This window comes from Melanerpes formicivorus, unplaced genomic scaffold, assembly GCF_026170545.1.
Source record: "Melanerpes formicivorus ecotype bairdi unplaced genomic scaffold, bMelFor1.0.p_v2 SCAF_27, whole genome shotgun sequence".
Lineage (NCBI taxonomy): Eukaryota > Metazoa > Chordata > Aves > Piciformes > Picidae > Melanerpes > Melanerpes formicivorus.
This window is the reverse complement of record NW_027142379.1, coordinates 7,240,417-7,528,774: the sequence shown is the minus strand read 5'-3', so window position 1 is coordinate 7,528,774 and position 288,358 is coordinate 7,240,417. Positions and strand designations below refer to the sequence as shown.

Genomic DNA, 288,358 nt, shown 5'->3' with positions numbered 1-288,358 from the left:
TGTGTCCTCTTGTTCTGGTGCTGATTGTCTGGGAGAAGAGGCCAACCCCTTCTTGGCTACAACCTCCCTTCAGGTAGTTGTAGACAGCAATAAGGTCTCCCCTGAGCCTCCTCTTCTCCAGGCTAAACAATCCCAGCTCCCTCAGCCTCTCCTCATAGAGCTTGTGCTCGAGGCCCCTCCCCAGCTTTGTTGTCCTTCTCTGGACATGTTCACGAGTCTCAATGTCCTTCTTAAATTGAGGGACCCAGAACTGGACAGGGCTGTGGTCCTTATATTGTTTATGTACTGGATAACTGAAGGTGTTCTTGTAGAATTCATGGACACTGAAGCCAGAATGCTGTGTAACTTTAGATTCCCCTGCAACATGTGCAGTTCTGTATTGAGGAAAGAGCCCAAATGCTGGGAAGGGCAGGCTTGGGGGTCATCTACTGAAATTTCCTGTGAACTTCAGTGTAGTTGTTTTGCTCATCTAGAGGTTTTGGCATTTCAGTAAATCAATAGGCTTCCTACTTGAGGCATTCTGAGCCATCTCCTCTTTTTTGCTCTCCTTCTATGGTGAAGAAGATAAGCTAAAATCCCACTATTCAGCCCAGGATATTGTGGTGGCAGTTCCCTTTGAGCCTCCTGGCAATAGGATTGTTTGCTTTAGAGTCTCTACATCATATTGGAATCTATGGAGAGCCATTCTTTGCCTGACAGGAGATTTATAAAAGGCAGCATTAGCTGCAGCATCCAGTCAATATGTTTCCTTCTCATTGACACAAACCAAGCAATAGTTTTGAAATATTTAAATACAGCACTCCCTTGGAAAAAAAAAATCATTAATATTTCTATCACTGCTGGAAGTGATAATCTGATGAAAATAGATTTGAATAGAACAGCAGGACCTTGGCTGAAATTCCTGCTTGATTTTTTTTCTCTATTAAAACCAGAAGCAGCAGAACAGAATGGAAGAGTGGAATGTGTGTACATCTGTCATGTGTGAGAAAGGGAAATGCCCTCAGTTCATCTTCAAACCTTCCTTGAAGTCAGGACTCTGAATCCCAGCAAGGTAGAGCCACTGTTTTCTTTCTTGAAAACCTCTATAAGCTGTATGGTTCCTCCCAGGAGTCTTGACAAAGAGATGATGCTGAAGAGAAGGCAGTGCTGTTCTGAAACTTGGTTTCCCTTTTTCCCTCTCTGTCAAGGCACATGGAGCAATGCATCCAGTTCCATCAGTGGTTGCATTCAAACTATGCAGTATCAGGGAGAATGAAAAGATGGTCCAGCAGAAAGAAAAGATGAAAAAGCCAAACCAACAAGTGGTTAATTGAATTTAGTCTCTTTGCTGTCTCTGCTTGGACAACAGTGGTTTGGGTTGGTGGTTTTTCTTCCCTCATGCAACAGGAAATTCATGGATGCCCAGAATTTTACTCTGATGACTTTGGTTAGTTTCTGGATTGAATCATAGAATTGTTAGGGCTGGAAGGGATCTGACCCTGCATCTCCAGCATCCATTTCTGTTCTTCCCTTTTTCCACTTTTCCTGAAATACCCATGCCAGGCATGTGCTGTAAGTTAACTTAGACTGTGTAAAATAAAGACTCAAATTACAGAATGTAAACAGGACAAATAGAAATGATCCAACTGAAGTGATTCTGTGAAAAACTACATTTTGGGTTTTCTTCAGGATGCCCTCAAAGCTTAGGTATGAAATCTGCACTCCCTAGTCCTGAACATTTCCACAGCCATCATAGAATTGTTAGGGTTGGAAGGGACCTCAAGGATCATCCAGTTCCAACCCCCCTGCCATGAGCAAGGACACCTCACACTAGACCAGGTTGCTCACAGCCACATCCAGCCTGACCTTAAAAACCTCCAGGGATGAGGCTTCCACCATCTCCCTGGGTAACCTGTTCCAGTGTCTCACCAGCCTCGTGGGGAAGAATTTCTTCCTAACATCCAATCTGAATCTACCCATTTCTATTTTTGCTCCATTCCCCCCAGTCCTATCACTCCCTGACAGCCTCAAAAGTCCCTCCCCAGCTTTCTTGTAGACCCAAGAAACTGGATTATTCTCTAACCTGATTTTAGTATCAGATGAGAGTCCTGCCCATTTTTTACAGAGTCCAAGATTTTAGGCAAGATTATTTTGTTTTCCTTATTTATCCAGGTTTCACTAAATGTTATTCACTTAATGGATTCAGTATTTGTTTCATCTGAATTGGCTTTGTGGTTGTCACTAGAGTCCACCACTGGTACCCTTGAAACTGCCTTTCTCGTGGTCAAACCGAAGTTGAAGTTGTGCGGTAGGGCACAATTTGGAGAGCCTCCCTTGCTTTGTGGCTGCTACATCCTCCATCATCCAGTCCTCTGAACGTGTGGCATGTGCTGGACTAGCAACTGGTGTAAATTCTACTGGTGGTAAAGATAAAATGTAGATGTGTGGTCCCACAAACAAAGACTGGAGAGGAGGAGGCTCAGGGGAGACCTTATTGCTGTCTGCAGCTACCTGAGGGGTGATTGTAGCCAGGGGAGGGTGTGTTGGTCTCTTCTCCCAGGTGGCCAGCACCAGGACAGGAGGATACAGTCTTGGGCTTTGCCGGGGGAAGTCTGGGCTTGAGGTGAGGAGAAGGTTCTTCACAGGGAAGAGTTGTTGGTCATTGGAGTGGGCTGCCCAGGGGGGTGGTGGGTTCACCATCTCTGGAGGTGTTCAAGAAGGGGTTGGATGTGACACTTGGTGCCATGGTCTAGTAGTCATGAAGTGTTGGGTGGCAGGTTGGACTTGCTGATCTTTGAGGTTTTTTCCAACCTCACTGATTCTATGACTCCTGCAGATTTTATCCTGCTCCTGCCCTCATTACCGGTTGGTACTGCAGCTCTACCTCTTTGGTTGCCTATTTCAGAGGAGGCAGCAGCTGGAAGGGTGGCAATCACAGCTTGTCTTTTATAAATTCATCAGTGCTTTTTCTGAGCGGTATTTTGCAGTCATTGGCTGGAATTTAGAGAGCAAACATGAGATTTTAATAGTCTATTTGTTGTTAATATTATTTCTCATTGCTTCTAATGACAACATGAGAGTTTTTACTGGATTTTGGAGAAAACTTTCTGGAGAAAGCTCTTGTGATGTTGGAGATGATTTTAGTGGAGAGAACAGATTTTGATTGCTTGCCAGGCAGTAAGTGGATTTCCACTTGTAGCAACACCTTCCTCTGGGCCTACTCTATGTGTTTGTAGTCAGGGACTGCCTTTGTTTCACAAGGCAAGTACAGCAGTTGATAACACTTCTGAGGACAGTCCTGGAGCTAGGGGTGAGGGTTAAAGCTGGATGACAAGGGAGTTATCAGGAAGCACTTTCAGGACAAACACGGGTATCTTGTATTTCTGTGATGGATTATTGGTAGTAGCAAAAAGGAGTCTTAACTACAGGGTTGCCATGAGAACATATCCACATTCAAGCCTACACTGGTGCTGCTCTGGTTCTGAGGTATGTGTCTAAGCTGATCTCAGTGGGCACAGAAAGTGCACTAGACTCCTGCTGGAAATGTGCATGGACAGTAGTCAAACAACTAAAGGCAGAGGCTCATAATTAAGGATTAGGCACAACAGACAAAGCCTTTTAACGTCTTCCAGAGCAGCATAAAGCATGAGATAAGTCACGAGGCACCAAACATTTTTAAGGGCTGTGCTTTGCTTTATTCAAATAGGTAATCTTCTTAAATTACCACCTTCATGAGTTTGAAGTCAAGTCTGTATGCATGTGATGCTAAATTATAAACATACCTGAAGTATTTGTAAATCTCAGACAAAGGTGTTTTTGGGGTAGGAGAAGAAAAATGAGGACTGTGGAAATGATTTCTTTGGGTGGTTTCCTTGAATTAATCTTGGTTTGTTTCCTGAGAACCACAAGGTTGGTTTATTTTCATCTTCTCAATGGATCAGCAAAGTATTTCAAGGCTGCTGTATGTTTTAACTTGGTGTATGTGAAACTCTGCATCTTACAGGCCACTGGGAACTGATCTGAAGGATTAAACTGATCAGTGTTTAAAACCTCAGTACAAAAGTTACTAATGAACTTCTTACTCTCTTGCTGCTAGGGTTTGGACTTAATTTTGCTGCTCATCAAAGAGTCTGTTGATGAACCATTTAAATCAGGTCTTGAGCTGTGGTTAGTGTCAGACAAATCCAGCAGATATCTGTTAAATCCCATGCACTGCCTGATATGACTTTGCTGCAGTTTTTCAAAGCTGCTTTGAAAGCAGAAGACAAGGTAAACTTTGTACTCTGCCCACTAGATTTATTTTTTCCTGTTGATCTTAGTGTCCTTCTCTTTGGATTCATCCTTGATTTAATATCACTGAGGCTGAGCCTATGTATGCCCTTTACATTTCGATTAGACTCTTTCCTTCATTGAGCCTTGAGAAGCAGCAACTAATGTCCACACTGGTATGTGACTCTGTCTTACATGTGGTTTTAGGCAGATTGTTCTGGGGTGTAAGACCTTATGTGATAGACCAGTTTGTCTGCAAGTTTTCTTCATTGTCCTCATACATATTCATAGAATGGTCTGGGTTGGAAAGGACCTCTGAAGGTCAGCTAGTCCAACTTCCTCTGCAGTAAGCAGGGGTATCCTCAACTAGAAGACGACCCAGTCTCAAGCTGTGCCAGGGGAAGTTTAGGCTGGAGGTTAGGAAAAAATTCTACACAGAGAGAGTGATTGGCCATTGGAATATGCTGCCCAGGGAGGTGGTGCAGTCACCATCATTGGAGGTGTTTAGGAGGAGACTTGATAGGGTGCTTGGTTGCATGGTTTAGTTGATTAGGTGGGTTGGATAATAGGTTGGATGCAATGATCTTGAAGGTCTCTTCCAATCTGGTTTATTCTATTCTAGATCAGGCTGCCCAGAGCCCTCATATTCAATGAGGGCTAATTGCAACCTAATCAGAGAATTAATTAGGTATTTAATGTCAAAATGCACAGCATTGTTGCTGCTGAGGAAGGGAGAATTCACAGCCTGGTCAGTCCACAGGCAGCTTTAGACCAGTCTCAGTCTGGTGGAAATGTCAGGAGAAAGCCAAAGAGTATGGAAATGGAAGAAAACCAAGGGCTGGAGGGTGGAGGATAGAGATCAATCAGCAGTCAGACTTCATCTTTTCTGTTTCTTGGGGGGAAAATGGTGGTGTTTGACTATTATAACAATGTTAATAGAGCAGATTGCTGCATAAAAAGTGGGCAGAAGAAAAAGAGCAAATTCTGTTGCATATGTGAAGTGAAGCCCTCTTTCTAATTTGGGGGATTTTTCTGCACTTGGTAAAAACAGGGTCAGATTCTTCACTGCATTTCAATCCCTGACGTTGCCCTGGCTCTGCTAAGGACAGATTCATTGTAAGGTTTAGGCAGATGCAAACAACTTCTTTCTCTCTCTTCTTGGCCATCTGTTCTCGTGCTTGCTGATGCACAGCGTTCTCCAAGTCCACCTCCCAGATCAAGAGCACTAATGAACATCACTTCTTTGTGAGAGGGAACGAGCACATTGTCATTAACATCATCGAGGGTCCTCCTGTTGTTTAGGCTTTCATCAGCTCGAGTGCTGGCGGCGCTGCTGACAGGATGACGACGTCTGCTCTATAACCAATAGTGCTGCAAATGGCCACTGAGCTTGAGAGCAGTGTGGTTCTTCTGAGGATGACAAGCAAGGATCATATTTTTCTCTTTCATGGTGCTTCAGCTGGCCCAAGTTGCCCATTACAGGTTTCACCGTTAACGTTTGCCTCAGAGCGCATAGAAAATTCATTATGACGGCCAAACCAAACTCCTTTCCTTTCCCTTCCTGCCAAACCCCTTGTGTCCTGTTTGTCTCTCTTCTTAGGGTAATGTAGTTCCGTTCTTCCTACTTGTGCTACCCCTGGCTCTGGCGATTTCTGACCATCCCACTGTGTGTCTGTACAGAGTGTGCCTTGTTTTCGCCTTCACTCGTGGCCCCATTCCAGTTGCTTGGATATTTGTCTCAGGAACCTGTTGTTGCTGCAGCCCAGATTTGCTGCACAACTTACAAGAGCCAGTGGAGATGAATTAAGTGAGCCTATAGATGTGAATTAAAGAAAAATTCCTGCTGAAAGGCCTTGAAGTGTTTCGTGTGATGCGAGACGGTTTCAATTAGCTCAACAGAAACACCGGCCCTGCTTTTTCAGTGGGCACCACTTGTCTCATGACTGCTGAAGAGCAGCAGCAGTGCTAATTAAAGAGGACAGTGTGGAAAGGCAGCTTGAGATTTGCAGGACTTAACAGTCCTGCAGGACTTAACAGCGCTGTCATTAAGCGTAACCACTTGCAGTGTGTCAGTAGGGGCTGTCCAGAAGATGCAACAAAATGAAGCAGACCGTAAAAGCAAATAGTTTGGTAAAGGCAGCTTTAATTTTGTTATTCATTTTCAGCTTGGTGTTTTGTTTCTTTTTTTTTTTTTATAAAGAAATGATGTCACTGAGTGCTCAAAGAGCAGCCCCGCTCCTCTTTTGTGCTGCTGATGCTCGCCCACGTTCAATGCTCAGGTCTGCAGTGAGATCTTACCAATGTGTCTTCGGCAGTACCTGTTCCTAGTCACTTTTATTACCTGTTTGTGATTCAGCTCCTTGAAGCACCTAGAGCAGTCGGTGCTGATGAGCCTCCCAAGCTGCTGCCCTAGCAGGCATTCAGTACAAGACAATTTGAACTACTTTTTGTGAAGAAAATGCAACACAGACAGGGTGGGGATGGTGGATTTCTTGGCCGTGTCTTATAAGCAGTGTAGAATGCCTTAGATTTCAGAATGCCTTACTCTGTAAAGCAAATGTCTTAAGATTAAACCAGTGGAACATGAGAAGTCAGAAGATGAGTTTGGATGGAACTGAGAACATAATTTAAGTCTTTTTCATGTGATTGTTAGAAAAACCTTTCTGACTAGTTGATCTAAGCAGTTCTGTGAAGGAGCAGATAGATCTGCTAGGGGTTAATGGTTGGGGATTGGACTCCGCAGAGCCTCCTCTTCTCCAGGCTAAACAATCCCAGCTCCCTCAGCCTCTCCTTGTAGGGCTTGTGTTTGAGGCCTCTCATATGTTGGTCAAGCCCATGCTGATACAGCTGTGCTGCATAGTTTGTAAATAAAAAGGTTTTGGGTGAGCTGCTCCAGCCTCGGTTAAAATCAGCCTCTCCATAGCTCATTTTAATGTGGTTTGTGCTGTGCAGTACACAAAGTCCCCATCACAGTCAGTGGGTACTCCTCTGAAAGAAAAACAAACACCCTCTCTTTGCTAGCTTTTAAAGGCTTTATTCAGTGTATTCAGGTCTGTCACCAGACCTTAGAAAGAAGGTATTTATGCAAGTTGCCACTAACCACTTCCACTTGCAATGCATGCAGGAATCTCTAGGGATTTGAGGAACTCTGCTTGCATATCATCACAGATTTACAGCTTTCAAAGCCTGAGTTTCACCACTGTGCAAAGCAGTGCAATAATTCTGTATGTTTATATTTACTGTTGGTGTACCACATTTATTCCGAGTATGCGTTGACCCTCAGGGTGGTCTGGTCTCTTCTCCCAGGCAACTAGCACCAGAACAAGAGGACACAGTCTCAAGCTGTGCCAGGGGAAGTTTAGGCTGGAGGTGAGGAGAAAGTTCTTCCCAGAGAGAGTTGTTAGCCATTGAAATGTGCTGCCCAGGGAGGTGGTGGAGTCACCATCCCTGGAGGTGTTCAAGAGGGGATTGGACGTGGCACTTGGTGCCATGGTTTAGTCATGTGGTGACAGGTTAGACTTGATGATCTTTGAGGCCTCTTCCAGCCTTGGCGATTCTGTGTTCAGTTAGCCTACTGAAGAGGCATAGATGGAGTTACTTAGTGTATGTGTTTGTTTGGCTTTTCTAAACTGTCTTCTGGTGCTTTAGCTATTAAGCAGCATATTTTTCTGTAACCTGGGGCATGCACTGGTCTCCATGTGCTTTACGTGGCTCGTAACACCCTGTGCTGCCGCATGTGTCAGCCTGTCTATGTTGAATATATTGAAGGCTTGGGCAAAGATACAGGAGTGATCAAATTTGGGCACACACAAAAAGAATAAACCCATACAGTTTACAAACTTCTTACTGCTATCATCCTTTCTGGGGTCAATTAAACTTCAGTGGAATGCTGTCAGGCCTTTTGTAGGCTGTACAAGTTGTTACAGCATCTTATGCAAGTGTGTCAGGGGTTAGGCAGCGACTCTTAACCTCCAGCTGTTAGGAACAGCATCAAAACCCCAAGCTACCCATTTTCTAGGTGTGTTTACAGCCCATAAATCACGAGTGCACTTTATACCCGGCTGAGGTGTATGTTTGCAACCAGCCTAGAGGCCACAGTAACATCTAATGACCAGGTGCTGCTATCCACACAACAACCACAACGCAACATTTCTCTTTTAGAGGGAAACTGGAATAAAACCCCAGCCACTAAATAACCCTTGGGTTTGGTTTTTTCTTTGTGTATATTTTGCTGGAGGGCATGGATTCTTTCTGTTCTCCCTTAAATGCTGTAATGGCATATTTCAAAGGTAAGGATGTAAAAGCTGCTTCCCTCCCTCTTTAATTACACGTCCTTGTAAAGAACATACATTGAAGAAACAAGTTTATCATGCATCCAAAATTTTCACTAAGGTTGAAGGATTGGTCTGAACACAAGGAAAAGTCCTGGAACATGTTTAGTTTTAGACCTGCTTGTCTACCCTACAAGCTAACTAAATTCAAACCCTAAAATATCCCTGTAAGAACAAGTCAAGCTGCTTATAAGGGTCTTAATGTTGGTCTTCTGAGTCAGAGATTTTTTTGATGAATCATGGGAACAGACAATTTACAGTAAAGAACAATAGGGCTGAGGATAATGGAAAAAATAATTCACTGTAATTCTATTTAAATGAGTCCAAACTCTTAACTAGTTATTGCTCAGCTGGTTAGATTGAAGGCAGACAATAACTGGCTCCAATAGATTGTGAGAAATTATCTGGACTGTGTTGGTCTAAATATTTTCAGAACTATATGAAATAGAGATTCAGAGAAAGGGTTCTAAGTCCCTCCAGGCTGTCCAGAAAGTCCTTGATACTTCTTATTTGCTTATCCTAATGCACAAGGAATCAATTGGCCACAACAACACCATGCAGTGCTACAGGCTGGGGTCAGACTGGCTGGAGAGCAGTCAGGCAGAAAGGGACCTGGGGGTGCTGGTTGATAGTAGGCTGCCAAGAAAGCCAATGGCATCCTGGCCTAGATCAGAAACAGTGTGGCCAGCAAGAACAGGGAGGTCATTCTGCCCCTGTACTCTGCACTGGTCAGGCCACACCTTGAGTCCTGTGTCCAGTTCTGGGTCCCTCAGTTTAGGAAAGATGTTGAGTTGCTGGAAGGTGTCCAGAGAAGGGCAACAAAGCTGGGGAGGGGTTTGGAGCACAGCCCTGTGAGGAGAGGCTGAGGGAGCTGGGGTTGCTTAGCCTGGAGAAGAGAGGAGGCTCAGGGGAGACCTTCTTGCTGTCTACAACTACCTGAAGGGAGGTTGTAGCCATGTGGGGGCTGGTCTCTTCTGCCAGGACACCAGCAGAGCTTACAGCTAAAATGACATCCACAGCAATGTGTCGGCACTGCAAATGATCTCTCCTCCTTTCTTTCCTCAACTTTCCCCAGCTCTCAGCAGCCTGATAGCGGCTGCCACCCAAAGTATTTTTATTCAGCTGTTTGAATTACATTTTTTTCCTTTTCTTATTGTTCTCTCTCATAACAGCTCGTTTGTAAAAGCTGCAGTCTTGCACTGTTTGATGGTGTTAGGCTCGAAGCAGAAAACTTAGGGTGGACTGTAATTGTGGGAGGCTTATCTTGCACTTCCTTAATCGTTTTAGTAGACTCTTAACTGGATTAGTAGTGCTGACAGTAGCAGTCACTAAAAAAGAAAATGTTTGACAGTGATTTTAAGGTTCTTTAAACGTTTTTGTTCTTTTCATGGCTTCTCATGTCAGGATCTGGATGTGCTGGAGTGTGCCCAGAGAAAGGCCACGAGGATGATCAGAGGGCTGGAGCTCCTCTCCTATGGGACAGACTGAGAGAGTTGGGGCTGTTTGGTCTGGAGAAGAGAGAGCTCTGAGGAGACCTTATTGTGGCCTTCCAGTATCTGAAGGGGGCTACAAGAAAGCTGGGGAGGGACTTTTTATGGTGTCAGGGAGTGATGGGACTGGAGGGAATGGAACAAAACCAGAAATGGATAGATTCAGATTGGATGTTAGGAAGAAGTTCTTCCCCATGAGGGTGGGGAGACACTGGAGCAGGTTGCCCAGGGTGGTGATAGAAGCCTCATCCCTGAAGGCTGGATTTGGCTGTGAGCAACCTGATGAAGTGTGAGGTGCCCCTGCCATGGCTGGAACTGGATGATCCTTGAGGTCCCTTCCAACCCTAACAATTCTATGACATTTTGACTGCTGAAATAATCAATTAATCCACAGCACTGAGATGTAAATTAATGGCTTGGCACTCAGATACTGATTTTATTCTGCCCCCTCCACATCATCACTTTGTGCTAGGCAGTTTCAAATGGAGTTAATCTCTCTTTGGTCAGGAATCATTCATATTAATGCACTTCCAGCCTCCCAAAGAGGGATATGTTGTTTAAAATTATCATTAGAAAATACTACCCTGTCATCTGCTGAGCAGTGTTTACATTTGGTATCCTGTGGCTGCTGGCAACGACCTGTCTGCATAATGCTGGGGGAGCTTTTAAGAGTAAGTCCTGAAAGCTCCATTCTTCAATAAATGTAAACTGTGACCAGGCAAAGATTAGTAAATGTGTATTAGGGAATAATCCTGCAGGATGGATGGGAGTACTTGTTCTGGTGTTGCTGCTCACACACCATCCTCGGGGACCACCTCCTTCCTTGTGAGAAGTGCTTTCCTCGGATGGATTTGGCTTTCAGCTGGCCAGATGGCAGCTTTTATGTTTTTACATCTACTTTTGGTGATTCATGAATAAACCTAGCACAAGGTGATTCCTGCTGTGCTGCAAACGGGAGCCATGAGAACCGTCTCCAAGCTGAGTTTTGTATCCTTTGCCAAACGCAGCTGGGCTGAGAACCGAGTGACTCCCATGTGTGAGAACAGTCCCCCTTGAGTTTTGGGCACAAACACTTAGCCTGCTGGAATGATCAGTCACTGGTGAGAAAGGGTGATTGCTCTAACCAGGATTTTTTGCAGTTTCAGACCTATGTAAGCAGAGCCCAGCTTGTCAGACAGAGGAGGTAGCTCCTTTTTAATGTTTTTTACATTGATAGCTTCTTTTAATTCAAACTGGTCTACAGATTTGTTTTTCTTGCTTAAAAAAAAAGAGAAAAACCAGTCATAGTAAGTGAAAACAACTTTCCTGCATCCCTTGGAGTTTAGATAAAACTTAAAAGAATGGAGACAGAACTATAGGTCACCAGTCACTGATATGATCAAGCTTAATTAATTTGATGTCTTATTGTGGAGCTTGTCCCCGTGTGAGATTATTCCGAGCATGCTCCCTGGCTCTGTGTTGGATGTTTCTTTGTTGTTGCTACTTGTGAGATGGTATCTTTTGAGAGCCTATTTAGATGGCACAGTCTCTTGCCTGGTGGGAAAAGCTTTTCAGTGCTTGTCTATTGATCTTATAGTTTTGTTGCAGTGGGGAATGAAACATTGAGCGTGTTTATATCCTTAGAAGCAAAGACCAGTCCCCTTCTCCCTGCTCTCCTAAGATGTCATATCTTGAAGGAAAGCAAAACAGAATAGGAACAAATTTATTCTCAGAGCTTGGAAGATGATGAATTATTTATCTCTTGAAAGCTTCCACTATCTTTGCATGAAAAGAGGTCCTATTATTAAAAGCAAGGGCTTCTTTTTCTGCATGTCAATAAGAGGGAGATCAGAGTTGACTGATTATTGAGACGTCTTTTCCCTTAGAGAACTGGACAGCTCTAGCTGGTTGGCACCAAGAAGCTGTTTTTAAAGCAACAAAGTTGTTAGAATTGGTATTAATGTGAGATTGGAGCTCTGCTGAAAGGAACAAAAGATGAAACAGCCTTGGAGGAGTTCATGGGTGACCACGCAACTGAAGTGTTTTTCTCTTAAATACATTTCCTATTCATGTGCAAAGTTTGTGCTTAGTTTTTCAGTTGGATTGTGTTTATTCTGACTCCTTTCTTTGATTCCTGAGTGTCTACAAATGCTAGAGAACCTGAAAATGAGTTTACTCCACTGGAAGATGACTAGCATCCCACCCTGTCATATGTGGGGTTTGTTGTTGGGGTGTTGTTGGTTTTTTTTGCCTGCCTTGGCTCTACAAACTGAAAGGCTCTTTTTGTGCTTGTGGGAACCCAGTCCCAATGACTGAGCAGTTATAGAATCATAGAATTGTTAGGGTTGAAAGGGACCTCAAGGATCATCTAGTTCCAACCCCCTGCCATGGGCAGGGACACCAGGAGTATACCACAGCACTTACCTGTGGTGTTCAGTGGACTTTAGGGAGCGAAGTATAAAATGGAATGTCTCCCTTGTGTTGCATTTGGCCATCCCCTGTGTATTGTGGCCAGTGAAATACTAATTTCTGCTCAGATATGTAAGGGAAAAGTCTACACCCTCATTATTTCTCATGGTCTTTTCTCTTAGTGTAAGCTGTCATGAGTGATGGGCTGGAATCACAGCACCAGGCCAACAAAATATTTCCCTGGGATAGGTTGTACTGCTGGAGCAGTTTTGCAGAGGATCAGAGTTCCTGAGCCAGAAATACTGTCCTACAGATAAACCCAACAGTGAAAACTCTGATTTACACCTGACTTCACTAAGGTTGTTATGCAGGTAATGAAGTCATGGAGTGATGAGGTAATTTTGGGGGGAATGTGTGTTAGGATTGCACTAAGATGTTAGTATGACCCTTTAGAAGTATGAAATAAGGCTTCTTTCCTTCCTGCTCCTGAATGTGTCTAGAGGACAACCATGAGGATGAACAGAGGGCTGGAGCTCCTCTCCTATAGAAACAGATTGAGAGAATTGGAGCTGTTCAGTCTGGAGAAGAGAAGGCTCCAAGGAGACCTTATTGTGGTCTTCCAGTATATGAAGGAGGCCTACATGAAAGTTGGGGAGGGACTTTTTAGGGTGTCAGGTAGTGATAGGACTAGGGGCAATGCAGCAAAACTAGAAATGGGTAGATTCAGATTGGATGTTAGGAAGAAGCTCTTCCCCATGAGGGTGGTGAGACACTGGAACAGGTTGCCCACAGAGGTGGTAGAAGTCTCATCCCTGGAGGTTTCTAGGGCAGGCTAGATATGGCTGTGAACAACCTGCTCTAGTGTGAGGTGTCCGTGCCCATGGCAGGGAGTTTTGAACTAGATGATCCTTGAGGTCCCTTCCAACCCTGACAAATCTATGATGATATGGGAGATGGAATATCTGGTCTGTTCTGTGATCACACTGTGGAAGGAACTCGGCATACACAGGAGCCTCCAACAGACTTGGTGCCTCTATCCTGGCCATGGATCCTCCTTTTCTCTCTGGTTTTAATGGCTTTAACCTGGCTGAGTTGAGTGGAGGGCACATACTCCTGTGGGTGTTGCAATCCCATTTCCAGCTGCAGTGTATGTATATAGGCGCTGTGGATGGCATCTTCTCTGCACACGATGATGTGGCATGTATTGCTCTTATAGGGGGGGAAAAAACCCCAAGAACCCAACACAAGCCAAACCAACAACAGTTACACTAATATTTAGTTAATTGAAATATTCTTTTTTTCTCTTTCTTTAAAGAAAAAGATTAAAAATGAGTTTCTGGTAGGTGGGAGCCAGTTCCAGACATCTTTCCCTCACTCCACAAAGGAAGGGCCCACACTACTTATCCTCTCTGAGCTTCTGCTTCAGGGCACCCATTGCAGCAAGTCAAACCTGCAGACAACTTGAAAGAACAAATCCCTTCGGTGATCACCAGTTAAGTGAGTGAAAGCTCTGGCAGCCCTAGTACTGGGTGGCATCCAGCTATTCAGCAGCTATTTAGCATCCTGCTGTAGCTGGCTAGCCTGATCACTACCAGGACTATATATTGTTTTGTTAAGCAGACACTGGAAAACCATCTCCGCTCCTGCTTGAATTTCTGCTGTTAACCAGACTCAAATGGTCTTAAATGTCACTAATACAGGCTGTCTTAGGTTTTGTTGAGTGACTGCAGACTGTGACAGGTCTGTCAAGCCTCCTGTGGCTTCCACAGAAATCCAATAATGAAAAATAGCCACAGAGCATTAATTATAAGCATATGTGGAGCTATTAAAAGCTGCAGCCTGGCAAAAACCATTTTTGCATACGCTTAGTTTTAAGCAAATGAGAGGCTTCAGCCTCTTTAAGATGCTTTGCTGGATTAAGATCAGAATTCCCCAGAGTCCAACACACATTTAACTGCTCTTTAAGGCAAAAAAAAACACCCCACCCCACCTCCTCCAGATACTATTAATAATGCTCACACATTAAATCATTTTTCATGCAGTCATTCTCAAGAACACTACGCAGCCTCCACTGTATAAGCAAATAAGTTCAGATAAAGCTGACAGGAAGAGGGTTCTGAAGTGATAATCTCACATCACTCTCTGTGCCACGCAGGAGATAATGCAGTTCAATCTCATTTTGCTTGTTTCTCTTCACTTGAGGAGGAGGAGAGGGGGGAAAGGCTCCAGGTACCTAGAGATTCAGGCTGCTTATACCCAGTTCTTATATCTTTGTGGCAGCATAATGTTCTCCAGCGCTGGAACATGCAACTGCCCTTGTTTTCTAACGAAGGAGAAAACAAAGAGGGGATGCAATCGATGAGGAAAGTATTTGCTACTGACCATTTACCTCACAAAATGGAGGATGCAATTCAGCTCCTGCAATGTGTGTATATCACATTGATTTCCATCAGGAGACAGGCAGAAAAGAGGGGCCCTGAAGGCCCATTCTTAGTGTCGCTCAATACCTGCACCATTGTATTACCAACGTGCAAATTGGCACTTGTTGGAAAAAATATTTAGGTCTCATGAGCTTTAATTTATATATGTATATATATTGTTCTAAAGAAAAGCTTAAGCTTCCCCTTTTTCTCCTATCTTCAGGTGCTTCTTATCTGTTATCTTCTAGTTCTGGGCCCCTCAGTTTAGGAAAGATGTTGAATTGCTGGAAGGTGTCCAGAGAAGGGCAACAAAGCTGGGGAGGGGTTTGGAGCACAGCCCTGTGAGGAGAGGCTGAGGGAGCTGGGGTTGCTTAGCCTGGAGAAGAGGAGGCTCAGGGGAAACCTTATTGCTCTCTACAACTACCTGAAGGGAGGTTGTAGCCAGGTGGGGAGTGGTCTCTTCTCCCAGGCAACCAGCACCAGAACAAGAGGACACAGTCTCAAGTTGTACCAGGGGAGGATTAGGCTGGATGTTAGGAAGAAATTCTTCACAGAAAGAGAGATTGGCCATTGGAATGTGCTGCCTAGTGGGGTGTTGGAGTCACCATCACTGGGGGTGTTTAGGAAGAGACTGGATGAGGCACTTGGCACCATGGTTTAGTTGATTAGATTGTGTTGGGTGATAGGTTGGACACAATGATCTCAAAGGTCTTTTCCAACCTGGTTAATTCTGTTCTTTTCTAAATCCCATGACACTCCTTGAGGTCAGGAAAAGCATTGAACCCCATCTCTAATATTTCTTGGGGGAGCCAGGCACACACCTCTGGCATACTTGATTATCTGCATCACTGTGTAGGTACTGCGTAGCTGTGCTGTGCAGCTTGTGTGTGCTAAGTGCACTCAAGTCTCCCTTCAGGACCTGACTTTAATCTCTGAATCTCAATTTGGTTTGTGAAGGAGATGGCAGTGGGGATTTTTACCTCTAGGGAATGCAAATGATTCTCCTGTTTGGGCTGCTTGCAGGTGAATAGTGAGATAGGGTGCTTAAAGTGCATTTTCACACAGAAAAAATGATGCTCATAGTTTTTGAACATTGCTGATGGCAGCAACAGGTAGGAAGCACTACTGCAGCAGATGACTAACAAGGAAAAAGGAGAGAAGTAAAGGCAGATCCACTTTGGCTGCTCCACAATTTATAGGTGGATTCTAGGAGCTTTATATCCAAGGTGTTGATTATTTTTTCCCCAGAAAGATATATGAAAGCTGAATGGATCATGATGATGACCAAGGGAAATAAAGGAAGAAAAGGAGAAATGCACTGTGTTTTGATTGCCAGTTACCTGCTGAAGTTAAGTGGTCAAGTATTTGTTCTTAGTGCAGATTGGAATCAATTAGAATTGTATAGAAAATTGTGATTTCAGAAGGGGATGTGGGTCTGGCAGGGAGGCAGCTGAGGTTGCTTAGCCTGGAGGAGGCTCAGGAGAGACCTTATTGCTGTCTACAACTACCTGAAGGGAGGTTGTAGGCAGGTGGGGGTTGGTCTCTTCTCCCAGGCAACCAGAACAAGAGGTCACAGTCTCAAGCTGCACCAAGGGAGGTTCAGACTGGATCTTAGGAGGAAATTCTACACAGAGAGAGATTGCCTATTGGAATGTACTGCCCAGGGAGGTGGTGGAGTCACCATCACTGGAGGTGTTTAGGAGGAGACTGGATGGGGTGCTTGGTTGCATGGTTTAGTTGATTAGGTGGTGTTGGATGATAAGTTGGACTTGATGATCTCAAAGGTCTCTTCCAACCTGGTCTGGTCTATTCTATATTCTATTCTATATTCTGTATTCTATATTCTATTCTATATGCCTGAGCAAGTTTTCTCTCTACAACTCTGATCTCTTTAAACTATCCGACACTTTAAAGGTGTGTGGAAAAGGCTCTCGCATTAAATCACTTGACTACAGAATCTCTGTTTCTCTCCAGACTGAAATGCAAAACCCCCAAAACAAACCTCAACCTGTATAATTTTTGCATTGTGGCACAGAAACCTGGTTTTTGTGATTCAGCCTAGATAAAATGGGGAATTAGAACGTATTTTTGCATGACGAACTTGATAATTATGCAGAGAAATTATATGGATGCCCTGGGTACATCGGGCTTGACATCATTTGGATGTGCTTCTTGTAGCATGAATGGCCATTCATGTCCTGAGCTGATGCACTTAATTAATTTTGGCTCAATTAATATTTTATGAGGCTTTGGAACTGCATGGAGTGTCTGTCTCTACAAGAAATGCAGACAGAGTTCAGGACAGAATGCAGTGTGTCCAGCTTTTTGTGGAATGCTTTCACAACTCCCTGAAGGGAAGTTGCAGCCAGGTGGGGGTTGGTCTCTTCTCCCAGGCAACCAGCTACCAGAACAAGAGGACACAGTCTCAAGCTGTGCCAGGGGGAGTTTAGGCTGGATGTTAGGAAGAAGTTCTTCACAGGAAGAGTGGCCATTGGAATGTGCTGCCCAGGGAGGTGGTGGAGTCACCATCCCTGGAGGTGTTCAAGAGGGGATTGGATGTGGCACTTGGCACCATGGTTTAGTCATGAGGTCTGTGGTGACAGGTTGGACTTGATGATCTTCGAGGTCTCTTCCAACCTTGGTGATTCTGTGATACATAAAGAGAGATAAAAATGTGTTAGCTGTAACATATTTTGGCAGTTGAGGTAACATCAGGGGCTCATATTACAGCTGTTGATGCAGATGTTCCCTTTTTTTCTCCTTATGGTTCCTTCTGAGACTTCTTGCTCTTGATGTGAGAGGTGATGGGGTGACCTTTGTGGGGACCCTTATAGGTGTGTTGGAAGCCCACAAAACAAAGCTTTCAGGCCAAGGAGAATGTTAGTATTGGTTTTATTTCAGTACCATAAGAGGTGATGCCAAATGGGAGTCTGAGCAGCAAAGAAAAGAACACCAGCCACACTTCTTAGCATTGCATTGAGGAACAGAAGGCAAACATATGGGGAAGAGAGCAATTTACAGTGGCAGCCATAACAATTATCATGTGAGCTGAGTGTGTGTAAATGCATATTTTCCTTGGAGGAGAAAGGTAACATCCATGCTATGGTATGCCCTATTGTTGCATAGAGTTTGGCTCAAAAAAGCTCTCCACAAATGTATCTATTTCTTGCCTTACTTGATTCTAATAACTAAAGAAATCTGGAGGCTCATGGCTTACTATCCCATCTCAGTCTTGCTTGCCTACCAATTTTGCTGCTTTTAATTCTCTGCCTGTTAATGCCAGAGCACATTTTTAATACATAGATATTATATGAGGTGGCCTTTTGGAAGCACGGGTAGGAGCTCTCAATTTTAATGAGTTAGCCTCTGCACTAAAATCCTTTTCAAGTGACATAATCTCCAACATGGTGCCCTTGGAGAATATCCTTGGTAGTTAGGTAAGGAGCTGAAGAGAAGCTGTTAATCTAAAATGGGAAAGCCTATGACCTAATTTTCTCTCACAGAAAATCACCTGAAAAGGGTAAGTATATATTTAGCTCTACCTCAGCTGTACACAAAGACTCCAAATGTTTTTGGGGCTCTGGTGGTCTTGGTGTTGCATGGATGTAGACAAAATAGAAAAGGTTTTCTACTGCAAGTGGGCTTCTGAATGTCTCCAAATTCCCTGTGCAAAAAGGTACATTCAATTGGGAAATGAATCCAGCAGGAAAAGTCATTGCAATTGTCAGTTAGGTCACCTGATCCTTTAATGAGGAATTCAAGTGTGATGTGCTGAGGTGATAAAATACATAGGTATGTTTATGCTCACATGGGCATGGCTGGCTGGTGGTCATTGTTCCCTTTCCTCCCTCTCTGTTTCATTTTGTGTTGTCCACATCTGTTTTGCACTTCCTAGTGCATGAAAGATGAGTGCATTAAACTCCAGCGAGGCTGAGACCCCTGAGAAAGGGGGAAGCATGTTTTATTGTTAAGTTATTCTGTAAGAGAGACATCAGCAGGCATGCTGCCATAGCTTCTCATGAGCTGCACCTGGTCCTGCATGTGTGAATTCTGCAGTACACACAAGAACCTGCTTTCTGTTTGAAGAAATGGAGACTCAGGGGGACATCGTGTGGGGCTTTGTGCTGGGCAGGCAACACTGCCATTAGCAGTTATTGTTTATTCTTTACTTGTAGAAGAGGCTCCCTGCCCCATGATTCATCCCATGGTTATTAGCTGCCCATAATTTTCTAAGTCTAGATGAGATGTGAGGAAACTTTATCCTGGCTTCTTTTTGTCAGGCTCCTTTGTGGTAGACTCTAGGGCAAATGACATGTTTCCATTACCTACTAGCTGCATTCCTGTGTCAGTGCAGGCTGAAAAGCATGAGGTGTTTCTCAGTGTTCAGAGAGGCTTACTGTGGGTTTTGCAAATGCAGCTCCAAGATCTGTCTCTGCAAATGTTGGGATTGCTTTGTCTCACTAATTTTCCCAAGGCTTATAAAAGATCTTCATTAAAAAGACAGTAGGTATTTACCAACCCAACTGCAACTATCACCCATACTGTTACTTTTGCCTTTACTTGGAAATTGTCATATAAACATGTAGTAAATCCAGAGGCATTTCCACTCATGGGTCAGTACTGGCATTTTTGGGGGTTAGAACCCAGAGTAGCTGAAATAATATTTGCTATTTAAGGAAATGATGGTGTGATCCATCACTGGTGTACTGGAGCCATGAGCCTTGTCCCATGTGTACATCTCCCACTCCACCAACTCATACCTGCTCCCTTAGAGGCACTGAGATAGAATAGAATAGAATTAACCAGGTTGGAAAAGACCTTTGAGGTCATTGAGTCCAACCTATCATCCAACACCATATAATCAACTAAACCATGGCACCAAGTGCCTCATCCAGTGTCTTCCTAAACACCTCCAGTGATGGTCACTCCACCACCTCCCTGCGCAGCCCATTCTAATGGCCAATCTCTCTCTCAGTGAAGAACTTTCTCCTCACCTCCAGCCTAAACCTCCCCTGGTGCAGCTTGAGACTGTGTTCTCTTGTTCTGATGCTGGTTGCCTGGGAGAAGAGACCAACCCCCACCTGGCTGCAATCTCCCTTCAGGTAGGTCTCCCCTGAGCCTCCTCTTCTGTGGGCTAACCCCAGCTCCCTCATCTCTCCTCACAGGGCTGTGCTCCAAACCCCTCCCCAGCTTTGTTGCCCTTCTCTGGGCACCTTCCAGCAACTCAGCATCTTTCCTAAACTGGGGCTCAGAACTGGACATAGTGCTCAAGGTGTGGCCTAACTAGTGCTGAATACAGGGGCAGACATGCCTGTGAAGCTCCTCCTGCTGAGCACCCCTCCTTGTTCACAAGGGTTATGGACAACCAGACAGGCAATAATGCAGCATCTCCCAAAGCATGCATTTGTTTTAGTGCTAGGAGTTTCATACAGAGTAGCTGATTTTCCATATTGCACTAGTGCAGCTAGTCTGCATTTAACTGGGCTTGCACAAAGCCTCTGTAAAACCTCCTTAAACCTCCTCAGCTATAATTACTACGCTGTTATGTTCTATCTTTAAGCAAAGCTTGAAGCAGTGTCAATGCAATTGTAAGTTATTTATAATCCTGCTCCTAAATATAACATCAAGCATCTCCATGTTCGTACTGTCAATGCTTTTAAGGGATTGTGCTATTTACTGCAACTTTTAATTGATTTCCTGCTACTGTTTAGCAAAGCCATCTCCTGCCACAGCATGAGGACCTTGTGATACAGGCTAGCCCTGCAGTTAAATTGGGTACTGAAGCTTGATAGAAGTTTTTACAGCATTACATCTTAGCCTTGCGGTGAACTGTCTGCAATTTATGGCTGTGTTTTGCAGCGAGAAACTGGAGAAAGAGATGGATGGTGGAATCATTTTATCTCCTAATGTCTGCATAGACACAGTTAACCAGTGGCATTGGCTTGGCTGTGGTTTTTACAGCACTTCTTAAAATGATGCATGGAAAATGAATAAATCAATGGAGCCCACCCATTCCTTTTCCGGGGATGGATGAGGAGCTTTCTTTGGTGCCACTTCCATGCAAAACAGATTAGCCTACTTCTGTGCTTTGTAATAACCCTAGGTCAATTTCCCAATGTTATTTGTGTTTACAGTTTAATGCCTGTACACTTTTGTTTTGCCAAAACGTGAAGGAAGCCTTCATGTTCCCAGATCTTGGTATGGCTGTGGTCAGCTTGTGAACATTTGCTCCCCTCCCCCCAAAAAAAACAACCAGGTTCAAAAGCTTTGATTTCAGGAGGTTTTTTTTAACCTGTCTTTCCTGATCTTTGGGACTGTTTCTCTACTCCCTGTAGGGAATGGACCTGTATTTTAGCTCCAAGCATTTCAATGTGGTGCAAGACTTTCTTGGACCTTGGATGTCTTGGACCTTTCTTGGACTCATGGGGCTGCAACACAGTCAAAGCAGTGTGATGCTTAGCCTGGAGAAGAGAAGGCTCAGGGGAGACCTTATTGTTGTCTACAACTACATGAAGGGAGGTTGTAGGCAGGTAGGGGTTGGTCTCTTCTCCCAGGCAACCAGCACTGGAATAAGAGGGGACAGTCTCAAGCTGCACCAGGGGAGGTTTAGGCTGGATGTTAGGAAGAAGTTCTTCACAGAAAGAGAGATTGGCCATTGGAATGTGCTGCCCAGAGAGGTGGTAGAGTCACCATCACTGGAGGTGTTTAGGAAGAGACTGGATGGGGCACTTGGTGCCATGGTTTAGTTGATTAGATAGTGTTGGGTGATAGGTTGGACTTGATGATCTTGAAGGTCTGGTCTATTCTATTTGTTGTCTTCTGTGTTGAGGTGCTCATGGCGCAATCAGGGACTCTGCCAACTGGGCAGCAGCTAATCTCGCTTCTTGACAGTTACTATTACTCTTTTAATTGTATTATATTATATTTGGAGAGACTTTCCAATTAGATGGTCCACTAGGTGTAATTTCCTATGGGGAATCAGCCTGGATCAAAAGGAGTGTGCAAGACAAGCAGTCCTTTACAACTCCTCCTCCTCATTACTGTCCAGTAACTCCCAGAAGTTGCTTGACAGGAGATTAGCATCCATCCTAGATATTAATGATACTCTGAGTGTAAGAAACAGCCTGTGCCAGGTGGGAAGAGGGAAAAGAGAATGGTGTGGGAATTCTTGCTGCCATATATTTCATCAAAATGTAGGTAGTAGTTGAAAAGTCTCCATCGCATTCAATGAAACAGTAGAAAGTAGGGAAAAGAAGTCCCAGGCTCGATGTATTTGTGCCACTGTGCCTGGGAGATTGAGAGTGATCTATAAAAAACTTGGTTTTGTAAGTTAAATTTGTCTTTTATTTATTGCAATGGCTTCAAACTAGAGAAGGGCAGATTTAGATTGGATATCAGGAAGAAGTTCTTCACTATGAGGGTGGTGGAACATTGGAACAGGTTGCCCAGGGAGGTGGTTGAGGCCCCTTTCCTGGAGATATTCAAGGTGAGGCTCAACAAGGCCCTGGGCAGCCTGGTCTGGTTGGGGATGTCCCTGCTGCCTGCAGGGAGGTCAGACTGGATGAGCTTTGGAGGTCCCTTCCAGCCTGGACCATTCTATGAAGAACCTTTAAACCCTGCAGTGCCTTTCACGTGTCATGAACTCCATACCACATCACCAGCACAGTGTGTCAAGAGAGGAAGAACGCAGCTGTGAGGAATACAAGAATGAATAACAAATGGAAAATGAACACCCCCCCCCCCCCCCCCCAAACCTTTTCTCACATTATACACTGGAAGCATTATTTTTCTTCTTTTTTTCAGTGTTTAGTAGGGGGTTAAAAAGGGAGAAAAGGTGCTTTTCTAGTTCATGTAGCTAACTGAGGAACAGAAGGACAGATTAGGCAACTATTTCTAGATAAAAGATGGGGGATCATTGGGACCTCAGCTTTTATAGTTCTACTAAATGAGCATGCAATGCACATTCTCATAATGATGGCTCTTGGTGTATGCACTTCTGTATAGCCTGGCAAGGAAAGAACCATCTCTAACTAGCTGCTACAGGTTTGCTGCTATGGTATTTTGTCTTTTAATGATGGTTACCTTAAAAGGTTGACAATGTGGTTCAGAAAGAACCAGGGCAGAAAGAAACACCCACAGGACTTTCTTAGCTCTTTTGTTTTGCTGCACATGGCATGTTTAGTTCAAAATACCCTGTTAACTATTTCTTTTCCTTGTATTTGAGCACCTGGCACAGAGGTGGGAAATAAAACTCCTTCTGTGCAAGCTGCCCAACCTTTGCTTTCTTTGTTGCTCTTTAACATGTGAATCACAGAATTGTTTGAGTTGGAAGAGACCTCTAAGACCATTGAGTCAAACTGCTGACCTGACACCACCATGGACATTAAACCACGTCCTGAAGTGCCATATCTACATGATTGTTGAACACTTCCAACACATTCAAAAGCAGACCACAAGATCACAGGATGTTATGGGTTGGAAGGGACCTCCAGAGGTTTTTGAGTCATAGAATCATAGAATCAATAAGGTTGGAAGAGACCTCAAAGATCATCAAGTCCAACTTGTCACCACAGACCTCATGACTAAACCATGGCACCAAGTGCCATGTCCGATCCCCTCTTGAACACCTGCAGGGATGCTGACTCCACCACCTCCCTGGGAAGCACATTCCAATGGCAAACAACTCTCCACCTCCAGCCTAAACTTCCCCTGGTGCAGCTTGAGACTGCGTCCTCTTGTTCTGGTGCTGGTTGCCTGGGAGAAGAGACCAACCCCCTTCTGGCTACAACCTCCCTTTAGGTAGTTATAGAGAGCAATAAGGTCTCCCCTGAGCCTCCTCTTCTCCAGACTAAACAACCCCAGCTTCCTCAGCCTCTCCTTGTAGGGCTTATGCTTGAGGCCTCTCCCCAGCCTTATTGCCCTTCTCTGGACATGTTTGAGAGTCTCAATGTCCTTCTTAAATTGAAGGACCCAACCCTCTTGCCAGAGCAGGACCATAGAATATAGTGCAGGTCACACAGGAACACATCCAGACAAGTCTGTAGAGTCTCCTTCTCTGCAGACTTTACAACCTCTCTGTGGAACCTTTTCCAGTGCTTTGTGACCCTTACAGTAAAGAAGTTTATCCTCATGTTGAGGTGGAACTTTCTGTGCTGTAGTTTACCTCCATTGTCCCTAGTCCTATCACAGGGCACAAGTGAGCAGAGGCTGTCCCTGCTTTCCTGATACCTAGCCCTCAGGTATTTATAGACATTTATTGGATCCCTGTCTCTATCTGTCTCAGTGAATGTGTAAAACCAAAATGCTTCAAAGCTTTGAAATATTTTAAGTGTGGGGTGGTGGTGGTTGCTGTTGTTGTCTTTTGTTTTGCCAGGCCACAATATTTAAGAGCTTTCTATGCTGATTCCCAGAGTCAGGAGTTCTTGTGTGCTTTTGAAAGCTTCACAGGGTTTACATTCAAGGTTAGTGCTTAAGGTTGGTGCTTTTTTGTCACATTCTGGAGCAAGGTCCGTGGGTTGCAAAAGGCAGTTGAAATGAAAACTCCAAATTGACCACAAAATGCTGCACGTTAGCATTTTCTGAGGGGCTTTTTGCTGACACAACTCAGCACTCCTGGAAAGAATACGAACAAAATCTGATTAGAGAACTTCCAATCGCGCAGCGGTGACCGGCTCAGCGAAGGAGAGGCTGCTCCAGTTTCCATCTGCTGGGTTGTTTCAGAGGTGATGACAGCAGAACTGCAGAGGTCTTGGGGTATTTTTGTTTGGCCTTTATGCACTAAAGATGCCACCATGCTGCATATGGCGGCCACTTCCACTGGGCTGGTGACTTCCTCACGGGTGACAAAGTAGCAGGTGACAGTTTACATGAAAGGAGGTAGAAACTAATTTGCATTGTTGTGGGATGGGGTTTTGTTTGCTGCTGTTTTCTGTAGGGAAGTCAAGCTGCTGCTTCATCTAGGTTAGCTCAGACCCAAGGCTGTGACACCAAAATGGGTTGGTGCACTTTGGAGAGTGGTGGCCAACTTAGCATATCACAGATTGCATTGGTGTGGAAGCGAGCCTCAAAGGTCGTTTTGTCTAACTGCTCTGCAGTCAGCAGGGAAATGTCCAACTAGATCAGGCTGTCCAGGGCTACATCATGTCTGATCTGGAATGTCTTCAGGGACAGGGCCTCAACCACATCACTGGGCAATCTGTTGCAGTATGTCCATGAAAGATGTTTAGTTTCTGGAATGTGTCCAGAGAAGGCAACAAAGGTGGGGAGGGGTTTGGAGCACAAGCCCCATGAGGAGAGGCTGAGGGAGCTGGGGTTGCTTAGCCTGGAGAAGAGGAGGCTCAGGGGAGACCTCATTGCTGTCTACAACTACCTAAAGGGAAGTTGTAGCCAGGCAACCAGCACCAGAACAAGAGGACACAGTCTCAAGCAGTGCCTGCTGAGGTTTAGACTGGATGTTGGGAAGAAGTTCTTCACAGAAAGAGAGATTGGCCATTGGAATGTGCTGCCCAGGGAGGTGGTGGAGTCACCATCACTGGAGGTGTTTAAAAGGCACTGGCTCTTAAGAGGCTGGATGAGGCACTTGGTGCCATGGTTTAGTTGAATAGATGGTGTTGGGTGATGGGTTGGATTTGATGATCTCAAAGGTGTTTTCCAACCTTGTCTAGTCTATTCTATTCATTGTTTGGAGGCCCAGGTCCAGTAGAAGTGAAACTTGGGTTCAGAAATGCATCTGCCAGTACCAAAATGTGAGGTCTGCATGAGTTGCCTTTCATTTTGAAAACAGCTGGTCACAGAGTTCATCTGCACTTGAACTACACAGATTGTACTACCGTAGCCTGCACTGCTGTGAAATAGAAGTACAGCCTCACACTAGGGGTGGCCATTCCTTTAGCTTGGCCACAGACATCAAGGGAATAATCCCCCTGATGGGATGAACCTCCACCCTTGAATCCTATGTCTTCATCCTGCCTCCCAGAGTGTGTAGGTGGCATGTCAGACCCTGCAGTCTGCATGTTACTACTGCATATGGCAAGTAAAGAGAACACTTCAATTTACCACACACCAACAACAGATACCTTTTTTTTTGGTAAGAACAACTTTGTGGTGTGATCACAGCTGGTTTTGAAAGTCCATTTGTTGAATGTGGAATCCTGTAGACCTTGGAAATAATGTAAGAATTGAGGAGATTTTCTATCTGAGAGGGTTTAGGGAGTGTATTATCTGCTGCTAAGTTTGTTCCACCATTTCCCCACCTGTGAAACATACCACAGATTTACAAAACTGCTGATACTTGTTCTGTTACAAAGCCTTTAATATAACAAGAAGCTTGTGCAATTGGTGGATAGGTTTGCATCCTAAGGAGGTAAAGCAGACAGGACATCCAGGAGTTCAGCTCTGTTCTATCAGGCACTTCTGTCTCTATACTCATTCTGGAACAAATCCTCTCTCTTGGAGAGCACTGCTGTGGTATGGTGGTGGTGCTTCTTGCAGGGTTTTAAATATAAACCTAACTATTAAGAAGCATATTGAGCTTCCTGAAGAGCACTCAAGAAGATTTTCTGACAGGATTTAACACTCTGATAAATAAGAGATAGTAGTAAAAAAGCTTTTTCTCAAGTGATACAGTATAGAATGGACCAGGTTGGAAAAGATCTTTGAGATCATTGTGTCCAACCTATCATCCAACACCATCTAATCAACTAAACTATGGCACCAAGCACCCCATCCAGTCTCTTCCTAAACACCTCCAGGGATGGTGACTCCACCACCTCACTGGGCAGCACATTCCAGTGGCCAGCCTCTCTTTCTGTGAAGAATTTCTTCCTCACCTCCAGCCTAAACCTCCCCTGGCACAGCTTGAGACTGTATCCTCTTGTTCTGGTGCTGGTTGCCTGGGAGAAGAGACCAACCCCCACATGCCTGCCACCTCTGTTCAGATAGTTGTAGATAGCAATAAGGTCTCCCCTGAGCCTCCTCTTCTCCAGGCTAAGCAACCCTAGCTCCTTCAGCCTCCCCCCATAGGGTTGTGCTCCAAACCTCTCACCAGCTTTGTTGCCCTTCTCTGGACACCTTCCAGCAACTCAACATCTTTCCTAAACTGAGGGGCCCAGAACTGGACACAGGACTCAAGGTGTGGCCTAACCAGTGCAGTGTACAGGGGCAGAATGACCTCCCTGCTCCTGCTGGCCACACTGTTCCTGATGCAGGCCAGGATGCCATTGGTCTTCTTGGCCACCTGGACACTCTGCTGACTCCTGATCAGCCTACTATTGACCATTAGCCCCCAGGTCTCTTTCTGTCTGGCCGCTCTCATTTAAAGTAAAATTTCCTTAGGTTTTCCCATGTGGTTTTTTACTACCAGACATTGGGTATCTGAGATAGAAAAACAGGGGAGGGGGAAATGTGTTTCCTTCTTTATTTTGCCCCCCATATGGCTGTGTAAGAAAAAGGTCAAAAGAGACTTGCTCTGCCTATAGAATAATCACATGTGGAGATTTAACAACATCAGGCATTGCTTAAAATACCAAGGTTCAATTTAAGAGGTGCTTGAAGTCAAACTCTCCTCTCTTTTGACTTCTCTGCTCAATCTGCTGTTTTCATAACCCCATCAGCTATGCAGGATGTCCCTGAGCTACAGACAGTTAAGAACTAACCCCCAGAGCCACCGGGGAACCAGTAATGTCCAGCTCACTACCTCTTGCCTTTAATTAGTACAGGAAGGTAAGCTCACATCAAAGTCTTGTGCCTATGCCTAAAGCCTGTATTGATGAAGATTAGTCTAAGACAGAAATCTCTCTAAGCTGGGAGCTTTCTGGGCATTTGTGGAGTTAGCACAATTGTCATAGGACCCACCTGTGCAACAAACAGATGGATAGAAAGCCTTGGTCTATTTCAAATGTCATTGCATATTGCTAGAGAGATTGAAGGACTGCCCTAGTCTGCCTTTATTGCACAGCTCAAGGAAATGAGGAGGAGACATTCAGAGTGCCCAGCCATTGGCATTTACATTCTCTGTTCATAGACTCATTTGTCAAACTGTGTTTGGGAACATAGATTGATCCAAGATTTTAAATCATACTTGGATAGCTGTTTGTTGCCTACAGTTGTGCTGGAATGTGTGGCAAGGTGTTCACAGACGATTGCAACTTAGATTGTTATTCTTCTAGGAAAAGCCCTACGAAGAAAATGTTATTGTAGCTGGAAACCCAGATATAGAATAGTGGAGTTGCAGTTGGAAAGGACCTACAATCACCATCTAGTCCAACTGCCTGCATAACTGGGAATATGAGGGTGGTCTCTTTCTCACTTAATCATAGAATCAGTAAGGTTGGAAGAGACCTCAAAGATCATCAAGTCCAACCTGTCACCCAAGACCTCATGACTACTAAACCATGGCACCAAGTGCCATGTCCAATCCCCTCTTGAACGCCTCCAGGGATGGTGGCTCGGCCACCTCCCTGGGCAGCACATTCCAATGGCTAACAACTCTCTCTGGGAAGAACTTTCTCCTCACCTCCAACCTAAACTTCCCCTGGCACAGCTTGAGACTGTGTCCTCTTGTTCTGGTGCTGCTTGCCTGGGAGAAGAGACCAACCCCCTCCTGGCTACAGCCTCCCTTCGGGTATTTGTAGACAGCACTGAGGTCTCCCCTGAGCCTCCTCTTCTCCAGGCTAAGCAACCCCAGCTCCCTCAGCCTCTCCTCACAGGGCTGTGCTCCAAACCCCTCCCCAGCTTTGTTGCCCTTCTCTGGACACCTTCCAGCAACTCAACATCTTTCCTAAACCGAGGAGCCCAGAACTGGACACAGGACTCAAGGTGTGGCCTAACCAGTACAGTGTACAGGGGCAGAATGACCTCCCTGCTCCTGCTGGCCACACCATTCCTGATTCAGGCCAGGGTGCCATTGGCCTTCTTACTTCTCTTTTGAGTGTCAGCTTCCTGGGTGGAATTAGCATCGAGGGGTCTGGCTGAACTGGGAAAGGAAAGCTGTTGCCTCTGGGGAATCGGTTCTTTTCATGTTTGTAAATCCAACCTCAGAACCTTGGGAATCTCACTTGAAAAATGCAAAAGATTACTTGAAACAGTGTAAGGTATGTTGGTTTTTTCCTCCCATTTTTGCTCCTGTTTCAATAGTCAGCTCATTAGTCAACAGGCTCAGGCAGGTGTGTATGCCTATATGAAGGTCATGCTTAAAGTCAGTGTTCTTGAAAGGAATTTTCATTGAATGGGTTTATATTTAGGAAAGACAGTGTTAAGGTGAAGTTTGGCAACAAACTGCTACCTCAGCTCTCCAAGATCACTTCTGCCCATGCATAGTGATTCAATTCCCTTTGAGAAAGGAGAGGAGCAGGGAAGCATTTGCATGGATTCTACTTTCTCTGCCTGAACAGGGGCATGTGCTGTATTGGGAGCTGCTTTGAATTAGATGAACATAAATGACATACAGCATATAATTCATAAGTTTTAGAAGGAACTGTGAGTTTATGCACACTTCAGAGTGGGCCTGAAGGCTAGAGGGCCTGAAGAGAGCAGCCTGCAGGACCTGAAACCTGCAAAACCCCAGGCAGTGCAGTTGGAGCCAAAAGGTGACACAGGTTTCTCCTCCAGGAGGAAAAATCAGTCACTTCTTGTGCAGTCTTATCTCAGAGAGTTTACAAAAACTAGGTAGGAGAACTGGAAAGCTTGTGAGAAGGAACCAAAGGCAGAAATTTGCGTCTTGCATTTCTAGCTGGAGGAGCTTCTTGCTCCATCTGCTGGTGAAAGTAGCAGGGCTTACCCTGGGATGCTTACTCTATATATATCTCAGTTAACACAAATATTCAATTCATTAGGTGGTCAGTTGCCACTTCAGAGTACTGTCACCAAAAGAAGTTTGTCTTGATTTCCCTTCCTCCTCAGGAAGAAGATGAAGAAGGGAATGAAAACCTTAGTGGGTATTTTCTTGAAAGAGTAAAGAGGGGACAGCAGGAAACTTTTGTGATCTCTAAATCATTAAGCTGATTTTGGTAGAAATGCTTTTAGGACTCTCCAGACCAATGAGAACAAATGCTGTGCTCTTGTCCTGACACCAGGAGGTTTTGGTAGATAAGTAATAGAAGTAGCTGTGCAACAGTGATCCAACACACCAATGTGTTGAGTCAAGATGGGCCAAAGGTGCTGAAAGGGACACAGGAGAACCTCGCATTACCAGCATAACTTTTCTTCTAAGGTGGTTTGGTTTGTGGTGTTTGGGGTTTTTTCTTTTCACAGGATGGTAAGGGTTGGAAGTGACCTCTAGAGATCGAGTCCAAACCTCTTGGCAAATCAGGGTCACCTAGGGTAGGTTGCAAAGGAACATATTCAGGTGGGTTTTGAGAGCCTCCAAAGAAGGAGGCTCCACAGCCTCTCTTGACAGCCTGTTACGGAGCTCTGGCACCCTCACAGCAAAGAAGTTCTACCTCATGTTAAGGTGGAACTTCCTGTATTCCAGTCCTTTCCAGGCTGTATGTTGTTGGACTACATGTAACCATGGATGCTAAGCGTCCCTTCTGTTCATTGCATCTGATCTGTCTCACTGAGCTTATGGACAAAAAAACCGTCCTGTGGTGAAGACAAGAATGGGGTTGGAGAACATGGAGAGTGCCATGCAGGCACACAGGAGGGAGGATTCTCACATGCACCAGCCCATGTTTGCACAGACATCAGGATGAACTCAAGGTCTGCTGGTAAACAAGTGCAGCTTCTGACCTGAGATACTGCAGTAACCTGCTTCACACAAATGCACCTCTGTGCTCCCTCTGGGTGAGTCATAGGCCACTACCCCAGCCAGTGTTTGCTGGTCTTTTATTTCTGCCCACACAAAGGGAGAGTCTCGTATCCAAACGCTCGCAGAGACATATGCAGCCAACAGATTTGAGTCACTAGGGATCAGGCACCTCAAACAGTTGTCTGCTTCTCCAGATCAGTTAAACAACTTGTATAGAGATTTCTGTCAGATGCATGACGGTGCCAGGGCTTTGTCTCCTGCTGCCACTATCTCCCCTGTGGGAAGGCTGCACATGGAGAGCCTGCAGAGCTATCTGCAAGTAAACATAATGCTCCTCCTGAGTTACACAGCCATATACTCCAGGAACAGTGCATAGTGTCAGCCTTTCATGGGGTTTCTGTTTTATTCATGTGAGATGAAGAAAAAACCCCAGACATTGTTAGTGGAAGAGAAGGGATCATTTTTAAGACAGTGGAAGAAAACAGAGACCTGCCTCTACTGAATGTAGCACATCTGTATGGACCTCTGTCCCAATCAGCAGTGCTGCTCTTCCCTTCCCCTACCAGTTGTGTAGCTCTGTTGACTTCCTTGCTGTCCTGCTGGTAGCTTTCCTTTACCTCTTCATTGTCCTTATAGAAATCAATTTCTGACTATTTCCTCTCTTGATTTCCAACCCCCTGTCCCCCCTCCCCCACCATGTTTCATCATCTTTTTCCCTGTTCCTGCTTTATTTTTGGAATGATGCAAAAGGAAAAGTTGTTCTCACTTCACATGGACTTGGAGGATGTGAAGCATGATAAGATGGGTAACAGAAGATGTGCAAGGAAAAGGAAAGCCTGAGAAAGTGAGAAGAGATCTCTGTTTATAATAAGGGAACAGAAAACACCCCCAGATGGAAGGAAATTGTGAACTGAATGAACATCCAGACAGGGAAGAATTATTTCCTCCCTGCTAAGGTAGAATAGGAAACAAACTGGATAAGTAGTTTCCATCACAGGGAAGCAGACAGTTAAAGCAATTTAAATGTGGGGACTGATGTTAGTTGCTGTTTGTAGATATGTTGGCAAAAAAGCAAATGACACCTTAGCAACTCGGTGTACTGAAGATTCACCTCACCCTTTCAGCAGAAAGCAAGCAACTGCAAGATCCTGGTGGGTCTCCAAGCCCCCTTGCAGTCCACAGTGTATGAAGAACAGAGGGTTGGTGGTTTTTTTTCATGGCTGTGTTCTTTTATTCAATGGCCTCTCTGCAGTTAGGAAAACAGACACAACAGACAAAAGTACAGCTGGCACACAGCACAATAAATGACTAATTTTCACTCAGCAAAGTTCTCTAAACGCTGCGACGTGACAGACTCGGCGGAGCCATTTCTAAGATCTCAAAAGAAAGATTAAAAACATTTCAAATACACAGAATTGACAGGAAAGTAAACTTCTCTATGGAAGGGACACAAGGAGCCAGATGGCGAGTGTTGCACAAAGCCAAACAAATCCAGTCTCTGAATTCCTAAGGCATATAAACCTCTGCAGAGAAATTAGATTTCTCTGAAGGAAAGTGAACTTTATGCAAATTCACACTCTGTCATAATTCTGTCATGCAGAACAAAGATCTTGTAATTTCCCAGAGTTGTCCTTCCCTTACCCTGCTGAAAATGTGTTCAAAAGCATAAAATAAGCAGCTCTTTCAGTGGAGCAAGCTGGTAAGGAGAGGGAATAATTACATGTAGCAGAGGGGAATCAGTCAGTAGTTAACTGCGTTCCCTTTGTTGTCGTTTGAATTAGTTTTGTATCCACACAAAGGTTTGTCTTTCGCTGCCTTGTACAGTTGCATGATGCTGCAGCCAGCTCCTAAAAGGAGGCTGTGACAGATGAGCTGTGGCTTCAATTCACAGAAGTTCAACTATGTTCATACATGCCTGAGAAGAAATTGATTGAGGTGTATTAATACACACGTTATTTAAATTCCTTGACCAGTGAGCGGCAGTAATAAAGTTTAATAAGATGCTGGCTTGCATAAAGTGAGCTGTAAGTCTAGGAGTGTTAGGCTGTCACTTTGTGGAACTCATTTTGTCTTCACCTGACATTTATTGCCCAACTCAGTTCGCACTGTTTTGAAGGAAGATGTACTAAAATTGTGGAGCATGTGTCCTAGAGCATCTACATGACAAACGGAGTGGAAGGATTTATGCGTGAGGAAAGGGATTAGGGGAGTTTAGAGGGCTGCAAAGGCACCGTCTGTAGGGATGTAATTGACATAAAGGTAAGGGATTATAAAACTAAGATGTTGTATTTAAATATTTGTTATTACATCCTGATTTTGAGCTTAGCATCTAGGACCCCATGATGCTCTTTTCTATGCCTGGTGTGGATTAGTGCAGCAAAGTGGAAGTCAAGAGAATGAATCAGCTGTAAGCAGTTTGAATTGTTCTAATCGCAGGCAACTAAACCAGCAATTATCTTTATCTGCTTTCCTCTCTATACATTAAAGTTCAGGGTTTTGGTTTTTTTTGCCAAGTTAATGAGAATTGGCTCTAAAATACAAAGTAAAACTTTTCTGCACAACACCCAAACCAACTGGTAGGTGTACTGGCAGCACAGAAGTGCATGCTTATCATCTGGGGTGGATGATGAAATGTGCAGCGGCGCCAGCAACTAATGATGAGTGATGAGAAGTGATTAAAAGGGCAACCCAAAATGCTTCAAGTTCATTGGTGCTGCTGTATGGTGATTGGTAGGTAGTTAATGCTCATGAAATAAAACTGCAATTAATCTGTAGCAGTTGACTTCCAGGTGAAGACAGCTTTATGCCAGAAGACAAAAGAAGAACCAAAACCTGACTTTCCTTCCTTTGGTTATGCTTGGGCTGTTGTTGATTTATAGCTGAGTAGATAGGTGCTGAGCCAAATACCGGGTGCTGGAGACCCCAGGGCTCTCACCAGCAGCTCAGGTTTTCTGCATCAGCTAGAGAAACTAAAGGAACAGGAGTTACTGGCTGTGTAGCTGGGTGTGGAGAGCCAATAAGTGGTTTTTACTGTTTGTTACTTTGCTTTCGGGAAAGGTCTTCTGTGAAGCCACTGGTAGATGCATTCCAGCCAATTTTCACAGGTTTGGTAACAAGGAGCTTCAGACTTCTCAGAAATACTACCCTCCTTTCTTGTTCATCTGTCATTCCTGAAAGGGCAGGTGAATGTTGATGAGGTTGAGAAATAGATGTTGCCCAAGAATAAGCTTGTATGGAAGAAACCAGAAGTTTCACTGGTGCCTCTGGTGTACTCAGAAGGAAATCAACTACTCCCTTACAATCCATAAGTGTCTTGTAAACATGTGCCTCTTCCTTGGGATGAATAATGGGAATGGGAGCAAACCTAACCTGCTGGAGAAATACTCAGTTCTTGTCATAGTATTTACTTATTCTGCACACATGATGTGTTTCCCCATATGGGAGCGTCTCATGCATCGAAGGTCTTCTAGCAGCTGTAAGGGTAGATTTGTATTAGATGTAAGGAAGAAATTCTTCACCCTGAGGGTGGTGGGGCACTGGAAGAATGTTCTCCAGAGAGGCTGCAGATGCCCTGTTCCTGGAAGTATTCAATGCCAGGTTGGATGGAGCTTTGAACAATGCAGTCTAGTGAAAAGTATCCCTGCTCATGGCAGTGGGTTGAAACTATGTGATCCTTAAGGTCTCTTCCAACCCAAACCATTCTATGATTCTTTCAGGGGAAGTTTAGGCTGGAGGTGAGAATAGAATAGAATTAACCAGGTTGGAAAAGACCTTTGAGAACTTCGAGTCCAACCTATCACCCAACACCATCTGATCAACTAAACCATGGCACCAAGCACCCCATCCAGTCTCTTCCTAAACACGTCCAGTGATGGGAACTCCACCACCTCTCTGGGCAGCACATTCCAATGGCCAATCACTCTTTCTATGAAGAATTTCTTCCTAACATTCAGCCTAAACTTCCCCTGGTGCATCTTGAGACTGTGTCCTCTTGTTCTGATGCTGGTTGCCTGGGAGAAGAGACCAACCCCCACTTGGCTGCAACCTCCCTTCAGGTAGTTGTAGAGAGCAATGAGGAGAAAGTTCTTCACAGAAAGAGTAATTTGCCATTGGAATGCGCTGCCCAGGGAGGTGGTGGAGTCCCCATCTCTGTAGGTGTTCAAAAAAGATTGGATATGACACTTAAAGCCATGGTTTAGTTGTCATGAGGTGTTAGGTATTAGGTAATAGGCTGGACTTGATGATCTCTGAGGCCTTTTCCAACCTGGTTGATTCTATGACCCCAAATCTACTTTTGTAAGAGCTGATGGTGTAGTAATTCTGCAGTAAGGTGTGTTTGTTTTTGCAACAAAATGTTTTTCTCCTTCCTTCTCCTCCTCTGCATAAATCTGAAATTAAAACAACTTGAAAAGATTAGCTGAGATTAGTGAGGAGAATTTTGTGACAATATCTTCTGTGATACAGAAGGGCTAAAATGGATTAACCAAGTGGCTTCCCCCAGGGCCCGCCGCTGCGGTTCTGTAACGCAGTAAAAGTGCAAACCACACAACAACAACAGAATAGAAGGCCAGAAAAATGAAATTGCTGGGCCTCTTTTTTTCAGGCAAAATTGTGGTATAAAATAAGTTTATAGGGGTGGCAGCAATAATAAAATATTGTAATCTTTGCAATGGCAATAAAAGAACTATAGCTGCAGTAAAATAATTGCATTTGATTGATTTCAGAGACACTTATTACTTGCTCTGTTGGTGTTTTGTCACTTGTAATATAAGATGGACTTCCACAGAGAGATCTCCTGGTGGGAACAAATTGTTCAGCCTTAGAGACCCGTTAAAACTTTCCAGTTGCTTTGTCACTTGAATCTTTTGAATGCTGTCTCTCTGGAGCTGCCGACTGTTTCCTTTGGGAGCGTTTGTTAACTCTCAAAGCAACGTTTTAAAGCCAGGGAAAATGATCTTTTTGAGCAGCTTTTGTTTCATGCTGTTTTGGAGGGGGAGGAAAAAAAACACACCTTTTTGCTATCCTGGATTTCAGTATCTTTGCTGCACACATTTCACTGGCAGTCATTAGGAGACCCAGGTTGTGTCTGTACTACTTTTGCTAGCATGTTGCATGGCTTTGATTGTGCCTGAGTTTGCTATGCTTCAAAATCAAGGATGCATGTAACCTGCTTAGGAAATAAGCAATCTCAACAAGCCAGTGCTGCTACTGAGTGCATCTCAGAAAGTACCTGGTGTGTTACATAATGGCCAGGCAGCCTCACCTGCAATTTAAAGGTGAGAGGTTCAGAGCTGTGAACTGCAACGTGTGTCACGGTGGTAGCGGAGGTTTAATGCCTGCAGTTGTGTTGTACAGCAGAATCAATGGGCATTTATCACAAGTTAAGCCAGCAAAGTGAAATAGGAAAACATATGACTGGGTGACCTTTGTAGCTTACATGATGTCTTTTATCTGGCAATCTCAGAGGAATGTAAGCACTGAGCGATGAGAAAATGTTTTCACTTGGAACTTGTGGGATTTAACACAACTTGCCTGGTCAGATGAGAAATGAAGTCTGTAATTCAAGTCTCTGGGTCTCCAGTCATTTTTCTATACTAGGCCAAGTTTCCTTTCTATCAAACTTAATACAAGCTTCTCCCTCACTGGTCTTGGATTAACTTTTTTCCTTAAGCTAGTTGTACCTACTGCAGATACCTGGGGCCCTGAAAGGCAGACCTCTTTGCCACAAACTATTAAGACTTGTGCATAAATGCCCTATGTCAGAATGAAATTGTCTTCATTAGATTGATGAAGAGATGTACCAGATGTAGCAGACCTGTACAATCATCAGACTAAAGGTATAATCCTGCAAGGAAAAAGGGAGTGGAGTGGGGATTTGTGGTTTGGGCTCACAAATAATTAAATAGAAACAACTGAGGGAGCTTCACATTGTAATGTGGGGACAATTGTGAATGGTGAACTCTGATCTCTTTCCCAGGATCTTTTTATGCCAGTTCTGTGATCAGAGAATTCATGAAATAGGAGTGGATAGTGTGGAAATGCTTCTGAAGAGAAAAAAGAGAGAGAGCTTGTTGTATGCTCTGAGTTGCTTTTCCTGTTTTTCACTGGCTGGGCATTGGGTGGTAGCTCTCACAAATACAAGGTTTACTGCTCTCTGACAAGCAGTTCCCTTTCAAACCCTTCAGGTTTTGTACTCAGGAATGACAGCACTGATGTTACTGGGTGTACTTCAAAAACATGGCCTTGAAACTTGAGTGTAAAGTAGGTTAAGATTCCATGGGGACATTAATCAGCGCCACCGTTCATTTGTGTAGTACAGTGCACTCCAATTAGTTTTGGAAGCAGGTAATTGAGAAGTGTGTTTAAATGGATTTTCTTCAAACAGGCAGTTTATTTCCATTGACACTCAATGGATAATCCTTTGTTTAATAGGGATGACAAGATCTCTTTTGTGGGACATAGATTTTGTGATTAGGCGCAATAAGCTGCTTTAAATCACAGGCAGAGGTAGCCTCTTAAGCTTTGAAAGTGGTTTAGCTTAGGTGATAAGCTCTGTGTTAAGCTACTTTCACAGTGCATGGTGCATGGGACACTTGAGATGAAGTCTGTACCCTGAAGGATCCAACCGGGACGCTAATGGTTGTGAGTATAATACAGAGAGACTGAATCCCCCCCCCAAGTTATTACTGACCAGTCCTGGGGAACTTAGCAGCTGCTAGCAGGAACTTGAGCAAAGCAATAGTCCAATTCTGGGCCCCCCAATTTAAGAAGAACATTGAGACTCTTGAATGTATCCAGAGAAGGGCAATGAGGCTGGGGAGAGGACTTGAGCACAGCCCTGTGAGGAGAGGCTGAGGGAGCTGGGGTTGTTTAGCCTGGAGAAGAGGAGGCTCAGGGGAGACCTTATTGCTGTCTACAACTACCTGAAGGGAGGTTGTAGCCAGGAAGAGGTTGGTCTCTTCTCCCAGGCAACCACCACCGGAACAAGAGGACACAGTCTCCAGCTGCACCAGGGGAAGTTTAGGCTGGAGGTGAGGAGAAAGTTCTTCACTTAGAGAGTTGTTAGCCATTGGAATGTGCTGCCCAGGGAGGTGGTGGAGTCACCATCCCTGGAGGTGTTCAAGAGGGGATGGGTCTTGGCACTTGGTGCCATGGTTTAGTAGTCCTGAGGTGTTGAGTGACAGGTTGAACTTGATGATCTTTGAGGTCTTTTCCCACCTTATTGATTCTAAGATTCTATAGCAAGAGGATAACTTCTGTTAGCTACCTGTGTAACCTCCTGTGTTCAACTAAGACAGCAGTGTTAGCCCCAAAGCTTCAAAATTTGCCATGGGAGCTTTTATAGCTGAGAGTGGTCAGTGCTCCTCCATATTCCACTGGTAAAACTGCCCATCTGCTAATCTCCACTCAGGACAGCAGCCCACTCAGCCTTCTTCCCCTGTATTTCTTTTACCATTTGATTTATGATTTTTAGAATAGAATTGAATTAACCAGGTTGGAAGAGACCTTTGAGATCATTGAGTTCAAACCAATCATCCAACACCATCTAACCAACTAAACCATGGCACCAAGCACCCCAGCCAGTCTCTTCCTAAACACCTCCAGTGATGGTGACTCCACCACCTCCCTGGGCAGCACATTCCAATGGCCAGTCTCTCTTTCTATGAAGAACTTCTTCCTAACATTCAGCCTAAACCTCCCCTGGTGCAGCTTGAGACTGTGTCCTCTTGTTCTGATGCTGGTTGCCTGGGAGAAGAGACCAACCCCCACCTAGCTACAACCTCCCTTCAGGTAGTTGTAGACAGCAATAAGGTCTGCCCTGAGCTACCTCTTACATCAGATCCTTCAAGCTAAGTACCTGCTGGATTTTTTTAAAGCACAAATTGAAATAATGCTTTGGTGGAGTTCTTTAGACAAGTATTAGATCTACTACAAAGGGAGTTACTGTTCCAACAGCACACTGCCTACTTCTGTGCCACTCACCATCATCTAAATCACATCTGTTCCTGCAGCAATCCAGGTGCTTGCCTAGAATGTTGGGGGACAGTTAAATGTGCACGTGGCATGTGTGTCTGGGTCCAGCTTTCCACTTGATTATGTGGCTTTTGCATGTGTGCTGAGGAAAAGGAGGCTGTGCTCTTTGGGGATGTGTGATTATACAGATCTGTGCTGCTAAGGGTAGAATTTTGCCCTCTTTGATCATGCCTTTTATTGATGGGCTTGCCACAAAGGTTAAAGGCAGCTTCTTGCTTTGAAAGCTTGGAAACAGCCCATCTGACAAAGTAGTACCTCTATTTGTTAAAAGCTTTTCAAGCTTATGGACCTGGAAGAGCACCAGTAAAATCAATGAAAAACTATCCAAGATAAACAGACTTACAGATGAATAAATGCTCACTTCTATTTTTAGTCTGAGCTCACAAAATCTCTTCCTGACTGCCTGGCCTTCTTCTCTAATAGAACAGCTAATTCTCCAAATATTAAGAGAGGTATACCGGCAGATTTGGGGCTCACAGCTCCTCCTGAGCTTGAACAGAAGGGATGCAGCTAGACAAAGCCTTTTTCCAAATGGGCCTGTAAGTACTTGTTCAGGAAAGGTCCTGCCTTGCCAAGGACTGATCTATCCATAAACTCTAAGCAGTGATGTGTTAAAGGAATAGTTAGCAACGGGGCAGCAAGTGGAAGCTTTACTCATTTGTTACTGTAGCCAGCACAGGAAGGGTTTCTGTACAAGTAGACATAAACAGTTTTCTAATTTACTGGTGCAGTTTTCCAGGGCATTGAGCACTCAGAGCTGGAGTAAAATATGTGCTTTAAATGAAGCTTGGAAGGCCATGGGAAGAGAGAGTGGAGAGTCTCTGGGACGATCAGACCTTTTACTCTGAGGCCGTGTTTTTCTCATCTGCCGCGTTGCTTGTCATTGTACACAGATTTTTGTTCTAGACAGGAGAAAAATCCATTCTCCTGGGTCTGAATGTGCTGGATGTGTCTCGTTTGCATGGCTAGACATACTGACATGTTCTGCATTGAAGATCCTTGTGCTCGTCCCTTGGGTGGCTCAGGGTGACAGAGTGCTGCTGGGGATTCGCTCACTGCTGTATCCTCCTCTTGCCTTCTGTATCAAGAAGCAGGGGATTGCTTATTTGAGGCTCTCTTCAAACTGCCCTGTTTTGATGTGGAAAAGCCTAAGCCTGTAGAGTGCAGCTGCTTGTTGTGGCTCTAAGATCAGGAGTACATGTGGAGATTTTGTTCCTTTTGGAAGTGGGCATAATTTTGCCTCTAACTTACCATATGTAGCTGTGTTTACCTGTGTGTCTCTTTGCACTGAAGTACTTTAGTCTGGTGATATATTAGGGTGGTTTTCAGGAAAGGGATCAAATCTCTCTTATGGGAGTGCTTTGTCTGTGCTCCTTGTATCTCCCATGACCAGAAAGGAGACATCTGTGCAGTACCACCAGCCCAGAAAGCAAATCACATCCTGGGCTGCCTCAAGAGAAGCATAGTCAGCAGGTCAAGGGAGGTGATTCTTCCTTTCTCTGCTCTGGTGAGACCCTACCTGGAGTACTGTGTCTAGTTATGGAGTCTCTATTACAAGAAGGATCTGGAGGTGCTGGAACATGTCCAGAGAAGGGTGATGAGCAGAGGGTTGGAGCTACTCTGCTATGAGGGCAGTCTGAGAGAGTTGGGGCTGTTCAGTCTGCAGAAGTGAAGGCTCTGAGGAGACCTTGTTGTGGCCTTCCAGTACCTGAAGGGGGCTACAACAATGCTGGGGAGGGACGTTTTAGGGTGTCAGGTAGTGACAGGACTTGGGGGGGAATGGAACAAAACTAGAAATGGGTAGATTCAGATTGGATGTTCGAAGTTCTTCCCCATGAGGGTGGTGAGACACTGGCACAGGTTGCCCAGGGAGGTGGTGGAAGCCTCATCCCTGGAGGTTTTTAAGGCCAGGCTGGATGCGGCTCTGAGCAACCTAATGTAGTGTGAGGTGTCCCTGCCCAGGGCAGGGGGGTTGCAACTAGATGATCCTTGAGGTCCCTTCCAACTCTAACAATTCTCTGATTCTGTATCTGCTTTACCCCTTGAACTACATGTGACTAGAAATTCTACCTGTTTAGGTAGAAGCCAAAAATACCTTTTTGGATTTGCACAAGTCTCCTCTGGTCTGCTCCTGCATTCTCATTGTATGCAAGAAATCATCTTGGCAGAGATTTGCTTGTTCTAGAAAGGACTTTCTGATCTGAGGCCCTTGGTCTGTGGCATGTGTCTGGCCAGGGGTTAAATGATGGTGCCTTGCCTTTCCCCCAAAGTTTCTCTTTGTAATTTGCTTATCCAGGTAGCCTACACCTGGCATTAATGAAGTGGAGAGTTTCATGATACTTCAAGAGTGTATGCATTTTTGACTAGCCAGCCTTTTGCAGTACTGATGGCTTGTGTTTGCATTTGTGCTTTCCTGAAGATTATACCCCAGCTCATCCTGTAAGCAGGAGTAACAGATATGGAGACCAAGAAAACAATCTCCCTCGTGCTGGGTCTCAAGTGGGGTATCCTGCAGGGCTGCAGCAAGACAGCAGATGGGGATAGTAGATCAAAGACAGAAATGCCACCTGTAGCACTGCCCCAGAACTGCAGAGGGAGAGGGGACAGTATTTTGGTGTCAAGCTCTGCACTGGGCTGCATGTCTGGAACGGTATGAAGCTGCTGGGAAAAAAATAACATGACTTAGAAAGATGACTCTGAATGGGATGCATCTGATTGCCTGGAGCTGTGCTGTGGTTAATAGCCCAGGCAGGGTCCTGGAGCCTTTGTGGTGAGATACCAGCAACACTGCTGGACAGGCAGTAGCATGCTTGTGCTTACCTTGGCTGTTAGGGGATGCTTGGATCAAATGTAAGGCTTTGTTTCTGGGATTGGCTGTCATCATGTTGGGTAAATGTGAACATAGAGTTTAGACTCTGAACAACTTCTTTCATGTAGCAGCCTCCTCAAATGCATGCTCAAAATGGCAGCTTTTGCATCTTTCCCCCCCTATCCTGTTCTTTTGCTGCATTCTAAAGTAGTATCTTATAGAATCATAGTATGATAGAATCAGTAAGGTTGGAAAAGACCTCAAAGATCATCAAGTCCAACCTGTCACCCAACACCTCAGGACTACTAAACCATGGCACCAAGTGCCATGTCCAATCCCCTCTTGAACACCTCCAGGGACAGTGACTCTACCACCTCCCTGGGCAGCACATTCCAATGGTTAACAACTCTCTCAGTGAAGAACTTTCTCCTCGCCTCCAGTCTAAACTTCCCCTGGCACAACTTGAGACTGTGTCCTCTTGTTCTGGTGCTGATTGCCTGGGAGAAGACCAATCCCTACCTGGCTACAACCTCTCTTCAGGTAGTTGTAGACAGCAATAAGGTCTCCTCTCAGCTTTCTCTTCCCCAGGCTAAGCAATCCCAGCTCCCTCAGCCTCTCCTCATAGGGCTGTGCTTGAGGCCTCTCCCCAGCCTCATTGCCCTTCTCTGGACACGTTCAAGTGTCTCAATGTCCTTCTTAAATTGAGGGGCCCAGAACTGGACACAGGACTCAAGGTGTGGCCTAACCAGTTTGCCTTTATTTCTGTCCCACTTCTTCATCTGATGTTATGAACTGGCTTCTCCACCATCCTAGGCTCAGGAGAAGAATTCCTTAACAAAGATGACTCTTACTGAGCAGGAAACATTGTATGAGCAGTGCAAAGCAGCTGCTGCATGATAGAGAGGCATATTAACTGGTACAAGCTTGGTGAGGCCGCTCTCCAAGGTCTTGCACAAACTTGTGGATCAGTAAATTCCAGTCATTTTCATAAATTACTCTTCTATTAAAGAAAAATATTCATATTCCCAAAGAGGCTTTGGCAGGAAGGTAATTTCCAAAGGCCTTCAAGTATTAATCCCAAAGCAGTTCATACACTCTCTGTGAGCTGCTTCAGCTGTGTTACCTGCAGCAGAAGCAGGCAGTGTGTTAAGAAGCACAAATTGCTGACATTTTCCTTCTCACCCTCTCTACTTTCCTCTGCTCCATCTTAACAGCCAAAGGCTGTGTGCAGGGCAGCACTGATACTGAGGGAGCTTCACTGCCTTCCCAGTTGATTTATAACCTGAGTTTTAAGGAGTAGAAGTCATTTAGTGCAGGATCATTCTTTGCCTGACCGGGAGCAGGGGTCTGCCAGTCGCACCCTGAGTTAGTAAACACTTCTCCCTTGGTGTTTACAGCTTGGTGTTGTCTTCACTGATGAGCATGGAGTAGATGATCCTACCAGGCTGGATGTGGCTCTGAGCAACCGAATAGAATAGAATAAGGCAGGTTGGAAGAGACCTTTGAGATCATTGTGTCCAACCTATCATCCAACACCATCTAATCGACTAAACCATGGCACCAAGCACCCCATCCCGTCTCTGCCTAAACACCTCCAGTGATGGTGGCTCCACCACCTCCCTGGGCAGCACATTCCAATGGCCAATCTCTCTTTCTTTATAGAACTTATTCCTAACATCCAACCTAAACCTTCCCTGGTGCAGCCTGAGACTGTGTCCTCTTGTTCTGGTGCTGGTTGCCTGGGAGAAGAGACCAACCCCCACCTGTCTACAACCTCCCTTCAGGTAGTTGTAGACAGCAATAAGGTCTCCCCTGAGTCTCCTCTTCTCTAGGCTAAGCAACCCCAGCTCCCTCAGCCTCTCCTCACAGGGCTGTGCTCCAAACCCCTCCCCAGCTTTGTTGCCCTTCTCTGGACACCTTCCAGCAAGTCAACATCTTTCCTAAACTGAGGGGCCCAGAACTGGACACAGGACTCAAGGTGTACTAGTACTGATCTAGTGTGAGGTCTCTCTGCCCATGGCAGGGGGGTTGGAACCAGATGATCCTTGAGATCCCTTCCAACCCTAACAATTCTCTGATTCCATGATCTCTGTGGTCCCTTCCAACCTAAGCCACTCTGTGCTTCTATGATTCACTGTCAGCCTGGCACACGAGCCTGGGTATCAGGCTGTCAGTTATGAATTAATTACTTTGGTGACTAATCACTTGTCACTCTGAGGAAAATCAGGTCATGTGGCTGAGTCCTGTGCAGTTCTGAACTTATCCAAGCCTTGTAGCATGAGCTTCTGAAGGAGGATGCTGTGATGTGTCACATCGCAGTGCACTGGCTTGCAAAATGGGGGAAGATGATTTCTGAAAGCATACTTCTGAGTTCGTACAAACACTTAAGACAAAGAAAACTCTTTAGTGAAGCACTGAAGCCATAGAGTGAGGGATTATGATGCAGCTCTTCAAAGGAAAAACACCCTGCTACAGGCAACACAGTCAGAAGCACAACAAAGGACTTCTGAGGCTTAGCAGAGGCATGCAGGAGATGGGTTGGCTTGCCTGCCTGCATGGGGCTGGGAGAAAGGGTATTGGAACAAGATTAAAACCTTGTTCTTGGTAGGATTTCTGCACAGTTTGCACAGCTGACTGGGAAGGCAGAGCAGGCCCAGGCTATCACCATTTATCTCTTTCCCCTAGTGTTGCTGGGGTGAGGAGAGTAGGAGGGCTGCTGCTGCGCTGCGTGGCCAGGAGGCTTTGCAGCTCTCCACAGGAGGAGTATGTGATTTCAAAATATCTTCCCAGGAATTCCTTTCAGTTGCATGAACACTTCTGCCTTCATTTAAAATCTCTAGAATAAAGAACCTAATTTGGAAGGCAGTATGGGGAATTTCTGCTTCCATCCATAGTGGCAAAATAAATCATGAAATGTAGTCTGAAGATAGAATCATAGAATTGTTGGGGTTGGAAAGGGCCTCAAGGATCATCCAGTTCCAACCCTCCTGCCCTGGCAGGGAACTCTCACACTAGATCTGGTTGCACAGAGCCACATCCAGATGCCTTAAAATCCTCCAGGGATGAGGCTTCCACCACCTCCCTGGGCAACCTGTTCCAGTGTCTCACCACCCTCATGGGGGAGAACTTTGGAGGGTTTATTTAGGCCCTAAAACCCGCAATTTTTCAGCTTGAATGCCATTCTAAGCTTGAAGCCAACAGGACAGCTCTCCTGAAACTGTGCACACGTCCTGCTCTGCAGGGTGTGTAGGAGAGAAAGCGGTTTATAGTCCTGAGGATCGGGTTATGTGCAAAACTGCTGACATAAGGTTATGTCAAGATGGTGCTTCTGAATTTATACTTTAAATTGTTTTCTTCTTGTAATACCCAGGTTGCAAAGATGTAAGTTCCTAATCCTACAATGGTACTGGCACATCAGAACTAAACTATGTGGACTGCTGTGTGAGCATTTAGATGCACATCCATCAAAACTTGGTTGAGCTTGTGACTAAAAATTCTTTTCATCAGTATGCTGGCAGCATTTTCTGAAGCAAAGACCTTGGAGCTACCTTAGTGTAAGTCTTAACCTATGGCTCTACTCACATGCTCTCACTGGAAATTTGTTGCCTTTCACAGTAGGAAGTTTTTTAGCTCTGGTGTTTGGATGAAGTCCAGTTTGGCTAATTAGGTTGTGGCTACACAAAGTACTTTTTACTGGTAGCTCTTCCCCTTCTCATCCTAAAACATGGTAATGCAGTTGCACTTTCTTCTACAGTATTTAAATGTCTTTTTTTTCTGCATCAAGAAAGTTAAAGTCCACAGTTGGCACATGCCCCTCTCACCAGGCTCATTACTCACAGAGCAGCTGGTGAGGGGAATGTGCTGTCCAGGGAGGTGGTGGAGTCACCGCCCCTGGAGGTGTTCAAGAGGGGATTGGAAGTGGCATTTGAAGCCATGGTTTAGTTGTCATGAGGTGCTAGGTGTTAGGTAATAGGTTGGACTTGTTGATCTCTGAGGTCTTTTCCAACCTGGATGATGCTTCATGATGCTGGGTGAAGCTGCAGTGTGTGCTGGGTTGAGAAGTGGGCTGGCTGCTGAGAGTGGGAGGTATGGAGCATGTCATGTGGCTTTTGTTGTGGTGTCAGAACCCTCTTTGCTCCCTCTTCTGAAGTTAGTCATGGTTATTCCCTCTGAAATTCCATTGTGAATCTGTGTGGATGTGCCTAAGAGGGAGAGGAATCTCTTCTGTTTTTCTCCACTTCCCCATCTGAAGTTTGAGTCTTATGACTGACTTCTGTACGTCAGGCTGTGCAGCTCACTTATCCATTCCCTGCCTTCACTGAGACTCCTGTGACCACGCTGCAGTGCCTCATTCACAACTGGAGCATGTGATGATTTCTGACACTTCATGTTGAATAACTTTGCCTGCTCCTTGAGCTTACACAATCAAAGGCCAGCTTCCACTGTGGTGTGTGTGATGATTCAGAGAATGGTGGTTTCCTACCAGGTTCCCACCAGACTGCTTCTCCTCTGCTGCAGAAAGAGTGTTTTTTTTTCTCATCTTAATTGCTGAAATCAGAGCTTGAGACTGCCAGGGGTCTGTGAAAGAGGGAGACTCAGGTGGTGTTTGCAGTGATTAAGAGAATGTTGGAACCAAGGAAAGCTGCTGTCAATACTTATGTTGGGCTACTTTTTATCACTGAACAGCACATCTTTGGGTATTGCACTCAGATGCTGGTGCAGGTTTAGAAACGGGCTGTGCTTGTCAGGCTTCAAAGGTAACTCCTATGGCACAGGGGCAAACCCTCATCATCAGAGATCAAGGAGGGAGTTTTGAGACATTACCCTCATTGCTGCTTGCTTTCCACCCTCTGTTTTTGTCTGTGGGCAGAGGCTGAAGTTGAGAAAGCTCCATGGGGAGCTCTGTGGTGCTGTCTGGATTTAGGGTGACCTGAGAGTACTGGAAACGGCAAGAAATTTTTTGGGTATTTGAAATATGGCAGCCAGGAAAGAGGAAAACTAGTTTTCTGGTTTAACAGGCCTAGAACAGCCAGCCATTTATACAGGAGTGTTTTCCCAACTAGAGAGTTAGCATGCTTTTCCTGACCTGGCTTGTAAAAATGACAATAATTCTGGGTTTGCAGAAAGCTACCTTTGGCTTCAGGAGCATCAGACATTCACATGGGGATTTGCTGTGGTGTGGGCATGTCCAAGGGCATAAGATTGAACACATCTAAGTGCCAGACTCTACACATTGGCCACAACAACCCCATGCAGTGCTACAGGCTGGGGTCAGAGTGGCTGGAGAGCAGCCAGGCAGAGAGGGAGCTGGGGGTACTGGTTGATAGTAGGCTGAACATGAGCCAGCGGTGTGGCCAGGAAGGCCAATGGCATCCTGGCCTGTGTCAGGAACTATGTGCCCAGCAGGAGCAGGGAGGTCATTCTGCCCCTGTGCTCAGTACTGGTCAGGCCACACCTTGAGTCCTGTGTCCAGTTCTGGGCCCCTCAATTTAAGAAGTGAACGTGTCCAGAGAAGGGCAAAAAAAGTGATGAGGGGTTTGGAGCACAGCCCTATGAGAAGAGGCTGAGGGAGCTGGGGTTGTTTAGCCTGGAGAAGAGGAGGCTCAGGGGAGACCTTCCTGCTGTCTACAACAAGAAAGAGTGATTGCGCTATGGAATGGGTTGCCCGGGGAGGTGGTGGAGTCGCCGTCATTGAAGGTGTTCAGAAGGAGACTTGATGGGGTGCTTGGTGCCATGGGTTAGCTGTTTGGGTGGGTTGGATTGGTTGATGGGTTGGACACGATGATCTTGAAGGTCTATTCCAACCTGGTTTGGTTTATTCTAATAAAGGTTTATTCTAATTCTAACTACCTGAAGGGAGGTTGTAGCCAGGTGGGGGTTGGTCTTTTCTCCCAGGCAACCAGCACCAGAACAAGAGGATGCAGTCTCAAGCTGTGCCAGGGGAGGTTCAGGCTGGATGTTAGGAAGAAGTTCTTCATAGAAAGAGAGATTGCCCATTGGAATGTGCTGCCCAGGGAGGTGGTGGAGTCACCACCACTGGAAGTGTTTAGGAAGAGACTGGCTGGGGTGCTTGGTGCCATGGTTTAGTTGATTATATAGTGTTGGGTGGTAGGTTGGACTCAATGATCACAAAGGTCTGCTCTGCTCTGTTCTGCTCTCTCCTCTCCTGATGGAAGTCCTCTTCTCACTTGAATTGACACAGCTCCCATGAGTGGAATGGGACTACATTGAGTTCGTTGGCTGAGCTTTATTTCATTGCTCAGCACCCTCCAAATTCTCTATACTTTCACAACAGGAGGGCACCCTGGGCTTTCCATTAGATCAAAATGCCTTTATTGACTGGATAAAAGAAGCTAAGATCTAACATTTGTCAAGAGAAACAGATCCCTGATTATGGAGTGGTTTTAAAGGAGAACTTAATGGATATCCATGGCTTTTTTTCCCCCTCACAAAAAATGAGAGGAAAACCATCCCCTTGTGCTTTGGCTAGGAGTGTTTTTTCAAGTAAGATGCCTTTTTGAGGTGTTTTCAATATCTGATGTCAGGTTGATTGCTATTTGTGGTTCTACTCAGCCCTGGGGCTGTAATACTTAATATTGTCAGAGGAGCAGCTCGGATTCCACCTCAAGCCTGAGCCTGCAGTGCACCTTTCTTTCTTTGTAATTTTTTATTGTTCTATTTTACTTTTAATCCCTGTTTGTTTTGCCCTGCACAGGCAATTAGTGGGACTGCTGTCAAAAGTGGGGCATGATGGCTTCGTCAGGCTGGGTGCAGCACGGATCACTGGAGTTTGCTTTCCTGCTGTGTAAGACGTGGGTCAGTTGCAAATCCTTGGAGAAAACTTGTTCTGGTGTTGAAAAAACTTCATTCACACGAGAAAAAATGACTCATTTTCAACCACTATCAACATGATGGTTCCAGCACTGTTAACAAGTTGAAATAAGCAGGTTGTGATCAGGCATATAGGTGTATTTGGATTTATTAGGAGATTTCTTTTGACATCAGACTGTGTAGTTATGAGTCTGTCCCTGTACTGTGGTTAGGCCACACCTTGAGTCCTGTGTCCAGTTCTGGCCCCCTCAATCTAAGAAGGACATTGAGACTCTTGAATGTGTCCAGAGAAGGGCAATGAGGCTGGGGAGAGGCCTCAAGCACAAGGTGTTTAGGAAGAGGCTGGATGGGGTTCTTGGTGCCATGGTTTAGTTGATTAGATTTTGTTGGATGATAGGTTGGGCTCGATGATCTTAAAGGTCTCTTCCAACCTGGTCTGCTCTATTCCATTCTATTCTTATTCTATTCCATTCTATTCTTGTTCTATTCCATTCTATTCTTGTTCTATTCCATTCTATTCTTGCTCTATTCCATTCTATTCTTGCTCTATTCCATTCTATTCTTGCTCTATTCCATTCTATTCTTGCTCTATTCCATTCTATTCTTGCTCTATTCCATTCTATTCTTGCTCTATTCCATTCTATTCTTGCTCTATTCCATTCTATTCTTGCTCTATTCCATTCTATTCTTGCTCTATTCCATTCTATTCTTGCTCTATTCCATTCTATTCTTGCTCTATTCCATTCTATTCTTGCTCTATTCCATTCTATTCTTGCTCTATTCCATTCTATTCTTGCTCTATTCCATTCTATTCTTGCTCTATTCCATTCTATTCTTGCTCTATCCTATCCTATGATGAACAGTCACTGTACAACGCTTAGGTTTTATCTGCTGCATTCTGTGCCTTCTAATTGTTATGTAGAATAGAATAGACCAGGTTGGAAGAGGCCTTCAAGATCATAGAGTCCAACCTATCATCCAACACCACCTAATCAACTAAACCATGCAACCAAGCACCCTATCAAGTCTCCTCCTGAACACCTCCAGTGATGGTGACTCCACTTCTTGCATTGCATGTGCTGAGCATGCACTTGTGCTGAGTGCATTCCTCAAAGTCCTACAGAAGTCATTAGGATCGTTCAGCAGATGGAGATTTGCACTGCTGCTCCAAGTTTTGTTGTCAAGTAGCAGTTAACACACAAGCTCTAGGGACATAGTGACATTGGGTTGCTTTTGTGGATTATGTCAACTGCATAACACCTTGCAGCTGGGAGGTGGTGGAGTCCCTGTGCCTGGAGGTGTTCAAAAAAGAAGGATTGGATGTGGCACTTGAAGCCATGGTTTAGTTGCCATGAGGTGTTAGGTAATAGGTTGGACTTGATGATCTCTGAGGTCTTTTCCAACCTGGCTGATTCTATGATCAGGTACAGCTGTTGACACAACCATGACCATTAAACCATGTCTTGAAGTGCCATATCTCCGTGGTTTTTGGACACCTCCATGGCAGGTCAGGCTTCTTGTGTGTGCCTTGGTTTGTCCTGCCCATTAATAAGTTCAAGGGATTGGACGTGGCACTTGAAGCCATGGTTTAGTAGTCATGAGGTCTTGGGTGACAGGTTGGACTTGATGATCTCTGAGGTCTTTTCCAACCTGGCTGATTCTGTGATTCCATGGTGGCTACAGCAGTTGCAGCTGATTTAATCTCTAGACAGAAAAAGCAGAGACCTCCTCTCCACACTTTGGTGCAACACATGTGGGACACTCAAGAAGTGTGTTGGCAAATACTGGATTGGCATGAAAAGGAAAAACAAGCTGTGCTTTTGCCTTTCCCACCCCTCAGTGATTTTGCAGCCTAGAGCTTTTCAAAGTATGAGTCTCACATCTCCTTATATGCTTCATTCCCTCCTACCAGCAGCTACCCAGATCCTTGAGAAGAGATACTGTTTGGTATAGTAAGTCAGTCAGTATTCTTTTTGTCCTGGTGAAATGCTTTGCATGGAAATGAACTTCTAATCGCTTTACATAAACCCAGAGCCACTAGGCAGTATTTAATTCTAAATATTAGTAATCTCATGTTTGTGAACTGAAAATGAAAGAGCTCAGGGATCAGGGGCAATTGTCATTTTCAAAGAAGAATTGGAATCAAAGTGAAGGAAAGTGGGCATCTCAGAAGTCTTTCTTTCCTGACTGCTCCTTGTGACTTGCATGATTGCAGTCTTCTTGTGTTCCTAAGAGCTCTGGGCACTCTCAGATGGGTTGACATCACCCTTGGCATATTCTTTCTCTCCCTTGCTGTGCACTTGAAAGCGCACTCTGCCCAGTTCTCATGGAGTATTGGCAGTATGGAGCAGAGTGTGGGTGGTTCCCCCCAGGTACCAAAGGGAAAATCACTGAGGTGTCTCCTTGATGTTTTGTTGTGTGACCTTCTCTTGTGGCAGGCTGTCTTCAGAGACCTCCTCTTGGAAGCCCCTGATTGTCCCTGTTGAATTCCATGGCTTGCTGCCCTCCATGAGTTGTCTTTGGAAGTGCTCCCATCCCTTTCTTCCCTAAAGCAGAGCCTGCGCTGTCCTTGCCTGCCTCTAATCTCTAATAATCTCTAAGAAGTGGTGAGACACTGGAACAGGTTGCCCAGTGAGGTGGTGGAAGCCTCATCCCTGGAGGCTTTTAAGTCCAGGCTGGGTATGGCTCTGAGCAACCTGATGTAGTGTGAGGCGTCCCTGCCCACAGCAGTGGGGGTTGGAACTAGATGATCCTTGAGGTCCCTTCCAACCCTAACAATTCTATGATTTTAATCCCCTTTCCATGTTGAGACCTGCTTGGAGTCATCTTGTTTTGCCTTTCTTAGGTAGGAGGATAAAATGTAAATGGAGTTTTTATCTTGGAGTATGGCAGATTTTGTGGTGTTCAGCTTACTCTTAGACTTGATCAGACGGGTTGTTTCCAACCCAAATGATTCTATGATACTGTTGCTTACTTGCATTAGAATCCCTCTGCTGCAAAAGCTACAGAGGTGGTAGGTGGGCAGGGCAGTGGTGTGAGGCTGCTGGTCCTGTTGACCTGGAGTGGTGATACTCACAGAGGGACAATTGTATGCCCAGGAGCTGGTGACCCTTGTATCCACTATTCTGTGTAGATGTAGGGCCATGCTGTGCTGGTTACACTGCCTGGGCCATCCTGGCCTTCAGGTTGTGCAGTGTTGCATGGACCCTGTGGCTGCAGGGTCACCTCAGCCTGCTTGTGACACCAAAGTGGTCTATGGGCAGCCTTCTGTCCAGCCCTGCCTTTATCTAATTGTGCAGCAACCAGTTCCCAAGACAACAGCTTTTCTGTTTGGCAGCTAAATGAAGAGCCTTGTTTTCTTCTAAGAAACAAAACAGTAGCCCAAATGACCAAAAAGGAGGAATGTCTCTTCATGGCTGGCATCTGTGCTGTGGGAAAATCCACCAAGGGTCTGTGTGATGCCACACAAACACAGTTCCCAGCATCTGAAGGCTCCCAAGGTATACTTGCTATCTATGCTCCTCTCTTTGGTCAGCCTTATGAAACCAGCTATTTTATGAAGGCATTTCTTGCCAGGCTTTCTTGCTAAGATCCATACTGCTTCTCTCCCTCCTCACCCCCAGTGCAGAAGGCCTGGCCAGTGTAGTTTGAGGTCATGACACTGTGGAGATGTTGAGTGTTGCGGGATTAAAGTTGGACTTAACACAAAAAAACAGAGCCTGCAGCTGAAGCATGGGGCCAAAGTATTTCTTCCAAATACACAATCACCAAGGTTGGAAGAGACCTCAAAGATCAACAAGTCCAACCTGTCACCACAGACCTCATGACTAAACCATGGCACCAAGTGCCATGTCCAATCCCCTCTTGAACATCTCCAAGGTTGGTGACTCCACCACCTCCCTGGGCAGCACATTCCAATGGCTAACTCTCTCTGTGAAGAACTTTCTCCTTACCTTGATCTAAACTTCCCCTGGTGCATCTTGAAACTGTGTCCTCTTGTTCTGGCCTAGGAGAAGAGACCAACCCCCACCTGGCTACAACCTCCCTTCAAGTAGTTGTAGAGAGCAATAAGGTCTCCCCTGAGCCTCCTCTTCTCCAGGCTAAGCAATCCCAGCTCCCTCAGCCTCTTCTCATAGGGCTTGTGCTTTGACTGTGTTCTCCTCCCTGTGTCATGGTTTCCTTGGGGAATTAAACTTGGGCCAGTGGATGGGCAGAGTCCTGGCACACTCCAGTTATATCCAGTGATCAGCAGAGCAGGACTGCAGAGCCTGCTGCAGATGTCATCCGTTAGAGAGTACAGACAAGCAGCTGACTGTGACAAGGTTGTGGTGACAGCTGAGGGCTTGTGGCTTTTAACGAGGAGAATATTGCTGGTGAAATAAGAAAAAAGGAGATTTGCTGGTTTGCTCTGAATTCATGAGTGTTCACTTATAAATCTGTGGTGATAAAACCTGTGTTATGGCAACAAAGCTTCACAAACTTAGTGAGGGCTGAAATGTTCTAAGTGGCTATGCTGTGACCTTTATCAATCACAACAATGAATCATTACCATCCTGTGAAGGGCTTGGTCTGCTTTTCCATGGGTGTTGATGAAGTGCCCAGAGCAATGTTTTTGGTTCTGTATAGAATAGAATAAAATAGACCAGGTTGGAAGAGACCTTCAAGATCATCGTGTCCAACCTATCAAGCAATCCATCCCACCTGAACAACTAAACCATGGCACCAAGCACCCCATCAAGTCTCCTCCTGAACAGCTCCAATGATTTCCAGCCTAAACCTCCCCTGGTGCAGCCTGAGTCTGTGTCCTCTTGTTCTGGTACTGGCTGCCTGGGAGAAGAGACCAACATCCACCCATCTACAACCTCCCTTCAGGTAGTCGTAGACAGCAATAAGGTCTCCCCTGAATCTCCTCCTCACCAGGCTAGGCAACCCCAGCTCCCTCAGCCTCTCCTCATAGGGCTTGTGTTTCAAACCCCTCACCAACTTCATTGCCCTTCTCTGGACTTGTTCCAGCAAGTCAACCTCCTTCCTAAACTGAGAGGCCCAGAACTGGACACAGTACTCGAGGTGTGGCCTAACCAGTGCAGTGTACAGGGGCAGAATGATCTCCCCGCTCCTGCTGGCCACACTGTTCCTGATGCAGGCCAGGATGCCATTGGCCCTCTTGGCTGCCTGGGCACACTGCAGGCTCATGTTCAGCCTACCATCAACCAGTACCCCCAGGTCCAAAGCTATCAGTAAGGTAAAAAAAATTGTTGAAGCCCTGTTATCCTAATGTGCTCTTATTTCATCTTCTTTCACACCCCACATATTCACCTAAATATTTCCTGCTTTGTAGAACACATGGAGGAAACAGCTATTTTCAGCCCTCTGCCCGCAGCAAGGGGGTGAGGTTAGTGTGGTGTTTATAGCCTTCCACAAAGTCACTGTGATGGTACACTACAGAGGCACAGGGAGGCTTTATCCCCTCTGTGTCATTGCTTTGCATTCAAACTTTACAACAGACACAAAATGTCCAAACCAAATGGAGAGAATGCCTTTGGAGGCTGTGTTCCCTCATCTTGGCACGGATTTTCTCACCCAAACAATTATCCACTTAAAGAAAGTTTAGACCAAACAGCCCTGTAAAGGTTGATTATAAAGTAGCTGCTTTTTGGGTGCTGGATTCTGCTGCTTGTCCTTCTAGGCACTTTGGGAATGAGATCCAATTTTACTCCAAGGAATACTGCCAACCATTAAGACTCCAAATTTAGTATTTTGTTTATGTTTACTTGGATTTCACTCAGCTTGTCTCAGCTCTGATGAGATCAGAGCTCTGCTGAAAAGCCAGGGAGATAACCATGGCTGGGGTTTAGACGACTTTTTCTCAGCTGCATTTTTTTTGCTTTTCCCATCTGGGGCCCCTTCCATCTTGGGCACAAATGCAATAGTTTGAGACCAGCTGTGGACATCCAGACCTGAAAACTGTTGAAAAACCAAGATAATCAGCACCAGAACAAGAGGACACAGTCTCAAGCTGCACCAGGGGAGGTTTAGGCTGGATGATAGGAAGAAGTTCTTCATAGAAAGAGAGATTTGCCATTGGAATGTGCTGCCCAGGGAGGTGGTGGAGTCCCCATCCCTGGAGGTGTTTAGGAAGAGACTGGCTGGGGTGCTTGGTGCCATGGTTTAGTTGATTAGATAGTGTTGGGTGATAGGTTGGACTGAATGATCTCAAAGGTCTTTTCCAACCTGGTCTGTTCCTTTCTACTCTACTCCTCTTTCTACTCTACTCCTCTTTCTACTCTACTCCTCTTTCTACTCTACTCCTCTTTCTACTCTACTCCTCTTTCTACTCTACTCCTCTTTCTACTCTACTCCTCTTTCTACTCTACTCCTCTTTCTACTCTACTCCTCTTTCTACTCTACTCCTCTTTCTACTCTACTCCTCTTCTAATGCCAAAAAGGTTTAGAGTAAGGATTGAGGTTATCGTGTGGCCCACTAAAGAGTTATGAGGGGTGGCAAAACTGAGGGAGGAGCTCAGCAAGGGAGAGAGCTGCAGGAGTGCACAGCCCTCAGAGCCTGTGTTGCTGCCAGGGAAACAAACCTCCCTTCTGATGGTTCCATGAATGCTGTTGTGTATTTTTGCAGTGTTGAATAGTGTCCTCACAAAATTCTCAGGGAAATCTGCTGTGGAAATTGTTCTCTGTTTTACACAGGGAACAGAAGACAACAGCAATTTTTGTCATGAAGTTTCTTGTGGGATTTTCAAGGCTTCCAGCCCAGTCTCACAAGTAGGGGATGAGAGTGAAGCTTGGATGGAATTAATTCTCTATTCTCAGCTGTTGTAGGAGTCTGTTGAAGTGAAATCCATCCTCTTGGGACACACAGAATTTGTGCATATCACACAGACTGGGCAACTGAGACAAGGTGGTACCATCAGTGTCACTAGTTTCTATTTATTTCATACACTGAGAATTTCAGTACATCCAGAATGCCAGGTACATGCCTAGAAACAGCAAAGAAATGACATCCTACATGTGTGGGAAGCATGCATATCCCCTGACAAAAGAACCACCTTAGGAAGAAAGCAATATGAGGACAAAGATCAGATGGAGCTGTCTTGAAGGAGATTTGTCTTTTCCTTCTGTTGCAATTAAAATCTTGTGGCTGTAACCCTGCTGCAAGATGTGTCAGGATATGTTGTTTTTTGTTTAGAAGGGCAAAGCTAAGGAAACATAACCACAGTCATTAGCACCAGCTCTGCTCTTCTCTTCAGGCCCAGTTAAATGAGGTGTTCCTAGGGCTGCAGAAAAGCTGCTGTGGAAATATTTTAGAATTATAGAATCAATAAGGTTGGAAAAGACCTCAAAGATCATCAAGTCCAACCTGTCACCCAAAACCTCATGACTACCAGACCATGGCACCAAGTGCCACGTCCAATCCCCTCTTGAACGCCTCCAGGGATGGGGACTCCACCACCTCCCTGGGCAGCACATTCCAATGGCTAACAACTCTCTCTGGGAAGAACTTTCTCCTCACCTCCAGCCTAAACTTCCCCTGGTGCAGCTTGAGACTGTGTCCTCTTGTTCTGGTGCTGATTGCCTGGGAGAAGAGACCAACCCTGACCTAGCTACAGCCTCCCTTCAGGTAGTTGTAGACAGCAATAAGGTCTCCCCTGAGCCTCTGCTTCTCCAGGCTAATAACCACCAGCTCCCTCAGCCTCTCCTCACAGGGCTGTGCTTGAGTCCTCTCCCCAGCCTCATTGCTCTTCTCTGGACACGTTCAAGAGTCTCAATGTCCTTCCTAAACTGAGAAGCCCAGAAGTGGACACAGTGCTCAGGGTGTGGCCTAACTAGTGCTGAGTCCAGGGGCACAATGACTTCCCTGCTCCTGCTAGCCACACTATTCTTGATGCAGGCCAGGATGCCATTAGCCTTCCTGGCCACCTGGGCACACTGTTGGCTCATGTTCAGGCAGCTGTCAGTCAGTACCCCCAGGTCCCTTTCTGTTTGACAGCTCTCCAGCCACTCCAACCCCAATTTGCCCAACTTCTGCTGGAAGGAAGGTCAAGAAAGCTTTGAGAAGTGATGGGTTTTATTATTTTCTGTAATTCATACAAGGCCCTATCAAGGTATATATCACTAAGACTGCTATGTGTTTCCAAGGTACCTGTCTGAAATGACTTATCCATCTTCTTCCCAGCTACCATTTTACCATGAGGGGTAATTAGTCGCTTTCACTTAGCAAGTTGGGCTTTTTTTTTTTGGCCTAGGAGTTATAACAGCAATAATATCATTGCCCATTTGTTTTATGATAGAATCATTGAACATTCAGTGCCTGAGTTATGAGGCTGGAGCAGAAGTAGTTTATCACAAGTGAATTGGACTACTGCTTTGCAGAACACAGGGGCAATGATGTTATCACTTAATTATGTACTTCTAAGGCAATCTTCTCAGCCTTTCTTAGGTAGTCTTCTGAGGCACTGGGCCAAATGTGACCTTGGGAGCTGTCACTTGGGAGCGCCACTGACTCCTCTAATGCACTTCCAGCTCTCTGAGCTTTGCTTTTGCTTTTGCTTTTGCTTTTGCTTTTGCTTTTGCTTTTGCTTTTGCTTTTGCTTTTGCTTTTGCTTTTGCTTTTGCTTTTGCTTTTGCTTTTGCTTTTGCTTTTGCTTTTGCTTTTGCTTTTGCTTTTGCTTTTGCTTTTGCTTTTGCTTTTGCTTTTGCTTTTGCTTTTGCTTTTGCTTTTGCTTTTGCTTTTGCTTTTGCTTTGCTTTCAAGAAACACAGCTGGTCCACAGCAAATAAGAGCCATATATTTTCACAGTTTTATTGCTAGGAGAACAAAAGCAAATGCTGTGTGCACCCCAGATTGTTATTCAGCAGGAGAAAAGTGAAAGTGAAATTCAGAAACCTTTGAGATCTTTACAGTGTTTTAAATGGGAACAGTAGTGGAAACTTGATGCACTGACATTCAGAGTTCATGACTGGCCATTGGAATGGGCTGCCCAGGGAGGTGGTGGAGTCCCCATCCCTGAAGGTGTTCAAAAAGGGATTGGATGTGGCACTTGCAGCCATGGTTTAGTTAGTCATGAGGTGTTCTCCAAGGAAAATCCCACTTCAATGTGCTGTGTGCTGAGAGACACAGCCCAACCTTTCTCCAGGAGCTGAATGTGCTGGGAGGCTGGGGTTTGCTCAGAGTCAAGCTGTGAAAATTAGGCTACTGCAAGATCACATGGAATAAATGTTTGCTGCTATGAAAACTAGCAAAGGGGCTTCAGTACATTTCTCTCTCTCTCCCCCGTGCTCATTGTGGTAATTGTGTAAGTTTACGAACTTCTGAGAATAATTATGGTTTTTATCATCTTTATCAAGATGCTTAGTGTTGTCTTACAAGAACCTCTCTTTTCCTTGCTGTTAATTAGGATGAAAAACAATTCCAGGGACTTGGTTTAAGTTATTCACTAATTTAGCAGCCAAGTATTCTGTCTAGTGCTTGCTCTTAGAAGCTAGAGAGCTGGAACAGCTGAAGATGGCTATTAATCTTTCCTGTGATTTTCAAAGGACACTGCATTTCCCCTTCTTCCTGTCCCTCTCCCACCCCAGCTTGATCTTTTTCTGTAGAACTGGATGATGATCTTTTCATGTTTGACTTTTTTTGGGGGGTGGGGGGAGGCTGGAGTGCTAATGTTGTTCTTTGAGGCTTAGTGAATAGATGTGTCCTGCTGACTGCAGCACTTCTCTTCCGATCACATCCCTTCATTTCTATGGGAAAATGCGTTTTGTATGGGAAGTCATTGTACCCCTGGACTCAGCACTGGTTAGGCCACACCTTGAGTACTGTTTCCAGGTCTGGGCCCCACAGTTTAAGAAGGACATTGAGACTCTTGAACATGTCCAGAGAAGGGCAATGAGGCTGGGGAGAGGCCTTGAGCACAAGCCCTACAAAGAGAGGCTGAGGGAGCTGGGGTTGTTTAGCCTGGAGAAGAGGAGGCTCAGGGAAGACCTTATTGCTCTCTACTACTACCTGAAGGGAGGTTGTAGCCAGGAGGGGATTGGTCTCTTCTCCCAAGCAACCAGCACCAGAACAAGAGGACACAGTCTCAAGCTGTGCCAGGGGAAGTTTAGGCTGGAGGTGAGGAGAAAGTTCTTCCCAGAGAGAGTTGTTAGCCATTGGAATGTGCTGCCCAGGGAAGTGGTGGAGTCGCCATCCCTGGAGATGTTCAAGAGGGGATTGGACGTGGCACTTGGTGCCATGGCTTAATAGTCATGAGATCTGTGGTGACAGGTTGGACTTGTTGATCTTTGAGGTCTCTTCCAACTTTATTGATTCTGTGATACTTGTCTAATACTTCCAAGGTGTCACTCCCTTTACTGTACTTTTAAGCTATTGCCTGGGTTTTAGTGTATGCTTTGAGTCACTCCTCAAAAGAATCATTGCAAGCATTAAATTGATACTTGAAGGTGATGTGGTGGATTGTGAGTTGGGTGGTTGGTTGTTTGTCAGTCTGTTTGTTTGTTTTTTCCCCTGGTACTCAAATTGGCAAAGTTCCACATCCAAAGCCTAGACTCCTTTCTGGCATTCCCCTCCACAGAAGGAATGTCCTTGAATGGGAGGGTGTGACTTGTCTAGTATGAACTATACCAGTCAGCTTTCTCAGAGTGAAGCAAAACGTTTATGGCAGCCTGCTGAGAGGACACTTTCAAATCCTGTTAAGATCTGAGGGCACAGCACTGCTGGCCACCTAAACACAAAACTGACAGAACAGCTCACTTTAGTATTTTCTGGGGATTATTATTGTATCCCTGGTGGTTCAACATAAGTGATAAAGGCATTTGGAAAACTTGTGGTATTTTGGAGGTGGTTGAGCTCAGTCTTTGCAGGGCTAGGATGCAACATTTCTGGGGTCAGAGGGGCTGGAGAGCAGCCAGGCGCGAAAGGGACCTGGGGGTACTGGTTGATAGTAGGCTGAGCATGAGCCTGCAGTGTGGCCAAGAAGGCCAATAGCATCCTGGCCTGGATCAGGAATAGTGTGGCAAGCAGGAGCAGGGAAGTCATTGTGCCCCTGTACTCAGCACTGGTTAGGCCACACCTTGAGTCCTGTGTCCAGTTCTGGGACCCTCAGTTTAGGAAAGATGTTGACTTGCTGGAAGGTGTCCAGAGAAGGGCAACAAAGCTGGGAAGGGGTTTGGAGCACAGCCCTATGAGGAGAGGCTGAGGGAGCTAGGGATGCTTAGCCTGGAGAAGAGGAGGCTCAGGGGAGACCTTATTGCTGTCTACGACTACCTGAAGGGAGGCTGTAGACAGGCAGAGGTTGGTCTCTTCTCCCAGGCAACCAGCACCAGAACAAGAGGACACAGTCTCAAGCTGCCCCAGGGGAGGTTTAGGCTGGATGTTAGGAAGAAGTTCTTCATAGAAAGTGAGACTGGCCATTGGAATGTGCTGCCCAGGGAGGCGGTGAAGTTACCATCACTGGAGGTGTTTAGGAAGAGACTGGCTGGGGTGCTTGGTGCCATGGTTTAGTTGATTAGATGGTGTTGGTGATAGGTTGGACACAATGATCTCAAAGGTCTTTTCTAACCTGGTTAATTCTAGTCTATTATTCTATGCTGTTGGGGTGATAGCTGAAGATGCCCTGCTCCTCAGTAGAATTTTGGAGAATTTCAGGGTGGTGATTCATGTTATCCTGAGTGTCCTCAGCTAACTTTCCAGTGCCCATGCCTGCTTTTGAACTTTTCTGTGCATTGCTTCTCTTCTGGTTTTGATAAGCTCCCCACTCTGGGTGTTAAAGAGATAAGTCAGGGATCAGAAATGGCCTGAAAAAATGCCTATGAACACTTTTAGTATCAGGAGCAGATATTCATAAAGATGGGGGATGGAGAAAAGGGTTGTTAAGATGTTACTGATTGCAGGTCAGATATAGCCATAGCTGTGATCCTGACAAACTGCAGCTCCAGCCTATGCCTGGATCCCTGGAAGTCACACAGTTTATGACCACACTGGTTTCCCAGCTGGCTACAATCTGTGCACATACCTAACAGCATTTTATTCCTATTGCTTTCTGGCAATAGGAATTGTGTCTAATTCCTGTCTCCTTGAAGATATTTTATCTGTTAGGCAGATCAGACACATCAGTGCATACCCAAAGCTGGGAGCCTTGGATATTTTAGTCCACAGCTAAGGTGGTAGTGGGAATGCTGCCTCACCCTGACAGGGGGGGTTAACAGTTCAGGTAATTACTGAAGATGTAGGGGACCTGCTGGAGATGGGCTAACACATAGTCCTTGGCACAAATTCTTACTGTGATGAAGTTTAGGAAGTTAGAAGGAACCTTTTGAGTATTTGACTTGGGAAGTCTGTTCCAGCTATATTTTCAGTAAAGTGATGAGAGCAAGCAAGGGTAGGAAACAACCTGTCATACTGGCTAGCAGATCCTCCTGGGAGTCAGTGCATACCTTTAGTACTAGGTTGTGACTGCAATAAAAGTCCTTGCTGTAAGGCTGATATTCTTCCTTTCCTGCTGAGTTGCTCTGTGCTTTCATTCCTGCTCACAGATGTAGGACAGGGATCTTTGGAATGGGTGTTTTCTAGAGTTCATCACTCACCTAAATGTGTTCAGGATAAGATGTCTTCATCATTCATGTCAGGTGAGGAGGAAGTTATTTCCAGAGAGAGTTGTTAGCCATTGGAATGTGCTGCCCAGGGAGGTGGTGGAGTCACCATCCCTGGAGTTGTTCAAGAGGGGATTGGATGTGGCACTTGGTGCCATGGTTTAGTAGTCATGAGGTGTTGGGTGACAGGTTGGACTTGATGATCTTTGAGGTCTTTTCCAACCTTATTGATTCTATGATTCTTCCACATGGGCATAACCTGTATCTTTTGTGTGGAGAACCTCATTTAGTATGGACGTAAAACCTTATTAATACAACTGTGATGCTGACAGAGGGACTGGCATCAACTCATGGCGGTGGCAGGTGGCACTTAGGTCAGGTCACTACATTCGCTGTCTGTGCCTTTTCAAATGCATTGTAAGCAAACCCTCCTTGATTAGAACTAACCCTACGGCTGCAGAAAAGCTATTTAGAGGTGAATGAATGATTTGTTCTTACTCCTTGGACAGTACTGTGTACAGTCTCCCAGTTGGGTAAGGCATGTTCCGGTTGTGTGAGGTCGTTTTGCACCACTAGAGCCTTTGCTTTCTCAAGTTTCAAATGTGCACAGAGCAAGATATTTTGGCACAGTTGCTGTTATCAGTCTAAAACTAACTAGCATTTAGGTTTCTTCTTTATGAAGGCCATTATACAAACCAGATTGCTACTATTAATACCAGATGTGATCTACCTCCGGCACATGTCAAGGTATTTGCTTCACTAATCCATTATGTTGCATACTCCTATGTTGCATTATTCTCCAGGTGGAAGAATAAAGTGCAAGATGTACTTTCTGTTATGTTTGCTGAAATACAATGATTTTGACTGCATTTTATGTGTATGAATATACATAGTGGGAGTTACATATATACAGGAATATGTATCAAAATACAGTGGGATGTCCCAATCACTTTTATTTGCACAGCAGAGCCCCTAATGAAGGTCAGGAAAGCATTCTCCTAGGTGTTGTACAAATGCAATGTGAGATTCTCCTGCTCCAAGGAACTTTGCCATTGATAGGGAGAGCAGACTGACTGTGGGCATTAGGGCAGCATGCAGAGAGGGTGAATTTAAAGCAATGGTGGCCCTTCACACTCTCAGAGGTAGCTGCTGTATGGCTTGTGATTGTTACAAGTTGCTGTGCTCCAGTGTGTGCCAGTTTTAGAATCCCATTTCGGTTTCCCTGCTCTTCTTTATAACCCAGGACATTATATTTGCTAATCAAGAGTATCATAGAATCAATAAGGTTGGAAAAGACCTCAAAGATCATCAAGTCCAAGTCGTCACCCAAAACCTCATGACTGCTAGACCATGGCACCAAGTGCCACATCCAATCCCCTCTTGAACACCTCCAGGGATGGGGACTCCACCACCTCCCTGGGCAGCACATTCCAATGGCTAACAACTCTCTCTGGGAAGAACATTCTCCTCACCTCGAGCCTAAACTTCCCCTGGTGCAGCTTGAGACTGTGTCCTCTTGTTCTGGTGCTGGTTGCCTGGGAGAAGAGACCAACCCCCTCCTGGCTACCCTTCATGTAGTAGTGTAAGTACACATTAGATTTTATATATACTATAATTAACCACGCAGCCATATGAGCTGCACCAGATTATATGGTTATATGGTCCTGCTCTGGCAGGGTGGGGTTGGACTCAGTGATCTTCAGAAGTCCCTTCCAACCCCAGACTTCCTGTGATCCTGTAACCTATTCTTTGGAGGCACAGAGAACAGGAAGAAGCTTTATGGGAGCAGCTTTACTGTGTATGCTTCAAATAAACCAGGCTTCTCTAAGGAAGTGCTGTGACCAGGGCAGATCTGTTTTCCTTTTGGTAAAGCTAATTATCTCATTCTGTGAAAATGAAAGAATAACAGAGCTGATTTCCCCCCACACACACATACTTTGAAGACCTTTGCTGTGCTTGCTCTTTCCAAGGGTCAAAGCTCCGGAAGCAAATGAATGATCTTGGCAGGATGAACTTGTAAGGGCAGGCTTTACAGTGCTGATAAGGTGCCCTCCTGCATTTCTTCTGGTCCTTCTTGTGATGATTTCCAGAATGTTTTGGATAGGTAGAAGGGAGGAAACTATGTTTTTCTTTTCAGTTGAAATTCTTAAGCAGGCTCTTTTATCTTAGCATAGAACATTGTCCTTTCAAAGAGTATTCAAAGATAGGAGTGCTTTATTTATAGCTGGGATAGAATTTAGGGACAAAAGGGATCATTATGATCATCTTATCTAACCTGATTAATAATTATTTGCTCTTGTGGAAAGAAAAGGAAAAAAAAAAGGGGGGGGGGGGGGGGAGGAATGTAAGCTGTAGTTTTTCTCAGAAAGAAGAATATAATCAAAACACATTAGTTAGGGATAGGATAGGATAGACCAGGTTGGAAGAGACCTTCCAGATCATAAGAGTCCAACCTATCATCCAACACCACCTGGGAGCTGGGATTGTTTAGCCTGGAGAAGAGGAGGCTCAGGGGAGATCTTATTGCTCTCTACAACTACCTGAAGGGAGGTTGCAGCCAGGAGGGGGTTGGTCTCTTCTCCCATGCAACCAGCACTAGAACAAGAGGGCACAGTCTCAAGCTGTGCCAGGGGAAGTTTAGGCTCAAGGTGAGGAGAAAGTTCTTCCCAGAGAGAGTTGTTAGCCATTGGAATGTGCTGCCCTAGAGAGGTGGTACAGTCCCCATCCTTGTAGGTGCTCAAGAGGGGATTGGATTGGACGTGGCACTTGGTGCCGTGGTTTAGTCATGAGGTCTGTGGTGACAGGTTGGACTTCATGGTCTTTGAGGTCTCTTCCAACATTGGTGATTCTGTGATTCTCTGTGACTGGTTACATATTTATTCATTTATCAAATCTGTTTTTCCTAAGGAGCTCTCCCCAGAAGCTTTCTGACAAGCTTCACTATAGCAGCCATATTCTGAGGCACTGTCATAGTATCTGAAAATATGCCTTGGTCTAGGCAATGAGTTAAGATTAACTCATTGGCATCATCTTGGTCAGGAACTAAGCTACAAAGTCCTTGTAAGGTTTAGCATTCTTGGCATGTGTGTTTCTTATGGCTAAAGTTGGAAGAGACCTTCAAGATCGTCGCATCCAACCCATCATCCAACACCAAAGGAAACAGAGCAGGGTGAAAGTGGAGGAAGGAATGGAGTGGAGATCATGGTGCACTGCCTTTGCTATCTTTGGAAAATCATTTGCATCAGGTGCAAAAGAGCTTGGTGAGGTGGGAAACCAAACAGATGAGAGAGATGTATGCAGCAGTGAAATTCACCAGAATCTTGCCTAGAAAGATTGGAAACACAGGAAGAAAAAATCATCTCAAAGACCATCAAGTAAAGTTTCCTGTCATCACAGGCTCTGTCACTTAATCCTTTCTAATCCCATAATTAGTTTTCTGTTGTATTTAGAGGTTTCATTTTTTTCCCCCCACTAATTTGCTTAATTCATTGTTTGTCTCCCTGCCCCTAATGCATTTATTACTGGCTTTTAAATATCCTAGATATGTTTTGGCTGCAGCTGGCACTGGGCTGCTGGGGTTTAATCTTCATACAGGGATTTTCTTTATTCAGTACTTTTATTTCTGCAGCATGGCAGTCCTCTTAAAGAAGTATGTAGAGAATTCTGAGGTCAGATGGGAAAACTGATTCAAAAAGGGCCACAAGGATGATCAGAGGGCTGGAGCACCTCTCCTATGAGGACAGACTGAAGGAGTTGGGGCTGTTCAGTCTGCAGAAGAGAAGGCTCCGAGGTGACCTAATTGTGGCCTTCCAGTATCTGAAGGGGGCCTACAGGAAGGCTGGGGAAGGACTTCTCAGGATCTCAGGTAGTGATAGGACTAGGGGGAATGGAATGAAGCTGGAGGTGGGGAGATTCAGGCTGGATGTGAGGAGGAAGTTCTTCCCCATGAGAGTGGTGAAACCCTGGAATGTGTTGTCCAGGGAGGTGGTCGAGGCCCTGTCCCTGGGGGTGTTTAAGAGCAGGCTGGATGAGGCTCTGGCCAGGCTGATCTAGTGTGGGGTGTCCCTGCCCATGGCAGGGGGGTTGGAACTAGATGATCCTTGTGGTCCCTTCCAACCCTGAATGAAAGTATGAAACTATGAAATGGGAGGATGGGTTTTTGTGTGCTTTATAAGTTCTATATATATGATGAAGTAATGCTGTTTATGATACCTACCACGTGATGTGCTGAATTGCTTTAGGACACAGTCTCAAGCTGCACCAGGGGAAGTTGAAACTCAAGGTGAGGAGAAAGTTCTTCCCAGAGAGAGTTGTTAGCCATTGGAATGTGCTGCCCAGGGAGGTGGTGGAGTCCCCATCCCTGGAGGTGTTCAAGAGGGGATTGGATGTGGCACTTGGTGCCATGGTCTAGTAGTCATGAGGTCTGTGGTGACAGGTTGGACTTGACGATCTTTGAGGTCTTTTCCAACCTTGTTGATTCCATTCTATGGAAAAAAAAGAAATTGAAATGTTTTCTCTTGGTATTTAGAGCTTCTATATTATGAGTTATTGCTTCGTCACCATCACAAAGTGTACTTTCCAAAGCCTTTGATTCTGCTGGTTGTCATTTTAAGGCCACTTAACCACAAAGCTCTAATGTATAAGCCAATATGTAGTAACTATCATGTAGGGGAAAAGGATCCTCACAGAGGAGTTGGCAGGGCTTGTTGAAAGGGCTTTAAACTCGGCTTGAAGAAGGAAGGGGATAAACCCAGGCTGACTAGAGAAGAGAGTAAAGATGGCCTTCAGTCTGCTGTCCCACTTGAGGTGAATAATGGTGGCACATGCAACAATAAAAACAGACAATTTCCTTGGTATCCTGGGGTGCAGCAAGAAAAGTGTGTCCAGCAGGTCTAGGGAGGTTCTTCTTCCACTCTACTCTGCCCTGGTGAGACCACACCTGGAATACTGTGTCCAGATATGGGCTCCCCAGTTCAAGAGGGACAGAAACCTGCAGGAGAGAGTCCAATGGAGAGCCACAAGGGTGATTAGGGGACTTGAGCATCTCCCTTATGATGAGAGACTGAGAGCCCTGGGACTGTTTACTCCTGAGAAGACTGAGAGGGAATCTGATCAATGTCTATAAATATCTGAGGGGTGGGTGTCAAGTGGAGGGGGACAATCAATTTTTGGTAGTGCATAGTGATAAGAGGAGGAACAATGGATACAATCTTGAATGCAGAAGGTTTCACCTCGGCATGAGGAGAAACTTCTTGACAGTGAGGGTGATGAAGCACTGGAACAGGCTGCCCAGGAAGTATGTGGAGTCTCCTTCTCTGGAGACTTTCAAGACCCATGTGGTAGGATGGAAGGTAAGGCCGAGAAGCCTCCTCCCTTCCCCCTTGTAAAGTAAAAGGGAAAAAAAAAAATTGAAGGGAAAAGAAAAAAAACTCGCAAGCTGAATTAGCAAAGCAGTGGAGCTATATTTACAAAGCGATGTAGGGTTTGCAGGGGATTATTTACAAATTTACAATATCTACAATATATACAAAGATATACAACAGAGTAACACAGAAATGAGAGTAAACCCCTCTCGGCAGAGAGGGGGGTTCCCCACCTCCTCTTTCCCCTCTTTCCCCCCTTTCCCCAGATCAGGTTAGAGAGAGAGAGAGAGCGAAAGAAAGAAGTTAAAAGCAGTTTTGTGTTAATTGGAAGGGAGTTAGTATACAGGCCTGTTATCTGGTTTTCAAGGCCGAGGCCTTGGCAGAAAGCCCAGCACAGAAAGCTGCTGCACGGAGCAAAGACGGAAGCAAGACTGATAGAAAAGTCGTGGAAATGTCCAGTTCACTCCCAGTTCCGAAAAGTGCTTCCTCCCACTCGTCCAATGAAATTAGTTTAGACTATTCCTTCCGTTTACCAACTTCCGTCCACCATATTCCCTTTCTTAAGGGGGCAACGTCAACCGGCCACAGTCCACCCCTTCTAAACAATTTCATTGGCTGTTCATACTGTCCATCCAATCCAAAACGATATTTACAGTTCGTGAGTAAAGTTCATAGTCCATTCCGGCTATGCTCAGATGTAGATGATTCAAAAGTCCAAGAAAATCAGAAAATGAGAAAAATGGAAAACAGTTCATTTCTTCGCCGATGAAGCGAAGAAAAGGGAAACAGGGATTCTCAGGGTCTCTTAGTTGACTCAGGGCTCTCAGGGATCTCAGGGTTCGTGCACCGTAGATGTCTCGTTGGTTCTTCCTTTGGACGCGATGTAGCTGTACAGCAGTTTGAAATTAACCTCTTTCAGCTAAAGTTAAATTTCTTTGTGGAATACACTGAATTTCACCATTCTCTTGCATTACCCAATAAGTGTGACCCGGACCTTCAGCTGAAACCACCCCTCGGACAGGCTTAGCCTCTCCTGAGGGTGAAAATACCCAAACAGTTTTACCTAACAGATTCTTTTCTCTAACAACAGGAACTCTATCACCTTCTACTTTCCGTAGCAAATCTGAATGTGCAGGTCCAGCTCGGTTCACTGAACCTCTACTATTTACCAGCCAGGTTGCTTGTGCTAAATGTTTTTCCCAGTTTTTCAAAGATCCACCTCCCATGGCTTTGAGAGTGGTCTTCAACAAACCGTTGTAGCGTTCAATCTTCCCTGAAGCTGGTGCATAGTAGGGAATGTGGAATATCCACTCAATACCGTGCTCTTTTGCCCAGCTCTTTACAAGGTTGTTCTTGAAATGAGTTCCGTTGTCTGACTCAATCCTCTCTGGAGTTCCGTGTCTCCACAGGATTTGTCTCTCCAGACCAAGAATGGTGTTGCGTGCAGTTGCATGTGGAACTGGATAAGTTTCCAACCATCCAGTGTTTGCCTCTACCATAGTAAGCACATACTGCTTACCAGAACGAGAACGTGGTAGAGTGATGTAGTCAATCTGCCAAGCTTCACCATACTTGTACTTGGACCATCTGTCACCATACCACAAGGGCTTAAGTCGTTTTGCCTGCTTAATAGCAGCACAAATGTCACAGTCATGGATGACTTGTGTGATAGCATCCATGGAAATGTCTATGGATCTGTCACGAGCCCATTGGTATGTTGCATCTCTGCCTTGATGTCCTGACGAATCATGAGCCCACCGAGCTAAGAATATCTCACCTCGGTGTTTCCAGTCGAGATCAAGATTAGAGTCCATGTCTACTTGAGAAACTCTTGCAGCTAGATCTGCCTGATGGTTGTGTTGCTGTTCCTCAGTAGCTTTGCTCTTAGGAATGTGAGCATCGATGTGTCTCACTTTCACTGGAATTCTCTCGATTCGATCAGCAATGTCCTGCCACAGGTTGGCTGCCCAAATGGGTTTTCCTTTTCTCTGCCAACCACTCTTCTTCCAGTTCTTTAGCCAACCCCATAGAGCATTGGCTACCATCCATGAGTCGGTGTAGAGATAAAGCTTTGGCCATCTCTCACGTTCAGCTACGTCGAGAGCTAGCTGGACAGCTTTTACCTCTGCGAACTGACTGGATTCTCCTTCTCCATCTTTCGCCTCTGCAACTCGGCGTGTTGGACTCCACACAGCAGACTTCCACCTTCGCTTGTTTCCAACAAGACGACAGGAACCGTCTGTGAACAAAGCATATTTCTTTTCATCATCAGAAAGGTCATTGTAAGGAGGAGCTTCCTCAGCACGAGTCACTTTCTCCTCTGGAGGTTTAGCACAGTTGGTGCCTTCAGGCCAGCTTGAGATCACCTCCACTAGACCAGGTCTTTCAAGATTTCCCATTCGAGCTCTCTGTGTTATCAGAGCCATCCACTTAGACCATGTTGAGTCTGTGGCATGATGTGGTGTGGATCCTTTGCCTTTGAACATCCAATTCAAAACTGGTAATCTGGGAGCTAAAAGAAGTTGTGATTCAGTTCCAATCACTTCAGAAGATGCTTTCACTCCTTCATAGGCAGCTAAAATTTCTTTCTCTGTTGGAGTATAATTAGCCTCTGAACCTCTGTAACCTCGACTCCAGAAACCAAGAGGTCGTCCACGTGTCTCACCTGGAGCTTTTTGCCACAAGCACCAGGTTGGACCATTGTCACTTGCAGCCGTGTACAAAATGTTCTTAATGTCTGGACCATCTCGGACAGGTCCCAGACCCATTGCTTGAATCACCTCTTGCTTTATCTGGTCAAAGGCTGCTTGCTGTTCAGGTCCCCAGTGGAAATGGTTTCTCTTTCGAGTCACATCATACAGAGGTTTCACAATCTGACTGTATCCAGGAATGTGCAGTCTCCAAAATCCCACTGTCCCCAAGAAACGTAGGGTCTCTTGCTTGTTGGTGGGACTTGCCATGGTAGAGACTCTATTTACCACATCCACTGGAATGTGTCGGCGTCCATCCTGCCACTTCACTCCCAGAAACTGAATCTCTGTGGTAGGTCCTTTCACCTTGTCTCGCTTGATGGCAAAACCTGCATTCAGAAGAATGTCAATGATTTTGTTACCTTTCTCGAAGACTTCCTCAGCAGTTTTACCCCAGACGATGATGTCATCGATGAACTGGATGTGTTCTGGAGCACCGCCTTTCTCCAGAGCATCGTGGATCACTGCATGACAGATGCTTGAGCTGTGGATCCAGCCCATTGGCAGCCTGTTGAAAGTGTACTGGATTCCTCTCCAGGTGAAAGCAAATTGAGGCCTGCATTCCTCTGCTATGGGAATAGAGAAAAATGCATTAGCAATGTCTATGGTAGCATACCACTTGGCCTCTTTGGATTCCAGCTCATACTGTAGCTCCATCATGTCTGGTACTGCTGCACTCATAGGTGGTGTCACTTCATTCAGGGCTCGGTAGTCTACCGTCAGACGCCAGTCTCCATTCTGCTTCCGCACAGGCCACACTGGACTGTTGAAAGGTGAATGAGTTTTGCTGACGACTTTCTGACTCTCCAACTGACGAATCAGATTCTGAATGGGCAACAAAGAGTCACGGTTGGTTCTGTATTGTCTGTGATGCACAGTCTGAGAAGCAACCGGCAATTTAATGTCCTGTATCTTATGTTGTCCCACAACTGCAGATTCATCAGAAAGTTCAGGTCTGGCAGATAGCTTCAATTTTTGTCCATCAGTTTCTATTGAAGCTACTCCAAAAGCCCATTTGTAACCTCTAGGGTCTTTGAAACGCCCTTCTCTCAGAAAATCAATTCCCAAAATACAAGGTGCGTCAGGTCCGGTCACAACTGTATGCTTCCTCCATTGTTTACCAGTTAAACTTATATTAACCTCTACCTTACTTAACTCTTGAGATCCACCAGTGACTCCCAGAATAGTTATAGACTCTGATCCCTGATAATTTGATGGTATTATGGTGCACTGAGCTCCTGTGTCAACCAAGGCCCTGTACTTCCGAAATTGTGAAGTGCCAGGCCACTGGATGTACACATCCCAATAGATTCTATTATCTCTGTTATCCCTCTCCTCCCCCTGGCGGGAGGCAGGGCACCCCTAGTTATGGGGAACATGCGCACATGTGCATTGCACATATTGTGCAGGGTTATAACTTTGCATGTTATAACTGGAGCCACTGTTGGAGCCATAAGAGTTGTTCTGGGGAACTGTGGAAGTAACAGCTACCCTTCTGGTATTGCTACCTCGGGTTCTGCCACTTTGCAATTCCCTCAGTCTCCTGAAAAGATTAGAAGTTGGTTGGCCATCCCAGCGGTTCATGTTCTCACCAAACTGATCACGCAGAGTTATCCAAATAGTTCTACGTGATTGTCTTGGTGGTCTGTTTTGGAATGACCTGTTTTGGAATGTCCTGTTTTGGAATGTCCTGTTTTGGAATGACCTCCTTGGAGGACGTGTATTCCTCACAGATGAAACTTGTACCCACCTGGAGGAAGAATTGAAATTATCCTTCTGTGCCAATTGGTATATGGAATCTTTTAGATCCTTCATGCAATTTTCAATTTTTCCAGACAGAGTTTCAATGGCTGAAACCAAAGAACCACGTGTCATGCTATCCTCCAATTGTCTCATTTGATCACTGAATTGGCCAACCGTGGGAGAAGCTCCACCATAACTTCTTGACACAATTCTGCTTGCCAGAATGTTTGCATAATTGGAAGGAGCAAGTTTGATGATCTTCTTAGCGAGACCAATACCCACAGGAATGTCATCAGGATTCAGAGTTTCATGTTCACCATAGAGTAGCTCTCTAACAGCAAATTCTCTCAAGCGCTTAATTCCCTCATCTATGGTAGTCCAGGGTTTAGGATTCCATGGAAGATCATCTCGGGAAGGGTATCTCAGGGCAACCGCTATTAAAAGGCGTATCCACAGATTAACCTTACCGAGAGCTTCGCCTAGATGTCTATCTATTCCATTGTCCCTTGAGAGAGTTCCTAACTGAGCTGCTGACTTGTCTCCAACTGTTAGAGCTGAAGCACCTGTATCATAACACCTACTAAGCCAAGCTAGAACTGGCTCCTTATCTGCCCTGGTGAAATCTTTACGGACATTTCTCAATTCTTCCCGTGGTGACGAACAGTCCGTAATATCATCTTCATCTTCATCTCCCTGAATTCTTTGTCCGTAAAATCCTGCTGTCATCCTCCTAAGGATCTCTTTAAGCTGAGAACCACCTTTGCCAGCTGCTTTCCTAGCTTCATCTCTATCCTGCTTTGATCTCACTAGGTTAGCTAGATCTTTAAAACAAACCTTCTCTTCCTCCTGAGCAGGATCTTTTAGAGTAGAGGGCCCCTCACCAGGATCAGTCTCCACCTCTTCTTCTCCATCTTGGGCCTTTGCAGCTCTAGTCTTTAAAGGAGCCACCTTAACTGGAGCTGTGTTTGAATTTACAGCCACCTTAATGGAAGCTGACAGGTCCTGAGATAAATCAGCTGCTGGGGCAGTGACTTCCGGTCCCACCAAGGGAGTGGGTGGAAGTGACGTTGCTCCATTACTGGCCGACGGAGAAGAAGAAGGAGAAGGAGTGGGAGAAGGAGTAGGTGCCATGTTGATACCAGCCGATGCCCTTGGCTGCTTGCTAGAATCAGCAAAGTCATTTAGAGCTGCCTTACCAATTAACTTTTTAGCCTTCTTTTTGACTGACACGGGTTCTCCACAGTCCTCATCACTAGATGACTCTGGGACTGATCGAGAGCCACGGCGTTTTCTTTTTGATCTAGTTTTAATAACAAAACAAGCTCTGGACACCTTTCTCTCTCGCCGTAAAGAAATCAGGAGATACACGTTAATTATCACTGAAAGCAGGATTATACACATGAAATAAATCACCTTTGGATCCCAGGCATCACCTAAAGTTACTGTCTCCTCAGGTGGAATCTTAAAACCCTTTATCTCAATTGGGAGAGTGGTGGAGGTAACATTCCTGTATCTCACTGGCCATAATAAATTAATACATTTTCCATACCATAATTTAACTTTATACATAACCCACATATAAATTGTCCTCACCAAATATTTACCCAGGTAATCCAAAATCAAACCCAAACAATACCTGTAAATCAGAGCCCCAAAAATTGAAAAGAATAATCGCTCCACAAACCACAATACCTTCATGTTTGCTAATTCAGCTAGAAAACACTAAATCAATCAAATAATAAATTAAACTAATTATCTGCCGCACGTTGGGTACGCCAATAAAAAAAAAATGTGGTAGGATGGAAGGTAAGGCCGAGAAGCCTCCTCCCTTCCCCCTTGTAAAGTAAAAGGGAAAAAAAAAATTGAAGGGAAAAGAAAAAAAACTCGCAAGCTGAATTAGCAAAGCAGTGGAGCTATATTTACAAAGCGATGTAGGGTTTGCAGGGGATTATTTACAAATTTACAATATCTACAATATATACAAAGATATACAACAGAGTAACACAGAAATGAGAGTAAACCCCTCTCGGCAGAGAGGGGGGTTCCCCACCTCCTCTTTCCCCTCTTTCCCCCCTTTCCCCAGATCAGGTTAGAGAGAGAGAGAGAGCGAAAGAAAGAAGTTAAAAGCAGTTTTGTGTTAATTGGAAGGGAGTTAGTATACAGGCCTGTTATCTGGTTTTCAAGGCCGAGGCCTTGGCAGAAAGCCCAGCACAGAAAGCTGCTGCACGGAGCAAAGACGGAAGCAAGACTGATAGAAAAGTCGTGGAAATGTCCAGTTCACTCCCAGTTCCGAAAAGTGCTTCCTCCCACTCGTCCAATGAAATTAGTTTAGACTATTCCTTCCGTTTACCAACTTCCGTCCACCATATTCCCTTTCTTAAGGGGGCAACGTCAACCGGCCACAACCCACCTGGATGAATTCCTGTGCAGACCACCCTAAGGAATCCTGCTTTGGCAGGGGGGTTGGGCTCGATGATCTCTGGAGGTCCCTTCCAGCCTCTAATGTTCTGTGATTCTGTGAACTCTTCTGGTTTTCTGCTTAGCAGAACTAATTGGCCCTTGATAACAAGCACTGCACTCACATCCACAGCAGCACAGGAAGGGAAGCTGACTGCAGCAGCAAAGGAAGAAAAGCTCTCAGTGTGCCTATAGTTTATCCTTTTGTCATGGGTCAGGGATGCTGCCAAGACTCACTGACAGAGATTTCCCGGCGGTAACCTCTCTGTTCCCATTCCCGAGCTGCTGTGGAGCAAATATTTGTGACACCATTTCCACTTCTGGTTACTATTTGGTGAGCAAGGACAAATTTCCAGGGTTTGGGCTTGGTTTTTTTTTTTGCTACTTGAAACCTAAAACTACTTCCTGGCCTCTGCACCGATTTCAATACTGCAACAATTTCAGGGTGTGAGCAGAAAAATATCCCTGGCAAAAGATCTTTTATCTTTTGGTTCTGTTTTGGTTTGCTTTTCCCCCCTCCAGTTTTCTGTTCTTCAAACAGTGAGCAGAGAGGCTCACTAATTACTTGATGATGGTGGTTGACTGGTAGAATGATTTTCAAAAGGAGCAGAATACCAGAGGAATAAGGAAAGAAAGGAGCAGTGAGGCTGATGGAAGGTTCGGAAGGGTAAACCATAATCTGAACTGGCTGAGGCAAGGTCAGATGTCTCTGCTTAGTGATGTCCTAATTAGTAAAGCAATAGTGCCACTCTGATGTTAATCACATGAACCTAACTCACTTAATTGGATTGTGTTTTGCCACTTTGCAAATCCTAATTGTACACAGAGGCTATTTAGCAGCAAATGGTAACTCTACAAAAGACATATTTTGTTTGGTCTCTATCATGCTCTTCATTTAAATAAAGTCTCTCCAGAAATATGCTTCTGCTCAAGTTAGATGGCTTAAATGACAATGGCTGTTGTGGTTTAGAATAGAATAAACCAGATTGGAAGATACCTATGAGATAATCTCATCCAACCTCTCATCCAACACCATCTAATCAAGTAAACCATGGCACCAAGCACCCCATCCAGTCTCCTCCTAAACACCTGCAATGATGGTGACTCCACCACCTCCCTGGGCAGCCCATTCCAATGGGCAATAACTCACTCTGTGTAGAATTTCTTCCTAACCTCCAGCCTAAACCTCCCCTGGTGCAGCTTGAGATTGTGTGCTCTTGTTCTGGTGCTGGTTGCCTGCGAGTAGAGACCAACCCCGCCTGGCTACATTCTCCCTTCAGGTAGTTGTAGAGAGCAATAAGGTCTCCCCTGAGCCTCCTCCAGTCTAAGCAACCCCAGCTCCCTCAGCCTCTCCTCATAGGGCTTGTGCTCTGAACCCCTCACCAGCTTTGTTGCCCTTCTCTGTACACATTCCAGTAAGTCAACATCATTCCTAAACTGAGGAGCCCAGAACTGGACACAGGACTCAAGGTGTGGCCTAACCAGTGCAGTGTACAGTTTCTTTTATTCAAATAATTACTGTTTCTTTGTTTAATCTGAAATCAATATTGAGTACTAAAATCAATATTGAGTACTAAAATCTGACCAATGAACTACTTCTACAGTTTCTAAAGAGGTGCAATGTAAATGGGAAGGATATTGTCACAATCTAGGGGGTCTCCTGCCAGCTCAGAAAAACCGAAACAGAGTGAAGTTACTGATTGCAAAGCAGGGAGAGATTGATTCTGTGGCACTGGTTGTAAGATGCTCTTCATTTCTGTGAGTCTGAATGAATAATATAGATTTGCCCATTTGGTTATGGAGGTGTGTGTGCAGAGGTGATTACTGCACCATTACTATTTGTATTTTCTTGGCACTGTGAAATAGATTGATTTAGATTTGTAAAGGTAGAGAACCTGAGCCTCCATTTCTGTTGTGTTATGCAGCAAATCAGGCTACCTCCTCCATAAGGCTGCAATTAAGGAATATATTATCTTATCTCCTGAGGTTGTATGTCTTTATGGCATTCAAAGATCGAAGACTGTTTAATGGACACTGTCTCTTCTGGGTTCCTGAGCTAGCTTTCTCTCTTGCTTTTGCTTTTTTATCCTTCTGTGTATCTTGATTTCTAGGTTCTGGTCATCTCCTAGGTGATGACCCAGCCCAAGGACAGGGTGTGAACTTATTTTGCTTGGTACTGAATAAAGCCTTTTTTTCGTGTGTGTGGGGAGGTATTCCCTGTGCCTGCTGCATAGACATTACCTTTCCTGACAGCCAACATGAAATCTCATCTCCTAAATGACTGCAATTCAAATACCCTGCCTGGTTGTTGCTTACTGCAGGGCAGCTGAGCTGGAGCTGTCCTTTCCACCTTCTGCTTCTTTTTAAATTTTTACTTGCTCATGCTGAGAATGTTTGGTCCTAAATGTTTGAGTCTGTAGGGTGGGTTGATTAAAAGACATTTGTTTTGGAGGTGACTACCTCATGCAATACGCCAGTGAGCAGAGTTCTCAGACAGAACTATCCCAAATCATAGAATCAGTCAGGGTTGGAAGGGACCACAAAAATCATCTAGTTCCACCCCCCCTGCCATGGGCAGGGACACCTCACACTAGAGCAGGCTGGCCAGAGCCTGATCAGCTAATGCTGAACCAGAACTAGTTTAGCTCAGCAGTGAGGAGCTCATATTATTTTTAACGAAACTTCTATATAGCTCTTGCTGTGTCATTTGATCATCAGTAAATTTACACACAACACCGAGCTGGGGGCAGGTGTTGATCTGCTGGAGGGTAGAAGGGCTTTGCAGAGGGACCTTGACAGGCTGGACAGATGGGCAGAGTCCAATGGAGATTGAACACATCCAAGTGCCAGGTTCTACACATTGGCCACAACAACCCCATGCAGTGCTACAGGCTGGGGTCAGAGTGGCTGGAGAGCAGCCAGGCAGAGAGGGACCTGGGGTACTGGTCGATGGCAGGCTGAACATGAGCCTGCAGTGTGCCCAGGCAGGCAAGAGGGCCAATGGCATCTTGGGCTGTATCAGGAACAGTGTGGCCAGCAGGATCAGGGAGGTCATTCTGCCCCTGTACTCAGCACTGGTTAGGCTGCACCTCGAGTCCTGTGTCCAGTTCTGGGCCCCTCAGTTTGGGAAAGATGTTGAGTTGCTGGAGCATGTCCAGAGAAGGGCAACAAAACTGGAGGGGTTTGGAGCACAAGCCCCATGAGGAGAGGCTGAGGGAGCTGGGGTTGCTTAGCCTGGAGAAGAGGAGGCTCAGGGGAGACCTTATTGCTGTCTACAACTACCTGAAGGGAGGTTGTAGCCAGGTGGGAGGTGGTCTCTTCTGTCAGGCAACCAGCACCAGAACAAGAGGACACAGTCTCAGGCTGCACCAAGGGAAGTTTAGGCTGGAGGTGAGGAGAAAGTTCTTCCCAGAGAGAGTTGTTAGCCATTGGAATGTGCTGCCCAGGGAGTTGGTGGAGTCACCGTCACTGGAGGTGTTTAGGAGGAGACTTGATAGGGTGCTTGGTTGCATGGTTTAGTTGATTAGGTGGTGTTGGATGATAGGCTGGACACAATGATCTCAAAGGTCTTTTCCAACCAGCTTTATTCAGTTCTATTCTATGGGCTTTGGCACTTGCCTGCATGTCAGGAATGGAATAGAGTGTGAACTTGCCCCAGAAAGATAGGTTTCATCCCTTTGATACTTGTTTATGCCTGGATGGAAACTGTATGTTTATTCCCCCAAAAAGCAAATGCCCTTTTTTTTTCTTTTCCAGAAACCAAAATGAAGATGAGAGCTGCCACAGACAGCAGCTCTGGTAGGCTGCTTCTGTTCTCAATACTGTCCAAATCTATTCTTTTTCATACACAAACCCCAGAATTCCTCTCTCGGATCTACAAAGAGGACTTCAGTGGGTTGTGAGCGTTTATGAAAGGGAACCAGCAACAGACAGCAGGCAGAGAACCACAGAACAATTTCTATTTCATTTCTGTCTGGTCAACACACTCAGGTTTTTGTTTGTTTATTTTTAAAGAGAGAATCTTCCAGGAGGTCAAAAGTTTCCCTTTTATTTGAAACCAAAACCGTTTAAAAATAATCTGGGGGGGGGTTTCCAGAGGAAGTATTAGAACAGTTCTGCATCAAACCCCCTCACTAAATTAGTAAAACAAGCAAGTAAACAAACACACAAAAAATCAAGGCTTCCAGCAGCTTCCTTATGAATTGTTTAGCTTCACTCTTTCATCATTGCTGAAGAAGGCTAAAAAATTTTACTTGTCAATGTGGTTCTTTTTCCATAGGAAGAGTGGCCATATATACACCTGCCTGCTGTGCTCTTGGATTCCTCTTTGGTCCTTTCTCAGTGCGCTGCTTGTAATGGGGTTGTTCATCCTTTTATTGCTGGAGATCTGGGCACATACTTAACTGTACTCTGAGTACCTTAGGCTAAAGCAAAACTGCAAGTAATCTAGGATCTAGCCCTTTTTCCTTGTTCCCAAAGTAAGCAGGTTCTTGACAGTGATAAATAATTTAGGGGCAGAGAAGGTGTAGCTGTAGGTAACATTTTTTTTCCTGGATAGTGTAAAAAAGGATAGCCTCTGCTTTAAGAGAAATGGGCACCCGGATAGTAGAAATAACCAATGCCTCAGGAAGTGATGCAAATAGAGCAGGTAGAATAGAATAGGATATTATAGAATAGAATAAACCAGGTTGGAAGAGACCTTAGCGATCGTCAAGTCCAACCTATCAGCCAAAACCATCTAATCAACTAAACCATGGCACCAAGCACCCCATCAAGTCTCCTCCTGAACACCTCCAATGATGGTGACTACCTCCACCTCCCTGGGCAGCACATTCCAATGGGCAATCACTCTTTCTATGAAGAATTTCTTCCTAACATCCAGCCTAAACCTCCCCTGGCACAGCTTGAGACACTGTCCTTGTGTTCTGGTGCTGGTTGCCTGGGAGAAGAGACCAAGGCCCACCTGGCTACAACCTCCCTTCAGGTAGTTGTAGAGAGCCACATACTGAGCACAGGAATAGGTAGCTCAAAATTTGGAACAGAAATCAACATGACCCTTCCCCTATCAGGCTTCTGGATGCAGGAATAACTTAACTCTTTTGAACATTGATGTGTAGGAGTACTTGCCTGGGCAGGGTCTGGGTCGACAGTGCCCTCAGGGTGTAGGAGCTCTTCTTTGTAGGGCTCTTTATGTGATGATGTCTAGGAACCACAGCCAGAGCCATGGGCTCTCTGTGGGTGGAGCAGTAGAAGTAAGAGCTGCAGAAAACAGCCTGAGCTTGGAGTGCTTTGTTGTGATGTTTTGGTCTCTTTATTGAATTGACTAAATCATATTGGCTTGTGGGAGTGTGGTAAAGGGTTGTGAGCACCTAGGGTCAGTTCAGTAGGGGTGGAGACAGAGTCTACAGTAGCAAACAGAGCAAGTGAAGCCTTGTGATATATTAATGGCACGAAATAACAGAAACATTTATTTGGTATTATCTAGACAGAAGCATAGCTTCCTCCTAACCTCGAATGCTTCCTTCAGTTCCAGTTTCATTACAGCAACAGGACATGGTAGAAATAGAGAAGAGATTCAGAGGGCAGTGGAAATTATTAAAGGCAATGGGGCTACCAAGCAAGGAGATATTTATAAGGCTTGCCTGACCTAGTTAAGGAAGGAGGACGCAATAAAAGACGTTAGTGGTGTATGAAATATGAAGTGGTATGGAAGAAGCTCAATCAAATGCTTAGCATTTCCTCATTCCCATAACAAAAGAACAAAGAAATACTGAAATTAAGAAGCAACAAATGTAAAGCAGGTAAAGGGAAGCACATTTTAATGCAGGGTTTATTTAATCTGTGGAAATTGCTGAGGCAGGATGGTGCTGTTGCCAACAGCTCAGTTAGGTAATAAAAACGACAAGACACACATGAAAAGGGGTTCAGTTACACAAGCCAGGGAAAGAAGTTATGGTGTATGAGCTATTAATCAGGCTTCAAGGGAAAAATAATGATCAACTGCTGGGTGCAGGAGGAAATGTCTAAGCCCTGAGTTCTTAAAGAGGCCAAACTTCTTCAATTCAGTAGGATCTGATCTAATTTAAGACCTGTGTGATTGGTTTCATCGTTCCTCCCTCTCTTCATGATTGTGTAATTATGAAATAGTCTATTTCAATCAATACCACTTGGTGCCTAAACACAGGATTTAGTCCCAAAATCTCTCTCTTTAACTCCCACCCTTTGGGAGAATGTTCTGGTGAAAAACTCAGGTAACAGTTGGGTTGATGCACCACAGTTATCCTGCCCTGTGATGTTGAAGCCAGTTCACGCTGATTGCTTTGATCGGGCCAAGCGTTTTGTGTAAGGATCCAGCTATAAGGTCCTGTGTGTAGAGTCATGCTAGGAGATGAGGCTGTGCAGGAATGCAGAGCCACAGGGGCTGTAGGGGAAGAGAAGAATAGCTATTAGCATAGTTTTGCTCCTGGGCTGCACAAGCCCTGTCATGTAGTTAGGATACCAACATTTTAATTAGAAAATTCCAGAATGGAGGCTTTTAGCAGGCATGTGCTGTGGTATGAATCTTTTGTTTTAACTATATATATATATATATACACACACATATAAAGCATTTGCAATTACCTACCCATGATGGCAAATCCAGTGAAGTTACACTGGATGAATTTTAGACCTTCCTGCCTGCAATGTGTGATTAATAGCTAGTCTTCAAACAACTTTTAAAGGAAAGCCACACTATTCCAGCTTGGAATAAACCACGAAGTCAAAAAGGCACAGTCTCTTATTGAGAGATAAGATCTCCTTTATATTACTCTGCCTAAAATTGGCTTAAAATATGATTTCTTCATGTGGTAAGCACTTTTTTTTTTTTTTCTTTTTTAAGCTAATCTCACATCTGTAAATCACCTTTTAAAGCATTTTTGCTCATCAAGATATCATGCTGGCTGTTTTGTATGTAGTGATGATGATCTTTGCAGCCTGCAAAGCCAATCAGATCCTGGGCTGCATCGGGAGAAGTGTGGCTAGCAGGTCGAGGGAGGTGATCCTCCCCCTCTACTCAGCCCTGGTGAGACCCCACCTGGAGTACTGTGTCCAGGTCTGGAGCCCCTATTACAAGAGGGATGTGGAGGTGCGGGAACGTGTCCAGAGAAGGGCCACAAGAATGATCAGAGGGCTGGAGCTCCTCTCCTATGAGGACAGACTGAAGGAGTTGGGGCTGTTCAGTCTGCAGAAGAGAAGGCTCCGAGGTGACCTAATTGTGGCCTTCCAGTATCTGAAGGGGGCTACAGGAAGGCTGGGGAAGGACTTCTCAGGATCTCAGGGAATGATAGGACTAGGGGGAATGGAATGAAGCTGGAGGTGGGGAGATTCAGGCTGGATGTGAGGAGGAAGTTCTTCACCATGAGAGTGGTGAAACCCTGGAATGGGTTGTCCAGGGAGGTGGTCGAGGCCCCGTCCCTGGGGGTGTTTAAGAGCAGGCTGGATGAGGCTCTGGCCATGGCAGGGGGGTTGGAACTAGATGATCCTTGTGGTGCCTTCCAACCCTGAATGATACTATGATCCTATGATCTTTGAGGTCTTTTCCAACCTTATTGATTCTAGGATTGGTTCTAGCATTGATTCTAGGATTGGTTCTAGGATTCTGGGATGGGTTCTGGGATGGATTCTAAGACTGATCCTGGGATGGATTCTGTGAAGGATCCTGGATGGATTCTGTGAAGGATCCTGGGAAGGATTCTAGGATGGTCAGTAGCAATTCAGCTTTCTGCTTCTAAAAAAGGGGTTCTAGGACATCGTTTTGCATATGCTTGTAAGATGAATGGCTATGAGTGTTGATTGCTTGTGTGTGATCATACCTCAGGGACAAAATAGCCATCAGTGGATTTTCTCTGGTTTTAAAACAAGAGGTCTCCCATTTGGCAGGCTGCTTCCTTGCATCTGACAAGCGAGGGTTTCTTCCCACAGCTCAGTCGTGTCCCAGAGCCTTTATTATCTTGTTATTGTCCTGTGGGTCAGAGGCTACAGAACAGATTATTGTGATAAATGTCAATAGTTAATCTAACTCCCATTAAAATTTTCAGTGTCGTAAACCTTAAATTAAAGACTAATGGCACCACTTTTATTATTCCCCATGGCAGTAAACCCAGTATTACATCTGGCTTTGGCTTGCAGTGAAAAGATGAAGTGACTCGAGAAATCTGCTGCAAAAATACAGGAGCAGAGCAGTGGCCTGCTGCTTTGTGTGAAAGATGTTGAGATGCTGGAAGGTGTCCAGAGAAGGGCAACAAAGCTGGGGAGGGGTTTGGAGCACAAGCCCTGTGAGGAGAGGCTGAGGGAGCTGGGGTTGCTTAGCCTGGAGAAGTGGAGGCTCAGGGGAGACCTTCTTGCTCTCTACAACTACCTGAAGAGAGGTTGCAGGCAGGAGGGGGTTGGTCTCTTCTCCCAGGCAAGCAGCACTAGAACAAGAGGACACAGTCTCAAGCTGCCCCAGGGGAGGTTTAGGCTGGATGTTAGGAAGAAGTTCTTTGCAGAAAGATTAGTTGGCCATTGGAATGTGCTGCCCAGGGAGGTTGTAGAGTCACTGTCTCTGGAGGTGTTCAAAAAACGTGGCACTTGAAACCATGGTTTGGTTAGTCACAAGGTTTGGGGTGACAGGTTGGACTTGATGAAGTCCTTCATAGAAAAAGTTATTGGCCACTGGAATGGGCTTCCCAGGGAGGTGGTGGAGTCACCATCACTGGAGGTGTTTAGGAAGAGACTTGATGGGGTGCTTGGTGCCATGGTTTAGTTGATTAGGTGGTGTTGAATGAGAGGTTGGACTTGATGATCTCAAAGGTCTCTTTCAACCTGGTTAAATCTATTCTATTGCATTGCCTGACACTGCCCAGTGCTCTTGCTAAGAAGGCAACTGATCTGCTCAGCTGGACCCCAGCTCTGCCTGGTAGCCTTGCAGCACAGCTGGTCTCCTTTGGCACAGGGACTGGTGCAAGTAGTCAGAACTTTCAGAGCTGTTTGAAATTCTGGAAGGTATCACTATTAGTTGCAGTCAGCTATAGCAAACCATGTGGGAAGTTTTGTCCCCTGTTGCCACAGGGAGAAGGAAAAGAGGACTACATTTATTTCATAGAATCACAGAATCAACCAGGTTGGAAAAGACCTCAGAGATCATCAAGTCCAACCTATTACCTAGTACCTTACACCTCATGAGAACTAAACCATGGCATCAAGTGCCACGTCCAATCCTGTATACACCACTAGGGACGGTGACTCCACCACCTCCCTGGGCAGCACATCCCAGAGAGAGTTGTTAGCTATTGGAAAGAACTTTCTCCTCATCTCCAGTCTATACTTCCCCTGGTGCAGCTTGAGACTGTGTCCTCTTGTTCTGGTGCTGGTTGCCTGGGAGAAGAGACCAACCCCCACCTGGCTACAACCTCCTCTCAGGAAGCTGTAGAGAGCAATATGATCTCTTCTTCCCCAGGCTAAACACCCCCAGCTTTTTTGATTCAACTTTTGTTAGAGTATAATAATTAGAAACCAACAAATGCTAGTAAGCTAAACAGTGTTCTGCATTTATCCATCTGTCATATTAGCCTTTACAGTGAGTTTTAGTTTTTTCACCAGGAAGATAATTTTGGTAGGACTGCCACTCTGTACTGATAGTCTGTGGACAGTTCTTACCAAGTCTGGTTATCTCCTCAAGGAAGTTGTAAATATTTAATGTTACCAGGTTTAGCTCAGTGCATACAACCTTGAGCTTTCTTCCCTGTTGAGACAGCTCACTCAGTGAGGCACATGAGTTGAGAGAGAAAGGTTGAGCAAAAGGGAAGGAATACTCCCATGAATGTTTTCAATGCCACAACTTCACTCTGACGTTGTGCCATCTTCTGAATGTTTCTGCAAGTGCTGTTTGATGACACAAGGCTTCATTTTTCTGTTCTCCAAGCCCCCCACACCGTGGTGAGGTTTTTTTTTTGGTCAGGCTGCTGTGAAATGAGGATGAAGGTCTCCATGGAGTGTTGGAGCAAATTTGTTTTGTGAGTCTGAAGGATCCGAAAGAGAGAAGCTTTATTTGGCTGCCTCCAATGTGTCTCTACTGAGTTGCCAGCAGGTCCTTAGTCAGTGTTTTTCCATGTCTTTTTCCACCTTCAGTCTGTTCAGAGGTTCAGGGTAAGCAGAGTGCTCTACTTGTGTAATTGATTCATTGTAGAGTGCAGGAAGAGCTGAGGAAAATACGAGCACAAATCCTTCCAAGAAAAATAATTACGGGATTTGAAGGAGACAGGTAGGGGACCTTGATTCCTGTATGTGTTGCATCCCTCTAACACCTCTGCTCTCTGTATTTTCCCAGCTCTAAGAGGAGAACCTCATCAGCTGAGGCTCTTTAACCTTTTGGAGGGTTGGAGTTCTCCACTATATTATCTGTGTAGCCCCTGTGTCATATAGCAGAACAGATCTCAAACTGGTATTCTAGTCAGCTGTCTATGGTTTGGATTTACCCCTCCCTTCCCTCTCCTCCCTTCCCTCTCCTCCCTTCCCTCTCCTCCCTTCCCTCTCCTCCCTTCCCTCTCCTCCCTTCCCTCTCCTCCCTTCCCTCTCCTCCCTTCCCTCTCCTCCCTTCCCTCTCCTCCCTTCCCTCTCCTCCCTTCCCTCTCCTCCCTTCCCTCTCCTCCCTTCCCTCTCCTCCCTTCCCTCTCCTCCCTTCCCTCTCCTCCCTTCCCTCTCCTCCCTTCCCTCTCCTCCCTTCCCTCTCCTCCCTTCCCTCTCCTCCCTTCCCTCTCCTCCCTTCCCTCTCCTCCCTTCCCTCTCCTCCCTTCCCTCTCCTCCCTTCCCTCTCCTCCCTTCCCTCTCCTCCCTTCCCTCTCCTCCCTTCCCTCTCCTCCCTTCCCTCTCCTCCCTTCCCTCTCCTCCCTTCCCCTCAATCATTTTTTTTCTTTATTTGTATGCTTGTTTTAAAATACAGCATTAAGGTGGTGTTACATTTCCAGGGTTCTTTGGATACTTGATCTGAAAATGAGAAAACCTCATGGGCTTTGGAATGAAAGTAACTGATACTGTAAGGGGATGAAAAAAAAAACCCCAAACCCAACTACTACAGAAACTTGGGAAAATATTTTATTATTGTGGATGAAATGTTTTTGTACAGAACAAGTATAGGAGCAGGGTTCTCTTGGACTTCGAGCTTTTCATTTCTAAGGTATCAATTCCTCCTCCTTTTGAAATACAGAGGGAAAGTGCTAAGGTAGCTACCTTACTCCCCAATCTGTTATTTGAAACCAGGCAATTAGGAGAGCAAATAATTTAATATCAGTTGACAGATCATTAGCCTGTAGTACAAAAAGTAAGGAAAGGCAGGGGCCTCAGGATGCAGTGGCTATATTTGGAGTTGAGGGGGAAAAAGAGATCTTAATAGTGAAGCACAGTAATAGCTAGAGGAGAGGTACAAGAGAGCAAAAAATTGCTGGTACACAAAAATTTGTGACTGTCTCGCCGCTGAAGCTGAGTCAGCTTGAATCTGAACACTAATTGGCACTCCTAGGCTGCTCTCTGTACTTCTCCTTCATGACCTGGACCTGTCTCAGCTGATGGTTTGCGCTGAGTACCTGAGTAAATGACAGCTGTGATGGGCAAACTTGAGCCTCCTTTCCCAGAGGGCTGGGTCTTCATTAGGGAAAATGTATTTTGAATGACTGGAAATAGAGTCAAGTCCTGCTGAAGATAAAATAGCTGTAAGATTTAATGTGCTAAGATTAGGCTTACATGTCTTCCCAATTCAGGAGGGAGGAAATAGGAGGATGTCTTGCAGTGAAAGGCGGACAGCCTGGAGCAGGAGAGTGAAACAGCAATTTCATGAGATTCAAATAGCCCCATGAGCAGCTTTTTAAAATAGATCTATTCTTTTAAAGTGTGATTCAGGGCCACCCCAAACCTACAGTCAAACTTCTTGGCTTTCTAGATCATGTATTTCATACTGTGGGAACAAACCTTTATGGTAGACAGCAAAGGTGTAGGAAGTACCTAGCCTACACGTCAACCTGCTGCCAGACCTGTGTGCAAGGTACCACCAGTGAGGAAACCATTCCAGTGGGAACCAGCAACAACAGGAGGTGAATTCTCTAAGAGAGGAGAGAGCTCATTCAGCAGGAAAAAAAGGGTATCTATTTTTCTTTCAGGAATGGATAGCAAACACTGGGCTGGAACTGATAACTAATCTTTCATTATGCATTTTGTTGTTAACTTTAGTGGGGTTAATTTCATGTGTGATAAATTCCCACTGCCTAAAATGCAGTTTGCTAAATACTACATTGTGACTTTTAGAATAGAATAAACCAGGTTGGAAGAGACCTTCAAAATCATCGAGTCCAACCTATCATCCAACACTATCTAATCAACTAAACCATGCAACCAAGCACCCCATCAAGTCTCCTCCTAAACACCTCCAATGATGGTGACTCCATCACCTCCCCAGGCAACACATTCCAATGGGCAATCACTATTTCTATGAAGAATTTCTTCCTAACATCCAGTCTGAACCTCTCCTGGTGCAGCTTGAGACTGTGTCCTCTTGTTCTGGTGCTGCTTGCCTGGGAGAAGAGACCACCCCCCACCTGTCTACGAGCTCCCTTCAGGCAGTTGTAGACAGCAATAAGGTCTCCCCTGAGCCTCCTCTTGCCCAGGCTAAGCAACCCCAGCTCCCTCAGCTTCTCCTCACAGGAGTGTGCTCCAAACCCCTCCCCAGCTTTGTTGCCCTTCTCTGGACACCTTCCAGCAACTCAACATCTTTCCTAAACGGAGGGGCCCAGAAGTGGACACAGGACTCAAGGTGTGGCCTAACCGATGCAGTGTACAGAGGCACAATGAATTCCTTGCTCCTGCTGGCCACACTATTCCTGATCCAGGCCAGGATGCCATTGGCCTTCTTGGCCACACTGCAGGCTCATGCTCAGCCTACTATCAACCAGTATCCCCAGGTCCCTTTCTGTTTGGCTGCTCTCCAGCCACTCTGACCCCAGCCTGTAGCACTGCATGGGGTTGCTGTGGCCAATGTGCAGAACTCGGCACTTGGATGTGTTCCATCTCATGAATGGCTTTTAATTAGACTTTGATGAATTTAGTTATTAATGCTTATTGTAAATGCAATTTACAATGGCACTGTTGTGTCAGAATAAGCTCCAACACTGATTTCTTTCTACCACGTTAGAGAAGCACGTGAGTTGTTGACACCAAACATCAGAGACCTTTGCAATTTTCTTGCAGGGGGGGTGGAGCTGAATTTTTTCATTGGAAACCGAGAAGAGTGTATTTCAAATCTCTTGGCTCAGCTGTTTTGCAGAGAAAAGTCTGAAAATATGACCTTAATTCCTTCTCAGTGTCCAGACACCAGAAGACAGAGAAGATCCATCATGAGCAAGATACTTTTAAAAGGCATTTGAGGAAGGGGATTGTTTCAGGAGGGGTAAAGGCTGCCTAATGAATTTATACTGCCCGGAATTGGCAAGGCTGTCTGTGTTCAGAAACTGAATTCAGCTTGTGCAACTGGAGTCACAGAAATTATTTCTCCCTTTTATCTTGTGTGTGACAGCTAACAGTTTAATCTGCTCTGTTTGTTGTGCAGGTTGGATGCTCTTCCTGGTTAGTGGATTAGAGGAGCGAAAAACAAACGCCCGTGCTTGTGAAACAATTACTCTGATCCTCAGATAGTTTGTGTGTTATAAAGCAAGATAATCAGTCAGATATTAAGCAGATGCATTCAGTCTCTGAATGATTTGACACTCAGCAGTGTGCTGGGTGTTCTGATCAGCCAGTTGTGGCCCCACATGGCATTAGAGGTCACCTTAACTAAAGAAGGTTTCATGAACAATAACTCGGCGTGCCCCTTTGATCAGTCACTTATGTAAAGTTGCTTCTCTTAGAAAGAGAATTCTTGCTGAGGGACAAGAGGTGAGGTTTGCAGGAGTCTTGGCTGATTCAAGCTTGCCTATTGTGCAAAAAACCAGTGTTATTCTCTTCCTTACATCTCTTATACCAGTTAGCTGCTTTTAATGAACTACGTTCATATTCCCATTTAGTCTTAATTTCAGTAGCCTGCAATCAGGAGTGGCTGAAATCGCAAGACACAGATCAGAGTTAGGATGTTATGAACCCAAAACTTGTGTCTCCTTCCCTGGTGCAGAGCTCATAAGGGAAGGATACCATGCTAAGGCTGCTTTTCCTACCTAGCTCAGCAAAAGCAGTTCTCAAATAATTTCCATTGTGTTGAGACTGAAGACAGTGATTGAAAACCTCTTTGCAAATATGTTTTTGTTGAGCTGGCAAAAGACAACACAAGGACAATCTGAAACTGCTTTACATTTTGCCACTGGTAGGAGATGGAGTTGTTTAGGAAAGAAGATTACTCAACAGGCAACTTACCCACATGCTGTCTCTACTCACTACAATTACATACTCTGCCACATACACCATCTTGTCCAGAAGAACTGACTGCATCCAAGTACACTGCAAAACCACTCCCCAAGCTGTTGTGAGAAAGGAAAACAGTGCCCACATCATATGTTGTAATTTCTTCCTATCAGTCACTGGCTTGCACTTCATAGTATCATAGTATCATTCAGGGTTGGAAGGGACCACAAGGATCATCTAGTTCCAACCCACCTGCCATGGGCAGGGACACCCCACACTAGATCAGGCTGGCCAGAGCCTCATCCAGCCTGGTTCATGCTTATTATTCATAGAAGGGGTCATAGGATGGACCATCTTTCCTCTTTTAGACTAGACTAGACCAGGTTGGAAGAGACCTTCAAGATCATCACATCCAACCTATCAACCAATCCACTCCACGTAATCAACTAAACCATGGCACCAAGCACCCCATCAAGTCTCCTCTTGAACACCTCCAGTGATGGTGACTCCACCACCTCCCTGGACAGCACATTCCAATGGGCAATCACTCTCTCTGTGTAGAACTTCTTCCTAACATCCAGCCTAAACCTCCCCTGATGCAACTTGAGACTGTGTCCTCTTGTTCTGGTGCTGGTTGCCTGGGAGAAGAGACCAACGCCCTCCTGGCTACAACCTCCCTTCAGGTAGTTGTAGAAAGCAATGAGGTCTCCTCTGAGCCTCCTCTTCTCCAGGCTAAGCAGCCCCAGCTCTCCTATCCTATCCTATCCTATCCTATCCTATCCTATCCTATCCTATCCTATCCTATCCTATCCTATCCTATCCTATCCTATCCTATCCTATCCTATCCTATCCTATCCTATCCTATCCTATCCTATCCTATCCTACCTCTGAAGAAAATACATAGGGAGCAGCAATTACTGAATGCTTGGATGGATGATTAGCAAACCACACGACATCCTCCTCATAAGATCAGTTCTCTGCCTAGTGCCTAGTCATTTCTTGCATGACCTGCATATACTGGTCATTTTGATACATTTTTCCCTACATTACTGGTCCACGCAGTCATCTTTTGTTGCATTATTGATGGTAACCTTTTCCCTGCCTGCTGTCTTGTTAGTCAGCCATTGTTTTGACCTCCTGGCCTTTGTTAACCAGGAGGAAAATGTCAGTGGACAAACTCCTAGCTTGTTTGATGCCCCTTCAAGAATGCTGCTGTTGTTTTGTGAAGGTTTTTTTCTACCTGAGGTAATTTATAGCAACTGCCACCCTTGAAAGTGCAGCACACAAAGGTGAGCTTATAATTATGGCTAAAGGCAGATCCCTGAAATGTTGAGCTTTGCCTTACTTAGTGTTGTGGTTTGCATCAGAATTACAAATGAGGAAAGTATGGGATGGAGGAGAAACAAAACAGCTGCAGGACCCTATAACCAACTGACCAGCACAGTCCCCCCCCTGCCTGACCCAACACATGCTCAGAGAAATGTAAAGACTAAAGCTTTCTCTGGAGAAATACTTGTGGAGGGATGGCAGCTAGCATTTGTCTTGTTCCAGATGTTTGATTGAGGTTTGGTTTCCTTTTTTGGTGTTTCTTTTCCTCCATGGCAAGTGTATGATTGCCTGATGCTCACCAGTGTTCCTTGTGAGGTAGCTGTCAATCTGCTAGGAATTCCAGACCAGAATAATAATTGCAGGATTAGCCTGGCTCTGCTGGGTGATGTTACTTTCCTAATGCTTCCCTTGGGCTTTGTCTGAAGTCTTTTGTGAGTACTTTTCTTAGATGGGGAGATGAAAACAAATACTTGTTTTGCTCTACTAGCAATCCTCAGCTAGGAGAAGGGCTAGGACTATTAAATTTTCTATCTGGACATATTTCCACTCATTTACTGTTGCCATTTTCCAATAAGCACTTTATTGTAATGAATATTACCAAAGCATCTAGGGCATGATCACTAGAACTGGCAGTAAATATGTGGAGCTGGTCTAACCCTTGCTGCTAATTGACTCCAGTAATTTTGGGTCGTGCTCAAAGTGCTCTCTCAAGTCTTTCAGTGTCTGCTCCTCTTTCCAGTGAAATCTCATCTTGGTGTAACTGAGATGCTGAGGGCTGTTTGAAGAGTGAGGCTGGAAAGCAGTGAAGGGAAAAGGGACCTTGGGATCCTGGTGGGTGGAAGGATGACCATGAGCCAGCAATGTGCTCTTGTGGCCAGGAAGGCCACTGCCATTCTGGGGTGGATTAGAAGGGCTGTGATCAGTAGGTCGAGAGAGGCTCTCCTCCCACTCTGCTCTGCACTGATGAGGCCACACCTGGAATATTGTGGCCAGTTCTGTGCCCCTCAGTTAAAGGAACAAAATAAAAGGTGTATATATATATATAAAAGGGAGCTGGGGTTGCTTAGCCTGGAGAAGAGGAGGCTCAGGGGAGACCTTATTGCTCTCTACAACTACCTGAAGGAAGGTTGCAGGCAGGTGGGAGTCGGTCTCTTCTCCCAGGCAACCAGCACCAGAACAAGAGGACACAGTCTCAAGCTGCACCATGGGAGGTTTTGGGCTGGATGTAAGGAAGAAATTCTTCATGGAGAGAGTGATTGGCCATTGGAATGTGCTGCCCAGGGAGGTGGTGGAGTCACCATCAGTGGAGGTGTTTAAAAAGAGACTGGATGAGGCACTTGTTGCCATGGTTTAGTTGATTAGATGGTGTTGGGTGATAGGTTGGACTTGGTGATCTTGAAGGTCTTTTCCAACCTGGTTAATTGTGTATAATTCCATGAAGACAGTGAGCTACTTGAAAGAGTCCAGCACAGAGCCACAAAGATAGTTAGGGGAATGGAACATCTTCCATATGAGGAGAGACTGAGGGCTCTTTAGCTTGGAGGAGACTGAGAGGAGACCTCATCAATGTTTGTAAATATGTAAAGGGTGAGTCCTGAGAGGATGGAGCCAGGCTCAGCTGGGTGGTGCCCAGTGACAGGACAAGGGACAATGGTGGATGTTGAGGCATAGGAAGTTTCATGTAAATATGAGGAAAAATTTTTTCACTGTGAAGGTGACAGAGCACTGGAACAGGCGGCCTAGGGGGGGGCTGTGGAGTCTCCCTATCTGGAGATAGTCAAAACTCAACTGGATGCATTCCTGTGTGATCCGGTGCAGGTGATCCTGCTCAGGCAGGGGGGTTGGACTGGATGATCTTTCGAGGTCCCTTCCAGCCCCTGAAATTCTGTGATTCTGTGAAAAGGAGGAACTGAGTTATTTGTCAGGAGATCTGATAGAGAAGGAAGAGAATAATGCTGTGGGAAAGAAGATGTAATCTTAAATATTTACTGCTCCGTCGTCGCTGTCTCAGGACTGATTTAATATGGCATGGGAACAAAAAAATAATAGTAAATTGTACCCAACACACTTGCTTTTTATATGAAAAAATAAATTTAGCTGCAATCCAGCAAATGTTTAGGAAAGTAACAGATATTGTCTTGGATCAAGAACCTGAGATCAATATCGCTAACTTTTTTAAAAGGACCTAAAGTTGTCCTTTTATTATATGTTATAAATAATATTGTCCTTAGGATTGTGTCCTCAGGCAAACAGATCAGGAACTCTTTAAGGAGCAGAATTTGAGTGCAGTGTGTTCAAGATTTTGCAGCCTGTGTCTGAGTGTATTGCCCTGGAAATGTGTCCAGTTCTGGCCCCCTCAGTTTAAGAAGGACATTGAGACTCTTGAACGTGTCCAGAGAAGGGCAGCGAGGCTGGGGAGAGGCCTCAAGCACAAGCCCTATGAAGAGAGGCTGAGGGAGCTGGGATTGTTTAGCCTGGAGGAGGCTCAGGGGAGACCTTATTGCTCTCTACAACTACCTGAAGGGAGGTTGTAGCCAGTGGGGGTTGGTCTCTTCTCCCAGGCAACCAGCACCAGAACAAGAGGACACAGTCTCAAGCTGTGCTGGGGAAGTTTAGGCTCAAGGTGAGGAGAAAGTTCTTCCCAGAGAGAGTTGTTAGGCATTGGAATGGGCTGCCCAGGGAGGTGGTGGAGTCACCGTCCCTGGAGGTGTTCAAGAGGGGATTGGATGTGGCACTTGATGCCATGCTTTAGCAGTCATAAGGTCTGTGGTGACAGGTTGGACTTCATGGTCTTTGAGGTCTCTTCCAACCTTGGTGATTCTGTGTACCAGCCTGCCTGATTAAAGAGCATGGGCAGTTTTTTGGCAGGGTAGAAGTGAAGAAGTTGTGATTTGTTGCCCCATAAACCCTGTTTCAGGTGTAGCAATGTTTCAGCAGGCTGTGACCAGCCTAAGCCAGGGTAGTGTTCCAAGAGCTAAAAAGAGAAAAAGCTGCAAAAACCAGCTTGGATAACTCTCAGAGATGAAGCACAGCTTCTCATTAGCTATTCTCTGTTATCTGTTTGGTATGTGCTGTCATTGGTGTAAGGACCTATTTGGGATCTGTGTGGATGCTGTTACATCCCCATTCCCCAAATCTTTGTCTTTGTGGCTTTAGTTTGTCAATTAGATTTACATACAAAATGCCAAGAGCACCTTTTGTTACTGACTGTTTTTTTTAGCAGTATTCTGTCTCTGACTGTCCAGGCTGGCTTCTGAAGGGAGCTAATTAGAAACACAGCTCTAGGGGCAAGGATTAGAGAGAAAAGACTCTCAGTGAAGGGTCTGTGCTGAAGCAGGAGATAGTGGTCAGTAAAGGAAAGTCCAAGTAATATGATATTTTCCCCTGACTTTTGTTTCTGTTGTCTTCCAAGGGGTACTACCATGAAAAGCTTACCCAAACACTCATGTATCTAAGATCTCATGTGTCCCTACATGCAAATGCAAAGTGAAAGATAACCCCACAACCCTTCTGATTAGTTATTTTAAATGTTATTTATGTATTTTAAAGCCTAATAATAATTTAACTAACCTGGAAAGTTATAGTGGAAATGTACAAATATATGCACCATTAGAAGATGCTTATTTGGCCTCAGTTGTTGTGTGGATATAGATCAGTGAGCATTAGCTTCATTATTTCTGGTTAGTCTTAGAAATCCACCAAACCCCTGAATTATAGCATGAAAAGACCCAAGCCTAGGGTTTAGGTTGTGCTTAAGGCAAGGGCTCAGCATCTCTGTAGGGCTTAAATTCTCCTGCCCCTGTGAATTCTTCCCCAAATTGCTGTCCTGGATTTGCTGATAAGGCCAAGGTTGGTCCTTTGTCAGAGCTGAATCACTTGTCTGTGCTGGGGCTTGCTTCCAGGAGGGACCACCACCATCCTGGTCCTCCAGCACGGTTGGCTGCTCAGGAATGCAGCAGCGAATTAGCATCAGGGGGCTGAAGCTGTTGCTGCTCATAGCTGTCTGCTCCACCCTCCTGGTGGTAAACCAGCTTTGATGTCAGGATACCTGAAAATGCAGTGCTGAAAAGTGGGGTGAGTTTAGGAGTTGATTCATGAGTGGATCAGACATCCCTGCCTTGGGGGAAGCAACATCTGCTAGGCAGGTGGGCAGGAAGGCAGGGAGTGGTAGCAGCCTCAGCTGTCCAACTTTTGTCTGCTGCTGCACATCTATCAGAGCCCTGCGGTCACAGGTTGCCCTTGATTAAAATGTCCTTCCCAGGCTGAGAGTTGCTGCTTGTCGTTCTCAGTGGCACAGGCATTCACAGAATCAAAGTCCTGGCTTTGCTCAACATTCAGCCACAGGCCTGTGGCAAAAGCAAACTCTTCCTGCCAGATGAGCCTGGGCTGTGCGATACCTCCTGCAGCCCTCCTTTTCTGGTCTGGTCTGGTCCATCCCATTCCATCCCATTCCATCCCATTCCATCCCATTCCATCCCATTCCATCCCATTCCATCCCATTCCATCCCATTCCATCCCATTCCATCCCATTCCATCCCATTCCATCCCATTCCATCCCATCCCTATTGCTAGAAGCCCTTCTAAACAGTCCCTCCCCAGCCTTCCTGCAGGTCCCCCTTCAGGTATTGAAATGTAGCTTTAATGTCTCCTCAGAGTCATCTTCTCTCCAGGCTGAACAACCTGGAGAGGTGCAGCAAAAGTCTGTTACTAAAGCAGAAGCTGCTGAAAGTTGTCAGTTGTGCTTGACCAGCCTCTCAAACTCAAGTAAAGAAGCAGCTGATTTGCCTGATGAAATTTCTTCTTCCTTTTGCAAACCCTCTAAATGAAAGTGGGATTGTTTGGTTTCAGCTAAACAAAACTATTAACTAGATTGTTCCGTCATCCTAAATTTATTGAATCATTGTGCTTCTAGTGAGTGCAAGCAAGATTTGATCGTGCATAGCTCAGGACAGCATCTGTTTAATGTGGGAGCTGGCATGGGTTTGTGCCAAGTGTTATTTTAGATTTAATTAGGTATTTTTTTTCAGTACAAAAGGCAAGATGTGAATAAAGGTCATCAGATATTTAATCTGTTTCTAGCTCTCTGAAGTAAGCATTAGTGTTGTATTAGTCAGATACAGTGGTGGGTGTGTTCTTACTTGATCTATGGCTCTCCTTACTCCTTTCCTTCCAGTCAGGGTCTCTCTCTTATTCTGCATGAGGTTAGTAGGTGAAGGTAACTAAAGCAGATCATAGAATTGTTAGGGTTGGAAGGGACCTCAAGGCTCATCCAGTTCCAAGCCCCCTGCCATGGGCACGGACCCCTCACACTATATTAGGTTGCTCAGAGCCACATCCAGCTTGGCCTTAAAAACCTCCAGGGTTGAGGCTTCCACCACCTCCCTGGGCAACCTGTGCCAGTGTCTCACCACCCTCATGGGGAAAAACTTCTTCCTAGCATCCAAGATGGTATCTCCTGTGTGCTTGCATGTAGTTTAGGGTGGAGAAGGCACTACAGCCATGGACAGACTTGCACTAGACCCCTGGCAGACTCCCCTGAACCTCTTTTCCACTTGGACCTTGCTACACAGCATGTCCCACCATACTGTAATGAGGAATTAAGATCCCCAACTATGATCTGCCTTGGAAGGAGAGCAGGGAAGAGCAAAAGTGCTGCCAGTCCCAAGTCTCCAAGAGTGCTTGGATTTCTACTTTGTTTCTTCCAGTATTCAGTATTCATAAGGTTGGAAGAGACCTCAAAGATCATCGAGTCCAACCTGTCACCACAGACCACATGACTAGAGTAGGGACACACTACTGCCCACTGCAGGCTTGAACTCACGACCTTCCCATTAAGGGTCTGATGCACTACCAAGCTGAGCCACCCTGCTCAAAGCATTCACAACCACACTGCTGAAGCCCGGGAATGAACCAGGGACCTTTAGACCTTTCCCAGCTGGTCTTCCCTGGCTTCTGTTTTCATATGTTGAGCTTTAGATTCTGTTCAGCTTCTGCTGTAAGAACTTTTACTGAGGGGATGTAAGTGATGTTCTCAACCAAATGTTTTCATCTCCTCACCTTTGAAGCTTCACTATTTCTTATGTTCCATCATTATTTTCCCCTTTATTTTTGTTTTTCTCCTTCAGATCTGTCATCCCGAGCTTGTGCCTCAGGGAAGGGTTAAAATAACGTGTTGACTTCTGGAGTTCCCATCTCTTTTTCTGCTGAGCACAAACATGAGTTGGAGGGCCAGGGAGGGTGCATGGAGCTGTCAGACTGATCTGGGTTCCTTTCTTTGACTTGGAACCATGTCTGTTAGAGCCTGGTCTTGGACTCCACCTTGCTGGTGCCCAGAGTGCAGGCAGTGCTGAATGGCTGCCTGCACACCACAGCCTCACCTCCAGTCTTGGGCTGCTTTTCCATCATGTTCTCAGTTTCCCTACTAATAATTCCTGGTTTCAAACAGTCTGTCTTGTGATGCCAAGCCAACATTTTCTACAGCGACTTTAGGATTTCCTACTAGTACTGCCTAGTTCAGAGCCACAACAGCACAGGTGCTCTGGGTTACTGTTTCCATGTGTTTCAGGAAGCAATTGCCCATGCAACAGTTAGCTAGCAACAGGATTATGATATGCTAACATGCAGGTCTTTTGCCATTCTTTGCAACTAGCTCGGGTTTGGTTCACCTGAATGATTTTCTCACAGACAGTGTTTGGCACTTCACTGTCTTCTCAGGTAACTGATTTATGCAGACACCAGGGATGTAGAAGTTAACTGGAAAAACATGTTTAATTGAGGACAGAACGTAACATTTTGGGCTCAAAAAAGGGCCATAATAATGATCAGAGGGCTGGAGTACCTCTCCCATGAAGAAGGGCTGAGAGTTGGGGTTGTTCAGCCTGGAGAAGTCTCCAGGCAGACCTTATTGGGGCTTTTCAATACTTAAAGAGCGAGGAAGGTGGGAAAGATCTCTTAGCAGAGCCTGTTGCAACAGAACAAGAATGATGGTTTTAAGCTAAAAGAAGGAACATTCATACTGCAGATAAGGAAGAAGTTTTTAACAGTGAGGGTGGTGAAACACTAGCACAAGTTGCCCAGAGAGGTGGTGGATGCTTCAACCCATCAGGCTTGATGGGGCTCTGAGCAACCTGCAGTAGTTGAAGATGTCCCTGCAGACTGTAGAGTGGTTAGAGCAGATGACCTTTAAAGGTGTCTTCCAATCCAAGCCATTGTATGATCCTAAGCTACATAAGCAGGAGGAACATAAGCAGGAACTACCTTCAGGAAGGTAGTTGTGGAGCAGAGCTTTCAAAACTTACGAAGGAGCATGATGATATCCCATGCAGGCAGAAAAGCCCACATCCTTCAGATGGCTCAGTCTTTGTTGTGGTGTCTTGGAAATAGTATGGGTGTTTCTGCTAAGCACTCTCTGTCATTAAATACCGTAAGCTCTTTGCATTATTAATTGCTCTCACATTCAGTGAAGCAGGAAAACAGCCAGAGGTGCATAATCTTAATTCCCAGTCCCCTTATATAATTTAACTAGTGCTCAGTGACCTTTAACTGGGGAATGATTTGTCAAAAGCCTTTTCAAAATCCATTTTGGTTTTTATATGACATCCATACTTTCCCTTATGCCTGAGGTTTTGCCAAGCTTAGAGGAAGGTCAAAACATGATATGGAGCAGATCACCTTGCTTCTAGCCACACTCAAAGAAATAAAATAGATCAATAAAGCACATTGAAGCCGTTATAATCCAGATTTTGGATGTTCTTATTGCAGGTATTAACAGAAAATGTTTTCTTGAGCACGAGTGGCTGCAGCAGCTGCTGGCACACAGTGACTGAGAGCTTTCCCTGCTTGCAGGTGTCATACCTAGCTCAAAAATGTGTGGTTCAGGTGGAAGTCTTAATATGTGTCTTATGGTCAGTTTAGTAAAAGGAGAAGCGAGTCTAAACCCTGATCTGCCCTTCAACCTCAGCTAACCCTTTAGTGGAAGCTTAGGAATTTTTCACTGAGATGCATTTCTGTAGTCTTGAGGGGACAATCACCTCTTCTCCCCCTCCCCCTTCTGTTAATGTAAGGTCTCAAATTGTCTAAACTCTGTTAGTCTGAAGATGCTGGTGGGCAAATAACAGATTCATAATAACAAAATAGAGTGATTTGCCATTGGAATGTGCTGCCCGGGGAGGTGGTGGAGTCACCATCACTGGAGGCGTTTAGGAAGAGACTGGCTGGGGTGCTTGGTGCCATGGTTTAGTTGATTAGATGGTGTTGGGTGATAGGTTGGACTCGGTGATCTCAAAGATCTTGTCTGGTCTATTCTATTCTATTCTCTATTCTATTCTATTCTACTCTATTCTCTATTCTATTCTATTCTCTATTTTCTCTTCTCTATTTTCTCTTCTCTATTCTCTTCTCTATTCTCTTCTCTATTCTCTTCTCTATTCTCTTCTCTATTCTCTTCTCTATTCTCTTCTCTATTCTCTTCTCTATTCTCTTCTCTATTCTCTTCTCTATTCTCTTCTCTATTCTCTTCTCTATTCTCTTCTCTATTCTCTTCTCTGTTCCTCTCTTCTCTGTTCGCTCTGTTCCTCTCTTCTCTGTTCGCTCTGTTCCTCTCTTCTCTGTTCGCTCTGTTCCTCTCTTCTCTGTTCGCTCTGTTCCTCTCTTCTCTGTTCGCTCTGTTCCTCTCTTCTCTGTTCGCTCTGTTCCTCTCTTCTTTCTCATTAAGCTTGCTAAAGTGTCATCACTAATCCAAAGATCAGAATTCATTGCTCTTGTTTAGACAAAAGCAACCCCAAATCTTTTGTGTATTCCAGAGTAAGACATTCCCCAGGGTAAAAAGAGAATTCAGACAGGGCTTAATGCTGGACTTGTTGTGGCATATTTCCTGTTATAATAATGAACATTTCCTGCTGTCACTTGTTGTATTTTCTGGCTATTCACCTTTCATCTACATAATCTTCAAAGATAAGTTCAGGAAATCAAGATAGAAGCAACAAAACAGGAAGAATAGAATAGAATAGACCAGACCAGGTTGGAAGAGAGCTTCAAGATCATCGCATCCAACCCATCAATATTTTCTACCTTTTTTGAAACACAAGTTTGCTTGGTTTGAGTGGATCCTGTTATAAAATGTGGTCCATGTGCCATACATTTGGAACTATCTCCTAGACTGATCATGGGTCAAAGAAATGGAGAAGAGAATAGAAATGTGGGCAACAGTGATGAAAGAAGTTTTAGGGAAACTATTCCATCATGCCTTGTTCACGGAAGAAAGAAAACCACCAGTGTGAAATATTTGCAATATAGTGAAGCTCACCTAACCCCCACCCCAGTTTTGAGATGAACTGAATTTTTCTGTAGAAGATGTTCTTCCAATTCCTCTATCTGATGTTCATAACACTTTTGGTGATCCCTTCCAAGCCAGACCTCTCTGTGACTCTCAGGGCAGTCATTCAGATTTGCCTACACTTCACAGAAGACCAGGGCTGAGGAGTCAGCAAAACAAATGACTAACGTCTGATTAAAATAGCTGAGATAAAGCTGCTATAGGACTGGATATTTGTTTACGGTGTTCCTAGCCTGAAGTGTTTTACTGAGCACTGACATGTTGGGTATCTTGTGTTGTAGGTCATGTGCTAGTTTCCTACACCTCTAGTAATTAAAGGTGCAAGAGGTCAATAAAGCAGTGAAGTTACTCCTGCCAAGTGAGGATGTTTTCCAGGGCAGTTGTTACAGTTAGTTATGGTATTTATTGTCTTAAGGGTTCAGGCTTCCAGAAGAGTATGTGAGTCTGTAACTATTGTCTACCCCAAATTCTTTCTGAGAGCACAAGAAACTCCACAAAATGGCAAAGTCAACCAGGCCCCTTGAGCATGTGGGCTGCTTGCAGGAAGTTTAATGCATTTTCCTGCTCTCCACTTCATCCCATTAATCTCAGTCTTATTTCTCATTACTTCTTGACATTTAGTCCTTACACATACAAGTATTTAATCCTAATGGATGCCCAAAGGGTGAAGCATTGTATGCCAACGTGTGGTGTCAGACCTTGAGGGTATATAAAGGGAGCACGATTCTGTCCTGCCTCAGCAGACAACGAGCACATGCAATCTTTTCCTGTGTGTGTGTTGTGCTGGGAACAAAATCCACAACTTCTATATTTGAGTTCTAAGGCCCAAGGCTAAATTTATAGTACTGACAGTTGCTATAGATATAGTGTTGTTTGTGGAGTGATCTGACTTGCTCTGGAGCCTGCTGACATTGATCTCTAGCTGATGTTTCTGAAGTTAATTTTCTGAGTAAAGTCTCGACATAGCTGCTAGAGCCATACAGTAACTACCACAGAGGTTTTAACTTGCAATGAATTTGTCACATTTTGGAGACATTCCCAAGATAAATGCCACCTAGGTTTTATGGAATGGAATGGAGTAGAATGGAGTAGAGTAGAATAGAATAGAATTAACGAGGTTGGAAAAGACCTTTGAGATCATTGAGTCCAACCTATCACCCAACACCATCTAATCAACTAAACCATGGCACCAAGCACCCCATCCAGTCTCTTCCTAAACATCTCTTGTGATGGTGACTCCACCACCTCCCTGGGCAACCCATTCCAAAGGCCAATCTCTGTTTCTATGAAGAACTTCTTCCTAACATCCAGCCTAAACCTCCCCTGGTGCAGCTTGAGACTGTGTCCTCTTGTTCTGGTGTTGTCACATCCAAAACATATGCCTGGAAATGGACACACTTCAACTAGAGGAAACAAATACAGAGAAAGAAAGGGCTTGTTGTTCACCAGTTAATACTAAATTGAGCTGCAAAACTTTAGTACTTACAAACAAAAAAGAACACCACATTGTCTTCTCTTTATTGCTGCTCCACTGAAAATCTTCAAGTAAGTCCTTCTTAATAACTCTTCTTCCTGCCCTTATTAACACCTATAGCAGATAGAAATGAAGCTATTAAGTGCTGGAAAGAAAAGAGCAAGAAAACCTTTCCTGTTGAAGTCACCACTGAGAGAATGCTTCCCTTTGAAAGAACACCCAAGCATAACTGCAGTCTCTTTCTCAACAGAAGAGAGACTTTTAATTGGAAAGATTTCATTTAACTGTGTCCTATTAGAGGGTGATTTGCTGTTTTCCAGTATATATTTAGAGGGACTTGTACTGTGGTAAAAGTTTGTAGTGTGTTTTGGTTTTGGTTTGGTTTGGGTTTTTTTTGGGTAATATTATTTTTATTCTCATCCAGAAAAACTGGTTAGGCCACACCTTGAGTCCTGTGTCCAGTTCTGGACCCCTCAGTTTAGGAAGGATGTTGAGTTGTTGGAGCGTGTGGAGAGAAGGGCAACAAAGTTGGTGAGGGGTTTGGAGCACAGCCCTGTGAGGTGCAGCTGAGGGAGCTGGGGTTGCTTAGCCTGGAGAAGAGGAGGCTCAGGGGAGACCTTATTGCTGTCTACAACTGCCTGAAGGGAGGCTGTAGCCAGGAAGGGGTTGGTCTCTTCTCCCAGGCAACCAGCGCCAGAACAAGAGGATACAGTTTCAAGCTGCACCAGGCGAAGTTTAGGCTCGAGGTGAGGAGAAAGTTCTTCCCAGAGAGAGTTGTTAGCCATTGGAATGTGCTGCCCAGGGAGGTGGTGGAGTCCCCATCCCTGGAGGTGTTCAAGAGGGGATTGGACGTGACACTTGGTGCCATGGTCTAGTGGGCATGAGGTGTTGGGTGACAGATTGGACTTGATGATCTTTGAGGTCTTTTCCAACCTTATTAATTCTATGATTCTATAGTTTTTCCCCTTCCTTTTTTTTCCTGAATTGGGCATAAATAGTTCCACCTAAACAAAAAGGCTGAGCAGTGCTCCCTGTTTCAGGATCTCTGTGGAACAACATCTGCATCTGTGATTTATTTTTGTTCTAATTCAGCTTTTACATGTTGACTTTCTGGCTCTGGGCAATGTTAGAAAGCTGAATTGTCTCTTAGGTGCAACACAGCAGCAGTGTCTCAAACAGAAGCTAAAAGCATATCACCGCTAAACAATCAAGTGTTCTCTGTTAACAGAAGCAGTCTGAAGCCCTTCATCCAATTTAAGTGATACCTGTAATAGAAGTTCTCAGTATGGCCATTGGAGCCTGAATCACACAGGATGAAAGCACCTGAAAAGGGTGAACTAATATAGCTGCTTGGGACTGCAAGAAGGAGAAATTAATAAGAGACCATGGGATCAAGGCTGGCTAGCTGTGATTGAAAATTAGAAGTGTTGAGCACTGTGTGATTTCTTTGGTGTAAATGGAATGAAAGCAATTTTGAAAGCTTAACAAGTCTGTCTCCCTGTTGCTCTTTGTAATTCAAAGCAAGTGTCTTTGCTGGTAGTTTCTGCTGGAGTCTCCTGAAACTCCAAGAGTTAGGGAGAAAAATGCTTTTTGTTTTCTAAACTCTAATATTTCTTTCTTCTTATTCCTTCTTAACATGGGAGTCAGGAAGAGAGGAAATGCGATTTGAATGGGATAAGCAGTGGCATCTAGGTCTCCTGGCACTTAGAAACTCTGCAGAATGCTTTGGAGGTCTCTTTGTGAGATACCTGGGGGAACATGCCTCAGTTTCTGGCTAGTCTGTGTACATGGTTTTCCTTTTGGTGGAGTTGGGATGCAGTTGGAGCATGGGCATGGAACCTGCAATTGAATTCTTCAAATTATGCCTTGTTCTGAAGTGCATTGCAACGTGCTCTGTCCACTCATCTATGTGATACATGAATTTAAGAAGCAAATATCTCAGGGGTAGCCTAACTTCTGTCTCCTTAAATGCCGCATGCCTTTTTGGTCTATTGCATTCTACAAGGGCAGGAAGAGGAAACCTGACCTTTTCCCAAGATGATATATTGATTGTCCTGGTGCCATTGGACTGATGGATGATGCAGTATCAGAAGTAGGACTGCTATGAGGCAGGTTTTCACAAACTTACAGTTTGCAGGCAGTGAAAGATAGGCAAAATACAAATGATTCAGGTACTTAACTGCTGTATCTGCTGATACAACATCTATGTGGTTGATAGATGTGATGCAGCACCTATGTGATACCTATGGCCAAACAGAACAACAGCTGAGAGTGAAAGATACCTGAAAGCATTGAAAATGGACTGGACTCCAGTGCCTAGGTGCATATGGTTGATATCCCTGGAGGTGTTTAAGAGAAGCCTGGATGAGGCACTCAGTGCCATGGTCTGGCTGATTAGTTAGAATTGGGTGATCAGTTGGACTTGATAATCTTGGAGATCTCTTCCAACCTGGTTGATTCTGTGAATTCCTCTCAAAGTGGAGAGAATTTAACAGTGACTTCCTGACCCTTTACTTTGCTAAGCTCCTTACAATGACAGATTCTGCTCTACTTTTCCCTTACTGGTAGTGTAGTCTGCTAGTACTTGTTTTATAAAGTCATCAAGGCCAAACCTGGGGATAACATTTTCCCTGCCACCATTACAAGGGAAGGATAGCTAGGCTGACACACTCTAACTTCTGCATAATTCATACTCAGAACTCTAATTTCTGTAGCAGAAGATTTTCATGATGCATTGGTTTGCAGGTCACAAAGAGGAGCTATGCACTCTATAAAGTATCCTGTTGCTTTCCTGAATATGAGTGTAAGTTAATACATAGGAAAACATCAGGCTGGCAACAGTGAGGTTGCCAGGAGTTGTTAAAACAATTGTCTTTTGGGTTCCATAGTATGTAAAATGGAATGAAGCTGGAGGTGGGGAGATTCAGGCTGGATGTGAGGAGGAAGTTCTTCCCCATGAGAGTGGTGAAGCCCTGGAATGGGTTGTCCAGGGAGGTGGTTGAGGCCCCATCCCTGGAGGTGTTTAAGGCTAGGCTGGATGAGGCTCTGGCCAGCCTGCTCTAGTGTGAGGTGTCCTTGCCCATGGCAGGGGGGTTGGACCTAGATGATCCTTGTGGTCCCTTCCAACCTTGACTGATTCTAAGATCCACCTTAGAAAATGACAGCTGCAACAGCTGATAAAAATGCAAAAGTTATGGTACAGAAAAAAAGGTCTTAAGTTACTTTAGTACTTAAACAGTAGTTACCTACTGACCAAAAATCACTGGCTGCCACAAAGGGGTAGTAGATTTTGAGTGCATTGGCAACCAGTAATTTACACTGCTGTGCAGCCAAAGCAAATCATCCCATTTTATTTTCAGAGGAAACCTCTCTAAATGGATGCCTATTATCAAATTAATGCTTTTATACCGAAATAAAACCAGCAAATATATTGCTTCACTAGGCACAACAGCATTTTCCTCCTTAAGTCAAGATGAATGTACAGCAGTGAATGGGAGATGTGAGCTGCTAATGCATCACTTAGGTTCCAGCAGGGTCTTAAATGATAAGGACTTAGTCTTGCAAGACTCAGTGAAAATGGAGGAAAGGCATTTTTATCTGTGACAAACAATGATTCTGCTTTTGGACAAACTCTTATTGTGAGGAGGACTCCTGTAAGGCACAACAGGCACAACACAGCCTAAAGTCATCAGGCAGGAAATTTAGATTTGCCAGGGCCCCAAGAAAATTCAGGCAGAAACTTACTTCCAGACCTAGTAAGGTGAAGCTGAACCACTCAGATAAGAGAATGCTACTTGGAATAGTACCTCAGTAATTCTGCTTGCCAATCAGATCCTGAGCTGCATCAAGAGAAGTGTGGCCAGCAGGTCAAGGGAGGTGATTCTCCCCCTCTAATCAGCTCTGGTAAGACCCCCACCTGGAGTACTGCCTCCAGTTCTGGAGTCCCTAGTACAAGAGGGATATGGAGGTGCTGGAAAGTGTCCAGAGCAGGGCCATGAGGATGAGCAGAGGGCTGGAGCTCCTCTCCTATGAGGACAGACTGAAGGAGTTGGGGCTGTTCAGTCTGGAGAAAAGAAAGCTCTGAGGTGACCTTATTGTGACCTTCCAGTATCTGAAGGGGGCCTACAGGAAGGCTGGGGAAGGACTTCTCAGGATCTCAGGTAGTGATAGGACTAGGGGAATGGAATGAAGCTGGAGGTGGGGAGATTCAGGACTGGACATGAATAGTTCTTCCCCATGAGAGTGGTGAAGCCCTGGAATGGGTTGTTCAGGGAGGTGGTTGGGGCCCCATCCCTTGGGGTGTTTAAGACCAGGCTGGATGAGGCTCTGGCCATCCTGCTCTAGTGTGAGGTGTCCCTGCCCGTGGCAGGGGGGTTGGAACTAGATGATCCTTGTGGTCCCTTCCAACCCTGACTGATTCTACGATTAGATGTGCATTTAATGGCAATTGTTGGTGTTCTGCTTCCTCCAAACCCCTCTCCCCTGAATCTTCTTTGTACTCTCCAGCCTTTCTTTTTAATTAGTTCTCTTTGGTTCTAACATGTAGGAGAATTAAGCCAGGCACTCCAGGCTGCTAGTAAGATCAAAATCTGTAAAATGAAATGGAGGATGGTAAGGAAACTTTGTTTGAACACTAAACAAAGGAAAATAATTATGATGGTGATCATAACAACGAGTCCTCAATTACCACAGCAGTCTGGCCACAAAACTATAAAAATGGGGAAAAAACAATAATAAAATCCAACCTAATATTTCTCATTTTGATGATTTTAATTAAACTGTGTCCTTTTTAAGAACCGCTGTCAATTTTACCACTAGGTTTATAAATCCTCGCTTTGGGCCTCGATCTGATTTCAGATCAGGAGATGCTATGTCCACACAGGTTTCTGTGGATTGACTTTGAAATACCTTTGATGTAGGAAAGGTCTTTTGCCTCTTGTGGAGTCCAAAACAAACATAATACGAAGAAAGCAGGAGTTGAAAGCAAGCAGCTGCAAAACAATGGAGAACAATGGAACCCCTATTACAAGAGGGATATGGACATGCTGGAGTGTGTCCAGGGAAGGGCCATGAGGATGAGCAGAGGGCTGGAGCACCTCTCCTGTGAGAACAGACTGAAAGAGTTGGGGCTGTTCAGTCTGGAGGAAAGAAGGCTCTGAGGTGACCTTATTGTGACCTTCCAGTATCTGAAGGGGGCCTACAAGAAGGCTGGGGAGGGACTTCTTAGGGTATCAGGTAGTGATAGGACTAGGGGGGATGGAATGAAGCTGGAGGTGGGGAGATTCAGACTGGAGGTGAGGAGGAGGTTCTTCCCCATGAGAGTGGTGAAACCCTGGAATGGGTTTTCCAGGGAGGTGGTTGAGGCCCCATCCCTGGAGGTGTTTAAGCCCAGGCTGGATGAGGCTCTGTCCAGCCTGCTCTAGTGTGAGGCGTCCCTGCCCATGGCAGGGGGGTTGGAACTAGATGATCCTTGTGGTCCCTTCCAACCCTGACTGATTCTATGATTCTGTGACTTATCAGTGAGCCTGGGGTTTAGGTGCTACAATTAAACAAATTCAATTTGTATACCTTCCCTTAGCGTGTCTGTGGTGATGTTTGGTTGAGGGCTGTAGACATTAGTAATCTGTGAAGCTCAGTGGAACTGGGTTGTGCTAGAGGCTCATCAGTTCTGCCTGGAACCCAGACATGGTTATTTGCAAACCAAACTGAACAATATTAAGGAAAGGAAAAGAAAAGCAGTACAGTAACATTTGATGCAAGCTATCCTGCTGGGCATTTTTTCTTTTGATTGGAAAGTTTTGAATTCAGGAAAAGAAAAGTTGTCCCCAGGACAGCCTAAAGATGAAAAAGTAATTCCTTCAAGTCTTTATTGTGTATTCTAAGACAAAGATCACATATTGGTTTGCTTATTTTCACTTACTGTGTCTCCACAGCATATGGAAAGCCCAAGCTATACAAAGTTAACTTTGACCATGCCTGAAACAGAGTCATCTCTTCAGAGTGTGTGACTGTAGTGACAGGTTTCACAAAGGAAATGGAAGAGGCAGGAAGAGAAGGAAGCAGAAGGCCCACAGGAGCTGCTGGTCATTGAACCACGACTACCTGTGTAGAAATTTAATTAGGGTGCTGTCATGGCCACAGTTGATTGTGTAAAGTTGCTGCCCAAACTTCATTGATTTAAGAAGGACATTGAGACACTTGAACGTGCCCAGAGAAGGGCAATGAGGCAGGTGAGAGGCCTCGAGCACAAGCCCTATGAGAAGAGGCTGAGGGAGCTGGTGTTGTTTAACCTGGAGAAGAGGAGGAGGCTCAGGGGAGACCTTATTACTCTCTACAACTGCCTGAAGGGAGATTCTAGCCAGGTGGGGGTTGGTCTCTTCTCCCAGGCAACCAGCACCAGAACAAGAGGACACAGTCTCAAGCTGCACCAGGGGAAGTTTAGGCTGGAGGTGAGGAGAAAGTTCTGCGCTGAGAGAGTGATTGCCCATTGGAATGTGCTGCCCAGGGAGGTGGTGGAGTCACTCTCCCTGGAGGTGCTCAAGAGGGGATTGGACGTGGCACTTGGTGCCATGGTTTAGTCATGAGGTCTGTGGTGACAGGTTGGACTTGATGATCTTTGAGGTTTCTTCCAACCTCGGTGATTTAGGAAAGAGCAACTTTTGGTTCAGGAAAACTCTTATTCTCTGCAGGGGTTTTGTTATACTCCTTTCATAATCTTGACTCACATAAAGCCACATTTAATTTTATGCTTTTTCTCTTTATCTTGTGTTACAAGCTTGCTAATGGAAACTTCAGACCTGCACAGCCTCCTCTATTTTTTGTGCCTTTTGGAATCATTGGAATTTTTCCGTCTTTCTCTGTAGGAGTTTAAAAGTGACACCATCTTTCCCTTGCATCAGTGCTGAAAAAGCACGTTCTGACTGAGGTGCAACTGCAGACTTGAGTAATGACTTAATACCCACCCTCATCTCCTCTTGTATTACCAGAAGAATAATGTAATTGAACTATAACATCATTTTGGAAACTTATCAGTGGGATTAGAGGCAGACCAGACACATTTTGGCTGGTGTGTGACTTTCAGAGATACTTCACACGTTGCAGAAAGTTATTAACAGGTTAGAGCAGCTATGGGATATATTTTAAAGGAAAGCTAACTGTATAATTATTTGGCTTTGAGGCTGCTGCTGGTGTCAACTGTCTAGCATTAATCTCAACACTGCATTGAAGCAGAATGTAGGCGGCTTTGCAGTCTTCCTTTGTCCTACAGCTAGAAGTACTCATGCCAGTATTGTCTGATATCACTGTTAACACACACACACAAAAATCACTGCCTGCCATAGGAAAAATAATAATTAACAAAAGAAAAGAGGCCCAGCCAAGCTTATGAGAGAATTTGTTGTCCAAAGCTATCCACAGGACACAAGATTAGAAGTGCTTACTGCCGTGTCCTCAGCACAAAGGTTGTGCTTTAACACTTCCCTATTCAGCAAAAAAAAAAACCCAGCACTGGCATCCCATGCAACAGCAGCAAGGTGACCACACAGCTTAGCCTTTTGCCCTGGTCATTCATATGTGGCCACAATTCCCTTGCACAATAGATAGTTTCATATCTTACCTTACTGTGATTATTAACACAATAACCCCACGCAGAGCTACAGGCTGGGGTTGGAGCTGCCAAATAGAAAGGGACCTGAACATGAGCCAGCAGTGTGCCCAGGTGGCCAAGAAGGCCAATGGCATCCTGGCACACATCAAGAATAGTGTGGCCAGCAGGAGCAGGGAAGTCATTCTGCCCCTGGACTCAGCACTGTGTTAGGCCACACCTTGAGTCCTGTGTCCAGTTCTGGGCCCCTCAAGAAGGACATTGAGACACTTGAACATGTCCGGAGAAGGGCAACAAGGCTGGGGAGAGGCCTTGAGCACAGCCCTGTGAGGAGAGGCTGAGGGAGCTGGGGTTGTTTAGCTTGGAGAAGAGGAGGCTCAGGGGAGACCTTATTGCTGTCTCCAACTACCTGATGGGAGGTAGTAGCCAGGAGGGGGTTGGTCTCTTCTCCCAGGCAACCAGCACCAGAACAAGAGGACACAGTCTCAAGCTGCACCAGGGGAGGTTTAGGCTCGAGGTGAGGAGAAAGTTCTTCACTGAGAGAGTTGTTAGCCCAGGGAGGTGGTGGAGTCGCCATCCCTGGAGGTGTTCAAGAGGGGATTAGACGTGGCACTTGATGCCATGGTCTAATAGTCATGAGGTCTGTGGTGACAGGTTGGACTTGATGATCTTTGAGGTCTCTTCCAACCTTGGTGATTCTGTGAATTTCAGAGTTGCTGAATGTTTTGACTTCAGTTGCAGTGAAGTTGATCCTCTCTCTTTGTGTTGTGTACTGATATAATTTTCCTCTTTTGACATGCTGCTGGGTTTGGAAAAACAATCTGAAGTGCCAAATAAGAAGAGCAGGGAATAGGACCATGACAATTAAATGTTCTTCCTGCTATGCCAAAAATTAGGGAAGAGGATTCTCCAAAGAAGACAATATTAATCTTAACATGAAGTGGAGGTAAAACTGAAAGGAAGCCAACATGTACAGCATTGCTTGATTACCTATAAAGATAATGAATAATTCTGTAACATCTTCAGTTTGATTTTAAGTGTGCTTCCATCTGTGCTGGACACAGAGCTGCTAACAGCAAAGTCAAAACAGGAAGAGAACTGCTTCCTCATGGACCTGAAATCTTTTTTGACCTGTCATTGGTGATGTACGGTGAGATGCAGAAAGAAGACTTGATTGTGAGGCATCTCTCAGTGGATGGTGAGGAATGCAGGCATGTTTTGTGTTATGCTTATGTTGTTATAGGGGCCCCATAAAATGTCAGTCTCCCACACTTAGAATCATAGCATCAATAAGGTTGGAAAATACCTCCGAGATCATCAAGTCCAACCTGTCACCCAACACCTCATGACTACTAAACCATGGCTTCAAGTGCCACATCCACTCCCTTTTTGAACACCTTCAGGTGGTTGTAGAGAGCAGTAAGGTCTCCCCTGAGTCACCTCTTCTGCAGGCTAAACAAGCCCAGCTCCCTCAGCTTCTCCTCATAGGGCTTGTGCTTGAGGCCTCTCCCCAGCCTGGTTGCCTTTCTCTGGACATGTTCAAGACTCTCAATGTCCTTCTTAAATTGAGGTGCCCAGAGCTTGACACAGTGCTCAGGGTATGGCTTAACCAGTGCTGAGTACAGGGGGACAATGACTTACCTGATCCTGCTGGCCACACTATTGTTGATGCAGGCCAGAATGCCATTGGCCTTAATCACATAGAGAATCAGTTCTGAAGCTGTATATTGAATAGTAGGCTTGAAATGGGAAACATTGCCCACTGGCCTGCTTTACATTTTGTTGTTAAAGTAGACCTGGGGAGAACGAAGCTTTAAGCACGTGATCAGTTCTGCAAAGCAATTTTGGAAGATAGTAGGTTTTAGAGCAGACCTGTTCCAGTGTCTCACCACCCTCACTGTAAAGAATTTCTTCCTAATATCCAGTCTAATCTATGCACTGTTGTGAAACTCATTAGAAAGCTGGGCTAGTTCTCAAAGCTAGCTCCTTCTTTGCTTGGCTGAGAGAGGGGCATGCAGCAATAACTTGTTTCTTCTGAAATTCCTTATATTTCCCAGGGTCTTCTAGTCCCAAATATGAGCAACTCGTACCTAGCCATGTTTATATGGATATTTTTTTGCCATCCAAGGGAAGCATCTTGAATTTTTCTGCCTTAAGATTTTCTGCCAAATTCTGTCCATCTCTGTGTCACAATAATAAATAGTGTTAATTTTATGTATCTAGAGAGAAGCTTGCCATAGACAGGACCTAGCTAACATCACTTGAGTGCACACAATTACTTCAACTGATAGTTAACAACCATGGGAAATGCTTCTTCTAGAGAGAGGAAGCTTAAAAATAACCAGTGACCTCTGCCTCTCCATCTGGCTGCACTTGGTATAAAGCTGGGCTGTGAAATGCCAGATAAGCAGAGGGACTACAGCACCTTTTGTTGTGAGAGCCTTTTATTGCCCAGAAGGATTATGTGGATGAATCTGAAAAGCAGAGAAGCTCAGGGACAGGTCAGAGAGACAAGTACAACACGGAGAAATGCTGCAGTTTTTCAAGTTCCTTCAAAGCCTCTTTTACACTTTTCCTGGTGGTGTTTTCTTGTTTATCAACATTTTGACTGCCCAAAGACATGCCTGTGCCAGTATATTTGGCAGACCACTGGCTTTACTTTACTGCTAGGTGTTACACAGATGGATGATCCTGTTTCTTGTTTCTGTTATACTGCCATTATCTGACCCTGGGTAGTGGTAAGGGGACCTCATAGCAGATATCTTCAGCTGTAAGTTTACCTCACCTAGATGACTCCTTTTACCCTCCTTGGGGTAGTTCATCTGCTAAAAGCCTCATTCTGCCACCACCTCTTCTGGAGCAGCTTGCAATTTATCCCTCATTGATGTGTGTTGCACATCTTCAGTGGGTTGGTAGGTAATCATTATCTTGAAGTGGCAGGTGGTAATTGCTGTATTAAAATTCGGTGTAGCTTATTTGCCGTGCAGGACTGCAGCAGAATTGTGTGTACCTTGCCAGCAAGTTGATTAGAGATGCCTTAGGCATCATCTTTTCCCAATTTTTAACAAATTAATCATGCATAGTTTTCACATTAACTTAAAACAGGGCAAGGGGTCAAAAGGAGATGGTTCTTGCAGCACACTCTGCGTGTCCTGTATCGCTTTATGAACCCAGTATGACCTCAGCCTGCCTCTGATGACCCATACCTGAAAGAAGAAAAGGAGAAGTATTGTATCAGATCCATTTTCTCCAGGCAGGGTTTCTATTCCTTGTGGAGAAGATGTAAATGAAAGAGAGCTGTTGGAGCTGCTGAGCATTCATGCTGATCTTGCCAGTGCTGCAATGGTGACCGGAACACAGCTTAGAACGCGTTGTGGTGACAACCCTTCTCCTATGTTAGGATGGTCAAAATGGATAGAATAGGATAGGATAAGATAGTTAACCAGCTTGGAAGAGACCTTTGAGATCATCGAGTCCAACTTATCATCCAACACCATCTAATCAACTAAACCATGGCACCAAGCACCCCATCCAGTCTCTTCCTAAACACCTCCAGTGATGGTGACTCCACCACCTCCCCAGGCAGCCCCTTCCAATGGCCAATCACTCTCTCTATAAAGAATTTGTTCCTAACATCCAGCCTAAACCTCCCCTGGTGCAGCTTGAGACTGAGAACGAGAGATTGGCCTTTGGAATGGGTTTGAAGAACTGACCAAGTCTTGATGTGTTTAAACTATAGGTGGGAGAGACACTGGCCACGTTGGCAAACTGGTGTGGATGGACAGTGACACTGGATCAGCCACAACAATGTGAATACCCAGGGTGAAGAGGTACTAGGGTGTACAGAAGAAGGTCTGAGGAGTTTCTGTTGTGTAAGTTGGTTTACATTTGTAGATTAAATCCCTGCCTTTAAGGGTTTTCAGCTTAAATCCTACTGAGGTACATGGAGCCACATGGCAGATTAAAGTTAAGCGTAAGAGGTGCTGAGCACGCTGTGGGGCTCATGATGTTAGCTGTGAATACAGGAAAGAAGAAGTGGCAGGCGGTAAAAACAGAACTCCCAGGATCCTCCCATGGTCCAGAGTGATTTGGAGGCTATAAATTGGTTTCTCAACTTTAAAACCAGAGTGAAAAATGCCCTTATGTTTTTTACTCAGAAGGGGGAAGGTCTAAGACAACTACCAAACTTTTACACTGGCGTACCTGACATGTACTCTAAAATAAGCCCATTTTGCTGTTCAGAATTCACTAGTCTCTAGTGAGTTTTCACATCAGAGATGTCACAAGCACAAGATTATGGTGAAAGCTATGAAATAAGCATCTGAAGCAAGTTACATGTTAATAATGAGCATACTGAACTCAACAGACAAAGAAGGGTGGACTGGTCTGTCGCTGTAGGGCCAGGGCAACAACCACAGCAATGAGGATAAAATGGAAGCAGAGTATAGAAGGAGAGCCCAGACCAGAAGACTCCCCTCAAGCAGCTCGTATTTATATCTTTGCTCTTAGTGTGTCTGCATGGGATTGGGTAACAAGCTCTTCTTAAGACTCTTACTTGCTAGTGATACTCATTAGGCCAGCACACCTGACTCCTAGCACAGGTGGTTCCTATCTCATCTCACAGTTTCTCACCCTTAAACATTCAGCCCGGGGGACTTTCCAGATTCCCATGGGAACACAGATTCATCACAGTCCCCCACACTGGTTTCCATTTAAAACAAAACAAATTGCTTGATAACCATGTGAAAATAAAGCGATGGGTACCACCAGCATCTCTGCAGGTGGATACTGAGATCAGGCAGTGATTACCTCATAGGATGAGCTTCTGGAATGAGTGTAGCTAACTCACACAGACCTGGCCATGTGGGTTTCTTTCTGCACTACTGTGCAGAAAGCAAGTGCACCAATTCTTCGCTCTTTCTTTCCTGCAGCTTGTGGTGATATGATAAATAAGTTTACTGTGTTCCTGATTGCTTCTGCCAGCTGGTAGAGTTACTTTTGCACTGGAGGTGGTTTATATTATAAGGTTCAGCATTTTCTTGATGGCTCATGACAGAGGTTGTCATCCAGCCAAAGCATATTTCTTTGAACAACTGGATGCAAGAATCTGCTTATGGACCTTCATCCCTGTCTCCTCCCAAGAAAACATGAGGCTTTACTCTTCTTCCTTTTAATCTGGCTTCTCCCTTTTTCACCTGTAACTTTTGTGCTGGGAGTAAGAACAGGCTGGGGTCAGAGTGGCTGGAGAGCAGCCAGGTGAAGAGGGACCTGGGAGTATTGGTTGATATTAGGCTGAACATGAGCCTGCAGTGTGCCCAGGCAACCAGGAAGACCAATGGCATCCTGGCCTGTATCAGGAACAGTGTGGCAAGCAGGAGCAGGGAGGTCATTCTGCCCCTGTACACTGCACTGGTTAGGCCACACCTTGAGACCTGTGTCCAGTTCTGGGTCCCTCAGTTTAGGAAAGATGTTGACTTGCTGGAAGGTGTCCAGAGAAGGGCAACAAAGTTGCTGAGAGGTTTGGAGCACAAGCCCTATAAGGAGAGGCTGAGGGAGCTGGGGTTGCTTAGCCTGGAGAAGAGGAGGCTCAGAGGAGACATTATTGCTGTCTACAGCTACCTGAAGGGAAGTTGTAGCCAGGTGGGGGTTGTTCTCTTCTCCCAGACAATCAGCACCAGAACAAGAAGACAGTCTCAAGCTGCACCAGGGGAGGTTTAGGCTGGATGTTAGGAAGAAGTTCTTCATAGGGAAAAAGGTTGGCCATTGGAATGGGCTGCCTGGGGAGGTGGTGGAGTCACCATCATTGGAGGTGTTTAGGAGGAGACTTGATAGGGTGCTTGGTGCCATGGTTCAGTTGATTAGATAGTGTTGGATGATGGCTTGGATGCGATGATCTTGAAGGTCTCTTCCAACCTGATCTGGTCTATTCTGTTCTGTTCTAACAGAGTTACTCATTTCAGTGTACAAATGCTACTTGTTCCACAAAGAGCATCTGGCAAATTTAGATTGATCCATGAGGCCTGTCTGAATGCTTCTTTGTTATTTGTTTTGGGATTTTGCCTTCTTCCCCCCCCCTTCCCCTTTTAAAGTTGCTTTTGGATGTATATTGAAAAAGTTCATGGCTGAGAATCTCTTGAAGTGGAGCTTTTTATGCCTGAAAAACTCCACTTGAATAAGCAGGAGTTTAAGATCTCTGTGAGAATTGAACACCACTTAGATAGTGCCTTAAACACGGCAAAAAGGTATCTCTTGAAGGGTAATATCTGCTCTTTATACAGTCTCTGGTGTAAAGTAATTGAACAAAGAACCTATGAATTATAAGAAATGAAACAACCATGGTGTTGGGAGGAGGAGAGGGGGGTGGTGAAATTCCTGATTTTTATTCTGACATCCAAATTACCCCATTTTTAGAACCATATCTAGGAGCAGAGTTGGCTCATATAAAGTTTCCTCACAAAAGGGCATGAGCAGAAGGTAACTACACTGAAGTACCTGTCTATGGTTTCTAAGAGTAGTGTGTGAGATCAGTCTCTCACTCTCTCAATGAGCCACATCCTAGCTACAGCTCAGGCAGGTTTTGACTTCCAGAGAGTGTAACACTACTGATCTGAGGTTTTGCTGAGGGGATTAGTTTGAAATATTTAAGCACTACAAAGGTTTCTGACCTAAATGAACAGTGTAAGCGGCCCAGGGGTCTCCTTTACCTTTAGCTTGCCTTTCCCCCCCCCCCATCTGGAGAAGACTTAATGTAATCGTCATAACGTGCTGTAATCTGTGTCTCACAGGTCCCATTCAGAAACTTATCTTCCTCATCTTTGGCATTTAAGCCTGACAACTACTTCCTGAGCAGTTTAAAAGAGGAAGCGTTGGGATATTATAGTTTGAGTGCATACAGATGTCAAATTGCTGTGTGAATGATATTCAGTGTAATAGAGAGGGGAAAAAACGTGTGTGGTAGAAATGAGTGCTCAAGCTTGGATTGGTTCAAGGGTTATTGTTTGTTTGGGTTTTTTTGTTTCCTTAAAGTTGTTGAAAAATACATCGTAGAAGAAAAAAACCTCTAAACTGAAACCAAAGAATTTCATCTAATCATAGAATCATGAAGGTTGGAAAAGACCTCAAAGATCATCAAGTCCAACCTGTCACCCAACACCTCCAGATTACTAAACCATGGCACCAAGTGCCATATCCAATCCTCTCTTGAGCACCTTCAGGGATGGTGACTCCACCACCTCCCTGGGCAGCACATTCCAATGGCTAACAGCTCTCTCTGGGAAGAACTTTCTCCTCACCTCGAGCCTAAACCTCCCCTGGCACAGCTTGAGATTGTGTCCTTTTGTTCTGGTGCTGGTTGCCTGGGAGAAGAGACCAACCTCCAACTGGCTACAACCTCCCTTCAGGTAGTTGTAGAGAGCAATAAGGTCTCCCCTGAGCCTCCTCTTCTGCAGACTAAGCAACCCCAGCTCCCTCAGCCTCTCCTCATAGGGCTTGTGCTCCAAACCTCTCCCCAGCTTTGTTGCCCTTCTCTGGACATGTTCAAGTGTCTCAATGTCCTTCTTCAATTGTGGGGCCCAGAACTGGACACAGTATTCAAGGTGTGGCCTAACCAGCGCTGAGTCCAGGGGCAGAATGACTTCCCTGCTCCTGCTGGCCACACTATTGTTGATGCAGGCCATTTCAAGAGCACAGTGTTGGTGATTTTGAAAAGATGAATGGATGGTCTAGAGCAAAAGAAAAATAGTCAAGCAAAAATAAACCCTTTTTTCTTTTTCCCTCCAGGCCTGAAGTATGTTTGAAAATGACTTATGCAAATCCATGCTGGAGATGTAGCCTGGCCATTAAAATAGTGATAGTTCAGATGCAGCTTTGCATCTTGGAGATCCTGGAACTGCAGCTGCAGGCAAATGGCATGGGCAGAGGGACCCAGTCTGCCAGGCCTTGAAGAACTGCTGTGGTGGTGGCACTGAGATGGTGCACAGCACAGATAGCCAAAAATTGCATCTTTGCTGTCAAAATAGGTTGGACACAATGATCTCAAAGGTCCTTAACCAACCTGGTTAGGTTCTGTTCTTGTTCTGTTCTGGTTCTGGTTCGGTTCTGTTCTGGTTCGGTTCTGTTCTGGTTCGGTTCTGTTCTATTCTATTCTATTCTATTCTATTCTATTCTATTCTATTCTATTCTATTCTATTCTATTCTATTCTATTCTATTCTAGTGACTAACACTGGCTGAGAATTAACCACAGACCTTTAGCCTCACTGTTTTCCACTAGAAGAAAAAACCTTTTGTGTTTTATCTGTCTCTTAACTTCTAGTTGAAAGTGCACCAAGGGAACACATCAGGTTGTCATGGCAAGGCTGCGACACAAAGGAGTATACAATGAATTGATTAAAATCTTCAACCTGGAAGAATGGTGAGATCCTTTAGTTACAATGTTTGTTTCTCCAGTTTTCTTGCCCTATTCAGCCTCCCTACTGTGTGTGAATACTCATTCCAGAACTGGGCCAAACCATGATGTCATTAATGTTTTGGAGATGCAGATGGAGGCAAAAGCTTGGTGGGATGAGGCTGCAAAAGGTCCAAAAGCAGTGGTCCTGCATTCTGCCTCAGTGGAGTAGTCACTCTGAAGGTTGCTTTTTATTGTGAAACCAGTTGTGTTTATTTTCTCTCTGCACTGACTTTGGAAGCTAACCCAAAGGTGTTTTTCTGTCTGAAGAGGCTTTGTTGGTACACACACTGGGGACAGGAGACAATGCAGAGATAAACTTGCAACAACTGAATTGTGTAAATGAATGGTTGTGACTCTGGGTTGTTCCAGTGGCTCTGTGATTTAATACTCCTTGCCTTTAGTGAGTTTTACTACACAGTCTCTGTCCTCAGAGTCTGTAGTACAGAATTTTGTTGCACTTGATGCATCTGGTAAATGGCTCCCAGCTTCCTTTATGTGTTCTTCCAAAAGGGAACAGAACAGAACAGGAAGGGGGGGAAAAAAAAAAGGAAAAGGAAAAGTTTTACTGAAGGACAGAAAGAAAGGAGGATTAAAAAAAAATGGAAAGAAAGAAACTGGCATTTGTTACTTGGCTGTTCATGTTAATCCTCTTTAAAACACACACACACACACGTGACTTCTGCTGGAAAACCTCTCACATATTTCAATCTGCTGCGGAGCAGTGTGCTTAGTGACAGTCATAAGTACCTTTTAAAATCTCTAAGCAGTTTCTAGTCCCTCTCAGTGTCACTCACTGATTCTGCAGGCTGGCAGAGAGGCACTGCTCAGAGACCTAGAGTGAAATGATAAATACTGATCCTACTTCTCTGTATTGCAAATATTCTTCTGTAACTGCTACTGGTGGTGCAAAATGACGTGTCTGAAACTGATCTGTAGAATCTGAAGCCAGTTTTTAAAGGAGAAGATTTCCTTTCAAAGTGGAATTCAATGATTTGCAGCATGTATCATAGAATCAATAAGGTTGGAAAAGACCTCAAAGATCATCAAGTCCAACTCGTCACCACAGACCTCAGTACTACTAAACCATGGCACCAAGTGCCATGTCCAATCCCCTCTTGAACACCTCCAGGGATGGTGACTCCAGCACCTCCCTGGGCAGCACATTCCAATGGCTAACAACTCTCTCTGGGAAGAACTTTCTTCTCACCTCGAGCCTAAACTTCCCCTGGCACAGCTTGAGACTGTGTCCTCTTGTTCTGGTGCTGATTGCCTGGGAGAAGAGACCAAGCCCCACCTGGCTACAACCTCCCTTCAGGTAGTTGTAGAGAGCAATAAGGTCTGCCCTGAGCCTCCTTTTCTCCAGGCTAAACAATCCCAGCTCCCTCAGCCTCTCCTCATAGGGCTGTGCTCAAGGCCTCTCCCCAGCCTCATTGCCCTTCTCTGGACATGTTCAAGAGTCTCAATGTCCTTCTTAAACTGAGGGGCCCAGAACTGGACATAGTACTCAAGTTGTGGCCTAACCAGTGCTGAGTGCCACCAAACCAAAACAAACCCCCAGGAATTCCCTGATTTCAGTTGTTGAGATACTTTAAAGGAACTACTACGAGTCCTGAAAGGGCAAAGCAGAGCCTAACTATGAAGCCTCTCTCATTTGAGTGACCACTGTGGTAATAATTAAAAAAAACCCAACCAACCAAATAAAACCCAGACATGTAGTACAATAGATCATTTTGTCTCTTGCATTGCCAAAGTTGGAGGAGGTTCATACATTGTCAGCTGTTGTAAGTACCAGATTAATTTTAGATGCCTCAAGGAGCTGGATTTTACTGCCATATATGCCCACAGCTACAGGCAAGGGGTTATTGAAGTTGTTTTTTTCTCTGGTGAAAGATATCTTTAATGGTTTATGAGGGCTGATAGAGAGCTCTTTCACAAGTAATTATGGCTCATGGGGCCTGATAGTATGGAGAAACTATTTGGCAATAGTTTTAGACCTTAAAATTGAACTCTTACCCTTGGTGATTCAGAAACCCAAAAGCTAGAAAAGAAAGGAAATGTTCAGGTTTGGGTTTGTTGTTTTTTTCCCCACAATTGATTTTTCTGTATTATCTAAGCACCAGAACTGAAAAGAAAGAACAGCTGACTGCTTGAAGTGCTGAGCTGGAGTGGAATTTATTTTTACCTCTTTGCTGGTATCATACTCTCTTGATATTTGCTTAAATTTTTATCCTAGTGATACTAATGAACTTTCCTGATGATTCACAGTATCACTAAGGTTGGAAGAGACCTCAAAGATCACCAAGTCCAACCTGTCACCACAGACCTCATGACTAAACCATGGCACCAAGTGACACGTCCAATCCCCTCTTGAACACCTCCAGGGATGGTGACTCCACCACCTCCTTGGGCAGCACATCCCAATGGCTAACAACTCTCTCTGGGAAGAACTTTCTCCTCACAATATCCTTTGATATTGTAAGAAATGAAATAGATAATTGTCTGGAAACACTAAAGTAATTTACCACTTCACAGATGTCAGAATCACAGAATACATCTGGCTGGAAAAGACCACAAAGTTCCTCCTGTCCAACCCTTGTCCCAGCACTGAAGGTCAACACTAAATCATGTCCTTAGGGGCCAGGTCCACACTCCACTTGAACACCTCCAGGGGTGGTAACTCCACCACTGCCCTGGGCAGACCACTCCAATGTTTGAGAACCCTTTCAGTGAAGAAGTATCTAGTAATATCTAGCCTACACCTCCACTGGCACAGCTTGTAACCATTCCTCTAGCCCTGTCAGCAAGCAGAGGCTGGCCCCCTCCTTGCTCCAACTTCCCTTCAGGTAATCATCAACTGTGAGAGCTTGGATTTTGCTGCATGGAAACACTTCAATTAAACTGATTGCCAATGAAGTTTGTAAACCTGTGGAAACTGGATGAAGGGTAAAACACAGAAAATAGACCTGAAAAGGAGAATCTATTTTTTGAGGTTGAGTGTGGGATGAGTTGTCATGAATGGATGAGTTGTCATGAATATGTACGAGGATGTATTTTGTCATGCCAAGGTATTATCCTTAAATCAAATGTTGATTAATTGATCTGACAGAATGTTCTTCCTCCCTGATTTTCAGGTTCCAGCTAGGGTTAGAGTTCAATAGCAATTTTAATGTTCTGTTTTAAAAAAGGTAAGTGTGTTAGTGATGGTTTCATGCACAACTTCTTTGTTCATTGGGAAGGTCATCTGCAAAATTCACATGCATGTGTGGATTTAAAGGGAATTTATTTTTGCTTTGTGAGATGATGCAGTGAGAGTGGCTAAAAAAGCATAAACAGAGAGGAAAAAAAAGTCCCTTGGGAATGTGACCCTGAGAATTCCTGGTCCACAAATCCTACTGCTGCTAAAATTCTGATGGCAGGTAGTAAAACTCATTGTAAACTGTGTTTGGAATGATGTTTTAAAACAAATAAGTAACAGGAAAGCAGTTTATGGCTGCACCTAGATAAACCTTCTGCCAGGTGATATTGGGAAGGCAAAGCTCATAAAGGGACAATGTATGAGTGGAAGCATGCAAGCAGGCTGGGGGAGTGGCCATCAGTTTATGCACACAACTGCATTTTCAACATAATTAGCTGTCTAATTGAGCATTATAATTTAACTGACACATTTAAACATGTAATCTATTTGAATGTGCACTGCTTGTAAGCTGTTTGCAATGTTTTGCTCCTCAGGATAGTGTCAGACTCTCCAAGATGAAAATATCCCCCCTGGTTAACAGAAAAAAGAACCAAGAATAATGTACAGAGGAGCCCTCAGTACCAATATATGTCCATAATTTCAAACCAGAAGAGGAGCATGGAAGCAAAAAAGTGGTGTAAGTAAAGCTCAGTGCTGAGCATAACCTTAAGCAGCATCTTAATTTTAAAGATCAGTGATGTACTGCACTTAACAGATTGTTGTTGTCAGATTGCTGTGCAGAGCTGAGTAGTTTGGCTGGCAGATAGGTAGGGAGGAAGTTTTGGTAACCCAGAGGTTTAAACTACACATCTGTTTTCTCTGGAGAATTGAAGTGCCCCTTTCTTGGTGTGGCAGATGTTGCCAAAAGTCCCCTTATTTATGCAGGAGCTGTATTCTGAAGCTGTAGCTGAGGAACTACGCTGAAGTGATCACTGAAATAGAACTGGTTGTTTTTTCCATTCACACTGGCTATGCTGGAGTGAAACTGGTGCCTGCCTGCCATTTTGGCTGCTGTTTTTGTCTTGCCCTCCTCATAACAATGCCTCAGGTATGGAAGGCTGTTTTCATAACCAAAGAGGGACAAGGGCATCAATCCCCAGCCCTGTGAAAGCACAACTGATTCCAGAGGGAAGAGCCAGAAGTCCCCTCATTCATGCTTTCAGGCCCCAATGCAGATTTGATTTTATTCTTTTTTTCCCTTTTTAATTTCTAATTTCAGGCTGCATTTGCCAAACAAAAACATTGCAAGTCTCCTTTTAACCCAGTAAACTTTTGTGCTGTTTCGCCTCATTATATATTTGGTAGTGCTGAGCTTCAGATCTGCTGCTTCAATTACAGAAACTGCCAACTGACACACGGAAATCCAGGATACAAAGGCTGAGGCATTCCTGCTTTTTTAGCTTTGGAATTACTTTTGCATACTCTGACAGTTCCCCTTATAAACTGAGTCAGTGATAACTACAGTTATGGAATGCAAGGCAACCAGTACAAAATTCTACTGCCAAAATAGAGAAGGAAGCAGCTCCTTCAAACCAGAGGTCTGGCTTTTCTCCTTACCTTTCTCTCTGCTCTTCACCCTCCTGAGTCAGTGATTATCAAGTTGTTGTCCACTGTGTCCAGTTCTGGGTCCCTCAGTTTAGGAAAGATGTTGACTTGCTGGAACGTGTCCAGAGGAAGGTGACAAAGCTGAGGAGGGGTTTGGAAGCACAAGCCCTATGAGGAGAGGCTGAGGGAGCTGGGGTTGCTTAGCCTGGAGAAGGGGAGGCTCAGAGGAGACCTTATTGCTCTCTACAATACTTGAAGGGAGGTTGTAGCCAGATGGGGCTTGGTCTCTTCTCCCAGGCAACCAGTGCCAGAACAAGAAGGACACAGTCTCAAGCTGTGCCAGGGGAGGTTTAGGCTGGATGTTAGGAAGAAGTTCTTCACAGAAAGAGTGATTGGCCACTGGAATGTGCTGCCCAGGGAGGTGGTGGAGTCACCATCACTGGAGGTGTTTAGGAAGAGACTGGATGGGGTGCTTGGTGCTATGGTTTAGTTGATTAGATGGTGTTGGATGATAGGTTGGACTCAATGATCTCAAAGGTCTCTTCCAGTCTGGTCTGGTCTGGTCTGGTCTGGTCTATTCTATTCTATTCTATTCTATTCTATTCTATTCTATTCTATTCTATTCTATTCTATTCTATTCTTTAAGTCCATATTGCTTTCAGTAAAGGGAATGTGGTTCTTTTCCCTAGTTTTTTTGAAAGGGTTTAATGTATTGAAGTTAGGTGATTATTACTAAAAAATATACCCAGATGATTAGCATGATCTCTCTGCTTAGACAATTCTCCTGTCCAGTTAAATGAACATTCCCATCTATTTATTTATTTATAGGTTAAATTAAGACATATATCAAAGTCTGCATTGTGCAACCTGAATAGAAATTGACACAGGAGCGGCTTAAGTTATCAGCTTAAATTCCTGTGGTAGTGTGACCTGTTCTCTGATAAGTGTTCACACAGTTTACAGTGCAGCATCATTTTGTACTTCCTCTTCAAGCCTTCTGCATGCAGGAGGAGTCCCTTTTGCAAGGAGGTGGTGTGCTGCTACAAAATGACTGTTGTTAACTTCATGAGCCGGTTTTACTCAAGTATAATTTGGACTTTGACTCATGAGCTGGTGGTGTACCCTGTAAGGAAGAGATCTATATACTCAGGATTGTATACTTAAGGGGAAGGTCCTTTCTGTGTGTGAGAGGGTTAGGCAGTGTCCAGAATTTGCTTTTGCTCTGGAGATAGCTGAATAGATGTACTTTCTATGTATTGCCTCCAAATTTCAGCAGCATGTGAGAGAGAGGATTAGGTCTCTCTCTCTCATTCCATTGAACCTCTCTCTGTCACTCTCCTTGCAGTGAGGGACCTGGCCCCTCTGGAGAAGTGTCAACAATACTGATTAGATAATTTTATTTGAAGGCAGGAGTCCTCAAACTGTGTTTTTATGGAGTCCTTTCAACTCTCCTTGAAGTGCAAGCAAAATAGTAACAAGGAAGAATAAACCATTGTAGTTGATGTTTGTTTACTTGTGAAAGAGCCTATGATAAAAGTGAAGGCATTTGGGAGAAGAGCTTTCTTAATCCTTGGACTAGATTAAATGAGGGGGGGATGGATAAAGGCTGGAATTGGTGCATAACACACAGAGGGGATTGAGCTGGTGACTGTTTGTAAGCTTAGATGTGAAGTGTGGATTTGAAATGTACTATTTTCTGTTGTCCTGGGGACTTGACTTCTGAGGCACTGGGTGACCTGCTCCTCCCTGCAAATGTGGTGATGGGGAAGAGGGCAGATTTCTGACATGGTAGCTGTTTTGGACAAAACTGTAAAGTCTATGGCAGACAAGACAGAGACACCCTCCTTGTGCCCATGCTCCACATGTGTCTGCTTGTGGTGGTTTGAGCCTTAACTGTGACTTAAGAGGTCAGAAGGGGAGACATGGCAGAGAAGCAGGGGAACCAGCAGCAGTCCTTGTCCAGGCAAAAGGCAGAGTCCAAGGGACCTAATGGCTGCAGTAACCTCCTTTTTATAGCCTTGCTGGGCAGGGAGTGGGAGTAGAACAGATTAATTTAGTTTCCTAGGGGGAAAACACCCTCCAGGGAGGGAAAAAGCTCTCACAAGCCCTTCCCAGCTGCTTCCCGGATGGATGTAGCCCATCACACTGCTGTACATTGTTTTCTTACCAATGTCACAAAACATGACAAAATGACTATGCTTCAACAGGCAGGGTCTCTGAAGAATATATTGTGAATGTGGAAAAGAGGAACTTCACTTTCAAAGAAGAAAGAGAGGCTGACCTCATCACGGAGATGCTTTTCTCTCTTGAAATGTGGGGGTAATATATAGAGCTGCACCGGTAGGAATTGCTGGAGTGCCTTGGCAGAGCTTCAAAAGAGTGCCCTTTCTGATGGAGTTTTTAATACTTCAAGAAGACATAGCATGCACATTTAGATGCCAATAAAATGATTCCCTGTAGGATCCATAGGCTGCATTTCAATGCTGAATTATGATGACAGCGTGAACGATTGACCACCAGCCGCCACCGAAGCATTGCTGCCCACACGTGCTTTTGCTTTGCTGCAGTTGGATCTCTTCTTGTGGTAGAATCTGTCACCACTTCAACTCTTAATTGAGATGCTTCTGTCAGACTCTCTCAGTGCATATATTGTACCATTGCTTTTGATGCTAAAGAACCCCTTAACCACCTGGCAGTTTATTGACTGCAGCGTGACCTTATTGCATTCATGACCTGCAAGAGGCCGTAGCCAGGAATTGTTCGGTCTCCAGACAACTCCTACATTAAATGAACCAAAAGTGAAATCTATAGATGCATCTATTACTGCATCTGGCAATTGAGGGAGGAATGAGAAGGGAACTAAAAATCCCATTACAATTATTCTTGGGTAAGAATGTAGTTTTCTGTTTCAGAAAACTCAAATCACTTAGAATGTATTCTCCATCCAGTCTAAGTTGTATGCAACAGGAGGGGGAATGAGCTTGTTAAACCTAACAGGAAAGAAGGGTGACCTTCTGCTTAGGGTGAGAATAAGGGACTGGAGTTCAGATTGAGGCAAGTGAACTGAAAGATTTCCCCACAGAGTTGTTAGTAAATTAAAAGTCATTGTGCCCCTGTACTCAGCACTGGTTAGGCCACAACTTGAGTACTGTGTCCAGTTCTGGGCCCCTCAGTTTAAGAAGGGCATTGAGACTCTTGAACGTGTCCAGAGAAGGGCAATGAGGCTGGGGAGGGGCCTTGAGCACAAGCCCTATGAGGAGAGGCTGAGGGAGCTGGGGTTGTTTAGCCTGGAGAAGCAGAGGCTCAGGGGAGACCTTATTGCTGTCTGCAACTACCTGAAGGGTGGTTGTAGCCAGGTGGGAATTGGTCTCTTCTCCCAGGCAACCATCACCAGAACAAGAGGACACAGTCTCAAGCTGCACCAGGGGAAGCTTAGGCTGGAGGTGAGGAGAAAGTTCTTCCCAGAGAGAGTTGTTAGCCATTGGAATGTGCTGGGACACATCCCCGGCCTACCCTGAGACACCTCACGTAAAATTCTCCCTCCATGAAGCCAACAGCAATCTGGCCATTGTACCAGGTATCTGGAACAGGCAGGTTGGATGGAAAATTATTCTGAGGTCTGAAAGCTGTGAGCTATCTCTAAGTTTGCATCCAAAAGCCTAAGGAACAATAACATAGTGACTCTGAAAATGGTTGTCTCATTCTGCTGCTGAGAAATGCAAACACATAAAACTCAAGAATAATATTTATGTACAGCATTGGTTTGGTTCTGACTGCATATATCTTGAATATGAAAAACGAGGTGGTATAAAACACAACCACATTTTCACACACACAGGGCTTCAGAAAGAATTGGCTTTGCCTCATATGGAGCTTGCTTTCTTGGTACCAGGTGCCAGCGATTCTTGTCCACTTGAAAAAGCACAACAAATCAACAAACTAACTAAAAAAAACCCAACATTACAACGTCAAAATATTTGACTGAAATCATCATGCCTTTGGAAATAAAGCTTTAATTGTGTGTGTGGAAAGGAGAAGAGAAGAGAAGAGCAGAGCAGAGCAGGTTGGAAGAGACCTTCAAGGTCATCGAGTCTGATCCATCATCCAACACAACTTAATCAATTAAACCATGCAACCAAGCACCCTATCAAGTCTCTTCCTAAACACCTCCACTGATGGTGACTCCACCACCTCCCTGGGCAGCACATTCCAATGGGTAATCACTCTCTCTATGAAGAATTTCTTCCTTACATCCAGCCCAAAACCTCCCCTGGTGCAGCTTGAGACTGTGTCCTCTTGTTCTGGTGCTGGTTGCCTGGGACAAGAGACCGACTCCCCACTGGCTACAACCTCCCTTCAGGTAGTTGTAGAGAGCAATAAGGTCTCCCCTGATCCTCCTCTTCTCCAGGCTAAGCAACCCCAGCTCCCTCAGCCTCTCCTCACAGGGCTTGTGTTCCAAACCCTTCACCAACTTTGTTGCCCTTCTTGGGATTTCTGGGATTTTATTTATTCCTTTATTTCCCAGATGAAAATTGACAGGCAGCTATCAACAAATTGGAGACAGGGGAACTTTCAGAAATATTTGTCTTCTAAACTGCTCTATCACTGTCTGCAGGCTTCCTGGAACCAGGTTTATAGCTGTCTTTTGTTGGAAGCTTTCATCTGAAAGGAGAAATAAGATCACTTGAATTGGTTTTGGATTTCTTATTGGTGCATGTCTTATTTTTAAAGCCTCTGAGCTAGATGTCTATTTCATCCCTCCTCAACTTTTGTTTTTCTTCTAAATATCTTCTTTGTATCCAGCATGAAGTGGAATGCAAAATAATGGAGCAGTTTGTGAATCTCTGACTGCAGAACAAGGCTCCCCCCAACATTCTCTCCTGTTCCATTTTTAACTGAAGCTTTGACCTGCAGTAGAGACAATAACAAACTGCTTTGTTCTCCTCACACTTTATAACTCAAAGACCTATTCCAAGCTGCTGAGGTTGTTGTATGCTTCATGATTATACAATTCTCACTGAACTCCCAGTGACACCTTAGTTCTTAAGTTGCTTACAGGTTATTTTATCCATACACCTCCCCCTCCCCCAAAGCTAGTTAGACTCCCTCTCAATACTACAAAAGGAACAGAAAATCCCCAGCCAAGACTTTTCAGTGCTAGATTATCTACATGAAACAAATACTTTTAGGTATTTTGCTCTCCTTTGACATTTGAAACCAGACTCCTGCCTTCCTACGGGGCTGCTTTCCGAGGCCCACAAACAGCTTGGCATTATAGAGAGAAGACTCAGCTCAGTTTTCTAAACAACTTTTCTCATGCCATGCCACCCACACAAAGCAGTTTGGGGCTTTCCTCGCCTCTTCAGTCTTGATATACTTCCTTTTTTTTTTCTGTGTCTCCAGTCAGTGTGGCAATGTGTGGCCTGGAGGCTTGGCTGGTGACTCCTTGGATTTGCTCGATGCAATAAGCTGATATACAATGCCTGGGAGGATTGTCAAGGTATGCTCACTACACTTAGAAATTAAGGGTATTTTGTGGGCTTGAGAAGTGGAAGCTCGAGTCCAGGCTTGAATTTTAAGTCCTTCACTTTGCTGTGTGTGTTGTAGTGTTCCCATAAAGGGGAATGGTTTGAGTGTGTGCCTGTTTAGTAGCATTCCCTGAGGGAAATATCAAATTGTAGCTTCTTTGGAAGTGGAGATATAACTGTGTCTAAGTATTTAGCACAAGCACTACTAGTGTGGAAAAGAAGACACTGCAGTACCATTATTCCCTGTGAGCCTTCAAGATTTTATTTGCTGGAGTACTGTGGTGCAGCTGACAGGAAGGTTGTGTTGAACACACTTCTAAAAAGTCCCAGCAGCCCAGCTGGTCCTGAGCCCATGATGGTGGCAGGCAACCAGCATGAGGAGCTGACTCCTACAGCAAACAGTTCATCTCATTGCAGGGTGTAGATTTAGGAGGACTTGAGGGGTTGCTGATGGGGGTTTCTCTTAGAAAGAAGTAGTGGATAGGTAATTCGAGGCTGATGGTGGGATTCAGAAGGAAACCATTTCACAGTGATGATCTCAGTGATGCTTTAAAATGTGTGTTCAGAGGAAAAGGTCTATGAATTGGGAAGGGGGGAGGGGGGACAGAAACCCACAGAAAAAGAATAAAAGACTGTGCACAATGCTGCCTGCTATATGAGGGTGAAGTTATGTTTTCAGAGCATCAAATAATTTCATCAAAGAAGAATGCACCTTCTACCTTTTGTTCTGCTTTCAGAGTGGATTTTTATGGAAGAACAGGGCAGTTCTGAGTGTTGGACAGGGTAAGCCCTGTGCTTTCAGAAGAGCTCTCTGAGAAGACACTGAGGGCTGAGTGTTGTGGTTGCATAGTGATACCATGCTCCTTGCTCTGTGCTGAATAATTCAGGCGAAAGTTCCTGGTGGGCTACAAACACTCAGAACAGGCTTTGTAAGTATGCTGTGTAAAGGTGGGCAGCAGAGAGCACTGTGCCTTCTCCAGCTCTGTGCCCTCCTGGGAGCTAGGCTCAGGTGATAAAGAACACTCATGAAACTGTGAAAATACAACCAACAATACCCCAACCCCAAACAAGTATTCCCTATCCCGAATGGAAGGGATAATTGGACCCCAAAAGAATCAAGCACCCTTTTCCCTGCATGGGAGAGCATTAGTAGCTATGTCCAACGGGCAAACACACATTCTTCTGGCTAGTGGTCAAAAGAAATTTGAAAGCCATTATACTGTCCAGTGTTTTTGCTGAGTAGCTGATGCAGACAGCTGGATTGCTGGGAGCTGCCTCAGGATTGTCTGGGAGGTTACTGAGCTTTTGATTTGGTCTTGGAAGCATCTTCCCGTGTAAGTAAAGGGTAAGCATTAGTTAGGAATGATAATCTTCAATCATTAGATGCTTTAAGATGGTCATGTGTTTCTTCATGAAACAGCCCTTGAAAATTCAAGCTCATCAGCCCAACCCAGTTCTGTGGTTAATGTTTTTTTTCCTGGTTTAATTTCAGCTAGGCATTCATTTCAGGTTTTTTTTAATCCTCATATTGAAATGTGCAGTGGGGAAAAATAATCCTGTGGGTCGCACCAGCTACTCGTGGCTTTGCATGCAACTGGTGGCGTGAAAACTGGCTCGTTTTGGATTCTGGGGAGACCAGAGGAGGTCCTGCCTGCAGTCGATCTGTGCTGTCACCTCCGGCATGTGCTGGAGGGGGAAGTCACTTCCCAGGAAGGCTGGGCACACGGTGCAGTGACAACAGCAGTGTGAGCCATACAGAGAAGTGAGGAAGGAGAAGCAGCATGTGCTCAGAAACTAGGCAAGCTCTACCAGCTTGTAGTCAAAACCTGCAATCACTTTGGATTTTGCCGGTGTGCATTTAAAGCAGATAAGCTGCTTTCATACCTTCTTTTATCTCAGTGCAAATTATTATAGGCAAGTTATAACTGCAAAGAGGAGGCTTTAAAAACACTGAAGGTTTACAGCCACCGTGTGCTAATACTCCAGGATCTCCTCTTTCTCACATGAATTTGAGAGCACAATAGTGCTCTGAGCTCAGTAATTCCTTTACAAATGATAAAATGTTTTACCTTTTATCTTTTCACCCCCTCAATCCTGGGTCCTAATTAAGCAGTAACTGTAAGAGCAGTAAAGGCAGTAATCATTTCTCCTTGCACTGATCTGATCTGAAGCCACGAGCAGCTGCAATAGTTATGCTAGGAAGGACTTTTCCCCTTCGGCATCTGTTGCACTGGCCGTCCCTCAGTTAGGTTACAAGTGCTTGAAGGCTTTCGATTTGTGCTCTGTTTTCTGAGAACGCTTCTCTTTTTAGCAGTTTAACGAATTTGAATGGTCAGGCTGGGAAACAAAAGTATTTATGCACCTGATTACCTCTTTATCTGGTGAGATAAGCTCTGCAGAAAGCACCACCCCCTCTTTCTGCCTCCGGAGCCACTGGAGATCCCACGCTCTGGGGTGTTGTCCTCCTCCCGCACACGAGGTGGCTGCAAACCTTAGCAGCAGTTTTTAAGGGGAAGTGTGGCTGACACATTGCTTACCAACATCCCAGAAAACACGCCGCATGTGTGAGAATGACCCTTCTGTGGAAATAACCCCGGGTTTTTCCTTAGGCTGATTTAGGTGTGTTGCCGGGCAACTCGGGGTGACAAGGGGGCTGTGTGTATCCTTTCGGTAGCTACAGGTCCCTGTAGAGATTTCCCTGTGGATTTCCCAGGGAAGAAACAGAGACATGAAAGAGGCTGATCAGCTGCGGCGCAAGAAGTTAAGCCTCGAAAACTTCACTTTCGTTAAGAGGAGGTAGTGGAGAAAGAAATTGGATTGGACCCAGGGATGACGTATCCTGTTTGATTTCTTTCCCCCTTGCTCTCTGACGAGCTTTGTGTTTCGGCAGGCTTTTGTTTCTGGCTCTGAGTCGCTTTAAAAAAAATTGGGAGTGTGTCTCAGGGGTGTCAGGGGTGATGTACTCAGCTCGATTGGCTGGGCTGGCTCGCAAGCGCTTTGTTCTTCCTACCACCCTCAGGTCGGTTGTGCAACATGCCCATACCGTTGAAAAGAAAGGGGGGAGGGGGAAGGGAGAAGGGGGAAAAAAAAAAAAGAAAAAGAAATGCTGAGTAATGCCAGAGGTTTCTCAAATGGCTGATGCAAACCTGGAGAATTTGCATCATCATTCAGCTGGAGTAACTTGGTATGACAAGAGCTTAAATACAAGTCCACGCGGAAGCCGAGCTGGTTTCCAAAGCTAGGGCAGTACCAGCTGGCAGTGGGAGAGCGCAGGTGTTCCTGAGCTGGGCTCACATCACGGTGAAGCCCCAGATACATTTCAGGAGCTTGCTACCTGTGTGTAAGAGCAGCTGGAAAGATAAGAAAGCAGGAGACTTAAATAGCTGGTTACACAGAGAGGGGAGGGGGGGGTGGGGGAAAATCCTTGAGTTTCTGCTGCAAACTTTTTTTTTTTGTTGTCGTTGCCTGTGCTTGCCTTTGGTGTGCTGGTGGCACTGTAGCATGCTCAGGAAAGCTGCTGTGACCACGGTCTCTAATGGAAGCTACTTGCAGGGGCAAGCTAATGGCAGGTTGCCCTCTATGGACAGCGGACAGCCAGCCCAGGAGGGAAAAGTTGTGCTGAAGAAGAAAGTGACACTTTTGAGGGGGATATCCATCATAATTGGCACTATCATTGGAGCTGGCATCTTCATCTCTCCCAAAGGCATTCTGAAGAACACAGGCAGCGTGGGCATGTCCCTCACTGTCTGGACAGTGTGTGGTATCCTCTCGCTCTTCGGTAAGTCCCTTAAGAGCTTCTAATTGGTCCAGAGGGGTGGCCAGTGGATTATTGCTGTTATTTTGTCTGATTTTGCTATTGGATAGCAAGGCACAGTGTGGAGCTTGAGGACCAATAGGGCTACAGAAGTTTTGCTCTGCGTGATAGGTGGCGTGGAGGGCACAGATGTTTGCAACCGCTGTGTCCCCAGAGCCTGCTCTGTAAGGATTGGAAGCATAAATTTTTGTTCCTTATGGCTCCCTGGAACAAGCAGGAAGAGCAACTGTCCATTTTATGGTGCACACTGTGCTGTATGTAAAATGCTTTTCTTCTGGCTGTAAGCAGCAGTCCAAGGTTTGCTTGTAAGGCCCCTGGCAAATGGAGGTGCTGGTCACTCCACTCAGACGCCACCAAAGTGTTCGGACAGCTTGACCTAGTTCCCTAGAAGCTAGAGCAAGGTCTGAGAGGAATAATTCCCACTGGACATAAGCTGTGTTGGCATGAAAGGGAGAAAAATAATAACATGAAGAAACCCTCTCCCCGTTCTTCTTACTGCTCTTTACTTTGTTCCTTGCTCACGGTGTTGCCTTGAAAGATTGCACTGCAAAAAAAAAAACAATGTGGTGGAAGCAAAGTTGTGATGCAGGTTTCATTGCTGGCATGCCTGTTGTGACAGTTTTTACTCATTTTGTGTGTTTTGAAGAGTACTGAATTCTGGAGAGTGCCAGTTTATTTGTTCTGTGCACAAAGCCCCAGTTCAGAGCGGAGAACCCCACCCCGGCCTCTGCAGGCCAGAGGGTCCATTGACCTCCTTAATGAGTTAATCTCATGGAAGCTGAAGAGCTAACATGAAATATTGGCTTGATTTAAACCAGAAATGATTTGTTTTCTGGCAGGAGAGAAAGGGGACAAACAGGGACTAACACGTGTCTGCTTAATAGGTGGAACATGCAAATGTCACCCTGTGTAAATTGGCTCTGAGCTTAAAAGAAACACAAACTGTTTGCAGACTAAGCCCACCCAAGCAAAACAGACAGCCCAGGCAAGTTGGGATCTGTTTTGGTCAGATGTTAACTGGATTGGTACAGTGTGCAGCATAATCTCTTGTACAAATGTGGATGTCCTGCCTGTAATCAAAAGTGCCCTATACAGAAAGACACAGTCTGTGACCCTCTCAGAAGATCTTGGTCGTTACATTTAATCAAACTACAAGTTTTTCTCAAGCATTGCATTTCTGATGTGAACTTTAACAGCACTAATTTTCTGGCTGTGTAGCAAAGTCTGCAGGAAAGTAATTAAAATCTGGTTTATTAGATAGGATTTCTAGGTCATTTTATTCAGATCTCAAGTTATGAAGAAGCCTTGTAATATGGCCCAGAAAAAAGATATTATCCTTCTGAATGGACCTGCTATGGTTATTTCCATTCCCTGTGTGACTTAATTACAGCCAAATCACAGACAAGGTTCACTTAAGGTCCTGCTGAGGCTGTGTGTGACATGTATCAAAACACAATGCATTCTCATCCTGAACCTCAGCACAAGAGGCTGGCAAAAGGAAACTCACCAATAGTTTGTGTGCCTGGTTTTTGTTTGGCTTGGTGTTTTGTTTTCAGTGTGACTGTAAGGATTCCTTTAAGAACATGTTAAGGTAAAATGAGGAATAGTAAATACAAGCTGCCATGCTTTTGTAAAGCCTCAAACAGAGCCTGTGAACAAGGATGGAGTTTGTCAGGATGAGGTACAACTTCAATGGGCCTGCACACGTTATGTGGTTTGGATAACTGTGGGCTGGAAGGAATTTGTAGATGTTGCTGGTGGTAACTTTACATGATGCAATGTTCACAAACTTTGTTACTATTTAAAACTGCTTTCTAAAGGAGCTAGCTCCATTTGTTAGATGTGGTACATGCAGCCCACCCTTGAAGCTGAGAATCCACTGACAGTGTGACTGGGTGATGGCTTGTGAAGCAACAGCAGCAGAGAAATGCATGGGTGAAGGAGGTTTCGTGCAGGTCCTTGTAGTTGCAGTGTGCTTGTTGCCTACTCTCTAGTGGCAGAGGTCAGGAGTTGGCATTGTAGGAGCTGCTTCTTGCTGAGAATGCCACTAGCACTTGCTTCAGCATGGCCTGAGCCACTTCTGCATGAACTGATGCAGCAACATGATGAAGATCTGGGGTTTATTTTAGTCAGTGAAAACGATGTGTGGTGGGTTGAAATTTCCCCCCTGCAACATTAACTTTGCCAGACCAGCTCAGCTGGAAGCAAATGCCAGCTGTATTTACAGGCAAAACTACAATCTACAACAGAATGCAATGAATATGGGCAAAATATTCAGTGTTTACAATATTTACAGGCATTTACAGTTGATAAACAGCTTCTGCTGTGAAAATGTGATCTGTATTTAAGGCTGTGCAGAAATGAATTGAACTCTCACAGCATTAGTAGTGCACACAACACCACAGCAGTGTTGGAAAGCCAGGGCTAAGAGGGTTGTTGGAAAGCCAGGGCTAAAGCATTCCCTGAATTTTGTGTGTAAGATCCTGCTGAGGAAAATTCTTCATCTGCAGTTCCTGCTTCTGAATTTTGGCCAGTTGATTGTTTCCCTCATGGCTGAGGAGAGGTGGTGCAGTTTTGGGGCTTCTCTTCAGAGGCTGACAGAGGCATCTCTAAGGCTGGAAGGAGCTGATCATCACTTGATAAGAAATAAATGTGTGAAGAAAGCTTTCACTCAGCAGTGCAGTCAGGCTGATTGGGAAGCCAGGGTAGCTGGCATGACACAGCATTGTGTTGTCCCTCCTCACAAGACTCAGATGAGTAATGACACATGCTGACAGCAAATAGCTTGTTCAGTGCCTTCCCATACAAATGTAACAGGGTTTGTGTACAGGTTGGTTAACTGCAAGCCTAGCTGAGTGAATTAAAATCTACAACACTGCTTGCAGAATGTTAACAACATATACCAAAAGTAGTGCCCTGGTGAGACCTCATCTTGAGTACTGCATTTAGTTTTGGGCTCCCCGGTTCAAGGGGGACAGGGATCTGCTGGCGAGGGTCCGGCAGAGGGCCGTGAGGATGGTTAGGGGACTGGAGCACTGCCTTATGAGGAGAGGCTGAGGGACCTTGGGACTCTTTAGTCTGGAAAAGAGAAGACTTAGAGGGGATTTGATAAATGTTTATAAATATCTGAGGCCTGGGTGTCAGGAGAGAGGGGACAGCCTCCTCTCACTTGCTTCCTGTGATAGGACAAGGAACAATGGATGTAAGCTGCAGCACAGGAGGTTCCACCTAAACACAAGGGGGAACTTTACTGGAAGGGTCACAGAGCACTGGAAGAGGCTCCCCAGAGAGGTTGTGGAGTTTGCTTCTCAGGAGACTTTCAAGGCCCATCTGGATGCATTCCTCTGTGACCTGAGCTAGATTGTATGGTCCTGCTCTGGCAGGGGGGTTGGACTCAGTGATCTCTTTGGGTCCCTTCCAACCCCTGACATCCTGTGATCCGGTGAATGACAGCTCCAGTGTTTAGCTTATAAAGGCATTGAAAGGTACTTCTGGATATCTCTTGTGATGCCACAGTTTAATTCTCACAGGTGCCCTCTGCTATGCTGAACTAGGAACATGCATCAAGAAATCTGGTGGTCACTACACCTATATCCTGGAGGCCTTTGGCCCATTACCTGCCTTTGTGAGAGTCTGGGTTGAATTACTCATCATTCGGTAAGTGGATCTTGGCTTCTCTGTGTTTCCTTTCTGATGGCATTACACATTCCAGTCATTGAGGACAAATCTCCAATACATGAGGGGCAAAAAAAGCCCCCAAAACTGTATCTTGATCAATGAGCTGTGTTCTTTTAGCATGGTTGCTTCAGAGAACTTAAAATGCTATTTTGCTCATCAGCACAGCAGCATTCAAGAAGACATATGGGCATGTATGGGGGGAAAAAAGTGCTTCTCAGGAAACTGACCCATAAATCCAGCTATTTGCATTCATTTTGTTACCTTACTGTTCTCCATTAATGTCACTAATAATGCTAACACCTGTGCCTATAGTGGAAGAGGAAAGTCACCTTTATATTTCCTCAGTCTTGACATTCAGTTGGAGTGCTTGCTGTTACCTGTGGATACAGGAATAACTCCTGGTGAAACTATTGCCCAGTCATTTCTAGAGATCATGGAATCATACAATTGTTAGGGTTGTAAGGGGCCTCAAGGGTCATCTAGTTCCAGCACCCCCTGCCATGGCCAGGGACACCTCACACTACATCAGGTTGCTCACAGCCACATCCAGCCTGGTCCTAAAAACCTCCAGGGATGAGGCTTCCACCACCTCCCTGGGCAACCTGTTCCAGTGTCTCACCAGCCTCACGGGGAAGAATTTCTTCCTAACATCTAATCTGAATCTACCCATTTCTGGTTTGTTTTTTTCCCATGAGGGCATCATATACTCTTTATATGTCATTTCAGGTCCCCATTTTTTGTTTTATATAGGATGTTGGAAAACTTAACTCTTGATTACTATGAAAAGCATTAACTGGCCCCATAAAATAAACATTACGTACTTAGATATCAACAAATGTCTAAAGTGCTGGTTTGGTGTGTGAGCCTGTGGTTCTTGCAGGAGAATTACCATATGCTGAATCCTCAAATCATGCCAAAGAAATAATCACAAAACTCTGAGTTTTTAATTTCTTGGTATCTACAACGTTGCTGAGGCTGGAGAGCTTGTTAGGTGTAGGACAGGGCAACCCACTCCTGCAGGGTGACTTGGGGAATGCTGCATTCCTGCCTCAGGCTAGCTAGCACTCCTTTCTCCTCTCTTCCACAATCAGCAAATTAGTCACAAGCCTCATTTCCAATCAGAACCACGTTTACATAATGTTGACAAGTTCTAGCACAGACCATTGAGTGTGAAAGCACTGACAGTGCTGAGTCATAATGAACCCATAAACCCTTATCTTGTTTCCGGAGGAAATCATTGTGTACCTCCTCCCCACCTTTGAATTGAGTGCAGCATTTCTGTCAGACGTGATGAAAGGGCTGATGTCTTAACTGTGAGCTTTTTGCCAGAGAAAGGGAAACCAGGCAGAGGAAACAGACTTAGATATCTTCAGTGTGAGGAGCACCACGTTGTGAACACAGCTAAATTGTTGCACATCACAGAACCGTCAAGGCAGCAGCGTTAGAGATCCCCCTCTTAAACTGCACCTTCCTAGGCAAGGGGGCTCTTAGTGACCTAGACTTTTCATGGGTGTTTACCCACAGTAAACCAGGCTTTGTACATTCCTCTCCTTGCAAAATTGTTGTGTTTTTACATATGACACTGCTCCAGGAGCATCAAGCACTCTTAGTCATCAGCACCTGCCCCACACCCAGAAAATAATCACCTAGCATGGGAAGGAGCATCAGTGGATTCTTTAATCATCAGATGTGAGAGGCAGCAAGGGAGGTGTGCTTGTTATAACTTGTGGTGATCAGAGCAGCACTGCCAAAACTCTGCCTAGAGTTTTATATGTGACTCCTGAACTGGTAAACTAATTGGTTGCTGCTATCAAAGAATTTGAGACCTAGCATGTATCTAGCTGTTTTTTTCCTGGGTTATTTTCTTTTTCCAGTGGATGAAGTTGCACAAGCGTTTCTCATCCAAGCTGGTTTTATTTCTGAAGGACTGAAGGGTCATCACACCCACAGGCTGGGGGAGCAGCAGCAGTCAGATGAACATTTCCTACTCTTGTACATCTTTTCAGCCCTCGTTTTACAGCCTAAGACACACTTAAGCTCTGCCCACATCCTGATTAAACTGTGCCAGCATCACCTGCTGTTTAGCTGTGCCTTACACTGAGCTGCTCCTCATCCCATACGAGTAGGAACTTGTTTTCCCCCCAGAAGTCACGTTGTGGGTATGTTGCATACCATGACTGAAACATAAACACAGTTTGCAAAGAGCTGGAGATGTCTCTGTCAGTGCATTGTCTGGGCAGCTTTGCTGTGGGGTTGCTAAACACGGGCTGGGTGAGAGTGTGCTGCCAAGTGACTCACACACCTGTGGTATGTGCTGGGGCACAGGTAGCTACTCCTCTCCCAGTGGAATTTTGTGCTCCCTGTCCTGTGAAAGCTGCCAATGCTCTTTGTGTCTGTGCCTGAACGTACAGCTGTTAGGGGGCTGCCAGCCTGTCTTTTGGGTTGCAGTTAAAAGGGAAATGCCACAGTCCTTCAACTTCCACCTCCACTGATTAGCTACACTGCCAACAACATCTTTCCCCAAACGTGGGAATACAAGAGGCACAGCTATTTATTAGAGCTACCGTTTAGGAGCTATGTTTCAGCACCCACTGCCTGTTTCAAAACGTCGAAATGAGAGGGAAAAATCCAAGTTCTGGAAAAGAGGTGGCTAAAAAAACAGACAAACCAAACAAAAAAACCCTTGGGAAAGCTCCAAAGATCTGATCTTTGACCTGATCTAAGACATTTCAAACTCCAAATAGAATAGAATTAACCAGGTTGGAAAAGACCTTTGAGATCAACTGTCCAACTACCACCCAACACTATCTAATCAACTAAACCATGGCACCAAGCACCCCATCCAGTCTCTTCCTAAGCACCTCCAGTGATGGTGACTCCACCACCTCCCTGGGCAGCACATTCCAGTGGGCAAACTCTCTCTATGAAGAACTTCTTCCTAACATCCAGCCTAAACCTCTCCTGGTGCAGCTTGAGACTGTGTCTTCTTGTTCTGGTGCTGGTTGCCTGGGAGAAGAGACCAATCCCCATCTGGCTACAACCTCCCTTCAGGTAGTTGTAGAGAGCAATAAGGTCTCCCCTGAGCCTCCTCTTCTCCAGGCTAAGCAACCCCAGCTCCCTCAGCCTCTCCTCATAGGGCTTGTGCTCCAAACCCCTCCCCAGCTTTGTTGCCCTTCTCTGGACACCTTCCAGCATCTCAACATCTTTCCTAAACAGAGGGCCCCAGAACTGGACAGAGGACTCAAGGTGTGGCCTAACCAGTGCTGAGTCCAGGGTCACAATGACTTCCTTGCTCCTGCTGGCCACACTGCTCCTGATCCTTCTTCACCACCTGGGCACACTGCTAGCTCATGTTCAGTCTATTATCAACCAGTCCCCCCAGGTCCCTCTCTGCCTGGCCGCTTTCCAGCCACTCTGACCCCAGCCTGTGAAGTGTCTTCTCAAAGCAAACATGAACAGACCATTGGACCTCTTAAGGCGCAGACAGTGTCTGACCTGAGGTGCAGTTTAATTTGCTGTTGATATGTGTCAGTGCCAAGGCTTCTGGCAAACATGTAACATGCTTCAGAAAGGCTATGTGAATATTGGGAGCATTTCAGATTCATAAATGCAATGACTGCATGCCCACCTGTCTTCACATTTCTCTGTTTCATGCTAGGTGCTGTCTGTACTTCCAGGATTGCTGCGTTTGCTAGCAGTGCTGGGAAGCTCTTAGTCAATAAAAACAACAAGTTCTATTTGCATTTTAGGCAATCCCATTTTCATTCTTCATTTTTGTTTGTTTTGGTTTTGTCTGTTTGCTTGTTGGGTGGTTTTGGTTTGTTTTGGTTGGCTGGGTTCTGTCTGGGTTTTTTTGGTTGGTTGTGGGTTTTTAGTTTGGTTTTGGTTGGGGTACTTGGTAAAGAGGAATTCTTAGCTTATATGAAATGAATTTGCTTGTGTCTCTGAGGGGTAAGATAACCCTGGCCGTTCAAATTCAATCCTCAGCAGCTTTTATTCAGAGTTCTGGCCATGTTCACTTCAAGTGAGTGAATGGAGAGTTCTGTTGATACTTTTCCTTTCTGGTTATGACTGCCTCACAATGTGGAAGTTGCAAGAGTGACCCTGGTAAGATCTACCTGGCCATTCAAATTCAATCCTCAGCAGCTTTTATTCAGAGTTTTGCCCATTCTGGCCATGTTCACTCCAAGGGAGTGAATGAAGAGTTCTGTTGATACCTTTCCTTTCTGGTTATGACTGCCTCACAATTGAACTGTCACTGAACTGTTGCTGTCAGGAGCAGAATCACTAAGGAAAGCTGAAATGCTCATGGTTTTCTGCTCATGGTTTTCTGCTCCACCCAGGAACCATGGTGCACAGCAGCAGAGCTACAAGCAGGCACTAAAATTAAGCACAGTTCTCAGCTCCCTGATAGAAAGCTTACAGCATGACCCCACAAAAACATTATTTATGTGCTACTGCTGATTAATTTTGTGACTTTGTTGTTGTTTCCCTTCTAGCCCTGCTGCCACAGCAGTGATCTCCCTGGCATTTGGACGTTACATTTTGGAGCCTTTCTTTATGCAGTGTGAGATCCCAGAACTTGCAGTTAAACTTATTACAGCTGTTGGCATCAGTAAGTACCCAATTATAGGTTGCAGAGAAGGATAAAAATGATATTATTTGGGGGGGGGGGGACGGGGGACCCAACCCAAACCCAATGTAATTGCATCTTGAACAGGTAGTTGCTTGATGGTGAATTGTTACAAAATGATTGTGCCTCCAAAGCCAAGGGCATCAGAATGACTTTTTGCCTGGGTTTTTGTGTGTTTGAGAACATACAGAGCAGTAAAAAGAATGGCAGACTTTATTAATGGCAGAGAAAAATCTATTGCCAAGGCTGATTCTGTTGCCACTTGAATTAATGGCAGGACTCTCATTACTTTTGTGGAAGCAATTTCAGTCCCTAAGAGATGGTGAGCCAGTGCCAGAGATATGGAAGAATGATTACCTGATTTTTAAATGCTTTGCTCTACCTCTCTTTTAGGAGGCAATTGAGTGCCAAGTATGATGCCATGATGAAATGTAGTTCTCTTGAGTGGAGCACAGGCAACATGAGATCATCTTCCTTAGTCCCACTCAGTCCTTCATGGCAATAAAACCTACTGAGGTATTTGCAGTTTAGAAAGCAGGAACCCAACTGGTCACTCTGGGAGCAGGGTGTGCAGCTTGGGGAAAATGCCTGGCCGCTACCAGCAGTTTCTCCTACTCTCCCTAACTTCACATTTAGGGCTACAGGGAACTGATAATTGCTAGTGGAAGGAGGCTACCGTGAGAGCAGGAGCCTCACAGTGTGCCTAGCCTGGTGTGGAGGCTGTGTGTCCAGGTCTGGAACCCTCAATACAGGAAGGACATGGACCTGATGGACCGGGTCCAGAGGAGTGCCACAAAAATGATCAGGGAATCGGAGCAGCTCTGCTATGAGGAAGGGATGAGGGAGCCCTAATAATGACCTTCCAGTATCTGAAGGGGCCCCAAAAAAAGGATGGAGAGAGACTGTTTAAAAGGACTGCAGTGATAGGATGAGGGGCAGTGGTTTCGGACTAGGGAAGAGAAGATTTAGATTAGATGTGAGGAACAAGTTCTTTACCACGAGGGTAGTGGATCACAGGAATGGGTTGCCACGGGAGGTATCTGAGGCTCCACCCCTGGAGATATTCAAGGTGAAGCTCAACAGGGCTCTGGGCAACCTGAATAAAATCCCAGCTTCACAGAATGATAAGGGTTAGAAGGGACCTCCAGAGATCATCCAACTCCCTTACCAAGGCAGGATTACCTCGGGCAAGTCACACAGGAATGCATCCAGACAGGGCTTGAAAGTTTAGGAAGGCAAAAATCATGGCTCTGAAGCCATGTGCCTGCAGGCACTAGAGGTTGTTTCCAGTTCTGTCTGGTCACTGATGATGACGATGCTCCACATTCACATTCAGCTGTGCTGGGAGGAGAGGGAAGAGCAGACCTGAGTAATTAGTAACAGATTGTGCTTTCAGTTCGGTCAGTGCATCTATCAGAAACAAAAAGGACTGGGAAAAAGGAATTAAGACGGTGCAAAATGATCAAAGGCACACAGAGAGCCCTTTGGGTTTGCACAATAATGGGTTAGATGTTTGGGGTTGGTTGTTTTTTTTGCTTTCTTTGGGGTAGGAAGTTCAATTGACATTGAAATTTCCAGTCTCCAGGTTACTGTGGCCTCCTTTTTTTCCCTGTAGGAGCTCCCTTGATGAGAGTTTCCTTCTGCCAGGAGTGGTAAAAAAAAATACCAGCATGTGACCACGTTTCCTTCTGACTCAATTATGCACAAACTCTAGGTTTCATAGGAATAATTGAATTAAGGGCTTGCATTTTGAGGTTAACGACTTTTTATAGCTACATCTGTCTGAAATGTTTCAGTGCAAGGTAGGGGTGAAACAGATGTTCAGTAACTTCAAGGTCACCGAGACAGAAGGAATGTTAAGTGAGGACTCCATCAAAGGCGTTTTGTTAAGCACATCTGACTGGAGCTCAAAAAGTGAACCATGTGAAATGGTTTTTTATTGCTGTTCCTGCAATTGAGAATCTGCATGATAAACTGGGGCTTCACAAAGTAATTAAACAAAGAAAGTAACATTGTGGGGCGGGTGGAGCTACACTGAAATAATTACAGCCTCAAGGGAGAGAGGAGTTCACAGCAGACTGCTCCTATGGTGAGCACAGGTCTGGACAGAGCAGGTAGGATGAGCTGTTATTTCACCAGAAGAAGGGATTCTTGTAGAAAGCTTGCCGTGGTGAATGGGATGGTGCTGAGCAAAACAGTGACATGTCAGCTTGAGGCTTTATCTTTGGTCTTTGCAGTACACTCTCCAGTGAAGTTTCATTGGTGGCAGTTTTTGATTATATATTTTGCTTAAGCTCCAGGATCCCTGAGTGTCTGACTGTAATGACTTGAATTACAGAAATGACTCTATTGGAAAAGACCTTTAAGATCATAGTATCATAGTATCATTCAGGGTTGGAAGGGACCACAAGGATCATCTAGTTCCAACCCCCCTGCCATGGGCAGGGACGCCTCACACTAGAGCAGGCTGGCCAGAGCCTCATCCAGCCTGGGCTTAAACACCTCCAGGGATGGGGCCTCAACCACCTCCCTGGACAACCCATTCCAGGGCTTCACCACTCTCATGGTGAAGAACCTCCTCCTCACATCCAGCCTGAATCTCCCCATCTCCAGCTTCATTCCATTCCCCCTAGTCCTATCACTCCCTGAGATCCTGAGAAGTCCTTCCCCAGCCTTCCTGTAGGCCCCCTTCAGATACTGGAAGGCCACAATTAGGTCACCTCGGAGCCTTCTCTTCTCCAGACTGAACAGCCCCAACTCCTTCAGTCTGTCCTCATAGGAGAGGTGCTCCAGCCCTCTGATCATCCTTGTGGCCCTTCTCTGGACGCGCTCCAGCACCTCCACGTCCCTCTTGTAATAGGGGCTCCAGAACTGGACACAGTACTCCAGGTGGGGTCTCCCCAGGGCTGAGTAGAGGGGGAGGATCACCTCCCTCGACCTGCTGGCCACACTTCTCCTGATGCAGCCCAGGATCTGATTGGCTTTGCGGGCTGAAAAGATCATTGAGTCAAACCATTATCTATGCCCTTTAGCAACACATCTCTGTGTCTTTTGAACACCTCCAGGGATGGGGATTCAACCACCTCCCTGGGCAGCCTATTCCAGTGTTTAATAACTATTTCACTGAAGAATTTTCTTCTAATATCCAATCTAAACCTCCCTTGGTGGAACTTGAGGCCACTTCCTCTCCTCCTTGCATGGTAAGAATTAGCTGTTGCGGTGGTAATTGTTCTGAATGTTTTGTACGGTGTATGTAGGCAGTGGTAGGTAAGATGGAAGTGTGTTGAGCTGAACAGACTCACTGGAGCCCTGATGATTTTATAATCCAATTTAATGGTGTCAGAGGTAGTGTTTGCTTCCAGTCAAAATTTTAAGTGAATAGAAAGACTTGTGTCTCACCCACTCTTGCTCCTTCCTCCCTCTTGTGCCTGTTAACAGGGTGCTCACTGGGTCTCTCACTAGGGAAAGTGTTGGGAAGCACCATTAAAGTCTGTCCTTGACTGAGACTTTGTCCTGTAGTTTCACCTCGTTCTTTCTGATCATACTAGAAAGGGTAGGAAGAGACTTAGAAAGCTCTTTAGGTCATCCCCTGCCCTAAAACACCATCAGTGTATCTAAACGATTTCTGGCAGATGTTTGTCTCAATTGGTCTTAACACCTCCAGTGAGGGAGTTTCCAAGGCCTCACCTAATACTGTAGCCTTTTGGTTTTTTTCCCATCCTTGTCACAAGATGGCTTTCCTAATTTAGTTTTCTTTCCACCTAAACCTCCTTTTCTTCAATTTCAGCCTATTAACAACAGGTTACCTGGCATGGATGCAGCCAGGGTTGTAATGGGGAATTGAAAACGCTCTTGCTTCCTCTACCAGTTGCTAACAAATGCTTCTCCTAGAGGGGCTGCAGCCCATTCTACTCCCCACCATTCCACCTCATTGCTTCTGCAGTGAAAAAGAAGCAACAGTGCTGCAGAGATGAGAGCTAAAGTGGAACTACTGAAGGTGGTGCCCTTTAACAAAACCCCCCTAATTCTTGGTTTAGTGTCTATAGGAAGAAAGCATGTGCTGGGCACAAAATTCCCTTCCAAATCACAACTGCTCTGAGGGATTCTAAGCAATCTGCCAAAGCAAACTTTCTGTTCCCCAGGATGGAATTTGAAATAAAAATCACCCCCCAAAAAGTCCAAATCACAATATGGCTCTTAACGGCAACTCTGTCCCTGAAACCCAAGGTCAACAGATCCATCAGTGCTTTGCTGGCCAATACTCAAGCCCAAAGGTTTATTGTCATGTTTGGTGTGTGCCTGTAGTAAGTTCCTTTTCATTTCCCCCCCTCCCCATCATAGCAGATGTTACAGATGTTGCTCCTTACCACTGACTCTGAGAAGCAGCTTAAATTAAGACCTCTCTTGGCTTGCAGAGGTAGCAAAAAGCTGCTCTGATGGGTGCTTTTGTGCCTTCGTTTTAATTGACTCATTAGGATCTGCAAATTGAGGGTATTTCTTGCTTTGTGTGAATGCCTTGACCCTAAAAGCCTGACAAGTTAAGGGAGGGCAGTTTCCTTGGTTTCCTGCTGTGGCACTGGTACATATATTCTTGAAAAGTAGGCCAGGATGTAATGCTTGCTGCTGCTTCTCCCATTACATTTCCTTATCCATCTCTAGCTGTGGCTGTGTGAAGGAAGGAAAGCCTGACAAGCACTGTGATCGATGTTACCATTGTGCTGGATTGTTCTCGAACCCCATTTTGGTCTCACTCCATCCTCCCCTCAGTTAGGATTCATCTCACGGTTAGTTTAAGGGATTTGTCTGGGCTCCCCACAGGATTAGTGGAGAAAAAGAGGAAGAGACACTTCCGGGAGGCAACTCATCTCATGAGTTAGGTATCTAAAAGAGGTGTTTTAGGAGGTAAGTGTCACTTCCCTGAAGATGCAGCCAGGCTAGGTGCTTGGCTTTTAGTTAGCAAAGTCAGAGATGAGTCCTCCTTTCACTGTTCTTTTCTTTGGGGCATTGCTGCTTCCTTACCAGCTTTGTTGTTATCCTCTATCAATGCGTCTGAAAGCAGTTTCTTGAAGTATCTCCATTCATAGAAGAGAGTTACTGAATAATGACCATAACTTCAAGACATAATTTCCCTCTCAAACCCTGGCACAGGTGTCATATTCTTTTATTGCTCTTTAGTAGCTATCTTCATGGCTCCTCTGCTGCCTTTCACTCTCCAGTTAGAATAGAATAGAATTAACCAGGTTGGAAAAGACCTTTGAGATCATCGAGTCCAACCTATTATCCAACACCATCTAATCAACTAAACCATGGCACCAAGCACCCCATCCAGTCTCTTCCTAAACACCTCCAGTGATGGTGACTCCACCACCTCCCTGGGCAACCCATTTCAATGGCCAATCACTCCTTCTGTGAAGAACTTCTTCCTAGCACCCAGCCTAAACCTCCCCGGTGCAGCTTGAGACTGTGTCCTCTTGTTCTGGTGCTGGTTGCCTGGGAGAAGAGACCAACCCCCACCTGGCTACAACCTCCCTTCAGGTAGTTGTAAGCAGTAATAAAGTCTCCCCTGAAATGTTTGGCTGGCTTGAACTCACAGTTTGGGGATGGAGAAGATTTTGACACAGCCTGCTCACAAGCAGGTTGTCCTCATGAAAATAACCTTCCTGCTTCCCTCCCCCCCCCCCCCCCCCCCCCCCCCCGATCTGCCTGGCCAGCAAGGAAGGTGATGAGTTTCCCTGTGAGCTGATGTTACTGTTTGGACTAGTTTGCCATTCAGTGACATTCTCATACATATATCAGGAAGGTGAAACCAATCATTAGAACACCTGGAAGAGAGTTGTCTGCAGGGGGGATGCTCATGTTACCTGTCCTGACCTGTGTAAAGTAGCAGACAGATTGCTGCAGTCAGCTTGAACTCTGAATAAGCTGGATGTCAAATTCCAGATACTTTCTTAGACATAAAAATTCCTCCTTGACATTTTCTTGTGGCCTGGTCTGTGCCTGGGTTTCAGCCTCTGGAAAAAAAACAAACCCAGAGAACAATATCTTGAAATTTCTTGGAAGTTTGGAATAATCCAGTGCCATAAACAAGCCCTGGGCTTTCTTCATAACTCAGTGCTGTTGGTCAAATGAATATTTTAACTCTGTTGCTTAAATGACAGTTCTTAACTTGCCTGGTAATCAAGCCCCAGTAAAAGAGGGGGGGGGCTCAATTAGTGCTAATATTCAGCAGCAACTTAAAGAGGTCTTTAAACATTTAAATGAGTAATACTATGCCAGGGTGGTATTGGCATAGTAGAGGAAAGAATCAGGCCCCTGGGATTTTCTGCCAAGCATGGGTATCCATAGAGGTAATACAGCAAAAATAAGTATGTGGATCTCAAGTATCTGAAGGGGGCCTACAAGAAGGCTGGGGAGGGACTTCTCAGGATATCAGGTAGTGACAGGACTAGGGGCAATGGAATGAAGCTGGAGGTGGGGACATTCAGGCTGGATGTGAGGAAGAAATTCTTCACCATGAGAGTGGTGAAGCCCTGGCATGGGCTGTCCAGGGAGGTGGTTGAGGCCCCATCCCTGGAGGTGTTTAAGAGCAGGCTGGATGAGGCTCTGTCCAGCCTGCTCTAGTGTGGGGTGTCCCTGCCCATGGCAGGGGGGTTGGAATTAGATGATCCTTGTGGTCCCTTCCAACTGTGACCAATATTATGATACTATACTAAGTGGCGCTTTGCAGAAGTCCAAGTGATTCCTTTGGCAGTAATCCCTCAGCTCTGAAACACAGAACATCTCTAGATCTTGAAGGCTTTTTATAACTTTTTTTGGTGAAAAATTAACATAAAGTGAGGCTGTGAGTTTCTCCTTTGTTAAACTGATCACTTGAGAGTGGGGCTCTCTCTTTTCTCCTTTAAACTGATTACTTGAGAGTGGGGCTCTCTCTTTTCTCCTTTAAACTAATTACTTGAGAGTGGGGCTCTCTCTTTTCTCCGTTGTTAAACTGATCACTTGAGCGTGGGGCACCCTCTTTTCTCCTTTGTTAAACTGATCACTTGAGAGTTTGGCTTTCTCTTTTCTCCTTTGTTAAACTGATCACTTGAGAGTGGGGCTCTCTCTTTTCTCCTTTAAACTGATCACTTGAGAGTGGGGCTCTCTCTTTTCCCCTTTGCTAAACTGATCACTTGAGAGTGGGGCTCTCTCTTTTCTCCTTTGAACTGATCACTTGAGAGTGGGGCTCTCTCTTTTCTCCTTTAAACTGATCACTTGAGAGTGGGGCTCTCTCTTTTCTCCTTTAAACTGATCACTTGAGAGTGGGGCTCTCTTTTCTCCTTTGTTAAACCGATCACTTGAGAGTGGGGCTCTCTCTTTTCTCCTTTAAACTGATCACTTGAGAGTGGGGCTCTCTTTTCTCCTTTGTTAAACTGATCACTTGAGAGTGGGGCTCTCTCTTTTCTCCTTTAAACTGATCACTTGAGAGTGGGGCTCTCTTTTCTCCTTTGTTAAACTGATCACTTGAGAGTGGGGCTCTCTCTTTTCTCCTTTAAACTGATCACTTGAGAGTGGGGCTCTCTTTTCTCCTTTGTTAAACTGATCACTTGAGAGTGGGGCTCTCTCTTTTCTCCTTTAAACTGATCACTTGAGAGTGGGGCTCTCTCTTTTCTCCTTTGTTAAACTGATCACTTGAGAGTGGGGCTCCCTCTTTTCTCCTTTATTAAACTGATCACTTGAGAGTTTGGCTTTCTCTTTTCTCCTTTGTTAAACTGATCACTTGAGAGTGGGGCTCTCTCTTTTCTCCTTTAAACTGATTACTTGAGAGTGAGGCTCTCTCTTTTCTCCTTTGTTAAACTGATCACTTGAGAGTGGGGCTCTCTCTTTTCTCCTTTGTTAAACTGATCACTTGAGAGTGGGGCTCTCTTTTCTCCTTTAAACTGATCACTTGAGAGTGGGGCTTTCTCTTTTCTCCTTTGTTAAACTGATCACTTGAGAGTGGGGCTCTTTCTTTTTTGTCCTTTGCTAAACTGATCACTTGAGAGTGGGGCTCTCTCTTTTCTCCTTTAAACTGATCACTTGAGAGTGGGGCTCTCTCTTTTCTCCTTTGTTAAACTGATCACTTGAGAGTGGGGCTCTCTCTTTTCTCCTTTAAACTGATCACTTGAGAGTGGGGCTCCCTCTTTTCTTCTTTGTTAAACTGATCACTTGAGAGTGAGGCTCCCTCTTTTCTCCATTGTTAAACCAATCACTTGAGAGTGGGGCTCTCTCTTTTCTCCTTTAAACTGATCACTTGAGAGTGGGGCTCTCTCTTTTCCAAATAAAAGTTCCAGAAGATACTTTAAAACCCAATTATTTATTTCTTCTTCCCTCTTCTTTTTTTTTTTTTCTTTTCTCCTGGAATTCTTATTTTGTCAGAAATACCTAGAAATTACATGGAAATCCAGCTTACTTAGAATCCTCCCCCCTTTTTTTTTTTCCATGAAACAAAGCCCACTTTTGGTTTAAACAGAGAAGAATCTTTTTATGATATATTTTTTGGCCTTGGCAGCGAACGGAATCTGTGCATAGAACTTGGGATAAATCAGTGGGTTCTGCTGCCAGCAAGCTTGCAGCATGCCAGATTCACAATGCTATCTCATACAAACTAGCTTCCAGACCCTGGCAGGAGATTGCAATTCAGTGATTTGGGGTTTTTTTATGTGTCCCAAGATGTGTGATGTGGCTGATGGTAGAGACAACCTGGAGCCCTTCAGAGAATTTGAAGTACTGGAGGACAGGGATGAGCAGATAATGAATTAGCAGGAAACAGGAGCTAGCAGATTGGTTTGCCTACCTTTGCCTTTCCCTTCAGCAGAGGGTGAAAAGGGACTTTTCATCCAGTGAACTGATTCACGTTTTCCATTCTTTCCATTTTTGTGGTTGGTTTGGGGCGTTTGTTTTGGTTTATTTTGTTTGAGGTTTTATTTTGTTTGTTTGTTTTCTTTCCTTCTTGGTTGTTGCTTGTTTCTTTTGCTTGTGGCTGCTTGATTTGCTTTCTGGGTTTCTCTGTGTTTGTGTTGTTGCATCAAGAATAGTGTGGCCAGCAGGAGCAGGGAAGTCATTGTGCCCCTGGACTCTGCACTGGTTAGGCCACACCTTGAGTCCTGTGTCCAGTTCTGGGCCCCTCAGTATAAAAAGGACATTGAGACACTTGAACGTGTCCAGAGAAGAGCAACAAGGCTGGGGAGAGGCCTTGAGCACAGCCCTATGAGGAGAGGCTGAGGGAGCTGGGGCTGCTTAGCCTGGAGAAGAGGAGGATCAGGGGAGACCTTCTTGCTGTCTACAACTACCTGAAGGGTGGTTGTAGCCAGAAGGGGGTTGGTCTCTTCTCCCAGGCAACCAGCACCAGAACAAGAGGACACAGTCTCAAGCTGTGCCAGGGGAAGTTTAGGCTGGAGGTGAGGAGAAAGTTCTTCACTGAGAAAGTTGTTAGCCATCAGAATGTGCTGCCCATGGAGGTGGTGGAGTCAGCATCCCTGGATGTGTTCAAGAGGGAATTGGACGTGGCACTTGGTTTAGTCATGAGGTGTTGGGTGACAGGTTGGACTCGATGATCTTTGAGGTCTCCTCCAAGCTTGGTGATTCTGTGAAACCCTTCCTGAAGCAGAATGAGATGTGAGCTGAGTAGAAAGGACATTAAAAAAAAAAACCTTCTTGCTAATCTCTGTGTGTGTTGGTGAGGCACAGATCTGGGCTTTATTTTCAAGAAGTGAAAGGTCTTTTTTTTCCTTCCCAAATTCCCAGCATGGAGAGGAATATTACCTGCACTCAGGTGTTTGTGTATCTCTGGTGGTACAGCCATAAGGGGGGAGAAAGACTGGGAAAGAGATGTGGGGTAAATAACAACACAGTGAGTGATAAGTTTATGGAGGGATTAAGTTGGAATGAAAGTGTTTAATGTGATTGTTAACTTGTTATTGTCAACTTGTTATTGTCTTATGGAAATGCAAAGCTCTACACAAACCAACACTGATACAGAAGTCTGGAATGGCAGGAATGGGGCAATTAATCTCTTTCATCCAAGGCAGAGTCCTCCCAGCCAGGCATCTACCAAGAGCTAACAATTCTGGTTAAACAAAGCTGTAATGTGGTGTGGAGGGAGCCAGGCAGAGAACAAAAAGGTGGATGGGCTGCACAGTGGGTCGGATTGAGGGGCTCAGCTTCAGCCTTTCATGCAGCATATGGAAGAGGAATGCGAGAAGTGAGAGCTGGAGAGGGCTGTTGGAGTCTATTTCCTTCAGTGTATTAGGAGCTATTGTATGTGTGGCCTCTCTTCTGGCAAAGAGGGTTTTTTTTTGGGGGTGGTAATTTCAGTGCTCCTTTCTGACTTTTCTTTTTCCCCTTGCAGCACTGGTGATGGTCCTGAATAGCACGAGTGTCAGCTGGAGTGCCCGCATTCAGATTTTCCTTACCTTTTGCAAGCTTGTAGCAATTCTGATAATTATAGTCCCTGGAGTTATCCAGCTAATTAAAGGTATGAAATGAAAAGTAAATGCTTTTAAAGTGCTTTTATCTTTACCCTCCCCAGTCTTTCTCCACCTGCCTTCACCAAATAGTGCTTATAGCAGCAAAATCTCTTAATTAGTCTGTGCTTGCTTAACTCAAGCCCTGTACTCTCATGTAATTGATTAGCAGTGGAACTACACTGGGATGAACTGGTATTTCTTTCAGCATGCCAATGAGTCTTTTCAGATCAGACTTGGTTTGCAAATGAGCAACATGATTGCTCTTCTCTGTGCTTTGCCTTTAACCTGAACTTTGTGAAAGGGACAGGATGGAGTTTAATGACGGATGAGCATATCCCTCCCAAATGCATGTGCCCAGTCCAGGCAGAATATGACTCCTTTGACTGGGTTAATGCCTAGTGCTGTTTGGTACAGGGTATGTGGTGGAAGACTGGGCTCAGAATTGGAGAATATATGAAAGAAATAATGTCATGGATGCCCTTCTGCCACTCTGTGAAGTTAAAGGTGCTTTACTGGCAGGGGAAACTGTAGTCAGCGGTTGCTTTCATGGGTTTCCTGCCTGAAAGCAGTGAATGCTCATGCTGCATGCATACTTTACTCCTAAGTAAAAAACCTAAAGCATACAGATACCTGAGCCCTGTCAGCACTGGGTGTGAGGGCTGACAAGCCCCAGCTCACTCTCCTTACACCACTACCAGACAATAACTACACAAAGGCCAGCAGCCTTGCGGCACAGAGGGTCAGAACAGGCAGCTCTTCATAATGAATTGGTGGCAGATACTATCTAACAAAAATTATCACAGTTGTTGGCTCTCTCCCTGGGGATGCTCTTTTAAGATGCTTCACAAAGACTCCTGTCTGAGTCAGCAGCACAGTGTTGGGCCCTGTGGTGAGCTCAGTTTCTTGGGGACAAGCAGCTCTCTGTGGTTAGCAATGGACTCTGAAATAAAAGTTTTCCTGTATAGCACTCTGCTGATTCACTACTTCTGTTTTCATGTTTTTCACTTCCTTTCTGGTAATTGCAATGCCTCATTTCATGCCCAAAATTTCTTTCTGCTCTTCTCTGCCCCATTTTTCTTAGACCTTTGGAGCTGGCCAGAACCAGGTTTGGATGGGGTTTGCTAGCCTTAAGTAGCTCAGATATGGTCCCTGATCCCCACTAAAACCTTCCTCTTCCTGCAGCTTTTCTCTTACCTAAAAGGGCTCCGCTTCAGAGGAAATTTTGATTGAGAGTTTGGTGAAAACCAAGTAAAGGGTGGAGGATTTGACCCATTGCTAATATAAGCCTGAATGAATTCTGCTTCTTCCTGCTCTTTCTGTGCAGAATCACTGCTTCCAAGGAAATCTGGGATATTGTAGGGAGGTCTTACAAACCACCAAGCTTGTGAATGAATAAGGGCATAACACAACTCCTAGATGCTTGCATTTATAGATGGGTAATTCTTACTCAGTTTAAGGGTAATACAGCAGGGAGTTATTAAAGGTGGCAGGGAGTTACTAAATGTTTCAGTGGTAGAAATGTTTAAGATGCTGGGTTTCTTGACCTTAAGGCTGCTGCTTGTGAGTGAAATGCCAGCAATGTTCCTTTTGATTAAAATGTTAAGCAAGTGAAATTTTCCACAGCAAAAATCTACCGAGCTCACTCTGCTCTTTCATGTTGATGCAAGTCACTGCAGGAGATGGCAGTGCCATGAGTGTCATCAAGCTCAGAATGCCTTGAAAAGAAACCCTGAATAGGTCAGATTCTGCCATTGCTTGACTAGGGACACCATGAAACCTTTCACAATTGCGGGCACATTACAGCTGCAAGGGTTGGGTCAGAAATTAAGGTCAAGGGCAGAACGTGAAGTCAGTGAACTGTTTGGTGATTAAATGTTCCATGGTGCGATATATTTATTTGTTTTAAGGCAGTAGATGACCAAAGAGCTTGTTTGGTTGTTTTTTTTTCACTGTTCTTTGTGTTGATGTTGCAGGAGAAACCCAGCACTTTAAAAATGCCTTTGCAGGGAATGATGCCAGCGTTATGGGATTACCACTTGCTTTCTATTCAGGAATGTATGCCTATTCAGGCTGGTAAGTATTAGTCCTGAAAAAAACAAAACCAAACCCACAAAACTAATATGTTCTAACACAGGGTTTTACTTTTTTTATGAGGAAATTAGTAGCATGTTCTGTTTTATGGTTTGGCCAAACTGCATCATGTAGTGAAAGAGTTAGATCTCACTGGTGTGGCACGTGCTCAGTGGTTACTCTGCCAGCAGCTCTGCGAAGGGTTTTCCTTCTCCACTGCACAATATATAAACACAGTAAACAATAATAACAATATTAGTAATAACAATAATAGTAATAACTATAACAGTAATAACTATAACAGTAATAACAATAGCAGTGATAACTATAACAGTGATAACTACAACAGTGATAACAATAATAGTAATGATAATAAAACAAACCAGGCTTTTATTTCTGCTCTCAAGGCAAGAAACAAGAAAGGACTCTTCTTCAGTTTTCATGAAGTGTTTTGATAAAAGGGGTAATGGAGCTTTAATTTCTGTTGAGCAAGTCAGTAGGTACATGAAAAACAAATCTATGAGCTGTTAACAAAGCTGTGTGGGGCTCAGCCTCTCCTGTGTAAAAGCGGCCTTTGTAGAATAAGAAGCCAATCACACCAACATCACATAGATGGCAACACAAGATAAAAAACTTAGATTCTTAGGCCTCTTGCACTGAAAGAATTGGACCCCACTTAACAAGAAATGCAACTGGCTTCCACAGAAGTCAAATGCTATTGACTGTGAGCAGAGATAAGAGAATCTGCCTTCAAGTATCCTGCTCAGAGCCTGCTTTCAAGTTCTTCCCTGCTCCCCCACCAAAGAACAGGAGCAGCTGGTTTGAAAAGTGCTGCCTCTCTTCAAATCTGCCTCACGATTTATTCATGCTTAGCAAGGGCTCCATGTTGCCCAGTGCCAATGTGCTTTTGCAGCAGCAGTGTTGGGGGGAGAGAAAAAGACTGCTATGCACAGAGTGGGCTTATTTTGAGATAGCTTTGTCTGCAGGTCTTCCCATTCCTTTCCATAGCCTCCCAGGCAGCCAAGTTCTTTACCTTGCACAAAAGGTGAGGGCTGAGAGATAAGGATTTTATTTATTTAATTCAGAGGGACAAAGGGCCAAGCATTGGAGTTCTTTGCCTGTCTCTAACTCCCTGGCTGCAGGAGCATTATAAACATGAACACAGAAGTACTGAAGAGAACTTTTATAGGAAATGGTGGTGTGGGAAACCCAAGGGAGTTTAAGGCCTTTATCTGTGATAGATATATAAGAAAAGAACCTGGCATTTTGAAGTCTCAGAGAAAACTGAACACATTATGCAGGGAGTCTCTTAGCTTCTTCCCTCTCTTTCACAGAACTGCCTCTGTCTCTCACACCCAAACATGTGGTGGCTTCTCCCTTTTAAAATAGCCTAATTGTATGGTTTTACATGAAGGCAATTTTCAAGGCTCTTGGTATTATTCATCACCAAGGCAGAATTTGTTTGCTGTGAAGGGTTACATCAAAAATGCTGTTAGTCTCTTGCCTTTTCTCCATTCCTTTCCATTTCCCACCTAAAATTTCAAACCCCTACAATAAAAATCCTCTCTGTTTTTCCCTTTACACCTTCTGACTGTTATTTCAAGGTCCTTATTTGCCACTTATAAATGAAATCATCAGGAAAAGACCTAATCTGGCTAGTGGTTCTTCTCAACTGCCTATTTGTCTTTGTCACCAGCTCAAATTGATTGCCTCAGAGCACAGAAGAGCAGACCATTAAGTGGAGTGTCAATACCTTTACACTATCAGTTTCATGGGCTAAATCAATCCAATGAGCTGAATGTGAAGGAGTGTTGCAAGTCTTGATGTTGTATCCTAGGATGCATGCAGAATTTTGTGCATAGTCTATGAGACTATTGACTCACAAAGAAACAGCTTTAAAGAACACAAGAGAGGTATCTCTTACATGCGTGGGTTTGTCCTGCAAAGAGCAAATGTAGACTCTTTGGTATAGAAGATGCTGGGTGAGAAGGGGCAAGTAGAGAAAAGAATTCAAGGAAGTATGTTTTTGAATGAGATTGATCACATTTTTGTCAATTTATTTCTATCTAAAAAGAAGATTAAGACCAGAAGGAATCATAGAATGTGTTGGGCTGGAAGCTTCCTTTAAAGGCCAGCTGGTCCAATTCTCCTGCAGTAAGCAGGGACACCTTCAAAGAGATCAGATTGCTCAGCATCCCATCAAGCCTTGAATGTACCCAGGGTTGGGGTCTCCATCACCTTTCTGGGCAACCTGTTCCAGTATTCAACCATCCTTATAGTAAAGAACTTCCAGGTGGGCTCCAGAACTGGACACAAGACCCCACCTGGAGTACTGTGTCCAGTTCTGGAGCCCCTATTACAAGAGGGATGTGGAGGTGCTGGAGCGTGTCCAGAGAAGGGCCACAAGGATGATCAGAGGGCTGGAGCACCTCTCCTATGAGGACAGACTGAAGGAGTTGGGGCTGTTCAGTCTGCAGAAGAGAAGGCTCCGAGGTGACCTAATTGTCGCCTTCCAGTATCTGAAGGGGGCCTACAGGAAGGCTGGGGAAGGACTACTCAGGATCTCAGGTAGTGACAGGACTAGGGGGAATGGAATGAAGCTGGAGGTGGGGAGATTCAGGCTGGATGTGAGGAGGAGGTTCTTCACCATGAGAGTGGTGAAACCCTGGAATGTGTTGTCTAGGGAGGTGGTTGAGGCCCCGTCCCTGGAGGTGTTTAAGCCCAGGCTGGATGAGGCTCTGTCCAGCCTGATCTAGTGTGGGGTGTCCCTGCCCATGGCAGGGGGGTTGGAACTAGATGATCCGTGTGGTCCCTTTCAACCCTGAATGAAACTATGAAACTATGAAAATAATGTCCAGTCTAAATCTGCCCCTCTCTAATTTAAAGCCATATAACCAAACCAAGAAATAGTTGAATGTATTAGCTGTCAGAAGCCATCTCCCCTGTGACCCATCCCAACTTCTTTTATTCTCTCTGCCCTAGGAAGCTTAGGATCAGGATCTCAGGTTGTAGTACAAGATGACCAATCTGGTTTTATGGAGTTTCATGGTGGGTCACAAAGTCACATTTTATAAACTGTGAGCCTGCACTAACTCGCTCTACTAACCCAGATCTGGCCCAGGACTTATGGTGCAGAGAAGTTCACAGACTTCCTACCAAATCAGGCGCTGTTTGTCTCTCACTGTAGCAGTGTGGGGTCAGATGTCGTTTGTCTTCCTGTATAAAAGCAGAAAGCCAGCATAAGCACTGTGTTGACTGTGGCGTGTAATTAGCCAGGATGTGACTCTGTGCCCATATCTGAGCCAGGCACATCTGTGTGATCCCAGGATGCTCAGACCGAGCTTTAATGAATGCAGAACAGAGGGTTCAGTGACCTTGAGGCTCGTGGTTGCTTTGTATGCAGGGCTGTGCCTGGTGAGCAGCAGGCATGAATTCCCACACCCAGCTGTCCCTTGCATGCTGCTGGAATGCCACCAGAGCGCTACTTGTGCTACCAGAGGTTGTGCAAGAGCACGCTGGGTTAGCAGCCTGGCTTTAGGATCACATACAGCACACCAGTGTCAGAAGCCTAGTTTTCAGGAGGATTTCTTTTTGAGGCTTCATTTATTTTTATTGTTAAGAAGTCCTTGCTGTGTACCCTGAAGAGATGTTTTGCCAGTATAACCTTCCCTCATGAAGGGTTACAGCCACAAACAGAATATGAGGTTTGAAGGGTGCATGTGCATAGGAATGGGGGCAAACCACAATTTGCCTGAGTAAGCTGGGGAAAAAGAGACAAAAATGTATCTACAACCATGTTGCATAGCTTTTACCTTTTTCTGCTGTGCTATCTTGTCTGAGAATGTCTCTTCCTGAGTGTGGGGATGAGGGAAGGTTACAATCTCAACTCTTCTTAATGCAAACACAGGTCTCCCAAGTCTATTATAATTAAGAGCAGTGCTTAGCAAAATGCATCCTCTTGATTCTTCAGGAAGGGAAACGGAGGCTCAAACTCCACCAAGTTCTTGTAACACATTTTCTGACTCTTTTCTAGGTTTTACCTCAACTTTGTCACTGAAGAAGTGGAAAACCCCGAAAAGTACGTGCCTGGTTTTATTCATTTTAAAGCAATGGGTTTGGCTTTTGAGAAATGGTTGTAGAATTTAAAATGCTACCAAACAGAAAAATAAATAGCAGAGATCTTCAGAAATTCTGCATGCTGGTCAAGTTGCTTGCTGCTTTCCAGCAGATCTGGTATCCATTTGAATTGCAACTGCTTGAAGATTTGCTATTTTTGGCCTGCCGTGACCTTGTTATGCATTCTGCTTTTATGTGCACAGAAAGCAGAAAACTAAGGAGATCTCCAGGGCTCTGATTCTCCCCCTCAAGATACAAACAGCTATCAGGGGCTTCTTTCAGTGGAAGTTGCTGGTATCCTGTCAGGGAAACCTTGCCCAAGAAACTTATCTGCTGCAATATTTGGCAGTTTTGCTGTGTTTAAATATTAATCAAATGCTTGGTTCTCCTTAAGGCGTCTCAGAGCTGCAGGATCTTGACTACACACAGCTCAGCTTCAGATCCAATTAAGCCCAACTGGGGATATTGGTAGGAGTCTGCTATGAATCAGTGACAAATACTCACAGCACCTGTCAGTAAGATAGGGAAAGAAAAGCTGTCCTGTTAGGGAGAATGGGATTTGGCACATCTATTTTGGTAAATATGTTTTGGTATGTGTAGTCAGGAAGAAAACAAAGTTAGCCTCTTTGAAAAGTTCAAGCAACAAACAAGCCTGGTCAAACCAAATTGTGAATTAATGAGCAGGAATGGAATGGAATATAATTAACCAGGTTGGAAGAGACCTTTGAGATCATCGAGTCCAACCTATCATCCAACACTGTCTAGTCAACTATAAACCAAGCACCCCATGCAGTCTCTTCCTAAACATCTCCAGTGATGGTGACTCCACCACCTCCCTGGGCAGCACATTCCAATGGCCAATCTCTATTTCTATGCAGAACTTCTTCCTAACATCTACCCTAAACTTCCCCTGGTGCAGCTTGAGACTGTGTCCTCTTGTTCTGGTGCTGCTTGCCTGGGAGAAGAGACGAACCCCCTCTCATTGTGCTGCTAGTGGGGCTGCAGGACAAATAGCCTTTCTGGTTGAGTGTATTCTAGGATTGCTCTGTCTCAATGTTGAACGTGGAATGTTGGCAGAAAGCTGTTCAAGCTTTCCTTTATCCCTCTTTTTCTTGGGGTTGCAGTTTCAGAAGATAAAAAGTGAAGATGCCCAGTGTTTATAGCAGGGTGCTGGGATCTCAGTCTCCACACAAAGTTACAAATATTACAAAGTTACCACAGAGGAGACTGAGATTTAAAACACTGCCAAGTAAGAGGCAGATCATGGCAGGGAAGTGGATTGTTACCAACTGTGCTGACAAGAGACCCTGTACCACCTGTAAATGGGGATTCTGGCCTCTGTCAACCTGAAGCATGCAATGAAATGAAATGGAATATGTGTTTTTAATCCAGTTGCCACCTGTGAATGGTTTGGTTGGAAAGATCCTGCTGAACAGGGGCCTGTTCCAGCACCATTCCCAAAGACACAGGGCAAAGGAATAGTGTGGACTGATGCCAGGGGCAACTGCCTTGGCTTGCACCACACAGTGCAGGTGTCAGATGAGCCACTAGTTGCCCTGCTGTTGGAGGCATTTACTAGAACTCAGTTGCTTCTTTTTTGTTACATTTTTGTTTTACTCAAATGTTGTCTTCTCTTTCATTCTTGTTGTATGCCTTATGTTAAAGGTTGCATATAGTGCTGCAGGGGTATTATGCAGCTGGGTTTAGTAGGGAAGATGGAAGTATAGGCTCGAACCCCTTAGAGCCTCTAACAGCTCCAGCTGTGCAATTTGTAGTGTTTGTCAGTAGCTTGGGATGCAAATTACTTGCAGCCACAGAGGTGAGCACGGTGACACCTCCTGTGCTGTGCATGCCAAGGTAAATGTTTGTCTGGGAATCAGTCACAGTTGCACATTTCCAGGTGTGCAGCAGCTTTTAAAGTACCTGTGGCAGCTGGTGCTGAGATGAACGATCGGCATGCTCCCCACAGCAACCAGCCCGCTGCAAACCCACAGCGAAGGGTAGCGGGAGACCTGGGCAGGGTAGAACAGAAAGGCTAACAAATAGAGGAGTTGTAGCATAGCTGCCAAGTGCCCACACTTATAGAGGCTTTGAGCCTGTTTTCATGTAGTCATGCTTGTGGAGACCTGGCTTTGAGCCCCTATTTATGTGGTAGGTCCTGGACTCCCTCCCCACTCTTGTGATATTGTGGAGGGTGAGAAGGGTCAGGGCCTAAAGTATGCCCTGAAATACACAGGAAGGTGGAAATATCTACTTTTAGACAGGAAAGTTTTCCACATAGGAGTTGTTTTTCTTGGTATGGTGTGTGTGGCACCAGGAAAGCTTGCTGGAATCCAGCAAGTGCCGCTGGAAATGTAGGGGAGGAGGGGATGCTCATGACCTCGTCCAGATGAAAGCCTCCTTTGTGCTCCTGCACAGCGCTGTTTGAACAGGCAGACAGAGCTCCTGAGGGCTTTGGGAGCATGTGTAGGTGCAGCAGTCTGCCCAGGCACAATAAACTGCAGATTTAGGGCTATAAATAGGATAAATACTGTGGGCCTGAGGCACTGAGATACCTAGGTGATATGAAATCCTAGATGGAGCGAGCTGACACAGCGACAATGGAAGAGAGCCAAGTGGAGAGCAAACGCCCTTTGTGCTGGAGAAGGCAGAATGGAAAAAGGGGAAGAAATAATAATTTGAAAGTGAATGCCACTGCTTTTCAAACACACTTTTGGAAGTAGTGCTGAATTCTCACTTTGGAAATGTCCCAGTTCCTTCTTTTGTGCAAGAAAAAGGACATTGTTGTAACCCCAATTATCATAAGATGTCAAAGCAGCTGTTTCTGTGTCCTGCTAAAACCCCCTTTTGATGTTTCATTTTTAAGCCTGGACTCATTTCTTTATTCACCTTTGTTAAAGTGCTTCCCTCATACAGCATTAGCAGGACCTGAAGCAGCATAAAGTTGATGTTTGTTTTACAAGGATCTGTGGCTGCAGCGTTCAGCTGCTTTGAAGGGACCTTTCCTTTAGAAGAGCCTAAAATAATTTGATTATCAAGGCTATATGGAACAAGGTTGAAGTGCAACAACAAATTTCTTCTTTATTCTTGAAAACTGCTTTTCATCTGCATGCTGGGTCAGTAGTGATTGCTGTTTGCAATGAAATATCTGAATAATCCTTGAAGCAGAGCTTCCCCCATCTAACCTCACGCAGCCACGTCACATGCAGCTTTCATCTCTTGGATTTTCTTACATTCTAAGGATCAGCCCTACTCCAACTGAGGTCATATTGTATTGTCTAAATACTAAGTGGATGAAGGAATAGCCTGGGCTCTGAGAGAGAATTTGTCACCTGAAAATTGACAGGAGCTGTGTTGCCTGGAGCAGTAAATTCAGAGGACTGGAAATCAAGCATGTTGAACTTTCAAACTCATTTCTTATACACAGTCTTTGAGCTCATCTGTATTCTTGAGCATCCACTCTGTGCTCTTAAGAAACAGACCCTAAAAGCAGCTCATGCCCAAACAGCGCTTTGCTCTGCCTGGGAAGGGAGGAGGAGAGTCCGGGATCAGTGCTGACGTTTGTCAGGAGTTTTGACAGGCTCCAGATGAGAAAATAACACAGGAGTATTTTAACATTACAGCACAGTCTTTAGAGCCTCGTCAAAGTCTGGGCCAGGTTGTGTCAGATGCTGGCCAAAGAGAAGCGTGCCTTCAAAAATTACCTTCTACCTGATGAGCTTGAGTGCTTGATATTATAAGGAGTAGGGCTCTTGTTGGGAGGGAAAGAAAAGAGTATTTCACTTTCATAGAATCAATAAGGTGGGAAGAGACCTCAAAGATCATCAAGTCCAAGCTGTCACCACAGATCTCATGATGAAACCATGGCACCAAGTGCTACATCCAATCCCCTCTTGAACACCTCCAGGGATGGGGACTCCACCACCTCCCTGGGCAGCCCAGTCCAATGGCAAACAACTTCATCAGTGAAGAACTTTCTCCTCACCTCAAATTTAAACTTCCCCTGGTGCAGCTTGAGACTGTGTCCCCTTGTTCTGGTGCTGGTTGCCTGGGAGAAGAGACCAATCCCCTCCTGGCTACAACCTCCCTTCAGGTAGTTGTAGACAGCAATAAGGTCTCCCCTGAGCCTTCTCCAGGCTAAACAATCCCAGCTCCCTCAGCCTCTCCTCATAGGGCTTGTGCTCAAGGCCTCTCCCCAGCCTCGTTGCCCTTCTCTGGACACATTCAAGTGTCTCAATGTCCTTCTTAAACTGAGGGGCCCAGAACTGGACACAGGATTCAAGGTGTGACCTAACCAGTGTGGAGTACAGGGACAAAATGACTTCCCTGCTCCTGCTGGCCACACTATTCCTAATGCAGGCCAGGATACCATTGGCCTTCTTGGCCACCTGGGCACACTGCTGGCTCATGTTTAGGCAGCTGTCAATCAGCACCCCCAGGTTCCTTCCTGTTTGGCCGCTCTCCATCCACTCTGACCCCAGCCTGTAGCACTGCATGGGGTTGTTGTAACCAAAGTGCAGCCCCTGGCACTTGGATTTGTTGAACTTTAAAGGAAGGGAAACTAAAACTTGAATTCCTTAATGACTTCAAGGAAGATGAACCAGAGGTATTGATTCACAGTCCTCCCTTAACTCAAAATCATATCATCTCTTTGGCAGTGGAAACTTTTGTTGGTATTGTTGAACTTAGGGAGTATTTTTGCTTTAGTGGTCTTCAGTTGTATAGAATGACAGATTCTGAAAGTATTTTCCAGCAGAATACAGTTAGAGCCCTTTGCAGTTGCAATTCAGTATAGCTGCTACTTGGCATAAGTCTTCTTTTTCTCCTCACCACCCCCCCCCCCCCCTTCTCTTCCCTTATTTTGGGCCATTTCATTTGCAAATATTCTGTTTCTGTTTGTAAAATAACTTTGGTCCAGCCCAGGCAATCTATCATTGTTTAAAAAGTTACACAGTGCAAAGAACATGTTATTGAGATGTATAGTGTTTATAAGCCTGGGCTCAGATTGATAAATCATGTCTTGTGCTGTTGAAAAGCCAAGAAATGAATTGCTCTGCTATGACCTTGGGGTCTGAGATTAGTCAGTTTGTCTATTAGATTTTTCCAGTGTTCTTCTCACTTCATTTATTTCTGCTTTTCTAAGGGAACCAAGAGGCAGTAGATGCATAGCAAGTCACCAAGGCTTGATGTCATCAGACATTTGCTAAACTCAGGATATCAAAATGTTTCATAGAATCTCATTTCATGTTGGGTTTAAGTAATGTGTGTGTCGTGTCTAATTAATCCAGTGTGTACCACTCATTTGTATTAATTAACTTTAAAGTCACACTTTGCATCTATGAGGACTGAGAGACTTGTGGTGCTAGAAGATTTTTTTCAGGGTTTCTAAGTGTTACAGAGATGCAGATGGATGGGAGGGGAATGGTGGCTAAGACACTAAAACTCTTCCAGCTCCCTAGGTGTTTGTAGCCATCTTATTTGTGGTGGATGGCATTAGGATACCAACCCCCCACCCCCTCCAGAATCGGTGAGAAACTTGAATTGCACTGTTGCTCACTGCCAGACTAGAGCCCAATTGCTTCCAGTAATCATAACAATGACAAATTTTTCTTAATGTTGAAAGGATGCCAGGCTTTGCTATTTCCACCTCTGCTTCTTAGTTAGTTTTGTTATTTGTTAATTTAATGACAGGCTTGACTCTGAAGAGGAGTATTAATATTGCTATTGATTATGTTAGACACCAGAAGAGGAATAAAGGCATAAGTTTATCTTCCAGGATAGGATAGGATAGAATACAATTAACCAGGTTGGAAAAGACCTTTGAGATCATCGAGTCCAACCTGCAGCTATGCTGTCTATCATTTCAAACACATTTCATCACTGCTTGTTATTCAGGAGAGACAGGTGATGTAGCTGAAGCACTGAACTGGGACCCAGGAGAGCTGTCTCATGCACAAACTTGCTGTGAGAGTGGAGAGTGGCTTTTTTTTCTCCTCTTGTTTCACTCCTTTCCCTCCTCTTCTTTTTTTTCTCTTTATCCACTTTGTGGAATGAGAGAGATCACCTCCAGCTTCATTTTTAGAATATTATGTCCTTCCAAGGTCAGGGATAAGCCATGAGCTGGAAGAAAACAAAAAAAGGAGTTCATTTGGATTTATAAGTCTGTGTGCCTGTTCTTTGAACTGAGTGGTTTAGCAGACTTATTAAACCCTGGATGTAGCTTCTGTAGCTCCTAGTCTGGTAAGGTCACACATGGTATCAGTGCAGCAAAGTCGTGTATGTAGGTTCCTACACAAGTAAGTAGCACCTCAGAACATTCCCCTTGGGGATGAAGCCTTAATTTTCAAGAATAGAATAGAATAGAAGAAACCAGGTTGGAAGAGACCTTCAAAATCATCACATCCAACCTATCATTCAACACCACCTAATCAACTAAACCATGCAACCAAGTACCCTATCAAGTCTCCTCCTAAACACCTCCAATGATGGTGACTCCACCACCTCCCCAGGCAGCCCATTCCAATGGGCAATCACTCTCTCTGTGAAGAATTTCTTCCTAACATCCAGCCTAAACCTCCCCTGGTGCAGCTTGAGACTGTGTCCTCTTGTTCTGGTGCTGGTTGCCTGGGAGAAGAGACCAGCCCTGCCTGTCTACAGCCTCCCTTCAGGTAGTTGTAGAGAGCAAGAAGGTCTCCTCTGAGCCTCCTCTTCTCCAGGCTAAGCAACCCCAGCTCCCTCAGCTTCTCTTCATAGGGCTTGTGTTCCAAACCCCGCCCCAACTTTGTTGCCCTTCTCTGGATGCGTTCCAAGCCTTTCTCGCAAAGGAGCAGAGCACAGATGCAGTTCATTCCCTTTGAGTGTGACACTGGATGCAGGTATCCTGCCCAGATTGAAGCAGAATAATTTCAGTACCTTGGGGTTTGAAAACTTTCTTCTGTTAGTCTGTTCCACCCTCTTGTAAAGCATACATCTGACTCCAATTCGTTTCCTTCATGTGTCAGGTTACAGTGACAAACATTCAGTGCAGAAGTTATAGGATTACATTGTGATATTTTGCATGAAGAGAATCGAAAGAGACAAATCCTAATCTCTCAAATATTTTGCAAAGCCTGTCTGCTCATGTGGATTCATCAGATTACCTTAAAGGGAAACCCAGGTCAGTTAAGTCAGCATTTGCAATTCCCGCTCCCCTCCCCCCCTTCAGTAGTTTATTTGTTGTGAGTTATTTTCAATTTGTATACTTACTCTTCATGACGGAATGAGGATGTGCTGATTTCCCTCCCCCCAGCTATTTTTGGCTGCCACTTAATGGAAAGCTTGTTCCTAACAGCATCACTCTTTTCTGCTAAGCATCTGAGATCGCAGAATGTCCAAACCCTGTTGAATCCAACATCCAACATCGTTTTCCACAGTGATGTTGTGCCCTGTGTCGTCAGGGGTAAAATGATAGGTTAGCACTCACATATGCAGAGCTTTCACATCTTTTCATGGGGAGCTGGCTCTGCCAAATGCAGACCACTAATTAATGAACTAGATCCAATACACTTAAACAAAAGCAACTATGAGTTTTGCCAGTTGTAAATGGTATGAAACCCCATTTATTTAAGGTGCAATTCAGTTGTGTTTGTGTGTGTTTGAGAGGGAGAAATAGACAATTACTGCTCAGAGGGGAGCATGAAACTGCTCTTGGTATAATGAACTTTCCTCTACTTTTGCTGTCTCACCAACCTCATTAACTACTTACTGCTTACAAGCCTCACATCATCAACTTATCTGTTATATATATATATATATAATATTAATGATTCAGAATTCATTTCTGCAACTCTATATTTTCCTCTTGTGTGATGTTTTTTTGGTGGGTTCAAACTTCTGAAGTCTCATTGTGGGAGCTTATTTTGTTCTGCTTCATGAAACAAAAGAAAGGGTGCTGCTGCCTCTCTAGCTGGAAAGTCTCCTATGAGTGGGATCCAAATGTTCTGAGTGGCTTTGCTCTTATATATATATGTTTAATGTCACTAAAGCTCTTAGTTTGGGAGAATTTAATTATCCTCTGTTTTTGTACACTGGGGTTTCTCAAACTGTGTCCCTTGAAGACTCTGGGTGTGATGTCAGGCTGAGAATTCTCTGACAAAATGTTATGTGGAATCAATATAGGCATTAGCTGTGGCATGATATGCTTCATAAGTACAATTTATTGGGAGGAAGGAGCAATTATTGCTGAATTTTGCACTTGATTTCAGCTAATTTTTTTTGGTGATGGTTTGAGGCAGCTCAGATTCAAAACCAATTACAAAGTTAGGCTGAGAGAAGTATAGGAAATACTCTCTGGCCAGGTATATCTCGGCTTAGATGTGGTACTGTTGCAGTCAGATTTTCTTACAGTGCCTCTTAATTCCTAATGGGGATGATGCTGGCAACTCAGTCAGGAACAATAAGGTTTTATATAAAGCTATCCAACTTCCTTCAGGACATATTGCTTTTGCTGCTGCGCTCTCCTGCTTGGCAATGAGTGGAACTTTTGGAGTAGCAAGTAAAAGGATCTTGAAGGAAAAGGCCATGCTGGAGCAGCAGATGCTGTGGCAGGTTTGGCTGAATCCTAGCTCCACCTTAGTTCTGTCTCCAGCTTCTCCATCACAGTATCACAGTATAACTTAGGTTGGAAAGGACCTCGAGGATCATCGAGTCCAACCCATAAACACAGACCCCATGACTAGACCATGGCACCAAGTGCCACGTCCAATCTCCTCTTGAACGCCTCCAGGGATGGTGACTCAACCACCTCCCTGGGCAACCCGTTCCAATGACGAATGACTCGCTCGGTGAAGAACTTCCTCCTCACCTTGAGTCTAAACCTCCCCTGGCGCAGCTTGAGACTGTGTCCCCTTGTTCTGGTGCTGGTTGCCTGGGAGAAGAGGCCAACCCCTTCCTGGCCACAACCACCCCTCAGGTAATTGTAGAGGGCAATGAGGTCTCCCCTGAGCCTCCTCTTCTCCAGGCTAAACAATCCCAGCTCCCTCAGCCTCTCCTCATAGGGCTGTGTTCAAGGCCTCTCACCAGCCTCATTGCCCTTCTCTGGACATGTTCAAGTGTCCTTCTCTCTCCTCTCCCCATCCCACCTTCCCATCATGAGATGTGCTGTACCTGCCCTAATCTTCACAGTCTGTTTTTCCTGTCGAGCTTGGATACAATTAAGTGAGCTACATGCAAGACATGCAAATGTTTCATGGGCTGCCACTTGCTTGTGAGCCATACTTGGGGCCTGTCTGTGATAGGACCTGGTGAGAGTCACTGCATGTACAAAATGTTTCAAATCAGGTGGAGTAAATGAGGGAACCTGTGATTTCAGCTGTGTTAGGAGATTGACTTCAAACAGGAAAACAGCCAGGATGGAATGGAGATTGGTAACCCAAGTTACAATCCAAGTAGGTTGATTATTTTGTTAAGAATTCAGTTACATTAAATTGGATTTTTGGATTTGATAATGTGGGTTATTCTATGCTTTTGTCAAGCAGATTTTTCTTCAGCTCTGCAATTTTCAGGAGATCCAGAACACTAGTTACTATATATGGTATCTCATAATTAACTGTAGATGTGGAGTCCATTTTTAGCTCTCCGTTCTGTGCTGTTGAATGCAAATTCCTCCTGCCACACTTGGGTGTCCCTTGGCCCACAGGGGCAGTGGATCCTCTTCAACAGCAGTGCCATGTTGTAAGATTGGGGAAACAGCACAGCTGGAAAATCATGGAATCACAGAATCAGCCAGGTTAGAAAAGACCTCAGAGATCATGAAGTCCAATGTATTACCTAATACCTAATGCCTCCTGACAACTAAGCCACGGCACCAAGTGCCACATCCAATCCTCTCTTGAACATCTCCAGGGACGGTGACTCCACCACCTCCCTGGGCAGCCCATTCCAATGGCCAACAACTCTCTCTGTGAAGAACTTTTTCCTTACCTCAAGCCTAAACTTCCCCTGGCACAGCTTGATACTGTGTCCTCTTGTTCTGGTGCTGGTTGCCTGGGAGAAAAGACCAACCCCCACCTGGCTACAACGTCCTGTCGTGCAGTTTCAGCCTGGAATGATCCAGATGCATGCAGAAAGACACTGCAAACCTGAACCCCCTGCCTTGTCTTTCCAGATGCATGCAGAAAGACACTGCAATCCTGAACCCCCGCCTTGTCTTTCCAGATGCATGCAGAAAGACACTGCAAACCTGAACCCCCGCCTCGTCTTTCCAGATTCATGCAGAAAGACACTGCAAACCTGAACCCCCTGCCTTGTCTTTGACACATGATGCATGCAGAAAGACACTGCAAACCTGAACCCCCTGCCTTGTCTTTCCAGATGCATGCAGAAAGACACTGCAAACCTGAACCCCCTGCCTTGTCTTTCCAGATGCATGCAGAAAGACACTGCAAACCTGAACCCCTGCCTTGTCTTTGACACATGCACTCCATGTCTGTACAGTGCTTTGAATTCAGCAGAGCAAAATATGCAGAGAGCAGAGGGGCTGAGAAGATGACTCACTGCATGAATTCACCTGTCATCTGGAAATGGGATCACAGAGTGAGAGGCTTCAGCAGCAGGGATAGCATAGGGGCTGCAGACTTCATTGGGCACTGTTCCTTATCTCTGCAGAGAGTGGGAGGCAGCTGCTGCATGTGCTTACGGATTCCAAGAGGCTGCATATTTTCCTTAGACTGACCTAATGGATACTCTTGCAATCTGTAGCTTTCATGAACCTGCACATGACATGCTCCATATATGTTACTATTTCTCTTTCTTTTTCTCTTGTGTCGGTTGGGTTTTTTTCCCTCCATCCCATGCTTTTCGGTGCCTGTATCAGTGCTGAGTCCTGTGGTGCAATTCCACACCATAAGAGAGATGATCCAGTGTCTTTGTCTTTGGCAAGCTGCTTTGTAAACACCAATTTAACATTTGAATTGGTTCAGTTGACTTCCAGTCTTTCTAGGGTTCTACACATTGGCCACAACAACCCCATGCAGTGCTACAGGCTGGGGTCAGAGTGGCTGGAGAGCAGCCAAGCAGAAAGGGACCTGGAGGTACTGGTCGATGGTAAACTGAACATGAGCCTGCAGTGTGCCCAGGTGGCCAAGAGGGCCAATGGCATCCTGGCCTGGATCAGGAACAGTGTGGCCAGAAGGAGCAGGGAAGTCATTCTGCCCTGTACTCAGCACTGGTTAGGCCACACCTTGAGTCCTGTGTCCAGTTCTGGGCTCCTCAGTTTAGGAAAGATGTTGAGTTGCTGGAAGGTGTCCAGAGAAGGGCAACAAAGCTGGGGAGGGGTTTGGAGCACAGCCCTGTGAGGAGAGGCTGAGGGAGCTGGGCTTGCTTAGCCTGGAGAAGAGGAGGCTCAGGGGAGACCTTATTGCTGTCTACAACTACCTGAAGGGAGGTTGTAGCCCGGCGGGGGAGGTTGGTCTCTTCTCCCAGGCAACCAGCACCAGAACAAGAGGACACAGTCTCCAGCTGTGCCAGGGCAGTTTTAGGCTGGATGTTAGGAAGAAATTCTTCATAGAAAGAGTTATTGTGCATTGGAATGTACTGCCCAGCAAGGTGGTGGAGTCTCCGTCCCTGGAGGTGTTTAGGAAGAGACTGGATGGGGTGCTTGGTGTCATGGTTTGTTTGATCAGATAGTGTTGGATGATGGGTTGGACTCGATGATCTCAAAGGTCTCTTCCAACTTGGTCTATTCCTATTCTATTCTATTCCTGCCTTCCCTCCTACTCCAGAGGTCTCTCTCTGGGGCGCCAAGAGTCTCACAGGTTTGCAGCAGCTGGCTGGCTGGCACAGGGAGTCAGAGTTCAGCAGAGTCAGGATGTGATAAGGCTGTGTGGTGGCTGCAGCTCGGGCCGGTGGCTGCCCTGGCTGCCTCTACAGTGGCTATTCAGTTTATGTCACAGCGAGTCCCATCAAAGGTCACTTTTTTCCAGCCCTTATGGCTTGGTCTGCTTGCTGATGTGATAACCTGCTGAGTGCAAGGTGTGTTTGCTTCCCTTTTTTCTTTCTCTGTGTTCCCCTCCCACCCCCTTTTCTTTTCTTCTATTTTTTCCATTGGTTTGTTAGTCTGAATCATTGTTACTATGAATCAGCCCTGCTAAGGAAGTAAAACAAATGTTTATTCACAGTCTCCCCAGGTACTTGGCAAAATCCTAATCTGCTTTACCAGCAGGCTGGTGTAATGTTAACAACACAGCAATGGAACCTTCAAAGTTCCCATTGCTCTGCATTTTCCTTCATTTTCCCCACTTGAATTACATGCAAGGCTATTTTAACATCTATTTGCCTTGCACTGAGGGACACGGCAGTACCTGTGCAGAAGAGTGACAGTACTCTCTTTATAGGAACCCTGAGCTGCTCAGCAGAATATTCATTGCAGGAATAAAAATCTCTTGCAGGACTGATGTACTGCAGAAGGTCCAGAGCTGTAAAACACTGTGTTTTACTGGCGAGATCATGGGTCTCTCAGGGCTAAGCCAGCTCTTCTCTTGGCTGCAGTGAAGGTCCCAGGCTCTCATTCAACATTTCCATTCCTTTTTTTTGGTGTTTCATAAACAGGTGGCCTGACTGAATTTACTGGGAGAGAGGTGAGACAGCAGTGCATTAGTGGTAGATAAAAAGTGAGTAAAGTCACCAGATCAGTTATAACCAGATGGAGCTAAACCCCCAATTGTCCAAGCAGGGATAAGTTAAAGCTATGTCTATACACAGATAAAGTCAGCCATGATGCTGAATCCTCTAAGCCAAACACACCAGGCCAAATCAGCAAACATTTGGTCTGTGTAAGAGTTCCTGGCTTGAGAAGCATTGTCTCACTGAAGGATGAAGTATTGTCTCTCTGCATGCTAACAATAGGGCCTGAAAACCCTGATTGTGCTGATAACTGCTATCGGACCACGCGCTGGGCTAACAGCTGGATAAGGTGACAAGGTGTGTGCCCACCTGAGGTGGTTCAGAGTCTGCAGCCTGATAGAGAGCACAGTCGTTGTGGCTCCCTCCATGGCCTCCACACTGATAACCCTGGGCCCTATGGGGTTATACTCATTGTGAAAGAAAGCAAGTGTGGTTTATACAACTTAGGGTGCTGATAGCGCTCTCCAGTGTGGGCAAACCTCTTCTGGGTTTTCCCCTTCCTACTTTGTCCTGGTTTCAGCTGGAAGAGAATTAATTTTCTTCCTAGTAGCTGGCAAAGTGCTCTGTTTTGGATTTAATGTGAGAATAATGCTGATAACACACTGATGCTTTAGTTGCCACTTAAACAGTGTTTCATAGTTTCATAGTTTCATTCAGGGTTGGAAGGGACCACAAGGATCATCTAGTTCCAACCCCCCTGCCATGGGCAGGGGCACCCCACACTAGATCAGGCTGGCCAGAGCCTCTTCCAGCCTGCTCTTAAACACCTCCAGGGACGGGGCCTCGACCACCTCCCTTGACAACACATTCCAGGGTTTCACCACTCTCATGGTGAAGAACCTCCTCCTCACATCTAGCCTGAATCTCCCCACCTCCAGCTTCATTCCATTCCCCCTAGTCCTGTCACTACTTGAGATCCTGAGAAGTCCTTCCCCAGCCTTCCTGTAGGCCCCCTTCAGATACTGGAAGGCCACAATTAGGTCACCTCGGAGCCTTCTCTTCTGCAGACTGAACAGCCCCAACTCCTTCAGTCTGTCCTCATAGGAGAGGTGCTCCAGCCCTAGCTAAGGATTTTTCATCTTTCCCATGCTTTGCCAGCAAGCATGTGCACAAGAAGCTGTGAGGGAGCATGGTCAGGACAGCTGACCCAAACAAGCCAAAGGCATATTTCATACTGCAGGACATCCTGTTCAATATATAAACTGGGGGGGAGCTGCCTGGGAGAGGCTGATCTCTGTTTGGGCATTGGTTGGCAAGTGGTGAGCAACTGCATTGTGCATCACTTGTCTTTCTTGGGCTTTATTTCTCTTTATCTTCCTTTTCATCACAGCCATTTCTATTTTATTAGCAGTATTGATATTATATTCTAGTTCTTAAACTGTTCTCATTGCATCCCACAAGCTTTACTTTTTTTTCTGGGAGGAAACAGGAGCAAGTGAGTGGCTGTGTGGTGCTCAGTTGCTGGCTGGTGTTAAACCACAGCACACATTAAACAGGAGCCCGGTTTCTTCTGACACTGGTGCTTTTGTTTCCTTGTTTACCAACGGCATTAGCCACGGGGCGGGGGGGGAGGCAATTCTGGGCACTTGCCTTAATGCTTTGATCTGAGATTTAAATCTGGCCATCAACTAGCACTGAAATCTCCCTGTAAAACCCTACAGAAGCCAAGAATTGCATGGGTGAAGAGCAGTCTTTGGGTACTCTCAGTGTTGGTTACCTCCTGTGCTTAGTGAAAATGTGAGTCTCGCAGCCCTTTTTCCTGTTACTTGTGAAAGCAAGCCAACACCCACTTCCTATGGAGGGTTACATATGGCAGAGACTGCTGTTTTGATTCACAGTGTGGTGTTCTGATCTGTACTGTATCTGCGGAGCCTCTTTGTGCCCCTTTTGTTTCCTTTCCCCTTTAATGCTGAGCCTCAGAAGTGCAGGGTGCTAAGGCAGTGTTAGGTAAAGCACAGTGTTATCCCATAAGCTGTAACACCAGCTGGCTTGCCATTATCAGTAACCTTTTGTCAGAGCACCATCTAAAACCTTTCTAGGCTGGTGCTGGCAACTGGCAGAGAAAGAGAGCATATTTTTTTGCTGGTATAAACACACTGGAGAATAAAATACAAATGAAGGAGAGCAAGGGGTGGTTCATTCTTTACTGTACATGTGCAGCAGACCAGAGGTTTAGGACTTCACAAACAGTTACCAACATGTGCCATGCCATCAAGTGTACTTATCCTTTAGGGCAGCATGGTCAAAACAAGAAAAGGAATATATTCCACTTGTTTCAGCTAGCAGAACATCCTATTCAACTTTCAGAGTCTTTTTGGATGACACATTCCAGGGGGTTGTCTTGTTGGATTGCTCAGCTTTAATAAGTAGTGAAATTGCTGGCTTGCATTTAAGACATGTAACAGTCATATCAGAACAAGACAGTTTGGCTTTCTGCAGCATTCCTGTAGATGAGCACATCCTTTTCTGTGTGACTGCAGAATTTCCATCAGGGGGCTGTGGGTGCTTCCTGGCCAGGGAGTGCTCAGATTCTTATTCCCCTGCACACCCTTTCTCTTTGTGATAACTGGTTTGTGTGTGTGCTTATAGGTGGACTGGTGTTCAGTGGGATTGTTTAGCCTGGAGAAGGGGAGGCTTAGGGGAGGCCTTATTGCTGTCTACAACTACCTGAAGTGAGGTTGTAGACAGGTGGGGATTGGTCTCTTTTCCTAGGCAACCAGCACCAGAACAAGAGGACACAGTCTCAAGCTGCACCATGGGAGGTTTAGGCTGGATGTTAGGAAGAAGTTCTTCATAGAAAGAGTGATTGGCCATTGGAATGTGCTGCCCAAGGAGGTGGAGAAGTCACCATCCCTGGTGGTGTTCAAGAGGGGATTGGACATGGCACTTGGTGCCATGGTTTAGTGATCATGAGGTCTTGGGTGATAGGTTAGACTTGATGATCTTTGAGGTCTTTTCCAACCTTATTGATTCTGTGAGTGGGTTGCTTACAGGGCAGTTTATACTTTGATATTTGACTGTGAGTGTGTTGGAATCTGAAGTACACAGTGACAGTGATGTTTTACTTAAGAGAAGGATAACATTAACAAACAACCCATAAGGGGTTTCAATCATTTAAATTCCAGTACAGCCTATATCCATGAACTGTAAACTAAGAGGATTTATGTAAGATTATAATGGCTCCAGAGGAGCTGTGAAGTGAATAATCTGCATTTTACAAGTTGCACTGCTGTGGTCTATTATGTCAATCCTCATTCACTTGTAGCACTTGTTGTTGAGCAAGTACTGTTATTTGCATCTTCACCTTGTCACTGTGTTGTGCTCACTGCAAAACAACAGCAACAAAACTGCACTACATAATAAGAGTGCTTAATTTTTGGTTTTTGAAGTATGATGGAATGAAATGCCCCTTCAAAAGTGTCATTTTCTTGTTGGCATTTGAAAAGATCTAACAACAATGGGGAGATCTCCTCTGCAGATCACGAGAACAGGAGCACTGTAGCCTGACAAGAGGTTTAACTTCTGTGTGGGGTTATTTTAGAGCAAAGGAGGATTTGTTTCATCCTGCAGTGTAGGAATGACAGGTGCTTCTGGTTTTTTTCTTGTCTATTACAGGGAAAAAAACAACAACAAAAACCCCAACTGCTAAGCAAAACCAGATAAAAGTAAAGATTTATCTATAAAGAGCATAGAAGATCATGAAATTCCTTTTCCTTGGGCAAAACTTAATTAGAGGATGAGCTTCTTGTGGGTCATAGGCCAACATATTTCTAGAGATGTGGAAAGATAAGAGGAATCATGTTAGGATCATTGCTTGGTGCTCATGAAGGCCATGAATAGTGTCTTTTCTGCATTGTAGGCTATCCCAGATACAAGTAGGTCCCAACTGCAGGTCACCTGGGGATGGTGTTGATCATTGTCAGAGTCAGGATGCTGTCCTGGAGTGTAATGGATTATATTTTTTCTGCTCCAAACACAATGATTTCCCCCCACAGGGGCCCAAATCCTGCCATCTGCATCGTGGTTGTTTTGGTTACTTGAAACAAGCCTTGCACTTTTTCCAAGCTAACACAAAACTCTGTCCTGTTCCAAAGAGCTGATGCTTTCTCTAGGCTCTCTCTGTTATGAAGGCTGGAGGTGGACTGTGTGCTATGGAGCTACTTTTTGAGGGTTGATTCTGAGTCAGAGACAGTGCAGTGAGTTCTGTATAAGCCATCATTACCACTTTTGATTCAAGATGTTTAGCATGGAACAGTCATGCACAATCGAACAGCATGCAATTGCAGCCTTAAAACCACAGAGAATCACAGAATGGCAGGGGTTGGAAAGGACCTCCAGAGATCATCTACTCCAGCCCCACTGCTAGAGCAGGTTCACCTGGAGCAGGCTACATAAGATCACATTCAGCTGGGTTTTGACAGTCTCCAGAGGAGGAGATTCCACAGCTTCTTTGGGCAGCCTGCTCCAGTACTCTTCTCAAAGTAGTTTTCCTTATCATAGAATCATATAATCAACCAGGTTGGAAAAGACCTCAGAGATCATCAAGCCCAACCTTTAACCTAATACCTAACACCTCCTGACAACTAAACCATGGCACCAAGTGCCACATCCAATCCTTTTTTCAACACCTCCAGGGACGGTGACTCCACCACCTCTCTGGGCTGCACATTCCAATGGTAAATCACTCTTCCTGGGAAGAACTTTCTCCTCACCTCAAGCCTAAACTTCCCCTGGTGCAGCTTGAGACTATGTCCTCTTGTTCTGTTGCTGGTTGCCTGGGAGAAGAGACCAACCCTCACATTTCAGGAAGCTATAGAGAACAATAAAGTCTCCCCTGAGCCTCCTCTTCTCCAGGCTAAACAACCCCAGCTCCCTCAGCCTCTCCTCTTTATGATCAGATGGAAGCTTCTGTGCTTTAGCTTGCAGCAATTGCTTGCTGTCACTGGCCACCATTGAAATCCTAAGTCTCATTGAGCATACTGCCCAAAAAGCACTGAAAAAGATTAATAGTTCTGGCTACTTCATGTCACTACCCAAACTGGAAGGAACTTGATTTGCAGAAGGGTTTCAGTCCTACTTCTCTAAGAGTTTTGTTTAAGATTTCTCAGCTTGGATGGAGAAAAAGGAAAATCCTGATGATATTGGAAATACTGTGTATTTTTCTTCCTCACATAGTATCATAGGATCAGTCAGGATTGGAAGGGACCACAAGGATCATCTAGTTCCAACTCCCCTGCCAGTATTACAAAGTTTTAGCAAGAGAGGATTTCAGCTTGGTCTCAAAACACTGAAGGTAGTAAGAGAGAAAAAGCTGATATGCCCATTTGAACTCCACTCAAGTCCCTCCAGATACTGCATGCTCCATAGGCAGAGGACACAGTCTCAAGCTTTGCCAGGGGAAGTTTAGGCTTGAGGTGAGGAGAAAGTTCTTCACTGAGAGAGCTGTTAGCCATTGGAATGTGCTGCCCAGGGAGGTGGTGGAGTCACCATCCCTGGAGGTGTTCAAGAAGGAATTGGATGTGGCACTTGGTGCCATGGTCTAGTGGGCATGAGGTGTTGGGTGACAGGTTGGACTTGATGATCTTTGAAGTCTTTTCCAACCTTATTGATTCTATGATTCTATAATTTCTAGACTTCTTTGTCAGGACTGAGGCATTTATTACAGGGTTATTTCAGTGTGCTGTATGTGCTGTCCCACATCTGTAGCCAGCCTGCTAAGCTATCCTTAGCAAGAGCCTCATTTCCTTGCTTTCTTCAGGGAAAACCATTTATCTGCTGGACAGCCCCCTTCATGGCAGCGCAGCATTGTTAGGGCATCTCCTTTTAATTCCATTTAAACTCTTTTATATCTTTTTTAAAATGCTAATGCTTCAAGGCACCCAGAGTCACCATTTTTTTTTTTCTCATTTTGACTTCCTTCAGAAGAGCCCTTTCTTGGTAAATGATATTTCAGTTTCCATGGTGCTCCTCATTCGGAGCAGCTGCTCCTTTCATCGCCGAACGGCGCGAGTTTCATTCACGCCGAAATATCAATGGCAGCATCCAGCAGCAAATTGCTCCTCTGTGATCCTTGGCATTGTGGAAACTTTCCTGCTCAAAATTAAATGTCAAGGAATTTAGCAAGTATGAAAAACCAGAATCCTTTTGTGCACACACACACACACAGACAGACAGATGTGCGCTCCTCCCTCCGTCCCTCTATGCACCTAAGTCTTCCCTTGTTACCGTAAAGAGTCATTAATATGGTGTCAGTGATTCTTCCTAAAAAAGTTCAGCAGCAGGGTTGAGGAGGTGTTGTTCCCTCCTGTACCCTCTGCTAGAGCCAAGTGAGCTGTTTTGTATTCAGGCTGCCTGTTCCCAGGCTTTGAACTTGAGCAGCTCATTTTGGGAATGATAGCAGCCTCACCAGCCTGCTCCCTTCCATTACTCAAAGCACAGCTTTGCCATTTGCTGTGCCATAAATCAGGAACATATGTCCTCAATATAGACAATAGAAATACATATAGATCAAGGCAGGGCTCTGTTTCCATGCCAGCCCAGCTGCTTGCAAATGCGTGGGTACTTGTGGTAGCATGGGAAGGGTGCTGTGACAGGCAGCACAGATTTTAGTGGGATTCCTTTTGTAACCGCTAGAATCTCTTTCCCTGGCCATGGCATTATTGTTATGGGGTAGCTGCTGGCTGATGGCTCAGGTTTACCAGCTATGAGACCTGATCCACCCCTTTCCCACCTCAGGTTCTCTTGTTTATGCTGCTAAATATCCCCCCCCAACTACTGCCAGTGCTCTGCCAGCTGCTGTTCTTGCGCACCATGGCAAAGTGGCTCTGCAGGACAGCAGCTCTGCCTGTTTCTGTCTGCAGGGAATGTCAGGAGACTGTTTCCTGAGAAAAGTGATTCTGCCTGGGCAAAGAGGACTCTGTTCATGAAACAGGTGCTCAGGGGATTAATAATTTAAAATTCCTAGGAGAGCCCCCTCTAATAAAGAAAACTACTTGTAAGGCAGAATTACATCACACCCTTCTTTCTGCATTTAAGTCTGGCAGTGAGGTGTCTGTCCAGAGCAGTGAAGAAGTTGGACCTATGATCCTGTTCTAGGTAAGGCAGCTTGGAGGAAGGGCTTTGAATCACACCTCTGCTCCACTTCTTTTCATTTCCATATATGAGCTAGGCACAGGCAGGTGTTCTGTTTTTACAGCCCAGTGTCAGGTTTGTGATTATGGCTTCCCGGCCTCTAAGCAAGCACCATGAATTACTATTGCTTCTCATCATAATCTGTGCTACTGGCAGTGCTGTAAGCACTTCCAGCAAATAGGCCTCAAAAGAAAATAAAATGCTGGAGCTTCTGAAAGAGCAGAAGTGCTCCCTTCACCTCCTGGTTGAGTGGGAAATAGGCAATAAAAGTCAAATCTGAGTTTTTGGATCTGTGGCGGAAAAGGTCACAAACTTCCTAGAGTATGTGGAAGTTCCCCACAAATGAAACAAAGAGAGGATGTCAAAATCAAAGCTGGTGAAGGGTTTGGAGGACAAGCCCTATGAGGAGAGGCTGAGGGAGCTGGGGTGGTTTAGCCTGGAGGAAAGGACACTCAGAGGAGACCTTACTGCTGTCTACAACTACCTGAGGGGAGGTTGTAGCCAGGTTGGGGTTGGTCTCTTCTCCCAGGCAACCAGCACCAGAACAAGAGGACACAGTCTCAAGCTGCACCAGGGGAGGTTTAGGTTGGATGTTAGGAAAAAGTTCTTCACAGAAAGAGTGATTGGCCATTGGAATGGGCTGCCCAGGGAGGTGGTGGAGTCACCATCCCTGGAGGTGTTTAGGAAGAGACTGGCTGGGGTGCTTGGTGCCATGGTTTAGTTGATTAGATGGTGTTGGATGATAGGTTGGACTTGATGATCTCAAAGGTCTCTTCCAACCTGGATAATTCTATTTTATATTCTAAATGCTGATTTTGGGTAGAAAGAAGAATGGAAGTCACAATGTATTTGCATTTGAATCCTCTCGGTTTAGACTATGGTTCTTTCAAAAGGCAAACTTTTGTGAAAGAATGTGGCAGACACCATTCTTATTACAGGTCCAACCTAAGCCACACCTTTGTTGCAGTACTGCAGATAAATGAGCATCTTCACTCTCATTGCAAGTTCTTAGGTGCTAAATGCAGATCCTTTGCTAGAGGTCCTGAGATCAGTTGCTGGCTGCATTTCCAGGCACCTGTTCTCAAGTTAAGTCTCTCAGATTCTCTGATAATGAACTGAATGGAATGGAATGGAATGGAATAGAATTAACCAGGTTGGAAGAGACCTTCGAGATCATCGAGTCCAACCTATCATACAACACCATCGGATCAACTAAACCATGGCACCAAGCACCCCATCCAGTCTCTTCCTAAACACCTCCAGGGATGGAGACTCCACCACCTCGCTCAGCAGCACATTCCAGAGGAAAATCACTCTTTCTATGAAGAACTTCTTCCTCACCTCCAGCCTAAACCTCCCCTGGTGCAGCTTGAGACTGTGTCCTCTTGTTCTGGTGCTGGCTGCCTGGGAGAAGAGACCAACCCCCACCTGGCTACAACCTCCCTTCAGGTAGTTGTAGACAGCAATAAGGTCTCCCCTGAGCCTTCTCTTCTCCAGGCTAAGCAACCCCAGCTCCCTCAGCCTCTCCTCACAGGGCTGTGCCCCAAACCCCTCCCCAGCTTTGTTGCCCTTCTCTGGACACCTTCCAGCAAACCAATATCTTTCCTAAACTGAAGGGCCCAGATCTGGACACAGTGCAATGCACACAACAGGAAAGAAAAGACAGCTTAGGACCTTTAGGTCCTTGGGAGGGGTGAGATTTTAGGTCATGTTCAATGCAAAGGCAAAGCTAGGCCTGATTGTTCCTATGTCTCTTGGAAACAGCTGTGTGATTTGCACAAGAAGTTTGCAAATGAGGCGATGTGAAGACGTCAAATGCTGACACTTGATGGACGTATGGAAATCGTTCATCATGAGCTGACTGAGAAGTCACAGGGGATGAGTTCTATCTTGTTTCAAGTCTGTGTTCACTTTCCTTTCTTAGAGATACTGAAGAAAAATAAGGAAAAAAAAAAAGCACTCATTTTGCTTGCATTTTGTATTATTTCAGCAGTTCTGTGTACTGCCTCTTCCACTTGCTTTCTGGTTCCTAACAGTGCTCACACACTTGCTGGACAAGTGACATCCACGGCTAAGCAGAGACAGCATGACTTATATTTAGTGTTGCAACTTCCCAAGTCCTTTGTGGGCTTAACTGTCATCTTTCATTTCTCCTGTGTTGGCTTAGTTTTCTTTGGGAATTCCAGCAATGTTATCCACCCCAAGCAAAAAGATTCAGGATCCTGCTTGAATATGAGGTGTCTCCCTAGCTGGGAGTCCAAGTTTCAGAGGAATTCATTCCACTCTTCAAAGAAAGGCTTCTCATAAAAGGCATTGGCTTGACAAGTTAGGGCTTGGGCTGTGGCATAACTGACTAAGACACTCTGGTGAGATCCAGCTTGCCAGCCGGAGTTGCAGCAGTGTGTGACCATAGGCAGGTTTAAATCTCTGTTCAAATTAAGCAAATTGCCTTGTGAGAAGGAGGGGGTTGGTCTCTTCTCCCAGGCAACCAGCACCAGAACAAGAGGACACAGTCTCAAACTGCACCAGGGGAAGTTTAGGCTGGAGGTGAGGAGAAAGTTCTTCACAGAAAGAGTTGTTAGCCATTGGAATGTGCTGCCCAGGAAGGTGGTGGAGTCACCATCCATGGAGGTGTTCAAGAAAGGATTGGATGTGGCACTTGGTGCCATGGTTTAGTAGTCATGAGGTCTTGAGTGACAGGTTGGACTTGATGATCTTTGAGCTCTTTTCCAACCTTATTGATTCTATTCTGATTCTAAGCCCTCATTCTCTCCAGGGCTGTTGACAGATGTGCTTCTGCCTGGGACTTCATCTGGGAAGGTTTGCCTGCTAGGAGATGTTATGGAGAACAGCATTACCTTGTGCAGTTGGTACCTTTCTAGGTCTTCAGTTTTAGCCAAGAGAGAATTTGTGCTAATTGGCTTTTTAGGAAAGCCTGCTGGAAAGGGCATTGCAAACATTTGAGGAGTTAATGAAATCTGCTGCTCTTCCCAGCACACTTGTAATGCAGTTTGACCCTATAAAGTCAGTTGGTCATAGACGACCCCTTTTATGAACTGTAACCAATTATAATCCAAACCAGTGACTGGGAAGTAAAGCAAGCAATTAGGCACAGCAGAAGCCGTATTCTTCTCTTGCTAGGTGTTAGCAAGCAAGAAGGTGTTTTAAATTACAGGCTGTGCCTGATTTTTCACTCTGTTCACCCAGTGCCATGCTGCTGGCTCTGGCCAGATGTCAGAGGTACAGACCCAACGCATTGAAATGGAGAAGGGAGCCCTTTAATGCTCGCTCCAGCAGTAATGTCTGTGGAGCATGTGGTGGTGTAAATGAGAACACAGCTTAATAGCTGGTCTTTCCTTTTTTTACTTAGTTATTTATTTCTTTCTCTTTTCCTTCCCTTCTCCCCTGGAAAGTCACAATCAAAAGAAGATGAAGGGAAGTCACAGAATTCAATAGCGTCTGAGCAGCAAGCCCACAAACAGCAGCTCTGGTCTGCAGCATATGGCTGGAATACATTGGGAGGTAGTGAAGGGGGAGAAGAGGTGATCTGCTGAAGAGAACCTTCACCACAATAAACAAAATAATAATGGCTTGTTGCTAAAGCCAGCCGTTGCCAAGCCCTCTATTAACATTTACAAACACATGGATTCAAGAGGTGCTGTGATGATTCCCATCTCCTTTGTCTCTCTCTTCCTGGCTTTGATCTTGTCCTAGGAGGTGGCCTCCTTTGAAGTTTTGCATCCTTCTTTTCTCCTAACAGATGGGTGAGATTGTAATCCCCCACCCCCCAAAAAAAAACATGGTGAGAAGCATTTAGTACCTCAGTGTCTTGTAGACTTATTTTCCATGAAAAACATGCATCAGAGATAAGGAAGGTTGCTGTTACGGTCACACAATGATCATCTGGGAGTGGCAAGGGATAGATTGGACTCTGCAATACAGCTTCATTAAGCCAAGCCTATACATCTTCTGGCTTGAGATTATTTAGTTACCAGGATGCTCTTGCTGCTTCCTGTATTGCATTTGGAGGGAAGGGAGGCCATCCAGAGGGACCTTGACAGGCTGGAGAGGTGGGCACAAGCCAACCTCAGGAGGTTCAACAAGACCAAGGGCAGGGTCCTGCATCTGGGTCGAGGCAATCCCAGGCACAAATCCAGGCTGGGCAGGGACTGGCTGGAAAGCAGCCCTGAGGAGAGAGACTTGGGGGTGCTGGTGGATGAGAAGCTCAATATGAGCTCTCAATGTGCACTTGCAGCCCGGAAAGCCAACCAGATCCTGGGCTGCATCAAGAGAAGTGTGGCCAGCAGGTCGAGGGAGGTGATTCTCCCCCTCTACTCAGCTCTGGTGACACCCCACCTGGAGTACTGCGTCCAGTTCTGGAGGCCCTATTACAAGAGGGATGTGGATGTGCTGGAACGTGTCCAGAGAAGGGCCACGAGGATGATCAGAGGGCTGGAGCACCTCTCCTATGAGGACAGACTTGCCTTTCAGTTCTGTCTAAATCTCTCACCAGAAGCAGTGGCTAATAAGCAGCACTCAGAGGGGCTGTGTGCCAGTGTGCAACAGTCCTCTGAAGGTCTGGCTCTGCCAGGAGACGGATCAAGATGCAACCTGAGTGCTTGTTTCATTCAGAAGCCGAGGACTCGGGAGCTTAGAAGTCACAGTATCCCTTGTGCTGCTCCAGGCATGAGTTATGATCTGCAGGCTTTTTAATGAGTAGTGCTTGCTGACTAGTTCTGCCTTGTTTTGGGAGGGTTTATTCTTCTCTTGAGCTTTTCTTTTGTTCTTGGTATTACTATCCAAGGGGCATAGTGCTCTGCAGCATAACAAGGCCACAAAAATTATGAGGGCACTGGAGCATCTTTCTTACATGAGGAGAGGCTGAAAGACCTGGGGGTGTTTAGCCTGGGAAAGGGAAGACTGTGAGGGGATCTTATCAATGCATTTAAGTACCTGAAGTGTGGAGGTCATGAGGATGAGGCTGAGCTCTTTTTGGTGGTGGTCAGACACAGGGCAATGAGCACAGAGTAGAACAGAAGTTTCACTTGAGCTTAAGGAAAAACTTCTCTACTCTGAGAGTGCCAGAGCAGTGGAACAGGCTGCCCGGAGTGCTTGTGGATAATCCTTCTCTGGAGACTTTCAAAACCTGCCTGGGTGCTGTCCTGTGCAACCTGAGCTAGGTGATTCTGCTCTCACGTGGGGATTGGACTAGATGATCTCCAGAGGTCCATTCCCACCCCTACCATTCTGTGGTTCTCTGAAGGGCAAGACCTGCAGTGCTAAGAAAATGGTCCTCTCTGGAAGCAGGATTTTGGGGGTTTTGCCCCTTAGCTTTTAATTGTCATTTTGTTTTAGAGGAAATTGGATCTGGATATAAATCAGAAGCAAGTACAGCAGGCAGGTGTTTGGTGGGAGTTACAATGAGCAAAGACTTGTTAAGTTTAACAGTGTGCTTTCAGTCACTCAAATGGTGTATGTGAAAATAGTTCACATTTCCTATCTTTGACTGGAAACAGCTTTTTTTTAAGGCTGGAGTAAGTGCAGATTTATCCAATAGCTTAGTGGCTGAAGCATTCATCTGTGATGCAGAAGATTTAATTAAGGTCTCCATTCTGAGAGGCTTTGAAACTATATATTCTGACCTTGAATAAAAGATGCAGATTCGATTTTGTTTACACCCAGGTCAGGTAAGAGGCTTAACCAAACTGGTTGCAAAATAATCTGGCAACTGACCTGCAAACCAATTTGTTGTACATGAATTATCAACACACACTTCTGCAGGATTACCTCAGCCAGTAAATTAGTGGTTCTGACAGCAGCACAACCCTTGTATTCTGGGCTGTTTGTTCTGGTCTTTGCTGTTGCCTTCTCCATCAACAAGCACATCTTACAAGCTGACTGGCTGCCCTCCTGCCAGCTTCTTTACTTGCACAAGGTAGCAATGGGTTAATGAGAGGGGATCTGAGGAGAGACCTTATTGTAGCCTTCCAGAATCTGAATGGTGCCTGCAAGAAAGCTGGGGAGGGGTGTTAGGTAATGATGGGACTAGGGGGAATGGAACAAAACTAGAAATGGGTAGATTCAGATTGGATGTTAGGAAGAAATTCCTCACCATGAGAGTGGTGAGACATTGGAACAGGTTGCCCAGGAAGGTGGCAGAAGCCTCATCCCTGGAGGTTTATAAGTCCAGGCTGCATGTGGCCCTGAGCAATCTGATGTAATGTGAGGGGTCCCTGTCCATAGCAGGGGGGTTGGAACTGGATGATCCTTGAGGTCCCTTCCAACCCTGATAATTCTCATCAATGTGTATAAATATCTGAGGGGTGGGTGTCAAGTGGAGGGGCCCAATTTCTTTTCAGTGGTGTGCAATAATAAGACAAGAAAGAACAGGTACAAGCTTGAACATAGAAGATTTCACCTCAACATGAGGAGAAACTTCTCTGCTGTGAGGGTGATGGAGCACAGGAACAGGCTGCCCAGAGAAATTGTGGAGTTTCCTTCTCTGAAGACTTTCAGAACCCACATGGACGAGTTCCTGTGCAGACCTAAGTGACCCTGCTTTGACAGGGGGGTCGGACCCGGTGATCTATGACTCTATTGATCTCTGGATGTCCCTCCAACCTCTAATGTACTGTGCTACTGTGTGATTGTGACTTCTTAGATTTGATGCTGTACTGTGGTCAGATCCTCTTACACAGGTAGCTGTGCATCTGGGTTAACGGCAGGTGGCTTCTTAGGAGTGCAAGACGTGATACTGTTTCACTTCAGAGGCTTCTTTCAGCTCTACACAGACATAGCAATGTCAAGGATTTCTCTGACAAATAGGGAGTAGCAGTGAAGAGGATCTTTTAATTCTGACCCCCCTGTGCTTGAGGAAAAATACCAGAAAATAATGGATCTTCCTTGGGCTTCCCGTTGGGCTCAGCTTGAAAATCAATATCAGTAGGCAGCTCAGGCGGGCCATGCTTTTTTTGTGTGGGAAGCTTATACAGGACTTGTAGGGGAAGCATGAGGACTACAACCTCTTGGTGTCCCCAGAGGACTCCTCCTTCAACTGGTTCCTTGCCTCTTCATTATAAACCTATCTGTTTTATCGAGATGGTTCTTGTTGAGCTGTGTTTATTCCTTTTTCTTTCCCCCACTGGTAGTTTCTAACAGCGATATTTTTGGGCTCACCAAATGTGCATTCACCATCATTAGTGGCTGCTTCTCATGTTGTTTGTTTCATGTTCAGGGGACTAGCAACCAGATTGCAAAATAATGAGCTACCTTGTGTATTTCAGAAACATACCCCTCGCAATATGCATTTCAATGATTATCGTCACAGTTGGCTATGTGTTAACAAACGTGGCTTATTTCACTACAATCAGTGCTGGGGAATTGCTGCTTTCAAAAGCTGTAGCAGTGGTAAGTTGCAGAAGAAAAACACCAAGCTATGTCCCTGCTGCAGTTGTGTCTGTTGACATATTGTTATTTGCAGGGGACAAAACTGGGGAGGCGGCAGGGGTGGTGGAGGGGTTTGGGGGGGCGCACCTCCAGTCAGGCTTGCTATGGCTCCTGTTTTACACTGTGCATTAGCATCCCAGTGAACTCAGTCTGGGGGTTTTTTTTTGACTGATGAATGGGATTGCACTTGAGGCCATCGACAGCACTGGTAATGTAATGTTAGACTGTATTTATTTACCTGATATTACAAAGTCAATAGGACTTGAGTTTTACAGCCAAGTACATGCCCGAGGAATTCTCTGCTAAACTGGAGGCTGAGCTCCTGGGGAGCAGGAGACACAGACACAGGTGGAAGTGGGGGCTCTCAACTGATTTTTGTCTTTTGGATAGCATGAAGCTGTAATGCTCTGCATAATGTGCATCCTGAGTGCTTAGGAAGGGAGTTGCTGTGAACGCTGGAGTTCATTTGGGAAGGAGGCTGCAAGGCAACCTGGCTTGGAAATACTGCTTTGATTGTTCTTGCTGAATTGTGGTGATGACACTGATTTTTATATTTCTGGTACCTGACTCATAATGAGGAAATAAAAATTTCCATTTACTTTCCAGTAGTGACATTGCCTGTGGCTGTTTCAGTGGATGTGGCATTTAAAAAAATGACCAAATTCTGTAGCTAATGGCAGCTTTAGAAACAAAACATTTTGCAGACCTAAAGGAAATTGTACATGTCTCCTGGGGTGCCCCAAACTCCAATTTAGGCTTAGTACAACAAAGTGTGGATGGGTGGACTCTAGTACTGGGGAGCATCAGCTAAGTGAAATGAAGGCTGCAGAAAAATGATATTAATTATGCAGATGGAACCTTGACCCATGCAGGCAGGATCATCTTTCATGGAGTCATAATGGTCTGAACTGACATAAATCAGGGCCTGCTTCTACCTTGCCTCAGGTGATGATCTGCCACATATAGCCAGGAGTAGGGGTGGGAGATCTCATCTGCCCAAGAGGAGAGGTAATGAATGCACAGCACAATGTTCAGCGAAGGATGGAGACAAGGAATCTAAATAAAACTTACCTTAGTTATGAAAAAAATTGTTGATAGAGCACAACAACTTTCATGTTTTATGAAAAATAAGATCACTGTATGTTTTTCTTTCCTCTAACAGACCTTTGCTGAACGACTCATGGGAAACTTCTCTTTAGCTGTACCAGTGTTTGTCGCCCTCTCCTGCTTTGGATCTATGAATGGTGGCATCTTTGCAGTCTCCAGGTGAGCGTTGCTGCTATTAGTGGGGTTTAAAGGGCATGGAGATATACACTGAAGGTAAGGAAGTAAGGGGCAGGGTAGAGTAGGATTCATTCCTCGAACAGGAAATGAAAAATGACTGCAGTGTTTACCAGGTGTAGGGCTCTTTCTCACTTTGTTCCTGCTGAGTTTAGTATCTTGTTGTTAAAATCCTTTGGAATGGAATGGAGTGGAATGGAATGGAGTGGAATGGAATGGAATATAATAGAATAGGGTAGGGTAGGGTAGGGTAAAATAGGATAGGATAGAATAGGGTAGGATAGCATAGAATAGGGTAGCATAGAGCAGAATAGAATAGGGTAGAATAGGGTAGGATAGAGCAGAATAGAATAGGGTAGAATAGGGTAGGATAGCATAGAATAGGGTAGCATAGAGCAGAATAGAATAGCACAGAATAGGGTAGCATAGAGCAGAATAGAATAGGATAGAATAGGGTAGGATAGCATAGAATAGGGTAGCATAGAGCAGAATAGAATAGCACAGAATAGGGTAGCATAGAGCAGAATAGAATAGGGTAGAATAGGGTAGGATAGCATAGAATAGGGTAGCATAGAGCAGAATAGAATAGCACAGAATAGGGTAGCATAGAGCAGAATAGAATAGGATAGAATAGGGTAGGATAGCATAGAATAGGGTAGCATAGAGCAGAATAGAATAGCACAGAATAGGGTAGCATAGAGCAGAATAGAATAGCATAGAATAGGGTATCATAGAGCAGAATAGAATAGCATAGAATAGGGTAGGATAGCATAGAATAGGGTAGCATAGAGCAGAATAGAATAGCATAGAATAGGGTAGGATAGCATAGAATAGGGTAGCATAGAGCAGAATAGAATAGCATAGAATAGGGTAGCATAGAGCAGAATAGAATAGGATAGAATAGGGTAGCATAGAGCAGAATAGAATAGCATAGAATAGAATAAACCAGGTTGGAAGTGACCTCTTTGAATGGTTTGGAAATGGATCCCTCTGAGCACAGCACTTAATTAATGGCTGCTTGGTTTCATGTGAAGGAGGGAAACTGGAGGGAAAACATGAACTAATTCCAAACACTAATCATAGTGTAAGGTAAGGAGGGGACACCTTCAGAGATGACTTTGATTTCTGTGTACGGGCTTCTCCTGCTAGTCTTTTTGTTCAGAACACCTCAAAGAAGCCTAAGAAGTGTTGCTGTGCTCTGTGACTTTCATGAGCTGCTTTGCCTAGTCCCAGTAATGAGCACATATAAAGTCTGTCCACATTTATTTCCCACCAGGATGTTCTTCGTCGCATCCCGCGAGGGTCACCTTCCGGAAATTCTCTCCATGATTCATGTCCGCAAGCACACTCCTCTGCCAGCTGTCATTGTTTTGGTAAATCATACAAACAAATGTTCCTGCACAAGAATTCATATTACAGGCTTGCTCTGGAGGATTTGAACAGAATTTGGGCACTGCTTGAGTCTTGTTTATTAATGTGTATGTGGGCTTTTGGGCAGGGCAGAGGACAGCAAAGACAGGAATGAGATTTGAGAGCTGTTCTCATTCCATCATCTCCTCCTTGCTGTCTTGTTGGTAGCACTTTGCTGCCTATCACTGCAACCTCATTCATGTCTTTGTGCCCTTTGTTTCTAAGGACCTGGTAGGGATGAGCTAGTCCCCTTTCAGAGCAACAAATTCCAGTTAGACAAACACTGAGCTGGTTCCCTTTCGGAGAAACAAATTCCAGTTAAACAAACACTGGGCTGGTTCCCTTTCAGAGAAACAAATTCCAGTTAAACAAACACACACAAAAAGGGATTCATTTAACTGGAAGTGCAGCTAAACACCAGCATCTGGGAGCACCCTAAAGGCTCATTACATACTACCTTATAGTGAAAAATGCAAACAATTATGCACTAAGATAATGGAAGGGGAGCCCTCAGAAGTGCAGTGTAGCGGTGATTAAAAAATGAGAGGATGTGTGCCTGAGCAACAGTCTGTGAACTGTCTAAGGAAAACCACCAGTATTATAATGGAAATTCTATTACTGGCTTGTAAAATAGCTGCAGAGCTCAATGTTGGCCGTGTGTTTGCATTGCAGGCTAATTTGTGTGGTAAAACATTAGGACAAAATGTCAAAATACTGACCTGAAACCTCAGCTTGCAGAGCACCAGGAGGATTTTCAGTTACCTTGAAGCTTTCATAATCACAGAATCATAGAATCAATAAGATTGGAAAAGACCTCAGGGATCATCAAGTCCAACCTGTCATCCAACGCCTCATGACTGCAAAACCATGGCACCAAGTGCCACGTCCAATCCCCTCTTGAACACCTCCAGGGATAGGGACTCCACAACCTCCCCGGGCAGCACATTCCAATGGCCAACAACTCTCTCTGTGAAGAACTTTCTTCTCACCTCCAGACTAAACTTCCCCTGGTGCAATTTGAAACTGTGTCCTCTTGTTCTGGTGCTGGCTACCTGGGAGAAGAGACCAACCTCGACCTGCCTACAACCTCCCTTCAGATAGTTGTAGAGAGCAATAAGGTCTCCCTTGAGCCTCCTCTTCTCCAGGCTAAACAACCCCAGCTCCCTCAGCCTCTCCTCACAAGACTGTGCTCAAGGCCTCTCCCCAGCCTTGTTGCCCTTCTCTGGACATGTTCAAGAGTCTCAATGTCCTTCTTAAATTGAGAAGCCCAGAACTGGACACAGGACTCAAGGTGTGGCCTAATCAGTGCGGAACACAGGGGCACAATGACCTCCCTGCTCCTGCTGGCTACACTATTTCTGATCCAGGCCAGGATGCCATTGGCTTTCTTGGCCACCTGGGCACACTGCTGGCTCGTGTTCAGCTGCTGTCAACCAGTACCCCCAGGTTCCTTTCTGCCTGGCTGCTCTCCAGCCACTCTGACCCCACCCTGTAGGTCTGCATGGGGTTGTTGTGGCCAAAGTGCAGCACCTGGCACGTGGACTTGTTGAATGCCATCATGTTGGACTCTTCCCATCTGTCCATATGTGTGCATACAACCACAGGCTTCCAAATGTCAGAAGTTAGGCAATGTGATTGCAATGAAAAATTCTGATGACATTCAGGGGAAGTTTAGGCTTGAGGTGGGGAGAAAGTTCTTCCCAGAGAGAGTTGTTAGCCATTGGAATGTGCTGCCCAGGGAGGTGGTGGAGTCCCCATCCCTGGAGGTGTTCAAGAGGGGATTGGATGTAGCACTTGGTGCCATGTTTTCATCATGAGGTCTGTGGTGACAGGTTGGACTTGATGATCTTTGAGGTCTCTTCCAACCTTGGTGATTCTGTGATTTTACATAATTATTTGCTTTGCATTTCATTCCTCTGGCCTAAAGCAGTGACACCTTTTGGGTGAGTTGCACTGGCTGTTTCCTGCAGAGTGAAACACACAAAACCTAGTGATAGATAATTCTCTTTTTCCCCTGGAAGGTGTTTTCTGCCATTGCATCTGATCCTGTTACATGAGTGCATTGATTTCCTTTGAAAAAGTCAGAAAGAAGGCTTTCCTTCAAGGAGTGTCATTTTCCCCCCCCTTACCTTATTGCAACTAGAGCAGCTGCAGGATAAATTCTTTGTCGATAAGTCTGTGTTTTAGCATTTCCCTATCCGATTTCTCCCCCAAAGGTCTGCAGACTGTAAGAAATGAAAGAGCTCTTGAGGAGAAAGTGAGAAAATGAACATGGGCAGTGTTGGAGACTTCTTAAATATAAAAGCAATTTTAGGAATTAAAAAACTGTGTTTATGCCTCTGTGTGCCTGTCCTGGTAGTTGATAGGTGCTTGTGCAAGAGCTCCAAGAAACTATGCAATTTGATTGTAATCCTACTTGATTTAGTTTTCTTGATAGCTCTCCTTCACTGTTCATGCCCTTTCTTGCATTGCCATGGTTAGAACTGCCATTTTAAACTTTTAGAATAGGGGTAGAATGGAATAGACCAGGTTGGAAGAGACCTTTTGAGACCATTGAGTCCAACCTATCATCCAACACCATCTGATCAACTAAACCATGGCACCAAGCACCCCATCAAGTCTCTTCCTAAACACCTCCAGTGATGGTGACTCCACCACCTCCCCAGGCAGCCATTCCAGTGGCAAATCACGCTTTCTGTGAAGAACTTCTTCCTAACACCCAGCCTAAACCTCCCCTGGTGCAGCTTGAGATTGTGTGCTCTTGTTCAGATGCTGGTTGCCTGGGAGAAGAGACCAACCCCCACCTGGCTGCAACCTCCCTTCAGGTAGTTGTAGAGAGCAATAAGGTCTCCCCTCAGCCTCCTCTTCTCCAGACTAAGCAAGTCCAGCTCCCTCAGCCTCTCCTCACAGGGCTGTGCTCCAGACCCCTCTCCAGCTTTGTTGCCCTTCTCTGAATACCTTCCAGCAACTCAACATCTTTCCTAGGGGCTGAGTCTATATAGCAGAAATCTTGCCTGCTATAATTCACTGATAAGACTTCCTTTGACCTTTACAGAGAAGAAGTTTGCTTAATATCTGTGTGTAAAGAGCCATGCACTTTGTAAGTCATTAGAGGTTGGAAGCCAGAGACCCATATTTGAAATATTGATCCTCCTGGTTCAAATCCATGCTGCCTTCCCTGCTTTAAAAACAAACAAAATAAAAAGGAGAGGGAGAGGGAGAAGGGGGGGGCTGTGGGCCTAGATAACTAACGCAAGTTAGGTTTCATTACCCAAACATTTAGCTTGGGGTTTCACTTCATCTGCAGTTCATTTGACCTGTTGCCTCCTTGTAAACCTAGAGGGGCTGTTGCTGCCAGGACCTTCCCTTGTTCTGAACAATAAAGACTGTGGTTAAGCTGACTCATTCCTTCATCCCCATCTGCAAGGACTGTGTCTGTGCCAGCACAGGGTGTCTCAGGCAGATTTGATCCAAGCAACAGATATTCTGCTTTTGTCCAGAGACTACCCTGAAACAGATCCCTGTAGCCTATGCTAATTATCTGACCCAAGGTGCAACGCTCTGGTTTCTGTGTAAGCCTTTACCTGCCTCACAGAAGCCTTGTAGCTCAGAGCAGCTTTTTAATGAGGGAATGTATTTATTCTAGTGTCCCTTCTCCTCCTTACTGTTCAGCAGCCACCTGAGTGACAGCTACATGCTTCTCTCTGCTAAGAAATGTTTGCATTTCTGATGTGTGATAAGTCTACAACCTGCAAGCCTGAAGGACAAACTGCAGATACAAGCTGATATCAACCTGGTGTGCCCAGCTGGCATCCCATGGTGTGTAGCTACTCCTGACCATGTCCTCTTTGCTGAGGCCTCCTGTTGCAGCCTGGGGGACTAGAAGCCTTTTTTCCTTCCACTACACACCTAGAAACCTCCACTTTCATGTGATCAGATGTGACCAAAATTTAACTGCTCTTATCATTTGCCTTAGTGGTGAGCGAGGACAACTGCAGTAGGCTAACCTATTTGTCCTATATTGATTGAATTTGGTCTCAGGGGACAGCTAGGTATCAGTCACACACCTGACTGCATGCCAAAGGCAGACCTGAAGTCTGTGGCCCTCAGATGTTTCTGTGAAAGGCTGTGCTGCTTTGTCTCTGGGGGCTGGGGGGGTAGGCATTGCTGCTGTAAAATAATAGAGATCAATCCACTAAACCCCTCTTATGCTCTGAATTTCTTTTGCAGCATCCTCTCACAATGATAATGTTATTCACTGGGGATCTCTACAGCCTCCTGAATTTCCTCAGTTTTGCCAGGTGGCTTTTTATTGGACTGGTGGTTGCTGGGTTGATTTATCTCAGATATAAACGTCCTGATATGCCTCGTCCTTTCAAGGTAACCTCTGCTCTCTCCTGTTTTGCATGAATCCTTCTCCCTTCTATCTCTCATGTAGCCAGACAGTAAAAATGAACATTTTCTAGTGCTAGCCTCTTTGGGGTATTTTTTTGAGGAAACCAGGGTAAATAGAGAATGATCTTTTGCACTGAAGGGTCTCCCTGTGTTTTTCTGCATCCTTCCCTGGCTGGGTTTCCTCCTGAGAGAGAATCCCTGCCTATTCCCTGGGGCTTGGGGGCCAGCCACGGAAGCTGCCATGCCAAAGTGAGAGTGTTTACTCAGTTTTGCCTGTCAGCTCGAGGTAGCATGATGCAAATTGGGTGTAAATACCTCGAGTCCTGTATAGGCAAACTGCAGATATTGGGGTTTGTGTGCCAACTTGATTTTCGGCCAGCCCTCTATTTAATAACTCCTTTGATAAAGGCCTGAACAATTTTGCCACCAGGATTTGTGTCAAGCATTAATATTAAACGTTAATTTCAGTGCCTCTCTAGTATGGAATGTGCCAATTTAATGTCCAAATAAGTTACTGCTATTACTGTGCCTGGCTCATCGAACAGCAGCTGTTTTGGCCTTGGTTCTACCATTCTTATTGCTTGCTGTAAGTAACATCTTGCAGAGGAAGTTGTCCCATTGTGTATCCAGAAAGATAATGTCCATCATGAAAGAAATGGAGGATTCAATCCCTGTTTGTGTATTGCCAAGCAGCCTATTTTGTGGAAAAACCTAAGAGTGTGCTGTGGGTGTATCTGTAAGCAGGAAGGTCAACAGCACAACCTATTTTGCTTTGATTAAAGAAAGAAAGAAGGAGATGAATTCTTTGACAGTGCACAAAAGAGGAGCAGTAATGCTTCAAGGCATGAAAGGAAGAGAATAATCTCCAAGGAATTCTCCATTGCACTGAGCAGCTCACAAGCCATGCCTGCAGGCATTTCCTTCAGAGAGATGCTAACGTGGGGATTGTGGTGGTGTGGGGGTCAAAATGTGAGAGAATTAATTTGATATTGTTGTTGGGTTTCTAATTGTACTTTCAACAGTGACACTGATAATGTCATCACCCACAGAGGCAAGAAAGTGCTTTCTTCAGTAGCTATCAGCTACATAACCCTATCAAATATCTTTATCACTAGTCAAATTGCTGCTTAATTTGCTCCCTTCCTGCTAGATTTTGATTTTTACCTTAGGAAGAAAATCAATAGGTTCTTAATAGTTTTAAAAGGTGACTTGAGCTCCTGGTTGTGTTTTAAAATGTTTTCTAATAGGTAATTATCAAAGAGGAAATCTTTACTGCAGTGAGAGCTGCTTGCTTATTTACTTGGGGATTAGAGGAAAGACTCCTTGCAATGTAGCTTATTTACAGCCCTTATATTTTAAAGGATGTAAAGCACCATAGTGTTTTAGTGTGTAATTAAAAGAGTTCTGTGGAGCTCACCACACAGCACTCCACAGTTTCTGTAGTCACTGACATTTGGTGTGTGTTCTAGATGCACGTTTCCCCAGCACTATCCTGTACTGCTGGCCTTTGCCCAATTTGCATTTCATGGAGCATTACGTGTCATAAGCCCTCAATAGTAAGGTCAAAGTGAAGTAACAGCTCTTTGTGTGGTTATATTTCAGGTGCCTCTTTTTATCCCAGCATTGTTTTCCTTCACCTGCCTCTTCATGGTTGCACTGTCACTTTACTCTGATCCAGTGAATACAGGGATTGGATTTGCAATAACTTTGACTGGAGTTCCTGCTTACTACCTCTTTATTGTATGGGACAAGAAGCCAAAGTGGTTTAGAAAGCTCCTAGGTAAGTTCTTGTGGGACTCCTCTCCTTTATGCTGACTCTGGGAATTTCTCAGGACTCCCCATCCTGTGAAGTCCTTCCAATTGATCCTTTCAGCTTCTCTGAGCTGGGAGTGACAATGCAAGTATCTTCTCAGTGCATGCCACAGCACTGGTGTGCTGGTTACAATCAACATCTGCTACCTAATGAGGGATGTGTACAGGAAGCCTGCTCTTCAGCTAGTGATTGACTTTATTGACAGGATTCCCCTGCTCCCTTTCTTCCCCTACAGCCATCTGATTTGTTTTAAATCACCCATATCCCTCCCCTGGCTGTTGCCCTATGTCAACAGAGACAGCATTACACTTCCAGAATTACTTTAGAGCATAAACATAGAATCATAGAATTGTTAGGGTTGGAAGGGACCTCAAGGATCATTCAGTTCCAACCCCCTTGCTGGGGGCACCTCACACTACATCAGGTTGCTCAGGGCCACATCCAGCCTGGCCTTAAAAACCTCCAGGGATGAGGCTTCCACCACCTGCCTGGGCAACCTGTTCCAGTGTCTCACCACCCTCATGGTGAGGAGCTTCTTTCTAACATCCCATCTGAATCTACCCATTTCTAGTTTTGTTCCACTCTCCCCAGTCCCATCAGTACCTGGCACTCTGAAAAGTCCCTCCCCAGCTTTCTTGTAGCCCCCTTCAGATACTGGAAGTCCACAATTAGATATCACCAGAGCCTCCTCTTTTCCAGGCTGAACAGCTCCAACTTTCTTGGTCTGTCCTCATAGCAGAGGTGTTCCAGCCCTCTAACATCACAATTGTGAAGACAGGAAGGGCTTGGAGCTCCCATGTTAGACATCACACTAATGATGACAAGATGAGCTTGGTGCTCCCATGTGTCTGTGGACCACAGAGGAGTGTTTGGAATGGGACAGGCTGAGGAAGGCTTGGCATCCTGGCCTGTATCAGGAACAGTGTGGCTAGCAGAAGCAGGGAGGTCATTCTGTCCCTGTACTCAGCACTGGTTAGGCCATACCTTGAGTCCTGTGTCCAGTTCTGGGCCCCTCACTTTAGGAAAAATGTTGAGTTGCTGGAAGGTGTCCAGAGAAGGGCAACAAAGCTGGGGAGGGGTTTGGAGCACAGCCCTATGAGGAGAGGCTGAGGGAGCTGGGGTTGCTTAGCCTGGAGAAGAGGAGGCTCAGGGGAGACCTTATTGCTGTCTACAACTACCTGAAGGGAGGTTGTAGCCAGGTGGGGATTGGTCTCTTTTCCCAGGCAACCAGCACCAGAAGAAGAGGACACAGTCTCAAGCTGTGCCAGGGCAGTTTTAGGCTGGATGTTAGGAAGAAGTTCTTCATAGAAAGAGAGATTGGCCACTGGAATGTGCTGCCCAGTGAGGTGGTGGAGTCACCATCAGTGGAGGTGTTTAGGAAGAGACTGGATGGGGTGCTTGGTGCCATGGTTTAGTTGATTAGATGGTGTTGGATGATGGGTTGGACACAGTGATCTCAAAGGTCTCTTCCAACCTCGTCCATTCCATTCCATTCCATTCCATTCCATTCCATTCCATTCCATTCCATTCCATTCCATTCCATTCCATTCCATTCCATTCCATTCCATTCCATTCTCTTCTCCTTGGCAGTGGCTCCCCATAAAAAGACAGTAAGATACACTGTGCCTGATACACCTCTATGAAAATTGTTTCAATGCTTCATGAAAAACAACTTCTGTGTGACTTTGCTGTGGCCTTTCACACCTGAAATTCACTAAAAATATTTTTTATGCCATTTCTGAAGCTTTTCTGAAGCATTTATTGCAATGCAAAATGTGTTGGTGAAGGGTTGTTTGGAGTATTTTCAGATAGAAATCAGTGTCACTTATTAGAGCTCCCCAGTTTGTCTTTTGAGTTACTCAGCGTGATAGGTGTCCAGAGAGAGGTAACTTTCAACCCATGAAACAAAAGCACAGACAAAACATTTGAGGGATGCAGGGGAATTTATTAAGCACTGTGGAAAGAAAGGGCTTTTCTTTCGCAAAAGGAAAACTCAGCCCATGAAAAGTTGCCAAGTAAAAATCATTTATTTGCAGAGGTGCTGAAATAAAAATGCCTGTTGTCTTTTGTGCTTCATTTGGAAGGGTTGATTTCAAATGAGCTGCCCACAGTAATACCATGGGGGGTTTGTGTTTGTGCTATCACATTATAGCCCTTACCTGGGTATTTTTCTTTATGTTAATATGGGTGATAGGATAGGATGGGATGGAATGGGATGGGATAGGATAGGATGGAAGGGAAGGGAAGAGAAGAGAGAAGGGAAGGGGAGAGGAGAAGAGAGGAGAGGAGAGGAGAGGAGAGAAGAGAGGAGAGGAGAGAAGAGAGGGGGAGAAGAGAGGAGAGAAGGGGAGAAGAGAGGAGAGAAGAGGAGAAGAGAGGAGAGAAGAGGAGAAGAGAGGAGAGAAGAGGAGAAGAGAGGAGAGAAGAGGAGAAGAGAGGAGAGAAGAGGAGAAGAGAGGAGAGAAGAGGAGAAGAGAGGAGAGAAGAGAAGAGGAGAAGAGAGGAGAGAAGAGAGGAGAGAAGAGAAGAGGAGAAGAGAGGAGAGGAGAGAAGAGGAGAAGAGAGGAGAGAAGAGAAGAGGAGAAGAGAGGAGAGAAGAGGAGAAGAGAGGAGAGGAGAGAAGAGGAGAGAGAGGAGAGGAGAGAAGAGAAGAGGAGAGAGAGGAGAGGAGAGAAGAGGAGAAGAGAGGAGAGAAGAGAAGAGGAGAGAGAGGAGAGAAGAGAAGAGAAGGGAAGAGAAGAGAAGAGAAGGGAAGGGAAGAGAAGAGAAGAGAAGAGAAGAGAAGAGAAGAGAAGAGAAGAGGAGAGGAGAGGAGAGGAGAGGAGAGGAGAGGAGAGGAGAGGAGAGGAGAGGAGAGGAGAGGAGAGGAGAGGAGAGGAGAAGAGAGAAGAGAATAGAAGAGAAGGAACCAGGTTGGAAAAGACCTTTGAAGACCATCAGGTCCAACCTATCACCCAACACCATCTAATCAACTAAACCATGTCCCATGACAGGACAAGGGGCACTGGGTACAAGCTGGAGCAGAGGAGCAGCCACTTGAATAGAAGTAAACCATTTGCACTGTGAGGGTCACAGAGTCCTGGAGCAGGCTGCCCAGAGAGGTTGTGGAGTCTCCTTCTCTGGAGACATTCAAAACCTACCTGGATGTGTTCCTATGTGAGCTGCCCTGGGTGCCCCTGCTCTGGCAGGGGGGATTGGACTAGATGATCTCCAGAGGTCTCTTCCAAGCCCTGGCATTCTGTGATTCTGTAATCTTATCTGTTGTAGGATCAGTGACTCTCCCTCTCAATTCATGCTGGGAAATCCACAGACAATAGGAGAGAAAGGATTTACAGAGCACATTATTATTATGATTAATTTTAAATGGAGATGGATTTTATATCCATAAAGTTATAAACTACTTACAGTGTCCTGCTCCAGTGCAAATGAAAACAGGCAAATGCAAAAGGACATTCTGTGAAACAGCTGGGGGAGGGGGTTGTCTATTTATAATTTCTCAGCCTTGACATTTAGGGGACCAGGAAAAATTTCCCTTAAGGAAAGATTTTTTTGGTACTTTCAGTGAAGCCTCAGAGGTTTTGAAATTCAGTTACTCGAATCTCTGGCCACAGGATGCCAGTGTTGAACTGTGTTACTTGGGTGAGGGGGAAAAACAAAATCATCTCTTTAAGGTAGACTGGTTAGATGTGCAGCTTTCTTCTGCCAGCTGTAACAATGAAGGTGAATCTTCCAGCTTTTCAGATGAGACAAAATTCTGCTCCTCAAAAGAAGGTCTGGTGCCTGTGTAATGTCTATGGGTGGACAGAGTGTACTGGCTCAGAGGACAGCAGTGGCTGCCAGTCTGTGGACATGACTGCTTGTTTGCTTGCAATTATTATTCCCAAAATAACAACAGCAAGGAAGGCAAACTGATGCTGACAGTTTGGAGGTGGAGCAGAGTAGAGATTTACTTGTTAAATAAATAGGGTTTTGTTTTTTCCTTTCCTTTCTTCACAGCAGAAGCAATAAACCTTCTGTGTGGAGTCTGGCATCATTTTGTGAGTGTTAGGGGAGCTCTACTGCATAGCCCCAGAGCGTTTTTCAAAGGTACTGAATGAGGATAAATTCACTTAAGGTACCTCCATGAGATAGAGTAAAGAGAAGCCACTGGGCAGCTGCAAGCTTGCTATTCTGGCCTTGGAACAGTATGCATTAAGTGTACACAGGCATGAAAGAGTCACTCCAGACATGAGGTAAAGGAGGAGAGGAAAAGATGAGATTGTTATTTAAGAGGCAGATTTTTGCCAGGGCAACTTTCTGTGGGAAGAGAACTGATTTTTCTAGACAAAGCAGAATGTGCTGCTAGATCCAATCTACTTACACTTCAACAAAGTATTTCATGTAGTCCCCCAGCAGGAGTGGGAGCCTGTTAGTGTGAGCACAGCACTGTGCTAACAATGCTATTCCCTGGCTGCTTCATCTGCACGGCTCAGCGCATCAGCAGGGTGGTGCAGGGCTCTCTACCCATTTGCAAAATCACCTCGTTGGGGAAGTGGACTTCTTTAGCTACCCAGCATGCTTTGGAGATGAGAGATGACTGCTGCTCAGAAACCCCATGTGGGATGCAGGCTGCTTAAGTAAAGGACAGCACTGGTGCAGACACAGACCACAGAATCAGAGAATGGTTTGGGTTGCAAGTGACCTTTAAAGAGCATTGAGTCCTGTGTCCAGTTCTGGGGCCCTCAGTTTAGGAAGGACATCGAGATGCTTGAATGTGTCCAGAGAAGGGCAACAAGGCTGGGGAGAGGCCTTGAGCACAGCCCTGTGAGGGGAGGCTGAGGGAGCTGGGATTGTTTAGCCTGGAGAAGAGGAGGCTCAGGGGAGACCTTATTGCTGTCTACAACTACCTGAAGGGAGGTTGTAGCCAGGTGGGGGTTGGTCTCTTTTTCCAGGCCACCAGCACCAGAACAAGAGGTCACAGTCTCAAGCTGCATTAGGGGAAGTTTAGGCTGGAGGTGAGGAGAAAGTTCTTCACTGGGAGAGTTGTTAGCCATTGGAATGTGCTGCCCAGGGAGGTGGTGGAGTCACCCTCCCTGGAGGTGTTCAAGAGGGGATTGGACGTGGCACTTGGTGCCATGGTTTAGTCATGAGGTCTGTGGTGACAGGTTGGACTCGATGATCTTTGAGGTCTCTTCCAACCTTGGTGATTTTGTGGTCATCCTGTTCAATCCTCCTGCAGTCAGCAGGGATATCTTCAACACAATCAGGTTGCTCAGATCCCCATCCAACCTGACCTGGAATGTTTCCAAGCATGGGTCTTCTCCCACCTACCTGGGCAAACAGTTCCAGCGTTTCACCACCATCATTGGGAAAAAAATTATTCCTTATATCTACTCTAAATCTCCCTTGCCCTGTTGCAAGAGATCTTGCTGAAAGATGTGTCCTCACCTTTCTTGTAGGCTTCTTTTGGTACTGAAAGGCTGCAATAAGGTTTCCTTGGAGCCTTCTTTTTTCCAGACTGAACAACCCTAACTCTTTCAGACTGGCCTCATAAGGGAGATTCCATCCCTCTGACCCTTTCTGCAGCCTCCTCTGGATCCACTCCAATAGATTTCTTTTTAGGATGTCAGGTAGTGATAGGACTGGGGGGAATGGAACAAAACTAGAAATGGGTAGATTCAGATTGGATGTTAGGATGAAGCTCTTCCCCATGGGAGTAGTGAGACATGGGAACAGGTTTCCCAGGGAGGTGGTGGAAACCTCATCCCTGGAGGTTTTTAAGGCCAGGCTGGATGGGGCTCTAAGCAACCTGCATTAGTATGAGGTGTCCCTGCCCATGGCAGGGGTTTTGGAACTGGATGATTCTTGAAGTCCCTTCCAAACCTAACAGTTCTATGATTCTATGATTTTATGAGTTCATGTCTTGTGCTCACTCCAGAGCTGGATACTGCAGTTGTGATCTCACCACAGCAGAGTAGAACCCCACATGAGATTAGACTGGAAATTGGTAATAGGTTTTGTAGGAATCAAGGGAGGGATGTTGAGCAGCCAGAATGAGTAGCAGGATAAGAGATCCAGCCTGAAAATGAGTATATTTATGAAAGGAATTTCAAAGCACAACCCTTGAATGGATTACTCAAGAAATCCTCTCCAAGGCTGAACATCTTTCTTCTGTGCATTTTGACTGCCTTTGGTGGCATTTATATTGCCCATTCTCCAACAGCCCCCAATATGTCTAATTGCTCCTCCATGGCTGCACCTCAACACAGAGCAAAACTACTGCAAGAGCATGGAAGAGTGGCAGCCCCTGGCTCCTGCCACAGTGAGAGCGAGGTCTTAAACAGGATCTTGAAATCACAGCCAGCTCTCAAGGTGCCCAGGCTGTCCCCCTGCTACCATGCCCCTTTCCAAGAGCTGTTGCACCATAGCTCAGCTTGACAGAAATTCTGTTTCTTCTTCCTTTGCACATCCTCAAACCTAGAAGGGGTGGGACAGCAGGGGCAAAACCCTGCTGGCTTCTTGCTGCTGGCTTTCATCCTGCCCTTCACCCTGACAATGCTCAGCCTGGCTCTGAAGTCCCTGCTGCGGGTAGGGGAGGGAGGTGGGAGGAAAATGCAGTCCCTGTGGACTGTCAGCCTCTCTGACCCCATCAGTATATAGTCTGAGGGCAACCTGGCTTTGCACTGAGCTGGTGACCTCCAGAGGGAAGAGCAAATGATGGTCGAGTCTGCCTTAGACAGGAGAGCAGGGAAGTTGTTTCGGTTCATCTCTTCTGTGAGTTGCAGTGTTTTACCCTCCTGGCTTTACACTGGTGTAAATGCTGACATGTTGTGCTAGACAAGGCAAATCAGAACTTTAACAACAACTCCTGCTTCTTTCAAGTGGGCTCCTAAACAAAAAAAGTGATAAGCTAAAGGAATAGTGAGAGAATGGCCTTTTGCTGTTCTGTATGTAAATTAGCTGTGCCATTCAGCAATCACTAACCTAAAACCCACCCAAAAGTCTTTCTTTCCCCCCTCTTTCCCCCCTCTTTCCCCCCTCTTTCCCCCCTCTTTCCCCCCTCTTTCCCCCCTCTTTCCCCCTCTTTCCCCCCTCTTTCCCCCCTCTTTCCTCCTCTTCCCCCCTCTTCCCCCCTCTTCCCCCCCTCTTCCCCCCCTCTTCCCCCCTCTTCCCCCCCTCTTCCCCCCCTCTTCCCCCCCTCTTCCCCCCCTCTTCCCCCCCTCTTCCCCCCCTCTTTCCCCCCTCTTTCCCCCCTCTTTCCCCCCTCTTTCCCCCCTCTTTCCCCCCTCTTTCCCCCCTCTTCCCCCCCTCTTCCCCCCCTCTTCTCCCCTCTTCTCCCCTCTTTCCCCCCTCTTTCCCCCCAGGCATGGATGAATTAACTTGTTTTAACTCCTCCAAGCTGTTACTGCAGCAATGCAATTTGGTTTAAAACTAAGCAGTCATGCAGAACAGTCATTCTTTAAGGTAGCCTTTAAATGCATGCAGGGCTTTATGGAACAAGTTTATACCTCCACACCCTTCCATTACTATTGTACATGACTGGCCTTGGATCAGAGGCTAAGAAAGCATAGCTTAAAAAGACCCAGCAACCACAAAACAGCAGCACACACACCACCCCCAAACTGAATCAGGCCTTTTAAGTTATGTATGCATCTGGCCCGTATGGCTGCTGTGAGCTGTGCAGAAGGCTCTGTAAGAGCTAAGGTAATTTCCCTGTCTCTTTCTGCCTTCTCCTTTCCCCCAGCCCCTAATTTCCCATGTGTATGTTCTGTCTTTGCAGACAGGGTAACCCTAACACTGCAAATCCTCCTGGAAGTCATCCCATCAGAGGAAGACCAGAAATCATGATCTTCACGTGCAGCTTTTGGCTTGGTGTTTCATTTCAACCTGAGGAAGAGGGTGGGAAGATTCCTTTCCCCTCCCTGATGTTCTACAAACTGGAGGAACAAGTCACAGATGGATACTGAGCAAGTCAAGCTACCAGAACTGTATTTTATGATGTTGCAAACTTTTTGTTCATGTAGTTGGTTGGTGCGTAGAAAGCGAGACGTTGTGCTGGGAGGGAACTTCTCTCTCCACTCTTTCTTTTGTTACAGTGTCACACTTTTTAACAAACCATAGCTTCCTCAGACTTGGAGTGTGGTTGCCTTGCAACTGAAAATAGGCTTCAGCAATGTGTAAGTAGCAGTCAGGTGTACTGGGAAGAATGTACCCTGCTTGCTGTCCCTGAAGAGCCCAACTCTCGCCAGGGAAAGGGCGAGATAAAGCTCTGCTGAGTTTCAGTTACTGATGCTCTTCCTGTCACACTCCGTTTGGCAGCTCAGTTTGACTTCTCTTGGCTCACTGGGAGCACCAGCAGGCCGAGACAGAAGCCCAGCTGTTTCCACCACATCTTTGTGGTGACAAGTTCAAAGTGCCTTCATTCCAGAGTTGTTATAGTGAAGCTGAAGGGAGCACCTTCAGAGAATTAATCTCCCTACCAGTGGGGCAGGAAGATTTTGAAGCCCACGGTCACTAATTTCATAGACATTTAAGTTGCTACCAGTCTGGAACTGATGACTTGTTTTACCAATGTTTCTCTGTGTACATATGTAGAGGAAATACAGCAACTGAGTGATCACCTTCAGATGAGTCAAACCATTTGAATGTGACCTCTGTTGCCGAGTATTTTCTATCTGGAGGCATAGGGACCTGCAGTTTTCAGTCAGGCCAACCTGATTTTACAGTTTCCTGTCCTTGTTGGTGGGCAGAAGTGAATGATAGTCACTGGTGGGAATACTGTATAGACAGGGCAATAAATGCAGTAGCTTTTTATGGATAAGATATAAGGCAAGCTACAACAGATTTGTTGATTTGAGTGGGATATGCACCTAAGCTGAGGGCTTTTCATCCAAGCACGCTCCAATTAACTGGGCTTTGAGACACCGCGGAACAGGTGCTGTGCCAATGCCTTCTTCCCGCTTCTCTCTCAGCAGAAGCAGAGAAAGGCCATCAAAACTAATAAAAACAAACTCATTTCATCTTCAGGACGCTGTTTGAGCTGAGATTTGGCTCAAGCAGGAGCTGAAGTTTTACCCTTTTTAAAGGTAGCTGTAGAGAATGAATTTTTTTAACGCTTAGAAATGGAGTTTTCTATTGTTAGTCGAAGACTACTCAACCTTAAGATTAAGGTTTGTTTGGTTTTTTATCACTCTGTTAAGAACATAATGCTTCAATATTGAATGCACTACCTTTTTTTTTTTGAGCTGTTTTGTATGTTTCATGAAAGCTTTCATGGAACTGAGTAACATTGAACTTCCTGAACTGGGAGGAAAGCACAACTAGTAGCCAGACCACTACAGTAAAGGGAGACTGTCTTGTGTATGTGTTGTATATATCCAGACTAGAGAGCACCCTTGGGAGGGTGCCCTGTAAAATGTCTTCCATTTGTACTTGGTTTTCTTTCTCATATTTCTATGGTGGCATTTCACAGAAGCAGGGAAAAGAGGGTGTCTGGTTATGTGGGCATGCAGTAATGTAAGGCACAGAAAACATTCTGGCACGTTTTTGCCTTCAGTGTTTTCTGTTTACAGTAGTGAAGTGCTCTCTGAAACTTCTCTAGGCAAACATTTTGAGAGTGGTTACAGCGACAGTGTGTGTGTGTGTGTGTAATTTGCATGTGGGACACAGTTCTGCTTTTGAGGCCACCTCAGTTTGACCAAGGTTTGGCCTTTGACATCACGGAGCATCTTCAGAGCACACCAACTGCATCTCTCTCTGCTGAGAATCAACTGCCTGACAGCCTCCAGGAGCACACCTACCACACTCCTTTGCTAATGGATGTTATGTGCATGGGATCCCACCAGAGGCAGTCCAAAGCAAGGCATCCTAACCACTGCTAGTGGGGACGCCAGGTTTGTCAGCACTGTTTCCTCCCACTCCTCTTGTGCCACATTACTTGAAAGTGTCAGTGTGGGCAGTGTTAACTTCTAGAAATAAATGAGCTCTGTAAATAGAACTGAGTGGTGCTTTATTTTCCCATTGTGGACTGCTAAAGTTCAGAAATGTTTCTGAAGCTGGATTCAGTGACCACGTTTTGCCAGGTTTCCTTCATGTAAGGAGCTGATTTGGCCCCAAGGAAATCCTCATGACTCATTGATTGTGAAGTTCTGTGTTTTAGGAGGGAAAGGAAAAAAATCCAACCCCCAAACTCCTCTTTATTTCTTTACTTGAAAATACACAGAGGTTCTAATTTCAGCTTTGGTTTCTTTAGCACATGCAATCACAACATAATATATTGAAATGGGGTTCCCCCTGTGTTGTAAAAGTCAGCATTAAAGACTTTTATTACATCTGGAAGTGAAGAACATCTTCACAAAGGGAGGAAAAACAGGTCACAAAATTTTTTTTATAGCTTCTGAGTTATTTTTTTCTTTCCCCAGCCTCTTTAAAAGGTATTTTCCTCAGAGTCATAAAGGAAATTTTGCTGGACTGAAGTAGAAACTTCACATAACAAATTTTTCTTATTAGGGCCAATGGTCCCTGACCAAGTGAAGCTACTTCTGCAGGGAACTTCAGTTATCCTTGATTTGTCTTTTTTCTTCCTTCCCTTGCTTCCTTTTACCACCTAGACTGTGGAAACAGTCCTTCCTTTTTGTTTAGGTGGGTGCTGCTGTTTATCTTCGCTGATTTTGCTGCTCTTCTAGGGCAGAAGTGTCACCAAAGACAACAGAAATGAGCATTTTCATGTCAGCAGCAAATACTGACAAGGTTCAGTACAGCACCTCATAGAGATGCTGAGCTGTTGTTCACCATCTGAAGCCTGTGAAGATGCTGAGCTATCTTTGCACCTCCTGATCTGGACTGCTATGTGGCCTAAGGCATACATTATTTTATCAAAGGGGCATGCTTTGATATCTGAAGCCTGCTCCCATCTCTGCAAGGACACAGTGTGGCTGAAATTTTCTCTAGTGCTAAGTGCTGCAGGTCTGTCCCTGCCGTCCCCTCCCAGACTAGGACTCTGCCACAGCTTTTGAGGAGTTTTTGGATGGGAACCAGAGGACCCTCTCCTCTTTCCTTACGCCAGCAATGCATGCCTTGTCTGGACCTAGACTTGCACAACAAAGCTGGCAAGGGGTTTGGTGCACAAGCCCTATGAGGTGAGGCTGAGGGAGCTGGGGTTGCTTAGCCTGGAGAAGAGGAGGCTCAGAGGAGACCTTATTGCTCTCTACAACTACCTGAAGGGAGTTTGTAGCCAGGAGGGGGTTGGTCTCTTCTCCCAGGCAAGCAGCACCAGAACAAGAGGACACAGTCTCAAGCTGCACCAGGGGAGGTTTAGGCTGGATGTTAGGAAGAAGTTCTTCATAGAAAGAGTGATTGGCCATTGAAATGTGATGGAGTCACCATCACTGGAGGTGTTTAGGAAGAGACTGGATGGGGTGCTTGGTGCTGTGGTTTAGTTGATTAGGTAGTGTTGGATGATGGGTTGGACTCGATCTCAAAGGTCTTTTCCAACCTGGTTAATTCTATTCTACTAATTTACTGCTGCTGCTGCAGGTAAATCTGCATTATACACAGCAATCAAAGGTGGGGGAGAGAGAATTGAATTTTTTTAACGAGGTGCCTGTGAGCTGATAAAATCTGAGTTGGGTGTGTCGTGTGAAACACTACCACAGCTACCCAACAGAGCTTTTCCTGGGTATTGTGCCCTTTCTGCATTGTTGGAGGTGGACATTTTTGGTCCAAGACAGAATGCACTGAGGGGTCCAATTTGACTGGCAGCTGCAAAGTTTTCAGGATGCTTTTTATCATGATGGTGTGGGGTTCATGAAGCAGTAGTGCTGATAGGCAGCACCTTCCCAGGGATGCTGTGGCCTCTGGCTGTGCCTGAAGAGCGAAGATGCTTTAGCACATGGCCTGTCCCCAGCTCCTTGCCTTGTCAATCAGCTCCCAGGCTGCAGCAGTTCCCTGTGTAGTGCTTTAAGTTAACCAGCATTGATTTTGGTCTGCCTTAAAATACTTCACCATCAATCATGGTGTTTTAGGAGCTGGCTCTGGAGCTTCTTCACAGTGGAGAGAGAGGTAGGTAGCTAGCTCAGAGCTGTGGCTTCAGCAGCTGAACATCCAATGTCTCCTGGGAATGTCTGTATTTATGTATATGAATGTATTGCCATAATATATGTTCCATTTATATTTTTGGGAGGGAACTTCTAAGTACTTTTGGGAGAACACATTAAAAATGAAGCCACTGTCATAATCTTTATGTCATGTTGTCAAGTGTTTGCTAACTTTTTTCACCCTGTACAGAAACTGTTGCTTATTTTCGCTCTCAATTGTACCTTTCACAAGTTGTCCTTTCACAAGCTGACAACTTTTGTGGGTGTTGAGTCCCAGCACCCCTTTGGGAGAGAGTGTATCCACGTTCTTTGCTGTGAAAACTGGCTAATTAAAGCCAAGCAGGCCCTGGAACAGGCTGCCCAGGGCAGTGGTTGAATCATCATTCCTGAAGGGATTGAAAAGCTGTTTCAATGCGGTGCTGAGGGACAGGGTTTAGGAGTGGACTTGTTGGGTTAATGGTTGGATGCAATCTTAATGGTCTTTTCCAGCCTGAATGAAAATGATTCTATTCTACAGTAACAAAGCCATTTAATCTGATGTGATGTAAGTATGGAGGTGATTGACATCAGCTGTCCTAGGGAAAAAGAAGCCTGAATAAAGTGAGGATGCATCCCATGGCAAGGCAGGCATTTAAGATAGGTGAGACAAACTGAGCTCTGGAATTCCTCATTGCTCTGTTTTTCTTGAAGGAGGAGATGGGATGACTAGTTTGGGTGTGCTTAACTTGTTAGGTACCTGAGCACCAGTGAAATGAGCCCTGGGTTACTTCAGCCAGTAGAATCATAGACTCATAGAATCAATAAGGTTGGAAAAGACCTCAAAGATCATCAAGTCCAACAAGTTCAGTGTAATAAAACTACTAAAAGCCCTTATGTTCTAAATGTTGAGGATCACAATCATCCCCCTAAGCATCACTTGTTTTCAATACAGATTTCATTTGACTAGAACTCCCTACATGTTTTCAGATTTTCCTATCTGAATGAAAACCAACCCCCAACCCCCCCCCCCCAAACAACTTTACCTGCAAGAAGTTCATCTGCCTTGGGTTGTGTCTATGTGAATATTTCTCTTGGCTGAATGTGCATGCTTCTGCTTTTTACTTTTCAGAGGAAAACCAATCTTTAGTTGGAGAATGTTTTCCAAACCTTGTTCTACAGCAAGGCAGAAGTTATCTGTGTCCACAAGGTAGGCAGCTAATTGTGTTGATGAAACAAGATGAAAAGGATTTTCTACAACATTCAGTAGTTCCACAGTTTTTGGTTCCAGCATTAGGCAGACATCAGGATCCAGGCAGATTTTAATCAGCACAGGTCTCAGAAAAACAGGTGTTGATCTTTCTCCAGGAGGAAGTAGATCTTTCATTTTCCCAACATATATCTATCAAACATCATGTTTAATGACCAGCAGAGCACAGATGGCTCTGTGGCAGAGCCTGTGGCAGGGAACACACTGAAATCCAGTGCAAAAACTGTATTTGTGTCTGGGAGGGATGCAAAAGACCAAGTCCAGCATTTTGAACCCAGGAAGAAATGGTCAGGGAGATGTGTAGGATGATGTGTGAGAACTCCTGTGTGATTACAGGGCTGCTTCCTGAAGTTTTTTCTGCAGTGACTGCAGTGTTTGTGTGGCTGCTGGTACAGATAAGTAACAACATCACTTGAGGCACATCAGTGAACCTTTAGACATTTATAGACTCACAGAAATTTTACATTGCAAAAGACTTGTAAGATTGAGTCCAACCCTTAAAGCTGCACTGCCATGTCCACCACTGAACCATGCCACTGAGCATGGCATCTACAGGTCTTTTAAATAGCTCCAGGGGTGGTGACTCACCCACTCCCCTGTGCAGTTTAATTGGCTTACACTCTCAAACTTACTCAGCTACGTACAGTCTGCAAAGGTGGTTTTATTTTTGGGCAGTTGTCATAACAGCAGTGAGAAGAAACATCCCGAGAAAGTGTGCTTGTGGCCATGCCAGCTCTGGACTCCCCCTCAGCCTGGCTCTCCCTCTGACAGGGTAAGTCCCTATGGAGGGCTGGTCCTGGCAAAGGGAAGTGGCAGGGTGGAGATATTTTTGAGCCCAGACAGGAACTCTTGTCCTCAGAAGATGACAGTTGTCACATTTTTCCCCTATGGATGTCCCCCACCAGCGCTCTTTTATCCACTTCTCAGTGGTGATGAATTGGGAGTAACTCAGAGGAGTGCCCTGAACACCTCCTGCTGACTCGGTGGGAGTTGGCAAGCTGGTGTTGAGTTTCCTGCTTGCCTTCAGGAGCCAATGGATTTTTCCTGAGTGTTAGCTCATCTTTGATTTGAGTTCTGCTGTTGCCTTTTGTTTTGGCCAAGGAACTGCTGGGGAGTATGTCTACAACTGGCACACCAACTCTGTTTACATTTGCTTTCTTGTTTGCTTTTTATTGAAAGAAAGTTCTGAAACAATTTTTCTTTTCCCTTGAAGTGCAGAGACCCAAAAGGATAACACAGTTTTTTTCCAACAAAAGTTTGGCCTTATCAGGAGAGAGTTTGGATTCTCTTTACACTCCCTGTAACAGGAATGCCAACAGTGTTGTGATCTAAACCTAAGCTTTGATATCTTCTGAATATTATAATGCTGATGACCCAACATGGTTGTAGAAGCACTCTGGCTTCAGTCAGTTGTGTGCTTCTGTAGCTCATCCTCTTCTTACAGCTCAGGCTACAAAACTTTCCCCTGCTAAGCTTTTCTGCAGTGTTTCTGCTCCCGGGAATTCAGCTGGATCTCCTTTGAAAGGGAAATACCATCCCTTCCTTCGGGGTGCACCTCACCATCAACAGTCAGTGCTTTGAATGTTAACGAGTGACCGTAGCTGCAGGCAGCTGCCCCGCTGAGCCCAGACCTTGTTCTCTTCAAGGGGAGCTGAGCCCTGGGCTTTGTGAAGTAGCTAGGCTAGCTTTTGCCATCACCTCTCTTACTTGTACTTACAAGGCTTTATAACATTGTTACCTAGGAATTTTGGTGCCTTTTTTCCTCCCCACCTTGTTGTGAGAAGTTTAAATGTTACTGGACATTTCCCCCCCCTGATTTTACCCTGTACTGTTGGCTCTGCCTCAAGTAAGCCATTTGATGCAGGTTTAGCTGCCAATATCTCTTTGCCACTCAGTCATTACACTGTAATTGGATCTAAAGTACGTGTATAATTTGCTGCTAGCAATTCTGGCTTGTCTTAATTATGACATCCAGCTGATTTCTAAGGATACTAATCAATGAACATGCATAGCACGGGAGGCAGATGAATGAGGGAGTCTTCATGAGAACTTGAGCTTGCATGGTAAGTATATATCAAGCTGTTAAAAAACAAGCTCTCTGAGGAGAGGCTGAGGGAGCTGGGGTTGCTTAGCCTGGAGAAAGGAGGCTCAGAGGAGACCTTGTTGCTCTGTACAAATATCTGAAGGGAGGTTGAAGCCAGGTGGGGCTTGGTCTCTTTTTCCAGGCAAGCAGCACCAGAACAAGAGGACACAGTCTCAAGCTGCACCAGGGGAGGTTTAGGCTGGACGTTAGGAAGAAGTTCCTCACAGAGTGATTGGCCATTGGAATGTGCTGCCCAGGGAGGTGGTGGAGTCACCATCCCTGGAGGTGTTTAGGAAGAGACTTGATGGGGTGCTTGGTGCCATGGTTTAGTTGATTAGATGGTGTTGGATGATAGGTTGGACTCTTCCCATCTGGTTAATTCTATTCTATTCTATAAAGTTAGGATCCCTAGCTTAAAGTGGATGGGGGCTTCTAAAAGGGCTGGTCACACAGCTCAGGACACAGTGTGTGCCAGGCCTGAGCTGGTTTAGACTTTACCAGGGGGGTGGTGGAGTCACCGTCCCTGGAGGTGCTCAAAAAAGGATTGGCTGTGGCACTTGCAGCCATGGTTTATCTGTCATGAGGTGTTAGGTATTAGGTAATAGGTTGGACTTCATGATCTCTGAGGTCTTTTCCAACCTGGTTGATTGTATGATTCTCTGGTTTAGGCTGTGTCCATGTGTGCATTCTGCTACACTTGGCAAAATTTTGGGGAGAAAGTGAGAAAAATCTTCGGGGTGTAAACATGAACTCTTAGGCAGACAATGATCCTTCCCTCTTCCCCCACTGCTTTCTCCTACGCTCACTCTGACTGAAGGTTATAAATAACTTCTCACTGAACACATTTCCTTTCGGTGTCTCCTCTGCAAGCCAGCTCTTTGAGACATCTGTATTTAATTTTAAGCAAGGTGCTATTCTTGCCCATCTGCTTCCAATTTCTGGGGTGGTTTTTTTTTTTCCAAGCCTTATATTTCTCCTCATCTGTAAACTGTCATGCCATAGCAAACCAGTTTCCCAGGCTAGAGCAGTGCTTTTAAAAAGCCACGTGATCACAAGTCATGGCCACATAAGGATCTAAAGCCTTTCCAAGCAGCTCCTCCCTAGGAGGCTCATATAGTTTTGTTTGCAGATTGCAACTGGAGGATCTTAAAGCTTATCCCATCAAATGCTCTGCTCCCCTGGGGGCATCTTGGATGTGCTGCAGTGTTTTCATAGAATCCTTGCACCCAACACCCCATTGGATGATACACCCAACTTGTGTTAGGCATCTTGGACACATGACGAAGCCTGCTAGAGGCTATTAAAGCTCTCTGGAGGCACTGATAGATTTTGGGCCAACTGAAAGACTATCTGCACAGCAGTGACTGCATGATTAGGAGTCTGTGTATGCCTAATTGCTTGCATATTTCCAGTTCCCAGCAGCTTCACTGAAAAATGTTATCCATTTCTAGGGGGGACATTTGGGTTTCCCTGGGCTTGTTTTCTTCTTTCTTTTCCTTTTTCACCCCCCTTTATTTTCTTTCCCTTTCTTTTATTTTCTTTATTTTAGTTGAGATTTGGAGCATCACATTCAGCCCAGCTCTCTCAGGTATTCTGATTGCCAGTGAGCTTGGGACAGGCAAAGCAGCTTTTAAGGCAGTGCTTGCTGTATTTTTGCTTGACATACCGCACGGCGCGATTCAATATTCATAAATCACCTTTGGCTGCTGTTAGTATTTCACAGCTCTGTTTGCTAATTCCTGTGCCAGATATGTTTAAAACGAATCACTAAATGCCAGGAGATTCAGTGCTTGTTCTGCATGCAACAGCTCACTGCTGAACAAAACTCCTGCACTTTGTACTGATGCTAAGCCTTAGCTACCTTTGATTTTCTAATAAATATATGAGTCAGAGGCAGGATAAATCAGATCCTGTGCTGTCAGCTTGGCAGAGATGATTGATCATACCTTCCTGACAGCACTGCATTTGACTGCAAGCCTCATGCAGCCCTATTTTAGATCATACAAAGGCATCTGGATGATGAAAAGCACACTAGCTGGGAAGGTAGCACACAGTGCTGCACCAGTGTCATATTTATCCACTGGGATGTATACTCTAAAACGCTTCAGGCTGTAGCTCATGCTAATAATTATCTCTTGTGTTGAATACACCTTGACCCATTTTTATTTCTTTATCCATATTTTCAACAAAAATTGTTTTTACAATCCTTTCCAAAATGGATATGTAAAGCCTTTATCTAAAGCAGACACATGTGGATAATAAAATGCCCTGTCTCCAGGCTCACTTAGGGCTGCTACTTATAGAAATGAGATCATCCTACATTAGACAAAATGTTAGGTGGTCACCCAAACACTCCCCTTATTCCTGCTTCAGAGAAAAAACAACCCCACCTGTCTAGATGGGGATCAGAAACAAACCAGTCCTACAGCCTCAGGTTTGATTTGCTGCTCTTTGGCTCCTGGTGATGCATGTCTGCACCAAAACTCTGTGCTCGAAGCAGGCTGAAACCCAGTAGCTTACCAGGCTAGAGGGGATGCAACCTGTGGCCATCTCCCCTCCTTGGGGCTTGTGGGTGTGAAGTTTGTGTAGCCACTCTAACAAGGAAGCTCATTTGGAAGCTTTGCTCATGGGGAGATTGTATTTCATTCCTCTTATGGATGTGCCTGCATGCAAATCAGACTGGTGCAGTACAGCGGGGGGCAGGGTTTAGCTCTTCTTCTTCTTCTTTTCTTTTTAACCACAGGTTTTCCAAAATGCCATTTGAGATGAGGGTGGTGAGACACTGGAGCAGGTTGCCCTGTTACCTGAGGTGGTAGAAGCCTCTTCCCTGGAGGTTTTTAAGGCCAGGCTGGATGGGGCTCTGAGCAACCTGATCTAGTGTGAGGTGTCCCTGCCCATGGCAGCTGGGGGTTGGTCTCTTCTCCCAGGAAAACAGCACCTGAACAAGAGGACAGAGACTCAAGCTGCACTAGAGGAGGTTTAGGCTGGATGTCAGGAAGTAGTTATTCACAGAAAGAGAGACTGGCCATTGGAATGGGCTGCTCAGGGAGGCAGTGGACTCACCATCACTGGAGGTGTTTAGGAAGAGACTGGATGGGGTGCTTGGTGCCATGGTTTAGTTGATTAGAAGTGTTGGGTGATAGATTGGACTAATTGATCTCAAAGGTCTTTTCCAATCTGGTTTACTCTACTCTACCCTACCCTACCCTACTCTATTCCTATTCTTTCTATTCTATTCTATTCTACTCTATTCTATTCTATTCTATTCTATTCTATTCTATTCTATTCTATTCTATTCTATTCTATTCTACTCTACTCTACTCTACTCTACTCTACTCTACTCTACTCTACTCTACTCTACTCTACTCTACTCTACTCTACTCTACTCTATTCTATTCTATTCTATTCTATGCTATCCTATCCTATCTCCTATCCTATCCTATCTCCTATCCTATCCTATCTCCTATCCTATCTCCTATCCTATCTCCTATCCTATCTCCTATCCTATCTCCTATCCTATCTCCTATCCTATCTCCTATCCTATCTCCTATCCTATCTCCTATCCTATCCTATCTCCTATCCTATCCTTGAGGTCCCTTCCAACCCTAACAATCCTGTGATTCTGTGTTCAAATTGCATGGCTTTTATCTAGCCTTTTCTTATGCTATGCCTACTATTTTCTGTCTCAGCATGCACACATATGGGTGGTTTAGGGCTAGCAATACAGAGCTGCATTCCTGTGTTGCAAGTTTAAGAGAAATCAATAAAGTATTATTTAATGCATGTCAACTTCATTTTTAATACTATTTCTAAAGTAAATTGCAGAAAGCACATAACCATCCACCATGGGATAATAAATTGATATAGAATGTGTGGGGGAAAAGGCAATAAGCCAGAATCATTAGAAAGCTCAGTGCAGCACTCCAGCAACACAAAGCGGTCGTAAAGCCCAGGCTGGAATTGCACGCAGCAAATGGTGTACACCAGTAAATCTGGCCCCAGTAATTTTACTGCAAATGACATACAAGCCAGAAAAACATTTAGATAATTGAAATTAACACTTTTAACAATGATCTATAAAGCAGTGAATAATAATTAGGAGGGGCTTTCGAGTGCTCGGCAATAAATCTACAGTACTCCAGAATCTATTTTTTTCTCCCCCAGCAGTATGAAAGAAACCAAGTAAGATGGATCCTCTTTTCCTTGTGCAGGGATCCTCTTTTCCTCGTGCAGGGATCCTCTTTTCCTTATGCAGGGATCCTCTTTTCCTTGTCCATGGATCCTCTTTTCCTTGTGCGTGGATCCTCTTTTCCTCGTGCAGGGATCCTCTTTTCCTCGTGCAGGGATCCTCTTTTCCTTGTCCATGGATCCTCTTTTCCTTGTGCAGGGATCCTCTTTTCCTTGTCCATGGATCCTCTTTTCCTTGTGCAGGGATCCTCTTTTCCTTGTCCAGGGATCCTCTTTTCCTTGTGCAGGGAACCTCTTTTCCTTGTCCATGGATCCTCTTTTCCATGTGCAGTGATCCTCTTTTCCTTGTGTGTGGATCCTCTTTTCCTTGTGCAGGGATCCTCTTTTCCTTGTGCAGGGAACCTCTTTTCCTTGTCCATGGATCCTCTTTTCCATGTGCAGGGATCCTCTTTTCCTTGTGTGTGGATCCTCTTTTCCTTGTGCAGGGATCCTCTTTTCTTTGTACATGGATCCTCTTTTCCTTATGCAGGGATCTTCCTTTCTTTATGCAGGAATCCTCTTTTCCTTGTCCAGGGATCCTCTTTTCCTTGTCCTTGGATCCTCTTTTCCTTGTGCAGGGATCCTCTTTTCCTTGTCCATGGATCCTCTTTTCCTTGTGCAAGGGATCCTCTTTTCTTTGTACATGGATCCTCTTTTCCTTATGCAGGGATCTTCCTTTCTTTATGCAGGAATCCTCTTTTCCTTGTCCAGGGATCCTCTTTTCCTTGTGCAGGGATCCTCTTTTCCTCGTGCAGGGATCCTCTTTTCCTTGTCCATGGATCCTCTTTTCCTTGTGCAGGGATCCCCTTTTCCATATTCAGGAATCTTCCTTTCTTTATGCAGGAAACCTCTTTTCCTTATGCAGGGAACCTCTTTATTGGCAAGGCATCAAACCAGCCCCTCTTCCCCCTCCATTTTGCCAAACACTACATCTCTGCATGAAGAGAAGGCTTATCATTTGGAACATGGAACAAAGCTGAATGGAAAAGGAAAAGATAATAAAAGGGAGATACTGGGAAAACATAACACAGATTTATTGTTATTTTTTAAGGGTGTTTTTTTGGTTGGGTTTTTTTTTGGACTGATGCAAATCTGCACCTGTGTTTGCTTGCATCAAAGTGGCTGTGCACACTGGGTCATGCAAGCACAGCTCTTGGAGGGCTGCAAATGCTGCTGCAAACTTTGAAGTCGTCTGGAGGCTGTAACCACTAGTACAAGACTTTGGTTAGTCTGTTCTGAGGCTCTAAAAATGAAAAAGTTTTCTATTCCCTATGTCATCCATCCCATATTTATCAACAGTGCTCTTAAGCTATAACCATTTCCTTTCTTTCTAACTGAAGTGATGAAGGAGAAGATTGCATCTGTCAGGTAATAAATCAGCTTTTTGATGTTGGATCAGTGGTTGGAATACTGTTTGGCCACGTTGTTGGTCACTGCCTGTCATCATGCTGCTTCCCAAAGGCATCTAATGCAGAGCCTTCTATCCAGGGACCTGGGGGTGCTGATTGACAGCTGCCTAAACATGAGCCAGCAGTGTGCCCAGATGGCCAAGAAGGCCAATGGCATCCTGGCATGCATCAAGAATAGTGTGGCCAGCAGGAGCAGGGAAGTCATTGTCCTCCTGTACTCCATACTGGTTAGGCCACACCTTGAGTATGGTATCCAGTTCTGGGCCTCTCAGTTTAAGAAGGACATTGAGACACTTGAACGTGTCCAGAGAAGGGCAACGAGGCTGGGGAGAGGCCTTGAGCACAGCCCTGTGAGGAGAGGCTGAGGGAGCTGGGGTTGCTTAGCCTGGAGAAGAGGAGGCTCAGGGGAGACCTTCTTGCTCTCTACAACTACCTGAAGGGAGGTTGTAGCCAGGAGGGGGTTGGTCTCTTCTCCCAGGCAATCAGCACCAGAACAAGATGACACAGTTTCAAGCTGTGCCAGGGGAAGTTTAGGCTGGAGGTGAGGAGAAAGTTCTTCCCAGAGAGAGTTGTTAGCCATTGGAATGTGCTGCCCAGGGAGGTGGTGGAGTCCCCATCCCTGGAGGTATTCAAGAGGGGATTGGACGTGGCACTTGGTGCCATGGTTTAGTCATGAGGTCTGTGGTGACAGGTTGGACTTGGTGATCTTTGAGGTCTCTTCTTCTTTGGTGATTCTGTCAGCAGAGCCCAATGCAGGCAACCAGCCTTGGTAGTGGAGCTGGGAAGAAGTCTGGGTGTCAGGGGGAACACTGTCCTGAGGGGTGCTGTGCACATGGGTCAGCTGTGTCTCTGTGGATTAGAACCAAAACCCCTAGCTGAGCCCTTTTTAAAACTGAGCTGCTTCAAGCAGTCATGGCAGTGGGTCTGAAATCAGTTTTAGTGCCTGGGTTCTGGGTGGAAATCTGGCCATCGCTTTCCAAGCTATCAATCTGAGCTGCTTCATGAATACCAAATTCATTTCAGGGGAAAAAAAAAATAAAAATCAGATTCAATAAAACAATTTCTGTAGAGGAAGCAGCAGTGGTGGGAGAGAGACTGAAATATGGGTTTGCATTAAATTCCCTTTTTTGCTAGATGATAGGGATGCTTCAGAAGTACTGCTGCAAACATTTTAAAAATAAACCCCAATCCTCCAGACTTATATAAAACCTTTTCAATCTAATAAAAGCAGGTAGGTGTGTGAGAGAGAGGGAATAAAGCATTATGGGTCAAAGCATCACTTAAGAGCAGCGCTCCGTGTGCCAACAGTGAGCTGCTGGCCACTGGCCATGAGTGAGGAGTGAGTGCTGCAGTGGGGGAGTTAGAATCATACAATAGAATCATAGGATCAATAAGGTTGGAAAAGACCTCAGAGATCATCAAGTCCAACCTGCCACCCAAGACCTCATGACTACTAGACCATGGCACCAAGTGCCACATCCAATCCCTTCTTAAACACCTCCAGGGATGCTGACTCCACCACCTCCCTGGGCAGCAAATTCCAATGGCTAACAACTCTCTCTATGAAGAACTTTCTCCTCACCTCCAGCCTAAACTTCCCCTGGTGCAGCTTGAGACTGTGTCCTCTTGTTCTGGTGCTGGTTGTCTGGGAGAAGAGACCAATCCCTTCCTGGCTACAACCTCCCTTCAGGTAGTTGTAGACAGCAATAAGGTCTCCCCTGAGCCTTCTCTTCTCCAGGCTAAACAATCCCAGCTCCCTCAGCCTCTCCTCACAGGGCTTGTGTTCCAAACCCCTCACCAACTTTGTTGCCCTTCTCTGGACATGTTCAAGTGTCTCAATGTCCTTCTTAAATTGAGGAGCCCAGAATTGGACACAGTACTCAAGGTGTAGCCTGACCAGTGTGGAGTCCAGGGGCACAATGACTTCCCTGCTCCTGCTGGCCACACTATTCTTGATGCATGCCAGGATGCCATTGGCCTTCTTGGCCACCTGGGCACACTGCTGGAAGTGTGAAGTTGGGTGCCACAGTTTTGAGATGCTGCTCTGAGAGTCACATCTCTCTTCCTGAGCATCTCCAACATCAGCCTCCCAGGGGGTGACACCAAGGAGAAGTTATCTAAAAAGAATCTATGGTTAAAATGTCTTCTAGCTAAGGTAGCCATAATTCAAACTGGAAGGTGTATTTCATGGGTTTGGACTGTATCAGACAAGGAAAAGCCATAGAGCTGACATCATCAAAGGCACCAAATCCATCCTAGTAAAGACAATGGATTTAACCTGGTTCTAATGTTTTTTATTAGCTTTTCTCCTTATGAACACTCTGATTGTTTTAGCTGAAGTGTTTTTGTCCCTGGCTGGGTGGAGGCAATGGGAGGCAGAAGCTGCAGAGTATCAACAGAAGCCAAGCCATCATCAGCCCCTGAGGAGATGCAGCCTGTGACCTGCTCTGCTGGGTGCCTGCTCTCACTGTACCTGGGGGGACTGATGAATTTAATGAGAGAAAAGTCTGTGGAAAAACAGGTGGCTCTTGAGAAGCCCACTCAGAAACCAGTGTTTGCAACAAATGTAAGCTCCTGGAAAGTTGCAAGCCATCAAGTCTTTTATGCCAAGCTACAATAAGCCACATAAATAAAAGAAATAGGTCCCCAAACCAAAGGTATCAGTGTGGGCTGTATTCCTGTGCTCCTGTCTCCAGGGGTGGGTAATTAATTCAGCTCCCTGGAGAGGCAAGCACAGCTCAAAATAACAATTCTTTAAAAAGCCTCATTTCCTCAGGGCAGTTGCAAAGCTGGCTTATTTTAAAAGGCTGGAGAAAAGAGTTAACAGTAGGGAGACAGGCTAAATTGGGGATCAGGGCAACAGACAGAGTCATTGCCTCTAAGAAAGAATGGACAGAGTCTTTTCCCCGTGAATTGCAAGTCATGGTGACGTGAAGAGGCAACTACAGGCTTAAAGTCCTCCTAAAGGAGTATGTCAGAGAGGCAGATCTTTCTCTCCTTGCCAGAGAAAACCAATGGCTGGCAGATGAAACCTGAGGGTAGGTAAGAGATGCCTGGGGCTGATTGACAGCTGGCTGAACATGAGACAGCAGTGTGCCCAGGCAATCAGCACCAGAACACAAGGACACATGTGGTCTCAAACTGCACCACGGGAAGTTTAGGCTTGAGGTGAGGAGAAAGTTCTTCACAGAGAGAGTTGTTAGCCATTGGAATTTGCTGCCCAGGGAGGTGATGGAGTCACCATCCCTGGAGGTGTTCAAGAGGGGATTGGATGTGGCACTTGGCCATGGTCTAGTAGTCATGAGGTGTTGGGTGGCAGGTTGGACTTGATGATCTTTGAGGTCTCTTCCAATCTTATTGATTCTATGATTCTATTATAAGTTATATTGACAAAGACTGAGTTGAAAAGGGGTCAAAGCGGCTGTGGCATACATTTGTACAAATACAGCTTGAACATTCACATAAACCTTTTTATTCTCTGATTTGCCTTTTGTATTTTTTCCCTATCTATATCCAGGGAAAAAAAAACCCAAAACATAGTTTGGATATCTTCCACTACAAACCTGGTTTGGCTCTGTGTGTGTGTTCCAAGAGCCTCCAGCCACCAGATGGGACTAAAACAAGCAAGAAATTGAGACCCAGATGTTTCTCTGTATTCTGTGGAATCTAACTTCCTTTTGTTTGTTTGTTTTTTGTTTTGTTTATATAGAACAGAGCAGAATAGAATAGAATTAAGCAGGTTGGAAGAGACCTTTGAGATCATTGAGTCCAAACTATCATACAACACCATCAGATCAACTAAAACATGGCAACAAGCAGCCCACCCAGTCTCTTCCTAAACACTTCCAGTGATGGTGATTCCACCACCTCCCTGGGCAGCCCATTCCAATGGGCAATCTCTCTTTCTATGAAGAACTTCTTCCAAGCATCCAGCCTAAAACTCCCCTGGTGCAGCCTGAGACTGTGTCCTCTTGTTCTGGTGCTGGTTGCCTGGGAGAAGAGACCAACCCCCTCCTGGCTACAACCTCCCTTCAGGTAGTTGTAGAGAGCAAGAAGGTCTGCCCTGAGCCTCCTCTTCTCCAGGCTAAGCAACCCCAGCTCCCTCAGCCTCTCCTCACAGGGCTGTGCTAATAATGCTGACGACACCAAGCTGGGGGCAAGAGTTGATCTGCTGGAGGGTAGAGAGGCTCTGCAGAGGGACCTCAACAGGCTGGACAGATGGGCAGAGTCCAAGGGCATGAGATTGAACACATCCAAGTGCCGGGTTCTGCACATTGGCCACAACAACCCCATGCAGTGCTACAGGCTGGGGTCAGAGTGGCTGGAGAGCAGCCAGGCAGAGAGGGACCTGGGGGTACTGGTTGATGGTAGGCTGAACATGAGCCTGCAGTGTGCCCAGGCAGCCAAGAGGGCCAATGGCATCCTGGCCTGCATCAAGAACAGTGTGGCCAGCAGGAGCAGGGAGGTCATTCTGCCCCTGTACACTGCACTGGTTAGGCCACACCTCGAGTCCTGTGTCCAGTTCTGGGCCCCTCAGTTTAGGAAGGAGGTTGACTTGCTGGAACGAGTCCAGAGAAGAGCAACAAAGTTGGTGAGGGGTTTGGAACACAGCCCTGTGAGGAGAGGCTGAGGGAGCTGGGGTTGCTCAGCCTGGAGAAGAGGAGACTCAGGGGTGACCTTATTGCTCTCTACAACTACCTGAAGGGAGGTTGTAGACAGGCAGATGATGGTCTCTTTTCCCAGGCACCCAGTACCAGAACAAGAGGACACAGTCTCAGGCTGTGCCAGGGGAGGTTCAGGTTGGATGTTAGGAAGAAGTTCTATACAGAGAGAGTGATTGCCCATTGGAATGGGCTGCCCAGGGAGGTGGTGGAGTCGCCGTCATTGAAGGTGTTCAGAAGGAGACTTGATGGGGTGCTTGGTGCCATGGGTTAGCTGTTTGGGTGGGTTGGATTGGTTGATGGGTTGGACACGATGATCTTGAAGGTCTCTTCCAACCTGGTTTGGTTTATTTATTTATTTATTTATTTATTTATAATAGGTGACAGGAAAGAGAGACAGAAGGGAACAGATAATCATTAACTGGGGACAAGTTTTATTTTAAAGTCTTGAAAGTTAGTATAATTTTATCTTCTTAATTTATTAAAATAAAGCTTACCTGGGAAGTGATAGAGACTGCACTTGCACTATGGTATATAACAGCTGCGAGGAGCATGGTCTCAGAGGCTGCACACTCTCTCTCCTTTTTGAACCTCTCTAGGATAGTTAGTTAGCCATTTTGGTGCTGTTTCTGTGTAGTTGAAAGGACAATAGTTGGAGCTTTGAGTTGTGGGTTCTTTTTTTGTTGGTTTTGTTTTTTTTTTCCCCTGCTATTTTGGTTTCTTTAATTTCCTTCCAGGTCAGAACTACTCATTAGAACAAACCCCTTATATGGCAGGATTCAGGAGAGGCAGCAATGCTCTTAATGAGTTGTGTGACAGGTGTTGTTTTGGCCGTGGCTGAGGGAAAGGCACACACCTGTGCCACATATAAAGCACTTGAAAGGAATAATTGAGTGTTGATGAGCTCCCATCAGAATGTTCCCAACCAAACATTCCTCTTCAGACTCTGCAGTGGCTGAGATGAACTTCACAAAATGCCTGTCTGCAACAGGTCCCTCTGCCCACAGGCATGACCAGAGCCAGTCACTTCATCTTGTGAAACTTTCAGGTAAGAGGTGGATATGGACCTTCATGAGGTACTCATACAAATCATGGAATCATAGAATTGTCAGGGCTGAAAGGGATCTCAAGGATCATCCAGTTCCAACCCCCCTGCCGTGAGCAGGGACCCCTCACACTAGAACAGGTTGCTCAGAGCCCCATCCAGCCTGGCCTTAAAAACCTCCAGGAATGATGCTTCTACCACCTCCCTGAGCAACCTATTCTAGTGTCTCACTAGCCTCATGGTGAGGAATTTCTTCCTAACACCCAAACTGAATCTACCCAGGATGTGATTGGCTATCTGGGCTGAATGATGCTGAATTCAGATGACAAGGGCAACACATAGCCTGACAGGCTCTTTTCTGGTCAGGCACCCACTATACTGCTCTGCAGGTGCATCTGGAGTGCATACAAACCACTTCTCTCTTTACTTGTGAGGGTGCACTGCCATCCCTGGGAGTGGGGCAGGTAAATGTCCTTACAGAACTGCTCTTTTGAAGACACTTCTGTCCTGCCTTTCTTCACCATGAAAGTTTCATGTAGTAGACTCTGGAAGAGTCTGTTTCTCCCCACTGACCATGGAGAATAGCCTTAGGCTGTGGAAGAACATAAGCTGCACTCTGGACTTCAGGGCAGCTGAAAATAGATGAGGTAAATCCCACTCTTTGAAGTAGTAGTGATAAACCCAACAAGATTATCCATCCAACTAGCAGTGTGTGTGCTGGGGTAAGCAGCAGGGACAATGTGCTGAGTGAGGAAAGAAAGCATCTTGCTAGCCAGGGGTGCTTCAGCCCTGCTCCAGAGGGTGGGTTGGTGCTTGTCACTGGGGCAGAGGGAGTGACCCCCCCTTTCACTGGTCTCATAGTGAGTGAGTTAGGGAAATACTATTTCTCTCCTTTCTTGCAGCCAACATCAGACCCAACAATTTAATGGAGAAGGTGCCAAATATCCAGTGATCAGAGCCAGCAATGGGAGCCTCCAGTTCAGATCTTCCTCCTCCTTCAGTGCCGCTGGAGACCTTCTGTGTCCCTTCCCTTCAAGCTGGCTGCTCCATTTCATCCAGACCCTTCATGTGGTCACTGCAGGGAGAGGTAACAAGTGCTCCAATGGGAATTGCTTTGACATTCCTGGCCATAAGTGGATTTTTTTTCCAAAATTCATTGTCTCAGGTATAACTCAGTGCAAAATGGTGCAGACAAGGAACCAATAGTTTGTTTTCTGAAACAAATAAGCACTTCAGAGAGAAATCTACTCCTTTGTGCACAAGAAAGGCAGCATTAAAAACATGCAATCAGTAAGGATAAGAGGAAAATTTACTGTTCACATAGAAAAATAATGCTTTTCAGCTCTACCCCAGTTACTAAAGGTTCCCATTCATCCTTGGCAATGAGATCAATTTGTGCTGAAAATTCAGTCCTCTATGCCTGGATTGGAAGTGATCTTATTAGTGTTTTACTACATCAGGTCTGATAAACTCCCCTATCTATTTCAGTTAAGCTTCTATTGATCCACTTAGGGGATCAATTTGGCTTTCATTATTTTCTGAGGGGTGATTTCATTTGTCTCAGACTGAAGTTATGAAAGAAAGTGTAATTTAGCAAGAGGGGGGTGTGTGTGTGTGTGCATGCCCTCTCTCACAGGCACACACACACACACATGTACATGTGGCAGTGCTGCCTGGATGAGGCTTGGAATTTACCCTCTTGTTTCTTGAGGGGAGGGGGTGACCTGCTGGAGAGAAGTGAAGGGGAAAAGGACCTGGGGGTCCTAGTGGATGGAAGGTTGACCATGAGCCAGCAATGTGCTCTTGTGGCCAAGGAGGTCAATGGTATCCTGGGTTGAATTAGAAGGGCTGTGGTCAGTAGATCTAGAGAAGTTCTCCTCCCTCTCCGCTCTGCTCTGGTGAGGCCACATCTGGAATATTGTGTCCAGTTTTGGGCCCCTCAGTTCAAGAGGACAGGGAACTGCTTGAGAGAGTTCAGTGCAGAGCCACAAAAGTGATTAAGGGAATGTAACCTCTTCCTTACCAGGACAGCCTGAGGGAGCTGAGGCTCTTTAGCTTGAAGAAGAGGAGACTAAGGGGTGACCTCTTTCATGCTGATAAAGATGTAAAGGGTGAGTGCCAGGAGGATGGAGCCAGGCTCTGCTGGGTGATGCCTAATGGCAGCACAAGGGGCAATGGTGGAAGTTGAGGCATAGGAAGTTCCATGGAAACATGAGGAACAATTATTTCACTGTGAGGGTGACAGAACACTGGAACAGGCTGCCCAGGGGAGTTGTGGAGTCTCCTTCTCTGGAGATATTCAAGACCCACCTGCATGAGTTCCTGTGTGATCTGCTCTAGATGACCCTGCTCTGGCAGGGGGGTTGATCTGGATGATCTCTTGAGGTCTCTTCCAACCCCTAGCATTCTGTGATTCAGTTCCTGATGCTGTAGTTGGATCAGACTTGCTGGCTGCCCTACAATATAGCTATGGAAGGGAAAAGTTCATGGGTAACAAAGGCTTTTCTAAGTGCAGCTGCAGTGAAAGCTCCATCTGCCAGTCAGAAAGGGCAGTACAAGCGATGACTTTCATGCTTCAGAAAGACAATGGAGTGTGGCTGAAGAAGGCAAAAATAGGTGTGATGTCTAAGCACTGGATAAATGTCAACTGCAAATAAAGTCATTGCTGTCAGGAGGGAGGATGCTTTCTTCTTTTCTATATGAAAATGATCAGAGGGATGGAGCAAGTATTCTACTAGGACAGGCTGGGAGAGGTGGGTTTGTGCAGCATGGAGAAGAGAAGGCTCCAAGAAGAGCTTATTGTAGCCTTTCAGTACTTAAAGATGACTTAGAAGGGAGTTGAGGATAGACTTTTTAGCAGGACCTGTAGCAACAGAACAAGGGTTAATGGTTTTAAATGAAACAAGGGGAGATTCAGACTAGATACAAGAAAAAAGAGGTTTTTAAACAGGAGTGGTGAAACACAAACCTGGGCTGCTCAGAGAGGTGGTAGCTGCCCAAGCCCAGAAACATCCAAGGTCAGGTTGGTCAGGCCTCTGAGTGATCTAGTGGATGATGTCCCTGCTTATTGCAGGTGGGCTGTGCTAGATGCCCATTAAAGGTCCCTTTCAAACCATTCCATGTTGATTCTGTGATTCTTGCCAGGTGAGTTAGGCAATGACCATAAATGGAGGAGCAGAGGGAGGGAAGTACTGTGAGAAAAGTCTCTTTTTTTCTGTGGTATCTGCCATTGATTTTCAGTTTGCCTTAGACAAGTGGAGACAGAACTGGCTCCTAGAGGTGTAAAACAGAGCCAAGACCTTGATGTATGTGAGGGTTCACATCTTGCACTCCTATCAGATGAATTTCCCCCCACTTCTCATGGGTAATGAATGGCTCAGGACCATGCCTCCCATGGCTGCTGAGGAAAGAAACAACTGTACAGGTAAGAGACTCCACTCCTGGTGAATTTAAAACAACTTTTCAGCACTGCCATGGCAACTGGGCCTTGTTGCACTTCTTCTCTGAAGTGCATGAAGTTGAAGTCATTGAATAATCACAAAAAGAGGTGTCAGAAAGGCTCTAAGAAGTTCCCCTGCTGCATTATTTTTCTCTGTAGAGGTGTCATAGGCTAGTTCCTTTTATTTATGGGTATATTGGCATAAATTCTACTACAGGTTTTCACAAGCTGTTTTGCTGTAAGACTACTCTGTTGTTTGCATTCCATAGTTAGAAGAAGTTATTAGCAGAAGACCCATGAATTCAATTCATTACACTCAGTATCTTTCATTCAGCCAAAAGTAACTGAGAGTAAGAAGCTGAAATCATCAAACACCCTTTCAGATTGAGAGCTCGCCCTCTTGACTAGAGATTTGAGGACTGTGGGCCACCTAATGAAGGCAATTGGCACTCTCCATGCAGCGTCTTGCTTTGTGAGTTAAATACTGGGAATACATTTGTTGTAGGCTAAGGGAAATGAAGAGTTAATTGGTATAGCCACCAAGAAAAGCCCTCCAAAGAAGCTGAAATCATGAAACACCCTTTCAGATTGAGAGCCAGACCTCTTGACTAGAGATTTGAGGACTCTGGGCCACCTAATGAAGACAATTGGGGCTCTCCATGCAGTGTCTTGCTTTGTGAGTTAAATACTGTGAACACATTTGTTGAAGGCTAAGGGAAATGAAGAGTTAATTGGTATAACCATCAAGAAAAGTCCTCCAGAGGCTAGAGTCCCAGGGGGATAGGCAGTTTGTCCCAGGATATTGTAAAAAGGGAAGGGAAGAAAGAAGTGCTGTAGGACCATGGAAAAGTCAGACACACAACTGCTGTGGGGGAAAAAAAAGGGCTCTCTTGGAATGTCACATAAAAAAGAAAATCAGAAAATCAATGGAATCAATTCTAGAAGCCATCTGGTCCCTATATGGCAGGAATTAAGAGTATAAATACAACTATCTCCTTCAGCCTTTCATCTGTGGGAAAGGTGAAATTTGAAGCTGTGATATCCTCCAGTACTCATCTCATTAGTCATCTTACCATTATAATTGCTATTGCTAGGCTAGATGCCTGCATTCCAGCTTTTAACCTACCCCTGGTGAACAGGGAGTGGAATTAATCAGCTCTCTCAAGGCTGGCTGTCCTTCTGAAAGATGTCATCAAAAATCCAAGCACATTTTGTGAGAGAGGGAAGGCTGTTGTTCTGGAAGACTTCTTTCAATGTCACTGCAGGTTTTTCACATGGGCCTCAGAAACTGGACAATTTCCTAGCTCTGTCTATGAAACAAGTTGCCAGGCTGGATGTGGCTCTGAGCAACCTGATCTAGTGTAAGGTGTCCCTGCCCATGGCAGGGGGGTTGGAACTAGATGATCATTGAGGTCTCTTTCAACCCTAACAATTCTGTGATTGATCCTGTGTCCCCATGACGCAACATTTTGCTAAGTAGGACACCCATCTGAGCCCAGGGATCACTTTGTACCCCACACAACAGAGAGCTCAACCCCTTGTCTTTTAGTCCTTGCCAAGCCAACAGGGTATCAAATCTCTCTAGACATGAAATCTGGTTTACAAGTTAATAGCAAGTGTGTTGAGTAGGACAGGGACTTGGGGATATTAGAGATTAGAGATCTTTTGCAGTGTTTGTAGCACTCCAGGGCAAAAAAGCAAACCTCTCCCACTGTACACCATGGCACCATACCATGCTTGTGAGGGGTTTGGAGCACAGCCCTATGAGGAAAGGCTGAGGGAACTGGGGTTGTTTAGCCTGGAGAAGAAGATGCTCAGAGGAGACCTTATTGCTGTCTAGAAGTACCTGAAGGGAGGTTGTAGCCAGGTGGGGGTTGGTCTCTTCTCCCAGGCAACCAGCACCAGAACAAGAGGACACAGTCTCAAGCTGTGCCAGGGCAGGTTTAGGCTGAATGTTAGGAAGAAGTTCTTCATAGAAAGAGTGATTACCCATTGGAATGTGCTGCCCAGGGAGGTGGTGGAGTCACCATCACTGGAGGTGTTTAGGAAGAGACAGGATGGGGTGCTTGGTGCCATGGTTTAGTTGATTAGATGGTGTTGGATGATAGGTTGGACTCAATGACCTCGAACGTCTTTTCCAACCTGGTTAATTCTATGCTATTCATGGCCAGGAAAATGTGGCCAGAAAATTTAAATGGCAGAAATAGCAACCCAGACCCCTATCAGCCTCAGGATAACAGTACAATAAAACCCACACTTTCAGGATTTGGCATGTATAAGCAATCTTCCTTAAAACCTCCAGGTTCTACTGCTGGTGGAATAACTCAGGCAAGTTTGGATCTTAAACCCAGAAGTACCTAATGTGATTTGTAAATGTGTTGCAAGTACCACCCCTGCCCTCACCTGCAAAGAAAATGTTTACTTCTCTTGAATTGTTGGCTTGAGGCCTTTTTTTTCCCCCTCCCACCACAGATGCATGCATATTTCTCTGCACAAATGCTGAATTGTTGTTATGGAAAAGTATTGTTCAGGAACAATTAATTCGTTTCACTCCCAAGTACCACTGTAATGACCAAACCCAGCTCCAGGGTTAGAGAAATCCAAACCTTGAACTCCTGGTGTTCCTAAGCAAGGAAAAGTATGTGTTTTAGCACTGGTGGCTGAAATTTATGGCATTGCTAAAAAAAAAAGAGCTGGTTAATGGCTGACTCAGCAGCACGTACTTGCAGCATGGCAGAAGAATGCCTAAATTGTTTTGGAGGGGAAGAGCATGTCATCTAAATTAATACAGGGGAATTGCCTCATAAGTCATCTCTACAGTTGCTCTGCACTCCACTAGGGAGGGGACCAGAGTTCAATGCCATACTCGTTTTGCAGATGTAGTACTGATTGATCTGGTTTGGATTCTTCATGTCTTATCGCGCAGGCAAGTTGTAATGACACTCAGATTAAGCAGCACACCAGCTAGACCGTTAAACCCACCATTAAATGCAAGCTAACTTCAAGGAGCCTACTTCCTACACTGTGAGGCTGTGCAAGTGCTGCTGATGACTCCAGTGAAAAAGCTGTAATATTGTGTATTCAAGCAGAAGAAAAAAGCAGTGGGAGAAGCACACAGGAGAGGGCAACGGTGCACCATCATTTGGTGTGGGTTTCCTCTGTCTGGAGGGAATGCAAAGCAATTACATTTTAAAGCATATGCTCAGCCCAAGTGTTGTATTGTGTAAGACCTCCTCTTCAAGCTCACTGTGAGCTCTCTGAAGAAGGCAGTGCTGGAGAGCAGAGAGAGGGGAAAGCAGAGGTTTCTTTTCACAATCACGAAGCATTCAGAAGCCCTGGAGCTTTGGATATTATTATTAGTAGTAGTTGTTGTAGCAATTTTAATATTTAGGAGGAAAAGAAGTGTGTGTGTGAAACTGGGGAAGAAGCCTCCTTGAGAAATTCGTGGAGACCCTGACCTGTGGAAAACCTGGAAGTGGCAATCTGCTCTTGTGGCTGTGAATCATGGAATAATTGATAGCCTCTCAGCAGCAAAGATGATTTCAAGACAGACCCCGGGTTCCTGAGCCTGGAAACCAGTCACACTTCTGAGGGTCCTTCTCACCACAATCAGCACCTTTCTGTATAGTATTTTGTGTTTGAGGAGCTTGATGCCTTTCAATGAAAACTTATTTTGCTAGAAATGTTCTGGCTGGCTGTGTTTGGGGTATTCTCTCTGACAAGCTTTGGCGTTTATTAAGACACTTCTGGCTTTGTTCCAGCAAGGCATGGCCTCCTTCCAGCCTGCTGTTAATGACAGTACAGGAGTGACACATTCCAGTCTGCTCATTATTGTACAGAAGAAACCAGCTGCACAAAATGGTCTGTTTAACAATATGGAAAATGTAAACTTGACAGGGTTTAGGAGCTGACCAAATATAGTTGGGTAGTGGCAACTCTAAGGAGGCATAATGCAATGACATGTTCCTGCTTCTGTTGGGCACAGAATTCATTTGAGAAGGAAAAGGGGAGAATGCCTGGCTTGTAAGTGGTATTGCTTGTAAGGAGGCAGCTGATTTCTCCAGAGGGTTGTTTGATGAAGGGTTGATATTTTGCTCCCTCATTTTTATTCTGTTTTTAAAGTTTTTTAGGCTAGAAACTCTCACTGCTACAAATTATAACCTTCCCTTCCTAAGCAGATGTTTCATTCTTTCTGATAGCTATTCAAGGTTTTAGCACTTTGTGCAACACTTGGGAAACTAAGAAAATGCCCTTTAGCTCCCAGCATATCTGTTTTGAAATTCATTGCTTTCACTGTTTGTATGCTGGCTGGAACACGACCGGAACAGAGTCGAGATGCTGATGACACGCTTGAGCAAAAGGAAATCATCTAACCCAAGATACTCACCACAGCCCTGAAAATGACTGAAGTGCACCGGGGAAAGCAACAAGCAGCAGCTCTCTTTCAGAAATGGCTTGCTTTTGAGGCTGCTTTTCTCAAAGGATTCAGCTAGCAGAACACCAGGAAGAGCCCTGTTATGAGCCGAAGAAAACATCTCTACAGCATCCCTTCAAAAATGGGACTAATTCCTGTGCACTGTTTTGTTGGCTGGACTCCTAACAAAAGCTTGAAGATGGTACTTAAATGCTGCAGGAAGTGCAGAGGAGGGCAAGAAAAGTGTACTGTGGGGAATTAGATAAATGTGTTATGTATGAGAAGTGGTTTGGAGAGTACAGTGTCTCCAGGCCTAGAAAGAAGGTGACAGAAGGGGATCTAATTGCATTACATAGTCCCTAAGGAGGTTCATGTAATAATGTATGACAGAATGTGTTCACACTTGAAGGGAACAGATAAATAATCCATAGGCCTTGTTAGAAAGGAAGGAATGAGAAGTTCAGACTATGCATGAAATCCCTAGTATTTCTCCTAGAAGGCTCTCCACAGCATAAAAACCAGGCTAACAAATAAGAATGAATCTTATGAGGAGTGACTGAGGGAGCTGGGGTTGTTTAGTTTGGAAAAGAGGAGGCTGAGGGGAGACTTCATTGCTCTCTACAACAACCTGAAAGGACATTGTAGAAAGGCTGGTCTCTTCTCACAGCTAATTAGTGATAGAACAAGAGGGAATGGCCTCAAGCTACAACTGGGTAGGTTTAGACCAGACATGAGGAAAAAAAATTCCACAGCTAGAGTGGTCAGGCATTGGAATGGTCTTCACAGGTGTCCTGCATTATCAAAGCAACTTCTCTCTTTTGGGCTCATTGCACAGATTGCATGGGGTTGGAAGAGACCCTCGGAGGTCCTCTTGTCCAAGCCCCCTGCTGTCAGCAGGGACACCTCCAACTAGGCTGCCCAGGGCCACAGCAAGTCTGGAATGTGCTGCCCAGAGTGGAGTCACCAACCCTGGATGTGTTTAAAGGTGGCTTGGATGTGGTGCCTGAGGATGTGGTTCAGGGGTGAACCTTGTATAGTAGGGTTCTGGGTTGGACTTGGAGATCCTGAGGGTCTTTTCCAACCTGAATGTTTCTGTGATTCTGTGAAATGAACTGATTATACTAGGATGGATATATATGTATATATATATATGCATACAGACACATATGCAGGTGTGTTTCAAGGACTGGATGTATTAGGTGATCAGAAATGGAAAGCATTTGATGGTTTATCACAAATAATGCACAAGCCAGGGTGTTTCTGCCTGCTTTTTATCCACATTTTTTTTCACTTCTGTTGTGCATGTGCATATCTGTATGTCTTTCCCTTCTTCAATTTTCTTGAGCAATGAAAAGAGCAGAAAAGATTTGCCTTTTCACGTGACACAGGGTTTCATGACCTAATGTTACCAAGGACCTTTTTGTGTTCTGGTGCCTTGGAAGTGCTGTGGGGCTGTGAGAGAGAGGTAGCCCTTTCTTTTTCCAGGCAGATGAACTGTGCAGCCTGGCCCTAAAAAGTCTCCAGAGAAGGTTCTCCTGGAGCAAGGAGAGAGACTTCCTGATGAATGGTGACAACCTTCTTAATAACAAGTAAGTGTACCCTTATTATTTGCCCAGTGCTGCCAGGTAAAGGTCAGTGCCCTCAGCTGGCCTGAATAGAGAAGTCCACAGAGAGAAGTCACAGAATCAAGAGAACAGTGAAGGCTGGAAGGGACTTCTGGAAATCATCTAGTCCAACCATCCTACTAGAGCAGGATCACCTAGACGAGGATGCACAGAAATGTGTACAGGTGAGTTTTGAAAGTCTCTAGAGAAGAAGACTCCACAACCTCTCTGGGCAGCCTGTTCCAGGGCTCCAACACCCTCACAGGAAAGAAGTTTCTCTAAAGTTCAAATGAAACCTTTTGTATTCTAGTTTGTACTCGTTACACTTATCCTATCATTTGGCATCACTGAAAAGAGCCCAGCCCCATCCTCATGACCTCCACCCTGTAGATAATTTACATATCTATCTTGGGCTTAGTCCCTCTGAACAGAGGCAGATATCAGTTGAGCTTTAAATGGCATGTTTGCAGGAGCAAAGATTAAGGCCTTGGAAAGAATGGAGCTTTTGTTATGTGCTTTTTTTTTTGTGTTTATTCTGCCCAAGTGGGAAAAAAAATAATCCCAAAGGTGGCAAACATGCTGTATGGAGGGGAGCAATGGAGCCAAGGCAGTCCATGACAGCAGGGTCACACTGTTGTGAACTACACACTGTTTGTTTTCAAAGTGTAGACAAATTGCTCTTGGAATTGTGTCCAGCTGCAACAACGACAGACATGCTTACAGAGGAGATAACGATGACTGTTACAGGAGGGATGTGGAGGGGCTGGAAGGTGTCCAGAGAAGGGCCACAAGGATGATCAGAGAGCTGGAGCACCTCTCCTATGAGGACAGACTGAAGGAGTTGGGGCTGTTCAGTCTGGAGAAGGGAAGGCTCAGAGGTGACCTAATTGTGGCCTTCCAGTATCTGAAGGGGGCTACAGGAAGGCTGGGGAGGGACTTCTCAGGATCTCAGGTAGTGATAGGACTAGGGGGAATGGAATGAAGCTGGAGGTGGGGAGATTCAGGCTAGATGTGAGGAGGAGGTTCTTCCCCATGAGAGTGGTGAAACCCTGGAACGGGTTGTCCAGGGAGGTGGTCGAGGCCCCATCCCTGGAGGTGCTTAAGCCTAGGCTGGATGAGGCTCTGTCCAGCCTGATCTAGTGTGGGGTGTCCCTGCCCATGGCAGGGGGGTTGGAACTAGATGATCCTTGTGGTCCCTTCCAACCCTGAATGATACTATGATACTATGATACTGCTGAAGGCAAAGCAGTAGCACTGTAGAGATTTTTACACTGGGAGCTTGCTCTGACTTTGTACATGTTGCTGGCCAGCAGGAGCAGGGAGGTCATTCTGCCCATGCACTCAGCACTGGTTAGGCCACACCTTGAGTCCTGTGTCCAGTTCTGGGCCCCTCAGTTTAGGAAGGATGTTGAGTTGCTGGAAGGTGTCCAGAGAAGGGCAACAAAGCTGGGAAGGGGTTTGGAGCACAGCCCTATGAGGAGAGGCTGAGGGAGCTGGGGTTGCTTAGCCTGGAGAAGAAGAGGCTCAGGGGAGACCTTATTGCTGTCTACAATTACCTGAAGGGAGGTTGTAGCCAGGTGGGGATTGGTCTCTTCTCCCAGGCAACCTGCGACAGAACAAGAGGGCACAGTCTCAAGCTGCACCAGGGGAGTTTTAGGCTGGATGTTAGGAAGAAGCTCTTCATAGAAAGAGTGATTGCCCATTGGAATGTGCTGCCCGGGGAGGTGGTGGAGTCACCATCACTGGAGGTGTTTAGGAAGAGACTGGATGAGGCACTTGTTGCCATGGTTTAGTTGATGAGATGGTGTTGGATGATAGGTTGGTCTTGATGATCTCAAAGGTCTTTTCCAACCAGGTTAATTCTATTCTATTCTACCACAAATGGAAAGGGTTATGAAGAGATGTTTGTGTTAGCAAATATGTTCCAGTGGTATAGGGTTGTTTATTCTGAGCTATGCAATCACTTGAAAATATTTTGAAACTACAGCTGAATTTTCTCTGCTAACTTGCAGTCTATTTATTCTCTCTTTAACAGGTTTAATTGGTCCAAGCAGTAGAAACGACCTTGTCAGAACAATGAATTGTTCTCAGATGCCTTGAGAAGTGCACCGAGTGCATCTAAATCTGGAAAGCTCAGAACTGTTTGTGAATCATGGAGGATTGTTCTTCATGTGCTTCCTGGCTCTCTAATACCAGCAGTTATTATGATGGCAGGCAATTAACTTTCCATCACAAAGCTTTAAGTGTTGCTTTGAGCTATATATCGAAAGAAGTTGTGTATCAGCTGTCACCGATGTCCCTCTCCATTGAGTAGCTCCCATTCCTCAGAGCTGTCACTGCCAAATGTTCCTGTGCTGGATGGAGACAAACCCAGGTCCTGGTCAGTGGTCTATTGAAGGGGGTTGAAGGGTGACATAAGTACTGTGTGCTAGATGAGTTGCTGCCAGGTTAGGGTGTTAGGTTAGGTGCTGGTTGCCTGGGAGAAGAGACCAACATCTGCCTGGCTACAACCTCCCTTCAGGTAGTTGTAGACAGCAATAAGGTCTCCTGGTTAGGGTGTTTGTTTGTTTTTCAAAACTGGAAAATTTCTAGGGGAGTTTTAATTATTTTTTATTTTCCTTTTGGTATCAGATCTGAGCTGATGCACTGATTGGTGGTGGGTGGCCATGCAGTGGTTACTCTGAATGAAAACAAGGAAGCAGCAGTTCTCACTCTGAAAACAGAATTCCTGCATTCATAGTAACAACAACCCCATGTACCGCTGCAGGCTGGGATCAGAGTGGCTGGAGAGTGGCCAGGCAGAGAGGGACCTGGGGGCACTGGTTGATAGTAGGCTGAACATGAGCCAGCAGTGTGCCCAGGCAGCGAGGAAGGCCAATGGCATCCTGGCCTGCATCAGGAATAGTGCGACCAGAAAGAGCAGGGAGGTCATTCTGCCCCTGTACACTGCACTGGTTAGGCCACACCTTGACTCCTGTGTCCAGTTCTGGGCCCCTCAGTTTAGGAAAGATGTTGAGTTGCTGGAAGGTGTCCAGAGAAGGGCAACAAAGCTGGGGAGGGGTTTGGAGCACAGCCCTATGAGGAGAGGCTGAGGGAGCTGGGGTTGCTTAGCCTGGAGAAGAGGAGGCTCAGGGGAGACCTTATTGCTGTCTACAACTACCAGCACCAGAATAAGAAGACACAGTCTCAAGCTGTGCCAGGGGAAGTTTCGACTGCATGTTAGGAAGAAATTCTTCATAGAGAGATTATTTGCCATTGGAATGGGCTGCCCAGGGAGGTGGTGGGGTCACCATCACTGGAGGTGTTCAGGAGGAGACTTGATGGGGTGCTTGGTGTCATGGTATATTTGATTAGATAGTCTTGGATGATGGGTTGGGTGCGATGATCTTGAAGGTATCTTTCAACCTCGTCTGGTCTGGTCTATCCTATCCTATCCTATCCTATCCTATCCTATCCTATCCTATCCTATCCTATCCTATCCTATCCTATCCTATCCTATCCTATCCTATCCTATCCTATCCTATCCTATCCTATCCTATCCTATCCTAATGTATACATTATCCCTGATTACATGTTTCTGGAGGTGAAGACCATCCCTGTTTAGATGCTGACATCTTCAGGTACTGCCTTTTTGAAAAGTGTGAGGCAGCTGAGGTGTCTGAACATGTGCAGCATAGAAATGCAACAAAAATGAGGATTGCTTTTACATTATATTTTCCTGGCATCAGTTTTATGTTTTTGTGTTTGTTTCTCACACACTAGAGAACTGCACCATCTCGAGCAAATTTGGCTTGGAAAAGGCCAGCAGAGTGTCTAGAAATGAACTGACAGGAGTGCCTGCTCATCACTCAAAGACCCAGGTCCCTGCATGGACCTGCTCTAATAGGATCTTGTCTATCCCAGTGCCCCTGGCCATGTTGAGAGAGCCTAAGGTGAAGGATCACTTCCAAGGTTTCTGGTGCATAGAATAACTACTGGAGGGGATTGGTGTAGTGTATCAGATGACTAAGGTCACCCTACTGTGTTAGCAGACTGTCAGTCTTCAGTGTGGGGATGTTATTTGGATCTGTGATGGCCATAAAACTGGGCAGAAAGAACATCTGAAAGGCCATGGCTCAGTAATAGTCATAGCCTCCATGCTACAAGCAGCTGCATCCTCCTGCCTGCCTTCTGCCCTTAAATCCCCCTCAGAGTTCTGGGCCAGAATGCACCAACTCCCTCCCATACTTTTACATGACAGCATAGCTCACAACCACACCAGAGTGTGTGTTTGAAACCCTGTTAACCAGCTAGTGCTGGGGAAAACTCCTGTGTGGTATGTTTTAAGGAGAAACCTGCTGCTGCGAGGTTCTGTCGTGTAAGGTCGCGTGACAAAAAAACAAGGGGGGAGAGAAGTGCAGAACGTTTAATTTTAATCTAGCAGAAGTGATTTTAATTTGAGGTAGGCTGCTGAAGGAAAAAAAAAAATAATAAATTTATAGACTTTAATTGTGAAAAAGAGAGGAGCCTTTCGCTTCAAAGAGCCCATCAGCAAGCTGTCTTTCCTGTTTTATCAGTAAGCAAAGCTGAGAGCAAATAACAGATGGGTACGTCCCTCAGTGCCAGCAATGAATGCTCATGAAATACAGCACAATCTCCCTCCAGTGTGTTATGTTTTTTAACAGTAGCAGTAGATGTGGGGCAGGATGAATAACTAGCTGAGATCAAAGATCCCTTTTCCTCCCTCTCCCCCCCCCCCCCCCCACTGTGAAGATGGCAGTGACTGGCATTTGGGCAGTGGCTGTATTGTGTTGGTGTGATTGTTGAAGCAGAAGACAAACAGCTTCAGCAGATGTGTGGAACAGATCTTAAGGGGTGATAGGAGTAGAGGAAGGTTTTAAAGCCTGAATTCAGAAGCCCAAAAGAGAATTAAAAAAAATATCCAGTTTTCTTGCTGCCACATCACCAGGGAAATAAGTCTGTTCTAGACATGGGAAAAGTGAGATGCTGGTGAATGCTTCAGGAGATTTGCCAAGACCCCAGTGCGGTGTGGGGCTGTGTGTGCGTGTCCAGCCTGCAATAGTTCTGTGGTTTACCAACAGGCAGATTGTAGCTCAGTACTGTCAGCATCTAAATCTCACGTGAGGGCACTTGCTGTACCAGACTAAGAGCTAAGTCTCATCTGCAAATTCTCTGTCTGACTTTCCAGTTACAAAGTGTACAAGTGATTTGCATCTGTTCACTGCTGGTTTCTGCTTAGCTGCCTGGTTGTTATTCTAGTTGTATTTGATGGAAAATGCCAGAGGGCCAGACCATTAAGTGGTATAAATTAACCAATTGCAGCTGCTTCAACTCATTTTCATAAGCAGGGATTCTGGGCCCTTTGAGTTAATGTGTCCATGTTCACAAACTTGGATTGGTTTAATAGAAAAGTAATGTGGTGCATTTGCAACCAAATTGGAAGAGGCAAATTGTAATGGTCCTTCAGTTGAATCGCAGGATCATTAAGGTTGGAAAAGACCTCTAAGATGGGCTAAGACTGGCATGGTTCAGACTTGGACTTGTGGAATAAGTTTCAGAGCTGTGGGACAACCCCATTCAGTGCTGCAGGCTGGGGTTGGAGTGTCTGGAGAGAAGCTAGACAGAAAGGGACCTGGGGGCACTGGTTGACAGCTGGCTGAACATGAGCCAGCAGTGTGCCCAGGTGGCCAAGAAGGCCAATGGCATCCTGGCCTGTATCAGGAACAGTGTGGCCAGCAGGAGCAGGGAGGTCATTCTGCCCCTGGACTCCACACTTGTTAGGCCACACCTTGAGTCCAGTGTCCCGTCCTGGGCCCCTCAATTTAAGAAGGACATTGAGACTCTTGAACATGTCCAGAGAAGGGCAACAAGGCTGGGGAGAGGCCTCGAGCACAAGCTCTATGAGGAGAGGCTGAGGGAGCTGGGATTGTTTAGCCTGGAGAAGAGGAGGCTCAGGGGAGACCTTCTTGCTGTCCACAACTACCTGAAGGGAGGTTGTAGCCAAGAGAGGGTTGGTCTCTTCTCCCAGGCAACCAGCACCAGAACAAGAGGACACAGTCTCAAGCTGTGTCAGGGGAAGTTTAGGCTTGAGGTGAGGAGAAAGTTCTTCACAGAAAGAGTTGTTAGCCATTGGAATGTGCTTCCCAGGAAGGTGGTGGAGTCACCATCCCTGGAGGTGTTCAAGAGGGGATTGGACATGGCACTTGGTGCCATGGTTTAGTAGCCATGAGGTCTCGGGTGACAGGTTGGACTTGATGATTTTTGAGGTCTTTTCCAACCTTATTGATTCTATGATTCTGTGATTTATTGAAATTATCACACAGCTTACAGCTCTAAGTAAAATTGTCTTCACTTCACCATTATAGAAGCTTCCAAAAGATTCAGGTAACCAAAGTTTAGTCACTAATTTTAGCTTGGATTTTTGTTGAGTTTAATTTGGGTTAAAATTTGGACTGCTATATGAAGTCTGAGGAGGTAAGATTTAGTCCAGGAATTCTTTACAGTAAGGGTGGTAAGACACTGGAACAGGTTACCCAGGGAAGTTGTGACTTCCCCTTCCCTCTAGGTGTTCAGGGCCAGGTTGGATGAGGCCTTGAGCAGCCTGGGCTAGTGGAAGGTGTCCTTGCCCATGGCAGGGGTGTTGGAAATGGATGCTCCTTAAGGTCCCTTCCAATCCAAACCTTTCTGTGAATCTATGAATATCTGGTTAAGATTTTTTTTCTTCTCACTGAAAGGACTATTAACTTCCTGGGCATGTGTGCTAAAGCCTAGCCAGAATTCTAAAGCCAGTTCCCCTGCAGAAGGAATAAACTTTGAATATTTACCTTACCAGTACTACAGAACAGAATACTACACCACTACCCAGAAGAGCTATTTGTATCCATCACATATAAAGAACCAGCTGGGAAAAGCCTGGTGATAAAACACCAGGCATTATGGAGCAAAAAAGAGAAAAGGGTGAGTGTTTTATGATACTTTCAGACTCCCAAGACACTTATATACCTGTATCATATTTTTCTACTTTCAACACTTTCATTATCCTACCCCATTGTGAGGAGCAACATAATTTTCCTCCTCTTGTGGATTGTAGTGGCCAGTTCAGACACAGGTTTCTGAGGAAGAAGGTTCCCTATCATGGCAGTATTTTGCATATGTTCCCCCATAAAAACATCTTCACCCTGTATGCTAAATCCTAGTGTTGGTAGGGGTGGTGGAGCCTGAAGCTGTTTCTTTCACAACTGCAACCCTCCTGAAGCTGAACAGAATTTCAGGTTAAAAAAGAAAGAGAAAGACTCCTTTAATTTAAAACAAAAAATGAAATCATTGTAAAAAATAAACTTGCCAATAAGGCAAGTTTAGATTGTTTTCTGGTTTTAATTGTAGCAATTCTGTCACTCAATTTAAGAAGGACATCGAGTCTCTTGAATGTGTCCAGAGAAGGGCAACGAGGCTGGGGAGAGGCCTTGAGCACAGCCTTATGAGGAGAGGCTGAGGGAGTTGGGGTTGCTTAGCCTGGAGAAGAGGAGGCTCAGGGGCGACCTTCTTGCTGTCTATAACTACCTGAAGGGAGGTTGTAGCCAGGAGGGGGTTGGTCTCTTCTCCCAGGCAACCAGCACCAGAACAAGAGGACACAGTCTCAAGCTGCACCAGGGGAAGTTTAGGCTGGAGGCGAGGAGTAAGTTCTTCCCAGAGAGAGTTGTTAGCCATTGGAATGTGCTGCCCAGGGAGGTGGTGGAGTCACCCTCCCTGGAGGTGTTCAAGAGGGAATTGGACTTGGCACTTGGTGCCATGGTTTAGTAGTCATGGGTTCTTGGGTGACCGGTTGGACTTGATTTTTGAGGTCTTTTCCAACCTTATTGATTCTATGATTCTATGAATACTCTTCAGCAGTTTTGGTGGTAGCTTTAGTGCTAAGAAATTGTTCCTACCTCGAACATTGTGTTTGGTTTTGGGCTCCTCACTACAAGGAGGATGCTGACTTGCTGGGGCATGTCCAGAGTGGTCGAGCATTGGAATAGGCTGCCCAGAGAAGTGGTGAAGTTATCATCCCTAGAGGTGACAAAAAACCATGTAGGCATAACACTCTGGGACAAGGTTTAATGCCCATAGTGATGTTAGGCCAACGTTTGGACTCAGGGGTCTTAGAGGTCTATTCCCAGCAGAAACAGTTCTATGATTCTGAGAACTGAGTTTGCAGTTTGCAGACCTGAGGCTGTTTCTCACAGCCCAAAGACACACACAGAGCATGGATTGTCCTTCACCACCAGTGGATGACAGAGTCCTGACTTGCTTTGGGCTCAAAGAAAATATTTTACAAGTTTTACTGCTGGGCTGGAGACCTCCTTGAGAGTGAGCAAACAGCAGAAACTGCTCACCTATAAGCCTTGTTTTCCCCTCTTCTTCCTCTCCCCTCTCTCTTCTTCCTCTCCCCTCTCTCTTCTTCCTCTCCCCTCTCTCTTCTTCCCCTCCCCTCTCTCTTCTTCCTCTCCCCTCTCTCTTCTTCCTCTCCTCTCCCCTCTCTCTTCTTCCTCTCCTCTCCCCTCTCTCTTCTTCCTCTCCTCTCCCCTCTCTCTTCTTCCTCTCCTCTCCCCTCTCTCTTCTTCCTCTCCTCTCCCCTCTCTCTTCTTCCTCTCCTCTCCCCTCTCTCTTCTTCCTCTCCTCTCCCCTCTCTCTTCTTCCTCTCCTCTCCCCTCTCTCTTCTTCCTCTCCTCTCCCCTCTCTCTTCTTCCTCTCCTCTCCCCTCTCTCTTCTTCCTCTCCTCTCCCCTCTCTCTTCTTCCTCTCCTCTCCCCTCTCTCTTCTTCCTCTCCTCTCCCCTCTCTCTTCTTCCTCTCCTCTCCCCTCTCTCTTCTTCCTCTCCTCTCCCCTCTCTCTTCTTCCTCTCCTCTCCCCTCTCTCTTCTTCCTCTCCTCTCCCCTCTCTCTTCTTCCTCTCCTCTCCCCTCTCTCTTCTTCCTCTCCTCTCCCCTCTCTCTTCTTCCTCTCCTCTCCCCTCTCTCTTCTTCCTCTCCTCTCCCCTCTCTCTTCTTCCTCTCCTCTCCCCTCTCTCTTCTTCCTCTCCTCTCCCCTCTCTCTTCTTCCTCTCCTCTCCCCTCTCTCTTCTTCCTCTCCTCTCCCCTCTCTCTTCTTCCTCTCCTCTCCCCTCTCTCTTCTTCCTCTCCTCTCCCCTCTCTCTTCTTCCTCTCCTCTCCCCTCTCTCTTCTTCCTCTCCTCTCCCCTCTCTGTGTCTTCAGCCGAGCTGTACGATTGCCACAGAGTTGCAAGGATTTGCTGAACTGCTGCGCTCCTCGGAGCTGCTTTTCCATCCCTCCGTGATTTCCTTTTCCGAGCGATACCCACTAGGTGGTAGCATCAACCCAGCTCCAAATTCAAGCTCCTCTGGGCACTCCTGGGTGCTCCTTCAAAATGTCGCTGCGGTCGTGACTTGCCTTTTTTTTTTCTGGAAGGAACCTGGGCTCTTTCTGTTCTGTCGTGCTTCTGCAGCTTCTGAGGAGGGGGTCTCACCGTGCAAGGTGATACTGACGTTTGTTAGGGGGCTGGGGATGTGCCCACGCAGACCAGGCTGAAGTGGTGTGAGAAGGGAAGGAGATAAGAATGATCTAACAGATTTATTTCTGCCCTCAGCTGACAGATTCATTGCTGTGTCTTTTACTTACCCTAATTGCTTATTGAAACATTTAAGGTAGATCCCAGCTAAGAGGAAGGCCATTAATAATGTCTAGGAGGGAGCTGTGGTTATCAGCAGTTACAGTTTTCCCCACGCAGTTGCTCCTTTCTGATGTTTAAAGTTGCTGTTTGCTTAGATGCACCACTGGGGACAGAAATGCTGACCCTTTCCCTGCATTTGTTTTATACTTCCTATCTATCACCAGTAGGATTGCAGAAAGTACAGTTTCAAAATGGAGCCAGGAGTCCAATCTGCTTTTCTTCCTGGGGTTTAGAAAATACCTAGAACAATAGGAAAATGGACTTCGATTTCCCAAGTCAAATGCTACTGTTGTGTTCTAGAAGATATTTCTCCTAATAAAACCAAACTCCTTTCCATTTTTGCTGTCCTCCTGACCTTTAGAGGTCATTTAGAGTGGCAGAGGTAGCAAACCAGTATGATGAAAAGGGTTTTGAAGATGCCCAGTAAGTGGAGCAGCTACTGTTCAGAGGGGAAGGCAGGGTTGGTTTTCTTGGTTTTGGTTTGGTTTTGGCCATGAATAAATGAGAAAGGGCAATAATTTACTGAAGATCAGTGAGGGGAAAGGAAGGATTCTTGTGTGCATAGTCTGTGTACTGCACAGAGCTTAGTGAATGAAACATGGGTCAGTGTGCATTTTTTCCAGTCATGTCTTCCTGAAGTATTTCAAATTATGGGCTTTTTATCAACCCCTCCCCCAAGTCATTCTCTTCAGGCAGTTAGGAAATTACATAGAAACTAACAGTGAGAGTATGTTTAAAAGCCAGATCTTCTGCTCAGGAGACAGGTAGTGACAAAATGAAAGCTTTATTTCAGTTGTACTAATGAGATGCAATTGCACTGCAGTCTTTAATTACATGATCACTTGGACCAGATCTTCAATGCATATAAATTGCTGTAGCTTTATTAAAGCCAAACCCAGTGTACACCAACAGAGTGTGAGACTCCCTTTCTTGAGCAGAGCAGTACATTTCTTTGCTTGAATTGCAAGCAGCACTATGTATAAAGTACTTTAATGGCTTTGTAACCACAGGTGTAGGGGGTTACACAAAAGTACTGAGAGCAGTGCACTAGGAAGTGTGTTGTTATTATATTTCACCATTAAAGACTGATCATATACTTAAAGACTGTATCATCATCCGTATGCACAAGGGGCAGAGCCCTGGAACCCTGCTTTGGCTTGTGGCTGCCTAATTGTGCAGCTTCCCCATTCCCTTAATGTGTCATTTTATAGGGCTGCCCTGGAGCCCTCTTTGAATATTACTGCAACATTTCTTTCCTACACCTCTAACATGCCAGGATGCAAATGCAGTGCTACTAATGTCTCAGCCTATTTTTGTTTCACATCAGCAGTTAAGGGGAAAGAAGTTAAATCTAATATTTCCATCCCTCCCCATACAATTACCTTGATTATAAATACATAATGGTTTTGGATTCTCTGTGCTAATTTGATGCAGCTTCCCTGTGAGCAGTAAAGGTTGCTATTAAATGCTGACCAGTTTTCAATAGCCCAGTGGGCAGCAGGCTGGCACAAAGCTCAGTCACATCTCTCTGGCAGAGAGTAGCGGGCACTGCAGAGAGGATCCAGGTGAACTCTGTGCTTGCTGCCATGTGCAAGCTTCTCTTGTGTGTCTTGCTTTTTCATGACAACTTTTGTGTTTTCTCTCTCTTTTTTTTTTCATATATAAAACTTCCTGGAGCTTAATTAATAAACATGACAACTAAGTGAGAGCTGGCACAAAGCCTCTCTCCCATCCAGCACATGGGCATAGTAGAGTAATTGTAGTTATTTACGTTTGGCATCCAGCTGACTGAACTAACTGCACAGTATCTTTTTTTCCCCCCCCCTCTCTTCTCTTGGAGTAGAGAGGCTATTAAATTAAACAGGTTAATGTGGCTGCAGCATTTCACCCCCTGCTATCCCCACAGCCACAGTAAATCTGCCACCTGTTTATTTCCATAAAAATTCAATTACTGCACCGCCAGTTTATTCTTCTTACATGAGCTGTTAACTTCAGGGAGTTTCAGACTCAAAGAAGTGCAGGGCCCATTCTTTCCAAAGCTGTTCTTTCTGATGCTCCTCCTCATCTGGTAGGTTGTTTGCTTGTTTCTGGAGCACCTCTCCTGTGAGGACAGACTGAGAGAGTTGGGGCTATTCAGTCTGGAGAAGAGAGGGCTCCGAGGAGACCTATTGTGGCCTTTCAGTATCTGAAGGGGGCTACAAGAAAGCTGGGGAGGGACTTTTTAGGGTGTCAGGGAGTGATAGGACTGGGGGGAATGGAACAAATCTAGAAATGGGTAGATTCAGATTGGATGTTAGGAAGAAATTCTTCCCCATGAGGGTGGTGAGACACTGGCACAGTTTGCCCAGGCAGGTGGTGGAAGCCTCATCCCTGGAGGTTTTTAAGGCCAGGCTTGATGTGGCTCTGAGCAACCTGATCTGGTGTGAGGGGTCCCTGCCCATCAGAATCAGAAAACTGATTCTGTGATTCTGTCCCAGTGAAACCAGGACAAGAGGTGAAACAAAATCTTTTCAAGATCATCCATGGGACTCAAGCAGTAGAACTTGATGCAGTCATGAAAACACAAGGCTGGAATAAACCATGACCTAGAGCTGTGCCCTCCTGCCAGGGAACACCTTGGTGAGGAGGGAAAGCACTTTGCAGGGATAAGGGACCTGGGCTGGCTGGCTGTTGTTTTGAGGTGGCTAGCAGGTGGGTGGCAGGATGAGGAGGGGATGAGGAAGAAGCATAAAGGAAAAGCACCTATCAGATTTGTTTCATGGTATCACTCTTGTCTCCTCAGTATCCCCAGAGGAATCCTTTTCATCCAAAGTTTAGAGAGCATTGTGTGGAGTATGAGTACTGCTGGGTTTTTTGTTTTGTTTTGTTTTGTTTTTCACTACAGATTCCACTGTCCCTGCAGCTTACACTGTCAAAAATTTGCTGTGGCCTTTATCTCTCTTATTTCTGGTGGGAAAAATAACTTGGAAATGTTATTCTTGCAACATTCTAAATTCTGTTTAGATGCCTGAATTTTTTTTCCATTTCATCACTTGCCCTCTCCTCTCCCTCCTCCTCCTTATTTTGTGGTCAAGAGCTTTTGCTTCTGCCAAAAGCAACAGTTTTAATGGGGAGCTTGAAGGTCAGAAATCAGAGAAAGAAACAGCGTGTGACTCAGACTCAAATTACATGTGCTATCATCCTTGGTTCTGGTGTTGCTGCTAGTGCAGGCACTGTGGAAATTAAGGACCCTCTGGTGCATGGTGTTTGCTGGGCGTGGGGGTGTGTGTTAAGGGGACAAGAAGCAGGGTGACTGCAGAAAAAGGGGAAAGCATTGGGTTAGGTTTCAAGGCCAGAGGATGGAATAGCTTCATTTTAAAAGCTGCAGTAGCTGGAAGTGCCTCTTTCGAGACTTAACACAGATTCAGTGCCTGTTCTGCTGCCTCCTGTCTTGCCGTGCTCTAGGACACTGCAAGAGGTCACGGAGCCTGTGGTGGTTTCTCTGCTACATCCCTTGTGGCAGCATTTGGCAGGGGTATGGGCTAGTCTGCACTGAGCAAACCAAGGAAGACTTGGGCTTGTAGAGCTCCTGAGAGAGGCTAGATCGATTATGTGCCACCGTGGCAAGAATGCAAGTGTTTTCCTCAAATAAAATACCACACTACCACAAGAATGTTGGCTTATGGAAAACATTGACTGCTGTCATTGCCTGTGGCATTATCCTTTCTGAGTTTTACAAATCTACAGAACTGCCCTTATCTTGAGCTTAGTACAGACTATTGGACAACAGAGTTAATTAAGCTGTACATGACCCTTGCCTGTGTTTTGATCCCATGGAGGATCAAGATAGGGATCTTCTGGAGGATCAAAACTGGCAGTATTTGGAAGATGCTAGTGTAAAGTAATAGGTATGAATGGGGATAATTCTGATTAATTATGTAATGATAATGCTGTTTCCTCTTAAAAGAACTAGACTGGCATCTGTATTGCCTTCAGCTGAAGGTCCTTTGTAGCATGTAAGTCCATCATCAAATGTTAAGGTGTGTAGGGATGTTCTTGAGTATGAATTGAGACATGGCCTAGGAACAGGAAATATTCACATTGCTGAGACCTGTGCTTGCATTTCTTTAAGCTCTGTCATTGCCATTGCATTATTCTTTTTGATTTTCACAAATCTAGAGCCAGCCACCTTCGAAAGGTTTTCAGACTTGTTCCTTCAGCTTGAGGTCACGTGCTCCGAGGTTGCCCTTCTTGTTCTGCAGTGTCCTAAAGGCTGCTGTGCTGGGGGGAACCTCTTTGTTGCAGCTGTGTAAAGGGAGAATGCATTTGCTTCATCCTATTTGCCATGAAAATACTAGTTATGAATCAACCATCTTACATTTCTAAGGGAAAACCTGGAGAACAGGGGAATTCTGCCAATACTGAATTCTGTGGGTTTTACCTTCTATGGCTTGGCATGATTATTTGTTGGGTATGACCAACCAGCTGTTCAGGTTATCTTACTTACACTAGCAGTCTTTGGAAATCTCCTTATGTTTTATTTTACTGGTTTCTTCTCCGTAGTTATGGAATGTGTCCAGAGAAGGGCCATGAGGACGATGAGAAGACTGGAGCTCCTTTCCTATGAGGACAGACTGAAAGAGTTGGGGCTGTTCATTTTGGAGAAGAGAAGGCTCTGAGGAAACCTAATTGTGGCCTTTCCAGTATCTGAAGGGAGCTACAAGAAAGCTGGGGAGGGACTTTTTAGGGTGTCAGGTAGTGATAGGACTGGGGGGAATAGAGAGAGCCAAGCTAGAGGAGGGGACATTTAGATTAGAAGTTAGAAAGAAGTTCTTCACCATGAGGGTGGAGAGACACTTGTTTGTTTGTTTCTGGAGCACCTCTCCTGTGAGGACAGACTGAGGGAGTTGGGGCTGTTCAGACTGGAGAAGAGAAAGCTCCGAGGAGACCTTATTGTGGCCTTCCAGTATCTGAAGGGGGCTACAAGGCTGGGGAGGGACTTTTTAGAGTGTCAAATAGTGATAAGACTAGAGGGAATGGAGCAAAACTAGAAATGAGTAGATTCAGATTAGATGTTAGGAAGAAGTTCTTCCCCATGAGAGTGGTGAGACACTGGCACAGGTTACCCAGGGAGGTGGTGGAAGCCTCATCCCTGGAGGTTTTTAAGACCAGCCTGAATGTGGCTGTGAGCAACCTGATGCAGTGTGAGGTGTCCCTGCCCATGTCAGGGGGGTTGGAACTAGAAGATCCTTGAGGTTCTTTCCACCCCTGACAATTCTGTTATTCTTAGGAGAATAATTACATCACAAAACTTTGTGAAGCTTTACATTCGGAATTACAACAAAATTTCCAAAGCACATTGAGGAGATGAGGAATGGGTTTCATACATATGACAGGGTTTGGGGCTTTTTGTCAAAAACAGATGATGGTGCATTTGTTTTGGCTATGAAATTGTTCATCTTCAGCATAATTAAACTGTAAGACTTTATTTAGTTATTTTATTCTGACAGATTAGATTCTTCTAGATAAAACTTCTAATAAATTCCTTCAGTCTTGACTATCATCTGAAGCAAAATTCAAGAAGCCATTTCTGCCTATGATTCCATTTAAGAAGGACAATTGACTTGTGGGGGGGGTTTCTTTGCATGCCAGGGTTCAAGTTGAAGGCTTTGCATAGCCACACTTCACTCAGAGTAAATGTTTGTGCAGGAAGGAGCTCTCAGCAGGAGTCAAAGCATCAGAATCTAGTCTTTCTGTAAAATGCAGGTCAGCAGACTTTTTGCTGCTTTGGTTGTTGGATACTAAGGGCTTATTTTGAAGAGAGAATGGTGATGTGTTTGCTCTTGCTGTGCGTGATCTGGTATGACATGGAGTGTTATGAACTTACTGGAATCCTAAGGCTGTGCTATTTGTATTAATTTATCACCAGGTTCATTAAAAAGATTGCTGAGGAAATGATTTATAAAAACAAAGAACATTGGGCAGGCTCCAAACTTTCACCATGTAAGGAATTTAAGGTTGACATGATAAAGTTTTAACATCAGTCCTTCATAAAAATGAAGAACTAAATTGTTAGTTCATCAGCTTAGCATAGAGAAGAGGAGACTGAGAGGTGACCTCATTAATGTTTATAAATATGGAAAGGGTGAGTCCTGAGAGGATGGAGTCAGGCTCTGCTGGGTGGTGCCCAGTGACAGGACAAGGGGCAATGGTGGAAGTTGAGGCATAGGAAGCTTCATGTAAATATGACGAAAAAATTTTTCACTGTGAGGGTGACAGAGCACTGGAACAGGCTGTCTGCGGGGGGAGTGGAGTCTCCAATGCATTCCTGAGAGAGCGATTGCCCATTGGAATGGGCTGCCTGGGGAGGTGGTGGAATAGCCATCACTGAAGGTGTTCAGGAGGAGACTTAATGGGGTGCTTGGTTGCATGATTTAGTTGATTAGGTGGTGTTGGATGATAGGTTGGACATGATGATCTTGGAGGTCCCTTCCAACCTGGTCTGCTCTGGTCTGGTTGGGTCTATTCTATTCTATTCTATTCAATCCTATCCTGCTCTGGCAGGGGGGTTGGTCTAGATGATCTTTCGAGGTCCCTTCCAACCTGGTCTGCTCTGGTCTGGTTGGGTCTATCCTATCCTATCCTATCCTATCCTATCCTATCCTATCCTATCCTATCCTATCCTATCCTATCCTATCCTATCCTATCCTATCCTATCCTATCCTATCCTATCCTATCCTATCCTATCCTATCCTATCCTATCCTATCCTATCCTATCCTATCCTATCCTATCCTATCCTATCCTATCCTATCCTATCCTATCCTATCCTATCCTATCCTATCCTATCCTATCCTATCCTATCCTATCCTATCCTATCCTATCCTATCCTATCCTATCCTATCCTACTCTGGCAGGGGGGTTGGTCTAGATGATCTTTCGAGGTCCCTTCCAGCCCCTGAAATTCTGTTATCACAGAATCACCAAGGTTGGAAGAGGCCTCAAAGATCATCAAGTCCAACCTGTCACCACAGACCTCATGACTAAGCCATGGTCATTGTGGTGAAGAGGGCATTTCCCACATGATCCCTGGGCAAAGAAAGTGTAGCTTTCCTTACACCTCTTAGAAGGAATAAATGACCAGATAGCCCTGTGCAGATGAAAAAACCCTCAAAATGATTTGCAAGCAATGCACAAGTGTTATTCATCCCTGCTGAAATGTGGCCTTCTGGTGGATAAAACATGACAACTTCTCGATACAAAAGTGAGCATTAGGTTCAAGGAGCTTTAGTGAGGCAGGAAGTAATTGCCCAAACTCATCATCAAAGAAGCCAGAGTCCCATTTTGTTTTAGAGAAACCCTTTTTTTTCATTATGAAGAGTGATACAACTCTGGGTTGGTTTTTCCTCTTTTCTTTTTATTTATTGCTTTTATTCTGTTTTGCTTTGGTTATTTATTTTCCCCCCCATAGAACACTATCAACTTAGACTCTTGATATATTCTTTTATATGCATTGCATTTCTCAGGCATTATCCTTTCACGTCTCCGAATCACCTGAAGAAACAAAGCATTCAGTAAACGCCCAGACTTAGGTGTTGCTTTTATCTTAATTCAGACAGGAACTGGGTGACAAATGACACTGAATTCAGATGATCTGCATTTTACTGATTCCTCTCAAAGTTTTCTGCAGAAAGGGAACGTCAATTGATCATGCCAAACTTCCTGGGGAAGTATTAATAGATGTTACGAGATAGAAATGCATCACAATTTATTGACACTAACATTCCTCAGGCTGCCTGTAGGAAACCTTCCTTCCCATTATCTTCCACTCACATTTATTTACTTTCAGCCTACCAGATGCATTCATTATTTCTTGTCTGCAGCTTTTTTTCAGGAGCAAAAAATTCACTTTAACCTTTATTTGGGCGTATTTGCTCTTAACTAATCCATACTGAGTGCTTTTCATCACCATGAAACCCAGGTTTATTTATATGCAACTTATTCTACTACTTCTGTGGATAAACAGAATTCGGTGTTGGCTGGATCCTAAGTGCTGGCCTGGTGAATAGGTGGCTTCCATCCATCCAGAACAGAACTAACAGGACATCTAGAAGAAGGAATATCAAAACATCCTCAGCAGATTTTCCACAGGAAGAACAACAACAAAAAAAGGTCCAACACGATTTGGAGATTGCTTCTTGTTATTAACTGAATTATTTGGAATGGAGAATGGTCTTCATTCCCTTCACTGTGTCTACAAAGCAAAGATGAATGTTGCCAGATTAGGTATCACTTTCTCAGTTACTCCTTTTTCTACTTACTATTGTATACTCCAATGAGTCCTTTGGGTGTTTTTCTGGTGGTCAAAAAATGTTCTCAAAGGTCTCTTCTGGTCTGGTCTGGTCTATTCTATGCTATGCCATGCTATGCTATGCCATGCTATGCTATGCTATGCTATGATGTTCTGTTCTGTGCTATTCTGTTCTGTGCTATTCTGCTCTGTTCTAATTTTCTACCTCTCCATGTTACTTTATTGTGTCACCCCTGCACTCTTTGAATGGGCTTGGACAGGAGCAAAGGAAAAAATGTGAGAATGCCAGGAAGAGGCAATAATGACAAAATAAGGAAATGAGTTTGTTACCAGGCTGTAGGTGGTTAAAATGTTACTTGTTCTACTGTGAAGCAATTACTGGCTATGACTGCAGGAAATATTTAATTGAGTATTGATTTAAAACAAAATTGGAGCTCGCTTAAGTAGTTGCATTCCAGTGAACTGCCCTTATCTTGAGCTTAATATAGACTTTTGGACAACAGTGTTAATTAATCTGTACATGACCCTTGCCTATTTTTTAATCCCTTGGAGGATCAAGATAGGCATCTTTTGGAGGATCAAAACTGGCAGCATTTGGGAGATGCTAGTGTAAGGTATTAGGTATGCATGGTGATAATGCTGTTTCATCTTAAAAGCACAACACTGGCATCTATATTACCTTCAGCTGAAGGTCCTTTGTATGTGTAAATCCATCATCAAATGTTAAGGTGTGTAGGGATGTTCTTGAGTATGAATTGGGACACAGCCTAGGAACAGGAAATGATGACACTGCTGAGGCATGTGCTTGCATTTCTTTCAGCTCTGTTTCTCTCAGATCTCATTAGACTGCTTTTTCATATGGCTTTGGTGGCCATTATTGTAGGGCAAACAGCAGGATGAAAGGCCCTTAGAATAGAGTAGAGCAGAATTAACCAGGTTGGAAAAGACCTTCGAGATCATTGAGTCCAACCTATCATCCAACACCACCTAATCCACTAAACCATGGCACCAAGAGCCCCATCAAGTGGTGACTCCACCACCTCCCTCGGCAGCACGTTCCAAGGGCCAATCACTCCTTCTATGAAGAACTTCTTCCTAACATCCAGCCTAAACCTCCCCTGGTGCAGCTTGAGACTGTGTCCTCTCGTTCTGGTGCTGGTTGCCTGGGAGAAGAGACCAACCCCCTCCTGGCTACAACCTCTCTTCATGTAGTTGTAGACAGCAATAAGGTCTCCCCTGAGCCTCCTCTTCTCCAGGCTAAGCAACCCCAGCTCCCTCAGCCTCTCCTCACAGGGCTGTGCTCCAGACCCCTCCCGAGCTTTGTTGCCCTTCTCTGGACACGCTCCAGCAACCCAACATCTGTGAGCAGAACAGCTCAAAATTTATGCAGAAATATCTCAGCCTAGTGTGGCACCCTCCTCCTCTGAACTGTTTAAACAAGGAGGGGTTGAAAAAAACCCCCGGTTGACCTATGTGAATTTGTGCAGAGTTGTAAGTGAGGGTGGAATAGTGAAACTTTGCCTTCTACTGTAACCATTTTAATCATTCCTTGATTTTTAGCAAGATGAATAACACACTGCTACTTGTGATTCAGCAGACATTCCACTAGGATGAGTGTTGCTAATTAGGATGAATTAATATTAGACCAGTGCTGTCTAAAGTGGTAAGTCAAAAGATTGGGAAAAGTCTAGCTTACCTTTCAGATCAGAGGAAAAAGCAGCTTAGCAAAAGTTAAAAAGCTAAGACATCTCCTATCCCATACATTTTTCTCGAGTGTATTTATTAAGTTCTTTTTGCTGCCAACAACCCCAGGAAACTAAACTTGACCTAGGCTGAATTCACTTGCAAAGTCGAATGCACATTTCTGTCTTCAACAGCTAGATATCTCCCTGCCTGGGGCACCTGTCAGGTTTGGTATTCCTGTGCTGAGGGGGGCTGAATAATGACTTAGCTAGATGAAGAGAGCTAATACAGCTGTTTTGTGATCCTGAATATTCTGTAATTCCCTAAGCCTTTCACAAATGCAACAAGAATATAAACGATTGCTTTAAAGAGTATCTTAAATTTCCTGGGAAAGGACTGGTGTCATTACTCATATTTTCATAATTCTTTGAGCCTTTTGATTGTGGGGGAAATGACATTACTGGTGCCCTCTCTGTTCCTGTTACAAAACCCCAAGAAATTCAGCATATATTATATTTGCCTAGGAACCTGGGCTCCTACCCACACACCTGTGTGTTCTTTCTACCTAACTTTTGAAACCAGCTGTGCTGTCACATACTGAGTGACAGGGAAGAGCGAGGCCATGGAAGGGAAAGCATGTCTGATGTCTTCAGATCATCCAGGGCTACCTTGCAAGCCACTGTGGGAGCACATAAGAACAGTGACCTGATGCTTCAGAAATAGCAATTCATAATTTATGCTGGATAATGTGTGCATGACAACAAGCTTCTGGTCTGTTCCATGGTTCTTCTCCAGCCATGCACTTAACTTAGGTAAGCACAAATACACATCCACAAACAGAAAGAAAACTTGTTTCCCACTGGAATGCAGGATCCAGTGGGAAGTTCAGTCAAAACTAGTTTGAAGACACACAGGGAAGGATTTTGTCTTTGCTTGCTTTATTTTTTACCCTTAATGCATTTTGTGTGTAGAAGGGCAGAACAGATCTTTTTGATTGATTGTTCCTGAGACCAAAAGTCTCCCTAGCAGTGACCCTTTATGAAAGAAAGAGCCAGCAATATTTAGTGTTGTTAAGTGAACACAAGGAGATGTAAATATGGCCAATGAGTAAATGAAAATCCTAGGCACAGGTCATCTTGGCATTTTGTGTCAAAAAGAGACTGACTCTAAGAACTATTCGTTCCAGGAAGCATTGAGGCCTTTTCTGTTTGGGTAGGTAGATTCTCCTTTAAAAGAGAACTAATTACTTCCAGCAAGGTTTATTCTGGAGGTAGAAATTTCAGAGGAGCCCTAATGAAAGTGCTTGATCATGGGACTGAGCACAAGAGCTGATCTGCTGATCTGAGCCCTGTTTGTGTGGTCACTGCTGCTCCTGGAGGGCGGCTGCAGCCAGGTGGGGATTGATTTCTTCTCTCAGGCAACCAGCAACAGAACAAGAGGACAGTCTCAAGCTGCACAGGGAGAAGTTTAGGCTTGATCTTAGAAAGAAGTTCTCACAGAAAGAGAGATTAGCCATTAGAATTGCTGCCCAGGGTTGTGGTGGGGTCAGAGTCCCTGGAGGTGTTTAAGAAAAGCCTGGATAAGGCACTTAGTGCCTTGGTCTAGTTGATTAGATAGGGTTGGGTGACTGTTTGGACTTGGTGATCTTGGAGGTCTCTTCCAACCTGGCTGATTCTGTGATTCTTTCTAGGCCAGCTGTAATGCTGGAGTGGAAAGGTTCACTATGGTACCTTGTGCCTCTTCTTTGATTACTGTGACCCTGTACTTTCAGGGTTGTGGATGATACTGTTGTAAAGCCCAGCCCAGTATGTGAAAACGGGGTGAGTGACAATGCTTTGGAAACCACCAGCTTGTCATGATAAAAAAAATCGCTCTTGACTGTTAAAGTGAACTTTAAAAATGGATATTGAGAAACCCCTGGGAAGGTTAGGTACACAGGACAATGAGATGATGATGAGCAAAACTCATCACTGTGTGCATGCCAACTTCCTGACATTGGGCACACCAGACCTCAGTGTAATTTCATCCTGTAAATACACTAAGAAAAGTTTTGCTGGTGTGCTCATCAAGTGGACTGAAAGAAAACTGTGTATACATGCACTAACTGAGTTGTAATACACTAACCACCTCATGTAATAAAAATATGCAGCCCATGTTTGCTTGATTCTGGAGCAGTTCTGCTATAACTTTATAGGTGCAATTTGGCAGGGAAGGAGTTGTATAAGGAACAGATTGTTAAATGCCTTTTGGAAAATGTTACTTACTGCTTAACAAGCTGCTCTGAGTGCAGTTTCTCTAATCTGCTGAGAAAGAAGTACAAATTGGACTTGGTGTTTGTCTAAATCATTTAATTATGTTTTGGTATGCTAACTCTCAGTGTGGTGGTGAGAAAAACTTCCATCTCCCTCTTAACCTGAAGCTTCAGTTCTTTGACTGGCATGTGAGTGCATCTAATTTGTACTGCAAACATGTAATTGGAGCTGGATTCGATTTTTGGGGTGTGGGGATGGTTCTTCTTAATCAGGTTTGTATTTTCTATTAAATTTATGGAACTGTTAGCAGACATGGAGCCACAGCCCCCGTGCAGGTTCTTGTGGGAGTTCTGGGGAACCTCAGAAAGAAGGGCAACAAAGCTGGTGAGGAGTTTGGGGCACAAGCACTATGAGGAGAGGCTGAGGGAGCTGGGGTTGCTTAGCCTGGAGAAGAGGAGGCTCAGGGGAGACCTTATTGCTCTCTACAACTGCCTGAAGGGAGGTTGTTGCCAGGTGGGGTTTGGTCTCTTCTCCCAGGCAACCAGCACCAGAACAAGAGGACACAGTCTCAAGCTGCACCAGAGGAGGTTTAGGCTGGATGTTAGGAAGAAATTCTTCACAGAAAGAGTGATTGGCCGTTGGAATGTGCTGCCCAAGGAGGTGGTAGAGTCACCATCACTGGAAGTGTTCAGGAAGAGACTTGATGGGGTGCTTGGTGCTATGGTTTAGTTGATTAGAAGGTATTGGATGATAGGTTGGACTTGATGATCTCAAAGCTCTTTTCCAACCTGGTCTGGTCTGGTCTATTCTATTCTATTCTGGTCTATTCTATTCTGGTCTAGTCTAGTCTGGTCTAGTCTAGTCTAGTCTATTCTGGTGTATTCTATTCTATTCTAATACTAATTCTATTCTAAATGTCCTTTAACACCCTCTTCTTTTTTATCACGTCAGGCAAATCTCCAGCCTTCCTTCCTGCCTTTTTCTGTGATCTGACAGATTTCACAAGCTATTGTAATCATGGCTTGCCTAGCTCTGTGCTTGGGTGGGAGGCTTAAAAGGTAGTGTAGAGAATAAAGTAACAAATGTTGCTCGGTTGTTAGGAAGTCCTTGATTTATGGGTCTGAACAAGTCTCCTTCAGCCATAAGAGTTTTTCTGCTGTTACTATTTTTTGCACTGTGAGATATGCAGTTTTAGGCAAAAGGCAAAATAAATGTTATGTGTTGAAGTCATTACTCTCCATCTTTCAGCTGTAGAGGATTATGTAGCTCTAGGTTCTGAAGACTGGACTGATCATGTTTAGGGAAAGCTGTCTTACAATCACAATTCTCCTTTTAATTTTGTATTGCTGTGTTGTGCAAAACCAGCTGTGATGCTCATGAGGAAGCATATACTAAGTAGTTTTTCAAGTAGCTTGGAATAACAGATGCTATTAGAAGTGCAGTGTTTCAGAATTTTAGTGAATTTTTCCCCTCTGTTGTCAGTTCTTGTGAAATGTTCAAACTTATTTTGTTGTGTGCTTTGAGTCTTTTGTAAATAGCACTTGGTTTTGGTGAAAGTTACCTACAGACTTAGCCTGTGATCTCAGATGAAAACCTTGCTTCTCCAGTTCCTCAAATTTAGTCTTTCTACCTCACAGAGGCTTCATTAGGAGATATGTGGTTAGATGCGTTTGAAGACCACAACCTGGGCTCTTGCAGCTGGCTTCCAAGTTCATGTTTTGAGAAGCCAGCACCCCTATGCCGTTGTCATTAGCGTAATTTGTAGGATAACAACAAACAAATGCCCACAGCTCCTGAGAGTGCTTGGCTTCAGCAAAGGAGTCCTTGTCTTGTTCTTGTGATGCTGAGATGTGTGCTGTGGGTGATGATCAAGGGAAGGCTGGTGTCCTGACCTAACAAACCCCATGTGTTATGCTGACAGAGCTCTGGTGCCATGCAGCCCTCCAAGTACAGCAACTATCTGAGCTAACACAGAACGGCCTAATGCTTACAATATATTCAGCTCCTGATGCAGCCCTTTAGTCTGCATTTAGTCTTGTTCAGAGTAAGTGAAAGATCAAAAGGAAAGGGAATGGAAATGAAGCAGGATAATAGTCAGAGTGGCTTGCTGAAAGGATGGACAAACAACTCGAGTGTCTCAGAATCACAATGCCGAGCTGTCATTATTACCTCTTTTCCAGGGTGCTCTTTCTGTGTTTGTTAGCTGCTTTGTGCTATGGCTTGTTCTCTTGTGTCAACACCACTTACTCTGGTTTGGTGAGTGTGGAATCAACAATTACACTGCAAGCTGTCACTAGATTAAAAATGTGAAGTTTTCTGCATTTGGTGACAGCAGAGAACTCAAAGTTGTTGTGTTTTTCTTTCTTTTCTCCTGCCTCCCTCTCCTGTTTCTTCTCACGATTGTGGCTCAGAATATTAGATAAACATATTTGCTGAACAAAGGAAAGACAATAATCAGGGGGGGGAAAAAGCCTTAAAGGTATTTTCCCACATAATTCTAGCAAACTGCTGCATGTAGTTTGAAATTTTAGGAAAATGTCACATTACCACTTGACAGCAAAATGTTTATATGCAGGTGACAATTTTTAACTGTTGTCTTATTCCTCTCTCTCACAGACTCCAACACATTCTGTTCACTTCTGTTTTTCTACAACATTAAGAATGACATCTGATGCCTATATACTAGAGTGCCATACTTTGCACCACCCAAACAGCAAAGCCCCAGGTTGCCAGTGCTGAGTTCTGAAATATCTCCTGGACAAAGAAGGTAAGATAGGTGTTTTATCTGGGTCTATCATAGGGACAGCTTGCACCAAGGGGGTGAGTTCTGTGCAGTGGCTGGCTTGGTTAGGGGTAAGGGCCTCAAGGTTTGGAGGCTCTTGGACGCCCTTTTTTATTTTGTTATAGCTTCATAGTTTCATCCAGGGTTGGAAGGGACCACACGGATCATCTAGTTCCAACCCCCCTGCCATGGGCAGGGACACCCCACACTAGATCAGGCTGGACAGAGCCTCATCCAGCCTGCTCTTAAACACCCCCAGGGACAGGGCCTCGACCACCTCCCTGGACAACACATTCCAGGGTTGTTTAGCTCTGCAAGCTGTGGCCAGGATGCTTTGTGAGGGGAGCATTTTGTTTATACAGGCACACTGTCTTCTGACATCCACAGTCACCTCTCTGTGCTATGGCACCTACTCACTGCAATGGCAGAATGGTTAGGTGTGAGATTCTGACCAAAACCATAGAATACAATCAGCTTAGGCACAACAATGACAAACTTAACCACTGAATATTTTCCAACACATTGGCCACAACAACCCCATGCAGTGCTACAGGCTGGGGTCAGAGTGGTTGGAGAGCGACCAGGCAGAAAGGGACCTGGGGGGACTGGTAGATAGTAAGATGAATGTGAGCCAGCAGTGTGCCCAGGTGGCCAAGAAGGCCAATGGCATCCTGGCCTGGATCAGGAACAGTGTGGCCAGCAGGAGCAGGGAGGTCATTCTGCCCTGTGCTCAGCACTGGTTAGGCCACACCTTGAGTCCTGTGTCCAGTTTTGGGCCCCTCAGTTTAGGAAAGATGTTGACTTGCTGGAATGTGTCCAGAGAAGGCCAACAAAGCTGGGGAGGGGTTTGGAGCACAGCCCTGTGAGGAAAGGCTGAGGGAGCTGGGGTTTGTTAGCCTGGAGAAGAGGAGACTCAGGGGAGACCTTATTGCTGTCTACAACTACCTGAAGGGAGGTTGTAGCCATATGGGGGTTGGTCTCTTCTTCCAGGCAACCAGCACCAGAACAAGAGGACAGAGTCTCAAGCTGCACCAGGAGAGGTTTAGGCTGGATGTCAGGAAGAAGTTCTTCATAGAAAGAGAGATTGGTCATTGGAATATGCTGTCTGGGGAGGTGGTGGAGTCGTCAGCACTGGTAGTGTTTAGGAAGAGACTGGATGGGGTGCTTGGTGCCATGGTTTAGTTGATTAGATAGTGTTGGATGATAGGTTGGACGTGATGATCTCAAAGGTCTTTTCCAACCTGGTTAATTCTGTTCTATTCTATTCTATTCCTTGCTCTTGTGATGACTTAGAAGAATAAAGCAGCTGGGCAGTCACTGGTTTTCATCTGCTTTTTCAGTAGTATGTATGCTAAAATTCAGCAATCACTTTATTCCAAGCAAAGCAGTACAGTGTACCCACTAGCTATGTGCACTGGCATATTTTGGGGAAAAACTGGTTCCAGAACAGCCTTAAGTCCTATCTTAATATGCTTCACTGGAACAACAGATTCTTGCAGTCCACAGGCAAAATAGCTATGTTTTGAAAGAGCTTTTCCATATGTATGAGTTGCAACCAGAATAATGGCAATTTCATGTTATGCTGCACAAGGTCTGTGTAAATGTTTTGTTATTAGGCTACAAAAAGAGATTAATCTATGATTGAATAAAAATTGGATAGGTAAAGCACACTGCTCACTGATTCACAATCTGTGCCATACCTTGCACCACCCAAACAGCAAAGCCCCAGGTTGCCAGTACTGAGTTCTGAAATATCTCCTGGACAAAGGAGGTAAGATAGACTTTTCCTTTGGGTCTATCATGGTAACAGCTTGCACCAAGGGGGTGGGTTCTGTGCAGTGGCTGGCTTGGTTAGGGGTAAGGGCCTCAAGGTTTGGAGACACTTGGCTTTTTTTGTTTTGATGTTTTAGCTCTGCAGGCTGTGGCCAGGCTGCTTTGTGAGGGGAGCATTTAGCTTATTTGGTTTGGAACTGTTAGACTTCATGCCAGGTAGGCTGAAGAGGAGTTAAGGGTCTGAGTGTGTGTTTGGATCTTGCAAAGGAGAAAGCATAGCTGTGGGAGTGGGTGGAGATGGATCCTGAGGGAGGCTGTGGGGGACCTGCAGCATGCCTGTGGTCTCTCCTGACAAGAAGCAGCCTGTACCTTATCAGTTGGTCTTTCATGTGTGCACCATTTTGGAGTTTCTTTTCTCAGCACTGCCTTTATTCAGTTTCTTCATGCGAACGCCAGGCACCGTGGGCTCCGAGTTAAACATTGTGCTTTGTGATATCTGGGAGTAAGGTCATACTTAGCTACCCTTGTCAGCTGACTCCTTTTTACCATGCTTTGTATTAGGATATACAGACCCTTCAGTCTCTCTAGAAAGGCATGTTTCTGTTCCACAGATGTTACTGGGGTCAAATCACACAAATTCCTCTCTAAAAAGCCCTGAAGGAGTCTACTCTGTATATATAAAACTCATGAGCAATGGTTTAAAGGCTATACCAAAACAGTATCACAGTATCACAGTATAACTTAGGTTGGAAAGGACCTCGAGGAACATTGAGTCCAACCCATCAACACAGACCCCATGACTAGACCATGGCACCAAGAACCACGTCCAATCTGCTCTTGAACGCCTCCAGGGATGGTGACTCAACCACCTCCCTGGGCAGCACATTCCAATGACGAACGACTCGCTCGGTGAAGAACTTCCTCCTCACGAGTCTAAACCTCCCCTGGCGCAGCTTGAGACTGTGTCCCCTTGTTCTGGTGCTGGTTGTACATGTCACCTCACAGGCAAGTTTGCAGGAGTCATAGAGGTGTGAAGTCCACCAAGTTTCCACCATTCCAGTAGCTTCTGTTGTCTTGAGTCTGGGTCCTGAGCATTAGTCAGAGGCCTGTGAACTGTATGGCAGGGCTGTAACTGACCATGAGCAGCTGTGCTTTAGTGGCTTCCCTCAGTGCAACTTGTCCGTGTGCTTGTTCCCTTTCATTTCAGAGCTTCATTTAGCTCTGAGAACATGGTGACATCTTAGGGAAGCTTTGCAGTATTTCTTGCTTTACTTGCTCTTCTCTGTTTCCCAAAATATTGGAGCAACCATCTCCAACCAAGATAAATTGTATTAGGTACTTGTCTATGCTTGGCAGACTGTCAGGCATCAGTTCCCAAAGTCACTAAATGACACCTGAATCTCAGCCACTTCAGTCTGAAGTTTCTAGGCTCTATCAACCATTTATTGTCTTAAAAATTAAAATAAGTGGAAAAAAAAGAATTACTCTGAAGGTCATTTGATGCAGTGCTCTCCCACTCATTTTCACCCAAGTTTCTCTCCCTGGTCTCAGTCACATGGAATAGAAACGGGGTATCACACAGACTTGAAAGGGCATGCCACTTGGAATATGCCAAAGGCTTTGGACTGGCGTAGTTCAGGTGTGTTCCTGTGTACTATTAGCAGGGAAATCTCTAACATCTCAAGTCATCAAATCTGCAGATCTAAAACTTGCTGCCAGAGTAGGATAAATTGCATCTCAAATGGCTCAGGACAGAAATTTCAGCTCTTAGTACTTAACGAGGCATTAATGATGGCTGATTTCTCCATTCCAAACAGACAAATTGTATTGGCAGCCCTAACTGCAGGGAGATAAGTGAAACATCTTGTGTTTGAAGTGGAAGTTGTGCAAGTGGTGAAGGGCAAACTGCCCGTGGCCTCCTCTCTCTTGAAGCATCCTCTGTAGCTTGAACAGACGTTAACTACTATGCACAAACTACCTGTGGGTGGTTTTAAATATTTATTACTTGCTCCCTCTTTAAAGTTAAAGCTTGCATCTGCCCACCACAAAACAAGTGCTTTAAGAATAGACGTGGCTCACTGCCTCTCTACACTAAAAGCTGGCATTTAGCAGAGGAGATAGAAGCCTGTGTCTGCAAGTAGAAATTAAATTGCTCACCTCCCCATGCTGTGTGGGCAGTTCTCATTCTTTCACTCTTGCCCCCTCAAGTTGCTCACTGCAAGCCTGCCTGTGATGCGAAGAAACAGCAGCTGGCTATTCTGGAAAAGCCTGGGACTCTTAAGACAGACATTTCAGCACCAAAAATAATAATTTAAAGAAGGTGTTCAACTGCTAATTCACTTCAGCTTGCATTTTTAAGCACTGAATAATCCTTGTCAAGCAGCCAAGGACTGAAGATAAATACTTGTTATAACTACCATTTCATTTCAGGGAAAGCAGAAATGGACAATTAACGAGCGAATAGTACCAAGGGTTCTTGGGAAAGGCAGGTGTAATTGACCCCCTTTTTGGTGTCTGTGTGTGTAGAAACCCTAATTATAGTGCACTGTTATATAGCAGTAAGGCAAGCAGGCAGGGATTTGCTTCTGCCCCACTCTTTTCAGTGGACCCCGTTAATTCCTTGTGATTTATTCGGGTAGGTGGGCACCTACCAGTTCAAAGCAGGATGAAAGGACAACGTTTCTGATTTGAATTGTAACAATTCATTTCTTATTTTATTGTCAAAAGAGTTATCTCAAAGTGGGAAGCCAATAACTGAGCTGAATTACTAACAAATCTGAGCTCTTGTGCTCAAGTTTAGATAAAATATAGGGTTTGCTGAATAGAGCAGACCAGTCTCTGCTGCTTAACATCAGCCCCTATTGCTGCCGCGTTTAAGCACAATCTCCATCTCTGCGTGAGGCTTAAAGCCCTCCGTGCCCCAAGCTTCTCCAAAGATCAGAAAGAGCAGAAACAGCAGTTTCTGCCATTAGCCCCAGGATCAGAATGAGTAGCTTTAGTGGGGACATATTTTGCACCATTTGAAGCATGGAGACAGAAGCTGCTCTGCTCTTTGTTCACCCTGAGTACGCTGGGCTGCCTGAGGCAGAGATGCTCCCTCTGCATGGCCTCCGATCACAGCCATGTGTGCAGACTCTTAATCCAGTCCAAAAAGCTTGCCTGTAGCCACAGAGGGTGAATTTTGGAGGTTTAGTCAGCCTCTGCTCTGCAGAGTTTTGCCTTTGGAGACATAGAAATGGCAAGGGTGAACTTCATCCCTTTTCCACAGGGGAAGCAAAGCAGCTTTATGGCACATGCTCTCACAGTGCTTTGGTGTGTAAGGGGTTTTATCCCCTCTCAGATGCCACCCTGCATCTAATGTCCCCTTTTCTAGTGCCAATTACTGTCTGAGGCTGCCACCAATGCCATGAGCTGTTTCTCCTCTGCTAGACCAGCAGAGCACTGAACTCCCTCTTCCGCCTATCACTGCAGGCTGGTGTGCAGCAGTTAGGTTGTGCTGAGAAGTCTGCCATGGTCAGAAGATTGGGAAAGGTCCAAATATAAGGACACAGATTTCAAGTTTCACAGTATATGTGGAGAGTGTCTAGGTACCTGAGCTTGCAGATCTCCTGGGAGGGCATCCCTTGTGCTTGACAAAGGTGGTGAATCCTCGTAAGTCTCAAGTAAGCAGGGTGCTGGGACTGGGACGTCTGGTTAGCATCCTCTGTCAGGCAGGGATCTGTACTGCAGCAACAGTCCTGAGCAATTTAATGTGATACTTTACCATCCTTTTCCCTTCCGGTTTGCTTTTCATCTGTTACTGAGCTGTATTATCTAAATTTGACTGTATGATTAGAGTGCCTTGCAAAGGATAAAACACTTGCTTTGCTTTTAAAATAAGCTCACGGAGTTCCAAGTTCTCCTCCAAATCAAATCCAGTGGAAAAGCAATTTTGGACCAGGAATTAGTTTACTTGAATATTGACCTATTTCAACAGCAGTAGATGATTAAAAACAATACTGTGGGGAAAAATGTTGAGACACTCGTTCTGGAGATGTCAATACAGGACTTTATGACATTGCTATAACACTAGTGAGTTTTTCCTCTTGATTGTCTAAAAGATAAAGATTTGACAAGGTTTCACTTATTCAATTTTGTAGGGCACTTAGGTTGTGAGGAGTTCCCTCCCCCCCCCCCCTTTGATCAGCTTTCCACATTCTTTGCTCCTGTTTTTTTCTTTTCCTCATCAGTATCTGGAAAGAATATCTGTCAGATCCATTTGAAGATTTTTTTGTATATTTCTGTGCAAATAAAAGAAGTTTAAGAAGGACATTGAAACCCTTGAACATGACTAAAGAAGGGCAACGAGGCTGGGGAGGGGCCTCGAGCACAGCCCTGTGAGGAGAGGCTGAGGGAGCTGGGATTGCTTAGCCTGGAGAAGAGGAGGCTCAGGGGAGACCTTATTGCTGTCTGCAACTACCTGAAGGGAGGTTGTAGCCAGGAGGGGGTTGGTCTCTTCTCCCAGGCAACCAGCACCAGAACAAGAGGACACAGTCTCAAGTTGTACCAGGGGCTCAAGGTGAGCAGAAAGTTCTTCCCAGAGAGAGTTGTTAGCCATTGGAATGTGCTGCCCAGAGAGGTGGTGGAGTCACTGTCCCTGGAGGTGTTCGAGAGGGGATTGGATGTGGCATTTGGTGCCATGGTTTAGTCATGAGGTCTGTGGTGACAGGTTGGACTTGATGGTCTTCGAGGTCTCTTCCAACCTTGGTGATTCTGTGAAAAGCCTAAACTTACCTTTTAGAGAACATCTAGACATTTCCCTGCTGTAAAAGCAGCAGGAAATCTAGTAGTCTTACTCTCCAATGTTTAAATAACATCTCCGTAGAACCACAGAATTGTAGAATGGCTTTTGTTGGAAGGGACCTTAGAGGTCACCTGCTCCAAACCCCCTGCCCCGGGCAGGGACACCTCACCACTAGACTCAGATGCTCAAAGCCTCATCCAACCTGCCCTTAAACACCCTAAGGGCTTGAGGTATCCACAACCTCCCTGGGCAGCCAATTGCAGCGTCTCACCACCCTTGCACTGAAGAACTTTTTCCTAAGATCCAGTCTAACCCTACTCTCCCTCAGCTTAAAACCATTCCCCCTTGTCCTGTTGTTAGACACCCTCATGAAAAGTCCCTCTGCAGCCCTCCTGTAGGATTCCTTCAGGTATTAGAAGGTAGCTTTAAATTCCCTACAGAGTCTTCTCTTCTCTAGACTGAACAACCCCAGCTCCTTGGCTTAAAATTGTTTATTAGGAAGGTTGCATGCTAGTGAACAAGGTTAAAACAAAGTGAGGATGAGACATGTTGATTTTGGCTGGGGGAAAAAAAACCCTGTGTGTCAATGACTAAGGTTCCATCAAAATATGCTTTGTGTAATCATCTCTAAGTGGCCTTTTGCCCCCTGTGGATAACCCATCTATTTTGTTTTGCCCTGGTCCTCGGCAGCACTACCCATGTGAGAGTGCGTTTGGTGCATAAACTGCTGGGATGTTGACATTTGGTGTCATTCCCAGTTAGATGCTTGCTTTGTCTTTATTTTTTTATGAGACATCTGGGGATAAAACTTGAAACTTCCACTGTATCTGTATCATAAATCAAACATTTTGCTGGAGGATAATGGTGCACTTAAAACAAAGGGGGGAGGGGGGAGAAAAAAAGCCAACCCACCACAAAACAAAAAAGGGCACAGAGAATTCAATCAATGCAATACCTAAAAAGCAACAGCTTGTCTGCAGCTTGAAATGTAATTCATTAATTAGAGGCAGCATTTACATATTTATTGCTGTGTACCAGCTTTCAAAACAACAAAGGACGAATTCGTCCTTCCAGTGCATTTGATCAGTGTATGAAAATCAACACCAGGATATTTTTGACCATGTTTTTAATGCCCAGAATTGGAGTAATGCACACCCCTGGGTATGGCTCGTGGGGGGATTTCTAGGGAAGTCAATTCAACTGTTCTACCAATTTAGCTCACTTTCTGCAGATGTTTAAGAGAAGAATTTGTTCATGCAGTCACTTACTGAAGTCTCATATTTCAGAAGTTAAATACCTCACACTTCAATCCCTCCGCTCCCATAAAATAGTTTGTGTGTGATTGAACCCTGCAGACATTCTCTGCTGTAGGACTCTGCTTTCCCATGCTCTTGTGGTGCTGGCAAAAGGAATTAAATGACAGTGAATGAAAAAAAAACACCTAAACAAATAAACAATAACAAAAAACCCCACCCCCAACCAAACCCAAACTCAGCCCCCCACATTTTAATGTTCTCTGTGGAATAGATCTCTAAACTCCGAAGAATTAGCTGCTTGGCACTATTGTGCCACCCGAGGTGCACCCAACCTGAAAAGCAGCTTAGGTAAATATAGGATAGGATAGGATAGGATAGAATAGAATAGAATAGAATAGAATAGAATAGAATAGAATAGAATAGAATAGAATAGAATAGAATAGAATAGAATAGAATAGAATTAACCAGGTTGGAAAAGACCTTCGAGATCATCAAGTCTTTGTCACTATCCCTGCTTTAAAACTGCTTCAGAGACGACAGCTGTGTTTCCAAAGGATACATCTTGATGAAATCTCAAAGCAATGCAAAGGATGGCTCTGTAATCACTGCTAATCAGGTTAAAACCCTCTGAAACTCCATCTAATGGATCCTGGATAAGTCTATCTCTAGAAACAGCTCCCACTGTTTTATAAATAGTCTGTAACAGGTTTGGGGTTTTGTTTTTTTTATAAGGAAGCTTCAGGCACACAAATGCTTTTGTTTCAATAAGCCTTTTATTTCTTCTTATTGAAGTTTTTGGGTTTTGCTGTGGGTTCAAGAGCTTTTCATCCTTCCAAACTATGCCACTTCTAAGAATTATTGCAAAACTAAGCAAGTAGACTTCTGTTATGTTTAATATGTTTTTACTTTAAGGAGCTGTCTTTCCTATAAACAATCCTGTATTTGAACTCTGTTTCATTATCTCAAGCTTTTCACATAAGTGCACCATAACATCTTTCATTTGAGACCATTTTCCCCAGACCTCTAAGATACTTTCTCCATTTCTATCCTGTTGTTCTATTTACACAGTGAATTTATTTAGGAGACTGGATGAGTTTCACAGAATAATTGTTAGGCTTGGAAGGGATCTCAAAGATCATCTAGTTTCAAGCCCCATGCCATGGGCAGGGACACCTCACACTTGGTCAGGTTGTTCAGAGCCACATCCAGACTGGCCTTAAGAACTTCCAGGGATGAGACTTCTACCACCTTCCTGGGCAACCTGCTCCACTGTCTCACCACCCTCATGGGGAAGAACTTCCTAACATCCAAACTCAATATACTAATTTATAATATTTTTTTTCCTATTCCCCCCAGTCCTATCACTCCCTGACACCCTAAAAAGTCCTTCCCCAGCTGTCTTGTAGCCCTCTTCAGATACTGGAAGGCCACAATAAAGTCTCCTTGGAGCCGTCTCTTCTCCAGACTGAGTAGCTCAGACTCCCTCGGTCTGTCCTCATAGCAGAGGTGCTCCAGCCCTGTAATCATCCTCATGGCCCTTCTCTGGACACGCTCCAACACATCCACATCCTTCTTGTAATAGGGGCTCCAGAACTGGAAGCAGTGCTCCAGGTGGGATCTAAACACAGCAGAGTAAAAGGGGGAAGAGCAGACTTGCTCACAGACTTCATTACTAAGAACTGCATGCTGCTATCTTTTCTGTAGCTACCTGGAGAGTCATAGGAGGTGCACAAAATAAAGGCATTTTGGTAACAGGAACCATATGAGGAGAGGCTGAATGAGCTGGGATTATTTAGCCTGGAGAAGAGGAAGCTCAGGGGAGACCTTATTGCTCTCTACAACTACCTGAAGGGAGGTTGTAGCCAGGTGGGTGTTGGTCTCTTCTCCCAGGTATCCAGCACCAGCACAAGAGGACACAGTCTCAAACTGCCCCAGGGGAAGTTTAGGCTCTGAGGTGAGGAGAAAGTTCTTCACAGAGGAAGTTGTTAGCCATTGGATTGGAATGTGCTGCCCAGGGAGGTGCTGGAGTCACTGTCCCTGAAGATGTTCAAAAAGGGATTGGGTGTGGCACTTGGTGCCATGGTTTAATAGTCCTGAGGTGTTGGGTGACAGGTTGGACTTGATGATCTTTGAGGTCTTTTCCAACCATATTGATTCTGTGATTCTGGCAATAGATTGCCACATGTGTGTTATGCTAGCAGTGGTCGGCACAAGTAGTCCTGAATATTGGCACACCAGACCTTTACATAATTTTTCAATCTGCCCTCTAAATTTCAGGGGTCTCTGTGTGTGTAGCAAAGACAACAATATTACTATGGAATTTTTGCATAGTCTGTACAGTAAAGGCCGTGAATTACAGAAAAGGCACTGCAACAAGGAAAGTCTCCTTTCTTTACTAAAGGCTCTGTTGTCTCCAAGTATGTTCTTCTTTTTCCTGAGCAAAACTCAATTTTAATAACCCTACAGTATTTACAGCAGTAAATACTTCAAGGCATCACTAATAATTATTTTACAATGGTATGTGTGAGCTAGATCTATCAAGGAAGTCTATTAGCCAACTGATGTAATAAACTGAAAATTGACCTATAAACATAACTGACAGTTCCTTCCTCTTTGGATTAGAAAAAACACAGAGTAGCTTGAGAGGAGTTTTGGAGAAATATCCATTTGATTTATAAGCAATAATTTTGCTGTGGCCTCTATATGAACATGGATCTTAAACAAGAGCTACCACTTCTTGTTTGAAGTGAATCTTTAAGGCCTATGCAAAGTTTTCAGAGAAAAGTAAGTAAACGTTATCCATCCCAGTAAGAAAGAGCTGGGAGTAAAACTGTAAAATCAACTAAAGAAACTGGGATCAAAGGCTGCACTTTTGCCCTATGCTACACAGGTCAGCATAGCTAAAAGCTTGGTATGAATTTTTGCTCATTACAAACCCTTAAGAGTTAATTTTCTGTATATGAGAACAAATTCAACCTTGGAGCAAGTGCCACAACTTGCTGCCTGCTAGCCTGGTTCTTGAGTCAATACAGCTTCTTACTCAGGAAGGAAGGATCTTTTCAGTTACTTAAGTATCCATGCTATAAGTCAGTACCCAAGCCACCCATGAAAGCATTAATTAAAAAGTGAATCCAAATCCCTGAACAACAGAGGACCAAGAAGTTCCAGATTTGGCCAAATGTGCAATAATCAGTTCTGATCCTGCAGGTTCAAACCCAATCAGATTTACTGTAAGGTAAAATGTCCTAACTCTCTACATGTCAACTGAAGAGGGAATATTTTTCCCTGTGTAAGGGGCTGTGGATAGCTACACTGCTTTTAGGAGCATCTAGAAAGGATGATTACAGAGGGGGTCACAAAGGTGTGATTCAGTTAGGCTAGCTCTTACACCTTAAACTGAGCTTCCCAATCTAATGTGATTGCATATTTTGAGGCAATTCTAGGCTCATGTTTTAAGGACACATTTTTCCCCTAGGAATATTTTCCTTTCTCTGTGTCTAATATGTTCTTTCAGCTGGGTAAATAGTAGATTATTTTCTATAGATTTATTGTCCTCTTGTCACTGTTCCCCATCTTCCATTCCATGAAATGCATAGATGATCTTCTTTACTAATAGTATAAAGTATAACTGGGGAGTGGTTGACAACTGTCTTCTTTTTAGATGACAAATCTATAGCAGAATATTCCAAGCATTTAAGATAAAAGAATGAGGCTAATGAATTTTCAGAAGCTATGCCACCTCACTTGTCTGAGAGCATAGAAATAGCCAATGTAACATCCACCCAAGAAGTTTGCTTAACCAGGATGCATTCTAGGGAATCAAAGACACATGAAACTTCATATCAAGGGCTGCTGATTTGTAGGGGCAGTAATTCTATTTAGATGGATTTTGTGGGATGATTTAGTGGTGCTCATGTCTTTGTCAGTCTCATTACTTGCCCTGTTAAAGCAGTGTTCATTTCCATCCTACCTGTAGCTCATAAATGCAGTAATTCAATTCTTGATTCACTCTGTGGTTGATAGCTGACTTATTCTCCAGCATTATGCAGTTAAGCAACCTGTGTATAAAATACAGATTAACCAAGACTTTGTATAGGCTTCTGTAACCTGTTTGCTTTCTAGAATTGCTTTAACAGGTTGCTTGATTCCCCTTATTGTGTTTTGAGGGATTTTGGGTGCCCATTTTGCTTCTAAACTGAGAAGGAATCAGATGGTGTACTGTAGTGTCATGAGTTGCCTCTTGCCTGTTCTGCTCAAAATGGAGATGTAAAGGTAATAAATGTAGGTGAACATGGTGGCTGCAGAGAGAGAGAGTCAGAAGAGAGTAATTTAATTTGCTTAAATGGAAAGGCTGATGCATGAAGGAATACTCAAATGCTATTTCAGCAGCAAGCACTGGACCTAATAGTTGGAAATAAGGTGTTGAAGATAGAAGTTCAGTGATAGCAAAGACAGTGGAAGGATGGCTTGAGTAATTTAATAAAAAAAAAAAAATAGTAAAAAAAAATATTGCAGGCACTGACATTACCAGCAAATAACCTGTACAAAGGGACCTGGGGGTACTGCTTGATAGTAAGATGAACATGAGCCTGCAATGTGCCCAGGTGGCCAAGAAGGCCAATGGCATCCTGGCCTGGATCAGGAACAACGTGGCCAGCAGGAGCAGGGAAGTCATTCTGCCCCTGTACACTGCACTGGTTAGGCCACACCTTGAGTCCTGTGTCCAGTTCTGGGCCCCTCAGTTTAGGAAAGATGTTGACTTGCTGGAACATATCCAGAAAAGGGCAACAAAGCTGGGGAGGGATTTGTAGCACAAGCCCTATGAGGAGAGGCTGAGGGAGCTGGGGTTGCTTAGCCTGGAGAAGAGGAGGCTCAGGGGAGACTTTATTGCTGTCTGCAACTACCTGAAGGGAGGTTGTAGCCAGGTCGGGGTTGGTCTCTTCTCCCAGGTAATCAGCACCAGAACAAGAGGACACAGTCTCAAACTGCCCCAGGGGAGGTTTAGGCTGGATGTTAGGAAGAAGTTCTTCATAGAAAGAGTTATTTGCCACTGGAATGTGCTGCCCGGGGAGGTGGCGGAGTCACCATCACTGGAAGTGTTTAGGAAGAGACTGGATGGGGTGCTTGGTGCCATGGTTCAGTTAATTGGATAGTGTTGGGTGATAGGTTAGACTTGATGATCTCAAAGGTCTTTTCCAACCTGGTTAATTCCATTCTATTCTTTAAAGGAATTAAGCTGTTTCTGAGCTTCAAAAGCAAGATGTTAAAACTCAATGTCTGCTTGTCTGACTTTAAAACATTGAGGTATTGTTGTTTGTTCTTTTTCCAGCTCAATTTAATGTTAATAAAAGAAAGGACCCTTCTGGCTGTGGCCGTGTATGCCAGCCATCAGCCAGGAGTAAAGTTTTACAGCTGACTTGCAAGCCCCTGAGAGATGGGGTTTCTAATGGAAACACTGACAGCCTCTTAACTTGAGCAACACTAGCAGGCGCCGTTATAATAAATGAGACTGAGGGACACATGATCCAGGCCCACGAGGTAATTAATGGCTGGAGCAAAATAAAATATAGATGCAACATCCCACAGAGAGCATGACTCAATGGAGCAAACTCGTAATAAAGCACAAAGAATGTCTGTTTAGTAAAGAGCTGTGTGAAACTGCTTGTAAAATAAATCATGAGCTGGGGCTAGAGCTCGCTGAGCTCTCTGTATGTTTCTTTTAAATGAGGGGATTTAAAAGCAGTCCCTCCCCTCAACTAGAAAAAGCCTTTTTTGGCAGTGCAGAGTGGCAGTGTATAGTGGAAAGAGATGCAATGAAATGCAGAGGGCTCCTTTGCAAATGAACTCTTAACTCTCTTCTCAATGGAAATGTATCTGGGAGCAGATAAAATGGCACCTTCTACCTAGCCTTACCTTTTAACCAAGTAACGTTTTAACTGCCTAACCCAATTGTCATTTCATTTGGAATGATTGATTTCAGTGTTGTGACATTTTGTGTGTCAAAGCAGTTCTGTTGCTCAATTTCCAAATTCCTTTCCTTTTCCATTGCTTCAATTTTTTCATGTCCAGTTCTGGGCCACTCAATTTAAGAACAACATGGAGACTCTTGAATGTGTCCAGAGAAGGGCAATGAGGCTGGGGACTGGCCTCAAGCACAAGCCCTATGAGGAGAGGCTGAGGGAGCTGGGGTTATTTAGCCTGGAGAAGAGGAGGTTCAGAGGAGACCTTATTGCTCTCTACAACTACCTGAAGGGTGGTTGTAGCCAGGAAGAGGTTGGTCTCTTCTCCCAGGCAACCAGCACCAGAACAAGAGGACACAGTCTCAAGCTGCACCAGGGGAAGTTTAGGCTGGAGGTGAGGAGAAAGTTCTTCCCAGAGAGAGTTGTTAGCCACTGGAATGTGCTGCCCAGGGAGGTGGTGGAGTCCCCATCCCTGGAGGTGTTCAAGAGGGGATTGGGCGTGGCACTTGGTGCCATGGTTTAGTAGTCATGAGGTGTTGGGTGGCAGGTTGGACTTGATGATCTTTGAGGTCTTTTCCAACCTTATTGATTCTATGATTCTTTGATTCCTCACTTAAGATACTAAGGTGTTGTTGTTGTTGTTAAATAAAAAGAAATAACCTCATCCTAAACAAACAACAAAAAGCAACCAACCAGCCAACAACACCCCTCCACCCCCCCAAAAAACCCCCACCCACAACCAAAACCAAACAACTAAACAAACCCAAAACACAAAAGAAGAAGAAAAGAATCCTCCCAACCTGCATTGTCTTGTTTCTTGTGGCTCTTCTACTGATTTAGGAGGCTGTAGCTCTGGTACTTGTAGATAAGTTATTCTTTCTGGTTTATGCACCTAAGCAGGTTTATTGTTAATTTATCCTATTTTTATGTGGTTAAGGCAGGAAAGTAAATTGCTATAGATTCATAAGCCAAATGAGTTAGACACTGCAATGAACACGTTCCTAACAACTCCCAACTCTGCAAATCTTGGAAAGCAACAGACTTATGGCTGATGTTAAATTGAAGTGCAAAGCATATGCCATCTCACTGCAACTTTAATAGTTACCAAGTAGTTAGTGTTGGCAAGGTTCAAGACTTCATTCCTTGAGGTAGGAGTAACAGTACTTGACAAATTATAAACTTAATCCTGTGGGACTTTGATCACTTGCTAATTAGCACGTAAGAATGTCAAAGCCCACTACTTAAAACTGGTGACTTAGAAGGTGAAATGTGGCAGCACCACAGCATCAGAGCTGACATCTTGAGATGTGACTGGTGCAAGGCTCACAAACAGCAATGTTTTACCCAAATGCATTTTTGCAATGTTCTATTTCTGCTTTGTTTTGTGTTCCACATCCTAAGGAGGAAAATCTGGAGATGGCTTTCTAGGTTTTATGCTGCAAATCTTCTGGACTGGTGTCTTTCAATGTTTGTATTTGTTTAGATTGTGGACCAGTGATCCATGTTTCATGTTCTGTATGATTAGGAAATACTACACACATCACTTTAATGACACACTGTTGGAGCCTATAATGCTTCCCTTGCTTCATCTACACTTCAAACTACTGAAGAAGATTGTTTATTTTCTTATTTTAAGCAGTCTGCTTGTTAATTTTGCCATAGTTTAAATTCCTTGCCTGCTCATGTTCAAATTCTGGTCTATCAGCATGCCCAAGTACTTTTCCACTTGGCTGCTTTCTACCACCTCATGCCCCAGTCTGTATTGATGGTGAGGATTATTCCAGCCCAGATACAGAACCCTGCACTTGATCTTGTTGAATCTCATGGAGTTCACCTGGGCCCACCCCTCCAGCTTGTCCAGGTTCCTCTGGGTGACATCCCCTCCCTCTGGCATACAGTAGTGATGCTTCTATTATTCTGCATGTGAAACATATCCAGTCACAATAAGTAGCTTTTATACAAGTGGGACCAGCTTAAAAAATAAATCTCCCCTTAGAAATCTAGAATGCTCTTGCACTCTTTGAATTCCCAACTGTAAGAAGTAAACCATCAAGACCCTATCTACCCTAGTCAGAAAACTGGGGGCTTCAAGAAATGAACTCTTTGAAATTGCACTAGGTGATTTTTAAAGGTATTTTCTCTGCCTTTCACTCTACTTTGAGATGCATATGGCTGCTGTAATGTTTTCTCAGCTGCTATACACACATGAGGTTTATGCTGGAGACATGTGAAGTGTGTAAATCTCACGTGAGCTGCAGTGTAGGCCTCGATTCTTCTTTATGTTGTCTGGGGGATCTTGGGCACCAGGTCCATTTTTTAGCTAGGTGGTGGATTATGAAGGATTTTGTAGTGCTGAGTAAGACAATATTCAAACCAATATTCAAATGTGCACCACCCACTTTCCAGACCCCCATTTTCTCTTGTGCTTGAGCAAAAATTTGCAAATCATTATTTTCAATTAAAAAATAAACAACCCAAGAAATAAATCACCTATTGGCACAGACTGAAATCTTTCATCTCTTCCACTTGTATTGTGCGAGAGTAGATTGCTTCTCTGCTGCTTGGAGTTTATATCTTGAATTTATACCACTAACTGGATGAGCCTCTTTGCTTGATTTGTTGAGAGGCTGCAGATGAGTGCCCATATATTGCTGATTTAAACTAGATCAGTTATCTAAATCTTTACTGTGCATACAAAGAGCCAGGAATTAAATTTGGTACGCCTGACACTTTTTCTGAGTATCAGTAAGAGAGCTGAGACGCACAGGACCAGAGGCTTTTTATCATTATTTATGGATTTTTGCATCCACTACCATTTGTATCTCAGATCTGTGTGGTGATTGGGCAACTTTATTAATAGCAGACCGCTTTCCACAGTCATTGCTTTGGCAATGGTAAGGAATTTGCAGTGTTTGTGTTTGATAATGACACAACAGCACCAGAAGCTTAATTGCTCGCGCTGGTGGGATTTTCTTGTTTGGTTTGGTTTGGTTTTGGTTTTGTTTAATGTTGCAAAACCAGTGCTTTAATCATAGCAGCTGAGCTTTGCATGTTTGCTTCTGCCCTGTGAAAACTGGAACCTGATTTCTGAGAAATTTTGCCTACAGAAAACATTTTGAAGATGAAGAATGTGTAAATAGGAAAGGCTAACAGCCATGGGCAGTGATTGAAAAGTCAGACAATGGACCATGGAAAAATTATTCCTACCCATTTCTGTCACCCACCCCACTGCAGTATCTGCATCTTTCAGAGAATTTCTCTGAAGGTTATCATGGTTTGACTGCAGAGTTTGAACTGTGAGAAGTCTACTAAAATCACTTTTGTTTCCTCAAAAAAAAAGCATTTAAATTCAAGTTCAAAAAGGCCCACTGGTCAAAAAGGCCTTTTGAAGCCCTGAGTCAAAGAATCACCTATTCCACCCCAGTGGTGGGGAAAAAAGCAGCTTTATCCTTTATTTTTAAAGGACAGTCCAATTCCTGACTTCCCCTGCTAGGATAAAGCCAGGACTGAGAGAATTGCATAGGTCATGTCCATCATCTACATGTATTTGTGCTCTGAGTGAATGCCTGTGGAAAAAGGGCAATTCTGTGATGTTGGTGAGAAAATTTACTGTGCAGTGAGTCTCTTTCACACTTTCTCATTCTGTGAGAAGATGCATTTTTAGGTTGTTTTTTTTTCACCTCATGGAGACCATTATTTCAAAACTGCTGTGGTGTGGCAGGTCTGTGGCCATTTGTAGTTCTGCTCATATGTGCTGCTCTCTTTCAAAGCCCACTCCCACCCCTTGTGTATGTATTCCAGTTCAAATTTGAATTTGCCTATTAAAAAAAAACCATATCCTGAAGAATGAACATCACTGCTTGAAAGTGCAAATTTGTTTTGTAGCTATGTGGGAGATCTTTGAAGGTATCTGAAGTAATGCTGTGCACAGTTTCACTACACATTTCTGCTGATAAATGTTTTGCTTAACTTACTTAATCATTTTTTTCTAATGACCTGTTTGTTAATCTCTCCTGTTTCTAGTCAGGGATCACTTCCATAGATAAGATGCACACTGTGTAGTCAGCTTTGTGTAAAGGTGGAGCACACACCTAATTCTAGGTTCAAAGCTTAAAGTCTTGGTTGAGAGATGAGATGCTGTGGCTAATACAGGTAGCAAGGGAACACATCATTCAGAGACCTAGACGGGTCCTTGTTAACTTAAGTCCTGTGAAAGCAGCACTGACACTCTTAGCCATTATTCACATTTCCAAGTGCAACATTTGGACCCTGATGAAAGAAAAAAAATCAAAGAAATTTGCCATACCCCTCCCCTTCTCCTTCCTTTTTCAGCTGCCATTACCACAAAAATGAATAGCCATGCATTATGCAGAACAATTATGCTATGAGAAACGCTCACAGACATCTAAATTAATGGAATAAAGTATGTCAGCCTCCAACTGCTAAACTCAGAGGGTTTTGAGGCAAAGACACAGCAGCAACAGCTGGTTTATTTAGGAATTCTAAATAAATTCATTTTTAAAAATTAAAGATGCCTACATGCAGCATCTTTTGACCGAGCTGCAAAGAAAGAATCCCCATTGCTTATACTCTTACCCGAACATATTGCTTTGCATGCTTTCCCCAGAGTATTGAAAGAATGCTGCAGATGTTCTCATTTAAGTGTTCTGTGTCCTGTCAAGTAGATGAGGGAAAAAAAAAAAGGCACTGTGGAAAGTGGCATCCACTTTTCAGAATAAAAGCTATTAAATATTTTCCATCTTCCAGAGGGGGAAACTTCCTCCTTAAGGCTCACTCTTGTGCCCTAAAACTAAATAAAAGACCCCAAATAGATTGCTCTGTCTTTCTGCTTCAAAATTTGTGGCCCAGTGTCACAGATTTTGAAACATGAACTGTGTTATGTATTTATTTGTTTATTAATGTTCAAGAGCTGTAGAGGTAGCATATATATATATATGCCCATGGCAGGGGGGTTGGAAATAGATGATCCTTGTGGTCCCTTCCAACCCTGAATGATACTATGATATCTATCTATCTATCTATCTATATATATATCTATCTCCTTAGAAAGGTAAAATTTCCAGGTAAATTCCATGGCTACATTCCCCAGAGTGTCATGAGTCATTTGTGCCTCCATGAGTGCAGTTTCCTTTAAGCCCCCTCAGAGCAATTCATCAGTACAGAATTGTGGCTCGATACCAATATTTAGCTTACAGAGTATTGGAAGAGGTTGTTGAGGTTGAAGGCAAAAGGGCGTAATTGAAGATCTATCTCTGATTTCAATGACATAAGTATGTTGTGGTGTTGAAACCGTCTTGCCAGACTGTATGGGCAATGGGTCCTCTAGGAGCATGGGAAAGAACAAGACTGCAAAGTCTGGAGCAGATCTCTCCCATGTGGTTGATCAATCTGCCACCTCATTGCTCACTCAAATTCACTCATTCAGTGTGAAAACAGCAATAATGGTCATAAGACATCATTACTGATACAACTACATTGGAGACTGAGTTCACTATTGAAGGCTAAAAATCCATAGTGAGAGCCCATTGGAATGGGCTGCCCAGGGAGGTGGTGGAGTCGCCATCATTGGAGGTGTTCAGGAGGAGACTTGATGGGGTACTTGGTGCCATGGGTTAGCTGTTTGGGTGGGTTGGATTGGTTGATGGGTTGGACGCGATGATCTTGAAGGTCTCTTCCAACCTGGTTTGGTTTATTCTTATATTAGTTTATTTGGAACTAGTTATGGTTTTGTTGTTTGGTTGTTGTTTGTGGTTTTTTTTTTGTGGTTTATTGGTGTTTTTTTTTTCTCCTTTTTTTTTTTCCCCTTTTTTTTTTTTTTCCCAGAATTATCTCTTGAAACATTAAAAGTGATTACTGTATACTAGCTTCTAACAGCAACACTTTACAACTGAACTAAAAATGTGTATTGATAATGTTGCCAGTGAGAGCTTGAAACTTTGAAAAGAAAAATAAGAAAACTATCCCCTAAATAACTTTCATAGATTCATAGAATCAACAAGGTTGGAAAAGACCTCAAAGATCATCAAGTCCAACCTGTCACCCAACACCTCATGACTACTAGACCATGGCATCAAGTGCCACATCCAATCCTCTCTTGAACACCTCCAGGGATGGTGACTCCACTGCCTCCCTGGGCAGCCCATTCCAATGGCTAACAATTCTCTCAGTGAAGAACTTTCTCCTCACCTCGAACCTAAACTTCCCCTGGTGCAGCATGAGACTGTCCTCTTGTTCTGGTGCTGCTTGCCTGGGAGAAGAGACCAACCCCCAAATTTACTGCATTTCAACATAGATCAGACAACCAAATAAATAAAATAGATCAAATGCATGCCATGTTTAGGTACTTAATCTTTATGGCAGTTGATTTTTATCCTTGTTACCTAGTACGTGGACTGGTGATATCAAACAGTACAAAATTCAGAATGTGCTCTTGAACCCTGCTCCAAAGCTTTCTGTAGTAGAGAAATGAAACCTTTACTCAACACATATTTTAAAACGGCCTAAAACTCTGGAGGCCTCTCTACAGAGGACCTCCAGGGTGAGTACACAAGTCTGAAACAATAATGAGCTCTCTACAAGGTTGGCTGCAGGAACTTATCTGTCATTCTGACATAGTGGAAGAAATCTACTGGAAATGTCGGTGGCAAGAACACGAAATGGACTTGTTGAGATTTAAGATATCCAAAACCAGATAAACGTGAAGACATTCCATTAATCAACCTGACAACAGGAAAATCCAGGCAGAAGGAAAGTATACAGCTGTCTAGCTAGACCATGGCTCATGGCTGTTTTTTCCAAATACATTTTAGTGCTAGAGTGTTTCTTGAGCCAGTCTCGCAAATCTAATACATAAGACTGGTTCTGATTCTATTCTTTAGCACGCTTGAGTCTTCCTGTTTTTTCCTTTCATACAGCACTGGAATCAGCACGTAGCTAAGGAACAGTAAGAAGTAAGAGGGCTTGTGCATGTGGCAGGCAGTTCCTAGCTACCTAAGCATGTTACCAACAAATTTTGCATTCTTTTCATTGTATTTACTGAGGCAAAACCTTTCTCTGCATGCTCATTACTCAAGTCCTTGGGCTTAACTGTAGGTCCTACAACTATTTGTTAGTATAAGCACAACATATTTGGGCAGGTAGGTGAAATAGTATAGGCCGAACCATCAACAAAATTTGCACTGTGACTTTTTCACCCATCTGTGTAATGTTTACTCTTTTAAATCACTTCTGTGCTGCAGCAGGGATTTTATCTTCCTGGTATTTGGCAAAAATCTTAAAGCAAACTGAGTGTCTTAAAAAATTTATGTGATACCAGTCTTCTTTCTACACCAGCTAAAGTAACACACCCATGAAGCCGTGAAAAGAGTTACAGTGATAACTTGCATTAATCTATTATTCTATCAGCAGCATAGATCTAGTAGCTTTAAAACTGAATTCCACATTTAAACTATGTATTATGTAAACTCTATATTCCTGATGCAGAACGACAGCAACAGACTTTAAGCCATTGGCACTGTGCTGAAATCTGTAATTCCTGCATCAGGGATTTGCTAAACACTGTTGGAATTGCTTCTCTGCTCATAAGGACTTGATTGTATGCAGAAATTGAAGGTCAGCTTTGTCTAGTCTGCTGAAGTGTGAATTAGTGTGATAAATACTAATGAATGATTACAATGTGCGATATCAGCTAATAGAGAAATGTCGCCTCATCCGCATTTGATCTGGAGGCCATAGACTTTGGGAGTGATATTACCAACATCAATTTATCTATCTTGTTCTGTAACTCTCTTTTAAGGAAAGTAGTAGGCAATCATATTTTACTACCACAATCTGTGTCTGGAATGCCGTCCATTCACACGTACAAAACAGGAGGCAGCTTGAAATGCAGCGGCCTAACGGAAGGAATCCAGCTCTCATCCCCTGTTACTGAAGTCTTTCTGTGTTTTTGGGGAGTGTCTCTTCAAAACAGAATATTTATTTTGTGAATTTGCATTAAGAATTTCTTCTTTCTTTATCTTATGAGGCTGCACAAGATCAAGAAGGAAACAACTGCAGAACAACACCATGTCGTCTCCATTTTGAATATGTAATACTGTTAAAACCATCCTGTCTGAATCCAGGAGAAAAGTCAGCATCCAAGACCATTCAAGAGAGCATCTCCATGATCCAGGGCCTGAAGATTTTGTTAGCCAACGCTTCCAGCAGGAAATCTGCAAGTGGACTGGGCTCTTGCTTTTGGAGTGACAGAGGAGGCTGTAAGTTTGGACTTTGAACTTTTAAACTTTGTGCTTAGGTTTCTACTTAGGGGCTCTGGTTTTGACTAGTTGTGGCAACTAAGGCCAAGACTAAGATCTAGAACAGCCCTAAAAGGGCAAAACATGCAGCTCATATATCATACCCGAGCTTTTCTTAATAACCCTAAAATCAGATAACTCAAAGATAATTAAAACCATACTGCTGGGTTCCCTCCTCATAAAAATGTCTTCAATTAGCTGTAAGGATAAAAATGGTTTCTAACAATTTACTATTAAAAGGAAGGCATTATAAGTCATTCCCTCTATTTTCCATCTGCATGTCTCTCAGCATGTCCCTTTTGTCCCCTATATTCTGTCCCTCACCACCAAGGGTCCAAAGTTGAACCTTTATTCCTACCACAGACATTATGCTCTGGTGTCAAGTTTTCATGGTCCTAGAAATACAAATCTCTGTCTTAAATTCCTTGGCACCGCACTGGGGTCTCTGGCACGATGTGCTTTCTTCTACTATTGGCATGAGTTACTGTTGTCAGATAAGGAAGAAGGGATAAAGTCAAGGAGACAAGAAAAAATGTCCAGAGAATAAGAAATTAGGCAAAATGCAACTGTACAACTGAAAAAGAGCTAAGTAGTGTCAGTAGAATGTTTCTTTATTCTGCTATGAGGCCACTCACTTTAGGGAATATGTTGACTTCCTGGAAGGTGTCCAGAGAAAGGCAACAAAGCTGGGGAGGGGTTTGGAGCACAAGCCCTATGAGGAGAGGCTGAGGGAGCTGGGATTGCTTGGTCTGGAGAAGAGGAAGCTAAGGGGAGACCTTATTGCTGTCTACAACTACCTGAAGGGAAGTTGTAGCCAGGTCGGGGTTGGTCTCTTCTCCCAGGCAACCAGCACCAAAACAAGGGGACACAGTCTCAAGCTGCACCAGGGGAGGTTTAGGCTAGATGTTAGGAAGAAGTTCTTCATAGAAAGAGTGATTGGCTATTGGAATGTGCTGCCCAGGGAGGTGGTGGAGTCACCATCATTGGAGGTGTTTAGGAAGAGACTGGATGGGGTGGTTGGTGTCATGGTTTAGTTGGTTAGATTGTGTTGGATGATATGTTGAACTTGATGATCTCAAAGGTCTCTTGCAACCTGGTCTATTGTATTGTATTGTATTGTATTGTATTGTATTGTATTGTATTGTATTGTATTCTATTCTATTCTATTCTATTCTATTCTATTCTATTCTATTCTATTCTATTCTTTCTAAAATATTGCTATTTTGCAAAATGGAATGAAAAGCTGTCCACTCCCTTTAATGTCTTCTAAACTGCCATGTTGAAAAGGATTTCTGTTCCACAAGGATCAAAAATTTTAAGCATTAATATCATCCTGTGGGCAGGTTAGCCTGGAAGAAGTAATGTAATCTTCCTTCACAGGAGGCAGGGAACTGGGGAAGTGCACCATTGAGGTGGTAACTCTGACAGCACAGAGCAGTACTCATTAGACACACTGAAGACAAGGACCCGAGTGTCTCTGTCTAATGTAAGCTGCTATTTTCCATGGGAAACAAGGTATAATATATCTGAGGACTGCTGTGGTTTGGATGTTTCCATGGTTGATCCACAACATCTCAGCTAAAAATTTGAGGCAATTTTGTGTAATATATAACTATATGAGATGCTGTGTGTCTCAAGCACCACGCTCTCATCACCTGTGATGAAACACCTCTTCTCTACATGAATCCAGAAATCTAGAATAAAAAACAAAACTGTCCCATGTGTCAACAGAAAAAAAAGTCAGTGCAGAAGGTCTTTGAGATTCATATAAGGGATCAACATCTGAATTTCCTCTGCACACCTGAAAGCAAATACTTTGTTATCCTCAGTGTGCTGGCAATTCCCATCTGATCCTTTACATTTGGAAAGGCAGCTTTTTTTTCCCCCTCCAGGCTGATTTTTGAGAGTAATGGGAGCCATTCTCATGAAAGACAATCTGAATCCTTTCAAATATTGGAAGTAGTGTAATGAGGTTTGTCATAAGACTTCACCATTTTGACATAAATGACTGCAGCTTATTTAGTGTGAAATGCTCATCAGACAATAAAAGTGAAATATGCTTTCATTATGAATAAGCAAGGTTTGGATTCAAAGTCCTTCAGAATTAGATGTTGTTGCCACTTCAAGGGTTGAAACCATCCTCTGCTACTTGCATTTTAGGAGGAGACTTGATGGAGTGCTTGATTGCATGGTTTAGTTGATTAGGTGGTGGTGGATGATGGGTTGGGTACAGTGATCTTGAAGGTCTCTCCCAACCTGGTCTGGTCTGGTCTGGTCTGGTCTATTCTATTCTATTCTATTCTATTCTATTCTATTCTATTCTATTCTATTCTATTCTATTCTATTCTATTCTATTCTATTCCATCCCAATCCCTAGCAACAATAAACACTTGAAATGACATTTCTTTTTGCTTCTTTGCTTATTTTTTAACCCTGAAGTTATTTGGACTATTCTTAATATTCTTGATAGTTTTAAAATGTTATAGTTTTCAGAGCTCCTTCTACCCTTATGTGAACCAATATCTGAACTTGGAGTTGTGAACTGGCTTCCATCACACATTTGATGACAAACTGTTTGTTTGTAGGCTACAAGGAAGGCATACTATGATAACTTAATCATCTGGTACATGTTGGTAATTTCTCATCCTGTGTTTGTTGATCTCAGTTCTGGCTAAGCAATGTGAACTTGGATTAGCAATGGAAAGTTTATACTTTGTATATTGCACTTCAGAGAAATGGATTTTTAGGAGAGTATTGTCTCTTTAATGATTTATAGCTGGAGATTGAGGGAAGGAATAAGAGCTATGTGCCATGGGAATTTTCAATGAAATGGTTCACAGCAAGAACAAACACAACCCCTTTATTTGTGAGCTCTGGATTCATCATTTTTATAAATTGTGGAGCACCTAAAGAATATTATCTGCAACAAAAGCCACTTGATAGTCAGTGGAGATATGCTGGAGTTATCTTTCCATTCAAATACCAGTGTGAAGAATACTTGCTGGGTCACGAGCTGTATTTCAGCATAGTCCTTATTTGACTTTCAAAAGATGGAAAAAAAGACAGCCTAAGCCTCAGAAAAAGAATATACTACATGATCTTTTCTTTGACTCCTTTGGACAAGGAAAGACTAAAAGAAATACTTTCTGTGACAAGAGAAACTTGATGTGACAGTTCCTCAGTGAAAAACTGCAGAAAATGCAACAAATTCAATGCCAAAGTGACATTAAGGAAGTGTTAAGGTTGGCTGGTAGTTTATAGTGCATTCCCAGAATGCCAGTGGGTTTGTCCAGGCCCTCAAGCTGCCTGAACAAGTAGAAGCAGGGGATGAAGAAAATAAACACCTCCTCAAGATTTCCCTTGGACTAATGCAGCATCTTGTTCACTGGAATACATATGCTTGCCTCTGTTCTTCTGTGTGGTGCACATGACTTGAGGCATTTAATCATGATTACTAGCAAAAATCTGTTTGAGAAGTGGAAGTTTTGATTTCTAGTTGAGCTCTAAGTGTGCACTTCATCCGAGTTGTCAGTGTAATGTTGGAGATGTGGGGCTGGGCTGTTAAGTCTTCATGACACAGTGCTGTGTTCAGTGCTTTAGATTCCAGGAGCAAGACAGCTTAACAAGAAGCCACCTTGAGGTTAATTATCACACTTCAATTTTAAGTCTTTCATCAGTGAACTCCATATTTTTAATTTTCCTCAACAGAAAGAAATGCTCTTTTAAGACTTGATGAGGCTGATGGAGGTTATGTGTATGCTCATAATGCTCTGTAGCTCATTAAAGGTACAAACCAGTACATGATTCCTAAGTGCTTCTCCATACTCCTGTGCAGCTTAAAGAGGAGCAGAGATAAATATGGTCTATTTTGAAATATTTATAGTTTATAGTGGCTGACAGGAGAGGTAGAGAATTCTCTACAGCCAAAAAATAACTTGACAGTTTTATTACACGGTAAAGACAGTAACTAGAAGCATATGAGGGAGACTGATGTGCTTGCAGCCTTCTGTCATAAAATACAACCCCCTCTCTACCCAGGACAATATTATCTTATAACTGATTTTAATTTTTCACATTCTTTCCTCTGGACTGTTAAACCTAGCATGCCACTGTGCAAGCTGTGTCCACATGTGTGAAGTTGCTCCTTGCTTTCTGGAGTTTTCTTCGGCTGAAATTGCATTTTGCAAGCTGCCTGAATTGTTCTTTGCTCTTGGGTCTGTCTCCACTACATACTAGCCATTGGTCTCCTGGTTTTGGCCAGGTCTCTCCAGCTCTACTCCCATAACATTTATCGTATTTCTTCTTGTGGATAGAAATGAAGAAAAGTAAGTTGGAGCTTTCAATTCTCTTTTAAACATAGCAGGTATGTTAACATGTGAAATGAGAAGGAAACTTGTATGTACCTTCTAATCAGGCTTTTGAAAACTTCCCCAAAATCTAACAGCAACTAAACTACAGTGTTACATTTCACTCCAAACCCAGTGTATGGACAATAAGCCTCGGGGTGTGCACTACTTCCTTGGTCCCATTACACCTATTGAAGCCCTTTTCCCTGAGGGAAATAGTTTTCATTATGCATTTCCTGGTTTGTGATGCACCTTGCATCCCTCCCTCTGACATGTGAGCTGGATCTGTCCTCCTAGATTCGGGTTTGTTTACTGATGCTGCTTTATTTGGGTGATACACCAGAGGGATTCTTGTCCAGATGAGCCTGATTTTCACGTATTGATAGAATGGTTTAGGTTGCAAGGGACCATGTCAGGCTTTATACTGCCAGGTTGCTCACACCATTGCCACAAGTGATGTTAAAGATCCTCTAGTTCAATCCCCCCACCAAAGGCAGGGACACCTTCCACTAGCCCAGGTTGCTCAAGGCCTCATCCAACCCAGCCTTGAACACCTCCAGGGAGGAAGCATCCATGACCTCAATGGGAAACAGATTCCAGCATCTTACCACTCTCACTGTAAAGAATTTCTTCCTAATGGTCAATCTAAATCTTCCCTCCTCAAGTTTCAACCCATTCCCTTTCATCCGAGGTGGCCAAGAGGGCCAATGTCATCCTGGCCTGCATCAGTAATAGTGTGGCCAGCAGGAGCAGGGAATTCATTGTGCCCCTGTACTCTGCACTGGTTAGGCCACACCTTGAGACCTGTGTCCAGTTCTGGGCCCCTCAGTTTAAGAAGGACATTGAAACACTTGAACGTGTCCAGAGAAGGGCAACAAGGCTGGGGAGAGGCTTTGAGCACAGCCCTATGAGGAGAGGCTGAGGGAGCTGGGATTGTTTAGCCTGGAGAAGAGGAGGCTCAGGGGAGACCTTATTGCTCTCTACAGCTACCTGAAGGGAGGTTGTAGCCAGGAAGGGGTTTGTCTCTTCTCCCAGGCAACCATCACCAGAACAAGAGGACACAGTCTCAAGCTGTGCCAGGGGAAGTTTAGGCTTGAGGTGAGGAGAAAGTTCTTCCCAGAAAGAGTAATTGGCCATTGGAATGTGCTGCCCAGGAAGGTGGTGGAGTCACCGTCCCTGGAGGTGTTCAAAAAAAAGGTTGGATGAGGCACTTGGAGCCATGGTTTGGTTGTCATGAGGTGTTAGGTATTAGGTACTAGGTTGGACTTGATGATCTCTGAGGTCTTTTCCAGCTTGGTTGATTCTATCCAATTGCAACAAGCCCATTTAAAAAGTCCCTTCCCAGCTTTCATGTAGGCCTCCTTCAGGCACTGGAAAGCTGCTGTGAGGTCTCTCTGGAGCCACCTTTTCTCCAGGCCAAACAGCCCCAGCTCCCTCAGCCTGGCAGCACTAGTCCCTGGCTATAATCATCACCAGTCTCTGCTCACAGGAAGCATGCTGAAATATAGACTTGATCAACATGAGTATTTAGAAAGTCAGCTCTTAGAAAGGGTAGCCATTCAGCATGACTTGGACAGGTCAGAAAGCTGGTCAGGGAGAAATGTGAAGTTCAACAAGGGCAAGTGTAGAGTCTTGCACCTGAAAAGGAACAAGTCCATGTACCAGGATAGGTTGGGGGCAGACCTGCTGGAGAACAGTGAAGGGAAAGGGACCTGGGGGTCCTGGTGGATGGATGACCATGAGCCAGCAATGTGCTCTTGTGGCCAAGAAGGCCAATGGTATCCTAGGTTGTATTAGAAGGGCTGTGGTAAGTAGGTCCAGGGAAGTTCTCCTCCCTCTCTACTCTGCACTGGTGAGGCTGCATGTGGAATATTGTGTCCAGTTCTGCACCCCTCAGTTCAAGAAAGACAGTGAGCTGCTTGAAAGACTCCAGCACAGAGCCATGAGGATGATCAAGGGAATGGAACAACTTCTGTACAAGGAGAGATTGAGGGAGCTGAGGGCTCTTTAGCTTAGAGAAGAGGAGACTGAGAGGAGACCTCATCAATGTTTGCAAATATGTAAAAGGCGAGTCCTGAGAGGATGGAGCCAGGCTCTGCTGGGTGGTGCCCAGTGACAGGACAAGGGACAATGGTGGAAGTTGAGGCATAGGAAACTTCATGTAAATATGAGGAAAACTTTTTCACTGTGAGGGTGACAGAGCACTGGAACAGGCTGCCTAGGGGGTGTGTGGAGTCTCCCTCTCTGGAGATATTCAGAATTTGCCTGGATGTGTTCCTGTGTGATCTGGTGGAGGTGATCCTGCTCTGGCAGCAGGGCTGGACTGGATGATCTTTCGAGGTCCCTTCCAGCCCCTGAAATTCTGTGATGCTCAAACTGAAATGGAGCAAGGGCTCTGGATTCAAATCTCCTACCATTTCAAGCATAAATTTGCAAACCCAGCATAGTGGAAATATTTTTTGCGAGAGAGGGGAGGGGAGGGGAGGGGAGGGGAGAGGAGAGGAGGGGAGGGGAGGGGAGGGGAGGGGAGAGGAGAGGAGAGGAGAGGAGAGGAGAGGAGAGGAGAGGAGAGGCGAGGCGAGGCGAGGAGAGGCGAGGCGAGGCGAGGCGAGGCGAGGCAGGTGTGGCTCTTCCTTCAAATAGAATGAAAGTAAATGCTTCACCCACCATAAAAATAAAAGAAGTATGTATATATATCTCAGTGTGTAATACTTCTGATAACTGCTCTTCATAAAAATGTTCTTGCTGTAAGATCTTGACAACAACTGCACTATTTCAAAGGCTCCGTGTCTTCTGTTCAATGTTGTTGCCTTCACTGCTCTGATCTATGCAAAATCTCATATTTTAACCTAATGAAATGAAAATTTAAACACTGCTTGTCACTTGTTGGGGGGGAAGAACAAAAAAAAGAGGTTCCTTGAAGTACTTCAGCATACCAGAAAACAAAAGGGCACATTGTGCAAAATGTGTTTGAAATGCTTATGAAAAATGGTAGTAAAGTTTCTCTTGAAACTTCAACCCCCTTTTATTTCCAGCTGGGCAAAATTATAACGCAGGAATGATTTTGAAATCGTGCTTTCTATTTGCTTTTCCAAGCCTTAATCTTCATCTGGAGGCAGAATTCTAAATCATAATCTTCTACAAGGGTTGATTTTATTTATTCCTTTTAATTAGGACTTCCTTAATTCATTCTGAACGCTCAGTCCTTACACTTATTTTGTAAGTTTCATGGAACTTGATCGTGCCATGGAATGTGTTGCTTTGAAGGGAAAGGGATAGGGATAATCTACATGTGTGCTGGCTCTGTTGCATGCAGTTAGGTTTCATGTTGCTGTAAATAGGGAAGACCATAGAATCACAAAATTGTTAGGGTTGGAAAGGATCATCCAGTTCCAACCCCCCTGCCATGGGCAGGGACACCTCACTCTAGATCAGGTTGTTCAGAACCACATCCAGCCTGGTCTTAAAAACCCCCAGGGACTGAAGCCATGGTTTAGTTTGTTATGAGGTGTTGGGTGACAGGTTGGACTTGATGATCTCTGAGGCCTTTTCCAACCTTATTGATTCTATGATTCTATGATGATTCTATGATTCTATGATGATTCTATGATTCTTCCACCACCTCCCTGGGCAACCTGTTCCAGTGTCTCACCACCCTCATGGGGAAGAACTTCTTCCTAACTTTCAATCTGAATCTACCTATTTGGGTTTTTTAGTTCCATTCCCCTTATTCCTATCACTACCTGACACCTTAAAAATTCCCTCCCCAGCTTTCTTGTAGGCCCATGCTTGTAGGAAAAGTATTTGTGCTTCTGTGACCTTACTGTTAACTCAGTAGCCTCTCTTTTCAGCTCCTCCATTTAAAATCCTTGTCTCTCTTTCTCACAATGAAGTTTTAAAAGCTGCTGCCAGTCCGTTTTCACCAACCACAAACACAGTTATGGTAAATGTGCGCATAAGAACTGCCTTTTCCCCCCCAAATATAGCATGTCTTTTAAGAGGATCTGCTTTTCTTCTGTGCTATTGTCAGTCAGCAGTAGACACATCAAGTGCAACACCATTGTTGTCTTTCATGTTTTCCTTGCTACTTTCGTCGCTGGCAATCCTGAACACGCGGAGCGCTTTTGAAAGCCTTATCACCTTGCAGCGCAGCAGCTGAGCTAGCGCACCGCTCCGGGGCTGCCGAGCGGCTGATGCTTGGCAATCACGGCAGCCTGAGCTCGGGCAAAGCCGGTCCCTGAGCTGGGTCTGTGTGCGCTTCTCTTTGTCTGTAGGTGGCAGTGGGCATACGCTATGCAACAGCATTTCCAACATGGGGTCACAAAGTGAAAAACTACTTGCAGATTCCTATTTTCAGAGTTGTTCATTTTCCCTGGCATGTGTGTGTGTGTTGCCTTCTCCCCCTCACCCTCCCCCTCTTTTTTTTTTTTCACATTGAAAAAAAAAAGAAGACATTCTTCAGGGCTTTAAAGATTGAATCTCTGTGTAAGTGCTGTTGACCTTTTAGCAATAAAACCTCTACTGATTTCTTCTCACTCCGAATGCTGATGTTTCATATCCATTCTCTAAGCAAGCATTCCTTTCACTATAGCTGGGATGGATTTTAAGGTCCATTTTTTAAGCAAGGGAAGGTTATAAATGCAGTCTCCATATTACAGAAACAGAACATGCTAATTTTTCATGCCTTTCCCTCCTTGAAGTTTTTCTTTCTGTGGTTCAGGCACCCTTTGAAATCCAGGGCTGTGTGAATGCCTGTTTTAGAGGCATCCTTTAAAGCCAAAAGTCTTGCTGCTGTTTCACTGGGGATCTGAAGCCCTAGGTGAGGGGGGAAAAAAAGCATATGATGAAACAGCAGGATGGCTGCTGTCTGGATGGGTGAAGATGCAAGTGCTCGCAGGGTGTATGTGCTGGGGAGAGGAGATGGATATCAGCAATGCAAGGTCAGCCTGCCCTGCAGAGAGGCAGAAGCCTGTATCAGGGAGCAAAATAAAACTTCTAGAACTACTGGAGAATGAAATCAGATGTGAGAGAACACAGAAAATAAGAGTCTAAGGGCTTGTCCAGACCAAATCCTGCTAGTACCAAGAAAAAGATTGATTCAGGCTGATGTCACCAGGTTTTTTTCTCCCAGTAACGCTGCTCAACTCCCTTTTTAATATCTTTACATTACAACTTTCTTCTTCTGAGTCCAGTAGATATGTTAAAATAGAACAGGTTTATGGATCTGCAAGTGGTGATGGTTCCTCAGCCTGATCCTGAGGAAGTAATGTTTAACAGTTCCCAGTGGGAAAGCTGGAATGGGAATGTGGGGGCGAAATCCAAACTGTAGGTGTGTATTTAGTCTCTTTCATCTTCAGAGGGAAGCATGATGGGGCTGTGCTATTTCTGTCATGTGAGAAGGTTAATCTACCTTTTTATTTGTACATTTTCTCCCACTTTTACTATTTGCATTACTTACCTCTAGGCTCCAGAGGGGATGTTACTAGTTTTGAGCTCTGGTGTTTGGGGTGATTTCAGCCTATAAAATGAGTGTGAATGAAATTGGAATGAAATGGACAAGCCCATAGGAAAGTCATGTTTTCTCCTTGGGTATCTTGTATGTCTGCACCGTAAAAAGAGGGATTATCACTTTCTCCTCTGCCTCTTGAGAGGAAGCTTTTTGTGTGTCATCCATATTTGTATACTGTGCAGTGTTGCAAAGCTACTGGAATAAATCAGTCTGGATTGATTAATTAGTGTTGGTTTGTTGTTTTTTTTTGGGGAGGTTGTTGGTTGGTTGGTGTGTGGTGAGCTTTTTTTGTTTGTTTTGTTTTGTATTTGTTTGTTTAGCAACTTGAGAGATTCAGTTAACATAAGTTCAGAGGACCCCATAAGATCTGTTATGTTTTCAGGTCTCCAAGGATTTGTCTATTTTAAGGCACAAAAATAGTGCCAGTGCAAATGCTCTGATGTCCAAAGGGAAAACTTGCTTGTGTTTGCTTTTCCTGATCCTGGGCTTTAGTTGCAGACAGGTAATATGCAAAATGCAAAATCAGAAGGACAGAAGGACAGTCTCAAACTGTGCCAGGGGAAGTTTAGGTTCGAGGTGAGGAGAAAGTTCTTCACAGAGAGTTGTTAGCCATTGGAATATGCTGCCCAGGGAGGTGGTGGAGTCACCATCCCTGTAGGTGTTCAAGAGGGGATTGGATGTGGCACTTAGTGCCATGGTCTATTAGTCATGAGGTGTTGGGTGACAGGTTGGACTTGATGGTCTTTGAGGTCTCTTCCAACCTTATGGATTCTATGGATTCTAGATGGAAATGTGGCTAAAGGGTTAACTTGGGATAAGAATGCCAGAACTTGGTGTTGTGCCTGCCTGAGCCTCCCTGGATAGAGTCCTTTTAGCCCAGGTCCTCACTGACATAACTATCTATCTCAAGGTTTGGTCCCTAATCCAAGTTATTAAAAGTGCTGCAGTAGCTGTTGGAGAAAGGTAGACACCTCTGTGAGGAGGACCAGACTTAAACTCTAGGTGGAAAGAATAGTCTTTTGCATACTTCTGTTTGTATTTAACACACAGATCTTGCCCTGAATGCTGCTTTAGATGACTCCAGTTAGGTGAGACAAATCCTACCTTCAAGCTATTATGGATATATGCCATTTTGTGCCAACATTTCAGTTCACCTCCTGTAAAAGCGTTTTTCTCTCTCTGAGGCAAGATGAGATAGGTTACGTTTAGCTATGGAGACCCTAGATGTTGACAGAAAGGAAGATACTTGGAGATGAGGAATTGACTCCAAGGTCACTCTGGGAACTTTATCAGATAAACAATGAATCCAAAGTGATGGAAATACAGGATGTGAAGCAAACAGTGAAAAAGAGAAAAAAATGCACATGGGAGAAAAGTGCATGTAAAGAACATTTCCATGGTGCTGTTACTGAATGAGCATGAAAGGAAATGTCTTTCAGATGAGCAAAGAAAAGTAGAAGCAGCAGAGTCGGTTACTCTAAGCCTGGGAAAGCAATTTGATATCCAAGAATTCAGGAGACATTTTTGTGCCCCTTGGAGTCAGTTCTGGCCATAGGAAGTCTGTGGAAGTAGAGTTTCTCTCTCCACTCTCTAAATGTGTGTTACATGTTACTGGAGATCGACGTTCTTTGGAAAAAAAGAAGTCTTTTTATGACAGATGTATAATAAATTCTAAATAAATTAGACCCTAACCTTATAAAGTGAGCTGGTAAATGTGCCTCAGGCCAGGAGAACAAGGTAATTATTTGATACTTGAGGACTCTACCTATGTGGATATTTTGGCTCTGATTCTGCAAGCTATTTATTTCATACCTAATCTAAAGCAGATGTGCTCTGCTGTTGAAGTTATTGCTTTCTAACCTAAAGTTTTCCACTGAACTGAGCTAGTATTAGATGAAATGCTTGACATGAAACTAGAAGAGTAATAAATTGAATTGTGCAAACTCAAAAGTTGTTTCTGGTCCTGATAGAATCATAGGATGGTTTGGATTGGAAGGCACCTTTAAAGGTCATCTGGTCCAATACCCTGCAGTGAGCAGCAACACCTGCAACTAGATCTGGTTGCTCAGAGCCTCAAAACAACCTGATCTGGAATGTCTCCAGGATGTGACATCTATCACCTCTCTGGGCAACCTTTTCCAGTGTTTCACCATCCTCAATCTAGAAATGTTTTTCCTTTATATGAAACTAAATCTACTCTTTCATTTTACTACTATTGCTCCTTATCCTATTGCTACAGGCCCTGTTTAAAAGCCTGACAAATGTCAGCCTGGTGAGACTTAAAAAAGAGCCATCACAGGTTGAATATGAAGTGACACTGTCAGGTGGGATGTCCAGTGGCTACAGCATACCTGTTTGTGAATTGGTAACAGCAGAGAGCAAATAGCAGACCAAATTAGGTGTTGAACTGATCCAGCTGGTTCACAGATAATACTAAATTAGTGCTAGGAATTATTCTGCTCCTCTTCAAAAGTAATGGTGACATTGTCCTGATAATGCAAGTTGCTTTTCTGATTGCTGCACTTGACTTCAGAAATAAAGGGTTGAATCTGAACTATCTAAAGGTTAGTTGAAAGAAAGAAGAATATCAAATAAAGGCCAGATCTTCCCTTCTTCTCCATGTAGAAGCCCACTGAAATAATTTGAATTATAAGTCTGTGAAACTAAGAAGTGAAAATGATGGTAAAGGAGAGAACTGATTTTGGTTGTGGTCTTAAATCTTTTACTGCGTGGTTAAGGTCTGCTTTTAGCAGGTGTATGTGATTGCTAGCAAAGTTCTAACAGCTAAGTTTAATCTAAGACCACAATGACTCATCACTGAACCCAAACTCTTTCAGGTGGTGCTTCCATAAAAGAAGGACACTGGCTGTAGCTACCTTTTCTTCTGCCCAAGGAGACTGCAAAGAAGGTAAGTGGCTTGAAGTGTGTCTAAATAGTTCTTTGTGTTTGTTTACATAGGTGTGGTATTTATGGTTCACTAGTTTAAAAGCTTATGGTTTAGTCTACAAACCCAAAGAACATAAAATTAATCATGCCTTTATGTACTAAGGAGGTTGTGATTTGGGACCTGTGGGGCTAGCATCTGGTAGCTAAAGTTGTGTGTATTTAATTTGTTTGTAGTTAGTGCATTTGAACCAATCTCTGTAATCTGCTTCATACAAGTTTTCCTAGGCTAAAAATCCTCTTGGTGTTAGAGAGTGGTGTTTGAAATGGTGTTAGAGAGTGGCATTTGAAATGGTGTTTGAGCCTGTTACGCTTTTGTAGTAACTCCCAGTCTGGAGATATTATCTAACCATCAACTCCTGGTGCTTGTGTGCAAACATTGGAAAGACTTGCATTCCAACAGCTACACAATGGAAGTAGCAAGCAACCAAGTCAAAATGATATATAAGCTGCATTGTTTAATTAGCCTTCCCATGTTCAGTGGCTGGTGAATTTTGCATGTAATGGTGGGAGGTAAAATTAGATCATCCTTCAGAATCATGTCCTTACAATCTATGGTCCAGTTCTAATTTCTCTGTAGTCTGAGTTTGAAATGTTTCAAACTACCAAAATTATTTAGGTGACCAGCTGATAAAGCTGATGGAAGCACAGAGACTTAAGCTACAAAGTGGTTTTGGTTTAAGAAGCTTCTGAAAATAGCTCTTGACAAGGTGGGGTAGCTGCAATAATGAGATCAGTGAGGCACCTGGACACACTAGGCATATGGAGAGATTTAATAGAAGGGAAAGTAATGAATGCTGTATCATCACACCAAAAATATAACATAACCCTGGGCAGGCTGATGATTTGTTTTTCAAGTGTTTTATTTCCAGATAAGAGGTTAGAAGCATTCAGTTAAATTTCCAGTTAAATGTTTAAGGGTGCATGATCTGACACTGGGTGTTTTGTGCTTTGATAGGGCTTTGCCCACTATTATTGGACAAAGTGAAATGAAGTGAGTAGATAGATATTTGAACCATGAGATAGGTGTGGTGCAATATTTTTGTCTATTATAGATCTGTAGAGCTGGCAGAAAAGGCATCTGGTACCAGCCTCACCTCTGTGAGGCTTGTGGGAGGAGAATCTGTATCACAGGAGCATTCTCAGAAACTCAAAGCTATGGTCATGTTTTCACACAGGAAAAATATGAATTAGAGTAGTGTATGGAGCCAAAACAGCACTCCCATTACACAACAGGGCACATGCATGATGAGCATTCAGGGCAAAGAAACGTCTTTGATACTGGAAGGTTTGCTGGACTGATACTCTTTGTAGCTGTAATGTAAGCCAACAGTAATGTATATACTGAAAAGAGAGGAAGATTTCACAGGAGTGATCTTGTCCTGACATTATTAGCCAATCTTGTAATGGTTTATGATCTTTTGCTGCTGAAGAGCAGAGTGATGAATAACTATCTTGAGAATCAATGCATCTGTTTAGCAGGTACTAATTTAGAGCCCATGATTAAGTAAACTTTGGTAATTCAGTACTTGGTG

At 44.8% G+C, this 288,358-nt stretch overlaps 1 protein-coding gene and 1 long non-coding RNA gene across 3 annotated transcripts; one reads left to right on the top strand and one right to left on the bottom strand.

Moving 5' to 3' along the window:
- Positions 1–125,984: 125,984 nt before the first annotated feature.
- On the top strand, positions 125,985–200,983 carry SLC7A11 (solute carrier family 7 member 11). 2 transcript variants are annotated; one of them, XM_068154007.1, is made up of 13 exons: positions 125,985–126,066; positions 129,647–129,872; positions 133,439–133,565; positions 138,086–138,201; positions 148,586–148,711; positions 150,677–150,776; positions 154,807–154,851; positions 181,964–182,087; positions 183,289–183,392; positions 184,684–184,780; positions 189,048–189,197; positions 190,815–190,992; positions 198,785–200,983. In XM_068154007.1, exons 1-13 carry the CDS (start codon positions 126,046–126,048, stop codon positions 198,850–198,852), a joined length of 1,482 nt encoding a protein of 493 aa, XP_068010108.1. In that variant the 5' UTR covers positions 125,985–126,045; the 3' UTR covers positions 198,853–200,983. The 2 variants fall into 2 exon arrangements, with proteins under 2 accessions (XP_068010108.1, XP_068010107.1); XM_068154006.1 differs by lacking the exon at positions 125,985–126,066 and having other exon boundaries at positions 129,524–129,872.
- A 17,811-nt stretch (positions 200,984–218,794) lies between these two features.
- On the bottom strand, positions 218,795–266,563 carry LOC137449021 (uncharacterized). Its single transcript, XR_010989298.1, has 3 exons — positions 266,511–266,563; positions 263,721–263,808; positions 218,795–218,845 (listed from the first exon to the last, which is right to left on the bottom strand). It is a non-coding gene; the product is annotated as an uncharacterized lncRNA (long non-coding RNA).
- Between the last annotated feature and the right edge of the window lie 21,795 nt (positions 266,564–288,358).

Coding starts and splice junctions, on each gene's coding strand:
- SLC7A11 (XM_068154006.1), top strand. CDS start 129,596: ATGCTCAGGAAAGCTGCTGTGACCACGGTCTCTAATGGAAGCTACTTG. Junction 129,873..133,438: donor TGGTATCCTCTCGCTCTTCG/GTAAGTCCCTTA, acceptor TAATTCTCACAG/GTGCCCTCTGCTATGCTGAA. Junction 184,781..189,047: donor TGCCAGCTGTCATTGTTTTG/GTAAATCATACA, acceptor TTTCTTTTGCAG/CATCCTCTCACAATGATAAT.